The 288,358-nt window shown below is 41.2% G+C and overlaps 3 protein-coding genes and 1 long non-coding RNA gene across 7 annotated transcripts; 2 read left to right on the top strand and 2 right to left on the bottom strand.

Annotated features, from left to right (window-relative positions):
• Positions 1-3,001: 3,001 nt before the first annotated feature.
• Positions 3,002-19,064, bottom strand: CYP2R1 (cytochrome P450 family 2 subfamily R member 1). The gene is made up of 5 exons (XM_072985723.2): positions 18,775-19,064; positions 14,200-14,341; positions 9,286-9,918; positions 7,069-7,398; positions 3,002-5,413 (listed from the first exon to the last, which is right to left on the bottom strand). Exons 1-5 carry the CDS (start codon positions 18,991-18,993, stop codon positions 5,235-5,237), a joined length of 1,503 nt encoding a protein of 500 aa, XP_072841824.2. The 5' UTR covers positions 18,994-19,064; the 3' UTR covers positions 3,002-5,234.
• A 15,203-nt stretch (positions 19,065-34,267) lies between these two features.
• Positions 34,268-41,255, top strand: LOC110083174 (calcitonin). Of its 3 annotated transcripts, none has more exons than XM_078383905.1 (6): positions 34,268-34,974; positions 35,175-35,459; positions 37,129-37,224; positions 37,841-37,972; positions 38,345-38,393; positions 39,072-39,242. In XM_078383905.1, the coding sequence occupies exons 3-6, from the start codon at positions 37,139-37,141 to the stop codon at positions 39,171-39,173; spliced, it is 369 nt and encodes a 122-aa protein (XP_078240031.1). In that variant the 5' UTR covers positions 34,268-34,974; positions 35,175-35,459; positions 37,129-37,138; the 3' UTR covers positions 39,174-39,242. The 3 variants fall into 3 exon arrangements, with proteins under 3 accessions (XP_078240031.1, XP_020657070.1, XP_072841822.1); XM_020801411.3 differs by lacking the exon at positions 38,345-38,393 and adding an exon at positions 41,118-41,255 and having other exon boundaries at positions 34,276-34,974; positions 39,072-39,471; XM_072985721.2 differs by lacking the exon at positions 38,345-38,393 and adding an exon at positions 41,115-41,238 and having other exon boundaries at positions 34,276-34,974; positions 39,072-39,471.
• A 16,388-nt stretch (positions 41,256-57,643) lies between these two features.
• LOC144586132 (uncharacterized) lies at positions 57,644-68,107 on the bottom strand. The gene is made up of 2 exons (XR_013540877.1): positions 67,995-68,107; positions 57,644-57,819 (listed from the first exon to the last, which is right to left on the bottom strand). It is a non-coding gene; the product is annotated as an uncharacterized LOC144586132 (long non-coding RNA).
• Positions 68,009-284,814, top strand: INSC (INSC spindle orientation adaptor protein). Of its 2 annotated transcripts, none has more exons than XM_020801414.3 (13): positions 68,009-68,089; positions 137,668-137,738; positions 191,137-191,482; positions 192,636-192,688; positions 193,353-193,476; positions 194,287-194,400; positions 200,456-200,581; positions 249,698-249,869; positions 255,334-255,512; positions 269,903-269,969; positions 276,474-276,629; positions 277,653-277,729; positions 282,241-284,814. In XM_020801414.3, the coding sequence occupies exons 2-13, from the start codon at positions 137,710-137,712 to the stop codon at positions 282,367-282,369; spliced, it is 1,572 nt and encodes a 523-aa protein (XP_020657073.3). In that variant the 5' UTR covers positions 68,009-68,089; positions 137,668-137,709; the 3' UTR covers positions 282,370-284,814. The 2 variants fall into 2 exon arrangements, with proteins under 2 accessions (XP_020657073.3, XP_078240030.1); XM_078383904.1 differs by lacking the exon at positions 68,009-68,089 and adding an exon at positions 69,015-69,094.
• The last annotated feature ends 3,544 nt before the right edge of the window (positions 284,815-288,358 follow it).

Below are 288,358 nucleotides of genomic sequence, written 5' to 3'. Positions count from 1 at the left end.
ACTAACAGCTGTGGATTCTTTGTTGATTCAGCCCATCTCTTGGTAAGTCTTCCGCTTTTCCTGCTACCTGCCTCCACTTTTCCCAGCAATATTTTCTTTTATGGTAAGTTCTGTATTTTCTATATATGTACATGGTAGGATAGTCTCAGTTTACTCATTTTTTGCTCTAGGGAGAGTTCCGGCTTGCCTTGATTGAACATCCATTTTTCTGCCTTTTTGGCTGTCTATGGTATCTGTAAGGCTCTCCTCCAATACCACATTTCAAACAAGATGATTTTTGTCCCTGTCTTTCTTTCACATAGCATGGATGATTTTGATCTTGGTTTCCAGCGACAATCTTTGCCAGCTGCCATCTCTACCTTTTTATTATTACTTCAAAAGATGAGGGGACATCTTTCGGAAAACATACACATAACATTTTCATAGAGCTTTTGATCTGATATAGCTTTTCATCCTCAGGTTGCCTGCCCCAAGGAAATGGTTTGGAAATTGGAACATAGCTTTCCAGTCTGCATTCTTCAGAATGGACACAGCAAAAATTGGTTACCTAAGAGGTTAAAGCAATGGTCCCCAACCTTGGGCCTCCAGATGTTCTTGGACTTCAACTCCCAGAAATCCAGGCCAGCAGAGGTGGTGGTGAAGGCTTCTGGGAGTTGTAGTCCAAGAACATCCGGAGGCCCAAGGTTGGGGACCACTGGGTTAAAGGGTGTGTATGTTTCTTTGTTATATGTGTTGCACTTAATCTCACATTTGCTTCACCATTTCATTAAGTAAAAAAACAGCCTTTTGAAATATTTTGGCACAGAGGGACTACAGCCAAATTCTGGCTGCTCTTGCTTCTCTCCTCTCATAGCAACCATAGTACAGATCATGTGCTCATCTGAGATCCTCTATCACTGGATATTTCTACATGAGCAAAGCTTCTGTTGGAATTTGTATGTGCTGCATACTTAAACTTCACACCATCCATACCTGTTGAAAAAACAGCCCTGACAATTGCTTTGTGTTTGGGTGAGAAGTGGTTAACTGATGAAAAAAAGGAGTCACTTCTGGGACTTTCCCTTGCTTGATGTCGCTTTGTGAATGGTAGTGAGCCAAGACGGTATTCTATTGGCCAGCCATTCTCAACAGGGGCCGTAGACTGGAACCAATTCTTCACACACCACCTAATAAGGTTCCTTATGCAACTTATACACTCCTGATTTGGCTTATTTCTTTCACACTGTATTTATGGCTATGGCAAAAAAAAAAAAAGGTGAGAATGTCTGCTGTAGACCATTGACTACTGCCATTAGCATTGCCAACATTCAGGATGCTCTTTGCTAGATAAAGCCTGGCATCCTTTTTCCTGCTGACCATGTGGGCACAATATTGTGCAACAATATCAAAATACCATTTCCTGGTGTTTTGAATTGTGGATACATAAGCACAATATCCCAGATTCATAAACAAGGGTTTTTGAAGAATTGAATATGTTTCAGTATAGCCCGAGAATATGAATAGGACTTGTGGGGAAGCAAGAGATACCACATTTATGGCAGACCCTTGTCCATCCTGGCTTATAAAAGCATCCAAGGGAATAGCTGAATGGGTGGCTGACTGGCTAATGGAAGTGGTGAATTCCTCCTTGCAGCACGGCACGATTCCAGCACGCTTAAAGGAGGCAGTAGTACAACCACTGCTGAAAAAGCCCTCCTACCATCTCACCATACTGGGTAACTATTGGCCAGCCTCCAATGTTCCATTGTGGACAAGATGCTGGAGTGTGGTAGTTCTCGGCTCTACAGGTTCCTGGACATGATGAATTATCTAGATCTATTTCAGTTTAGCTTCACATCCAGTTAGGGGGGCAGAAAAAGTTTTAGTTATCTTGGTAGATGATCTACACAGAGAAAGGGAGAGGAGGAGCATGGCAATGATGATCTGTGGGGCTTTTGATACCATTAACCATAATATGCCATCTTTCCTGGACTTGGAGGCACCATCCTGGAGAGGTGAGCTCAACAGGTGGTACTGGAGAAAGCCTGCTTGATACGCTCATAATTGGCATGGGGTTTCTCAAGGTCTCAATTCTGCTTCACATGTTATTCATCATATTCATCATACTTTAAGGATAGGAGGAGCCTCCTTCCTGCTGTCCTTCAGACAGCCAATTAATTCCTTCCTTTTTAGGCCAGCTCTAAACAACTGAATATAACTACACTTTATTGCAGGATTTTTTTTTGTTAGTCCTTTTGTAGGCATTTTAAAATTGGTTTTATCAGTTTTAGAACACTGTTATATGTTTAATTGTTTATGTTATAGTTCATTATGTATTTGTTTGGATTATATATTATTTAGGTTAATCTTTGTACTTTTGAGTGATAGTAGATATCACCCAAAAATGTTCAGTTTTCAACTAGCTTTGTGTCTTCAGATATACATTATTTGTTTACAGCAATATATGATGATGAGAAATAACAGACCCTGTTTTCCAAGTTGCACTGAACTTACTCCCTCTCTAAGCGTGGAACAAAACTGAACATTCTTGTAAGTTCAATTAAAATACTCAGGATTGATTTCTTTAGAGTCAGAACCCTAGCTGCTCTCCCTCTGCAACTCTGTGTACACAAAAACATGTCCTTATCTCTCTCTTCCTCTGATAGTGTATGCTTTTGCACTATCATATGATTCCATCATGTCATTTTGCACCCTTCTAAAGTGTAGTCCTGGTTGCTTTAATCTTAATTTATATATTTTCACAATCCCATTGCCCAGATTGACTCCACGTCCACTAATCTTCTATTCACTGATGCTTCCAGCATCTGAAAGTGCACTTTCAAATACAGGAACAGAGAATTATTGAAGGTTATTGAGTTAATGTGGAATATATGTGTTGTGAATACCATGAGCAGGAGTGCACTGGGGGGGGGGGAGATAGCATTATTGAATGAAAACTTTAAACCACATTTATGCTGAAGGTGAGAGATTCAGAACAGATACAAAGGCTTCATACATACCATAGCTGAACTATAGAATTTACTAGCATAATTTTTGTCCATTTGTGTAAAAACTGTAATAGTTACAACCATACTATAATCTTCCACCTTAATCAATGGGAAACACAAAGCTTTATGAAACAAATTATCCTAAAAAACAGAAAAAAAAACCAAAGGCAACCTAATGGTGCTGCTTCAAGCAACCAATATCCATCCAGATCTTTTTTGCAATTTTTCTATTGTGGAATTTATGGACATTTGTTGCTGGATCTTTATTACAAATGAAAACCTGATCTAAGTGGTTCTTAAATATAAAAATGTTTTGCTTCCGAACAAATATTTCAAGTACCGTGTTTCCCTGAAAATAAGACAGGGTCTTATACTAATTTTTACTCCAAAAAACGCATTAGGGCTTATTTTCAGGGGATTTTTTTTCCATGTTCAACAATCTACATTTGTTCAAATACAGTCATGTCAACTTCTTCTGGTTGCTGTACAATGGTGGAGGATGAGTTTTCACATAACTGGGGATTATTTTGGGGGTAGGGCTTATATTACAAGCATCCTGAAAAATCATATTAGGGCTTATTTTCAGGGAAACAGGGTAGCAAGATCTAAAGTGCTGTGATAATTGCTTCATGTTCGTGCCTACAGTAGTATTCCTGCTTGTAGACAATTTAAAATGTGACAACTCTCCTCTGCCACCCAAAATGCAGCAATAAATTTCATCTGCATTTGAAATAGGAGTGTTAATTTAAAACAAGGCAAGTTATTTAGATACATATCTTTATATCTATGTATGTAATATGCACAACTATCCAAGCACCTTATCAGCTTTTCAGTTCATGTCTTTAACCAAGCTTACTTCAGATATCAGTGAGTTGTACCTGCAGAAGCACTCAGACACTGTCACTTTGAGCATGTTCACAGTGGCATATAGTTAATGGAACTCTGATGGCACTGTTTGGCATGAAATAGGAAAAAAAGCCCTCATCCACTTATGTTTCTACGTAGAACAATCCATCCTTTTCCTTTAAGAGTTGTCCCACACCAAATGGGCACAGGGCTAGAGCATACAACCTTTTTGGCATGATTCATTAAGATGCAAAATAGCTCTTTGTTTAGCCTTCCCGAACAGGTACTTTCACCAAAATGACACTGGGGGTGGTGTTAACTGAGGAGACAATCCTGTAATGTATTAAGTGGGTTGTGGCATTGAAAAGGAGGGTGGAGAAACACTCTCCTTTATTTTCATCGACTTTTATTTTAATATTTCCCTAACCAATGAAGTGAAATTCTAAACACATGCCAGGCTGATTTCAGTATGCCTTTTAATCTTTTAACAAACAAAGCCTCCTGAATGAGGTCTAAAAGAAAAGGCAGGGAAGGGGGCTATGTTGACTCCTTGGGCTCTGCCTAAGGCAGCACAACCCTAGTAGATCCCTGACTAAGGGAAAAGGCTGGAAAATGGGGAGTTACCTCCCTTCTGTCTCCCCAACCTTCACCCCAATGTTATTTCCTCACACTGCAGCTGTACTTGCCTGTTATTGTTACTGCCGCTGCCTCCTTACTCACAAGCAAACCAGGTGAACCTTGCTTTGTATAGATCTATAACACCAGAGAAGAGGAACCATAGCAAGATCCCCAGTCTTGACAGAAGGATTGTTCAAGTGAGAATTAAAATAGATTGCAGTTGAGATAAGAACCTTTTAAGCATGAACTGGACTTCACTAAATTTCCCAGTGTGGACAGGCCCATAGACATATTCTTTCTAAAGTACTGTTTGCCAGTGTGTACTCTCCAAAGCAACAGTGTATTCATGTTCGAACTGGCCAGTTAAGGAGTAGCCACTTATATAACTTTCAAATCAGATGTGTTTTGAATGGGAGGCCACAACAGAAATAAGATATGGACTAAAGTAGTTATATAGTGGTGCTCATAACTCTGTTGGGAGTTTTTCAAGGGACATGTGATTCAGTTCTTGCTAAACAATACCTGCCACCCCAATCCCTACATTTGAACAGAACAGAGGACCTAGGAAGAGACTCTTCATTCCCTGACCTCAAAAATTAAGCTCATTATTCATCTTGTGTATCCTATAAATTCTATGTTTTATAGTGTATTCAGAGGGGATGGAACAGTGTTTGTTTACCTTGAACTGAATTTAGTAGGTTTGATCAAGGCAGCATTTGTTCCTTTCACCAGACTCTATCCGCTAGAGTTTCACACTTTGAACTGTTGCCGCAGCATAGGCATTTAGTATCGCCTCTCTGCACATATAAAATATGGATAAGGTTGTAATGTCATGCCTAACTTGGGCTGGAGGTTTGGCATCGAGCCACTAGGAAAATGCAGATGAAATTGCTGAAGCAAGGAGGTAAAAAATAAAAACATTTCCATTCTGGCCAGCTGTTCTCCTAAACAGTGTCTTCGTCCTAGCAGGAGAGGAAAGAAAAGAAACTACGTTGAACAATTCTTTTGAGAAAAAAAAGTCAAAGATAAATGTGACATATCCATAATAAATGTACAGTAGCTCCAAATTTTTAAAAAGTCAAAGCATATCTTAGTAAAATGTTGATATATGATAAAACCAAATATGAGTTTGTTCGATTTTACATATGATTTCCATATGACCACATGAAAAGTGTCATACAGAAAATGTCATTATTCATTCTCTTCAAGTTCACTTAAGTTCTTTAAAATGTTCTGTAATGAAAATATTTTAGCATATTTCCTATCAAAAACTAGTTTTACTATTACTTTCAAAGTCAGACAATGAATGAAATTGTCTGGACAGTTCATGCTCTAATAAGGTTCTTCCAGAGTACAATTTTCATCTGCGAGGAACACACTATGCTTATACAATGCCTGTAAAGGATCCAGATGTTACTTTCCAAATTAATGCATCTGTTACAGGAAGATCCAAGTCTTATAACAAAGTTTTCAATAAAGCCAAATACTGCAGCTGCCAAAATTGTGCAATTTTTCATGAAGCAAAAACCTCTAGGTAAGCAATAAAATGAGGATTGGGGGACACACTATTTCTCTAATCCTTCTTAACAGGTGTGTATACACTCTTCTAGAACGTGAGCACACAAATTAGAACTCATTTTTAAGACAAATAACAGTTTAGCAAGTAAAATTGAAGCCCATTTCAGCATGGAGAAGAGGCTGGAAAGTAAGAAAGAAAACATTCAGCACATATATTAAGATTAAATAGCACAAGAACCTTCTTTCCTCATTGTTGACAGGTGGTGCAGACAAAATGTTTGGAAGATATTGGCCAAAACCCTATTGTGTATGCAAATGGAAGGTAGATGACATAGCTCACAGTTGCAAATTACCACTAATTAACAAGTCCCTGTTTGAATTCCTGGTCATGCATGAAGCTGCCAGCTAGCATACTTTGAGGAATAGTGGCAATTCAGTTAGTTACTGCACTGTCTGGTGTAGCTATGCAACAGGATTTTTGTCACTGAGGCATAAGGACAGCAAGAGAAGAGAAAACAGAAAGGTAAGCACAAAGTTGTGGAAAAAAATCAGTCAAGAGATTAATGTTCTATCTTCTCAGATTAGTTTTGTGTGTCTATGTGTGCAGCACATGCAATGATCAAACAAAGGACTGTATGATATTGAGGCCTGTATCCAATGGTGTCATTGCATTAGTGCAAAGCTGGCTGGGCTACCCCACACACATTTACAGAGTATTTGCAAGGATAATATCCAATCCAGATTCCAATGTAAAAACACAGACTGCACGCTTGCAGTACTGTTCATGCTACTGCTTGAGTAACAGTCTAACAGCACATTTCCACTAGTAAGAATTTAGGCTCCACTGGTATGACACTGGATTACTGCAGCTTAATATGTGGCCACGTCTACTGCAAGCCAAACAAAAAGTACTTAGTTCAATCATGTTTTCATTCTCAAATTTGTGTTTTGGCTTACAACTGAAAACAAAAGTTATCTGTAATTACAAACACAGTTGAGGAAAACAGAGTATTTTAAAAACGGACTCTTCAATATTACCTTGTAATGACTATTCATATGTTAGTCAGTTCTACATTTAGGAATAAGTATTTACTCTTACCTAGAGAAAATGGAATAAATGCTTCCTTCTTGACAAACTGTCCAGAGCTCTCCAAAAACCTCTCAGGACAAAACATTTCAGGGTTACTCCAGTATTTTTCATCAAAATGCACAGAATAGAGATTTGTAATGACTGTAGTGCCTTGAGGAATAGAGTAACCACGCACAACTGTATCCTTAGAAGTTGCATGGAAAATACCTAGCGGAGCTACGTTACAGAATCTTAAAATTTCATGCAGTACTGCCTCTGTGTATGGCATTTTACATTTGTCTTCCAGGCAGGGTGTTTTGTTTGGCCCAACAATTAAATCAATCTCTTTATGAACTTGCCCTGTTAAAAGAAAAGGCTTTTAGTTTCTTAAGTAATGTTTTGTCTTAAAAAGTCAACATCATCTTTGTTTTCACAATTTAAAATACAAAATTACAGTATATTTGCAGAGCCTGTTCCTAATTTCACCTCGTGATTACCGATCAGCTTAGAACACACTGACTGCTGTCTCCTGCACTTATAGCATGTTTTCATTATAACTAAGTTGTGTTTGTCTGTGTCTGTGTCTGTATGTAAGCAACCCTCTGCTACACATCAGCTTAGGACATTAAAGAAAATAGGCTAGAATTTACAGAAATTTAAAAATTAACTGTTGTAACATAAGAGTGCCACAGAACACCTTTTGCTACCAATTAATGCAGCTATCACTCAGATGTCATCTTTTCCTTTCATATATTTTAACATATTTTCAGCAAGAAAAGCACCTTATCAGCAAGACATTATTCCTAGGTATTTCAGGCACATCAGTCACATCCATTGTCCATTTCCTCTGGCCTAGCCCCATTATTAGGCTGTAATGTCCTCTCCCCTGGAACTGACCCTGTTCCAGTTCTGCAGTCAGTGCACGTACAATGAAAAACTAACAGATCAGCATAATTTACAGTACATCTCATTAGCAATACGGATGTCTAGTCCTAGTCCTTTTCATCCACTGGAAAATCCTGTTTAGCAAGAAACATAGTAAGCTGCTTTATATGGCAAGACTGTTGTTTCCTTGCTCATCTAGCACGGTATTGTCCCCTCTGCCTGACAACAGCTTTCCTGTGTCTTTATCAAAGAAACTTCTTCATGCAAAAGACCTGTTCCATCACTAAACCATGGTACTTCTTATCTCAGTTCCTGCATTAAAGAATTTGTGCACACATAATTTCAACATTTCAACTGACCTTTTACCCCCCAGAGACGGAAGCAATAATTTTGTTTGTTTGGTATCTTGCTCCCATTAGTGCCGAGGCACTGCACTGGGCAGTTATTCTACACTCTCCATAAAATTTAAATTAGATGAATAGAGTGGCCAGACTAGGACTCAGGAGACTTGAGTTCAAATCCCTATTTGGACATGGAAACTCAGTGGTGTGTGGGGAGGGGGGGGGATGGAATTTGAAAAAAACCAAACAATTCTTAAATATCTTACCTTAAAAGCCCTATTAGAGTTGCTACACATCAGTTTCAGCTTGATGGCATATAACCCACCTATTAATATCTAACATGGCACCAAATCTGCAGTTGTAGTAAAGCATCACAATGAGTGCCTGAAACCTTACTTCTCCCTTATTGCTTCTTGGGCAACATTAAGAAAAAATTCAGGCTATAGAATATTCAGCTCAGCAAGATCTCCTTGCTCTTCTGCAAATATGGCCAAGTCTTGCTTATCTTCCTGATTCCGTCACCCTGCCCCCAAAAACACTAGCTTCAAAGCATGTAATAAAGAGTTGTATCCATTTATTAGATGTATAATCCACTCTCCTTCCCTAAATGGGATATGAAACAGCAGAGAGTAAAAGGTTTAGAAGGAGCTCATGCTAAAAACATTAAAAGTCATCCATGGCTAGCTGTGGGATATCAGAAGTGTAGTTCAACATATTTAGATCACATTTGCTGGGAAAGGCTACTTTCAAGTTGTGCTGACTACTTCTTGAATTTATAAGCCCAGTTTTCCTATCAAGGTATAATACATCTCAAACTTCAAAAGGGGAAAAAAAACCCCAAATCTTTAAATACTAAATAAAGCCTGGCTATATTATGGTTCCAAATCTTACTGAGTGATTAACAGAAGAATCCTCTCTTTAATACTGGTAATGATTACCATTGATAGTAAAAGTGCTCTGCTTGGAAAACACATCCTTAAACGTAAGTGCAAAGATGTCATAGCACCAGCATAACATTTACCTTGAATGTTAGGATAAAGAGCCATGAACAAAACTGCCCATCTTAGAACATTTGTTGTTGTTTCTGTTCCAGCGATCATGAGCTCTCCAACAGAGAAAATTAAATTTTCCATTGAAAATGAAGACTCTGGGTCAGTTTTACTTCTGTCCATTTCATCTAAATATGCATCTATAAAATGTCGAGGTAACTGAGGTTTTCTATTTTGTGAAAAACGCTGAATAAGGTGTAGCAGAAAACTATAGACTTCATCTGCATTTCTGAAGAGTTGTTTATGTTTTCCAAAGGGCAGAATACCAATCCATGGAAAAGCATTATACAAAAATGCAGAAGCACTGGCAGCCAGTTCAATATTTTCACTAAATATTTCAATCATATGCTGAAATTCAGTGTCTTCATATGTAAACCGCTCTCCAAAAATGATCAAGTTAGTAATATTTGAAACTGCATTTGTTATCAAATATTTCAAATCAAATGGCTTTCCTTTATAAGTATCAATGGCTTCAAGGAAAATCACAGATTCTTCTGATATTTTGCTTTCAAAGGACTTTTGACCATATCCAAAAATACGAAAGCTAGTTACAGCTAGTTTGCGATGCTCAGTCCAACCTCTTCCATATCTTGAGTTCAACAGACCTGAAATACACAAGTATCAATATACAAACTATACAATAACCTAGAGCTTTTCCTTGTTTCATTTTCTCTTTCACTCATATGATTTTTTAAAATTTTTATATACAAATTCATATGAAAGATGTGGCACGTATCCCAAATTTACGACAGTTAAATTCTTGTGGTAATAACTTCACAGTTATACTCTGTTTTACAGCAATTTGAGAACAGTGTGTTTAGGAATTGTACTCTTATTAGTACTGCTTTGCCTTCCTTATTTCTTCTCTGAAGTTCTAGGAAGCAATTCAGAGGCTAGCTTCCTTGTAAAAATGTAATGTATCAGATTGATAATATTCACAGTTACAAAAATAGAGGAGGGAAAGTTGACATTGATGTGTCAAGGATACAAACAATGTAACTTTTTTTTCAAATCCAACAGATGGGTGGTTTATCTTTCTTCAACAGCAATCCCCACCGCTTTCCTATCTATACCTACAAGGTAAACTGCTTTTAAAAATGAGGAAGCCCATAAAAGCACCTTCTGGTATGAAAATCTGTTATTCAATAATGAGTGGGGGGGGGAAGCAAAAATCCCAGTAGATATATCTAAAGTATCTCTCTGGATGCAACTGTTAATCCCAGCTACAGCTGACCCACTGAGTCAATGGGTTTGCCATATGTTCTGATTTCTGAAGTCTCATTCATTCAGTCTACTGCAAGTAGGATTAACTACTGGATTTAGCCCACTGGCTTAAATTCCGGGCAATAACTTACACCTGTATAAGGGTAACAACATGACCATCAAGGAATGATTTTCAGTAATTCAGAATTTCCATGTTGCAGCTTTTCTGATTTCCACATAATTTATTTCACTGTGTGGAAGCCATAGGAGCCATAAGACAGAAGGAGAAAGTCTTTAGTAGCTGAAAATTGCTCTCTACCAGTAATATTATTCAGTGGCATTAACTTTTGGTAACTAAAGATTTCCTCTTTCCATCTTCCAGTTATCACAGTTTCTGCATGATAAAAAGGATTACATGGGAATGGGAAAAACTGCAGAGCAGAAGCTGTAATGTATTAAAAAATGGCTCCCCACTGATAACATCATCACTTTTCCAGAGTCATAGTTATGCCAATGTGACTTCAGTAATTGTTTTATAATTACTCAATGGGTATCCTATTCTTGTTAGGCTGATACTATACTAATTAATTAATTAATGCTGGAGGACTCTCAGAGGCACCGAGGAAATGTAACATATTCTGACTGGGCAGTTTACATTCAGAATTTTGTTTTATATCAGTAGCTAAAATCCTGTTGCTTAATGTAGTAAATCATAATACTACAATATTACCTTTGACATCTTTCTAAATTTAGTTTACCTGACCTTTTTTGAACTTTTGGCTATAGAGGAAATACAGAGATTTATAGGCAAGTTTAAAATGAATAGTGAATTAGATTAATTGTATTGTCCGTTTTCAATCAGTTCAAGTAAAATGTCTTTAATGCTTAAAAAGAAGAATACAAAGTTTAAAGAGGTTCAACATTATTTGGGGGAAATGTCAAAAGCAAAATTATTACCTCAAAAAAACAACAACCACAAATCAATATTTTAGAATGTGTTGGGGGCAATTTATTTTGAAGAACACTAACAGAATGAAATCGCTGAAATTTGGAAATACCTATTTATATACAGATCTCAGACTGAAAAGAGAACAAAAAAGCCTGCTTTATAGTATCCATTGTCCAACACAGAGCTTTGTAACCAAGTTACAAAGAACAGAATAGATTCCTCCAGAGGCCTGGAAGGCCCTCCGGAGTACGTGGAAGATACAGGGAGGAGCAAATAAAAACCTTTGAGCAAGTGGAGCTCCACATGCACACAATGTTGCATGGAAACCTGAAAAATGTTTTTCAGGCTAAAACTATGTGAACTGAGAGTTGTCGGGATAACTCAGTGACAGTCTTGGGGAAGCTCCACGGACCCAGGGCACCTCCAGAAGGGAATGGTAAACAACTTTTGAGTATTCTTTACCTGGAATACCCTGAAAAGGTATGTCAGAACTGATCTGACAGCACATAGTTGTTATTATATGGATAGTTGGTTTTGGGAGATATCTAAGGGAAATTTTATTCATGTGTACTGGAAATGCCAAAATGGAAACTCTTTGAAATTGGATATATTTTTATAATAGTACATATAAACGTAAGAATTAATTCAGTAGTATATATTTCAGATTTTATATGGGCTGAGAAACATACAAGTGTATGAGTATTATTGTCAAGAGAAATATGGAGCCTTGTTCTGGGTATGTTTGATATCTACTGCGGTTGCATATTTTGTTAAGAATAAGATATGGTGCCTTGACTTACAACCGTCTTGACTTGCAACCAAATTGAGTTACAACTAGCTCTGGTCATAACATTTTGCTTTGACTTGCAACCGGCGCTTTGAGATGCAACTGGAAAAAAGGCCTCTTCCTCCATTGTTCTCTCCCTCCCTCTCTCCTTTCCTGCCCTTTTTTAACCTTAGAGGTCATCTTAGGTTAAAAAAGTCTCCCTTTAGTGGACGGATTAACCACTTTTGCATTACAGTGGTGCCTCGACTTATGATCATCCTGACTTGCGACCAAGTCGAGTTACGACCAACTCTAGTTGCAAAATTTTGGTTTGATTTGCAACTGGAGCTTTGGGATACAATCAGAACAAGGGTGGGGGGAAAGGCAGGAATTTAAACTGCTAACTGTTGGAATGGGTTTGTTTGACTCTGGGGGGGGGTTATGTTTCAGTGTTTTGATGGGTCTTGCAGGGTAGCATTTTAGTCCCTGCTGGAATGGGGTTTTTTGTTTGTTTTAGACTCCAAACTCTCCCCCTCCCCCACAGTCTTCTCTCTCTCTATCCTCTCTCTTTTTGTGCCTAAAAGCACAAACCTATGTCTGAGGGGGTCTGTGTAACCCAGTGATGACCTTCTTTCTTTCCTCTTTTCCCAACTGTTCCTCCCTCCTTCCTTTCCTGCCCTTTTTTAACCTTTAAAAATGGCCAGAATGGATTAATTGCATTTCAGTGTATTCCTATGGGAAATGGTGCTTTGAATTACAACCAACTTGAGTTACAACCATCATCCCAGAACGAATTAAGTTTGCAACTCAAGGCATCACTGTAATATCTTGGGTATTATACCTCTAAATCTAAATTAGTCTTAATAACTATGTATTTATTTATTCATTTTGACAGCCTCAAAGAAGAGCTAATCTGTATAGCCCATGTATTTCAGAGTTCATGTGATTGTTCCCACAAACATGTGTAGAGATTTTGGGGAGAAGTCAGTTTTTACTTCAGCGTTTTATATACTGAATATTACTTTCAGAGTTAGATCGTATAGTTTGAATTAGCTCTAGTCCACTTTGTTAAGTGAAGTGTGGTGTGAAGTCTATGGAGTAAGAATAAATACAGGGTCATATTAATTTTTGCTCCAAAAAACCTATTAGGACTTATTTTCAGGGGATTTTTTTTTCGTGTACAACAATCTACATTTATTCAAATACAGTCATGTCATCTTCTGGTTGCTGCACAATGCTGGAGGGTGGGGTTTTGCTTAACTTGGGTTTATTTTGGGGGTAGGGTTTATATTACAAGCATCCTGAAAAATCATACTAGGGCTTATTTTCAGGTTAGGTCTTGTTTTGGGGAAAACAGGGTAATAATATTTATTTTACAAAGTCCTAATTGGTTGAGATTTTTAAAATATTACTAGTCAGTCTCTTTCATAGCCTGCTGTGAACACACATGCATCCAGTTTTTTTTTGTTTGTTTCTTCGCCTTTTCCCTTTAATCCTGAGGAACAATGTTTACATTTTTTACTTGTGGATATGTCAGCATTTCCCTGAATCTGGTGATACTTCCCACTTATCAGTGGTATAGCTTTGCCTACATAAGAAACAACACTCTCCTCCTCTTCTCTGAACATTAGAAATAGAGTGAACAATTAGAAATATATTCAGAAATTTAAGTGGTGGCTGAGCAAGTTCAGATTCTGTCCAAAGCATGTTTCTAACACAAAGACTTCAAAATTATGGTGCTTCCAATAGTACTTATCAATAGGCAATTTTGTGTTTGCATTTATCACCTCTGACCTTAACAACACAGTTTTATGAATTCTACAGACCAGTTCAGAAAATAGGGATTGTGAAAAAAAGATTCTTCAATATAATCTCTATAAAGCATTCTATACATTTAGAACAATTATTTAATGGAATAATAAGTTTTGATTTTTTTAAAAAAGTCACAGTTGTGACAATAGCACATACCTCCCATTTTTGTCAGCTTCTTAAACAAAGGAAGAGATGGTCTGTCTGCAAAAATCTCACTTTGTTGAACAAGGCACTCTTTTATTGTATCATATCCATTTAATACAATTGCTGATATACCTCCAAGATCAAGACTAAAGATCTTTTTAAAAGAAGAGGGGGAGAGGTAGAGAGAGAGATTTCATGTGATTTTCAACAATACTATGCTACTATGTTTCCTTCAAATTGTTACTTCTTGTTCTATTGACAGAAGCTTATCATTTACGTTGCATAAAATTATATGGTGCCCACCAAAAAGATTTCAGGCAATGAGTATACAATATATCTTCAATCACCAATTGCTATGTAAGCTGCATGAAACATAACAATGCTGGCTGAAGGGGTTGCGATTTTGATTTCTTACTGTGCTTCCTGGGAGAAGAGCCAACCTATATGGCTCGGTCAAGCTATATGGCTCCAGAGCCATGGAAATGGTAAATTACTTCTGAATGGTTTATATTGAGAAAACCCTGGAAAGGGTCACTATTAATTTGAATTGAATTAACAGCAAGCACATCATCATCATCATCATCATCATCATCATCATCATCATCACCATTATTATTATTATTATTATTATTATTATTATTATTATTATTATTATTATTATTATTATTATTATTATTATTATTATTATTACATTTGCCAAACTTCATCATTCCCTACAATGTGTATTAACATAAAGCTCATATCAATGTGGGGATGTGGTGGCTCTGCGGGTTAAACCGCAGAAGCCTCTGTGCCACAAGGTCAGAAGATGAGAACCTTTACCTTCACATATCAATGTATCCATGCTGACCTAGTTTTTTAGAAAGGCTTAAGACCACTATCCATATAAGTACCTATATGTCACTTCCTAGCAGGAACTGTATACACATCAATTTTCCAGGAGAGGAACAAACATTATTGCCAATAGGGTAGAACAAGTAGTACAACAGAGTCAGGATGTTTATTATGCATTCAACATATTCAATGTAAGATGAAAAACCTAACACTGTAAAGCAGTGGTTCTTAACCCTGGGTTACTCAGGTATTTTTGGACTGCAACTCCCAGAAGCCTTCACCACCAGCTGTGCTGGCTGGGGTTTCTGGGAGTTGCAGTTCAAAAACACCTGAGTTAACCCAAGGTTAAGAACCACTGCTGTAAAGCATCCTTTCTTTTTCTTAAAAAAGTTTCTTTTTACAGAAATGTGTCAGTTTTTTGCTGATTTGCCAAACACTGCTATGAAGCTACAAACAGGTACAATTTCACACAATGCCATAGAACATTATCTATGTCTACAGTAGCAGAACACCTTGCATTCTAGCCACTGTTGTTCTTGTTATTTCCTATAATTTAAATCAGTTCACACCTAGTATCAACTGGGGAATTGGGTAGAAAGTGCACATGGACATGGTTAACTGGATAATAAGGAAAGATGAGTTGCATCTCCCAGTGTCAGAGGCCACACAGGCAGCTGCAGAGGGCTACAGGTTGTGTAGATTTGGTATAAACAAGTCACTGTTCCCAGAGATGGAATGCTATGGAAAATTGATTAGCTTCAGACTGAAAACGGGCATTCTGTGGTGAAGGAAAATTTTGCTAGTTCACATAATAAATTGTGAATATGTATTATAATTCCGATATACTGTACAACATCGATATTTCTATAATTTCAGTATAATTTCTATAATTTCAGAATAACTATAATTTCAGAATTCTTCAATGAGAATATGAAGTGATTATCAGATTCCTGCTAAAAAATTTGCTTCTGTATTCAACAATGTCCAATTCAGTGCAATCTGATGCTTCTGACGCAAGAGTGGGATTCTACAGCTAAAGCTACATTTAGCTAATAATAAATAATAATGTATCATCAAACAAATTCTGATTAATGGAGACCCTTTTCAGGGTTTTCCAGGTAGAGAATACTCAGAAGTAATTTACCATTCCTTTCTTCTGGGGGCATCCTGGGACTGTGCAGCTTGTCCAAAGCCACATAGACTGACTCTACTCACTGGAGGCACAGTGGGGAATTGAACTTCCAACCTCCAGCTCTGCAGTCAGACCACAGAGCTATCCAGCCCATCTAGTTACTAAAGAGTAATAGCCCAAAGGAACATTTTCCTGTTTTTGTGCAGATATACTTTTTTTGAGACATGCACTATAAATGGTCAACTGTCAGTCTTTATTCTGAAGAAGACAGCATTTCTAATTCTCTGGTTTCTTCTGCATCAGGGAAAAAAAAACATTTTTTCAGGGATGAAAAGAACATGACTTTTCAGGAAACAGAGAATTGCTTGCTCCTTAATTAATTAATTTAATTAATTAATTAATTAATGTTTGACAACTTTATTTTAAAACACTATTGTACTGTGGTTATGAACCAAGGTTGAAATCACTTATCAAAGAATGATGCATTTTTATTTGTTGTACTGTATTATGTTTTTTGAAGAACTGTTGGCTGCTTCTTGGGAATCTTCTTAAATACAAAAAAGCCAGGATTTAAAAATAATTATTAAATTAATATCAGTATGCATAATAGAGGTTAGTTTGTCATTTTTGTGCATAACTAGATGACTGAAATAACAATTTAAATGTGTGCCTGAAGGTAGTCTGACAGTTCTGTTGGTCTTTCTCTCTATAACTGTGAAAAGTCAACGTATCCCTGAACATGAGGAACATAGTTTAGTAAACTCTAATTGGCTACAATTCCCCAATGAGCTCAAGTTCACTCTTTTCAGAATATCAAGAAGCCCAGTGTTACTTCACATGAAAAAGACATTAACTTTATCAGAACCTTTCAAGTGCTTTAAACACACACGAGCACACAAAACGTCAGAAATTCAAATAAAATCTTCTGATATATCAAACTCCTCACAATCACAATTTTGAAATAAATTTCATGTAAATACTATAGCTATTAGCTTTGCTTACTAGAACTTCCCAGAGAGTTTATGGGTTCGGGGCAGATGTGAAGTTAGGAGCTCATTGCTATTCACCTCCGTGAACCCATACAAGGTGTTGGCAAGTAACACTGCAGAGCCCAGGAAAACATCCTCAACAGGGGCGGGATATAAATTCAATAAAAGTAAAAGTAAAAGTAACTATGTATATAAATCAAGATTTGGGATATATCTGTGAAGATTCTCAGTCATCCAGGTGAGTCATGGCAACTGGACTTCTTTCTTATTACCTTTAAACATTTTGCTACTCGTCCAAGTAGCTTCTTCCAAACAAGATTTGGGATGTGTGTGTGTGTGTGTGCTTTAAATGGGAACCCCCTTCCCAGGCTGTCTTTGTTATTTACAGAGTCTTGTGTGCAAAACAGAAACAAGTCCTGCTACACCTCAAACAGTAACATACCCTTTGAGGGATACAGTTTCCTTTGCATTTGTTTGCAATGCTCTCTTTTGAATCTGTAAGCTCCTTTAACTGACAACATACTGCACAAGTATGTTTGGAAGGCAAGTTAGGGAACTTAACTGGAAAGAAGCTGTGCATAAAATGAGTGCTATATAATAATACTGATAAAGTAAGAACCCACCCACCCCAACTCTCACGATCCTTTTGTAAGAGTTAAGCGTTTTAAGCATTCTGTGCCAAGCAGAAGTGAAAAGTGCAGATGAATCCCGTTCTCCTGATCAAAACAGTACCCAAAGCAAACACGCTTAGTTAGGACTGCACTCAGAAACCTTCCTGGCCCTGATAGCGAGTTGGGAAATGTTGAACTGACGGTCAACCGGTACAGCTCTTCTTCACTTACGTAATAAGGCTTTCATTTGGGCAGGTGATCCGTCCGGGACCATTCATTCCTCCAGTCTGCCCTCCCGACGACTGGGAGGGAAGCCGTTCTGATTTCCACCGTACCAGCAGAAGGCTAGTCGTCCCTCCCTTCTTGAGGCTTACCCTCGGAAGGACTGGGCGCAAACCTCTCCCCGGGGTATCTGCCAGGATAACCCCGAGGGGAATTATGGACATCGGAGTCAAGAGACCTGACGAAACGAGGCAGATTCTCTGGCCCCCGCACCTTTCCGGGGGGGGGGGGTACTTAAGCTCCACACAAACCTTTCCTTTCTTGGGCCAACTGAAAACCTGGCTATTTAGGCAAGCCTTCCCTCCAGCCACCTCTTGATTTATTTTGTGTTTTTTTTAATCTTGAGTCCTTCTCTATTGTTGCATTGCTTGTTTTATATTTTAAATGGTTTAATTTTTTTATGTTGTTAGCAGCCCAGAGTAGTCAGTGGACTGAATGGGCGGGGCACAAATTAAATAAATAAATAAATAAATAAATAAATAAATAAATAAATAAATAAATAAATAAATAAATAAATAAATAGGGCACAGGAGGAGTTAAACAACAACAGCAGCATCTGATAGTTAAGTTCTTGCTGACGAGAGCGCTCATCCTAAGCAGGCTCCCCCGTAACTCTGGTGCCACCGGGGCGCCGGCTCTTTTTGCTTTCCCGCCTCTTTCCCTGCCCCTCAGCCGGCTTCTGCGCTCTCCTCGCTCCCCATTCTCTCCCCCCCCCCGCGCCGTCCAGGTGCCGACATACCTGTCCGTGGAGCTGACTCTGCCGCTTCATGTAGACGTGAGGTTGCTCCGAGGCCAGGGAGTGAATGTTGCCGATGAGCGGCAGCCCTGCTGGGCCAGGCGGGAAGCCCACGGGTCGCCTCTGCTTCAGCAACTGCCTCACCACCAGCGACAGGACGAGGAACAGGACAGCGGCGGCGGCGGCTGCCGCCGAGCCCGCCGCCGGAGCCCCGGACCACATCGCCCCCCCCCCTGCGCTCTCTGGCCGGGCCGGGCTCCGTCGGCCACCTCCCAGAACCTCAGCTCACCCACGACGGCCAGCCCAGCCTCACAGAGCGCGGCTCTTCGGGTTGTCTCATAGGGCGGCCCTGGCGCTCATCAAGCGGAGGCGAGCCCGATTGGTCAATTCTCCACGGCGAGTCCCCTCTCTCTCTCTCCCTCTCCCCCCCCCCCCCCGCTCCTTTCTGTCTTCCCACCTCCTCTTCCTTTTCGCGCCAGGGATCTGAGTTTTTGCCCTCGGCGGTGTGCCAGCTGCGGCCACTCAGCTCAGGAGCCGGGAGTTTCAAGGGCAGCTCGGAGTGAGGGGCGGGGGGGCTGCTTCTGTTTCCCGGACAATTCTCGCCTTCTTTCACACTGAGGCATGCTTGCTTTACCCTAAGTTTGTGTAACAAGCGGTGCCGTTCCTTACATAACAGGCAACATTGCGACGAACTGATTTGAATGAGGGCGGGGGGAAAGCTAACTGGAAACCAGACCCAGATTAGAAACAAAGATGAAATCTGGCGAGCCTAGATGCAGTTTTGGAAAGTGTTCAGAAATTTCAGCAGGTCCAAAATTCTGCAGCCAGATTGCTAAATGGGGCTGGTCACAAGGAGCATCTAACCCCCTCCCCTTCCCAACAGCTCCACTGGCTGGCGCTTCAAAATGCTGCTTTTAGCCTATAAAGCCCTAAATGGCTTGGGTCCAGACTGCATCTCCCTCTATGAGCCCGCCCAGGTGCTAAGATCATCAGGGGAGGTCTTTCCCGCCATCCTCACAGGTGCACTTGGTGGGGGTGCAGGAAAGGACCTTTTCTGCTGCTGCTGCTGCTCAGAGGCTGAAACTGCCCCCCACCCCAGGCCAGGCTGTCCCCATTTTTGCTGTCCTTCTCTTGGGGCAGGCTTTTTCCTTAGTGACAGACTGAAAGTGTAAACCATCTAATTTAAAATGCTCTCTTAGACTCTAAGAGAGTATTTTAAATTAGATGGTTTACATTTCGTTGTTTCTAAATCTGTTACTGGATTACTTTACTTAACATTCATAATATAGTCATTTAATATTTGAATAATTCACTGTTGGTTTTTTTAACCTTTACCATTGTGTTTTAACGATGTATACCACCTTGGCTCCTTTCTTAGGAGGAAGATGGGGTAAAATATTTCAAATAAATAAAAATGTATATAATCAGGGAACTAGAAATGAACACTCATTTTATTCCTTCACTCATAAAGATGTTATCATTCCAATTAGTTTAATCTACAAGTTTCTTTATTTGGCTTTCTTGCTCTTAACATGTCAGGAGTGTAGATGCAGTTCTAAATGGAGCAGAAGATGAAGTGGGACAAGAAAAATGTGCTCCTCCACACCTAGAGTAATGCACTGTATAAAGGATAGCCCACTGAGTCTAGAACGCAAAATTATTTACCCAAATAACTGCTTGAAAGTTCCTCTCAAACGTTAGCTTTTAATTTCTTAAAAACCCAAGTAGAACACATGGAAGAAATTCTACTGACATGAGAAGATGGTTCTGTCAGACTGAATCATAGCGAGCTTCCATTCTCCCAAACCACTAGACATCACTACCAAATTGCTGCCAATTAAAGGCAATGTTTCTTATACAATGCAATGAAGCCATGTGTGTCCCAGAATCATGAAAGGAAGCCTTTAATCAGTGTTATTTGCTGGTGCTGCTGGTGTCATCACTTTTGGGCTGGCAAAACTGCTCAGCAAGACTTCACCCACTGTGTTTTAACTGTTGGTGTCTCTAAGCTCTTTTGAGTATAGAAGACAATGTAAAAATGCTACTGTCCTATAGGGTATGGAAATCTATAGAGTTACAACTTTGGTGACCCCTGTTATCATGCTGTGGGCATTCAGTGGTAAATATATGTGTGCAAGTCAGCTGTTCCAAATGTGGGCAGCTGGATAACCATGATTTCTTGCTCTTCAGCAGGGCATTTCCCAAGTCCCCATGGTGCTCAGGTAAAAAGTAAATGCTGTCTCTACAGTTCAGATGTTATTGGTTAAGAGATTTGATTAGGGAGAAGTGGCATTCAAACCACAACTTTGCTTTCATTTGACCCTTTTTTGAGATCTCGTATTCTCATTGGGGGGGGGGGGGGACAGTTTGTATGATGAGTTGAAAGGCAGCTCATCCGGTGGGAAAAACCCCATGTGAAATACTCCTTTCTCATTCCTTTTCTTTTGTAGAGAATTGTCTTCACAGTCTTTCGATACCAGTATATAAGCAAGATATACAAGATTCTTGCCATGTGGGTTTTTTTGGCATGATATTCAAATGCAACTGTTACATAAATCTTCAAATATTGCATAGTTCAATAAATAAAAACTGAACTGTACCTATTCGATGGCTAAAAACAAACACCTTTTTCTCTTTTAGGAGAAAAAAACATGTTATATAAGCATGCTAATTTTTCATTCAAAGTGTGAGACACTATTTCATAAGAGCAAATTACGTTCCAACTAGATTTTATCTGGGAAGTAAATAAGTCACATTGATACTATCACCCATATTTCTCATTAGCTTAATTAAATGTTCTGGGTGCTATTGCAAGATTTTCTTAACAGTAATTTCCAAAATCTTGGACAAACAACAAAAGACAAAAACATTGTGATACCTTAAATACTAACTGCTGTATTTGATCAGGACAAAAATAAAATAAAAATAAAAGAGAGGACAAAAACATGGTACCTTACCAACTAACTGCTATATTTTAATGTGAGCTTTCATGGACAAGTCCGCTTCCTCAGACATAAGATTGCTATATTTTAATGTGAGCTTTTGTAGGTCAAGTCCATTTCCTCAGTCCACTTCCTTGACCACTTACTTTGATCCACAAAAAACTACTGTTAAAACACAGCAACTAATCTCTAAGGGCTTTTGTTTCATTTTGTTCTTTCAGATATGCTTGCATAACTTGGCCACTTACTGGAGAGCTTCCAAAATCTAGGTATGTTTTCCTTTGCTTATACTTTCTTCTTCTTATTGCTTTCAATGATTATGGAAATGGACTGTGAATATCGATTAAGAAACTTTAGCTCCGATTTGTAGATTTTCAGGAGTCAGTGTCTTCAATAGTACATTAACTCTTTGAATGACTGTATCTAGTTTAGTCTAGTGCTTGTAACTAAAGGGGAAGATAGGCATACCCTCTTAATTACTTGTATAGCAGGAGTAATAACAACAAGTTGTAGCAGTATAATTAACTTCATCCATCCTTCTAATCACTTGGTTCTCTGTAGAGAGGAAACACTAGTATACAAGATAAGGGGAAGTAGAGCTTTATGGTATGGTACACCTAGACGTTCCGGGTTTATTTATATCATTTCACACGCTAGCAAGGTTAGGCTCAAAATCCCTCAAGGTAGGCTTCAGCAGTATGTGGACCGAGAACTCCCAGAAGTACAAGCTGGATTCCGAAGAGGCAGAGGAACTAGAGACCAAATCGCTAACTTGTGCTGGATTATGGAGAAAGCCAGAGAGTTCCAGAAAAATATCTACTTCTGCTTCATTGACTATGCAAAAGCCTTTGACTGTGTGGACCACAACAAACTATGGCAAGTCCTTAAAGAAATGGGAGTGCCTGACCACCTTATTCATCTCCTGAGAAACCTATATGTGGGACAGGAAGCAACAGTTAGAACTGGATATGGAACAACTGATTGGTTCAAAATTGGGAAAGGAGTACGACAAGGCTGTATATTGCCTCCAGCTTATTTAACTTATATGCAGAATACATCATGCGGAAGGCTGGATTGGAGGAATCCCAAGCCGGAATCAAGATTGCCGGAAGAAATATCAACAACCTCCGATATGCAGATGATACCACTCTGCTGGCAGAAAGTGAGGAGGAATTAAAGAACCTTGTAATGAGGGTGAAAGAGGAGAGTGCAAAAAACGGTCTGAAACTCAACATCAAAAAAACTAAGATCATGGCCACTAGTCCCATCACCTCCTGGGAAATAGAAGGGGAAGACATGGAGGCAGTGGCAGATTTTATTTTCCTGGGCTCCATGATCACTGCAGATGGAGACAGCAGCCACAAAATTAAAAGACGCCTGCTTCTTGGGAGGAAAGCGATGACAAATCTTGACAGCATCTTAAAAAGCAGAGACATCACCTTGCCAACAAAAGTCCGAATAGTCAAAGGTATGGTTTTTCCTGTTGTGATGTATGGAAGTGAGAGCTGGACCATAAAGAAAGCAGACCACCGAAGAATTGATGCCTTTGAATTGTGGTGCTGGAGGAGGCTCTTGATAATCCCCTGGACTGCAAGGAGAACAAACCTATCCATTCTGAAGGAAATCAACCCTGAGTGCTCACTGGAAGGACAGATCCTGAAGCTGAGGCTCCAGTACTTTGGCCATCTCATGAGAAGAAAAGACTCCTTGGAAAAAACCTTGATGTTAGGAAAGTGTGATGGCAAGAGGAGAAGGGGATGACCGAGGATGAGATGGCTGGACAATGTCTGCAAAGCAACCAACATGAATTTGAAACAACTCCGGGAGGCAGTGGAAGACAGGAGGGCCTGGCGTGCTCTGGTCCATGGGGTCACAAAGAGTTGGACATGACTAAACAAACGAACGAACACCTAGACTTTCTGGGGTTATTTATATTTTTTCTCTATCTGCTGCATAACATGGAGGATCCTATCAAGGTCTGACATTTGTGTTGCCATTGAACCAGTAAGCTTTGCCAGTGAGGATCTCTGCTCAAGAGCACTTCTGCATAAATGGAGGAATGACAGATGTGATTTCTCTAAAGACAATGTCTTCATCTATTTTTAATACTTGAAATTGTGCTTGGTGTTTTCTAATGTGTAACAACATAGATGTGCCCAGATTCATTGTTTCTAAAACATTAAAAGGTTGCGCCAGAACTTTGACAAATTTACTTAGGAACGCATGACCCCTTTTATACTCCAGAACATTCTGTCAGGTTTCTTTTCCAAGAAACTGTATGGCCATGTAATTTCCTCTGAGCAAATAAGCTGAAACAGCACACTATACATTTATTGCAATATAATCTTAGTTCTGACTTCACAGGATATAGATGAGTCAATAAAGTATAAGCAATAGAAATGTATATTAGCAAAATAATTGCAAAACACACTGAAATTGCAAGACTGTGCATCAACTCTGAAGTTACCGATATCAGCACAAGTTCTGCAGTGACCTTATCTCTAGTGTCATAATGATAGTAACGATGTGTCTCTTCTAGCCAGCACTGTGACTTCAGACATGTCGAAACTTTTCTGCAAAACATGTTCATATGAAAAGGAACACCAGACATTAACTAACCAGAGCCACAAGGTTTTACTGGTAGTGAGGCAACTCCATTTTGTGTTGAGTCTGCAAAAGACCTACCCTTCAGCAGTAGTTGCATACACTGTTGTAGGTGGTCTAGAATAGTGAGACTATGAACTAGCAGAAGACCTGCACCATTCTTTTTTTTAAAAAAAATCCAGACAAACCATGCTTCCTTGTAGTAGCAGCTGCTAAAATCAAGATCATTAACTGATTTTCAGGTGAAATTGTGAAGCCTTGCTGGGATTTTTGTAAGAAAAGTCATGACATGATTACGTATCTGTGGTTCCAAAACTTATAAAACACGAGAACTGCTGGATAGCTCAGTGGTTTACAGGCATCTGCCTGGGAGTTTGATTCCCTACTAAGCCTCCTTGACAAGGGCTGGACTCCATGATCCATAGGGTCGTTTCCAGTTCTGCAGTTCTGAAATGATGATGATCACCCTTCTTTCTCCTCCTGAAAACAAACTGAAGTAAGAAATAACGAGGGACTCCATGAATGCAATCTATCATGAGATCATTATTTAATCTTTTTTTTTACTCTAGTGCTTCTATAAGGACAATACATTTCACCTGGGAAAATTAAAACATAGTATTCTGTTCAAGAACACTCAGTGCAAGAGTACTGAACAAGGTGCAGAATCCACCTTTTCTTCCTGCTATTTTTAGTCACAGATTGTGAAACAAGTAAACAAACTTAGTATAGGCCAAATGCCTTACTACTGTGTAAAGTTATGAGAGGAGTTAAATGAAAGCCTTGTTTTCTTCCATGCTGTTGCTGTGCTATGTTGAATTTTAATCTGCACATGTGGGGAGTAGCTTACTCTCCCTCTTTTTCAAATGTTGAAGCCTATCCTCAGACAAGAAAATTGGAGAAGCAGGATGCTATCCTCCACAGTAGATGAAGGAGCAGTAATGCTTCAGCCTTGGTGTGCTTTTTCACCAAGAGTAAGGGGTTCATACTTCCCGATAATCTTCCATACCTCCAGAAATGGTTTCTACAGAGAGTGTTCAACATTGCACATAAGCAGAGACAAAATTAAGCTGCTTGCCTTATATATCTGTTAGTGGGAAATAGGCTTGAGTTCCTTCTCTTGGATGTTGATGTGATGATCACCTGTCGGGTTGCGAGGTACTGTGTAGCAATACTTCGATTGCGGAAGTTAAATACCAGTTAGATTGCAGTTCCCAGTTGTATGTATGCCAACATGTTCTAATGGAATATTGAAAGTTTGAAATTGTAAGGTTTTATAAGGTTTTATACTTATGTGACTGGTCTAAGGACCATGTATTATTATTATTATTATTATTATTATTATTATTATTATTATTATTATTATTATTATTATTATTATTATTATTATTATTATTATTATTATTATTATTATTATTATTATTATTGTCGTCGTTGTCGTCGTCATCATCATCATCATCATCATCAACTGTTAGTGTTGTCATTTTTCTTTGTAACTACTTGTGTGTAGAATGCTTTGCTGTTAGTCTCCTCTGTGCCAGCTTATTGTTCTCCAGTACACAGCTTACATCATCTACAACCTGCTCGCTAATTGGCCATGCTGGCAGGAGATGATAGATGTTGTTAAAGGGATGATTGATTTGTTCTTAGTCATTATCTTCCAAAGGTATTAATCACATGTACTCTTTACCTAATTTTTAAGGAGCATGCTAAGCACAGCAGGCGGGGAACTGTGAAAGACTCCCCACCATTGCTGTCATTTCTGCCATGCGTTACCTGTGAAGGAGGAGTCTTTGAGGTGAGAATTCTACTCTGTTTGTGGAGGTTCCCCTTGTGAGTTGAAGCCCTGATTTTCTAGGGTTCTAAATTGTGTCGAAAGTCTCCCTAGATAGAGGAAAAGACTAACAAAAAGAAGCAAGGGCATATTTATCAAACTGAAGAAAGAAGGTGTGGGATATTTTAAAAAATGACATGAGATAACTTTGAGGGTTTATATAGCATTGTTGCAAGTAGGCAATCTTCTAAATGCTGTAACATGAGGCCTGATTCCAATCATTGGATCGATGGGATTTACGTAAGTATTGACTCATCATTCAGTAATTGATTAATGTGGTCTCTTTCATTTAGAACTAGCAATTGGACTTAGGCCTAAGAACTTTTAAAATAATCTGGCCATAATAATCATCTAATTTCATGATGGATAAAGAGAAGCAAAGAAAGCTTCAGTATTTTACCCTATGAAAATATATACATGAACTGCCTATATTGATGCAAAAGAAGGAAGAGTCAAATATTGCTCATCTGATTTCGTCAGCTTGAATTTCATAAACAGGGAGAAAACTATTTTGTGTCAAATAAAAAAGGAAGGAAAATGATGTGGCAAGCTGCCTCAGTTCACCCAAACACAGTGCTCAGTTTGGTATTATTAAGAGCAAGTAATGGAAGCTAAGGAAAGGACATAACACTTTATTTCAGAAAGTTGAAGTTGGCTAGCAATAATTCTTCACAACAGCACTGTTTAGATATTTGTCTGAGGGTGCACAGAAGAGAGAATTAAATTGTACTTTCTAGCTGTGCATCATCTGCACCCATTAATATCAAAGAAAAATGATTTTAGGATGAGAAAGGAAACTGCCACTGCAGCTATCGACAGAGAGATTCCTCAAACAGGAGTGGGAGACACCCTTCAGTTTAAAGCAAGATGCAAGACAAATGTATCAACAGGTGAGTGCTTTGAATGAGGAGGGAGAGTCTTCTGTGCTCTGAAGTTGTTTGCTTTTGGGGAGTATAGCTTCAACTATAACATTTTGCTTTAACTGCAACCCAAACCTCCTTTGTGAAATTTTCTTGCTTTTTGAAATATAGGAACACATAGACAATGTTGGTGAAAGAAAATATTTTTATATTGAACTGCTTAAAGTGTGTGAGAGAGAGAATTAAAAGCCATTGCAAAAATATACAAAGCAAACAGTCAAGAGCAACATATAATCTTTTGATTCACTGTGCTAAGGTGATCACCTTCTCCAAACCAGTTGTAGCTAAATCTCTGTCATTTACAAAGAACATAAAATTCCTCTTTATGCCTGTCTATTAAATTTGCCCCTCCTCCCCATAGAGAGTAGGAGTAAATTCCCTGGAAATGTATTAGACTTAGAGAATCTCCAAAAGCTTGTGCTACCCAAGATGTAGCATGGGGGTAGAAGACCATTTCTACCCCAGAATTGCCATGGCATGCTGTCCACTTGGACAAAAAGCACAATGATCTCAAGCTTTCATAAGGTGGCAGGACTGTGAAGTAGAACTGATGCATCTGTGAATAATAGCCATAATAAAAATATTACCAAAGGAAAAAGTGCAGTCTCCACCACTTGTTTCTTTGGGGGGAACATGGAAACCAGTCATCAGCCATACAGTAACTAGCAGCCCTGTATAATTTGTGACATGTTCTTATTCAGCATCTGTGTCTGTTTTAGATGCAGAACAAAGGTTGCTTCACACAAGAGGCTGAGTTTTACACTACAGGAAGAGAAAACCTTCATGCTGTTGCATTCAGTTGCATGGCAACAACGACAACAACAACAACACATTTAATACTTCTTAGGTCTGAGAGCATACAAGATTTTGTTGTTGTTTAGTCATGGTCGACTCTTCGTGACCCCATGGACCAGAGCATGCCAGGCCTTCCTATCTTTCACTGCCTCCTGGAGTTGTGTCAAATTCATGTTGGTTTCTTCGATGACACTGTCCAACCATTTCATCCTCTGTCGTCCCCTTCTCCTCTTGCCTTCACACTTTCCTCGCATTACTGAGACAGTTACTGGAGAGAAGCATTACTTATGTGGCATTTGTTTCCCTTCATATATTTTAGGGTATCAGGAAGTACTTAAAAGGTTAGTACCCTACTTACTTGTACAGAATTATATTAGTTTTGAAATCTATGTTTCCATTATTGTGGCTAATAAATTTTAATATTTTAATGACTCAGTCTAGTCCAAAAAAGTTTTTTTTTAAGTTGTGACTGGGTGGAACTGTCTGATGTGTGTTCACTGAGTGGCAAACCAAAGAGCTTACCTTAATGTAAATGTGTCTAATAGTACAATTAAATAAACTTACTGTATTCCCAAACAAGTGTATTTAAGTTTTTACCTTATAAACATTTGCCTGTGAGTAAACCCTATCAAACTTAATGACTAGGTATAGTGGTAAAGTAGTACATGCATAAATTTAGTAGTACAAATAGCAGAACTTAGAAACATTATCTTTTTTATTCTATAGTTTCCAGAATCCCCTACACTACATGGGGAGCCCCAATTTAAAAAGTAGCTTTTCCTGTCGCTTGAATCATGGAATCACATAAAATAAGTTGCCTTTACACTGTTAGATGTACAAGAGACCAGTAGGCTACTAAATCCAACTCAACGTCCTAAAATAAGGTATGCCTGCAGTGAGCGAAACAAGAGGGCCTGCTTTTTTCTAGCCATTTTGATAATCGGGGCCGTACTTCCCATTTGTATAATGAAAAGTGTCAACAGGGACAAGTCTTTTTCCTAGGGAATACTGTATCTGGAAAAGAAAGAGAATGTATTTCTCTTCTATACTTTGCCCTCTCTCTTTTTGGTCCTGATCACACTGTGTGTATCTTTTGAGAAGAGGGCTGTTTTAAAAACGTGGTGAAGTGGATACAGAGTAAGAGATTTGGATTCTGGAGAATAGGGTTCAAATCCCCACTTGGCCATGGACACTCACTGGGGGAGTGGGGCTATTAAAACCACTTCTTAAATATTGCCCTTATCTTTAAAACCCTATTAGGGTTGCTGTAAGTCAGTTCCGGACTTGATGGCGCAGAACACGCAAACATTAATCTGGCAAGAGGAGCAAGAGAACTCACACAGGGTGAAGCCTTTTGTCTTTACCCTGTTGAATTGGCAGGCCGGAAGACATATCATGCCTCATGGCAGGGGCCTCACTCTCATTAATTAGGCTGGTACCATTGCATCTGGGTTTAATAAGTGGAGTTTTTCAATAGCAAATGCCCTCATCTCCCTGGACTTCCTAAATGGTTCATAGAAAAGCATAGGGACGCTGGCTCTCCCTGGGAGATTGTTTAACCTGCCTGTTAAATTCGGCACTTCCATCCTTATTGGGGTTCCTTACTTTTGCTTCTTGACATTGTCCCAGTGCCTTGAATTTAAGGCTGTGATCCTTAACATCCTTACATGAGAATAAGTCCCACTGAAAATGCCTCTTTCTGAGTGAACATAAACAGGATTTGTACTGTCAACTGTGTCCTTGGAATCATCTCTGACTACTGTTGGGTTCCGTCTTCAGCTTGCACGTCTGGATCCAGACTTCAGATGGGGGAATCCCTCCTTTAGGCTGCAGTCCCATGCTCATTGACCCAGAGGTCCTACTGGATGCAATTGAACTTTCTTAGTAAACACCAGGGTGGTGAGGATGACGATGAGGAAGCAGGCGCATCCTGACAGATGCTATCCACCTTCCTCCTAACAATAAAAGGTCGCATTGGGAGAGGTCACTGAGGTCAGCCTAAAGCCATTGGCAGCGAGGCGCGTGGTTGGCGGGCGGGGTCTCTCCTCTAACTAATAAGAAAGATTTAAATTCGTACCTATGTGTACTGAGCTGCACGCGTCTAGCTTTGATTATTCCTGCAATGTCAGTGGGACGTCCGAGAGAGGACCACAGCCCTGTGACCTCGGCGATTGTTGATCCAAAGACAGGTGTCTAGAAGAAGAATGTGGAATGTGTGGATTCAGGTTTCCTGGGATTAGTCTAGGATTGCGAGCCCTCAAAAAATCACCCCGTTCCCGCTAGAAACCAGAGTTGCAGACAGCATGTATTACCGGTACTTAACCAGCTCAGTGCCGGAAGAGAAAACCGGGATCAGAAAGGGGACGGTGTGCATTGAGACTCAGAGGACGGTCAATTTTGCCTGCTGGGGCCAAGGGTCGGGGTGAGTTTAACAAGCCGCGTGATCAGAAGAAGAAGGCTTCATTTCTGGTGGTCGCGCAGATGTGATGGCATGGAAGCCCCGATGGGGTGAGGTGGGGTGGGGAGGACAATTGGTTACCTAATAACGAATCTCCGATTTATCTTCTGGTTGTTTTGCGGTCACCAAAGAAGCACAGAAGCATCTCGTCTTGTTGTCTCTCCTAAGACCCATCACACAAATGATCCAAACATGAAAACAAAAGCAACAAACAAAAATCAATACAATCTCTCTCCAAATGTACCGCTTTCGAGTTTTAAAGCTGAGCTTCCTTCCAGGAGGTGCCGCCCGGTCCCGGATCGATGTATTTTTATGCAGTAAATCTAACTACATTCAGTGAGACCTACGCTCAAGAAAGTGCGCGTCGGGTCGTCGAATAAATCTGGTATGGAGAGACCTCATACACACTTTCTTAGAGGTAACTAACACAGAATCCAGTCGAATTTACTATCAAATATTGCTGTCCTTAAACGGTTAGAATGTATACGGCATCCATCCTAGATAATTCCGGTTAAATCTAATAAGATCCCTCCAGAGTTGCGGATTGGGATCTGAGCAGGCACTACTAGCAGAAAACGGGGTACAGAATTGCGGTACCTTAGCGCAGCAATTATAGGAATGCTCTTCCTTCTTGTTCAAGGGAATTGCTGAACATTTCACAACCTCACTAGAATCCAATCATCGGTTAAGTGGTTTTTTCTCATATCTAGTGGCCAGATGCAAGGAGAAACCACTTAGCCAATTACTTCTGCGAAATTTAGTCCTATTTAATCTAACGTTAGGCTCCCATGTAGACACTTGGGCGCCCTTTATCACACTTTGGCACCGCTGGAAACGGCATTAAGTGTTCCATCTGTAAAGAAAACATCTCCCCCCACCCCAAACCGTATTCGAAACGAAAAGAAGATTTAAATATCACTGGCGTTTCTGCCTGTTTTTAACCCTTCGGCTCCACAGGAGTGGGAAAAAGTGACAGTCAAAGTCCCCAAGCCCACCCTCCGAGAGTTCCGGTCAATTCGGAATAGAAACCGGCGCGAACGGTGGCGGGTCCATCACGGACCGTTGGCCCGCCGTCGCCTTTCCACGCCCCGCTGACATGCTGTCCGGGAAAGCGACAGAGCGGTGGGCTTTGGCGGCGGGGCCAGCGGGAGCCCTTCGCCTCTTTCTCATCCCTTGATGGCTGTCCTCCGGGAAAGGAGCTGCTTCAAAATTACGCCGCGGGGTCTCGTCAACCTTTTGGAGGGTGGGGAGAAGTGGGGAGGAGAGGCACGTTGACGAGTGTGTTTCCCCTTTACCGTCATACTCAGGGACCCTCATTGCGCGTTGTGGACTCCTCTCGCCTGCCTCGAGGCTCTTCCAGCCAAAGCCAAAGCAATGAGAAACACACACACACACACACACACACACACACACAGAGAGAGAGAGAGAGAGAGAGAGAGAGAGAGAGAGCTCCGGAGGAGTCCCGGGGGAGCCCTGGACGCCGAGGCTCTTGGAGCTCTCGCTGAGGCAATCAACTTGATTGCATTTCTTATTTTTCTGCCAAGGGCATGTCTTCTCTCTCCCCCCCCCGCCTCCAGCGCCCCCTTCCCACTCCCGTCTCCCTTCCTCTCTTCTCTTTGAAACGATTACACTAGAAGCGCGGAAGGGATGAGTAGCCGGACGGCAAGGATGATCCCGGCAAGCCCCGGCCAGCTCGTCCCCTTCGGCTTGAGGGAAAACGTGGCCCGCTCCTCTTGCCCTTGCTGTGGAAACAGAACGAGCCGCTGGCGATTAGTCCTTTGGCCTGTAAGGGCAAGAGACCTCTCCCCGCTGCCCGCCCACGTGGGGACAGTAAATTGTACAGTATAGGAAGCCAATTACTTTAGGAATTTCCTCCGCAGAAGAAGGACGGTCCAGGAATCCTCTTAAGCAGCGCCATCAATGAAAGTGTGTGTGTGTGGGGAGAAATATCCCCTCCTTCCCGAGTAATGATCGGGAGCGCACCTCGATTGGGTCGGCGCGCGGGGGGAAGCAGCTGGAGCGCTCTGCCCGCCGGGCAGGACGTGACCACTTCAGCCCAGGAACAGAAACAACTGGGGTGGGGGGGCCTTCCTGGCGATTTGGTCCTCCAAGGCCCATTAATCTTAGCCAGCAGAACTGGCGGTGAGGGATGATGGGACCGGCAGTTCCCCACTTAAAGGATGGAAAAAGGCAGGTGTGTGCGTAGGCTTTTGTTTATCAGAACCTGTTGATCACCGGTAGTGGAGCAACACGTCCCTTCACGGAGAGTACCCACTTCAGGGAGGTGTTCCCACCTGGCCTCCTCGCCTCCCCCCCTCCCCACTCAGCCGGTCCTTCTGCCTCCTCCGCCAGCGCGGCCAAGCCAAACACCCTGGAGGGCGCAGGTGTCCGAGCGCCAGGCACGACTCAGCAGCTGCGAGACAATGACTAATAAACGTCCCTTGACGCGTGATGGATCGGGCTTCCCTCGCCAGCCAGGCGGCCGCTCGCGTCCCCAGAGGCTCCGGCGCCTCCGCCGCTGCTTGCGGACCTTGCTTCCCCCCCCCCCCGCTCGCCCGCCGCTCAAAGTGCTTGGCCGGCCGGGCGGGCGGAGGGAGGAGGGGGCCCGGAGAGGTCCGTCGGCGCGCGCGTGCGGGGGGGGGGAAGCAGCTAGAGCGCGGCCGGCCGGGCAGGACGTGGCCACTCCAACCGAGGAACAGGAGGGGGCGGGGCGGGGGGAGGAAGAGGAAGAGGAAGGGGATGCAGACGGCAGGCGAGGCCAGCGCGACTCCCGCCGCAGCCCGGGCCGGGCGGCGAGAGGGAGAAATCGGGCGCGCTTTGCCGCCGCGGGGCCCTTGCCAACGCAATTTCCCATTAAGTCCATCGATCGCGGCCGTCGGGGCTTGGCAAGGAGTGACTGAATCACTCCGGAGAGGAGACGCACAAGCCGCTGGCCCTCCCGCCAGCCCTCCTCCTCACCAGCCCCAAGGCTCGCCCCCACGCGGACTGGGGACACCCCAGGGCTGACAGGGCTCTGGGGGCGCTCTCCCCCCCTCCAGGCGACGACGGCGACCTCTCCCCGTTTCTCTCTTTGCGCTTCTTCACGCAAGGCAATAGGCCAGCCGGTTGCAAAGCGTCTCCGAAACGTTGGCAGCGGGGATCGTGGGGAGTTAGCGTGCGCTGCATTTTATTTTCAGTGTTTTAACGCAAGGAAAAGAAAAGAAGAGGGAGACAGAGCGATAGCTCTCCGTTAGAAGCGTTATCAGGACGGTATAGATTCAAAATCAACATTGCTGTGGATCCTACAGCACAGAAGGTCCTCTGTCCAGTGTTTTTTTTTTGGGGGGGGGGGCTACATGACCTCAGAGTCAACAGGTGAAAAAAGTGGTAGAGGGAATCTCAAAGAGAACGGAAAGTTAATCTCTTCCTAACACTCGTTACTAATCCCCTAAACAAGAGGAAATGGTTCCCTTTCCGCGCTACCAGACTGACACCCATCCCTCCCAGGGCACTTTCTTTCCCCTCCTGTCTTTCCTTTGCTCACAAACAGTCATGCTGAAAAGGGGAAAGGCTGAACTAATCCGCATTGATTGAACGGACTCTGCGATCGAAATCTCAGGGTTGTCTGGATTCAGTGACTTGCAGAGGTTCAAAACGGTCATGTTCGTACTACAACCCCCAGAACCCTCTTCCTCACTAATCATAACCACAGACTGGGAGCTGTAGTCTGAAAAAGTAATTTTCCCAAATCCCGGATCTGCGGATGCAAAAATATTTATTGATGATACCCGAGTGGTCCTGCAAACCCTGCTTTGGGGATCAAAAGCCACAGCCTGCCTCTTGACATAGCCAAAGAGAAAAAAGGCGCTGTGCTTTTTGATACATACATACAGCCAAGGAAGGGTTAACCGTGAAGCGAGCTGGAAGGAACGCAAGCAGTCCCATTGACTCGGAGCTGGCTGTTTGGCTGGATTCCAAACGCCGGAGGCTCAAGCCGGCTCCTCTGACTCCAAAGTCCATCCTTAAAGTTACCAGACCAAGTCATTCTGGACCATGTGGTGCCTCTGCGAAAATATACACCAACAAGCACGATCGTATAGAAGCCTGCTCGAAAGCTAGTCCTTACCGAGATTTTACTTTTAAATAATTGTGCACAGGGTGGCAGATTTTTTTTTTTAAAAAAATTATTTTTGCCACCTTGTTGCCGCCGCGCGGAGCACTCTTTTAAAGTATTCCGGAGATATAATCCTACAACCTGAAGCTGTAACCCTAAACAAAAGTGCCCTGGTTACATGCAGTTCGATGCTTAAATCTGCTCTGTGCGACTGTAATCCGATGTACATCTAACTGGAATCAAGCCCGCCTCTCCGCTAAATACAGTTTACAGGAGGAGTAAACACGCGTACGCTTAAACCGGAGATTACATTTAACTCATTATATGATAAGGACTGTGGATCTCAAGGTGGTTTCCAGAGAGAAACGCAAGGCTGGGCAATCGTCAGTTTCAGTTAAGGAAGCTAACTCTGCAATAAATGCTAAAAACAAAATTCTCTACACATTTGCCGGCATCGCTACAGCCGTTGCACTATTTGCAAAGTTGGAAAAGGAAATCTGCCAACCAACGTCGCTTTTCTGCAATGCAGCATTTTTTGCAGTAGATGTCGCCTCTAATAAGTAAATAACCTGTCCTTTGAGTTTGTTCATTAAAAAGATGTGGTGAATCTTGGAGGATTGGGAGGGTGTAAGGTGGCCTAGAAATTATTAATGACTCGGGATGATTTTCCTTACATTTTATTAATCGTCTAATATGCCCCCTACCTTCTCTCGTTTTCCTCCCCCCCTTTCAATGACCTCAATGCAAATTAACCTATCAGATGCGCCTAAATGACTGGCAATTTTTTGTGAATGGAATACTCAGTGACTGGAAGATGACGTAATTGAGGAGCTGGGGTTTCGTGGTCAATCATGGATTGGTTTTATAGTGATACCGGAGAGAGTGATTGGCTGGCGAGTGATTGCCGAACGCCTACACACTTTTTATCCTGGCGGTAGATATAAAAAGGGGTCGTTGGGCATTGAAGACCATCACGATTGAGAAACGCACAGTGAGGAAATTGCCACTACGTTTTACTCTTCCTAACCAAGCGCTGCAGTTGAAGGTAAGCCGTTTCGCATTATGTTCTTTAATTAGATCAATTTAGCCAGTGCTGGGAGTCTTTCTCAGCGCTGGAGAACTTGCACTTAGAAGTAAAGCTCCATTAAATTCAATGGGACCTTCTGCTGGCTATGTCTTGTATGAAGATGACTGCTTTCAGGCTGCATATCAAGAATGTCAGGTTCTGATGTTTTCATCTTGACTTTTCTCTTTTACGTGGATATATATTTTTAAAGAATGAATATTTTTAAAACAATGAACGTTGGGGGGAAAGATGCATTTGTCACTTACTATGGGAAAAATGCACAAATGCACACAAGTAGATGCTGAAAGAGGAATAGTCAAAATCAGGTATTGGGGTGTTGTATTAATTCGCTCCTTTTTCATACATCAACTAGCCGTTGATTTTTAAAAACACACCTGCCTTTCCTTTTGCATCTATTAAGATCAGGGTGATGCAAATCTTACGGGTAGGGTAGTGAAGAAACTACTTTCCTGTAATCAGAAATATCCTGCAATTGGACAGGGTGTTTTCTTTTCTCCAGAGGCAGTTAGGTCTATGACAGGAGAAAAGAGGAAGAATCTTGTGGCATCTTAAAATATAATAACGCTGATAATTTAGTGCAACCTGATCTTCCATAGGGAAGAATCTACCTTATGAGGTGCATTGAACTGGACAGGAAAGAGGTCGGAAAGAAAGCCTGTGTGTCCCAACGGGGAGGAAATGTTTTCCAACACGAGGCTTAGGAAAACGTTCTGACTCTATAGATACAAGTTAATGGGATAACACAATTTTCTATTGAGATGCCCCTAGGCTTTTGCATCCAGAAAATGTGATTGATGGATGGATAAGTACAGATAGGTAACTTGTTCTGAAAACGGTGTTTTCTTCCTTTGTATATCTATGATAAATACTGTATTTCATTTTTCAGAAACAATACTTTACGGTTTCATTTATTTAAATGAAAAGGTGGGGGAGAGTCTTTCCATGTTTGCCAAGCCATGTTCCAAGTGGTCATTTGTTTCCGAATAATGATCTTAATGATAATGACACTTCCTCCTGAACCCTTCTTTTCTATTTCAAACAAAACGAACAGATTTTATCTTTCTTTAGAAAAATAAATTAATGCATGTTATTTAATCGTTTCCTTAAGATCTCATATGTTGGATGTGATAATACTTTTCCTGTACTACATGAAAATTATGTACCCTTGCTCCAACTTATTAAATATGTGAATAATTTAATCAGAAAAGTCCTCATCTGTTGATTCTAGTCCATCTTCAGTCCTACACCTGCCCCTTGGTTCTGCAAAAGCTCCAAACATTCCTATTTGAACACAATAGCAAACTGTAATTTTTTTTTCTGAACATTTCCAAACGAAGACTGCCAAGCCTAACCAAAGGGAAAGCTTAATGTATAGGCGACCCTGCCTCCTGCGCTCCCCAACGATACAGCCTGAGACTATACATCCTTGCTCAGAAGTACATTTAATAGTGTTCAGTGGGGTATACTTACAAGTAACACAGGGCAAGCTGCACAGTCAACTTGGAAGCAGGTCCAATTGAGTTCAGTATGGCTTACTTTCGTCCAGAGTAAGAGCGTCCACAGCAGATCAGGCAGCGTTGCAGCGTGTGGGAGATGGTTATGCTTTTGACGAGGGATTTTCTTGCAGAGAGAACATCATGGCCATGCTGAAGATTTCCTCTTTTCTTGCTGTCTATGCTTTGGTGGTCTGCCAGATGGAGAGTTACCAGGCAGTCCCGCTAAGGTAAGAGGAAGCAGGAGGTGGATGCGTCGGCAACAGCGTGGAGGAGACGTGGGGGCGACGGTGGGGGTTTCTGCCTGGAGATATGGAACCAGAAGAACGGATGGTCTTAAATAAACGGACCCTTCGATACCAGTCACGGACAAATCTTTGGGTTTGTTTATTTTTAAGGAAGGGAGGGACCATGTGTCCCTTTAGGATGCTTTACTGGGAGGCTCGTGGATCGGGACTGGAGGTGTCTCACCTCAAAACAGCGTGTGGACGTTCCTCTGTCCCGGTCACGACCCCGTCGCTGGAATGTAGCCATTTGTCAGGACGGATTAACAAACGGCGGGGGGGGGGGGGAAGGGGGAGACAGAGAATGGTGGCCAAAAGGATGCAACAGGGAATCTCATCCGTGTGAGGGTGAATGCAGAGGAAGCGGAGTAGAATGGCGTTTGGGGTGCCTATGCGTGTGTGTGTGTGAGAGAAATGAGCATGTCGCACGCACACCACGCTGCACCCCCCCAGCCCCTCCCGCAACTAGACGAGTGCCATCCCTCCTTGCGTGCACCCACCTCCGCAGTCTTGCCCTCCCGAAGGAGTGACACTTTGCTTGCCCGCTCTCTCCTCTGCCCAGACCCGGCTTAGAGCCCGTCACAGACCGAGGGACTCTGGGCGACTACGAAGCTCGCCGGTTATTAAACGCCTTGGTGAAGGAATACGTCCAGATGACAGCGGAAGAGCTGGAGCAGGCGAGCGAAGGAAACAGGTAAGGAGCGTGCACTCAAGAGGCGCGCCCCCGCGCCCGCGCGCACTCACCCTGACCCACACCCCGGTGGAAGGCGGACAAGGCAGAGCAGCGTCTCGGCGGGGAGACGATTTCCCAGAGCAAAGGCCCCCTTGGTGGGCAGGCAGGCAGGCAGGCACCAAGCAGGCAAGCAAGCAGGCGGACATGTTGCTCCTCTCCATAGAGTGACCTTGCCTGGCATTTGCAATACCCCCGTTGGTCACGTTCCCACGTTCAGACGATGATCGCTCCCGGCCATTAACGGGGGCTGCCGGTGGTTCCTGCTGGGGGTCTTGCTTTAATTTTGGTTAACTTATGAGCGAGTTACTTTCTCCTTAAACAACAACAAAAAAGGCGCCGAAGTTGCAAACGAGGGATTTATGGTAAAGTGGGGCACCAAGAGGTACGTCTTGATCTTATTCCACCCTCCGTCCCGCTCCCCCTCCCCACCCCCACCCCCCGGAGGAGCGCCGCACGGAGCCACCGCTCAGTGTCGTCTTCTGTCGCGACCCAGCGCATGCTATGTACACGGCGAGGCGTGAGGAAAGCGGCCGCGCCGCTCTCGCTGCACGCAGCGCCCCCCTTCCTGGCCGAGGCCGAGGCTTGCCATCGCACCTGCACTCCCCGAACGGGCGCCCCCGCCCCGCCAAGCATGACGAGGACCGCGGAGGCTCAGCAGTGCATGCCCGACTGTATGGCAGCGGACTGGCCGCCCTTTCCCATCTCCTTGCAGGATCGCTGACTCCCAGGGTCCCTCCCCCGCCCTGCCCGAATCAGTTTGCTTGAGGACCTGTTTAACGATCCCCCCCCCGTCGCAGTCCGGTTTCCTGATGTCCGCTTCACCCCCTCCCTCCCCTTGCATGGAACCTGCTCCGGCGACCACTGCGTCGAGGACACTGCCTTGATCTCCCAGGGAAAACGCGGGGGGGGGGAAGGCGTGCGTGTGTATGTAGGGGGATGTTCATGTGCTCGATAGATCGATTCCGGCTGGGGGGAGGGAGGCTATGGGGAGGGGGAGCAAAAAGCATGACTGCGCATGGGTTTCGGTTACTTTCTTGGGCATGTTTTCCCCTCCTTGCAGCTTGGACAGACCCGTTTCCAAACGCTGTGCCAACCTGAGTACTTGCGTGTTGGGCAAGCTGTCTCAAGAACTGCACAAACTGCAAACGTACCCTCGCACTGACGTCGGGGCGGGAACTCCCGGCAAGAAAAGGAATGTGCTGACTGAGCTGGAGAATGAACGCTATGCAAACTACGAGGAAGCCCTCGGAAACAACTAGATTGGCTCCTTGTTTCCCCTCCCTCTTTATTTTCCTCTCCGTTTTTCCTCCCTTTTTAAAAAAGCCAAACCCCGATGCATGTGGAGCTAACCTTGTTTGCTAACTTTGCTCTGTTCTTTTGAATCTGTTCGTGAGAAGGAGGCTCGAGTGGAATAACTTCAAGTTGGGCATTTAAGGAATGTAACCTACACTTTTACCAGGGTAGGGAGCTGGGGGAGGGTAGGGAGCTGGGGGGGGTAGGGGTGGGGGAAAAGAAGCACACACCAAATGAAAATAAAGCGGAATAAGTAGCATTGCTTTGAAATTTCAGCTGATTTTCTTCAATGTTTATTTTCCAAATAATTCTCTTCTGATTTCTTGCTCCTCCATTGTAAACAAAATAAATAAATGTTTCTTTCCTGCCTGGCCATGCAACTGTTCAATAAACCTATTTTTCTATAAGGATTAGGCCTATTTTTGTAATTCATCACTGTTTTTAGTAATGGGTTTTCTGTTCGTGTTTAAATTGTTTTCATCAGAAGAAAACTGCAGCACAATTTTAATTCAAAACAGCATGGTGTTGGCTGTTTCCCCTTATAAAAATGTGTAAACTCCTGAGTGCAGGATGAAAAGGGAGACAGTTTTATTTGAGCAAAGTCCATGGAAAAGTTTGCACTGACCTTAATGATTTTAATGGGTCACTTCTGTACAGTTAGCCATTACCACCTTTCTAAAAGTCACATAGGTAGATTGCAATTATTAGCAATGTTATCTGGTTACAAAAGTAATATTCTGATTCAGTTCATCCAGGTAAGCATTTTACTGTATTATTTTTATTTTCTTGTTCTGTAATTCTGCACAAAGCTATGCGAAGTGAAGGACTTTTTATAGTAGTGACAAAGTGAACACATGGAATTTTTCTTCAGAACTTTTGGGGTGGCAATCTTTTTTTAGATGAGCCAAATTTAAAAGGTGTGTCTGTTTTACCATTTAAAGACATACTGAACTCTTTCTCATACTGGGTGTAGTCCTAGCACTTATGAGTTTTGTTCTGTTGAAATCATTGGGAATTAATGATGCTTGTTTTTTGTCAAGTAAGAATGGAAGCAAAATCTTCCTGGATCAAACCATCTAACTAGAGCATCTGAAAGTTGTTTTGGCATGAATAGTCACAGAATTCGTTGGTCATAATGGTAGGAAGGGGGAGCAGAATACTGCTTCTACAGTCTAAAATGTAAATTTTGCAAGCTTTTCATATAACCCAGCAATGTTTCACCATGATAGGAAGCATACATGCAGGATGCAAGGGCACTGGCTGGCTCCCACTTAATACCCTGGTAGTTGGTATTCAGTGGCCCATTGCCTCCAAACCCAATGGTTTGTGCGTAAGCATCAGGACTAATACAGAACGACTCAACTTTTGCCTCCACCACAGGTGTTACATTTAGGGTTCAGTGCTAAACCATACATGGTTCTTATTAAAGACTACTAAAGTAGTGTGGCTCACTTTTAAATCTGACTGTAATGCAATTTAAATGTACTTACCTGTTTGTAGGACTCCTAAAAGTATTTTGGGGGAATTTTTTAAAATTCCAAAGCAATTTTTTTCAGAATGAGAACAAAAAAAATCAGGTTTAAGAGAATGTCTAGCAGTTGTAAGGAATATGAGACAAAACAGGGAGCAATTTCAAGGGGTTTTATCATAAAAGCAGTGGCAGTCCATTATTAAACCCAAGATTCCTGAAATATAGATCTAAAGTACCATTACATTGTTATCTGAAACATTCCATTGTTTTTCTCCTATAAATGAAATGTTGCTCAAATCAGAACTGAGATCGTAACTCTTCTTGCTTTTTTTGGAAAAGCAGCATAACAGCACAGAAGAGAGGGTGTAATACAGCAACCTGTGTGACCCACCGTTTGGCAGACTTCCTGAGCCGGTCAGGAGGAGTGGGCAAGAACAACTTTGTACCTACTAATGTGGGATCCAAAGGATTTGGTCGGTGAAGAAGATGTGTTCAGACGTTATCTGCTGAATGACCCCTGGAATATGGTAAATGCATAACAGGACATATTGGGGAATATTGGTGTGATTGATTTGTTCCCTCCTGGATGATATCTAGGTTCTGAACCTCACTAATTGTGAAGAATGATAATTCTAATCAATTGAATCAGGATTTTGCTTAGTCTTTCAAAGCAGCCCCCAGCTGTTTTTGTGGGACTTGCAGCCTATTTGCTCCCATTGTAAGCAGAAATGAGACCTCTGGTGAGGTCCCCCTGGGAGTATACATCAGCTCTCTACCCCTGGGAAGAGTGCTAGTTCTAGTTTAAAGGAAGCATCATCTCCCTTCAATAAATTACTTGTACAGTAGTTCATATGCATTCCAAGGGATATTGTTTTATGTCTGCTCAGGAAGAAAGTATGGGGATAGTCATAATAAAAGCTTAATATGTACTGTCACAGGCATAAGGCACAGGCATATGTACTGTCACAGGCATAAATTCTCGTAAAATGGGTCGCATCTGATGTGTGTATGTATATAGAGTTGCAGTACAATCATCTGTACTACTTATTATTTAGAAGTAAATCCCATGTAATCAGTTGTGCTCCCTCTCTACCAAGAGTATTTAGGAGCCAAAATGACCCCCACACAAGAACTGAAATTCCTTAACTGACTACACCAAATCTGCCCCAGATATGCTAGAATGAAGGCCTCAGTTTTGTTGTTGTTTAGTTGTTAAGTCGTGTCAGACTCTTCGTGACTCCATGGACCAGAGCACGCCACACCCTCCTGTCTTCCATTGCCTCCTGGAGTTGGGTCAAATTCATGTTGGTCGCTTCGATGACACTGTCCAGCCATCTCGTCCTCTGTCGTCCCCTTCTCCTCTTGCCTTCACATCCTCTGTCGTCCTCTTCTCCTCTTGCCTTCACATCCTCTGTCGTCCCCTTCTCCTCTTGCCTTCACTCTTTCCCAACATCAGGGTCTTTTCCAGGGAGTCTTCTCATGAGATGGCCAAAGTATTGGAGCCTCAGCTTCAGGATATGTCCTTCCAGTGAGCACTCAGGGTTGATTTCCTTCAGAATGGATAAGTTTGTTCTCTTTGCAGTCCAGGGGACTCTCCGGAGTCTCCTCCAGCACCACAATTCAAAAGCATCAATTCTTTGGTGGTCAGTCTTCTTTATGGTCCAGCTCTCACTTCCATACATTGCTACTGGAAATACCATAGCTTTGACTATGTGGACTTATGTGTAAACCTTAACATATTATGGATTTACAGTTTTATTAATAGCATGTGTGTTTTTATCTGTTCACATTTTTTCCTCTACTATTATTTCATGATTAGGAAATGTCATGAGTTGGTTTGGAGTCACATTAGTATTATGATTAGTTGTTGTTTTATGGCAGGCTATTCCATACTCCTTTCTCTTAATTCTGACTTTCTCTTTTCCTCACCAAGATCAGGGGTGAGGGGCAAATCTATAGGCTCCTTCCTATTCCCCACCTTCTTCTGCCATTACTTTCTTATCCATCACCGTTGTGCCATATGTTTCTGCCTGGCTGACCCATTACCCTATGGGGGAAAGAGTACTGATGATGGCACTACTGCATGGAAGGGAACCTTTGTTTCTACTGGGATGCCCTCCTCTTTTTTAAGCTGGTGTCACCCAAGAGAAAAGAAAGGCAGTATTTTAGGCACCTGTTTCTTTTTGAATACGCTTCTTACCCAAAGCAGAGGTCGTATTATTATGATAAGGTGAGGATGGAAGGGAACTCTCCCCACACCCAACATGTTCTAGGTGCTATTCTATGTCTCCGCCAGAAACCATTTGCTTCAATTTTGTCCAGCTGGTCCTCTAACCCTGATATAGTTCAGATAAGACACAAGTGAGTCATCTCGCTTTCACAGGTGTCTCCAGGTTGTCAGAGATATGTAATTTCTTGCCATTCTGGACATTTGCATAGCAAGATGGGGGGGGGGGGAACACTCATGGAAATGCTGGAAAATGAAATTGTTTATCATAAAAGTCCAATTACATTGATGTCATTTGAGAAAAGACTTACTAAAACAAAATTCCTGTACCTCATAAAGTCACAGGTCCATGATCTCTGGCTTGATTTTTGTTGTTTGTTTATTTGTTAGCTTATTTTGGCTATACTTGTTCAAATAGTTATACTAAGGCCACATGTAATCTGTGCCATCATTACTATAAGTAGTGATCTCAATCCTCAATCTTCTAATTAGAATCATCTTTGTGTCACATGATTAAGTGAGTGAACTTGTGTTATGCAGGCCTGTCACTAAATATTTTACTGCTAGAGGCAAAGGGCAAGGCTGCACAATCCCTCCATGTTGTGTAAAAAAATATACATCTGACCAGTCTGGCAGTTGAATTATTCTTCAATGTTATTGAAGGGACAACATCCTCCACCTCTCCTCAGAATAGAATGCTGTTTTGGGGAGGGTTGCATGGTGGGCTCAGTGGTACACAGAGGTGGGTCTCCCCAAAGAGGGTGAAGTGGTTTGGGGTCTCAGAAGCACAGCTGTGACTCGGCTGCTTGGGGAAGTTGTTCCTAACCAGGACTCTCCCTGGTTCTCAGGATTTCAGTCTATTTGCAGCTAATTACAAAGAAAAAGTGTGGGAAAGTGAGAGGGCAAGAGGAGAAGGGGACGACAGAGGACCAGATGGTTGGACAGTGTCATTGAAGCAACCAACATGAATTTGACCCAACTCTGGGAGGCAGTGGAAGACAGGGGGGCCTGGTGTGCTCTGGTCCATGGGGTCATGAAGAGTCGGACACGACTTAACAACTAAACAACAACAACAAAGAATAAGTTGTCATTGATAGATAGATACCCAGGCCAGATGGCACGGTAAAACTGTGTAAAAAATAAAATAAAACAAATAACTTCTTATTTTGTTTCTTCCAGATTGCCATGAAAATGAGCAGCGAACGCCTTTTAATTTCACTGGAAAGCAACTTTCTTCCATAAAATCAAGATGGCCGAATAAAAGACTCATTTTTGCATCCTTCTAATATTTATGAAATGTTTTATTTCTAAATTAAATTAAAGCACTTCTGTTATATAATATATATATATCAAGATAATCAAATTAAATTATCGTATATTCTTTTTATATGCAGTTCTATTTCAAATAAAATGTGACAGCATCTATTTATTTATTTATTTATTTACTTATTTATTTATTTATCTTCTAGCATATCTGTGAAATATGACCCATGCTATTTATCTTGGCAGTACTGCCAAATCTCGGGGATTACACTAAATTGCTGCCTCTCAAGGTATATGTGTAAAATTTGGTGTGCTGTGCCTTGATGTAAAACATTTAAACTGACATGATTGTACAGTATGTTTAAGAGACACTTACAATATTGTATCATTTGTGAATTTATGCAAGATTAAAAAAAGTATTTTAGATACACATGGATTGAGAAACGGCTCCTTCATTTAAACCTTCCCTTGCAACTGCAAGTATATTACCCAGTTTTTTGAAACACCTGTCAGAAGTGGCTGTTAGATACCTGATGCAAGAGAGTCTGGCATTTTGATGTTCTGTGTAACTACTATGTGCTATGGAATACTAACGGGAACAATTTCAACATCCAGTGTCAAGAAACATATGCCTGCTATAGAAATGTATGTACAGTATATGAAGGCAGATGTTTGGTTCCCTGTCTGAAGTTTGTGGGATTCTAATCACAACTAAAACTGTGAAGCACTGAGCAAGACAGAATATCCATTAGGGCCAACTCCTGGGCCAAGCCTAGAGAGAACACTACAGTAATATAAGAAAACCCACTATCTTTGTCTTCGCTAATAGTAGAAGCATAATGACTGAAATCCAGTACTAAGATGCAAAAAGAGTAGGGTCCATTGAATCAATGGAACTTATAGAGGAGTTAACTCACCAAATCCCCACTGATAAAATGGGCCTACTCTAGTTGTGAGTTAATACTGGATTTCAGCCAATAAATACGTGCCCAAAATGGAACCTAATGCAGAGAAAACCTACTAATTTGTTCTGTCTTACTAAATAGTGGAGGAAGAATATCACATGGGTCAAAAGATGGTGTGTATGTGCCTTTTACTGCTATTTTATATACTTTTGTGGGTGTTCTGGGGGTTGTCATGGTTAAGTAGATGGGAGTATGTTTTTTTTATCATAAAGCTTCTGGGAGTATATTGAATTCAGATAATTTAAAAAGATAACTGTGGCGATCCCCCTGGTTGCCCCTTTATTTCTTTGGGCTCCACAAAGGTAAACACGCCTTTTTTTCTTCTTTTTGCTGCCGCCAGGTATTTCTCCTAATACCACTACAATTCCCCCACACAGGAGCTGCTCATATAACTTAGGAATCAGGGGTTTGATCAAATATTTGTTTATTAATGAACAAAATCATAAGGAGAATCAAATATATAACTCTTTCAGGTGTGCATATATTAGATTGTTAGCACCCAATTTTAGGTTTCAGTTGGTTTCAGTTCTCCGGCAGGGAATATAATAAGATCATGTATTCAATCACTGGTATTTCTCATGTTATGCTTATGTGTTCATTCCTGCTTGTTCAATGTTTTACTCTTTCAATATTCCTTTCTTAACCCCTTTTTATCTATTCCTAAACCCTAGCTCTCGCCACATCTTCTTGTCCCTAATACTCTCTATCCCTATCTCATTCCAACTGTCCTTAACTGTCTCTTCCAACCCCCCCCAACTGTCATTCTGACTCCGCCCCTCCTGCTCTATCCTCTGATTGACATGCAGGAATGATGTCATTTTTTGGGGTTCCGCTACAATAACAGGTACCCATTTACTTTGGAGAATCATGAAAGCAGTTATTTTTCCACTTGTAATTAGAATTGTAGCTAATCCCCTTTGAGGGATTGTGGGACTATAACTGCAACTAATTCCTTTTGAAAGAATTTTCCAAACACTGTTGTTACCCATGAGCAAGTTCCAGTGAACCCACTGGGGCTTATTTCAGAGCTGGCGTGTTTAGACTGGAATCCTAACACTGACCATCATGGGAGGAGGTAGAGAGTTCCACTGAAGTTCATAAAGCAGGTTTGAGAATAAATGTGGCGAAGAGTATTGCAGTGAAAGGGAAGGTGGAAAAAATCTACACCTCATATGATAAAAGATACTTAGAAGAAGTGAGATGCAAAGAAATGTCTCTGAGCTGTATTTCAAAATACTTTTAAGTTCATTCAGGCAGAGGCTTTTCTAGAACCATGTTTTCTGCTTGAAGAGAAATGCAGCAAAAGGGAAACTGGCGAAAGTCTGATGATGTTTTAAAATCACTGTTGGGAGAGAATCGCATCCCTTTTGTACCCTGGAGAGCTTCCATGGAACATGACGTTCCCTAGTATAGTCTCATGAGGTCACACTGCAAATATGGAGGGTTGGTTTTTGCAGTGTACAAGAGCAATGCTTGAACAAAATGGCATGATCCAAGATTACTGTACCGGTGGACTTTTATGCTTGCAATTAGGTTAGTGGCCTCTATTATACCATGCCTTGTCCATTTCTTTAGCTCACATTAAATGCAACCTGCTGCTAAGATGAACTCCATCCACGCTTGCTTGGTCATTTGTCATAGAAAGAGGTCTTCAGGGAGTCTTTCTGATCATCGTAGGCTGTATTCATTCATATACATAACTGCGAGTAAGTGGAAATTTCTTTTGAGGAGAGTCATATAGGGTTGCCCTGTTCACCATCTTTGAGTGCCATTGACACTGCTGTCCAATTTGGATTTCGTTCATACGAGCTTTTTAAAAAGCACTGTAGGATTACATCATTTTCCCCCCTAGTCCTGCTTTCTGTTTTCAGCAGTGATCAGCTGGGCATCAATTTAATGCCTCATTAATTTCAATGGACAAGATGCTGAGTGATCACTGTAATTCTGTGAATATTTCCTCAGAAGTAGGTGCCACGTAATTGAACAAGGCTGTCTCTTAAGTAAGTGTGTATAAGTCTTGAAGTATAACACTCCTACTGAAATGGTTTAAATTTAACTCATTGATGAGACTTAAACTTTTAACCTAACTGAAAATCAAGTATTTTAATAAGGGTATGAAAAGTTGGTGAGACAAAAATAAATCTTCCCCCTCCATCTCAAATGTGGGAAATGATTGCCAAATGAATTGCTGAAAGAACATATTCAACTGATTAGAACACTTCTAGTGAAAGCCTAATTCTTCTTTGTGGCCTCTGTGAATGCACACAAATGGGTTTTACTGCGCCTGCACAGGACTTCTCGGGATATTCTAGAGCTTAAAAAGACATGATAAGTAGGATGTTGCCCCATGGTGGGCATGCTCCGCCCGCCTGTAATACCTCAGTTCCTTTTAGCCACCATTAAAATCGGACTTCTGTAGCGATTACTAGAGCGATTTTCTGATTTTCTAAATTGTACTTTTTCATTTTATGGACTGCCTTATGTTCCTGGATTACGGACTTGATCAATTCCTGGATTGCGGACTTCAATTCCTGGATTATGGGCTTGATCAGTTTTTCATTTACGGACGTTTCCCTGTGAGTTATTTTTCTTTTGTCTTTCCCCCATCCCCCTTCCCACTTTCCCACTCTTTTTAATGGCCTCTTCAAGCCCATTCAAGCATTTTACCATGTGTGCCAATAAAATTCCTTTTACTGATGGCCATGATCGTTGCTTGTTCTGCCTGCGCAAAAGTCACTAGACCCACTCCTGTCTGGAGTGTAAAAAATTAACAAAGACGGCTCTTAAATTCCGACTGCAATGACTTTGGTTTCATTTGTGGGAAAAATCCTTAAAACCCTCAAGCCATCCAACCAGCCCCAGGATAGAGCCTACCTGTACTCCAGTGCCTCGGTCTGAGCCTTCTCACCCATCGCCTTCAATTACTCCATCGCCAAAAGCCTCTACAAAGACTTCCAAGCTGAAATCCCCCTTGGCATTGACATTGACCTTGGTGTCGAAGTCGTCCTCAGCTTTGGCTATGGCCCGATCTGATAACAAGCAAAAGGACTACATATGAAAATCTGTTAACTAAAGAAAAACATATAAAAGATAAACAAGAGTTAGAAAAATTGGGTGTAGCTGCTGATTGGTGGTCAATGGTGAAATTAGAATCAAGATACAAAAAAGATAAAACTGTGGGTTTCTTGAGGGTGAAGTTCAGGTGGATAAACTGTGGATATACACTGATGAGAAAATAATAAAAAAAGTATACATATTTATTGGAGGATGATTTGGAGGATGAGAGGGTGAAGCAGATGATGGTAAAATGGGCAAAATGTTTTGGATATAACATTGACATTGATGACTGGACTAAGATGTGGAAAGAAAGTTATAAGATGATTAAACCAGTAAACCTTAGGGAAAATATCTTCAAAATGTTTTATAAGTGGCACTATACACCTGTAAGATTGGCAAAAATATCAGAAGATAACAGCAATATGTGTTGGAAGTGTAAAAAAGTGTAAAAAAATGTAGTAAATTTTTATCATATGTGGTGGACATGTGAAAAAGTCAAAAGATATTGGACACAGGTGTGGGAAATAGTGAAAGAAACTGCTCAGCAAAAATTAGATATAAAACCTGAAAGGGTATTATTGAATATCATGTTGGAAATCAATGACAAGAAAATAAAATATTGTCTAATGTACATACTCACAGCAGCCAGATTATTCTGGGCCCAAAAATGGAAAAGTGAAGAAACTCTAATGATCGAAGAGTTGTTAAAGAAGCTATGGGACATAGTAAAACTAGACACACTCTCAGACGCATTGTGGGAACAACCAAGAGACTATGTAAAACAAACCTGGAAACTAATATATGCCTGGGCCCAGAGGAGGACAGGAGTTTAGGACAAATTTGAGCATATATGTATTCAGTTAACACTGGGAACCCAGCTGGAGAGAACAGGGAGTCAAACAAAGCTGGAGTCTCTGACTCCAAAGGGGGGAGGGTTTAGCTTAGTAGGACGGGTTTTTTTGTTGGTGTTTTTGGTGATGTAACCTGTATGTTTTGTAGTGTATTAATTCAATAAAATGTTTAAAAGAAGAAGAAGCAAAAGGAGAAGGACAGAGCTAAGCAAAAGAAAGCTAAGCGAGAGCCTCCGGTTGTTCAGATTTCCCTCCTGTCGTCTAGCGATGTACCAGACCAGGACTCCATTTCAGAAATGGGAGAATCAGTACCGCTTACTCAAGCTCCAGCTTTGGTATCGATTCCAAGCTTGTCTCCAAGTCATGGCCACTCTGAGACTGATGTCATATCCAGCTGGGCCTCAGCCCATTCTAGCCCTACTTTGACCGGGTGGGCAACTGTCATCCATCTCTTGAACTTGGAGGTATTGGTCTCGCAGTCCCCTCTGTATGAACACACAAGAATTTAACAGAGTGCTCATTCAGGTCCTGATGGCCAAAACAATCAGTAGAATCATCAGTAGAAGAGGGAAGTATATCTTCTCTGCAAAGTTCAAATATATACACTCAAGCATCTGCCCTTGCCCAATCAGAGCAGATGTTGCATTATCCAGGCACCACCTCTCCAGAGTCACTGTGATTCAGCACTTTACACACCTGGATATCATGGCAGCTCATTAATGCTTCTGTTCTGTTCTGTTCAGGCCTGTAAATTTTTAATACTCTGTCAAGTGGCATCATGTTTCCCTGCCTTCTCAGTATCAAGATGCCACTCGCTTTCTGAATATGGGGAGCCGGTTTATGAAATTGGTCGATGCAGTGAACACTATCGATACAGTTTTGATGAGTTTGATCTGCGGTTTGAACAGGACTACTATGAGCGTCCCAAGCGTGTTTGCTACATTTATGACCCATCTGAGTCCTCACCATCACCATCAACACCTACATCCATCCGAAGGGCTTTCACATGGTCACCCTGTAATCCATTATCCCACTGCTTTCTCCAGACAATTGGTTTGTGGTCGTAGACCTACAAGATGCATATTTCCATATCTGCCTTTGTTCTTCAGAATCTGTAACAACTTGGTTTGCAAGTCAATTTCAAGAAGTCTCATCTCAAACCATTGAAGACCATAGTCTACATTGGGGCACATCTCAATTCGATCAATTCGATCAAGGCCAGACTAATATCAAGCCTTGCAGCTGTCAAAGATGCCAAGGCTCCTTCCAGTTTCAATTTCGGGTATTTTGCAGTGGCTTAATAAGCGAGTCACTTCAGGATATCAGGAAATTGAACACTTGCCCTGTGGAGGAGCAGGGGAAGTGAAATTATTATTTTTTGCCTATGCTAGACCATTGCTGTTGTGCTGAATCACTTATATTACTTTTTTTAAAAAAAATATGATATGTGTGAAATGCTGATCGAAACTGTGGCTGCCAGCAGTTTCTCAATTGACATTACACACAAGGCAAAGAGCTTTTAAAAATGTAACCTGAGTGATTCAGTGCATCAGCAAGGGTGTAGCATGAGCAAGGATAATAACTTCACTTCCCCTGCCTCTTCACAGAGGAGGAAAGAAACTGTTTAATTGACAGCAGAAGGAGCCAGAGGGTCATTTGGGGTTGATATGCCATTTGGATGTGAGGATTGCACCAAATGACATATCAGTCCTCTTCCCAAGCTCAAGCAACCCTATTTAGACAGAACCAACTCAAACCAAAAGGGCCAGTAGAATTTCACCTTTATTTGGTTACAGCTGTCCAAAACTCCTGGTTCTAGCAAGGAGGGTGGATCATACATCAGACAACACATCTGCTAGCTGATGATAACCTAGGTGACAGATGCAGAGTTAACAGTGTGGGCTTGTGCCACTTTGTAGACCCTTTTGTCAAATGGGTGTGGGGGACCATTTAGGCTGTTTTTCCTGATATTTAACCTAAATCTGACTTCCTGTAACTTGAGCCCATTGTTGTGTGTCCTGTACTCTGGGAGGATCAACAACAGCTCCTGCCCCTCCTCTGAATGACAGCCTTTCAAATATTTGAAAAATGCTATCTTATCGCCCCTCAGTTTTCTTTTCTCAAGGCAAAACATGCTGAGTTCTTTCAGTCTTTCCTCATAGGGTTTGATTTCTGGTCCCCTGATCATCCCCTTTGCCCTCCTCTGGACTTGTTTCAGTATGTTGGCATCCTTGTTGAAGAATGGTGTCCAGAACTGGGCACAATAAAGTGAGGCCTAACCAGTGCCAAATAGAGGGGAACAAAAATCTTGCAGGATTTGGAGACTATACTTCTGTTAATGCAGCCTAAAGTAGCATTTGCCTTTTTTGTAGCCACATCACACTATTAGCTTATATCTAGCTTGTGATCTACGACATTTCCGAGATCCTTCTTGGAGTCAGGTATCCCCCATCTTGTAACTGTTTGTTTCATTACTTTTTCCTAGATGCAGTACTTTGCATTTATCCCTGCAGAATTTCATTCTGTTGCTTTCAGCTCAGTGTTCAAGCCTATCCAGATCAGTTTGAATTTTTGTTTCTGTTTTTGAGGGTATTAGCTATTCCCCCCAATTTTGTGTCATCCACACATTTGATTAGCATTCTCTTCACCCCTTGATCCAGGCCATTAATAAAAATGTTGAAGAGCACTGGGCTCTTCAACATTTTTAAAGCACTCTCTGGGTGGTTTACAATTTTTTAAACCTGTGCAGAAGTTCACTGGAATCAGAAGGGAGAAAAAGGAATTGGGGATTGAAAAGGGATTGAAAAATACTTTATGGCAGGTACTGTATGGGCTAAATCCAGTTCTCCAACTGTTGTCGGGTTGAAACTTCTCATGAGCCTTAACCAGTATAGCCAATGGTGGGGTATACTGGTAGTTGCGGTCTATCAACATCAGAAGGGCCACATTTTGCTTATTCCTGATGTCTTGGATGGTATGAGTGTAGCAAACCCTGTAGGGCTAGGCTCTATCCACCTAGCTTTCAGTTGTACAGTGGTGCCTCGACTTACGAACGTCCTGACTTATGACCAGCTCCGGCCGTAAACTTTTGCTTTGACTTGTGACCAGAGCTTCGAGTTACAACCAGGAAAAAGGCAGGGAAAAAGGCGGGCAATTCAAACTGCTATCCATTGGTGGTGAAGAGGCTACTTCTTTCACCCTAGCAGTTAGAGTGTGCGTTCAGAGGAGGCTTCAGACTGCCTGTTAAGGTGCTGCTTTTTGCTTTTTTAAAACTGGCTGTTCTGAGTGGGTTTTGCAGCATGGGTTTGGGCTAGGTGGTGGGATTATGTTTCTATGCTGTGATGGGTCTTGCAGTCTTTGTTTTTTGGGTTTTTTCTGTGTTTCTGCTGGGTCTTGCAGAGTTTGCTTTTTGGTTGTTTTTTGCATTTTTGATGGGTCTTGCAGTCTCAGTTTGCTTTTTGGTTGTTGTTTTTTGCATTTCTGATGGGTCTTGCAGTCTCTGTTTGCTTTTTGGGTTTTTTTTTTTCTATTTCCAATGGGTCTTGCAGTCTCTGTTTGCTTTTTTGGGCTTTTTTTCCTTTGGCTGGAAGGGATTAATCACATTTCCGATGGGTCTTGCAGTGTTTTTTTTTTTTTTTTTTGGTGATCCCCCCCGGCCGGAATGGATTAATTGTGTTTCAATGCATTCCTATGGGAAATGGTGCTTCGACTTACAACCATTTTGAGTTACGACCATCTCCTGGAACGTATTAAGTTCATAAGTCGAGGCACCACTGTATCTGCTATCCACCACAAAGCTATAGTGTTCAGTTTGCACAATCCATGACTATACATGAGAGGTTTGTCAGTCAGACGCCATACAAGTTACAATCAACACATAGGTGTCAAGTGCAGAGAGAGACAGCTGGTGCTATGGCAGCCTCTTCTTTCCTAGGTGCAATGAATGGCTCAGTGGTTTAGGTATCTGACTGTGGAAAGATAGACAGGGAGTACAATTCCCCACCATGCTTCCTTGACAGGGACTGGATTCTGTGATCCATAGGGTCCCTTCTAGCTCTGCAGTTCGAAGGTGATGATGATGATTAATGTAATTGTATAGTTGATAATTTTGTTCTGAAAGGCACATATATTTATGTTAGAGATGCACATATGAAGGATTGGATCATTTATTCAACATTGATAAACCCTGTGTACTTTCCCTCAAACCTTACTAGTATATATGGATTCCTATTTCTTATAGCATTGCATTTTTTAGGGTAACCTTTCTTCCAACCAGTTCTCTCTCCATTAACTGTCTTCCCTCCTCAGATATGAGTTTAATCCTCAGTCTGTCCCACAAGATTACACCTGCCTGTAGGCATGTCCAACATTCTGTCTAGCCAAATGGACAATTTCCCCTTTCCTCATAAAAACTAATAGTTCTGCTTTTTTTTTTAAAAAAAAAAACCATGGAATGTTAATACATGTTCAGTATCAGCACAATAATTTAGCTCTCCAGTGTCACAGCCTTCTCTGCCATATGTTTATTAATATTCATGGGGCATTCAGAAAATCCTGATTCATGCACATAGCCAACACGAAGAGGGTAAAGTCTCTAGGGACATTTCAGCTCAGACTCAGTTGTACTTGTGTTTCCTAGTCTTCTTCCAGATGACCTGTTTGATGTTGTCAGGATGTGTGTGAAAATAAATCACTTTAAAGTAGTTAGCAGAGTCCCGGAAAGAAAATTTATGCTTTCTCTTCTCTGGAGGGCAATGAAAAGAAAAGACATAGTGACCTTTTGCTCTGAGAGATTTCAATTCTATAATGCACAGACAAACTGTTGTCTTTCTCAGCAAAGGCTTGCATCTTGTAGTTTCAGGAAAAATATTTACAGCAGCTATTTACAGCACTCCAGAAAGCAAACCAATAGCATCACGTGCAGAACTTCAAATTCCACCAACTGAAGCATGGTACCAACTCGGTTACTTTTATATCCATCTTGCTGATGCAATCTTGCTACCTGGATTGCATCAGATGTACAGTAACTCAGCAGAGTTCCACTGCACATGTCCATCATGTCAAAACTTTTCTTAAAGAGACAATATTCTCTAGTATTATCAATACTCTGACAGATGTGATGTCTGAAAAGAGAAGCCTATGCAAATATGGTAAAGCAGATGAACTATAGTGTCTCAAAGCAAAGCATGCTGCTTATATACCGCCCCATAGTGCTTCAAGCACTCTCTGGGTGGTTTACAAGTTAATTTTGCAGGCTACACATTGCCCCCCTAGTGAGCTGGGTCCTCATTTTACCGACCTCGGAAGGATAGAAGGCTGAGTCAACCTTGAGCCGGCTACCTGGGATTGAACCTCAGGTCGTGAGCACAGTTTTGGCTGCAGTACACCAGTTTAACCACTGCGCCACAAGGCTATAAGGGATCAGGGCCTGTGATTGTTTGGGGTTTTAAGTACCTGAATGCTTTTATATGAGCAGATGTATGCATGCAGGTTTCTTGCATAATATTGAGGGAGGGAGATCAAAGCTACAAAGACATTGGGGTGGAAAGGGTGGGGCCAGGGTGCACAGTCTCCTTCCACTTCCATGCTCTGGGTTTAGGCAGGAAGGAGATCTCAGAAATACCCTATCAGATACTTTATGGCCATATGTTTCTTATCAATAGTTCTATGAATAATGGTCCAAAAATGCATTTTCCTTCTTCATATTTTTCCAAGCACAGCATATTTGAATTCATATTGCAGCCTGTGATCAAGGATTCCTGTTATTCTTTATAATCATCAAGCAGTTTGAAATAAAGAACAGTCTTGATAATGCTCTTTGACAATAAGTCTGTTTACCTTTTTAAAAAAGGAAAAGAAAATAGAAATGACTCCACAGTCATTGTTGTTTTCATCGCTTTCCTGAGGGTCCATAATTGACATTTAATTGTTATCTTGTTCCTTCAGTGCCAAAGAGTAATTCTGTTCTTATCTGTCTTGAAACATTTTGGGGTCATTTGGATCCTAATAAAAACAGACACAGAGTTCTGATATCCCAAGAGTGTTCCAACTATATGAGATTTGAAGGCCTGAATCCAACAAATTACGGTGTACCCAATGGCACTGTTTCTGTCTGTAAAACTGGGGGAGGGGAATGCCCTCTCCCACTACAGCTTCTTGTGTACCTCAAAGGCCAGCTCCAGAAGGCTGGGAAATTCTATGCAGCCTGTTCTCAGGGCCTATGGAAGCTGTTGGTGAAAGAGACAGGGATGCTGTGAACTCATATGAGTGCCACAGAGCCAGTGCACTGTTGGATGCAATAACAGATATTTTTAAATGCATACCACTATGCTGGCCTAGCTTCTGTGCCCCACTGGCCCTGCAGCACTAGCACAATAGAGTTTCATTTCTCTCATTTTCCCATGTGTCCCTTGGAGGTGGGTCCGGAGATTTCCCATCCTCCAGAGCATATGTTTGGGATGCATAGGGGCTGCAGTGGGAATTGACCCCTCCCACCTTCAGTGGTAGAAGCAGTTCCATCAGCTGAGGTTCCCTCTAGATTAGGCCATCAACTTCCTTGAAAAGGACATTGATAGCACTGTTTTTGTTGTACCTGACTCTTACCGGTGCAGATAGGATTACATGTCCATATATATGTATGCATATATTTATTTCATACATTTCTATACCGCTGGAAATTCTAAGCAGTTTACAGTCAGAGAGTATAACAAAACCCTCCATCCAATACACCAACATTGAATACTTCTGTGTATTTAAGACAATAAATTGAAAACAAAGCAAATTATGACAGAACAGGGAAGATGTAAAAGATTTACTTAGGTAAGGATGTTTTTGAATGCCTCTTGAAACAAGACCATCGTTAACATCTTCTTAAAGGGTGAAAGGGAGGAGGCCTGACGTGTTTCTACCAGGAGCCCATTCCATAAGAAAGGGCCACACAGCCAAGAAGGCTGGTGACAGTCTTATTTGCCTGTCTTGGCAGGCCAACTCAGAAAAGCAAGGCCAGTGAAGAACGGGTGGTACGGGCTGGTATTCTGAGGGAGAGGTGCTCCAACAAATAATGGCACCCCCAGACTGTAAAGGGCTTTATATACTAAAGCTAGCACCTTGTAATTGGCCTGAAAGATCACAGGAAGCCAGTGCAGCTGGACCAGAATTAGATAGATGTGATTGAACCTGTTCACATCTGGCACCAGTCTGGCCACTGCATTCTATAACTGCTGTAGTCTCTGGGTCAACATCAAGGGCAGTCTCACATAGAAAGTGTTACAGTAATTGATTTTGGAGATCACCAACACAGGCACGAATGTTGTCAGAGAGCCCCCCATCTAGGTAGGGATATAACTGGACAATCAGTCTGCATTGGTTAGGGTTGACCTGGACACTTATCCAGTGAATAATGGATATGTATCCCGTGAAGTCTTCCTGGGTGCAAATATTTAAATAAAATGGTGACAACCATACTGCAATTATGTACATTCATTGGAAATGGTATAATTGGTGTGTATGTGTGACTGTTCCAACCGTCTGCTCAGTGCTTAGTTGTGGTCATGAATTCAGTTCCATGCATGTTCGTATACCAGGGCACATGACAGATAGTCAGAAAAATGTGAAAACCACCTGAGTAATTCCCCTGTACACATGCAGTGTTTCACAATCTGTTTCTGGCCATCAAAACAAATTGATGGAGCCCATTAAGCCTTGATAAGTGAAAAGATGGGAGAGAAATATTTTCTTTACATTTATATCAAAATGCCTGCAGCGTTCACCCTTTGTTATGCAAAATAAGTCATGTATTATTCATGTTCCAGGCAAATGTGGTGGAGAGGCGGAACTGAGAGAGAGGTTAAAAGGCGGAGCCTGAGAGGAGGAGTCAGTCAGTCAAGAGTTAGACAGAGTCAGAGTGAAAGAGTCAAGAGAGTGAGTTAGTCAGAGGCAGAAGAGATAGAGATTGAATTAGAGAGTGGTTAAGATAAATAGATAGAGAAGGTGGAAATTATATGAAGAACTTTTGTGATTATTAAATTAACTTCATTTTAATAAATAAGTTTTGTTTGCATTCACCACACAAGTGTCTGATCAAATGTCATTTATTTTGTGGGTTGAGGTAATCCACTGGTGGCAGTGAAAGGAAAACGACTGGAACCTTTGTGAGGGCACAAAACGTAGGTGCCTCAAGGAGGTGAACATCACAGTGCCATTCTGTGAAGCTCTAACACAGTGGTCCCCAACCTTGGGCCTCCAGATGTTCTTGGACTTCATCTCCCAGAAATCCTGGCCAGTAGAGTTGGTGGTGAAGGCTTCTGGGAGCTGTAGTCCAAGAACATCTGGCCCAAGGTTGAGGACCACTGCTCTAACAGACTAACAGTTTTATATTATTGATGATGAATTATATTTCTCTCCCAACTTTTCACTTAATTCTGTTAGGCCCTGGATCTTATTTCATGTATAGAATATAACTGTAAAACATTTGACATATGAGACATTCACACAACTAGTCATATATCATGGAGTGGATATTTATGTTATCATTGAATCTCAAAGACAATTGTTTGTGCATAGGTAAACTGATCAATAGTGGATTGTTTTCAGTGAAACTATTAACTGACAGGTGTTAACTGCCACAGTACTTTCTATTTGTCTGTTTCTTTCCTTTTCTCTGTATATATTTGTGTATGTATCTGTGGAAAGAAAAGACAGAATTACTGTAATAGATAACAAAACTTCTCTAACAATGCTTATATGTTATGTACATACTGGAAATACCAATTTCTCCTTGATGGGCAGACATCTCAGATGGAGAGATGCTTTGACACGGGGACAGTTCCTACCAGATTAGCCTCCATATAATGCGGTGGTAAGAGACTGTACCACATCAGCACATGCATGTTTGAATTTGGCTTCAGCTGCAAATGCTTCTTTTCCTGCTAAAAAGTGAGGAATGCAACTTCTTGAAGCTAGAGGGCATAGGAGACATGGAATGTGTGGCTGCAGCATTTTGTCCATTTTTTTCTTTATTTGCATCCGAGTGTTGCACAATTCAAAATCATGGACATCCATGAAATATAGGCAAAATAAAAAGCCAATTAAAATGTCAAGGCAATCAACCTATTAATTGTTAAATCAATTTAGTTAAACAGCATTTGGTTAAAAAGAAAGAATGGTTGTATTTACAGCCATTTTCTGATCTTACACAATTACGTTATTCATATTGTAAAGCTACTGCTCAGATTGATTATCTCCTTTGTCAGAGAAGAAATGCACTGAAATACTTTCCAGCATTTTAATTCACTTTTCAGATACAAGAGATAAAATATAGAAGCAAATTATTTTGATGTGTTTGAACAGAATGACAGCTCTAAATTACAAGTAGAGGCCAAAGGTAATCCATAATGCAGTTTTAGAGTGAAACAAAGAGAAACAAGCAATAGTACCCCTCCTTCTGCCAGTGTTGACTACTTCAGCATTCTTACAAAAGCATCTCTCTCTCTCTCTCTCTCTCTCTCTCTCAATCATCACAGTGAAAGCAAGTTGCACAGTGACCTAATAGCAGTTGTAACCAAACTTTTAGGTCTATCCTTGGTTCCTTTGTCTTTCCAGTAAGAGAGAGAGAGAGAGACATGAGATCCAAACTGGGTCTTACAAATGGGAGGACAGCCGCAAGTCTCTTATTTATTTTTGTGACAGTTAGGAAATACCTAATTTTGGCTGTATTGAAGGAAATTTCAGACTAAGTGTTACTGACAAAGATGATCTAGCAGTGATGTGCTTAAAGAGATACACTAGGTGAAAGGGGACAAATGTGAGGACCAACACAGGCACGTTCTCATGTTCTGTTCCTACAGAGGGAGATGAATTAGAGGCTTACTCTACACAGTTCTAGCATTTTGACAAGCCCAGTTGTACACTCTCCCTCTTTTAAAAAAAGCTACAAACATGTGATTGAATTATAATATATGGTATTCATCGTCTTAAATAAATCATGAAATATGGCATCCCATGATACCAAGGAAACTTTTGCATAGGGTTTTTATTTGTCTCTTAGTTGATTTTAGCTTTTTGTCCACCAGGTGTGGACACATGACTTCAAGATATTGGGAATTCAACTTGTAAGAAGCCCTGTCCAGCATGAAAGATGAAAGACATTCCTGAATTAATCACATTCAGGGCTGCATTAGACATGTATCATCTCAAGCAAAGGTCTGCTCATGTCCATAATTTACAGTGACGTCTATGAACAGTATGAAATTGTTCCTCCACAGGATACTCTTAAAACGACCCTATTCTTCGACTAAGAGAGACAATCAAGGCTTTTCCTGCCGCGGACGTGCCTGATGCCCTCACCATTATCCCAAAGATAATTACAGGGTTTGAGAAATGAAGAATTCATTATTTCTTTGTATAGGACAGAGCTCGGAGCTTTAATATTCCACACAATGTTCACACTGAGGCCTGTGTCTAGATGTATGAAAAAGCCTTGGAGGCATCCACAGTGTCTCAGACGACTCATTCTAAGCACAATTACCCACAACAATGTCTTCTTTTTACAAGTCAAAGGAAGAAACTGAAAGGAAGCTTCATTATGGTATTGTGACTTCCTGTTCCTCTCCAATTATTGCAGTGTGTGACACTTTAGATTCTAGGAAGGTGCTGTTGAGGCAGGGGAAAAAAGGGACCCTGGACATGTAATCCCTGTTAGTAGGATTTGTCCTCCAGTGTGAAACATCTCTGTGGAGTTCACGAAACAATATGTTATAAAGTGGGTAAGAAAAGTATCACCTCTGGCGTGTAAAAGGATCCTAATAGGGGACATATAAGGAAGTGAGAGGAGAGTGCAGGAACAAGACATAATTGTAGAGCAGAATAGCTGCTTCTCACGGAGGCAAAAGAGATCACATGGGAGTATGTGCATCTAAGTTTGCAAACTTCTTGGTCAAGGGTATTGAGAACAAGGGCAGGAAATGGTCAAGTAGCATTCCAATCATAAGAGAGGCCCAGTCTAGTCATATGCATGTTTTCCCAGAAGTAATTCCCAATATATTCAACACCACTCATTCCCAAGTAAATGTACTGCAGTCTGGTGTTCCTGGCCTGGATTTGGCAATGGTCTCATGCAGGAAGTATTAGCAAGGTTGGCAGCAAAGCGGGCCATAATGTTTACACATTTAGGGGCAAACCTACATTATGGTCATAGATGTAGGTCACCAAAAAGAATTATGGAAGTGAACAATGATTTGCTTCTTCTAAGTTCCATTATGCCTTCTCTTTGGGTGAAGAATGGCTTACTCTCTCTCTTTTTGAAAGAACTGCTGATGGTTATGGGAGACTTACTTTGCATTGATTTGAAGCCATTCTATCAATGCTTTGCTACTTTTATTACAAAAATAATCTTTATATAAATGCTTCTCATCAAATAAAAAGGCTTGCTTTTCTTCAATGTACATCATTTTTATTTTTTGTCATTAAATCGTGTCTGACTCTTCGTGACCCCATGGACCAGAGCACGCCAGGGTTTGGTCAAATTCATGTTGATAGCTTCCGTGACACTGTCCAACCATCTCATCCTCTGTCAGCCCCTTCTCCTCTTACCTTCATACTTTCCCAACATCAGGGTCTTTTCCAAGGAGATTTCTCTTCTCATGAGATGGCCAAAGTATTGGAGCCTCAGCTTCAGGATCTGTCCTTCCAGTGAGCACTCAAGGTTGATTTCCTTCAAAATGGATAGGTTTGTTCTCCTTGCTGTCCAGGGGACTCTCAAAAGCCTCCTCCAGCACCACAATTCAAAGGCATCAATTCTTTGGCGGTCAGCTTTCTTTATGGTCCAGCTCTCACTTCCATACATCACTACAGGGAAAACCATAGCTTTGACTATGCAGACCTTTGTTGGCAAGGTAATGTCTCTGCTTTTTAAGATGCTGTCTAGGTTTGACATCACTTTCCCCCCAAGAAGCAGGAGTCTTTTAATTCTGTGGCTGCTGTCCCCATCTGCAGTTATCATGGAGCCCAAGAAAGTCAAATCTGTCACTGCCTCCATATCTTCCCCTTCTATTTGCTAGGAGGGGATGGGACCAGTGGCCATGATCTTTGTTTTTTTCATGTTGAGAATCAGACCATTTTTTGCACTCTCCTCTTTCACCCTCATTAAGAGGTTCTTTAATTCCTCCTCAATTTCTGCCATCAGAGTGGTATCATCTGCATATCTGAGGTTGTTGATATTTATTCCGGCAATCTTAATTCCTGCTTGGGATTCATCCAGTCCAGCCTTTTGCATGATGTATTCTGCATATAAGTTAAATAACCAGGGGGACAATATACAGCCTTGTCATACTCCTTTCCCAATTTTGAAGCAATCATTTGTTCCATATCCAGTTCTAACTGTTCCTTCCTGTCCCACATATAGATTTCTCAGGAGATAGATAAGGTGATGATCAGGCACTCCCATTTCTTTAAGGACTTGCCATAGTTTGCTGTGGTCCACACAGTCAAAGGCTTTTGTGCAGTCAATGAAGCAGAAGTAGATGTTTTTCTGGAACTCTCTGGCTTTCTCTATAATCCAGCACATGTTAGCACTTTGGTCTTGAGTTCCTCTGCCCCTTCAAAATCCAGCGTGTACATCTGGGAGTTCTTAGTCCACACACTGCTGAAGCCTAACTTGTATGATTTTGAGCATAACCTTGCTAATGTGTGCAATGAGTGCAATTGTACTGTAGTTGGAGCATTCTTTGGCACTGCCCTTCTTTGGGATTAGGATGTAGACTGACTTTTTCCAATCCTCTGGCCGTTACTGAGTTTTCCAAATTTGCTGGCATATTGAGTGTAGCACTTTAACAGCATCATCTTTTAAGATTTTAAATAGTTCAACTGGTATACCATCAGCTCCACTGGCCTTGTTGTTAGCCATGCTTTCTAAGGCCCACTTGACTTTACTATCCAGGATGTCTGGCTCAAGCTCAGCAACCACAATATCTGGGTTGTCTGGGACATCCAGATCTTTCTGGTATAATTTCTCTGTGTATTCTTGCCACCTCTTCTTGATGTCTTCTGATTCTGTGAGGTCCCTACCATTTTTATCCTTTATCATGTCCATCTTTGCACAAAATGTTCTTTTAATATCTCCAGTTTTCTTGAACAGATCTCTGGTTTTCCCCTTTCTATTCCTTTCCTCTCTTTCTTTGCACTGTTCATTTAAAAAGGCTCTTTTGTCTCTCCTTGCTAATCTTTGGAAGGCAGCATTCAATTTTCTGTAACTTTCCCTATCTCCCTTCCATTTTGTTTCCCTTCTCTTCTCTGCTATTTGTAAGGTCTGGTTGGACAGCCACTTTGCTTTCTTGCATTTCCTTTTCTTTGGGATGGTTTTTGTTGCTGTCTCTTGTACAATGTTGCGAGCCTCCATCCAGAGTTGTTCAGGCACTCTGCCCACCAAATCTAGTTCGTTAAATCTGTTTTTCACTTCCACTGTGTATTCATAAGGGATTTGGTTTAGATTATACCTGACTAGACCAGTGGTTTTTACTACTTTCTTCAGTTTCTTCCTTCTTTCTTCATCATTTTAGTCAATCTGAAATTTTAGTCAATCTAAAATTATCTCTAGTGTGAATATTTCTTGTAGCAGCTTTTGTACAAGCTAGTTCACATGCTGTTGTGAAATTTTATATCAATATTTAGGAGTAAGTCACACTGGGTTCATTAGAGTTTACCTTTTCATAAGTGTATATAGGATTGACGAGCTAGCTTCTTAATGATGTTCTGTCTCAGAAGCAGGCCACCTTGGGCTCTCTAGATGCTGATACACTAATATTTTCATTGTACACAAGCACTGGTGAGAGTAGCTAGGGTGAAGGAGAACAGTTTAATGGCATTTGGAGGGCCCTGGTTTCATCAGTCTTGTTCATGTGGAGAACTCAATTTCTTACACATGAAAGGGGGCGGGGAACACACCTACATTTCCTCTAGAGGCAAAAGAGTGGAGGAATAATTTTCAAACTATTATTTGAAACTTATTTTCCTCCTTTCCATGCCAATGCTCCTGTCCAGGAGAGGCCCATGTGACACTCAGAAGCCCACATAGAATAGGAGAAAATCTTAGGGATGTTGCAGAATGTGTTGAATTTGAGCTTCTCACAAGAGGCATGAACAAGGGGGGCTTAAACACACACACACACACACACACACACACACACACACACACACACACACACACACACACACACACACACACACACACACACACACACACTTAAGAACAATTTAAAATAAATCACATATGCACAAACAGTATAGCAGGCTTGCAAGTTTCTGCTCCATCACTGGAGGCATTCAAGAAAAACTTAGATAAACACCTGACAGATATGCTTTGACTGTATTCCTGCCTTGAGCAGGGGGTTGGACTTGATAGCCTTGTAGGCCCCTTCCAACTTCACTTTTCTATGATTCTGTGATTCTATGATACTTTTCTGAGTACAGATGATGCCAGACCTGGAAGAGCCGAATCCAGCCTCCATGTCTGTAACCAGGGTGGAGTGCTAGTTAACAAAAATTAGAGAATTCAGAGGCGAATCTACTACTTGATGGCAGGAAAATAAACAGCAGTTCTACCTAGCCATATTCCCTTTCCCTTTCTTGAAAGCATAAACATTCTCTCTCTTTTTTTGGGTGGTGGTGGTGGTGGGAGGCAATATTATCCTTCTCTTTTTCCATGGGAGACTCATGCCGAGGCCTCATGACAGAGGGAGAGATGGTGCCATTTGTACCAGGCATCAAAATGGCTAGTTATGCCCTTTTGAAGTGACTAGGGAACACTCTGCACATAGCAACCCTGAGTTTCACTTTCTTCTGCATTCAAATGTTTAAAACATTGTTTTTCTGTTCCAAATTTGCAAGTTGCATTTTTAAGAAAGTAAATTCTTCATTGCAGAACTGGGATTATATTTCCGTGCATGTTCAGTGGTCAAATTCAGTACATATGACTATTCCCATCATGGAGAAGAGTGTTTTACCTGTGTACCATATAGGTATTAAAGAAAAGGAGGTTCTTAGGAAAAATGTGACAAGCCTAATTCAGTGCTAGCATGTCTGAAAAAGAGGGATCCATACCCAAACATAAGAATGATGCAATCAAAGCTCTGAGCCTGGATGAATGAATCCACCAGTTTCTGTTTCTCTCACAATTGACCTCATACCAGCTAATACAACCCATAGCCACCAAAGAAAACAGCTTTCACTGCAAATTCACAAAAATTAACCAAATAACATTTTTTTTTAAAAAAAAATCAGCCAAACAGGGAAAGCAGCCCCAAAGGGGGACGGGAGGCAAAACAGTATGGAACTCTCTTCTCTGTGGCAAAATGAGAAAAGCAGGCACATTATCAATTTTCAAAAGCAAATATGATAAAGAATTTCATTGGTCAAATTTTTGAACAGCACAGATGTTTTGGGACTGAATATTTAGTGTCTGGTTGCACACTTTTTAAAAAAAAAAGAAAAAAAATTCAGCCAGGCTAGTTGGAGAAAACATACCTGGACAGTTTGTTCACCAGAAATGTGAAAAATTTCAAGTATAAAGAACTTTTAAAAATATCACAACTTGAGCTGGGTCGTACCGTTTTTGCCAGGTTTTTATGCTGAACATTTGCATTTCTGCAAAATGAAGCTACTTAGGTCAAACCTGTAATTTACTAGACTACCATTCTGTTGAGAGAGAGTTATAGTTTTCAAGGGACGATTACTAAGCTAAGAAAGGAAAACACTGCTTGGTGCATTTATATTGGTTTGCCTAATTACATATAACATTCATTTCTTCCTTCAGTTCTGGGCTTTCTACTTCTTGAAAAATACCATTGGGTGTGCCCCTGTCTGTACTTAATGTTGGAAGAGTAGAATTTCCACATGTGGTATCATTTACTTTGTTTCAGAACAAAAACAAATGCATTTTTTGAGAATGCTTGAAATAAAATTCTATCCCAGACAGAGAAACAGAGTATAATTTTTAGTGCTAGTTTCTAAGCTACTTTTAATGCTGGATTCTAAAGGTATTTAGATATTTCTAATGGACTATTCCTACAAGGTGTCCCATTATTTTGTTTCCTTGAATGTCAAGAAGGACATGTGCAGAGAAATAGCAGAACAGAAAGAGCCTGGGGTAAAATCTCTGTTGATGACAAAAAGGATGTAGTATTTATTTAATAATGACTCCCCACTAACTCAAGATATTTTGCTTTATGGTATGCTAAGTTCCAAGTGCTTATGCCCTACATCACTTCTTTTCTCTTAAAGGAAACCACTTTTCTTTAAAACATCTTTAACAATTTATCCTAAATAATTCTTTCAAAAATACAGTGCACCCTCGACTTATGGAATTAATCCGTATTGGAACGGTGGCTGCAGGTCGAAAAGTCTGTAGGTCAAGTCTCCATTGACCTACAATGCATTGAAAACCGATTAATCCATAACTGGCCATTTTTGTTCCATTTTGTTTTTTTTCCCAGTCTGTAGGTTGATTCTCTGGCTGCAAGTCAAACCCAAATTTTGGGGCCAGAGAAGTCTGTAACTCGAAAAGTCTGTCAGTCGAGCCGTCTGTAAGTCGAGGGTCCACTGTACTTAAGAAATCCACTTCTCTCATGAACTTTTTTTCCTGAATCTTTTTGTTTTTGGAGTTGAGTGTTACACAGGGAGCTTTTGACTAGGAGATTCTCACAGGCATCAAGGTCAAACAAAAGGAAGTCCTATAATACTGAACTCTGTCATCTAGAACAAAGGAGAACTAAAAATAAGTCCACTGTGGGTCCCAGGAGAAAATCTGGACTTTATAGCCTTGGGTGAACTGCACAGTCCCAGGGAACCCCCAAAAGAAGGAAATGGTCAACTACTTTGGAGTACTCTACATCTAGAAAGCCCTGGGAAACGTTGCTAGAAGTCAGAAAGAAGAACTAGGATAATTTCCAATCGAGGCTCAGAAAAATGACTCACTTCTGTTTAGACTAGTCCAAGTATCATCTGCAGGTGAAGAATATGCTTAATCTATCTATTTAAATTTGTCTGCTGCCCATCTGGTTGATGGGCACTCTGGGTGGTTTACAAGACAAAATGGCAAACTAACAAAATGGAGAAATCAAATCAAAAGGTATAACTCAACTACTGTATATAAAAAGAAACAATATAACAAAATCAAAATCAGACAGTTTAAGATACATTCTAAACATACCAAACATTAAGACATATTTAAATTGGGGGTAGACAGCGGCAATCAGGTGTTAGCTTGGATGTCAACAGGTTTTGTAGGTGGCATAGTTTCAAAAGCCTGCTGAAATAATTAGGTTTTGTGTTATTTCCCCCCCCCCCCCAGTGAAGGAGCCAGATGGATGTTGGGTGGCAGCTTATTCCATACGTGTGAGTGCATGGGACCACCGAGAGGGCCTGATTTCTGGTCTTCTTCCTCCAGCCTCTCTTGGGGTCAGCACTCTCAGCTGTCCTGCCTTCGATGAATGGGTAGGACCTGCTTTCCAACCTTTTCAAGAGACGCCCCTTTGAAACTGCCCTGGTTTCAAAAAGGAGAGTGTGGCCAGAGAGGAATTATCACAATGTGGATGCCCTGCCACTCAACTGACATTTACACGGATATAGGATGAAAAGGAGGTGTTTGTGTTCCTCCAAGACTCTCAAAGGATTCTACACAGCAGAGGTCCCCAGTCCCTGGTCTGTGGCCTGAGCCGGATTGGGCCACTGAGACAGATGTCCACCCTGTGGATCATGGGATTACATGTAATGTGTGTGTGTGTGTGTACACACACAGTGTGTCTGTGTGTGATGCAGTGCAGTTTTGCTGTTCTCATTGAGGCTAAAAATATTTTCACTTCCTCAGCCTTTCTGCCAAAGAGCAGAGGAAGCGTTTTAATTAGCCAGTATCCTGAAGTGGCTCTATTAAACCACTTCATGATATTGCCAAATCAAAAAAAGAAGGCTTTTTGTTCATTCTCAGCAATCACACCTGCTGGAAAGCGGCCAAAAGGGAGTGATCCTACCTGCACTAGAAAAGCTGAAGCCCCTTGACAGGAGCTAGAAAGGTATGGGTAGGAATGCTCTGAGAGCAGGCTGGTTGACTCCAGCAAAAATGTTTTCTGATCACCATCTTTAGGAGTTAATCAGCCTGTCTCTGCAATGGACCAAACAGCAGACTAAATACCCATGTAGTCAGCCTCTTAATGGCACAACAACAATTTGAGAAAAATATAAAATTTACTTGCATATGGTGAATGTGCAACTTCCACAGGCAGAGTTTGCTAAGTTGTCATAAAAAGAAAGGCAATCTGAGAAGTCCTCCCCAAAGAAAACACTTATAATGTATGTGTGTGTTTAGCGTTGGTCAAAACATTATTTTGAACTGCCTTAATTGCACAGTTATATTGACAGGAGGTCAATGTTTGTTCTTAAACTGTTTTTCCAGATTTTCCCCCCTAGTATCTCACATCTGGTATTTTAACTGGGGTGTGAGCTCCTGTTCTATTAGCCCTTGGAAACACATGCATCCTTATTTATCTTTCTCTTTAAATGTGCTCAGTTTCTTTCCTCTGGGCTGGTTTAACCTTACCAGAGCCTTTAATTACAATTCTCCTCCTCTAACTGACCACCATAAAAACCCAAGTCCTTGCCACAGATTTGTAAAAATTGTTTCCACTGAGATGAGAGACAAAAATAGAATTATTCCATGTCTTTTTGGATGAATGCCTAGCTGAAACTATGCTGTATTTGACTGACACAAGGACGCCGTCTTTGCTGAATGCATTTCTTTTTTTAAAAAATGCACTGCATGTAATCTTTAAGACTACCCAGGCAAGGGGAGGAAGAGTGGATTTATACTAACCTCTTTCTTTGGCCAGTTGCTTCTGTCTGACTCTTTCAGTCGATCACCAGATCTTCTTGGCTTCCGCATATGCTTGGTGTGCATCATCAGAACGGGTGAGTATTTACTTCTTTGGTTTTCAGTAGGGGGGAAGCTATTTCAACTTCTCAAATATTTTTATGATTTAAATGTGCAGCTGGATAGTATTTAAAAACTCTACCATCATTATCAAGTATAATTGTCTTAAGGCCAGTAACTTTTTCTTGTTCTTGATCTCTTCAGCAATAGAACTGTCTACTATTCAGTCAATTGGCAGAAATCAGTAGACAGAGCTGTCGTAAAAAGTTTTTCTGTTTCCCAGACTTGGAGTATTCTACTTTACCGCTGCTCTATCTACCCTCAGCATCTATCTAATCTCTTGTGGTAGTAGAAGAGGTGCTTGTAAGGACTAGAACCAAGTTGACTGGTGGAGTAAAAGATCAAGCAACCAAGCAAATTAACATCTTTTTGATGATGAACTGACAATAACTGCAGAAGATAAAAAGCCAAATCATCATTAGTCATAGTTTTCTAAAATGTCTGTGGCACCCCATTAAAGCTGACTAAATCACTTCCACAATTCTAACATCTAGTTTGCATTTAACTTAATCATGGTTTCAAAATACTTTCAAATACAATGTTCTTTCTGCCCCTCTGTTGTCATTTCCCTGCTGGTTTGTAATCCAGTTTGTCATGTGATTTCATAAGACTATTGTAGTTTGATTTCTCTATGTAGTTGCTCTATGTAGTTGGTTATATGATAGTCCCAATGTTTAAAATCTATACGTTTATGTAGTACAACTTTATTGGATCCAGGCAGGAGAAAGATTCCACTGCATTTTTGACATATTCTAGACATTTTTGACAATTTAATCATTTTTTCTGCAAACTGGAGGAAAATCTCCAAATGAATCAAAGGTTCATATGATTATTTTTGTGAAAGCAAGAAGGAAAGAAGTAACAACAGAAAGTATAATTCCATCCCCAGTAAGAAAGAAATAAGGTTTTGGTCCGCAAGGCATGTTGAACATTATGAGGATTGTTTGCCAATGCTGTTGTCCAAAGATATCATAAAAATAGGGGTGAGTGACAGTTTTGTTTTAGTTCATTTCTGGTAGGAATTTATCAAAATGTCCCCCCCCCTTTTTTTAAAGAATCAGTGCCGTGCCTGTGCCACATCATCATGACTGTGCTGCACACGAGTGTGACTTAATTCAGGCATGACAGAGACAGATCTCAGACCCCACCACCCCATGTTGTTTGGATACTGTCGCGCAACCCCAGTGACCCCTGTGTGTTTTGCCCCTCACTCAGGTTCACCTTTGGACACAACTTGTTCTTTACCCCTTTTTCGCTGCCACCAGAGGATATTATCCTCACTATATCAATCATGAGTCTCACACTCTTGCTGCCAAATAACACAAGGTTTATTTAAGGATAAATAAGTGAATCACAGAAGGAAAATCATGGATGTTCTATTATCATTCATTCAGTAAACGTGGATTTGATTACTTATAAGCTTGTTGTACTCATTTACTTTAATGAAGATCTCAATATTTTCTGACTGTCAATGTACTTCTAATTCCGTTTAACTCTTTAATATTCTCCAACTAACTAACTGTCAAATATCTTGTCTAAATACCTCTCAGTCTTCTCTCTGTCTAAACGCTTCACCATCTTTTTTCTAACTCCCTCTCTGTCTCTCTCTCTCATTGCCTCTCTGGCACTTCCCATTCCTTTGACTCTGCCCCTCCTGTCCTGTCATAGGGTCCTGCACTGGGGCTCTAAAATGACTGACAGGAGTGAGGTGTGGGCTGTTCACCACATATACAAAGGGAAGGACATAGAGAGAAGATAGGGAATCCTAGATGAGGCCGATCATCTAGGCCCATTTTTATGTGGCTTCTAACCTGGTTATGGGACACAAAAAAATTTGGGCTTTGGTGGCTGACCTGTGGCTGAAAATGGACAGGGAATGTGATTGTGTTGGTGCTGATTAACTTCTTCATTGTCTGTGTTATTTTCAGCCCTGGTGTCCCTCTGGGCTGTCTTTCTGTCACAGAGGGATGAGCTTGAAAAGCAGTGATGGGGAAATTCTGTTTGAATCCAGTTTATTTATTTATTGGCCTTGGGGATCCCTCAGGGTTCAGTTCTGTCCCCAATACTACTCTCTTTCTAACTGTGGAGAAGCTCTTTGACTTCTAGTCTGAGGACAGTAATGGGCTGGATAATGGCAAACAAACTGATACTTAATCCAGACAAGACAAAGGTGCTCCTAGTCTGTCAAAAGACAGAACACAGAATAAGGATTTGGCCTGTACTGGATGGGATTACATTCCTCCAAGAAGTCAGCTTTTTTATCCTCCTGAAACCAGCCCTGAACCTGCCTGTCTAGACGTCATCAGTGGCCAGAGATGTGTTTGTGCAGCTAAAGCTAGCACACCACTTGCCCCATTCCTTAAGTTGTCTGATCTGGCTGTGGTGACATCAATATAGTTATAGCCTGCTTTGATCAATGCAATGTGCTCTGCATACATCTGCCTTTGAAGAGTGTTCAAAAACTTCAGCTGGCTCAAAATGCTGTGGCAACCCTGTTAACTGGTGCCTGTTATGGGAAGTATGCAACTCCCCTTTTACAGTAAAATCACTGGCTGCTGGTTCATTTCGAGAACCAGCTCAAAGTGCTGGTTGTGACCTATAAGGCTGGCAAAAAACTTCCTTTTCAGGCAGGCTTTTAAGTGATGTGAACAAATAAGTGCTATTGGGAGATGCTCTTTTCTCTGTCTCTCTCCCCCCTCTCTCAGTTTGTATGTTTGTTTAAATGACAGTTTTTAATATTGTTATTTGTTTCTAATATTACACCTTATTGTGTTTTTAACTCTGTATGATTATTCCTTTAATTAATTGTGAGTTGCTTTCAGTCCCTTCACTAAGAGAAAGGTGACACATTAATTACTTAAAAGAGACCAAAACATGCTCGTCCCTAATCTGATGTATTGGACTACAACTTTGTCCCAAAGTCATACTGACAGTGGATGATGGATGCTGTTAAGGGAGAAGAGGAGGGAAGATGATAATCTGGTGCACAAAAATATGATAAATGAGTGTAACAAAACCCCCTTCCCCCATATCATGTTAAAAACGCACACCAGTTCATTCACATCTGCAAATTTGCAGTGTTCTTTGTGTAACAACCACCTGGGATGCTTTCTTTTTTCCAGTCCTTCAGCCAAATTTAGCTGCGAACCAGATGGGCTGGTGAAGCATGAGGCATCTTGTGAGTCGACATGTGGACCATATCTAACCACTGTTCCTCTGAAGAACTCAGTAGCAGAGAAAGGGCTGGCTGGACACTGCTTTCAGCTGGCTTATTAAATGAATATCACCCTTTCTGAAAAACATATTCTTCTCTTCCCTTTCTCACAATGTGATTCTTTACTGTTGATTTCTTCAGATATCTTCTATATATCATGATGTAAGCCATTCTTGGGTGGGTCACAATATACCATAACATCATACAATAAAATCAATATATAATAAATAAATAAAAATAAAATACAACAAACCCTTTTGCTCACTAAAACTTCCTATAAACAAAAGATACACAAATTAAAACCCATTTAAACATCTCAGAATAATATCCACACTAGTAGAATGTGGGTTTATAGAATTAGCTTCCTAAAACCAGAGAAAAATGGGTACCTGGTGAACCTCCAGAGGAAGCTTGTTCCAGAGGGAAGGGGGCACAACCAAGAAAGCACAGTTCCAATCCTAGGCTTTTGTGTCCTTCCGGGGTGTTATAATTCTTAGTATCAAAAATTACAAGGAGTGTGTGTTGGGTAGCTATTTTGTGGGACAGATGTCCTGCCAGATATCAAGGTCCTAAACCATTAAGGGCTTTACAGGTTTGAACAGCACCTTAAATTGAGCACAACATCTAATCGGGAGCCAATGAGGGCATGACAAGATTTGACTTAACAGCTTTTAAAAAAGGGAGACCTAGTGCGATCTGTTGGAAACAGTTTTTCAGAAACGTTTTCAGGAGCAGTTTTTCAGCAATGTTTTCAATTTTCTATGTACCTCTTCACTATTAAATTTGAATACTGAAGGAAAATACATCTAAGCCCACTGCAGTTGCTGGTTTTTTTTTTTTTCATAACCCCTTCATAGCCTTTGCATCTGCCATGAGTGCATAATCTGATTTTTTACTAGACAGCTCAAATTTTAATGAGAGACAATTATTATATTGTCTTGGAGTGTCCGGAAAGCAGGCTGTTAAATAATAGCAATGAATCATGGCATAAAATCTTAATATGGCGATCACAGGAAAAAAACAATAGAGCCTTTTGGTGTTGAATTGTGCAGAGGGATTCTTTTGTCTGCGGGTAACAAAGTGGAATTGAGATTTGAGCATATCTGGGATTGTATGGAAACATTCCATTTTTTGTTTCCATAGCTACATAGGGGAACCTGTACAATAACAGGCTGTGTGGAGGATACAGTCTGTCTTCTGTTTGGAGAAAATCTTTTTTTCCTTCTAATAATTACAGGAAGAAATAAAATATCTCTTACAGCTCGACCCCAGTTGCTGACTTAGCAAAGTACTTTGGGCCTCATCTGAAGTGAGCATTTCCCCCTTTTTTTCTTCGAGGCAGCTGGTGCTGTTTGGTGTCTAATGAAAGATCTCAGTGGCATTTCTGTTCACATGGATTCTTAAAGCCTCACTTTTCTTTTCATTAAGAAATCAGCCCTCAATTCAAGACAATGTTTGAACAATTCTGGAGAAAATGTTCAGAAATGGATGTTGTTGTTCCTGTAGATTAGTGCTACTGTATATTGAAAGCTGGTCAGTTCCCTTGGCAACAGACACCTGCTGCAAATCTAGTTTGAAAATTCATTCTTTTTTAAAGCAATTGTTTCAAAAATCTAGAGGAAACTCTTTAGAAATTATCTTCTCCAGTGGATTTTTATTTTGTTTTGTTGTTGCTTTAATTCATAGATGATTGTTAAATTGAGAGGTTTTCAGCTGGAAAGCTTTTGCCATCTGAACTTCATCCCTGTATTAACTGAAATAAATGCCCAAATTACCTATATATTTTTTTTTAAAAATCAGGAAAGTCATTTTCTTTTGGTCCCTCTTTATCACAGTTGGTACTGATTTAATCCAGGGCAGTGGAAAAAGCATTACCAGTACACAATTCGGTACACATAGAGAAACAAATGCTCCATTTCTGTAAGGCCTGTGGCTTAAATCCTGTTGTGTAGTTATGCAAACAGTGCAAAGGTTTAGAGGTAAATTGCTGTAAATTAAGAAATCTCCATAGACCTGTTGCATGTGAATTATGTGACTCTATATGCAGCCCATATTGTTTATGAAAGTTTTTCAATTTATGGCAATTTGCTTTCAAAAGTCATACCATTTGCATAATTGCACAATAGGATTTCAGCATGTGAGTCTGTCTATAATACATAACTCTAGCCATGTGATACCAGTGTAACCACTGTGGCTCAACTCCATCCTACACCTTACTCTGTTCTTTTCCACACTTGAACTGTGTCAATGCAAAATCCCAATTTTCTTAGGTTTACAGTACTTTGGTTCTGCTAGCTCCAGTCCATATCGTATTAAGGGATTTCCTAATGACCCAGGTCTCCATGACCAGGAGATGGGCTTTTCTGATGTCCCATCCAATTTTAGAGGTGGGTAGTTCTTTCTTTCCACATCATAGTCCAGGCATTCTCTGCTGTTTCCTCTGGATTCACAGATGTTCTGAAAAACCTTTTCCTGGTTTTTTATTTGGGAGGCATGGGATGGTAGACAATAACCAATTTGATGTTGATGCTTTGAATTTTTCACGTTACTAGAGATGGGGGTATTCACATTCATATACAAATATCCCCCCACAGGCGGGATTAATGATGGTCCAGCCCCACAGGGTTGGACCATGGGGCTAGACTGATTTGCTGTGGATGTGGATGACACGATTCTATCAATGGCTCCACAGCACGCAATTCGCTCACCGCTCTTTGACCTTGTAGCAAGGCTTGTCCTCCCACGTCCTGACAGGAGTAGCGAGTGGATTGCGCACTGCGAAGCCATTGGTAGAATCGTACCATCCATGTTCATGGAGGATTAGTAAGTGGACTGTCTGGCCCCATGGGGCCGGACCCTCATTAACGCCATCTGTGTGGTGATATTCGTATACAAATATGAATACCTCCATCTCTAGTTGTTACCCCTTTATGTACAGTATGTCACTGGATGCAATGCCTGCTAGATAATTCCCCCCCACCACTAGAGGTTGGCTTTAAGCATCCAGTAATGATTGTATAGCTATCATTGAGTGCTACATGTTCTTGTTTTCAGTGAACTGAACTATACCACAATGTGATCGTGCACTCACCTGAGGAGTAGCATGTGATCAAGGCTGTAGTTCTCAGTGTTTGTGGTTCTGAAAAACTTTCAGAGATTATTGTTTCTTGCAGCGATTGCTTTGCTTTCTGTTTTGGCACTGTTTCTTAGATCTAAAGTAACACCTAGGCATTAGGGGACAAACAGTGATGTAGCTGGAAACCGTTCCAAGTAAGCTGAAATTTCTGAGATGCCTGCTTCTGATGGAAGGCACATATTGAGTTACGCTGTTGAGTGTAACAGTGTAGTCACAACCTGTGTCTATGGTAACTATGGAATTCTGGGAGTTGTAGTACAAACCTTCCACTTCAAAAGGAAGTGGAGGGGTAATTGGAAATTACCCATCTTATTGTATAACTGGAATAGAACTGAGAAGAAGCTAAAATAATGCTGCTTTTTGGAAAAGACCTCACGGAGTAATCAGGAGGGCATATCAAGTCCCACTTAGATTTCTTAATTTTGGGTTAGAAAAGTGGGGGCGTCTTATACATGAGGGCATCTTATACACAGAAAAATATGGAATAATGTTCATATTATAAGAATTCCCAGGTGAATGTTTGGATAGCTCAGTGGTTTAGGTCACTGGCTGTGGAGCCAGAGGTTGGGAGTTTGACTCCCCACTGTGCTTCCTTGACAGGGGTTGGACTTGATGATCCAAAGGGTCCCTTCCAGCTCTGCAGTTCAAAGATTCTAAGATCATTTGCTGTTTTAGCAATATAAGCATTTCTGAGATGAACTGTTAGCAGTAATATAATTGAAGCTATGTCCACAGGTTCAAAACATATGGGTTTTCAATTAGCAGGAACAACAATTCATCTGTTGCAATGCATCTGTTGCTTCTTACCTTCACAAAAGACAATAAAAATTTTCAACTACAATACTGCTGTGACTAGGGAAATAGTTATTTATTTTAGGGAAAAGTATTTGAGTTAAAGTGGCTTTGACTGGGCAATTATAGTGTATTAGTCTTACAATATTAACTTTTCTAGATTAACTCATTAGTGCTACAAACAAGCATCCCAAAATATATGTGGAGGTGAAAATGGCAAGCATGGGTTTGCTGATATGGACTAACACACCTGTGGTTTTAAATGGTGTAGCTGTCAGAACAGTTATGGTGAGCATTGGCACCATTGCCTGGTAGACATTATAAACAAGGACTTGGACTTCTAAAATGCTTTTGACACATGCTTTGTCAGTGTTTTCTGAGCTAACATGTCTGTCTCACTGAACACAGAACAGGAAGGAGAGGAGGTAAATCAGGAACAAGAGATTGGAGGAGGTGACTGCCTTAGGCAGTGATTTTTGTGTGTCATCAAAGTGTGCCACCAAATTGTTATGTAATTCCTGGTTTTGCGTTCACTACCAGAAATGAGAAAGGATGCTTGTGGTTTCTAGTGCCCCTTATACCAAAATATAACTTTAGTACCATATACTATGAAGGGAGGAAAACATTTGCCACTCTCAGGCAGCAAAAATTTCTTGGCGAAACCATGGTAGGAATAAACAGTTTTCACAGTGGAGAGAAAAAAGCACTGGTGAGAGAAGTAAGTCAAGTAATTAGGAACAATGCAATGTTGTCTATATTAGATCTTACTATCTTGTTCATAAAGTGATCTTGTTCACAATTGATCAAGGCTTAATTGGTCAACTTTCCAGGCCATATAAAATTACAGTAGGACCCCCTTATCCATGGCATCAGTATGCACTGATTCATTTATCAACAGTTTGAAAATATTAAATATATTAAAACAAAAAATCCATTAAAAATATTTTCATATGTATTACCAGAACTGGCCATTAGAGGGAGCCAGAGACAGTACTATGCATACCTGTTAGTGAAGAATACATAGCAAGGTCTCTGGACTCCTCTAGTGGCCAGTTCTGGTAATGCATGCGAAAATAATATTTTTCCTAATTTTTTTCCTTTTACCATGGTCTCTCTCTCTGTCTCTCTCACTCACTCTTATGTGTGCTATTATCCATGGTTTTCAGCATCCGTGTGTGTGTGTGGCGGCTTGGAACCAATCCCTAGTGGATATCTGGTTTGCAATTTATTCAATTTTTTAAAAATCTCCAGTTTAGGAATGTGGGATATGGTGCTTCTGTATCCATGATTCAGAATACCAGTAAGTGACCCAATACTGCTGCACAATATCGTGCCTGCATTGCCAGCAGGAAACATTTATTTATTTTATTTATTTATTTATTTATTGGACTTGTATACCACCCCATAGCGCTACAAGCACTCTCCGGGCGGTTTACAATTTTAATTATAAAGGCTACACATATGTCAAGCATTACAAATATGTCAAGCATTACAAAACAGCCTGAATTTTGAAATCAATGGCAGCAGTAAAGATGGTCTACAGCAGTGGTTCCCAACCTTGGATGCCCAGGTGTTCTAGAAACACCCAGAAATTCTGGCCAGCACAGCTAATGGGGAAGGTTTCTGGAAGTTTTAGTCCAAAAACCTCTGGGGGCCCAAGGTGAGAAACCACTGGTCTACAGGATAGCCTCTTGGGCTTACTCCCATTCACTAACTGACACCAAGCAAGGGAAAATTTCGGAAACTGACTCCTTTTTTATCAGTTGACCACTTCTCACTCAAACAGAAAGCTATTTTTCAACAAGTGTGAATGGTAGTGAGCACAAAAGGCTATCCGGTAGACCATCCTAACTGATGCCATTGGTGTTGTCAACATTCAGGCTGCCCTTCACTAGGTAAAGCTTGGCATCCTTTTTTGCTGCTGCCAATGTGGACATGTTATTGTGCAATATTATTGTTGGTTACCTCAGGAAGTGGCAATCACTCCAATGCTGGAGGCATTCAAGAGAAACTTAAATAACCATCTGTCAAATTTGCTTTGATTTAGATTTGTGCATTGAACAGAGGGTTGGACTTGGTGGCCTTATAGGCCCCTTCCAACTCCATTATTCTATGCTTCTATGAATATTGGGCCATTTCCTGGCATTTTGAATAGTGGATATAGAAGCACAAGAAGAGCAGAGTGTCTGCTAGACCTGTGCCAAATTTGGTGCTGATCAGAAGATTGAAAGTTATAAATTTTTTTGGGTTGCCCCCCCTTCTTAGAATTGCTTTGTAGGATGTTGATTTGCTCTGCTAGCACATGATCATTGATGCACTTGGGTGCAGCAATAATTAAAGAAGATGAAACTTTACATAGTTTGTGAACAGCTTCCAGACTCTGAGTCTTAAGAGGCTCAGCTAGGATCTAGAAGTAGGAGTAAAGGATGTCTCTTTGTCCAGTCACATGCTTTTCTCACTTTTGTGTCATCCAAATATGTTTTCCTTGTTTTCTGATTGGTCTTTGGAAGGCAAACGCAGGCTCAGTTTCAAGTCTGCTTGTTCCGGTTTGTAACTGAGCGAAATCTTTTTGCTGGAAGAAAAATATGCTAGATTCTAAATTCTTAGTTTGACACTAAGTGAAATGCATGGAGTACAGATTTTAAAAAGGCAATATCTATCTATCTGTGACCAAACTCCTATTGCACAGTATTGCAAGCATAAAGATGATTATGGAAGCAGGTTTTGCAGTTTTCTGAGCACCTGTCTTGCACTTCACTCATGTCGAGGGCGTTTTAGAACCTGGGACAGCCAACTGGCCTTGTTATGCACACTGGTTATGCCGTTTACGGTTTGTGCTGCTTAATTCTGGTAGAATTCCAGCTTATCTATCTATCACCATAATACATGTACAATACATATAAATGCCAGTTATTTGAACATATTTTTACTTATAAATTATATCCATAAATTAGCAAAGGGCAAAACCTTAAGTGTGAACTTTCCAAAACTATGCAGCTTGCAATGGCTGCATTTAGAGAAGCCCAAAACAGCTAAATGTTAGGAAAGGAATCAATAAGAAACAAGACATTTCCTTTATAAGCCCAGCAAACACAAAGGCAGCGTTTTAAAGCCCCTGCTTCTTTCTCTCTCTTCCCTGCTTGTCTTCGTTTAATTCCTTGGTTTCTCCGATCTCTACCTTTTGTTACTCGCTCACTGGAATCCTCTAGGGAGGATCAGTGTCGGGTCTAACAAGTGTGTGGTTACTTTACAGCAGGTGGAAAATAAATGTTTCATCTGTTAAATTGGCGAACAGAAAATGTTTTCCTTTTGTCCTCGTTATTCTTCTAGAAAATAAAATGTGTTCACTTTGATGTGACTGAGTGGAGATAGAATGGATCCAAAGCCACAGATGTAAGTGTCTTGAATGAAGACTGTCTCATGTAAGACCTTTCATGTTTTTTCTTTAGCTGTTTTGTACTGAAATGTGATCGGATGAATACAGTGCGGTCTGGTTGCAAGGGAGGCCATAGCTGCAAACTCTTAAAGCTCTCAGACCTAAAGTACTGACATAACATGATGTGAACTCGACTCTAAATGGAGAAAATAATGTGTTATGATTATGAACCATGCATTAATATTTGTTTTCAGATTGTTTGATGGGCTGACTTTTCATTCTGTTTTTTATTATTTTGTTTTTCATTGATGTTCGTGCTGGTAGAAATAGATACAAAATGTATTGGTTTCTCGTTTGATTTCTGTTGTGTCTTCATTTCTGCACTCTTCAACTCAGTATGTACAGTATGTACAGTAGTAAAGATGCCACCACCACCCCGAAACCAGACTATCTTTGCTCTGTCAAGGAATTAGTTCAAAATGGAAAGATAACATAATTGCAAAAATAACTCAGAGATGCACAAAACATGAAATGTACTGCTCGTGAAATAAAGCCCATTATTTTTTAAGATGGCAGGATCAACAGAATCATGGTCAACCTCCCCATTAGAAGAACCTGTGTTTTGTTTGAGAGCTTTTCCTGCTTTTAAAATATTTATTAAATTAAAATGGTGTCCAAGTCATTTTAACATTATTAAAGCAGCAGATCCTCCCTGAAAGCCTTTGTTTTTTCCATCTAGGAATTATCTAGACTGGGGTAGGAAATGTGTGGCCTTCCAGATGTCACTGGGATGCAACACCAACATTCTTTATCACTGCTTCTCCTGGTTGGGGCTGATGGGTATTGTAGTCACACACCCTTTGTAGGATCACACATTTTCCAGTCCTGATCCAGTTCCAAATCCTGAAATGTTCTTCCCTGAACTGGCACCACTTCTCTAATAATCCTTGCATTCCAATCTAATCGGATGTAAATCCTTCTGAACTTAGTGAACTATTATGCAAATACACATATTTAAATCATTTGTATACCACCTAAATTACACCAATAAAAATAATTCAGAAAATCAAAGCAGAATAAAACCAACCACATTCCAAATTAAATATATGAATAAAATTAACATCACCAGAACACAGCAAAACATTTTGGGTTCTATGGTTTCATTGTGATCGCTCTCAAGTGGAATATCCATTTAATGTCTGGAAGTTGCCTCTTATCACCTTGAGTCAATATAATTTAACACTGCCTATACTGTTTGACAGTGGCTCTTTGGGATTTGGTGGGAATCTTTCATAGCACCACTTTGATATGCCAGGAATTGTCCTCCATTATTGAGCAAAGCCCTTTGTTGAAATGAATCCAGGGAATCCACACTGCCTATCCTGGATATGAAGGACACAACAGTATGGCTTGGCAGGAAATGATGGGAGAGTTCCCATTGCATGGGTTAATGTGGCATCTTGTGCATCCTTTCTTTCCACAGTAGAACTTTTTTTTGTCAATTCTATGACAATGTGTGACAGTGGAGTGCTATATTTAGCTTTAATGGGAGAATCCAATTTAATCTTGGCTGCTTAGGAAGTCAACACATCTGTGGAACACTTAAATAAATTTGATTTGATTCTGTTCTGTTGAGCTGGCAAATAACTATACTGTATCTGGATAGAAGGATGTATGCCATGAGTTCAAACAAAATGAGTCAGAAACATACAATGTAGTATTAGAAACAAATATAACTTAAATCTTTCGCAGTCTGGGTACTGGGACAAGAGTGGGAAAAAAGGAGCAGTAATTTGCCACCTACCCAAGATATCTGACATTTCTCTTATATTCCATGCTTTGTCCTCACACATAGGAAAGATGCCACTGTAGCATCACAATAGTTTGGGAGTGGAGGGGGAGGGAGGAAAGGTGTATGATTTCTGTTCTGTTTATTTTCCCCCTTTTCCCAACCACATCCCATAAGTGCACAGTTGAGGAGAAATGGGTCATATACAGATAGAAAGGGCCTAAGGACTAAACACTTTCTACATGTAACTATGATTCTTAGGGAATTTTGGCATAGTCCAAATCACACATCTACACAGCTCTGATGCCAACCATTTGGTGTCTGTTCCATATGCAGATAGCATTTCACTGAGCATTTAAAGTTTAGTTCTTAAAAGTGTTCATAAACTTGTATGGCTTTATGTAACATATTACTCTGGTGTTTATTTGCCATTTGGTCTATGATTTTTTTCTGAAAGTCACAGCCCATTGAACCATTTGTAATGGTAATTTTCCCATGAGAAGGCTTTGCTGGGTTTTGCTTCTTCCTTCTTTTCCTTTCATTTTAAATCTCTTGTTAGCGGTAGAAGAGGCAGTGATAATAGTATTGCTACTACCTTTGGGCGCAATTTGAACTGGCACTTAAAAGCCACATTCATAAACTGTGTAGAAAAATAATTACATACAGAATGAAAACAATATAAATATCATCCCACTAATTGATGTAATATTCAGCAAAGGTAGACTTCACTCAAGTGCATTTGAAAATAGAAACACTGGATTCATTGAATTTATTTTCATGGAAAACAAATGAAGCAATTATTACTGTAAGAAAAGAATTGTTTTCTTTTAGAAATTGTTTTGCATCATAATGGATTTCAGCACCCATTTATGTAATCACCCACTTTGGTAATGAAAAAGGCAAGAGGAGCTCCCAACCTTCTCCAATTTAAATGCCTCAAAAGCAGAGTTTTATTATTGGGCTTCTTCCTAAATCCATTTTTCATTCATCTGGTGCTACCAGGGAAGTGAAATAAACAAAAATAAGACATCCTAACACTACTGTATGTAAAAAGCATTTTTTTTCAGAACAGTTAATGCGATTTAGAAATGTGTTCAGGGCTTTGCAAAACCAAACTGAACCCAACCCAACCCAACACAAAGCAAAACACTTAACCATGTGAAATACAAACAGTGGTTAGAATCCTATTGGGTTATGCAGTGGAAACCTAGCATTGCATAATTGGAGTGTGTGATCATTCCGGCAATTTGTCATATGCTTGGACATACCCAGGTCACATTCTTAATTGTGTACATGATTGTCTACTGGACATCCAAAAGCCAAGCAGAAAATTGTGAAAATCACTGGCTTAATTTCTCACTTGCATGTAGTATTTCACGATAGGACTCTGACCAATGAAATCTACTACTATCAAGGTTCCAGTGCTTAATGCTGATATATGTGTGTAGGGTGCATCCAACATGCTGGTGTCATGTACCTCATCACAGACATGTAGTATGGTGGAGGTATTCTTCCTAAGAAGTGAATTCTTCTGATATATCTTTGCAACTCTGTGCATTTGAATTATTTTTAGCCTATTTGGGTTTAGAGATGGGCCTTTTGTGTTCAAATGGAAAAGGAAAAATTTGAGAGAGGCTCTCTTTCATCTAATTTGTGTTCTTTTGGTGATTGCCAACAGAGAGATTCTTAAGTACGAAGTTTTTTTTTAATGAAAGAAGGTACACAGAATCTCAATGTTTATGTTGTGTTGTCTCTTTCATTTAATCATTTGGTTCAGTTTCACTCTTTGTCAAATTTCTTCAGAAACTTTTCATCCAATAACACAGAGAGGGCTGTCTGCAGCCAACCAATTAGAATGGTGTAGTTGGAATTCTGAATCTGTGAAATGGCTTGGAACCCAATGAAAAGCATTCCTTTCTTCATTTATTCCTTGCAGGATTACTGTGTGCTAATCTTCTGGTGCCTTCCATCTTGAATTGCTGCCTGTCTACCTGCTGTACAGTGGTGCCTCGCAAGACGAGTGCTTCGTTTTACGACGAAATCGCATAATGACAAAGGTTTTGCGATTGCAAAAGCGATCGCAAAACAATGTTTCCTATGAGTTTTTTTCGCTTTGCGATGATCGGTTCCCTGCTTCGCTAACCGATTATCGCAAAACGACAATTTTGCACAGCTGATCGGCAGTTTCAAAATGGCCGCTGGGTAAAAAAATGGCTGCCCGCTGTTTTCTGGGACGGATTCCTCGCTGCACGGGCAGTGAAAATGGCCACGCTATGGAGGATCTTCACTGGACGGTGAGTTTCAAGCCCACAGGAACGCATTAATTGGGTTTTAATGCGTTTTTACGGGCTTTTAAAAATCGCTTTATGATGTTTTCATTCTACAGCGATTTCGCTGGAATGAATTAACATCGTAATGTGAGGCACCACTGTACCTCCACTTTGAATCCTTTCCTTTTTTTGGTGGTGGGGTGATCTCCCCCCCCCCCAATTTTGTTGATTATTTTTGCATCTGCCAGGCAGCCTGCTTGTGCCAGTGTGCCTCTTCGGGATTTGTTCCTTCTTTGCTTTTAATTTTTTTTTGGTTCTTTCCTTCTGTGGATTGTTTTTGCTTTTGCCCACAATTGCCTGCTAGCTTCAAAGAAAAGATAGTGTTTAAGGGAGGTGTGACATTTGCCCTTCATGGCCCCAGTTTGTCTTCCAAACACAGAGCACACTAAGGCAAACCAAACACCTTTTTACACGCTGCCACCAGTTGATCACTAAATCAACATACTTTACTTAGGAAGGACAAAGGTCCATTCATCACTGTCTTTTGAATAAAACAGGTTTATTGATTACAGATGTGTCTATAATAATTCATAAGTATCTTCTTCAGGTTCATCAAGCATCAATAACAATGTCCTGTATTATCTTACAGATTACTATTCACTCTTCAAACTAATCACTCCTCAGATCTCCCAACTCTCTCTCTCTCTCTCTCTCTTCTTCCCTAACTCTGACTGTAAACTAAACTCCTCCTCTCTGGCTCCACCTTTTAATATCTCTAGTGGCCCCCCTCTCAACCACATCAGCCTAAAACATGAATAATACATGATTTATTTAACATAATAAGGGTGAGCGCCACAAGGAGGGAAATCTCCCCATATTCTAGTAATCTTTTTTTGGGGGGGGCTTTGATTGTACAGTATCTTTTACCTGTTTTGCTTCTTTTCTTGGTTTTTGAAAGATAGGGTTATTTTTTAAAGAAATTGTAATCCCTCCATGTGTGTGCTTTCCTTGTTTGACTGATCTTTAAAACTTGTCATTTTGTCAATTTACTGTATATTTATTCTGTTAAAGGTGTATATTTTGATGGTGTTTTGGGGCGAGTGTTTTGTTTGCTTTTGTTGCAGGCTGGTGTGGGCCAGGGTGTGGATGGTGGTGATTGCTGGTTAGGCACAGGTTGACAGGTTTGTATCTTGGTGTTCTTGGTGTTGTTATTACTGTTGGTTATTTTGATAAGTTGATATCTCTGTGTGCCAGGCAGCTGGTGCTTGGCTGGCTGGCTCTCCCTGCCCAGGTGATCTGTTGTATTGGGTGGGTATCACTGAACTCATACTGTTTACAGTGGGGTCTCGACTTACGAACGGCTCGACATACGAACATTTCGACTTACGAACTGCTCTCATAGGAATATATGGACTCGACTTACGAACTTAGATTCGAGTTACGAACTCTTTTTTCCCTTTTTTTTAAAGCTAAGTCATCTTAGGTTAAAAGGAAAAAAGGAAAAAAATATTCCCCTCTAGTGGCAGAAGGCGGAATAGCAGCTTCCCATTAGTTTCTATGGACGAAAAGAGCAGATACGGATTAAATGGTTTTCAATGCATTCCTATGGGAAATGCAGATTCGACTTAAGAACTTTTCGACCTGAGAACTGCCTTCCAATACGGATTAAGTTCGTAAATCGAGACCCCACTGTATTTTATGTGATAATATAAACTTCAGTCTTTATATGTCTGATTATGATTTTCTTTCCCATGTACTCTTTCTGACTTTTGGAGAAGATTGATTTTCTGTTGCCTTGCCTCTTTGCTTTTTTGTTGTTGTTTAGTCATTAAGTCGTGTCAGACTCTTCATGACCCCATGGACCAGAGCACGCTAGGCCCTCCTGTCTTCCACTGCCTCCCGGAGTTGGGTCTTTTCCAGGGAGTCTTCTCTTCTCATGAGATGGCCAAAGTATTGGAACCTCAGCTTCAGGATCTGTCCTTCCAGTGAGCTTTTTTACAGTAGTTTTAAAGTGTTCCTTAAGGCATTTGGAGTTCCAGAAAACACAAATGAGGAAGCATGATCAGGAGCTCTGAAAGAGGCTTTTGTGTGTGTGTAAAATAAAAGGCCTGGTACATAAAAATAAGAAAATGAAAGGTACCTTCCAAGGCATCTAAATACAAATTCAAAAGAATTTTTTTAAAAAAATCTTTGTGCACATTCCTTTTTCCGATTTGCTCATGTCACTGTAAGTTTGCTTTAGGGTAAAAATCTCAGCATCTCTTGCTCTGATTCTGAAGTACAGGGTGTGACAAACCCAGACCTACTGGGATCTGCCACACGTTAACTAAGCTGCCACCAACCATTCCCTATAAGAAGTCACACAGACCAGGGATGGATTTTTAACAAATAAAAGAATAAGGTTTATTTAAATACAACACACAGGGAAAATAAAATGATCAGGTGAATAAGATAAAGTAACGTGGCTTAGTCTCATTCATACATGCATACATTTTGGTTCACACAGAACACTTAACTTGAAGCACAGACCCTGAACCTATCAGTTCTGGCTAACCAACAGACACCTGAACCTATCAGGTTGGTACTCTGACACACAGTAGTACCCTGTCTGACACACAGACTCCCACACCAGCTTCTTCTTCCCAGCTGCTGCTTCGTCACATCCCAGCGTCTCCTCTTCTCCACACACGCATCACATATATATACAGTACAGCCCCACCTCCTGATGTCCCGCCTTCCACTCCCCATAGGATGGAACTTTCCCTCCAAACCCATGACAGACAGGTAACATCAGTGCTGTATGTAACACCTCCCCTCTTTATAAGTTGTTTTGTAGGGGGAAAGCTAAGGTGCTTTTTCCCAAAAAACAACCTGGATAAAACACACAACAACAGTTATACATACCATATCATACTTACTTATACTTACATTCTAAGTCAACCATATTAATTAGGCATTTAAACATTTACCATATACATTACATCAATTTACCTTTATTCATACAAACCAAGTTCAAAAAAAAAACAGGTACATTTAACTTTTTGTCCTCAATATATATACATAGTCCATGTTTCTTTCGCCGTCTTCATTCTTCAGGTCTTCTTGACAAGGCGTCAGCAACACAGTTCACTGACCCTCTGACCACCTTCACTTCAAAGTCATAGTCTTGTAAGTTTAAAGCCCACCTCATAAGTTTGCTATTGTGGGTTTTCATTGTCTTTAACCATTGCAGTGGTGAATGGTCAGTGCACAGAACAAAATGTCTTCCCCAGATGTAAGGCTTGGCCTTCTGGATCGCGTAGACTATGGCCAAACACTCCTTCTCCACGGTTGCCAAATGTCTCTCACCTTTTTGAAGTTTCCTACTCAGGTAGGACACTGGATGCTGGTCACCATTCTCATCCTCCTGGCACAGAACTGCTCCTACCCCGCTGTTAGACGCATCGGTGTAGATGATGAACTCCCGGTCGAAGTCTGGAGCACGCAGCACTGGATAGTTGATTAACGCCTCCTTCAACCTCTGGAACGCCGCCTCACAGTCGCTGGCCCACGGGATGCGGTCATCAGCCTTCTTCCTCGTCAGATCGGTCAGCGGAGCCGCAATCTCGCTAAACCTCGGGATAAACTTTCTGTAGTAGCCCACCAACCCAAGAAATGATTTGACTTTTTTCTTGGTGTTGGGTCTAGGCCAATCACGAACTGCTTCTATTTTGGCCTCTAGGGGTTTTATCACTCCTCCCCCTACCATGTGACCCAAGTATTTTATTTCTGGGCTACCCAGCTGACACTTGCTCTCTTTGCAGGGCCTAGGCCAAAGCACTCCCTCCCCTGGGTTAAAGTGCCTCTCCCTGCCTTCCTGGTCATCCCAAGCTTTCTTTCTGACCTTTTGAGCTTGCAGGGTCTCTGCTGCTAGCTCTAGGTTCCTCTTTAGGTCTTTCCTTAAAGAGTCTATATATATCACAACGTCTTGTGGGTCATCCTGGGTGATCTGCTCCCAATTTTGTTTGATCAAATCAAGGGGCCCTTTCACCCTTCTCCCAAACAAAAGTTCAAATGGACTGAACCCGGTACTGGCTTGTGGCACTGATCGATAAGCAAACAAAAGGGATTGCAGCTTCTGGTCCCAATTGTTTGGATTCTCTGCCAAGTAAGCCCTAATCATGCGCATTAGAGTCCCATTGAACTTCTCAGTTAACCCATTACTTTCAGGATGATAGGCAGTAGTTTCCTTGTGCTTAATTCCACAGATTTGCCATAAGCGTTTCATGAGCTTTGATGTGAATGATGCTCCCAAATCTGTGATTATTTCTGAGGCAAATCCCATCCTGGACATATACCCCACCAAGGCATCTGCCACTGTGTTAGTTTCAATGTTAGTCAAGGGAATGGCTTCAGGGTACCTCGTGGCATGGTCCACAATGGTGAGAATGAACCTGTTCCCCCTCTTTGTGGCCTTGGGCAAAGGTCCCACAATATCCACCCCTATGCATTTGAACGGAGTGTCAATCACAGGCAAAGGGCACAACTTTGCTTTGGTCCTGTCACGGCTATTCCCCTGCCTTTGACACACATCACATTGTTTACAGAACTCCCTGATCTGCTTCCCTATGTCAGGCCAGTAGAAATTCTGTGTGATTCTCTGCTGTGTTTTGTTCACCCCTAAGTGCGCAGCAAACATGTCAGAGTGCCCCCTTTGTAAGATCATGGGGCGATACTTTTCAGGCACCACTAGCTGACTTCTGATCCCATCTCCCCCTTTTGAGATATTCCTCAGGGTCTCTCTATATAAAATCCCCTTTTTCTCCAGAAATCTCACTGGGGTTTCAGGTGTTAGCTGGGCGTCAGTCACCTGTTCAAAACACTTTTGGAGAGTGGCGTCTGCCTTTTGCTCTTGTCCAAATCGGCTGTCTGTGGTTAAGGTTTCCACCACAGCTTCTGAACTCCCCTCTGCTTCCGTCTCTGGCTCATCATTACCCCCCTGAACTGTCCCCGTGGTGGCTTGTGAGCGTGTAATCACTAGCACCCGTTTCACATGTTCAGCCAGGTCATTTCCCATGAGCACGGCTGCTGGCAGAGTCGATGAAATCGCTAGCCGCCAAACTCCCCTCCAGCCTTGAAAGTTGACAGGTACCTCCGCGACTGGCAGAGAGATCACCTGCCCCTCAATCCCTGCCACCTTCATGCTCTCATTTGGGATTACATACTCCCTAGGAATAATATCTGGATGGCACAGGGTCACCTGGGAACAAGTGTCCCGTAGCCCCCGATACTGACGGTTAAGTATTCCTACGTCCACCCCTGCTGTTTCAAACAACTGGGAATCTGTCCTCACCAGTAGGCAGCGCCTGACCTCTACAAGAGGACCATTTTCCTCAGCCTGATCAGCAGATGTAGCTGTTTCAGATTGAGTAGCCATGGCAACAGGCTCCCTTAGTGACAATGAGCCTTGCTCTTTCTGGACACAGAACACAGCTTTTGGTTTGGTCCCACTCGAATCCTGAGGCACCATTCCTTTTAGCTGCTTTAATTTCTCACACTCTGAGATTAGATGGCCCTTTCCCTGACAGAAATAACATTTTCTGGTGTATTTTGATTCTCTCTCATCTTGTTTTGGTTTTCCCTCCAAAATCTGAGGTCTTGGTTTCACGTCTGAGGGCTTCTCTTCACCATGGGCCCCTCCCCCTTGCTGGCTTTTCCCTGGTCCCTGAGAGTACTTGCTGTAGGTTTCTTTGGGTTTACCTACAGATTTCCCCTCACCCAAGGGCTTTCTTATTTGGGAAATAAAATCTGCGATCTCGGCTGCTTCTGCCACAGATTTCGGTTTCTTTTCTAGCTCCTTTTGCTTAGCCTCAAACTCAGCCCTGATCTGTAAACTTTCTTCCTCAGCCCTAGCTTTTATCTCTTTTACTTTTTCTTCAGTCTTATCTCTGATTTCTTTTAACTTAATGTCTTTTTGCTGATTATATTTTTCAAAATCTTGCTCACTTTGTCTGACCTGAGCCTCATACTTTTCTCTTTCCGAAATTTCTTCAACTGATAAATTGTTATTTTTCTTATTTAGGAATGTTAATTTTAATTGTGCCATTCTCATTCTGTGTTCCAGTTCCATCTCTTTCATCCTCATGGCCATTCCCCTTTTCTTGGCATCTGCCTCTGCCTGACTGATTTCAGATCTTTCTCTTAAGTCTACTTCCCTCATCCTCAGTTCATGCTGTTGGGCTAGGAGCATTTTTCTGAGTTCTGAGTTCTGCTCTCCTGTGCTGTCACCCTGCACTGAGCCAAATTCATCCTCAGAACCTTGGTCAACCTGGGGGTCTTTCACTTCACCCATTTCTGCCATCTGGCTTCGAGTCAAGGGCATAATTCCCCCCAGAGCAGGCTGCTTTAAAAAGTCAAGCCTCAAAATAAAACGACCACTTTTTTTTTTCTTTTGCCTCAGAACCAGCTTTCCCTATAGATTGCTGCTGTCCTTCAGCACTACTTGCAACTGTTGCGAGCTAGAGTCTATCCCCCTCTGCTGGGCCTCTCAGCAGACAAGCTAGATCCCTGTTACTTTACAGTTTTGCCTCAGCTTTTTTCCCGCCAAAAACAGGCTGCCTCAGAGCACCCTAATCTAGTCTCCCCAGTTGGCACGTTCTTCTACTAGCGCACCTCCCCGTGAGGTACACCTAGAAGATTACCTACGCGCCTCAGATTGTCCCTGACTAGACCCCCCTTGCTCTGGGCACACTTGCCAAGGCTTTGCTGGACCACTGGACAACTGGACCAGTCGTATCCCACACGCTGGACACCAATCAATGTGACAAACCCAGACCTACTGGGATCTGCCACACGTTAACTAAGCTGCCACCAACCATTCCCTATAAGAAGTCACACAGACCAGGGATGGATTTTTAACAAATAAAAGAATAAGGTTTATTTAAATACAACACACAGGGAAAATAAAATGATCAGGTGAATAAGATAAAGTAACGTGGCTTAGTCTCATTCATACATGCATACATTTTGGTTCACACAGAACACTTAACTTGAAGCACAGACCCTGAACCTATCAGTTCTGGCTAACCAACAGACACCTGAACCTATCAGGTTGGTACTCTGACACACAGTAGTACCCTGTCTGACACACAGACTCCCACACCAGCTTCTTCTTCCCAGCTGCTGCTTCGTCACATCCCAGCGTCTCCTCTTCTCCACACACGCATCACATATATATACAGTACAGCCCCACCTCCTGATGTCCCGCCTTCCACTCCCCATAGGATGGAACTTTCCCTCCAAACCCATGACAGACAGGTAACATCAGTGCTGTATGTAACACAGGGGAACATTAAATTTCTTCTTATCCATAATATTTATTTATTTGCAAAACTTACACAAGATTTTGTTTTGCAAATTCCTTGATGTTAATCACTCAATGGGGAAGGCAAACATAGGAGCATATAAAACAATCATCGTATGATTGCCCTTCCTATCTAGTATGTGACTTGATGGAATTTGCAAAAAATAAACTTTCAAATACCTGGCAAAGCCCAAAAAGAATAATCCCTTCCTTATTAGGTCATGAGTTTGCTCTTTAATTTCTTCAGTTATAAGAGATCTGCATCTGGTGCTTCAAATGCCAGTCAAGTTGTTTCACCCTCTTTGGGGTTTTTTACATGCTGCTTTCCTAGTCATTTCTGTACAGTGGAAAACTCAAGACATTTACAGATGGATTCAGAGTGGGGGACTTGAAAGAATGAATACCTATCCTCTGAAATAAACAGGGGGCTTCAGATCCCTGTGTCTTTTACTGATGTGAACAAAAATGTTTTCTCCATGCACATGTCCAACTAAAGTCCCATTTTGCAAAAAAGTAGTTCTTTGAAACTATAAAAATATGCCTTAGTATGTAGAAATGTTAAACCAAATAGCATTTTTAAGAGATGGCAGGATATTTCAGGTTGATGTTTTCAAGCCATGTTGTAGGTTTGTATGTTGATTTTGTGAGAAGACCTCAGTATCCAAACATAATAGAGCTTGTCTGGATGACAACTAATTTTTGCAAAAGATGGTTCTAAGAAAAAGGTTGCAATGAAGATGAGAAGGTCTAAATCAGCTTGGACATTTGCTTCAAATGTAACTTAGTCACTTTTATAGTTCCACCTTCAAAATAATTAGTTACTAGTATACTTACAGTTTTTAAGAGTAAGTGATTACTGTCCTGTTTCTCAAATATAACAAAATAGCTGCTTTTCTGTTACTTTTAAAGAAGCCACAAGACTGCTGCAAGCCACTGCACTGTGGTAAACAATGCAGGCTCTTCCCCTTCCCAAAAGAGCACAGAGTTGCAACATGAGACAACATTTGAATCATGTGATGCTACACTTTCCTAACCATAAAAGGAACCTGGGGCTTATCTAGATGCAGTATTTGTCCTCTCAAATATTCCTAGATTGGAGATAAACCAGGAACTCCAATCCATGTAAGGTTTTACCCAGTAAAAACAGTTACGAATGGTGACAATATTCCTGCCTTCTGGTACATTTCTGTTTTCTGCTGAAGGCTAGTTTCATTTTAATGTATTTGTGAAGGCTTTCACGGCCGGGATCTAATGGTTGTTGTGGGTTTTTCGGGCTCTTTGGCCATGTTGTGAAGGTTGTTCTTCCTAACATTTCACCAGTCTCTGTGGCCGGCATCTTCAGAGGACAGCACTCTGTGCTCTGGTGTAGTTTGTTTGTGAGCTGAGTATTTATGGCTGTGAGATCAGCTTTTGTCATTTTTCAGGAGATGGGTGATTAGTGTGTCTTGTTGTGGGTGTATTGTTGTGATAAGGAGGAGAGATTATCTGTCACTGTGATTGATGGGTGTCATTAGCTGGTCTTTCGTGTGTGGTGTAGTTTCATTTTGTTGTTGTTTGTTGTGGGTGGACTATGGCAGTTCACACCCAGCTCATTTCCACAATTACTTCTCAGTTGGAAACCTTTAATTTGCAAAAACAACAACAACAACAACAACAACAACAACAACAACAACAACAACAACAACAACAACAACAACAAGAAATACACATACACAAAGACAAAACTCCAGAATAGAAATTCCGGCAGGAAATTATTATTATTTTAAAAAATTTAAAATTATTTCCACATTGTCTTTGGAGACAATGTACCTGGAGGGGTAAGAGGAAACAGTTTTGAAATAGATTGCTCTTGTGGGAGACCCTGCACTCCTTTGCAACAAATGCTGATGAACTGGGAGAACACTGTCACATATGTCCATAAGCAGCTAAGTATGTCATTAGTGTTGTGCTTTTGTGTGTTTGTTTTGTTTAAGATGCCACAACTATTTAGTTTTTATTTTGCATTTACACAATAAGTTTCTAAAACTAAAAAATGGATTTAATGAAAATTAGAGAGCTTTTTAGAGGAAAAATCTCCTTTGTGTCCTTTAACACCCCCTTATTTTATTTTATTTTATATTTAGGTTTATGGAGGAGCTACTGATGCTGAGGGTTCTTCAAAATGTGGAAAAATATTTTGCATGTCCCGTAGAGGGTGGAAAGGGACTTTGTGAACAGATATTTGGGGAATGGGGAAAGGATGGCCTAGTGGGTAAAAGAAAAAAAATACCACTAGGGAACCTCATGTGCCACATGTTGTCCAACCCTGTTACAGGAAAAAAAATTACTTAGTCTAGCCATCTCCCTTTTAGAATTACTGTACTTGTTTTGACTATTCCTCAGTCTGTAACACAACTGGTTTATTCTTTTAGGATAGCAGCATCTTTTGCAGTAGTGCTCAAGGCTGTTTAAAATGGATAACTTAAAATGATTCCATGTCAGTGGCTCAGCTATTTTTAGATGAGATCCAGTTTTTACTGTCTGCATGCGCATCTCTTAATTAACCTTGTGTTACTGGTATAGTAAGTCATACGAATTTTCCTTATGCTTGCACATTTATGATAATGTATCCATTACATAAGAAAGAGACAGATTCTCATTCAATGCATGCCACAAGGGTAGAGAAATGTTGACTCAAATCCTGATCCCATTACTAGCACACGCGCACGCGCACGCACGCGCGCACACACACACACACACACACACACACACACACACACACACACACACACACACACACAAAATCGGGTTTTGTGTGTTTTAGATCAATTTAGAAAAGGGCGAATACATGATGCATGTGCAAGCACAGATTAATTTTCCAGGGAATTAAGTTTTTTGAGCAACAGTGAGTTTTTAAAAAACAAACAGCTATGCCTTCCAGAAAGGAAGGAAGGAAGGAAGGAAGGAAGGAAGGAAGGAAGAACACCCCCCTCCAAGCTTACTAGAATATGTGGAGATGCTTCTTGAGATGCAGGAAGTAACTATGTATGTGAAGTGTTAATGCATCATGTGTCTCTACCAACAACTGCCTGCCCATTGCCTTTACAATACTTACAGCACAGATATAGAGCAATCAAGAGAGGAGGCTCTGGATTAACTGGGCCCTATACCTGAACATGCTTTCCCCCTTCCTAAAATCCTAAACTTGGTATTTCTTTAAATGTACAGCAGTAAATGTACATGCACACAGATAAAAACTACAGCCAGATAAACAGTCTGTGGATACCATTAATAGACTTACCCCTCCCTCCAATTTACAGGATTGTTACCTAAAATTGGGAAGCTTCGGCAGACGCTGTATAAACACGAGCTTGAGAACACTTAGCAAGCTAGTCCAAAATTTAGGTGATCTTCAGGAGAGGTTTTAAATCTGATGTGGGCAGCTACACTGGGGCAGAAAAAGTCCTGGTTGCAAGGAAATGTCTTTTCTAGCTCAGTGTTCCAGTGCAGATGTGTAAAAGCTGGAGGAGGTTAAGGGGATCCTGGCCTAGATCTCCAAAGCTTCAACTTTTGTTTTCTGGGTAACATATATAAAATCTACAGACAATATTAAATGAAAGAAAAGAAAAGAAAAATGTGTGGTCCTTACACTGTACAAAGACAAGGGTTGGTGATACTGTTATTGGACAACTAAAAATTTAAAGGAATAGCTAGTTTTTAACCCAAGACTGTACATTAAAAGGGTTTACATCCCCGCCCCACAAGAGATTCTTTAAACCTGTTGAGAGATGTTGTCAATGCTTTGAAGGGGATACACAGACAAAGTGAAGCAGACCTCCTAGTAAATTATTCATTGGTAATTGTTTGTTTTTGTCTTATCTACTGCTACCAACAACACATAATGGGAAAGAGGCCATTATGAACTCAGGTGCACTTAAGAAGAAAAGGGAGGGGAAACCAGCAGTCACATGTCTTGCTTGGTTAGGAGAGAAAACAAAGAAAACAAAGCTTTTAAATCTGACCCTTGCGATGTGACAGAAGCCTGGAGGCTTTGCTGGACCAGGGCAGCTTTGGAGCTGTTTTGCTCATCCATGTGGCAGTAGCTTTTGACACCACACTTCTGATTTTGGGGCTTCTGGCTCATGCATGGAGCTCATGGCTCCCAGTATTTCTACAGCCTTTTGTCGCGACCATTTTAATGCCATATAAGCAATGTCTGTACAAAGTTCTATCAGCTTGTGAAGAGGTGTCCCTCTGTTCAGCTGCTTTGGCTTTCCTCCGTGCCCGCTGGTTTGCTAGGGCTCAAGAAATCAGCTAGAATCTTAGGGAATTGCTCTGTTTTGGGGTCCTGAGACAAGTGGACACATCTCAGGGCAAATGGACCTGGTGGAGAAGGAGGCTGGGTTTGTTTCTCTCTGTCCCTGTGGAACTTCTAAAGTTTGGATACCAATCATCCATCCATTTCCAGATAGAATTAGGACTTATTATTTTAGGACAGAGGCACTTGTATGTGTTTTACCTGAGGTGCGTCAGCATACCAAAAACTCAGGAGTGAAGGGAGGGAACTTGGAATAGATGGATGCATAAGCCCGTCATGCTATTTGGAGCAAGCAGGAAGTGGAGGGTCAGTATACAACTGGTTAACCTTCTTCTTCAAAAGCCTCTGTCACTGCTTCAGCAGTGCAATGGAAGCACAGGGCCTGAGGAAAACAATTCTCCTTGGGCTGACAGTGAGACTTCCCCTGCAGTACCAAAGTGCTTCAGGAAAAAACACCCTCATGTGTACTGTTCCTAATACTACATGGCACATGAGCCCTAGAAGCTGCTTCTTCTGTTTTACTGTCAACCTGGTGTCCAAAAAATACTCTCTCCTACGAAAATAGTATACCTAGTTATCTAGACACTTATTGAGATGTTACTAGCCCAGTTGCTACCAACATGATTCCCACCCATCATTATTTTTTCCATGTGGAGAACAGTGTGCTTAAGAGAGCCTCCAAAACACGGCCAAACAGCCCGAAAAACCTACAACAACCATCTGTATTTATTAGCAGCTAAATATATTATGGGAATGCAAGGTTGCATGATCGGTCATGTCCCATTCCCGGAGATTTCAGGACCAAAACCTGATGGGTCTTTTGATGTCACAGAATCTAGGCACACAGGAGTTGAGAGGAAGCTGGAACACCTTCTGTCCCATTTAGTTGTAGAAATGGGCAGAAGAGGTATCTGACTACATGTGCCGAGAACCTTGATAAAATCTGGGCCCTATTTGTTGTTCCCTTTTGGGTTGCTATAAACATGTTCAGAGAGGAACAGCTAGCCGCCCTCCCCTTTCCATGACCTCTTTCTTCACATGGAGAGTGGAATATCCAAAGAAGAAAACCTCCTGTTCATGTGCAGACTCTAAACAGAAGCAGTAACCTAGATCATCCAAGATTCTTGCTGACATATAGACCCTACACATGAACAAGTGGTTCTTCTTCCTAATGTTTTGCCAGTCTCTGTGACCGGTATCTTCAGAGTACAGGAGTTAGAACTCTGTCTGTGTTCTGACGTAGTGTGTGGGATAGTTGAGTATTTGTAGCTGTGGGATCAGCTTTCTGTCCTTTTCAGGAGATAGGGTGGTTATGGTGATTAGGTTGTTTTTTTATGGGTATATTGTTGTGATCGATGGGTATCATTAGTTAGTCTTTCATGTGCAGTTATCACTGGTCCTTGTGACTGGGTAGAGTTCGTTGACCTTTTTGCAGGCTATATTTTTCAGTGCTGGGAGCCAGGCTTTTTTGAGTTTTAGACTTTCTTCTATTTTGTTGAAGCTGTGCTGATATTTGTGGATTTCAATGGCTTCCCTGTGTAGTCTAACATAATGATTGCTGGTGTTGTCCAGTACTTCTATTTTTGAAATAGGATTTCATGTCCAGCTTGTTTCAGGGCATGTTCATCTACTGCCGATTTTTCTGCTTGTTTTAGTCTATAGTTTCTTTCATGTTCTGGTATGGATGCTGCATTTTGTGGTCCCAATATATACCTGGCCACAACTGCAAGATGCCCAGTATACCCCTGCAGTCGTGAGGGGGTCCCCTTTATCCTTTGATGACTGTAACATTTGTTGTATTTATGTGGGTAGACCTGAAAACTGTTTCTAGGTTGTGTTTTTTCAAATGTTTCCCCATGTGGTCCATGACCCCTTTGATGTATGGCAAAAATACTTTATTTGTGGGTGGCTATTTTTCTTCTTCAGTTCGGTGTTGTTTTCTCGGTTTGATGGCTCTTGTGCTTTCATTCTTGGAATAGCCATTTGTCTGTAGGGCCCAATTCAGATGGTTGAGATTGGTGCTGAGAAATTGAGCTTCACAGCTCCAAATCGCACGGTCTACCAGTGATTTGATTATGCCTCTTTTTTGTTGTGGGTGGTGGTTGGAGGTACCGGTCTGTGTGGGTGGGTTTTCTATAGACCTTGTGTCTCAATAGGAGGTCAGGTTTGCATATGACCATGACATCTAAGAAAGGAAGTTGGCCCTCTATATCTTTTTCCATGGTGAATTGTATATTTGGGTGGATGCTATTGAGATAGTTTAGAAATTCTTCTAGTTTTTCTTCACTGTAGCTGCAAATTGTGAAGGTGTCATTCATGTATCAGAACAGACTGTGTGTGTGAAGGGTGCTGAAGCCAGGGCCTGTTCCATGTAGAAGTTTTCTATAACCGGGTTGAGGGGGCTCCCCATGATCACTTCATCTGTCTGTTCATAGAAATCATTATCCCACTGAAAGTGGTGGTCGTTAGGCAGTAACAAAAAACACCCTGATCACCATAATCACCAAATCTCCTGAAAAGGACAAAAAGCTGACCCCACAGTTACAAATACCCAACTATCCCACACACTACACCAGAATACAGACAGGATTCTAACTTCTGTCCTCTGAAGATGCCGGCCACAGAGACTGGCGAAACATTAGGAAGAAAAACCTCCAGAATACAGCCCGAAAAACCTACAACAACCAACAAATTCCAGTCATGAAAGCCTTCGAGAATACAATAAAACAGATCTTGAGCTACTTTGCTGCCCTTCACCCATTCCACATGCAACAATCTTATTACATGCCATTGTCATACCAGGCTGTAGATGCAGTGGACACTCTGACATCTGAGGCAGGAACTAGCAAACAGTGCGAGGCAGAAAGTGTTGGAATGTTTTGAGGATCAGGTCATAACCAAGGAGAATTGCAAGATCAGGGTCTGTGCAAACAACAAGCTAGTAGGATCAGAGAGGAAAGTCTAATCTGGCTATCAGGCCCCATACACGAATGTTGTTTTCCTAACAGAAATGTTCCCAGGCATTTTGGGCCTCTTAAGCAGTTCCCATGAACACTGATCAATGAGATGAACATCTGGAGAGAAGCTTGGTTGGGAACAGAATGTTATGTTTCAATCCCTTCCAGTGGCTTTCCACTGTAACATTCCTTATTTAAATATTTTTTTTAATGTTTGCTGTGCTTGTAGAGTGTCAGGGCACCAAAAAGCCAGAAGGAAGGGGAGGAGGCTGGAAAGAGATATGGTAGGTGAACTTGTGTGGATCTATTGTGCTATCTGGAGGAAAGCAAAGACTGAAGTACTGGCACTATGACTTATTAAGCTTCTTTGTTGCATGAACCCCAGCACATGTATCATGTATGCTACAGCTAAGCCCATGTGAAGCAAAAGTGTAGGTGATCATGGAACAAAGGAAGGCTAATTGCCTTAGAACAAAGGAGTTGACAGCATGGATGTCCGAACCAGTGGAGCCTACCGGCAATGCCCTGAGAGCTCTTTTATTTACTTAGCATGATTACATAGTATGTTGTTAGAATTCAGATAGGATACTAGTTACCTAATCACAACTAGGATTGGCTGAAATAACTCTTTGATCTTATGCTGTACCTCTAAGCAAAAGGGCAGAATAAAGGGTTACCCAATCTGCTGGCAGCTGCTGCTTCCTGCCAGGAGTGTATGAACGTCACTGGAACAGAATGCAGCTACAAACTTCAAGCAGAAGTTTCCCACACAAAAGTGCTAAAACAAAGGGCAGCAACTATTTGCAGCTGTTGGGCGTATATATCTACCTGCTCAACTGCCAAAAATTAGCTTCTCTACTTTGCCATTTTACTAGGTTAGCTAGATTTTGGGCTCATTAATCCAGGTGCCTGTTATTGCCATATTTAAAATCAGCCAGCACAGAAACCATTCCAGATGCCTTTGTAATTTTGCCTACCCTGCCTCTGTGACTTCACAAAAACCTACTTCTTGGTCTTATATTGTGTCTTTGGAATCTGAAAAAATGGGATATTGCTGGCCTATTAGCCTGAATAATAACTGATATTGCAAATATATCCTAAATTTACAAATATAAATAAACATTCACTTCATTAATTGCTAGGAAGATTTCTTGTGGATAGCTCCCCATCCCATGGCAAGCCACAACTAAAAAAAACAGAGCAAAGAAGGACACAAATGACATAGTGTATTGATGCACATCTGGAAATAGTTAGCCAAAACCTAAATTGGGTGAACATGTGACCCTGTTGTTGGGCTGTACTCTTGTCAGCCCTAGTCAGGTTAGTCAATGGTGAGGGATGATGGAAATTCTAGTCCAATAACATCTGAAGGCCCAATAATTCCCATCTCAATTTAAACAGATAGCAAAAACATCCCGCTATAGAAAAGGTATATCTGAACAAATGGATTAGAATCCACAAATTATATAATGTACTATTTTACACTGAAGTAAAGCAAGTAGTCTTAGATGCCACAAGACGTCATTTCTGAAGGACCAGTGAAACTGGTAGTCCAAGATACTGAAAAACTCATACCTACACTATGAAGTTTAGATGCTTCAGGTGTTCTGGATTGCAGCTGGGGTTTCTGTCAGTTGAAGACCAAAGCATCTAGCAGTCTAAAACATCCTCAACCCAGGATGGTGACAAGTGATGGAAATTTCCTATGAGGATGTGACCTATAGGTATCAACTTGATTTTTTATACCAGCTCTTTGCCAATGCTCATACATGGAAGGGAATTTTTTCAATGAAGAATCCTTTGTTCTGTTAATCTGAGTTACATTGGTGCCTTGACTTATGAACTTAATTGGTTCAGGGAGATGGTTGTAACTCGAAGCACCATTTCCCATTGCAATGCATTGAAATGCAATTAAACCGTTTTGGCCAAAATCCACAAAAAAAATCACTGCAAGACCAGTCGGAAACGTGATTAATCTCTTCCAGCCAAGGGGGGGGGGAAAGAAAAGCAATCAACTGTGCAAGACCCATTGCAAATGCAAACAAGACAAAGCAAAAAGCAATCAAGCAGATCTTGCAAGATCGGAAATGGAAAACAAAACCAAAAAGCAAACAAACTCCCCAAGACCCATCAGAAATGGGGGAAGAAACCCAAAAAGCAACCAAACCCCCCAAGACCCAGCAGATGGGGAAAAAATCCAAAAAGCAACCAAACCCCCCAAGACCCATCAGAAATGGGGGGAAAAGATCCAAAAATCAACCAAACCCCCCAAGACCCATCAGATGGGGGAAAAAATCCAAAAAGCAACCAACCCCCCTGAGACCCATTGGAAATGGGGGGGGGGGAGATCCAAAAAGCAACCAAACCCCTCAAGTCACATCAGATGGGGAAAAAAAATCCAAAAAGCAACCAACCCCTCTGAGACCCATTGGAAATGGGGGGGAAAGATCCAAAAAGCAACCAAACCCCCAAGACCCATCGGAAATGGGAAAAAAACACCAAAACAAACAAATAAACCCCCCAAAACCCATCACAACACAGAAACATAACCCCCAGCTCAAAACCACGCTGCAAAAACACCCAGAACAGTTTTTAAAAAGCAGAAAACAGCACTGTACCTTACAAGGCAGCCCAAAGCCTCCCTGCAAACATACACACATGCTCTCAGAAGCAGAAGGAGGCAGTCCCAAGCCTCCTCCTCCTCCAATGCATACTCTCTAACTGCTGGGGTGAAAGAGCTACAAAGAAGCAGCCTCGCTGGCACCTACAGTTAGAAATTTGAATTTCCCGCTTTTTCCCCTGCCTTTTTCTGTTCGTAAGTGGAAGCTCCAGTCGCAAGTAGAAGCAAAATTTTGCGGCCGGAGCTGGTCATAACTCGAAATGGTCATAAGTAGGGGTGTTTGTAAGTTGACTCACCACTATACATGCAGTGTGTAGACAGGGAAGACATTTGTTGGTACTGGTTGTGTCCATTCCACTATGATGTTTTCACTCCATTCTCACATGAGCCCATTCTTCTCCATGCCAACCCACTATGTAACCATATGTCGCCATCTGTGTCTGATGTTAGCAAGAAGTCCAGGGACTCTATAGGCATCTTTCTGCTTGTATGAAAATAATCAAAGCAGCCAAACAGAGGATGCCTGAAGGAAATCTAATTTGCTGTTTAAAGACTCCACTTCATTTTCTGTTTTCTGTTGTTGACCCTGCTCTGATGCTGAGAAATTCTTTTGAAATGTTGGACATAGACAATCCCCAATCATTTGAATGCCTGTAGGCATTGCTGATCTCCTTCCACGTCAGTGCTGTTCATGTGGTTGATGTTTTACCTTGTTCATCCAGGTTGGGTTCCTCTGTCTTTTAATTGCAGCTGCATCACTATCTTGGAAATGGCTTTGCTGGTCAGGTCAAAACTCCCGTGTTCCTCTGCAAATGCTGAATTAGTTTGTTTTGTGTCTATTGCCATCGTTTTATTGTTGCTTTGTACATTCTTGATCATATTATATCTTTATTGTTCATTACCCTGATAGCTTTTAATGAAGGACCATTTATAAACATTCAGTTATTTGGTCAATCAAGCAGTTAAACAACCAACACATTGAAGCAATTATCCTGCCCATCCTCTCTATTCTGTAAATTTGGCTATAGCAAATCTTAAATAAATGGATGGCATGCATTTGCGACAAGTTAAAAATGTTTTAGGATTAGGATTGGGTAGAATATGAAAGGAAAAAGATTCTGTAAAGCCCATCCTTCACACTTTAGAACAAGAAAAAAATAATCAACTTTGCTGGGTTGTTTTGAGCTTCCTTTGAAACAATTGGCATTCAGAATTCTGTGACAAATGGCACATTTTAACAAATGATGTATAACTCTGCCAGGAAAAGTTTGTGACTGTGCTTTGTTTGCTCGTTATATTTGTCCAGTCTATTTTCCCACACCTTTTCCCCATTGTAAACTATTTTTACAGCATTTATTACTGAAGAAGGAATCTACAGGTTGGATGCCCGGTATCAAGTGGAATCAATTTTTCAGAAGGTCTTTGTTATTAGCATAAACTGTGCAGATCAGATTTTAAAAGGCTGATGTGTTAATTTCGTAACACAGACCGGCATACATTTGCCATCATCATACTGGGATGGAAAAGAGGCTCATATGAAAAAGTCATCACATTTGCGGCAATTTGCAGTAGATCCCTAAAGACAGAGAGAAGCTGACTAGTATAAAAGGTTCTAGATGGAAACTTTCATCAATTTGTAGATAGCAAGCATGAGATCAAAGATGGATGCGTTTGCATCAATCATTCCCAGTTTAGATGGCAGCTCAGTGCCAAACTGGAGGAGACATTAAAGGCGTCCTTGCCTTTAATGCCTTTGCCATTTTTTAAAAAAATGAGAACTGCATTAGGACTTATAACAAATGGGTCTGAACACACTTAAAGGAGGAATTTAACCCATTTATCCCCTGATGTAGTGCTGAAGAAAATGTATTGTCTGAGGTGGATACCTATTTAAGGAGAAAGCGCAATGGATACCAGGTAGAAAATTTACCATGCAAATCTAAAGATGACTTCAAAGGAAAGACTTTCCTTAGGAGTCCAGCATGGGAGAAAAGGGTAAAAAATTATCTTCTATCTATATGATCATCTCTGTAATTATCAGTCTCCTGAGCTGGTGCTACTTGCATTTTTGTTAAAACTGTGAATGAAATCACTGTGACAAACTATACTATAAGAAACCAAGGTAGAGCAAGCTCAGAAATATTACTTTTGGCACTGTAGCTCCCAGAATACCCCAGACAATATGGCTATGATCATGTTGACTGGGGAATTCTGGGAACTATCTTGGAACTGCAGAGCTGGAAGGGACCCTATGGATCATTGAGTCCAGCTCCTCTCAAGGAGGCTCGGTAGGGAATCGAACTCCCAGCCTCTGGCTCCCCTGCCAGATACCTAAGCCTCTGTGCTATCCAGTGGGTTCCAGAAAAGTAGAGATGCAGACAGTTGTGTTTTTGGATTACCAGAATACCCCAAGAAGCATAGGCTGTGGAATTCTGGGAGACGTAGCCCAAAATAACAACACAAATCTGCACACATACACACCGTTATGGCTGTAACTTCCAACCATGACAGGCAGGACATGCTCAGACACCCAAAGTCTATTACTCTCAAAGGCTGTGCCATCAACAGTTCCATTTAAAATATGTCTCATATGTGTAAGAACTCAGGTTTACATGCTTACAAGAGAGGGAGAAGAATTCTTTCTCATTAGCTGAAGTGTTAGCCTGGAATGCATAGAGGCACATGTTTTGGAATCTCCAGTAGGTTGACAGTGGCATTTTCTTTCCTCAGAGACAATTGTAATGCATGGCAATAAGGCGAGGAAGCTTGAATGTGTTTCTTTATAACATGTAGTGAAGAAAGGAAAGAAGAGGGCTCTGGAAGTTTAATGAGGCACCAATTAATATTACTATTAGAGTTGGGCATGAAACACTGATTTGGTGGTTCATGCTGGTTCATCTTTTGGATGAACGGGTGTTCAGCACTTCCTACCCCAACCCCCTCTGGCAAGTGCCCACTCAGAAGCAGCACCAGGAGGAGGAGAGTCAAGGAAGCCAGGTTTCATTCCCATCTCTAATTACTACCCTAGTAGTGTAATGATGAAATTGCAGTACTGCAGTGAAGCCTGCTCACAACCTGAGTTCAATTGTGATGGCATCAGGTAGCCAGCTCATTGCTAACATGCGCTGGATTATGGAGAAAGCCAGAGAGTTCCAGAAAAACATCTACTTCTGCTTCATTGACTATGCAAAAGCCTTTGACTGTGTGGACCACAGCAAACTATGGCAAGTCCTTAAAGAAATGGGAGTGCCTGACCACCTTGTCTATATCCTGAGAAACCTATACGTGGGACAGAAAGTAAGAGTTAGAACTGGATATGGAACAACTGATTGGTTCAAAATTGGGAAAGGAGTACAACAAGGCTGTATATTGTCTCCCTGCTTATTTAACTTAATATGCAGAAAACATCATGCGGAAGGCTGGACTGCAGGAATCCCAAGCCAGAATTAAGATTGCCGGAAGAAATATCAACAACCTCAGATATGCAGATGATACCACTCTGATGGCAGAAAGTGAGGAGGAGTTAAGGAAGCTTGTAATGAGGGAGAAAGAGGAGAGTGCAAAAAATGGTCTGAAGCTCAACATGAAAAAAATAAAGATCATGGCCACTGGTCCCATCCCCTCCTGGCAAATAGAAGGGGAAGATATGGAGGCAGTGACAGATTTGACTTTCTTGGGCTCTATGATCATTGCAGATGGAGACAGCAGCCATGAAATTAAAAGACGCCTGCTTCTTGGGAGGAAAGCGATGACAAACCTTGACAGCATCTTAAAAAGCAGAGACATCACCTTGCCAACAAAAGTCCGAATAGTCAAAGCTATGGTTTTCCCTGTAGTGATGTATGGAAGTGAGAGCTGGACCATAAAGAAAGCTGACCGCCAAAGAATTGATGCCTTTGAATTGTGGTGCTGGAGGAGGCTCTTGAAAGTCCCCTGGACTGCAAGGAGAACAAACCTATCAATTCTAAAGGAAATCAACCCTGAGTGCTCACTGGAAGGACAGATCCTGAAGCTGAGGTTCTAGTACTTTGGCCATCTCATGAGAAGAGAAGACTCCTGGGAAAAGACCTTGATGTTAGGAAGTGTGACGGCAAGAGGAGAAGGGGACAACAGAGGATGAGATGGTTGGACAGTGTCATCGAAGCCACCAAGATGAATTTGACACAACTCCGGGAGGCAGTGGAAGATAGGAGGGCCTGGCGTGCTCTGGTCCATGGGGTCACGAAGAGTCGGACACGACTAAATGACTAGACGACAATGAGACAGCTCAAGATTGACTCATCCTTCTATCCTTCCCAGGCCGTTGAGTACTAAGCTTCTGAGAGAGGGCAATGTGTAGCCTGCAAAATTACATTATAAACCACCCAGAGAGTGCTATGGGGCAGAATGTAAACAGCACACTTTGCTTTACCAGCTGTATATTTGCATTATGTTACCCCACACAACAAATCATAGCCCTGGATCTGTTTTGACTTGCTTTAATCATAAATTGATTATGGATTTATAAACTGAAATTAAAGATAAAAGCAAAATATTTTTAGAAGTACCTTTCCTTCAAGTGGTATAGTGGATTTTGCCTGATATGCTTGCATAGACTAAAATGGCTACCTCTTCCAAAACTACTTTTAAGAACTATATAGCTGTAAACCATGGAAGTAGTCTGCCTCCCTATATGAAATACTTATTAGTATCTCCTATTATATTGATAGCAAAACTTGTCACTTAGATGAATGTGAGTGGTTTGGCTGGAATCCCTCACTGGTGGCATTGAGTATGTTTGCTGGATGTACATAAAACTGCTGCCGATGCCGTACGTTCAACTGAACAATTCTTATAAGTAAGGACAATTTATACTGTCGTTCTCTTTGTGTTTTCTTTCTTTCTTTCTTTCTTTCTTTCTTTCTTTCTTTCTTTCTCTCTCTCTCTCTCTCTCTCTCTCTCTCTCTCTTTCTTTCTTTCTTTCTTTCTTTCTTTCTTTCTTTCTTTCTTTCTTTCTTTCTTTCTTTCGGTAATGAAGTGAAGGACAACGCTGAGGAATCCAACTCTCAATCTTATTTTAGTCAGAGTTAATGAGGCTCATTTGTGAGGAGAACTGTACGGCTGTACTTGTTGAAATCTTGGAATTCTAGTCCCCAAAGCTTTGGAAACTCTGGCTGTAGAATAAAACAAATCCTTGGTGTGGGCAATTGAATTTGCCATGGGATTTAGACCTGAAGGAATTTCAGTGCCATGTGGAATTCTATGGAGAACTCAGCTCTCATGCTCCACAATAGAAATGCATCTAAAACTGGTAGTCCAGTCTCGAAAACAGATCACACCACACAGGGAGCCTCAACTTCAGAACACAGCTTGCCGTTTTTGCAGTCACTTTAGATAGCGATTGCTCAGCCATTGTTTTGTATTAATAACCCTAGTATGGGATATCCTTTTACCTGCAGCATGCCGAACCTTAGGGACTTATGGCCTGCCTACTGTTTTGAGATGATCACATTGCATTTCTTCACTTCCTGCTCTCATCCTCCATTTCTTCAGTCACACCAAAATTTCCTCATTTTACCGAAAAATGCAATTGTTGTCAAAACCTACCCCCCCCCACACACACTTGCTTGTTTTCTCCCCCTCAAGCAGACACAATGTTCCTGCTTTAATGTTTGTAAGGTCCTGAATAGCCTTGCTTGATCCATTATGGCAAACAAGTGTACCATCATATATTAATACGAATGGTGGTATTTCTGAAAATTGTTCACCAGAATTACATCCTTTAACTGTGAATTCTACTTTTCAACATGAAAAGAAAACAACAAAAGAGCTATGTGCTCTTTTATCTGCTGGCATACTTTCTTGGTACATATCGGCTAGACATGAAAAATAAATCTACAGTACTTAATTGTTCTTTATGGTATTTAAGTTGGACTTGCCAGTGGCTTGAGTGTTGATTTGCCAACTTTTTTTTAACTCCTGTGGCTTTAACAGCAACATAGTAAACAGGCATTAAGCAGGTGAAGTTTGTCCGAGTCAGGATACCCAGAAAGGAACTGAAGCAACAGCAAAAGTTTCCTCGGCTGAATTTCATCATCATTTTAGGAATAAGACATAGGAATAAGCTGGCAATTCTATTTTAGGCTTAAGAGATGAAAAGGAAAAAAATGGAAATTTTGTCCTTGGTCTGATATAATTTCCTTTCAGCTTAATAACAGTTTCCTAAGCATGATGTGAAGTTAGATAAATGGATGGAACAGTTTTCTTACAGGAAGTGGTTTCTTTGGAAATGGTAAGCATATGAAAACTTTCATAACTTCTTTTCCTGTTTCGTAACTTCTTGGACAATAACCACTGATACCAGAAATCATACTTGAATTCATGGATGTGAATGCCAGACAAAAAGGGTGTATTTTCCATGAAGAAGAGGAAAGCAGCTGCCATCTAGGTTGTTGGCTGAAATACTTAGCTGAATACTAAGATTGCACCATATATAAGGAAAGCAAATAGAATCTCTTTTATATGTTTAAAATGCCAACTGAAATCTACAGAAGTATACTATGGGAGCAATGGACAAGGATCTAGGCCTGGCTCAGGATTTACTTATTATGTTTTATTTATTTAAAATATTTTTATCCCATCTTTCTCCTTGAAAGAACCCAAAGTAGCTTGAATCATTAAGATCAAAAGAGGCCTACACCACTTGTGACTTGCTAGTGGATTTCAGGCAGTATCTGGTGCACACTTTCAGTACTAGAGAAATGATGCAGTACAGGTACAAATGGACAGGGAGGCTGGCTTCAGTTGATTTGGAGGATGAGATGGCTGCGAAGCAACCAAGATGAATTTGACACAACTCCGGGAGGCAGTGGAAGATAGGAGGGCCTGGCGTGCTCTGGTCCATGGGGTCACGAAGAGTCGGAAACGACTAAACGACTAAACGACGACGATTGTGGTGAAATTGCAGTTGTCATTCACACTGAATGTTTAATTATCCTGGTTAATTTTTCCACACCACTACAGATTACTGCAATTCTCACCAGAATCACAGATCACCCACCCTCCTCTGTCATTAATATCACTTTCTTCCATGCCTCTTTTAAAAATTGGCAGTTGACATAGCACTGAACAGCTAGTGAAACTGCAGCAATTATCTAACATATTGGTAAATTGGACAACAAAATAAACACATTGTTTGAAGGAGAGACAAGGGGTGCTCACTCGAGAGAGGGATGTTCCCACATCCCTATACAGCTAGAACAGGGGTGGGCAATTAATTTCTATATGGGGGCCACATGAAAAATCTGAACTGTGTTTGGGGGCCAAACCAACTTTACTTAAAAATAAAATGAAACAGTGATGTTATGATTGTTTTTATTTTAAACTTGTTAATCTTTGCAAATACTAAAGAGTTTTTTTTTTGCAGTATGTTAAAGATAAGCAACTGATCAACTTTAGACAAAAAGCTGTTCAAAACTGTCCGCGGCCCGGACAGGAGTGGCTCGTGGGCCATATGTGGCCTTCAGACAGCACTTTGCCCAGGTCTGAGCTAGAACATCCCCCTGCTTCTCCTGCTTTTCATATAGCAGAAACTGAAAGGAACCAATGCAAGCAGAATCTCTACAAAAATTAGCCCCTCCTGGCTGAACAAAAAGCAATGGATGCCATGAAAAAATATCAGGTTTCCTTGTGCTTGACTGTACATTGTGCTGTCAACAGGGAATACACCAAACTGAACCAAGCCAACTCCACCACAAGCATCAGGAAATCTGTGCCCCAACTGAATATTGGCTTTAACATCACAACCTGGCAAGTCACCATTCATGGACAACAATTTGCTCTATAGAGCTGAGCAAGACATTGTTTTTTGTTCTTTTACCCAAATTCAGAAACGTCATATGCAGGATAGAAGGCGCTTGAGATTAAACAAAAACGAATATGGGAGAAGCAGAAAGAGAAATATCTCTGCAATCAAGCTGAAGTCTTAAAAAATGTAAAACAATGGGCTTGAGTTCCTGAGTATTGAATGGTATTTGTGGTGCAGGATTACAGTTGCCCCACCTCGCTCTCCTGAGAGACTTCTGATGTTAACAAGTAGAGAGGCAGGCGGACACAAGATGCTCATCTCAAAGATGGCAATAGCCAATGCTGCTGAGAGAATTTGGTTTCAGCTTGCTTTTTAAGATGAGAATCTGCAAGAATTTGCATTTTCCCCATATGTGGGGTGAAAAACCATGAGGAGTTAAAACAATATTTAAAAATGGTAGTAAGCAAAACCACCAGATTTGTCCATCCTTAATAAGGTGATGTACTTTAGTTTTCTGAGACGTCTTCACAGAAGCAGGTGGCTATAGCAAAACTGTAGCCACTTTTAATCTAGTATTCTCTGCCATCTCAGCAGTCTGTTAGTGAATCTGGGAAACTACTGAAGAGGCGGCACTTCCTGTTGAAAATCTTTAGAACTGCCTCTTGTTCTTTTAGTGCAATGAACTCATCTCACTGGTCAGCACTCAGCTGCATATTTCCTACTGGCTGTCTCCTTTCTGCTTATGCTTCACCTTTCTATTTTCCTGCAGACTGCGTCTTTGGCTCCAGCTTGGGTTGGCTACCTTTTAGGCTTTGCTTTTCAGTACACCCATGTCACAAGAAGTTGCCATTTGCCAAAAGCTATAACTGGCAATGTCTGCACTTCCCACTTTTTATATTGAAAAATGCAAGCAGTATCAGAAATCTTTCAAATAATGCATTTAAGGAAATGCCTAAAAGCTTTCTAGGCTTGTGTGCAAGGCTAGAGAAGTCACTGTGTGTGGGTGTGTGTGGGGGTGTTGTATGTTTTGCACTACTTTACTGACCTTCTTTAAAAAAAGGCAGGTCCAGTCTGTTTCTATGGCATTGTATTATTCTTGAAATTACTGTGTTAAACTAGGTGTAGGACTTGAAAGAGAGGGCAATTCAGAAAGGACAGAGGGGGGCTCCTTGTACTGCTACCTTATCCAACCTGTTCTCCCATCTCCCAATATATTGGATAATAACTTCCACATTGTGCTGTCAACAGGGAATACACCAAACTTCCACCATCTCCATATAGCAAATCCATTAGCCTTTTCCTGACTGATATAATTCTGTGAAACTGAGTGGCAAATTTCTACTCATCCTTGTCAAAATGTCCAGTTCATGAAGACAGATCAGTGAACTTCAGATGTCTAGGTTCTTTAAAGCGCCTATGGTATTTTGCTCTCCTAAATAATTAGAATACTTACCTGGGGAAAAGAATTATGTTTTGCTGCAGTCCAGTGTACTTTCTAGATCTAAACCATGTATTCACACATGGCATTCCCCAGAGTTGTACCACTTCAGAATGGAAGTGGTGGGTTTGTCCACATGACTAACGTTCTCCTTCACAATTAAAAACAAAGTAAAACTAGAGGTCAATCAGATGCGCATTTGTCTCACAGTTTGGTCCACTGTGTGCAGTTTCTTGACCAGTCCTAACACAGCAAAGATTTTTTTAAAAACATTCTTTATAACTGATGCAGCATGTCAGTGATAATATAGAAGTTTAAAAATGTTTTCTCACTTCCTGTGCCCCTCTGTCAAGGAGCAGAGGAAGTGTTCAATTTGTCAATATCCTAAAGTGGTTTGCTTACTCAAAACAGAAAAAGCCGGACCAAATAAGATGCTTGCGCTCCGTATATCCCATTGTTATGCAAGGATCACTCCAAAAGGTATATCACAGGTCCACCTGATCCCAAGTAGCATGATGTAGCCGACACCAGCCAACCCCAAAATGAGCAGTGTAGACAAGCCTCTAGGTTTACGTAGTATACTGCTTTCCAGAGTAAATTCTAGCCTAGATATCACCTTGACATAGGCATAGACGCTCAATATTACAGTGCATGTTTTATATCCAGAAAGCCCTGTGGGAGGTTCCCCCAGAAATTCTTATAACTTCCAAAGTTATAAGCTACATGATTGCCTATAACAAGTTTCTTTGTGTGTGTGTGTGTCTGTGTCGGTGTGGGTGTGGGTGTGGGTGTGGGTGGGTGTGGCTGTGGGTGTAGGTGGGTGTGGGTTTAATGCAGCCGTGACCAAAATGCATTTCAGAAGTAAGGGCAAAAGTGGGAACAACATTATTTTACTAGAAATATAAAAATGTTTTCTAGTGCTCCTCAACATTCTGGCTATTGGTTGTGGTAGCTGGAGTTTCTAGGAGTTTTTAGTAGTCCAAGAACATGTGAGGCATCAAGTTTTGGAGGCACTGAGCTAGATGAACCAAATTATGCCATCCACATGTATTTCTACTTAGATTGATCCATCCTGCCCCTTTAAGAGCTATCCTGTTTCTTTTTGGCACAGTGCTAGGGGCTTCTGGTTTTTTGGTATGATTCCACACACTCCTAATTATCCCATTGGGTAGCTTGTAAGAATGGTTATTTCACACCCAAATAGAGCTGTGGGCAGTGTCATCTGAGGTGAGAACCCTGTGATGTATTAGTTTGGTTGTGACATTAAAAGAGAGGACAGAGAAACCCTCTCTACCATTTTTGTTGCTTTCTTAAAAAAAAAACAAAACATTTCCCCATGTTTTGCTACTCTAAAATTAGATAGGAAAATCACTGCAGCCCTCTGAATGATGTGAGAAAAAGTGAGGAATGGGGCTATGTTGACTGCACAGGCTCTGCCCCCACAAGGCAGCCCAGCCCCAGGAGAGCCCTGGCTGAGGGTAAAGGTGGAAAAAAGGGGGGTTACCTGCCCTCCATGTCCTCCCATCTTCGTCCCAATGTTTTTCCCTTGCACTGCTGCTGTTGCTACTGTGTTCTTACTGACAAGTAAACTGGGTAGACCTAAATGTGATCAAACCAGCTAAGCTTATTCATGAGTAAACCAGGTAAATCTTGCTCATGAGTAAACAGGTGATCCAAAGACCTGTGTGCACCCTTCTCATGGGAGAATAAATATCCCCAGTGTAAACAGAAGGATCACTCAAGTGAGAGACAAAACAGATCACACTGAAGATAAGATCCTTTTAAACATGGATCAGACTGTTCCGCTCTAAGACATAAAGGGGCTCCTACAATTCTCTTTTTGATGAAACACACAAGCTCAAGAGGCTTTTAAAAATTTCCCCCAGTCTGTTCCCAGTCTCTATTTATATAAACTAAATAAGCACAAAATTGTTTAGAATTTTAAATTAATGAAATATGAAAAGTGGATTAGACAATCTTATCTGGTAGCCTCCATCTCCCCAGTAGTTAGTCTTTTCAACAGAGAACTCCATACACTCGCCCTGACAGAAGAATGCCACTAGATCAGTGCTTTTCAATCTGGTGGTTATGAAACCCAAGGAGGTCATAAAGTGTTTTCTGAGGCGGAGGGATCTCAGGTCACCTTATGTGTGTTGTAGCCCTGGTTAAATAATTTCTTCCTTGACCTTTCAGAGCAGGTTAGTAAAGTTAGTATGTGTGGGAAACTTCCCCTTTAAGGGGAGAAGAAGCCTTTACTTTCTTAGAAGGGATGACTGTACCCTGTTAAAAATATCTTTTAATGCAAACATGGTGGTGGGCAGGCTGTAGGTTACTTGCCTATTATGAAAGAGGGTCATGACTTGAAAAAGGTTGGGAACTACTGCACTAAATGAAGGGTGGTTTTCCAATTTGGTCAAAAGCCAGTGCCATTTTTTCTGGCAAGCAGAAGCATACAAAAATAAAGGTTGAAAGGAGTTTTAGAAGATTATCAAATATCAGAAGGCTAACAGTGAGCCACATCCTAAAAAACTAAAGAAAGGTCAGCAGATATTGGATATGTTTAGTCTGATGATGGCAAAAAGAACAAGGAAGATATTGTATGAAGACTGAAATGGAACAAAAAATTGTTTTCAAACAGCTGAATGGATTATTTTTCTTAATAATCCATTTGCCCAGGTCTGGTAAAATATCTTTTGAAACAACAAAGTTGACTTCTTAAACTTCTGAAAAAAGGAGATGGCTAGATCCTTAAAAACTGTAACTGGTAAATCTGCTTAAATCAGTTTAAGTACTGTATCCAAAAGTATGGGATGGGCGCTGTCTATAGAGAAAAATGTCAGGTAGTTGAAGGAAAGGTTTTCTAGAAAACTTTATCCAGTCATTTGTACCTTTCTGTTCATAATTAACATGCTTAAGAAGAAGCAACAAGGCCTTCTGATCTCTATCACTGCCTTTTCCATATGGAGAACAACGTGTCTGAAGAGAAAAAGCACCTGCTTGCATGTAGGCTCTACACACAAACAAAAACAGTTTCTAGGGCTCTTGCTTGCAAGGAGAACATACAGTATATCACAAAAGTGAATACACCCCCCATTTCATAAATATTTAGTATATATTTTCATGTGACAACACTGAAGAATATATAAAGCAGTGAGTATACAGCTTGTGTAACAGTGTGAATGTGCTGTCCCCTCAAAATAACACAACACACAGCCATTAATGTCTAAACCGCTGGCAACAAAAGTGAGTACAGCCCTAAATGGCAATGTCCAAATTGGGCCGAAGTAGCCGTTTTCCTTCTCTGGTGTCATGAGACCCGTTAGTGTCACAAGTCTCAGGTGTGAAGGGGGAGCAAGTGTTATCGCTCTCACTCTCTCAGACTGGCCACTGGAAGTTCCACATGGTACCTCATGGTAATGAACTATTTGAGGATCTGAAAAAATGAATTGTTGCTCTACATCAAGATGGCTTAGGCTATAAGAAGACTGCCAAAACCCTGAAACTGAGCTGCAGCATGGTGGCCAACACCACACAGTGGTTTAACAGGACAGGTTCCACTCAGAACAGGCCTCACCATGGTCGACTAAAGAAGCTGAGTGCCCATGCTCAGCGTCATATCCAGAGGTTGGCTTTGGGAAATAGATGTATGAGTGCTGCCAGCATTGCTGCAGAGGTTGAAGGGGGGGGGGTCAGCCTGTCAGTGCTCAGACCATACACTGCACACTGCATCAAATTGGTCTCCAGGGCTGTCATCCCAGAAGGAAGCCTCTTCTAAAGATGATGCACAAGAAAACCCGCATACAGTTTGCTGCAGACAAGCAGACTGAGGACATGGATTTCTGCAACCATGTCCTGTGGTTGGATGAGACCAAGATACACTTATTTGGTTCAGATGGTGTCAAGCGTGTGTGGCGGCAACCAGGTTAGGAGCACAAAGACAAGTGTGTGGTGCTTACTGTCAAGTATGGTGGCGGGAGTGTCATGGTCTGGGACTGCCTGGGTGCTGCTGCCACTGGGGAGCTACAGTTCATTGAAGGGACTATGAATGCCAACATGTACTGTGACATACTGAAGCAGAGCACGATCCCCTCCCTTCGGAGACTGGGCCGCAGGGCAGTATTCCAGCATGATAACGATCCCAAACACACCTCCAAAATGACCACTGCCTTGCTAAAGAAGCTGAGAGTAAAGGCGATGGACTGGCCAAGCATGTCTCCAGACCTAAACCCTATTGAGCATCTGTGGGGCAGCCTGAAACGGAAGGTGGAGGTACGCAAGGTCTCTAACATCCACCCACTCTGTGGTGCCATCATGGAGGAGTGGGAGTGGATTCCAGGGCAACCTGTGAAGCTCTGGTGAACTCTATGCCCAAGAGGGTTAAGGCAGTGCTGGAAAATAATGGTGGCCACACAAAATATCAACACTTTGTGCCCAGTTTGGACATTGTCACTTAGGGGTGTGCTCACTTTTGTTGCCAGCGTTTAGACGTTAATGGCTGGGTGTTGCATTATTTTGAGGGGACAGCACATTTACACTGTTGTACAAGCTGTGTACTCACTGCTTTACATTGTAGTCATTTCTTCAGTGTTGTCACATGAAAATATATACTAAAATATTTATGAAATGTGAGGGGATATACTCACTTCTGTGATACACTGTATATATGTGAGTTTCCCCACCGGAGACAGATCAGTCTCCACAGAGAGAAGTCAATGAAGGAAAAGACAGAAGCTCGTTTCTCTTTTTTTTTTATGTGTATTGATAACAATGCCAACAGTACCAAGTGGATAGGGGTATCCCTCTTTTGTCACTTAGAACCTACATGTTGAACTACATACTAAAGTAGCATTTATTAAATAGCTTTGACCTGGTTTAATAGTACGTACCCTCTTTCTAAACAACTTTAGAAAATGCAGCTGTGTGAAGGGTATGTGTGTGTATGTTATGTCTAACAGAATGTTCAGCACCAACTCCAAATATAACATTCCCATATTCTTAAAATGGTAACAGAGATATTTGTAATACGAACTTGTAGTGGAATTATTCTCTGTGGGTTGGAGCCTGTAGTACTTAGAGGAGACCTGTTAAAACCAATAGTCGGGATTATGTTATGTCCATTGAATTCTGAAGCTTTCACGTAAAGGAGGGGTGTAGGGTGCTTAGTTGCTGCAGCGTGACCTTCCTGGAGGGGTTCACACATTTACATTGTATTACATCATTCAGATGATTGTTATTATCTAAATACCTACTTTCTCAGCGTATGAGTGTTTTGTTTTCTCTCTTTGCAGCCTTTCCTGAAAGTGTACCATAACTTAGTACTGCTGGCAGCAGTTTGGAACAGGACTAGGCAATTCATGTGCTGTTTGGAGCCTTCTGAAAAAACTGCTATTCCTGTAAAATAAGGTCACACTCCCCCACCCCAATACCTTGTTTATACACAGAATCATGCTTCTGGAAGCCTCCCAGGAGCACAATTCCAGTTCTAAACAAGGTGGGCAGGCAGCGAACACATGCTTTGTTTTAAAGGAAAAGTGATTTTTTAAAATGGCCACTGTTTGTTCGTTTATTTACTTCTGTTGTATGCTGCTCTTTGACTGATGAGAGGACTTTAGTAAATTCAACAACAGCACTATGTAGGCTTTGGTGGGTTAGGGAATGCCAGTGTGGACCCCAGGCTCCCAGTGACTGCCCAGCTCCAGGCTGCCCACCCTTGTTGTCCTATATTAATTGCAAGCCCATGTCCAATGCTTTTTCTAGGTCTATCAAAAGCTTTCTAAGAACCTTAGAATCGTAGAATAATTGGGTTGGAAAGGCCTATAAGGCTATTGAGTCCAACCCCCTGCTGGAATCCAAATCAAAACAGATCTGACAGATGGTTGTCCAATCTTCTCTTGAAAACGCTCACCAGCTCCCATGGTAATTGGTTCAATTGTCATACTGCTCTAACAGTTAAGAGGTTTTTCCTGATATTCACCCTGAATCTGGCTGAGCCCATTATTATGTGACCTGCACTCTGGGATGATCAAGAACAGATACTGCCTCTCCTCTGTATAACTGCCTTTTGAGTATTTGAAACATGCGATCATATCTCCCCTCAGTCTTCTTTTCTCAAGGCTAAACATGCCCTGTTCTTTCAGTCTTTCCCTCATCTTTGCTCGCTGGTTTATGGACTAATGAAAAACCAAACATTTCCTCCTGTTTACCTTCATTTTTCATATGGCCTGCATTACCATGTTCCAAAATATGTTTCCAGTTAAGTAATAGCTTGTGGAAGCATGGAAGTCTTATAATTCTGTTAGCCATACTGGGGGAGGAGGGCTGTGTAGTTACAATTAAATTGCAAATAAACAGAACATACAACACTTCAGCATCTTGCATGCTTTCGGTGGCGGTAATTGGATGCTGACAACCCCATGTGGAAGCGTATTTATTTACTCTCTGGCTGTAGATTAAACAATTGATTCTGTAAGATTAAAATGCCCCACCTGCATACTTGCACACTTCTATTTCTGCTACGTCAAACAATATAAAATGAACACAGCACTTCTCTCTCTATCTAATTGAATAATTTACTGTAAATAGCTGTCATTTACTTTCAGAGGAGTAGGGTATCATTAGCCAAATGGATGTGAGTAAGTCATGGCTTTAATGCGTTCGAGGGTCTAAAATGGAATCATCTTAATGGGGCCATCAATACAGCAACCTGAATAAAGCCCATAAGCACTTAAGGTTTCAAGTCCCCTTTCTTGTAAATTACATATTCAGTCTGCAGGAAAAAAGGAATCAAGAATTCACATAAAATATGGCACGCCTCCCCAAAACAACATTGCTTTTTTTAAATAAAAAAAAAGAAAGAAAGATAGTAATACAATTTTATAGGTGTAGCTGTGTTTTGGATCCCCTCATTTAATTATCTCGCCCTCCCTGGAGTGCCTGCAACCAATACTTGTGCTGACTAATATTGGCTGAATTCTCTAGGGGAGAAGTCGAGACTCGCAAGTAATAAAATAGCCTGGACATCTGGCCTTGCTAATTGCCCAATTTCAGCCTGCTTTTGTATATAGCAGAGAGGCTGCCTTGTATTAGCTAAGCACCAGCCAATTTACTTAGCTATCAAAATGGTAAGCTCAGTTGGGGACCAATGAAACTTCTGTTTGAAAGTTCTGCTTCATTTTAAAAAGAGGAAAGAAAGAACAGCAGCACCAGCACTTCCTCATCTGTGTCCGTTGGAGCCATGGTTCCAAAACATGGGACCCCATACGGTTGTTGAACTCCAGCTCCGAGAAATGATTGGCCCTGCTAACTGGGGCTTCTGGGAGTTGAAGTCCATTGACATCTGGGAATTGAAGTTTGGGAGCTGCTGCTCAAAGGGATAGAAAAGGGCATCTTAAAAAATGCAGTGTAAAATGGTCTCCTGTAAAGTTTTAAGGATAATCAGCAACAGCCTTTATGTCCCCAAATGGGCACACAGGAGCAGAACATAGGCTTTGTGAGTTTCCTGGGGGGTTGAGTTGTTGCACAAACGTCCCAGGGAATGTCCTTTTGAAAGGGCCCCTGTTAATGACACAGAGGGCCCTGAGAGACCTGACCTTGTAAAATGGGAGGGGAGGAGTCCCAGACTGGTCTGGGTCCTTTTAATTACAGCCACTAGAGATGGGCACCGGGCATGTGGGTCCACTCCTTTGAGTCTCTTCTGTCTCTTGTGGTGGCACTTTCACTATCAATGGCACAGCTGGGTTGGAGCTGGCACTGCTATTCCTGTTTGATGATGTGGGCACCAAGGTCATGAAGACAGTGCTGAGGCTCCAACATTTCTGACCAAAGGGGCCTTCATCTGCAGCCCCTTCCTCTACTCACTGGGAGGGTTGAGGGATCTCTGCTCAAGGTTCTTCTTCCTACCTACTTTCTACCTCTCCCAAGGAGCAGAAGTGTGTGTGTGTGGGGGGGTCTCAAGCTTCAACAGCCTTTCCCCAGGTTTCTTCTCCTCTGAAGTCACCACATCTACCTTTGACCCTCTTCAGGAAGCCCCTAAGTACTCCTCTTCCTCCTCATTTATTTTGGCTTCTGCCTCCTCTTCCTCCCTCCTCCTCTTCTCCCTCCACAGGTGTCCCTCATCTGTCAGCCTCTCTGTGAACAGTTGTTGTCCCTTTCTCCCACCAGCCAGGCCTCCAGGAACCAAGGTCTCCCCCAGGCTTTCCTGGGGCAGCAGGTCAAGAACAGACAACCCACCCAGGGTGCCGGGGGTGACCTCTCACAGCACACAATTAAATATTTCCCAAGAGCTCCCAAAAAGCTACATGAGGGACTTCAGAAACCATAGAGACCCATTTAAGAAGAATAGATCTGCCCATGATTGAATTCAGTGGATGCACCCACTGTCATGGATAGCTAGAATTGACCCTATAGTTTGTAGCAGCTGGATCAAGATGAACAGATTGCAATAAAATCTGGAGAATCCTGAGGTCAGGAGTCTACTTACCCCTAGATAAAGATGTGTTTCTCTTAAAAGATGCAGATGTTGTTTGGGAGTAATCCTAGATTTGGCCTTGTTACTAGACATTAAGGTAGTTTCTATGTCCAGGAGTGTTTTTAATTTGGGTGAATACATTTCATCCATCTGTCTGTTCATTTAACTTGTATACCACCGCATAATGCATAGCACTCCCTGGGAGATTTACAACAGTAAATTCTGTTGAATAATATGCAATACAGAAGAAACATACATTTAATATCAATAATTAGTCTCCTGCCACAAGCAAACCCAACCTAAAATAAAAATAAACAATTAACTTAAAATCTCAGGGCAACATTAATAAAAAAGTTGCTTTAAAAAGTTCAGTTTCTTAAAAACTTGAAGGGAAGGAGCCTGTTGAACCTGTATTGAAAGTTTTCCCCCTCAAAGAGACAGGGACAACATTGAGAAAGCACTCATTTGGCCTCCTCCATTATAATTACAGTGGTGCCTCGCTTAACGGGCACCCCGTTTAACGACAAAATCACATAGCGATGAAGATCTTGCGATTGCAAAAGCAATTGCATTGCGATGCTTTAAATGGGCAAAAATCGCTTTGCGATGATTGGTACCCTGTTTTGCTTACTGATCATCGCAAAGCGATGATTTTTTAACAGCTGATCGGCAGTTCCAAAATGGCTGCCGGGTAAAAAAATGGCCACCCGCTGTTTTTTAGGGCGGATTCCTCGCTTACCGGGCAGCGAAAATGGCCGCCCTATGGAGGATTTTCATTTAAAGGTGAGTCTGAAGCTCATAGGAATGCATTGAAGGGGTTTCAATGCATTCCTATGGGCTTTTAAAAATCACATAGCGATGAAATTGCTTTGCAGCGATTTTTGCTGCACCGATTATCGTCGCTATGCGAGGCACCACTGTATTCTTAACATCATGGCTGAGAAGAGTGGGCGGGATCAGATTTTTTTTTATGAGAGACGTTCCAAGAAGTATTGAGGTCTTAAATGATTAAGGGCTTTTTAGGTAATAACTAGCATCTTGAATTGTGCACTGAAACTAACAGAGAGCCAATGAAGGCATTCCAGAACTAGGGAAATATCTTTGAATATACTAGTACCAGTGATCAGTCTGGCTGCTGCATTTTGGACCTGCTGACGTTTCACTGTTGTTAAGCAATTCTTATCCAGATGGGGTGCAGCTGAACAATTAGCTGAAGTTGATAAAAGGCACTCCTGGCCACAGCAAATATTTGTGCCTCCATAGAGAGGGCTGGGTCAGGATTACCCCCAAGCTGTGAACCTGATCCTTCAGGGGGAGTGTAACCCCACCCAGGCCAGGTAAATATCCCTCTAACCAGTCTGATGATTGTCTCAACAGTATGATCTCTGTTATATCTATTCTTGGTAGTCCAACCAGGCTGTAGTAAAACATGCCCTAGTTACATCTTGCCTAGTTACATCTTGCCTTAGAATTGTCTTCCGGTTACATCTTGCCTTAGAAGTGTCTTCCAACCACAATAGGAGACTACCTCACTCCACACCTCACTTTTGTGACCAGACATACAGTTCTCAGAAACAATGCTCACCTTTAGTAGTACTTGTAGCACAGCTTTGTACTCTACCCCAACCCCATACCACTAGATGTTTTTTCTTTGCACTGTATAGCAACTGTAAGGCAGCTTGGCTACCATTTTGTTTTCTCCACAAAGCCATGTACCTTGTGTTTCTAGTTTTGACAACTACCAAAAAAGGAAATTTCCTGCAAAGTAGTCTTCTACTTCTAGTAAGAAAAAGGAAGTTTCTCAGGGGAAGAAGAATCTTCTGAGAATCTTTGGTTCAATACTTGTCATTGTTCAGGATGCAGCACTTCCCCAAGGCCTTTCAAGTCTACATTGTGGAGAACAATTTGTTGCTACCTTTGTTGTTATGTTCTGCCAATTCAGAGCTGACCTTTAGCAATCATAACAGGATTTTAAAGGTAAGTGAGATGTGTTAAAAGTGGTTTTACCAAATTCACATATCCACAAGTGAGTTGCCATGGCTGCGTGGAGATTTGAACCCAAGCCTCCTGAATCCTAATATGTCACTCTACCCACCACACCACACTGAGTATTGTGTATACCTTAGATGCTTATAATAGAGTTCTTTCCCTGCCAGCCTTTTAGTTAATATGAGGGAGAGCAGTGTTGTGTTCTTCAGAAAAAAGTTGAAATCAGTGATGTGCCGTAGTTAGTTCTACACTTGCCCAAAATTTTTATTTCCCCATGAAAGAGAACCCAATTTTTACTCATTCTTAGGGCCCTGTATAGTTTTATTTTGCTTATACTTTTTATCTTACTGTAACATTGCAAAGTGAGAGCAGATTCTGCATTTGTTTTTACCTCTCTGTTGTGTTTGTGTGTGTATACTCACACTCACCCATAACTACCAGATTTCTCTCCCTCTCCATCTGTCTGCAGCTTCCCTGACTAACCACACCTTCTGACTGGCAAAAGCCTTGGTTGAGGAAGGATTTGTTTTATAACAACATCTTCCCCTGGGTTTCAGCTGAAGCGTGGCAATCTAATGGAAGGGCTGCCAGCTTCCACAGATGTGACTGTATAGTGAAAAAGAAGACATGCACTTCGCTTTGAGCCATCTCATGCAAGATAAGCAAAAGAAACCTTAACCTCACTTATGAGAATATCTCCAAAAATTATCTTTCAAAATTGTTTTTTAAAGGAATTTCATTTTATGAGATCAATTGCAAATGATCTGACTTCTCATGGGTGAAATTTTCAACACAGTACTAGTGTATGCTGCTCCAGAAGGACACACACATTACCAGACACAAAACACAGGTTCACAAGTTCCTCCATGTAAGGCTGATGATGTTATCAGCCAAGGCAATTTTCTGGAAATTAAACAGTTCCCTCTACAAAGTCCTCTGGATCCCAAGCAATCACTTTCATCTCTAGGAACCCATAGGGGGCAATGAATGGGAAGTCTTTAATAACCAGAAATTGGTGCTGTTGGTAAAGCCTTCCTTATGGCAGAAATTTTTGATAATTAAAGACTTCTTCCTCCTGTCCTGTGGTCCCCACAGCTTCCTGGAGATGAAAGGAATACTTGGTAAGCTTAAAACTGCAAAACTGGAAGGGACCCTATGGATCGTTAAGTCCAGTCCCTGCAAGGAAGTACAGTGGGGAATTGAACTCCTAGCCTCTGGATCTGCAGCCAGATACCTAAACCACTGAGCTATCCTCAGGATCCATAAGGGCTTTGTGAAAGGAGGGAGAAATGTTTAGTTTCCAAAAAATATTACCAGCTGTATGCTGTAGAACCTACATGTACAGGATTTCAGCCAATACGTTTTTACACATCTGGAATATATCCAAAAGACCATATATTCCAGATGTGCAATTTGTATACTGATGTTGTTGAGAATGTGGAAAGAGGCTAAGGAAGCAGTGAAGAGTGCATGCTTATCTTCACTCCCAGGAATAAATCTATGAGCTTGTAGATTTAATATCCCTTGTAGCTTAATGTCACCTGTTGCTTAAGGAGTTGTCTTTTAAATTCAAGTATCCAGATGCTTTGAATTTGTCCTTAAACACTCTTGAGATTCTCTTATAGATGGCTCCTGTGTTGATGGGATGAGTCATGGAAAAAATAAACTCCTATCCTGAAATCCTTTCATGAGTAATGCTTAGTATTTTCTTACAGTCTCGAGACATTTTAATTAAAGGAAGAATCCTTTCTTTTTCTGCTGTCTTAATGGAGTTAGGTGGCTGACTGTTTCGACTGATTTATATTTATCATTGCAATAAAGGCAAAGTCTGCTTTCCTAGCAAGTTATCACTTTACCTCCCCTGAATCTTGGAATCAATAAAATGTTATTTCTTTGCAGGGAGGAACATCAAAAATTGGGGAACCATTGATCTAAGCTTAATAGTAAAACACAAATGCTAGATCGTAGCCATCCCTTCATAGAGGAAGAAGGTCTGGCATTTGTTTTTAATGTGATGTAGAACTAGAAACCAATTTGCAGCTATCTGGAACAAAGCTTCAGTTTTGTTAATCTTAAAAGTGCCACAATACTCTTTTTGGTTATTAATGATTGCCATCTGTTTACTGGCATTGCAGTAAGTAACAAAGCAGGTACTTTTCAGAAGTTGTTCTTGTGAACTTGGAACAGGCCTGCAGTTGAGGCAGGACTCCAGCTAGGGTGTGCAGCTGGGCACCAACATCTTGAGACATTTTTGGTGAATGTTAGGAAAATAAAGGGCAGAACACTTCCTGGCCCTATTCAACCCCTCCCCAATTGTTGAAAGCATAAACATTCTTCTTCCTTTTTTGGGGGGGGGAAGAATATCACATTCGTCTCCTCCTTTTTCTTGGGGATTAGGCTCATGCCTCATGATGGTTGTGCTGCTTGCCCCAGGTGCCCAAATGGCTGCGTACAGGCTTGTCTGAGTCATAGTTCAGTATCAAGCCCTGCTGAACATAGGCAACATACCATCTGAATGCCCATGAATGGAGTTGGGCCATTAAAACAATAATATTGAACAGGTTGTCTTGGAAATAAGCTCTCTTGAAATAGGAATTTCTTGTAAGTAAATACCTTCAGAATATGGGAGTAAGCTAGAGTGTATAATCATAGTTATCTGCCAAAAATTAAGTTACAGCCATTCCAGTAGCTGTTCAGCATCCTCTAAGAAGGGAATGGGCCAGGTTCAGCCTTTGCTTTCATGCTTGCACGTTACTGTTGTTTTTTGTCTCTCTCCTCACATCCTATTATCTCTTCATTTGTTCTGTTTCGCTTCATGGACCACAAAAAGCTGACAGTGTTGATGGACTAGATTCTGATTAGTCTGAGCTGTGTATAGTTATACAGCAAGTTCTATGTAACACACTATTGCAGCCTATGTTCTGCGAGAGCTTTTGTGCATTTTGCACCTTGCCAATAGGTACAGAAACAGTAAATCAATATTCAGGCTTAGAGGCTACAGAATTGCACTGTGCTTGACTCTGAAGCCAGGCTAGAGTTCTCAAGAGCTGAGCAGGACTTTTGCAGACAAGACATTTTAGAGATTGTGCACTTATAGGATCACCATGACTTGACGGTGTGCACCACCACCACCTTTCCTACTGAATTTACTTCTGCTAATGTCTGTGCTCTTTCATTTTAAACCATCCTCAAACTAGATTTGAAGCTTTGTAGCTTTCTTTTTCTCTTTGTAGCTTTCTTTTTTGTAGCTTTCTTTCTCTGGTTCATGGGGCCACGAAGAGTCGAACACGACTTAATGATTAAACAACAACAAGCTTTCTTTTTATTTTATGCTGCCCCCTCCCCACTCTCTTTCTCTTTCTATCCACAACTTGCAGCTTGACACTTAATGTAAGGTCCTATGGTTTTAGTGGGAGGTTAATAAGTTAAATTGCACTCTGTTACCCTATACATAATCATGTGGCAAGTAGTATCATCTTAGTCCACCTCTGCCTCTGGTGGTTATAAAGTACAGTGGTGCCTCGCTTAGTGATTGCTTCGTTTAACGATGTATTTGCTTAGCGATGAGGTTTTTGGAGCGATCTTGTGCTCTGTTTAGTGATGTTTCCAATGGGGGAATTTTGCATAGCGATGTTCGGGACCTTGCTTCGCTTAGCGATGACAGTTTAGGTCCCTTGTTTCGCTTAGCTATGTTTTTGGCAGCTCCATTTTCGCTATTTTTAAAAGGTGTTAAATTGTTTAAAAAGGGTTTAGAGTGCTTGAAATCGTTAGTGCACTTAATAAACCCTTTGTTAACCAAATTTGGCTTCGTTTTGACTCTTTTTGATTTTTTTGTGATTTTTTTTCTCCCCCATTGAAATGCATTGAAAAGGTTTCAATGCATTCCAATGGAGGAACCGCGTTTCGCTTAGCGATGTTTCCTATGGCGATTTTCGCTTAAGGACGGTGATCCATTCCCATTGGGACGGATTATCCGGTTTTCAATGCATCTCTATGGGAAAACGTGTTTCGCTTAGCGATGTTTTCCCATAGCGATGAATTTTTTGGGACCAATTAAAATCGTTAAGCGAGGCACCACTGTATTTAAAAGGGATGTGTTCTTTAAATTGCAACATCCAGTGTATTTTATATGAAAGATATATTTCTTTTCAAACTCTCATCCTTTTGAAACCTGAAATGTTATTTCTGCTTTTTGAAGTGGTCTGTTACTTGATTGATTAATTCCTGGCCATTTTAATTGGTGTAGTGCATGTTACTGATAATGCTTGCTTGCAATTTGCAATACTGTAGTTCAGATGCAAATCTGTTTTGCATTAGATATAGTCAGTACTATTACAACAATAAATGTTTATTGAACTATTGACCATAGGAAGGGTTAGTATTGTAGGAAATTTGTTAAGCAAATATTTGCTTTTCCATATAATGATTATAAACATATTTATAATCATTCAGTCTTTCAAGATGACGTTTGCTTTGTGATTTTTGCTAGTATTCATGCTTTTAAAAGGTAGACCAATTGGTTAAGAGACAGCAGAGCTGAATAGATAGTTACTCAACCAAAATTCTTCAACTAGCTAAAAACTCTCCTTAATACTAACAAAAGTTTGTGGGTATGTTTATGTAACAACTTGTACAGAATCTTCATCAAGAGACTAGCTGTTTAACAAAGTAATTGGTCCTTACTATATGGCATCTTTAATGAATTCAGAGGGTGCAGAAATGAGATTTCTCAGTCATATCCAATCACCATCTCTTTTCTTTATTTCCTAAATATGCTTTGAATTAATAGTACTGTATATGATACAAAAGCATTTTTTAAAAGTCTCTGTGTCATTTTAATTTTCTAGGAAGTAGAATGAGGTTTAGAAATCAAGGTTCTTGAGACTGTCACCTCAGTTCCTTGTTGAAGCTGCTTTGAACATGTAATTAAATCTGGTTTCCTGGATGGAACTCTTTGGTATTATTCAGTGCAGACACTTTTAACAGCTTGTCTCTGACTTTTCACACGTATTGTATATATCTTCCTTATTAGTGTACAGCTCCTATCTTTTAGTTACGTACTATTAGTTTCATCTTTCATCTCACATCTTTCATGGTGAGGGAAAAGAGCCTGGGAAAATAAAAGGGAGCACCCTGGAAGATTATTACTTAATAAAACATCCTGTTTACTCTCCTGTGAGAGATAATTGCTTTGAGACTTCTCTGTGTGTCAGTTTTGTTGTGCTACAAGGGCACGGTTGTTTTTCCTAGTGGTTCAAAGTTGGCTTTGAAATGTTCAGGTTAATGTCAGCAGCAGTAATCTGGCTTAATCAGTAGTGAGACAACAAACAGTAGAGACAGCTTGCAAATAATATGTGAAATGCCACCACTGTGTACCTGGGCATAGTCTGAGGTACTTCCAATATCTGCAAGCTGTGGATTGAATCAAATCAGCATCTCTCATTTTTTTTATAAAAAGGCTCTGAGTAAACTAAACTAAATGTGAAATTATTAGATGATGGTAAGATTATTAGATACGGTAAGAGCTGTTGTTTTTAAAACACTGAGTATGTTTGCCCTATTTCCAGGCATGTCTCAGGTAATGCAACTCTTCACCGCAAACATATTTAGTTAACAAAAGCAAGGAGATAAAGGCTGGAGACATTAGATCACCATTTTCTTTAAATGGTATGGCCTAACTGACCATCTGCCAATTCTCTATTTATTAGAGACAAGGGAATGGAAAGGTAAGGAAGGGAAAAGTAGAAAAATGACAAAATTTGAAGACATCATTGAAAAAATATTGAAATTAGATGAAAAGACAGAAAGAAAGGGAACTGTCAGTCAAATATATAAATTATTAATGCAGGCCAGTCAGGATGCACAAGGATTAAAAGCACAGTGGCAACATGATTTGGATCAAGAAGTATTAGGAGAAGAATGGAATAAAATGTAGGACCAAAGAATTATGAAGAACCTGTAAGGATAAAGGAAAATTGTTCTAAGGTAATATGGAGATAACATTTAACGCCAGTAAAAATGAATACAATAAATAAAAATGTATCATCACTATGTTGCAAGTGAAAAAAAGAGAAGGTGACATATTTACATGTGAAGTAAGTAAGAAAGAAAGGATGGATGCAATTTTTTTAAAGAAATAAGGGAAATAACTGGATTAAATATTCAAATGTCCCCATCAGTGGCTCTATTGAACAGGGTTAAGAAAGATCAAATGTTTAAAGAAAATAAGGATTTAATTGTAATAATGATTACGGCAGCAAGGTTAATCTTTGCAAGAAATTGGAAAAATGATAACCAATTTAATTTGGAGGAATGGTATAGAGAATTATGGGATATGGCAATTAATGATAAATTGGCATGTGATATGAAAATAAGAAGAGGTCTATCCAAAAAATAATGATTTTAGGAAAATATGGAGTGTATTCTTGGAATATGTATTTCGGAGAGGGAAGGGGCATATGCTGAGGGAAGAAACAATGAATTTTTTTTGGAGAGAAAATGGACTGAAATAATTTTATATATATATAAAAGAATTTTATATATATATAAAAGCAATATATATAGTCCATTTTCTCTCCAAAATATATATTGTTAGTACCAGCACTGGTGTTTTATGTGTATGTAATTGTATTTGAGGTTTATGTTGTGTAGATTGGATGTTTGTTTAATAAAATAATTTTTAAAAAAGAAATGTGATGTTCAAGGTTTATGTTTGTCACTCCCCAGTGACTTTCCAAGGCCCAGAAGAGATTTGAACCTATGTCTCTTGAATACTAGTCTGACACACGTATCTACTACACCACAGCTGTTTCACTGATTGCCTTTATATCCTTCTAGTCAATGAATGAACTCAGAGTGGCAGATATAAATCTCCTCCTCCCCTCTTTATCTTCATATCAACCTGTGATGCTGCACAGGTTAGGAGGGTATGACTGGCCTCTCCCAGTAATTTTAATGGCATTTGAACCCAGGTTTCCTGAGGCCTGGTCCAATACTCTAGCCACTACATCTCACCTGTAAACCCATTAAAGGTACTAAAGAATATTTATCAAAAGCAGTGAATACACACCACATATATGGTCTTCAGTTGTGCTGTCAGCTTGCATATCAGCACCACATATTTTAATGACTATGGGTGTGTGTATAGAAAACAGAAAAGGCAGACAGGATATTCCTAACAGAAAATAAACTTCAAGTATTATGGGTGTCATATGAAGAACTGCCATGCAGAAGTGTTTTCAGCTACCTTCATGTCAAGAATATATTGCTGCTTTGTAAGAATTTTCATAGCATTCATAAAATGTGTGTGTCACTTTTTGGCTCAGTCTTCATTTCCCCCCTCTCTTTTATACAAAGTACTCAGTATATCTTACCTATTTCAATTCAAAATTTGTCATATTGATATTCTATAATCTTATGATTCTTTCTTTGTAACTTTTGGACACTAAGTACCTCAATCACCAGAATTCAATTTTAAGGAGACGGCACCCAACAAATTTTACTTCCTGAGGCAAAGATCAAGATGGTGCCTTACTGTCCGACATATACAATCTATGTGGATGCGCTGCAGTTCCAGTTTTCATTTTATTTATTTCAGGTGCTTTTATTTTTTTTTAATTGCATTGTTTCATTAATTTCATTGTTTCATCAACATTTTTTTTAAATCAGCATTCTCTTTGAGAATAGTTACTTCTAGAGATGGGGACAAATAAAAAATGGCAATTCATTTCGATTCATGGTTCGTCAAGGTTAACAGATCAACAAATACAGATATACAAATATTCTTTGACAAATATATGAATATCCTTTGATTAGTTGATTCATCTGTACTTTAAATGATTATAAAACTGGCCCCTAAGCATCTAGAGACACCAAATTTGCAGGGAAGCTTCCTAAGACACGTTTCTACAACCCTAGAAAGTTTGGTGAACATTGGATCATGGACCCCCGAGTTATATAGTCACAAAGAGGACTCCCCAGGAATGCTCCCCCAGGTACTTAGAGACTCCAAAATGACAACTGAGCTTCCTATGTCTTTTCCCAGCACTTCTGTCAACTTTGGTGAAGATTGGATATTGGACATCTGAGTTATTCACCCACAAATTGGGTCCCCCCAGGAGAGTTTACCACACGGCACAGAAGCCCATTCTGCTTACTGGCCACTGATCAGCTGATTGGGGGCCAAGAGGCAGCCATCCCCCTCCCACAGGCAGACACCCCAACAGCCTACCCCACATCCCCTTCCTTTCCCTATCTTAGCCCCCACCCCACCCCCACCAACACCCCCTTACCTTAATTGCTGCTGCCGAAGTCACCTGGCCTCCAAGCTGCACATTTTATTTATTTATTTATTTATTTATTTATTTATTTATTTATTTATTTATTTATTTATTTATTTATTTATTAGATTTCTATCCCGCCCTTTTAGACAAATTATACTCCGGGCGGATTCCATCAAACATTATAAACTAAAACAGTTAAAAACAAATAAAACAATTCAAAACAATAGTAATTAGTAATTACTAAATGTAAAAAGGAGACTGGCTGCCCTTTGCAAAGATGGCAGATGCAGAAGGAAGGGGGTGTGGGGTAGGCTGTTGGGGTGGCTGGCTGTGGGAGAGGGATGTCTGCCTATCGGCCTCTGATCACCTGATTGGTGGCTGGTAGGCAGAATGGTGTTTTTGTTGTTGTTTTTAAATAGGAAGGGGGTGTTGGTGGGGGTGGGGAGGGCTAAGGCAGGGAGAGGAAGGGGGTGGGAGGGTAGGCTGTGGGGTTGGGTGCTGTGGGGGAATGGCTGCCTCTCACCTGCCGATCAGCTGATCGGCGGCTGGTAGGCCGAATGGGTTTGTTTTTGTTTTTGTTTTTTAATACGAAGGATGAATAAAAACAGGTAAATATTCCTCCCTTCGTATTCATGGGGGTCTCTGGAACCCATGAATATGAAGGAATGAATATTTAACAAATTGGCTATTTTTGAAAAAGCCGATCTGTTTTTATATTTATTCCCATTTCTAGTTACTTTCTTTCTCTTCTTGATATTTGAATGCTTTCTCCTTTCCAGACAGTGGTTGCTAAGTCTCTGTTGTGGCTCCCAGTTTTTATGAACTGTCTGGAAGAAAAATGTAGCTCACAGAAATGCAACCACTGGCAACCAGTTTGAAGGGCAAGACTCTTTTGTCTCCAAAAGCACTGGTAGATGGCACTGCCTGCCTGAAGAGAAGTACAATTTGCATTTGAGAGGATGAGAGAGTAAGAAGTTAGGAAGGCCATGTCTGACCAAGGTACAAAGGCCACTGTTCTCATCTCAGTCAGTAGCCTTAATTAGTCACTACCACTCCAGTTGTAATAAGCTTGCTTAGAGAGGAGCAACCAGCCCCTCCACTCTCTGTCATTGCCTTCTTTATGTAGACAGTGACTTGGCTGAAGCAGAGAAATGTCTGCTCCCAGTCTTCTGGCAGATATCTTCAACTTGTCAGACTTGCATCTTTCAGGTGGGCAACACTAATTTTTGAGATCCATGTCTCTTACTGAGTCAGGCAACATTCACCGTGAAGTGGGGAGATAATCCTAACAAGTATTTGGGAAGAAGGATTGGGAACCAAATGGGACAGGATACGTGGACTTGGTTAGATGGGCCAATCCTAGACTGGTCCATGCATCAGTTACCCTTGTATAAACCAGGCTGGGAAATCTCATCAGTGGCACATCTGTTGTCAGAGAGCCAACAGAAACAGTACTACAAAGCTGTGGCATCATCAGACAAAGTCCTTTTCATCTCCCAATCCTAGATTGTTCTTCAAATCAATTTCTTCAAGTCCAAAATCTGTTATTTGGATAATAAAGTCACCAAAGAGAGAGAGAGAGAGAGAGAGAGAGAGAGAGAGAGAGAGAGAGAGAGAGAGAGAGAGAGAGAGAGAGAGAGAATGGGCATAAAAAGTCTCCTCACCAGGCAAAATGTTGCAACAAGCTGCTGGGAGAGGTCGAAGTAGTGAAAACTGCATGGTCACACTGCTGAGAGGAGATTTGGGAGGTACAAGCAGCTGCAGATAATCAAATTAGGGTCTACTAGATGTTGGTGGTGGTGCTGCAGGTTAAATCGCAGAAGCCTCTGTGCTGCAGTGTCAGAAGACCAGCAGTCGTAAGATCAAATCCACACGACGGAGTGAGCTCCCGTCGCTTGTCCCAGCTCCAGTTTGAAAGCATGTAAAATGCAAGTAGATAAATAGGTACCACCACGGTGGGAAGGTAACAGTGTTCCATGCCTAGTTGTGCTGGCTATGTGACCATGAAAACTGTCTTCAGGCAAACGCTGGCTCTATGACTTGGAAATGGGAATGAGCACCGCGCCCTAGAGTTGGACTAACTGTGGAACAACTGATTGGTTCAAAATTGGGAAAGGAGTACGACAAGGCTGTATATTGTCTCCCTGCTTATTTAACTATGCAGAATACATCATGTAGAAGGCTGGACTGGAGGAATCCCAAGCTGGAATTAAGATTGCTGGAAGAAATATCAACAACCTCCGATATGGAGATGATACCACTCTGATGGCAGAAAGTGAGGAGGAATTAAAGAACCTTGTAATGAGGGTGAAAGAGGAGAGTGCAAAAAACGGTCTGAAACTCAACATCAAAAAAACTAAGATCATGGCCACTGGTCCCATCACCTCCTGGGAAATAGAAGGGGAAGATATGGAGGCAGTGTCAAATTTTATCTTCCTGGGCTCCATGATCACTACAGATGGAGACAGCAGCCACAAAATTAAAAGACGCCTGCTTCTTGGGAGGAAAGCGGTGACAAACGTTGACAGCATCTTAAAAAGCAGAGACATCAAAACAAAAGTCCAAATAGTCAAAGCTATGGTTTTTCCTGTCGTGATGTATGGAAGTGAGAGCTGGACCACAAAGAAAGCTGACCGCCAAAGAACTGATGCCTTTGAATTGTGGTGCTGGAGGAGGCTCTTGAGAGTCCCCTGGACTGCAAGGAGAACAAACCTATCAATTCTAAAGGAAATCAAACCAGAGTGCTCACTGGAAGGACAGATCCTAAAGCTGAGGCTCCAGTACTTTGGCCATCTCATGAGAAGAGAAAACTCCTTGGAAAAGATCTTGATGTTGGGAAAGTGTGACAGCAAGAGGAGAAGGGGACGACAGAGGATGAGATGGTTGGACAGTGTCATTGAAGCAACCAAGATGAATTTGACACAACTCCGGGAGGCAGTGGAAGATAGGAGGGCCTGGCGTGCTCTGGTTCATGGGGTCACGAAGAGTCGGACACGACTAAACGACTAGACTATGATGGACTAAATGTCAAGGGGAACTTTTACCTAGATGCTGGTGGAATGCTTGCCATCATAACATACTTAACACTACAAAAAAGAAAAAAAGAAAGAAAAAACCAAGCTTGTGACCATTTGTGATGTAATGGATTAAGACACCATTAAAGTTATAGATTGCCTTCCGATGTCAGTAGCAAAGATAAACTCACTGTAGAACAGAAATGTCTTTAAGAATAGGAAATTGTTTCTTGGAGGAAAAAAGCTTTCTGTAACATGTTATTACTGAGTGAGGCCATGAGAATCTTGAAAAGTTGTTAAGACTGTTGAAAGATGAAGTTGTTGGCAGAAAAAAAGTGTCATACTTCATCATTTCTCCATGATTTCCTACAACAATAATTTGGGATAATTACTGAACTTTGAATAAAATGATAAAATACGTCTTCTCCGGTTCCTGTATTTTAAAAGCAATCTGTGTGTTACTCATGAAATTTGCCACTTATTAATTACTGGAAAAACAATGATCATCCATTTCTAGTAGAAGTTTAATGATATTTCTGTAGTGACTAAGATTAAAAAGCAAAATGGGATGTTAGGAGAAGGTAGTCCCAAAGCATCCTCTTACAATTCTCAGATATGGATTTCAGTATATTATTATATTCATTCTTCCTAACAAAAAACCTTCCACACTCCTATATTATGAATGGAAGGATGTCTGTTATTCCAGACTAAAGTGTAATCAGACTTCTAGGCATGGTGATTCTCATTTACCATCCATCTTTTAATTTTTGGTTAGGAGTCCAGGAGGGGTACAGCTGCCAAAAATGACCTTCAGGGACACCTCATCACACCCACAGTCCCACAGCAACTCTCTGCCTTTGCTGCCCTCCCCATCCCTCCCTTGAGGAGTGACTTAATGCAGAAATAGAGCAAAGGCTGATGAAGGAAGGCTTGGAACATGCCAACCAGTTTGCTGATAGTGCAGTGGGAAGAATCAGAATCCCTGGCTTTCTGTGGCATTTCTACTGTCCACCATCCTTTCCTGTGAAGGAGCATTGCTGTCATTGTGGAATTTGTAGTTCTCTCATTACCGTACCTATATGTGACCTGAAACAAAGGACTGGAAGGGGGAGAAATGAAACCACATCCAGCACTGGTCACTTGTTGTTGTTTTTCCTGCAGGAGAGGGTTATTGGGTAAGTTAGTGATGTTCTGGTTCACTGTAATTTTTGATTCCCTCATTTTCCCCTCTGATATAAAATAATTTTTTTACTTTGGTTGTGTAAATGAACCACACCCTTGATTCACTGGAATATTTAAAAGATTATTGCAAACACAATGGACTTTACAAAAGTTTAAAATTTTAAATCAGATAACAAAAGCAAAAATAACAACAATAGAAACACAGCCCCAACTGGGTACTACATGAATATACTGTATGTCCTGTGATTTCCATGCATTAAAGAAGTACCAGGGCTAGATTTGATCTACAAATATTTGTGCAACACAGAATGTACGTTTATGTATATATGAATATTTATGATGTGCTTGCTATGAGCAGAATGTGATATTTGCATAGAATGTATTTAACCAATCAGATTGTAACTATAGTCAGCTAGGCTGCTATAAAAGGCAGTGTCAGCCAGGAGTCTGTTTAGATAGAGATGTAGATACGAATGAGATAGACATGGATAGGGACTGATAGGGCTGACAGCAATGTTCCCTCTCATTTTCAGACCACTGGGTAGGGCTCTGCCCCTCATGTGTGCAACTTTGTCCCTGTGTGCAAGCATTTCCCTCCTCTGCAGGGTTCCATCACGACTGGAACCAAAGGGGCTGAAAATGATCACTTTTGGTGTGCAGAGGGGGAGGAAGGCTGAGCAGACAGAGTCACACACACAGGTTTGAACCTTAGAGGGAACCTTGGCTGAGAGGGTCTCTTTCTATATGTACCTCAGGCTCTGACTGAAGTATAAAGATATGAATAATATGTACTAGGGCTAAATAAGTATTATGAATACAGTGGTGCCTCGCATAGCGAGGTTAATCCATTCCGGATTAACCTTCGCTATGCTGAAGCATCGTTGAACGGATCAAAAAAACCCATTGGAACGCATTAAACATTGTTTAATGCGTTCCAAATGGGCCAAATACTCACCGTTCAGCGAAGCTTCGTAATGGCCGGCAGCCATTTTCGCGCCCTCGCCTCGCTTAACGAGGGCGCGAAAACGCTGCGCGCGGCCATTTTGGGCCATTTCCGGGCTTCCGGCGGCCATTTTGGCCGCCGAACAGCTGATCGTCGGGCTTCGTTTTGCGAAGATCGGTAAGCGAAACGCTTACTGGTCTTCGCAAAGCGAATTTAGCCCTATTCAAAAAATGTTAAGCGATCGCATTAGCAATCCGAAAAAACGGATCGCTATGCGATTTCATCATTATGCGGTGCGCTCGTTAAGCGAGGCACCACTGTATAATGATATCACAACGTGATAACTATTTACTAGTGAACGTCTGTCATACCAAACCATTAAGCACTGCATTTGTGTAATAGTTTATATATTTATTGTCACTGAAATTTATTTATTGTTTTAAACCAAGTCATGTGTTTAATTGAATTACAGTTGCTGGCAAAAACACACAATATGGGAGAACAACACCTTATACTTTACAAATAGTGGTTTTTTAAAAATCTAATCACTTCCAGCTGTAATATGTTGATTCTATTACTTTATAGGTTATAACTAATTTACAGTGGTGCCTCACTTAGCGATGTTAATCCGTTCCGGAAAAAACATCGCTAAGTGATTTAATCGCTAAGTGATTAAAAAAAGCCCATAGGAACGTATTAAAATGTGTTTAATACGTTCCTATGGGCTAAAAACTTACCTTTAAGTGAAATTCCTCCATAGTGGTGGCCATTTTGGGTGCCTCTACAGCGAGGCAAAACAGCGGCGGCCATTTTGTTTTTGCGGTGGCCATTTTGGAACCACCGATTAGCTGTTTAAAAAAGTTCACTTTGCCACGATCGCTTCCATGCGATCATCGCAAAGTGAATTTTAGCCATAGAGGACATTGCTAAGCGATCGCTCCAGCGATGGCCAAAAGCCCATCGCAAAGCGATTTCATCGCTCAACGGAGCAATCACTAAGCGAGGCACCACTGTATTTAGAACCAAAACCCAATCCAAAATCTATTTAATGGAGAAAGGTATCCCTTGGAGTTTTCTTTTGTACAGTGTTCAAAGGCACAAAGTTCGGTTGCTTCACAAGGAAAAAAACACACCTTTATGCACTAAATTAAAATGATGAGGGATGAACTCTTGTTCTGAAGGGAGCAGAAGGTCCTCCCCTCCCCTTTCAGAACTGAAATTTTGCAAGAATAACCCATCTCAAAGATGTCTGCATTCCCTGGGCTAAGGTAAATAGTCCATAGGACTTACACGTGCTTGCTGAAGAACTGCTTTGTTTTTCCCAGTCTCCTCATCTAGCCCAGGATACCATCTGGGGGTGGGGGTAGAGAGCAGCAATGTAAATAATGGCTGGAATCTGTTGGACCATTATATTTTAATTTTATGAATGGTTGACAATGTATATTTTATGTTTGTTGTGTGTTATTTCAAAATCTTGCAATGCATGATTTTTATAAATATTTTCATATAAATAAACAAACTAAGGGACCATTAAAAAGAAGAACATTTAGTAAAAAGATAATAGACTGTACAGGTCTATGTTGGTGCCTTCTCAATTTGTGCATCCACATCCTTCTCTCTCTCTGTCCACTCCAAGAATTACAGATTTGTTTCTTCGGAGACCATCTGCCACCCTGGAGCCATAAGTACCAATTGTCTGAAATCCACTAGCCAGTCATCACTACAACCACTATATTGTCTTAGTGGAACTATTAAGTGGGCCCTGCTCTCATGGCAATTTACTCATGGATTTTGCCACTGTTTGTTTCCTACTTCTTGCTAAAATCACTCCTGTTCTGTAAAAAAACAAAATGCCACACCTTAAGTTAATTTCCAATGGTTTTGAAAGGATTTATCAATACATTTAAGACTAATAAACACATCTTTTGAAGGAAAAATGTTTTTACATTAGTTTATTAGTCTGTGGGAACTTGACCTCTGAGGTGGAACAAGTAGCAAAAGCAAATATTCTCTCCTAGTTATTTATGTCTGTTATTCTGAACTCTCTTTTTTTAATGTAAAAGCCTGCTCTATTCTGTGGGAGAGTAGATTTTTTTTATACAAAAGGTCCCAGTTTCAATCTCAGCATATCCAAATGGGACTGGAAAATAATCTTTTCAGGAAATCTTGGAGATGGCGCCTGTCTCAATCCGTAACTACTAGATCATGCAGGTAACCTGTCATTAGAAACAGAGCTTCATGAAGTGATAAAAGAAATCGTAGATCAAGCTGGCTTGAGTCTGCATTTTGCAAAGTAGCTTGCTTTTGGTTTGCGGTTCTTTCTGTAATCCTGTCAGAGCATTGCACAATTCAAAATCATGGACCCACATGAAATGTAGGCAAAATCAAAAACCAATTAAAATTTCAATAAAATCAGACTAATTTTGACTAGAAGTGGTCAGAGCTTGAGACATTTGCAGAAACTTTTCTTTGACTTCAGCTGTTGTCCGGGGCATCGGTGAAGTGAGTGGGTTTGGTGCTATTCTAGTGCGACACTTGTGGAAGTGAAGGATTTGCTGGCTGCGTATCATTGCCTACAGGACACCAGAGTGTACTGGTTGGTCATTGGGAGATAAATATAGGTCTCAATTTGCAAATCTGACTGTGCTTTGAAGGAATTTTGTCTTTGGAGGGAAAAATGTTGTAATAGCAAGAAATATGTACCTGAACACAGGACAGTAGATTATTATTCCTTGGTCCAAAGATTCTGTAACCAGCCGAAGTACACACAGCTCTCCTGCTCATTCAGTTCAGCAATCTGCTGGTACAAAGTATGTGTTATTATCTTTTTTTTAAAGTATTTTTTTGTGTGAGATGAGTGACTGTTTTATTTTTTTTAAAAAGACACAATTAAATATATATTTCTCTTTTCATGAAAAAAAAAGAGTAAAGATAGAAATGGGGAAATATTGACCATTTTTGTTTTTGTTTTTCAGGGAAAATATAACTTACAAGAAATAAATTATTACACAAAGTAGCTCAAAGAATTTTGAACATACTTTATGAAGTTTCAAGATGTGTTGTAAGACACTTTCTGACTGCCAAAACATTCATCAATGCTATTTTAAACCACAATAACTGTTTAGATCACACCATTATATTCAATTTTCAGAGTTGTTTCTTGTGCTAGAGATGGATTTTTTAAAATAAGTAGGCACTTTGCTTCCAGGAAAAATAGAAAAGTTCCAAACACACCATGTTATTATCTAAATTACTGGCTAAATGAGTAAGTATACTGGTCACTTTTAGACAATATTTGTGGGTTCTCAAGTGCACATCTTGGAACAAAGCAAGGAAAATATTAGTGAAGAGCTCATTGTTGGGGCCCAGACTTGGAAAAGAAAATTTGCCAATGTGATCTAATATAGATTAGCCTAAACTAAAGATTGGTAATATGGCATCCACAGACATCTTACCTTTCACTTAGAATTATGTGAGACATTTTCTTTGGTATTTGTCTAACATTTTCTCTGGTAAAATGCTTAGTTTCTCTGCTTTAACTCCTCCTGCTCTCCATTTCTGTTCTCTCAGGATTTCAAATATCAGTCAGCCAGTTTTTCTTTAGCCATAACCACTAATATATTAGTAATTCTTGCCTCTATGATTCTGTACCTTTACTTCTGGATAAGGCTTTCTAAGCAGAGGTAGTCTTCACAGTGACAGTGATATTTTTCATCACATTCCAGAAGGGAGAACATCTCAGAATGAAACCAGAGAAGATGGGGATTGTGTTCAGTCTGGGTTGTGCTGACAATATAAGATGAATGTGCTTGTGTGATGGGAGATTTAAAGCATAAGATGGATAGATGGAGTCAGAAGCTGAACTTTCTCCCCACCTTCATTTCTACTGCTGAAAACAATTCTCTCTAGCTGAGAAGGGGAAACTTCTAGCTCAGAAACCTACAGATGGAAAAGTGCTAGGATGAAAAGCTTGGAGGAGTGGCCGTTGCCTCAAAATTTTGAGATGGGGCATTTCCACCTCCCTGTTCAGGCCAGAGTTATGACCAAACAGCTCTTGAGATGCAAGTTTCTGTTCACTATAAGCTTAACCAACCTGTGCTTTAAAAGTGTTACTCACCCCACTTCTGCTTTATTTTAAATCACCATCAAGCCAGCTTGTGCACACATGCTTGCTGTCAAGCATATGTCTGACTCTTTATCTAGTCTGACCTTCAGTTTTTTGCTGTGAGAACAATAAAAGAATCTTATGGTACTTTAAAGAGTAACATATGACTTGCAACACAAGTGTTATACTGTACATTAAAGGCCACTTTGTCTGGTAAATGAAGCTGTGTGGGTCCAGGACCTCAAACATCCTTATGAGTTTTTTTTCACTATTGCTTTTAAAATTATACCAGAACTCATGTTCGTCTCTTAAGCTGTATGTACGATAGCCACGTGCTTTTAACTGTAATTGCATGTTATTGTTATCACGGTACTTATTATAATTGTAACTTCCTGTAAGCTTGTTGAGAGGTGGGCTGTCATGCAATTCCCTAAAACAAACAAACAACAAACAGACAGACGGACAGACAGACAGACAAGCAGCAGTTTGTGGAAAACAGCAGCCTGCACTTTGAAACTTTTGGACATAAGAATTCCAATTATTTCTTCTTGTTTCAGGTTTTTGTCTCTGAAGAAGCATGTGAATGATTTGAGAGAGGCATGGCTTTCCCTGGGTTACCAGTTCAACGGTAAGTACTACAGACAACTATTACTACTTCTCAGAGTGGATAAAAATTAATGATTTTTCAAAAAAAAAATCAAATTGATTTCAATCTTGATTTAAATTTTTAACAATTATTTTAAAATTTACATTGTCAAAAAGTCCAGTTTTTTGGCATTTAAATCTTGATTTAAGTTAATCTGATTTAAATCATATCACCCTTCTCCTCTTCCTCCTCCTACATCTTCTTCTTCTTGACAAAAAATAATTACAGTAAGTGAAATAGGCTCTGAACTTTAGAGTCAAGAAAGGATGGAGGGATTAATCCTAGTTCAGAGATGCTGCAGAAAAACAGAAACAACAAATGAACCAAACAGCCTGAAAAATCTGCAACAACCATCGAATGAAAAGATCCTCAGCCCACCAGAGTATCCGCAGCCAGCTACTGTAACTGCCAGGATGATTTGCATGGATACATGTTCTGGTTGTTCTGGGTTTTTCGGGCTCTTTGGCCCTGTTCTGAAGGTTGTTCTTCCTGACGTTTCGCCAGTCTCTGTGGCCGGCATCTTCAGAGGCCAGCTCTCTATGCTGTCCTCTGAAGATGCCGGCCACAGAGACTGGCGAAACGTCAGGAAGAATAACCTTCAGAACACGGCCAAAGAGCCCGAAAAACCCAGAACAACCATTAGATCCCGGCCATGAAAGCCTTCGCGAATATATTGATAAATGTTCTCTTGCACAAACAGAGTTGGATCCAAATTTAGGTACATACAAGTGGATTTTCGGAAGCTTCCTCCATCGTTCAGCAGGAGCTTGTCCAACCTCATGCTGGGAGGCCTTCTTGAATGGGAACTCTTCTCAAAGAAGTTCCCTTTGTCCACTTTTCAAAGATACTCATCCCATTAAGTAGCACTTTCCAGTTACTTGAGTCTAATTTTCCAGCAGTTGTTGAGGATGCAATGGGAGATGGGGGAGTTAGAAACAAGACAGGTAAGGTTCGCACACCTACTGTAAGTCTCGATCCAACCCATGGCTTTGGGCTTCTCTTTAAACTTAATTGGATCCTCTGCTGTTAACAGGAACATACATGTGATTCAAGTATGCATGGAGAACACCATATATGGCAACAATATATAATTTGGGGGTACATACAGTATAAAATATGGAACAGTAAGATGGTAGAATCAGCTATATTTGATATATGGTGTAAGATCGTTCCCTCAGAGATGAAGAGTGCTTCCAGAAGTTCAGCTCCTGGTATTGCTCATCAAAAGACATTCTAATGGGTGAGAAGGGATCCAGAAAATGAGAGAGACGTACAAGTGAAAAACAGTCACTTGAAAACCCCATTTCTCAGAAAATTCTGTGAATGAGATATAGTGTAGCAAAATCCTCTCCTGAAAGCTCCTTGAAGGCATAGTTCTAAACAGTTGATACATGCATGGGGACGTCCACTGCAAACTAATTACAGGTATTTCCAGATGAAGCTTTTATTTTGCAAGCACCCTGCTTCCTGTTGCCTAGGACAAATTTCCTCTTTGATGGTCATTCACATGAGTGTATGGTGAACACTTGTATGTAGTCAAATATGCTGTCCTAATGGAGGCAAATTAGAACATACATCGAGTCCATGAAATTAGGAGAGCCCTGTGTTAGTTTTAGTGAGGCTTTCAGGAAGCTTTTTGGATTTTTTTTTTTTTAAGTAGGAAGCTTTATTATTTTTTAAATGTACTTTAGAATTTTTCACAGAGATCTTTGAAAAAGAACAGCAATTGAGTGATAGGCACAATTAATTCCATTGCTTCCAATGAATTAGTTTCTTTGGCATGAGATATTCACTGCAGAGTCTGTGCTTTGACCAGAGAAAAGTATATTTTCAGCGTTGGCTTTATGTAGAGCTCGCTGGTGACTCAGAGGCCACCAGTCTCCCAAACCGGTTCCAACAAAATGACCTGCTTCCCTATTCACCATTGCAAATGACATGGTTTTAGTTGTTTTTCAGTGTCTAGCTGATCACCGTGTCTTATAAACGTGAAGCATTATGTAAAATAAGGCCTGATTACAATATAAATGAAACCTAATAATTGCTTTTAGCTCCCTCCGCAACATATTATTTGCAGAAAAGCAATTGTACAAACCATCTAGAAAGTGAGACATTCTTTCAGAGATTCTAGAATTCTCACATCTTGGACAACTTGTGTAGACAAGGCCTAGGGCCCAAGTTTCCAACCATGGAAATAGGTATTTTCAGTATTTTTTTAAAAAAACAATGTAACTAGTAAGTGCCTCAAGGACTTCTGGTTTTGGTCTTTAAAAATATATTTTAGGGGATAGAGGCCCTTAGGGCAGTGGTCTCCAACCTTGGGCCTCCAGATGTTCTTGGACTTCAGGTCCCAGAAATCCTGGCCAGCAGAGGTGGTGGTGAAGGCTTCTGGGAGTTGTAGTCCAAGAACATCTGGAGGCCCAAGGTTGGGGACCACTGCCTTAGGGGACATCTCCTGAAGGCCTCAGATGCATGGCCCCCAGAGCTTTCTTAAGTCTTCGTTCAGTTGTTAACGTTTTTTATGGGGGTTGTGAGGTGGCTTTAGGAGCTCCAAATGACACTTATAAAGCATAAGAGGATTGATGTATTCTCGAAGGCTTTCACGGCCGGGATCTGATGGTTGTTGTGGGTTTTTCGGGTTCTTTGGCTGTGTTCTGAAGGTTGTTCTTCCTGACATTTTGCCAGTCTCTGTGGCTGGCATCTTCAGAGGACAGGAGTAGGAACTCTGTCCATGCCTACTCCAGTCCACTGAAGATGCCGGCCACAGAGACTGGCGAAACGTCAGGAAGAACGACCTTCAGAACAGGGCCAAAGAGCCCGAAAAACCCAGAACAACCAGAACATGTATCCATGCAAATCATCCTGGCAGTTAGCCGACTGCGGATACTCTGGTGGGCTGAGGATCTTTTCATTCGATGGTTGTTGCAGAAAAAACCACAACAACCATAAGAGGATTGGTCCATATGTTTCATTGTTACCTCCAGGGCTTCAGAGAGGAATCCTTCCCAGCTGTGGTGTTTGGAGATGCCAGGGTTAGACCTGGCCTTTCACATGCAAGCTATGCTGTCTACTACTCAAACTGTCTGTTCCCAATGCTGGCCCTTTATTACCGGTTCAGATATGTAGGGCCTTTCAGTAATTTTTTATAGTGCACTCTTGTTCTGTTCCCATCCACTTGTATGCTTTCTTTCTCCCCCGCCCCCATTCCAGAGAAAATAGATTTCAAAGTCCCTTGGGTAATTCTGTATCTAGTGACTTTTTTTTTTTGCACTGCAAGATTTATACACTGTAAGTGACATCTGGCAAAAAGGACAAAATCAAAAGAAGAAAACAAACCCATTGTGGTAAAACCTCACTTAGCCTTTTTTGGCCTATGGCAGCGATTCCCAACCTTTTTTGAGTTGTGATCCTCTTTTATAATAGCCAAGTAATGCATTGCCCCCCCCCAGTTTGCATAAAAGGCACTTTTAATGGAGTAAAGTAATGTTTTCTCAGAAAGTAGACGCTTCTTTCTCCCAGCAAAGGGCCTGTTTCTGATACATACACATATGTACTAACTTTAATATCCCACTCTGAAAGGTCAAGGAAAACATTATTAAACAAGGGCTACAATATATATAAGGTGACCCATGACCCCCAGAAAACACTTTGTGACCCTCTTGGGAGTCATGACCCCCAGGCTGGGAAACACTGGCCTATACCAATACAGTGGTGCCTTGCTTAGCGAGCGCACCGTATAACGACGAATCCGTATAGCGATCCCCTTTTTCGGGATCGCTATACGGAGCACCCAATCGCCGCACCTCGCATTGCGACGATTGGGGAGTCCGGCCGCCATTTTGGAGCCGCGTTCGGCGGCTCCAAAATGGGCGCCGGATGACCCGAAATGGCCCCGCGCTGTGTTTTCGCGCCCTCGGCAAGCGAGGGGAGGGCGCGAAAACGCGGCGCGGGGCCATTTCGGGTCCGTTTTGAAGCCGCAAAACAGCTGTTTTGCGGCTTCAAAACGGCCGCGGACGACCCGAAATGGCCCCGTGCCGCGTTTTCGCGCCCTCCCCTCGCTTGCCAAGGGCGCGAAAACACAGCGCGGGGCCATTTCGGGTCCGTTTTGAAGCCGCAAAACAGCTGTTTTGCGGCTTCAAAACGACCCGAAATGGCCCCGCGCCGCGTTTTCGCGCCCTTGGCAAGCGAGGGGAGGGCGCGAAAATGGCTGCCCGGGGCCAGGAAACTTCTCTAAGTGGGAAGTTTAGGGCCGATTTGGAACGCATTAAATGAAGTTTAATGCGTTCCAATGGCTTTTTACTTCCCGCTTAGCGAAGATTTCATATAGTGAAGGTTAATCCGGAACGGATTAACCTCGCTATACGGGGCACCACTGTATAATGATGATCGATTTGACAAGCTCCAGTTTGGAAATGCAAGTACATATGGATGCATGTTCCTTCCTTCCTTCCTTCCTTCCTTCCTTCCTTCCTTCCTTCCTTCCTTCCTTCCTTCCTTCCTTCCTTCCTTCCTTCCTTCCTACCTACCTACCTACCTACCTACCTACCTACCTACCTACCTACCTACCTACCTACTAGTCCACACAATATGGCTTCTGTTCAGAATGGAATTTCCAAGGGAGACAAATGACAGTGGTCATTAGGGGATGGTAACTGGAAATCAGAGCAATGATATTGGTGTGTTAATGTAAAAGAGTCGTGCACAATACTTCATTGCATTAGTATAATTAGGAAGCTACTTTAAGTAATAATTGCATGTATGAACGATATTTAAGAGGTAATCTGTGGGGAACATCATGAATTCTGAAAATGAGGAATTCTAAGTACAGTAACATATGTTTGAATAGGAGGAATACTATTCTGTTCAGTGTACCATGCTTATATCTGTATTAATTTCATTGCATTTGTAGTATCTCTGTACAACCTGATTGTGAAGAACAATGAGATCACAGTGCTTTCTTGTAAAATCTGATTTAGTCTTCAAATAACTTTATGTAAACAACGAAAAATGGGTAGATGCCGTTTCCAGTCTGCTTCTCTCAATTCTATTGTGCAGTAACATTACAATGAAGTTTTATCAAATTTTGGGTAAGCATTTCCCACAAATGGGGAATATCTGCAATAGGTATGCTGATGATTTTCATCTTTTAATTGCCTGTTACTCCATGTCTCTGGCAAATGGTTATTGGAAATTATGAGCATTTCTTCTTTATGCTTTTAGATTAGCTAACTTTGTATGACATCACTGAAACAGGAGGGCTCAAAGTTATCATTAAGCAGGAATAATTTGCTCTGATTTCTCCATGGAGGCAAAGTTCATTGGTTTGCTCCAAGGGTGGGCAAAATGTTGTCGTTCAGATGTTGTTGGTCTAAAACTCCCATCTTCCCTTACCACTGGCTCTGTTACTAGAAGTGAAGAGTATTTAAGTCCAAGCCTGTGGCGATCCCCTCTGAAGCCCCTATTCCCTCAGGCTTTCACGAGGTTCTCGCTCTTCTTCTTCTTCGCTGTCACCAGGTATTGCCGTCTCAATACCAATCACTCAAGGAGACATGTGTGCTTTCCAAACTGAAGTTATTTATTTGATCAGGGAAGTTAACATCAGATTAATATTCAGTAGGTAAATCAAAGGTTGCTAATCACTTGAATCTGAATCAATTCTACTTTAACTTTAAAGCTCTATCAACTCTCTGTTCCATTCAGCGTCTTTACAGATCTCTCACTCACTCTTAGTTCACTCTTAAGTTTCACACAATCTCTCACTACCAGAATCTCTCTCATCCTCCATACACCAGCCTTTATATCCAGCCCCCTCCCCCCTTGGCACCGCCTTCCGTCCACTCATTGGCTCCTTCTCCACTGCTCAGCTGTGACGGACAGGTGAGGGCAGGGCTGTTCGCTACAAAGCCCATTGGAAGAGAGGCATGCTTCTTATTCCTGGTTGTGTCCACTGCTCATTGGTGAAATGCAGATTGAAACTAGCTTGGAAGGTGAGTCAGTTCATGAGTCAGCTGTGAATTGGTGAGCATTTAACAAGGGACCAACTGTTAGAATTGCACAGATGTTATTGGCAGGAAGAGGAGGACAGTAGTCTATACGTTTATTTTACTTGTAGGCATGATCAATCAACTAAGACACAGGTGGGAAGGCAATACATCCACTATTTTCTTACCATTCTTGTGTGTTCGAGGAGGAGGAGGCCTAATTGTTCACTCCCTTGGGACTCCTTGAGCTTTTGGCTCAAGGCTGAGCCTTGCATAACTGTTTTGACTGGGCTTAGTATGTTTCCCATTTTTAACAGCTGACCCAGCATTTCTGGGTGGCCCCCACATGTGCCTAATTGCTGGCATGTTGCATTCCTTTCTGTAGATCTAAATCTCTGTCTTTAGTTTCTACCTACCAAAACAGTGAGAAAAACTGATTACCTAAAATAGTTGACAGCTCACTAGGGGATGCCCCAGGGAGAGCGAAAACCATACTAGTTCTTTACCATTCTGACTAGTGCCTGGAGGAGGCACTGAACAAAACTACAAAATGAACTGTATATTTATTTTCTTACTTGAGGGTATAGTGTTGAGCAGCCATGTTAGCTTGTCATAGTCAAAACATGTGAAGAAACTGGCTTTAGTCCACACAAGGTTATGCCAAATAAAACTTGCCACAAGACTCCTTGTTGCATTTATCTTGCACTACATGTCACCTGGTGGGGACATGGGAGAGGACCTTCTTTGTCACTCCTCCCAGACTCTGGAACTCTGTCCCACAGCAAGCTAGGCTGCCCTTCTGCAGGCAGGCAAAGACCTTTCTCTTCAGGAAGGCTTTTCCTTAATGGCTGGTGGTCTGAGGGGTGTGTGTAAACTGCTCTGCTGTTTTAAATGTGTTTTAATATTGATCTTAGTTATCATTGTAATATAATACTTGTTTAATTCTTTTTTAATATTTGTATAATTACTGTTTTTCGCTTTTAAACACTGAGATAAGCTGCCTTGGGCCCTTTTTGGGAGAAAGGTGGGATATAAACACACACACACACACACACACACACACACACACACACACACACACACACACACACACACACACACACACACAATGTTGTGTTTGTCAATTGCTGTGTATGATCATTATTTTTATTTATTTGTGCCATATCTAAAAGTAAAATGTTTTTTTAAAAAATCTGGACACCTTACAAAAAGAGAAAGAAAAAAACTACTTACATACAAGTGCTATATAACTGGAGGAGTAGAAAGAGATCTGGACAAAAGTGCAGTAAAACATAGAGAAATAAATACATGGAATAAAAGTAGAGAAAACAAGGGTATAAATTTCTCACATGTGAAATTTTGAATATATAGTGTGGTAAAATAATTAAGGAGAGTGTATAAAAAGCAGCCCAGAAAATGTCCCTTGTATTTTAAAAATGAGATTTGAACAGATGTTTATCAAAAGTTACTACAAAACAATCAGCTCTCCAGCTGAGTCTGGAGGCATGGTCACCGTACAATAACATTTCCTTGCAGAAGAATCTCTTTCAGAGATAATCTCTTGAGCCTCGTGGCGCACTGGTTAAACTGCTTTACTGCAACCAAAACTGTGCTCATAACCAGGGGTTCAGTCCCAGGTAGCTGTCTCAAGGCTGACCCAGGCCTCTATCCTTCCAAGGTTGGTAAAATAAGTACCCAGCTTGCAGGGGGGGGGGCAATGTGTAGCCTGCATAATTAACTGGCAAACTGCCCAGAGAGTGCTTAAAGCACTGTGAGACAGTATATAAGCAGCAACTTTGCTTTTTTGTTCTTTTTCATGCCTGATAGTCCAGTGTGTTAGCCCACCAGCAATTTAGGCCAATAGCATTTTGCCTACCTAGTAAATTAGAAGCCAAACAATTTACACCCAATGTAATTTGCTTCCCTAGCAGAGGAATTCAACGGTTAGTCAAAACAAGGTATCTTACCTGCCTGTTAAAGCAACTTGCTGGACTTATGATTTACAGGAATTGTATTTTACATGATTTATAAAAGCAATAAAAATGCCCATTATAAGTTTTTTTTTGACTGTGTATCAACTGGAGATGGCCATTCAGCCTTACTACACTGACCTCCCTGGTGTGGGTAAAATCCAGGAGGAACAAATATGCTTTTAGTCAGTTTAGTGGTTTGTACTTCAGGACCTAGAGTTAGATAGAGGGGTGGAAGAGTTTATGGGGAAAGGGTGGGAGGGGTAGTACCTTCAGCAGCAGAAATCTCTTACCTGAAAGATGACAAAACTACATAACTGTGACACATGCGGTTCTATGGCTGCAGAATGGGGTGGGGTTGCGATGGGAGTGTTGCTTTGGTGAAATTGTATGGCTTGTGTTGTGGGTACAGAATGTGCCTAACTTTCTCTGAGTAAGCTGCTTTATTGACCCTTCCTGCCTCATGCCCTTCAGAGGTATTGGATTACAAGTCATATCCACAACAGTTAGAATGATGGGAGTTGTAGTCTGACCCACAGGGACGGCACCATCTAAGGGGAGAGCTGCCAGATACCAGCCATCTGGACAAACTTTCAGTTTCTAAATTTTGAGATAATACTTGTTAATGTCTAGATACAAGACATTTCTTTGTACCACAGTATGATCTAGCTGGGTAGGTGGGGCTCATCAGCCGTGGAAGGCAGCCCATCTAGGAGAAGGAAAACTCCGATTTCAAACCTCCACTGCCTTGTGGCTATATCCACCAATGGAAAAGGCTTCAGGAGTTAACCTCGAGGCAAAATCCGGAGCTGGAGTCCCGAAGGCAGCTCATGTCGTTCTGCCAACTCCTGCGACGTTGCTGGAACCAGTCGTATTGGCTCTTGCCTTTCCATTGGACCATTTCAGCAATGTGGAGAGGGGGGATCTGCTGCTTGGGTAACAGCCTATCCTCCATATTACCTTACCCGGGTTTCATGCTCTGGAGAGGACACTCCTCGATTCAGAGCATGTTACCATAGTCTCTCGAGACTGAAGGATGCCTATGAAGATTTGGTGCAATTTGTTTCCAAGATGAACAGCTGATCCATGGCTCAGTGCCCTTTCCTCTCCAGTGGGCATCTATTCAGCAGCAGCATCCCATCCTTTCTCCTCTGGGTGTGGCCTCCAAGTGGGAACCTGCTTGGGGGGGGCACCAAACATATGGATGCAGGTCAACTGTTTGACCAGAAATGAATTGCACTGAACCACCCAACTGGCTATAAGCATATTTGTCCATCCTGGATTTTATCCACACCAAGAAAGTCAGAGTAGGTGGGTGAATAGTTAGTGTGGCCTCTCTGACCTGGGGTAATCTTTACAATGGAAATTTATATTGCTTTTCCAGTTCCTGTAAAATACAATTCCTATAAATCACAGGTATGGCAATTTGATATAATGGCAGATAAAAGCCCTTGTTTTGACTAACAGATGAGTTCACCTTCCAGAGAAGCAGTTGTACTTCGTGTAAGTTGTTTGGCTTCTGATTTACTAAGTATGCAAAATGCTATGGGTCTAAATTGCTGGTGGGCTAACCAACTGCACTGTCAGGCATGAAAGAGATTCTTTTTGCAAGCTAATGTTATTGTATAGTGACCTTGTCTCCAGACTCAGCTGGAAAGCTGATTGTTTTGCTGAAACCTTTAGTAAACTGTTATTCAAACCTCATTTTTAAAATACAAAGGAGATTTTCAAGGCTGCTTTTTCTCACTCCAGTTAATTATTTTAGCACTATAGATATTCAAAATTCAAAATCTTGACATTGTTACATGTCTACTTAGGAGAGTGGAAGGAAAAACATTTGTAAGCTGGCAACCAAAGGGTATTGTGTAGTGCCCGATAGGCAGAATTCAGAGAGGTGTCTTGTGAATAGGCTGACCCATAAGGAACTCCCATTTCCACTTTCCTGTCAAAGGCCAGGGTGTTATCAGACTATCATAGTCAGCTAGTCTGGTTGTAGACTCCAGAATGGTCTTACAAAAGCTCAAAGGCTGTGCCTGTGAGTTCATAGAAACCAAAATGACAATCTATGGCAAGTCCTGAAATAACTGCATGTTTTCTGATTCTCTGGGCAGTGCCTTAAACATACTACAACCTTTCCTCTCTTTGTTCTACTGTTTTCCCTTTCTTTGTTAGCTTAAGTGTTTAGACAAAGCTATAATGAGGAACAATCCAGATAAGGTCTCCTCATACATATTTATAGCCTGGTACAGCTTTCCAGCACACTACTTGAAAAGGGATGATAATTTATCTACATACGGAAACTGCTTAAATGTATTGTCCAATAAATTAACATCTATATGACCTCTGTTGCTAAGATAACCATACATAAGATATCTTTCTTCTTTCTGGATGCATATGGATGTTTTATGTATTTTTGAAATTATGGCAGGTACTTCTTTCTATTCAAATTGGGTTTTTATTGTTACGTACTTCATACTTACATTCTGAAGATGAATTTGGTAATGTTCAATCTAAGTACACTCAATTATTGGTGGAAGACCAATAAAAGTAGAGAAAACACGGGCATATGTTTATGGGATTCAAAGTTTCCAGATGTTTTGTGGTGAAAGAATTTGGAAGTATATAAGGGGATACTTTTAGTCTCAATTTAAAAATATAGAAAATGTGTATTGGTTGGGCTTGTCAGATGTCAGGGTACTTGCTAAAGATTTGGGAACTGCTGTGCTTCTCTAAATCTAAAGGAGGGTTTTTGTTTTGTTTTTATGTAAAGCAGCTTTAAAGCTTGAGTACTCATCTCCATCCATTATTCGCTGGCATTGGAGTTAACTTGTTTGATACAAAGTTGTTTATACATGTATTGCGGTCCTACAATATCAGTGCACGGAAAAAAAAAGAATGGGAGGTGGGGACTGGGGAGCGAGCCAATGGGGTCATGCACTTGACCTTGTGATATCATTTGGTATAAAGTAAGGAATGGTGTGTCATCATGACAACTGCACAAGCTCTGAGGCCTTAAAAAACAAAAATCCTTCTTCGGCAGAAGTCTCCACCCAAGCTCCAGAAGTAGCAATGGTTATAGAAAAGCTTTTCCAAGGCAAATGAACAAATGAATAAAAGAATGCCAAGTAAGTCAGTTTTAGTTTAATCCTGAGGTTAGCACTGATTACTTCTAAGTGATTGTACAGATTTGAAAGGAGCAAGATAAGGTAGTGGCAGTGGTAACAGCAGTAGAGGAGGGAGGCTCATGGTATTTCCTATGTTTAACAGTTCTTCCCAAATATAGAGTCTACACTGACCTCAAAATGCATTATCAACCATCACTCAACAGTGCTGACAATATAAGATTGTACGGTCATTCCAATATCATCTGAGGGTGAAACTTGGTTAATAGCTGATATGGGATATGAATCCCTAAATAACAGCTCACATTCTGAAAAAGAGGAACAATTGTTTCAGTTAGTTTTTTTCATCAGGATTTACCTATGACTGAGAAGGAAAGAACATAAGATGTTGAAAAATCTGAATGTGGGGAAAAACCAAAAGTGATAGATGTGCCTACCAGGGCTGGAACCTTGAGTCCTTCATTCTTAAACATCTGGGTTTGAACCACAATGCCCAGAATCCTTTTGCTTACTTATGCCTGTATTAAGTCCAGTAGCACAGATTCAGTGATAAATTGTGACCAGCTAAGAAGTCAAAGCCTGTATTTCTTATCATGCACCAAGTCATGTGACTGGTGGGCCGCAAGAAATACACACACCATCCTCTTAACTAGGAGCAACTCACCACTATGATTTATGGACTTAGTACAATAGGTGTAAGAAATAGGAAACGTTATATGCTTTTTATTCGCGAAGGCTTTCACGGCCGGGATCTAATGGTTGTTCTGGGTTTTTCGGGCTCTTTGGCCATGTTCCGAAGGTTGTTCTTCCTGATGTTTCACCAGTCTCTGTGGCTGGCATCTTCAGAGGACAGCAACCTGTGCTCTGGTTGCTGTCCTCTGAAGATGCCGGCCACAGAGACTGGCGAAACGTCAGGAAGAACAACCTTCGGAACACAGCCAAAGAGCCCGAAAAACCCAGAATAACCGTTATATGCTTTTCTTCCCCTGTGTATCTTGTATTTAGTTGTGCTGCATTTTGTAATTGGTCATTAGGAGATAAACATGGATTTAATTTTTCAGTTCTGAGCCATGTCTTTTTGTAGAACTCTCATGATAGGAGTTAAAAATGTGATAGAGGTAACACACATTCTGCTCAATGTCTAGTTAAGCCTTTATGGTTGCCAGTTCCACCTCTTTCTCCCCTTAGGTTTCTAATCTTTAGCACCTACTGTATGGCAGGCCTTCTCTGTGATAATAATAGCTGTATCCATTCAGTTTCGCCAGAGCACTATAAGGAGAATTTTGTTCCCTTTATTTTTGAAGTATTTGTTAACATTTGCATTTATTTACTTATTAGTAGATTTGGGATGGAAACAAGTGGAAGTAAAGAAAAAATGGGACAAAGCAAAACGGTCAGTTTTTCACTATATTACACTGCTTAGTCAGTGCACTATACCAGCTCAAATTTTATAGTAGGGCTGTCTGATGAAATAAAGGAATAGAAAGAAACCTTTGACTTTTGCTGAAAAGTAGGAAAGCCATCATGGTTAAGCCATCATGTTTCCCTTGATATAAAAATTTATGTGCTTCGTACTTGTCAGAGGAATGTAACACCTGGGGCAAAAATAATAATAATGCTGGGAGCAAGATTCACTACAGTGAAATAATTCATTGGTATCATAATTCATTTTGAATAAATGGGTATAACTTCAGAGAAGTGGATCTGGATTTATATCTTTTGCCATATATCCGTATTGTATTTTATGTTAAACAGCTATGAACTACTGACTTTAGGCTGATCTAAAACCAGACGTTTCTACTTTCCCTATTGGAATATTTGCAAAATGTTAGATTTGCATGAGCCTTATTCAGTCAGGCATTTTTCACTTAAAGATGCAGGGGAAAGGAGACAGGGTCCCTGACTTCAACTTCTACACATATATTTGGTGTAATTTATGTACAGAGATAACAGAAAAACTATATTGTAACTCCTTTTTCAAAAACCTTGCTTCCATTACAGAATACAAGGTAGTTCACAAACTAACTTAAAACACCTACAGCTAAGAATATACTGGCTGAAATCCTATTGTTTAGCATGGTAAGTCACACTAAAGTAAGCCCACTGAATCAGTGAAGATTTGTTGTTTCAGCACTTTTATAAGTTCCATTGATTCAAATGGGTTTACAAAAGTGATTAACACCATAAAAACCTTGATGCAAGCAGCCACCATTATAGGTTTACTACTTGAATGGGGGAAAAGAACCTGTGGCTGAATAGAAATAGAATAAGGGGGTTGGGGGAGAATAACTGCTTAAAATTCTTCTGATAATCAGTAACATTGCTGACATGCACATCTAGTGCTGGAAGAATTTAAAGGTAAAGAGCTAACATAATCAGTTGATATCTGAATCTTGTTTAGGCATTCTGGTGGGGGGGAGGTTGTAAGGAAGGTACTCCTCTTACCAGCTGAAGATGACATCATTTGTGGTAAGGATCTAGTTAAGCACTGGTGGAGCATAAAGGTCCACCGGCACATTCACACAGGATCTCATTCTTGTTGCATGTCTTATTTTGAGGTAAGTGAAGATCTGTATACGAAACAGCTGGTTTTTGAAAGAAACCCTGAATACTTCCTTGTGGAGGGTTGAAAATGTCAAAACACTCATATATATCCATAGCACAGGTACTTTGACATAAACAGGATCCTGCTCTGTACCTGTGGGTGGGTGTGATAAAAGAAGGCAAACTCCATTTGAGTTAGGGTGAGAGATAAAGAATTTGAGACACAACTCTGGGGTGATGAGAGGAGAGTTCGCAGAGTGTACCAGCTTGGCTAAAATTGTTTTCATTTTACCTGAAAAGATTAGTTAGCAACATCTAGCAAGTGAGGGCAATCTGCTGTGGAAAGTATTTTTTTTGTGTGAGATGAATCAGGCTGTTCTCCATCTTCTATACAGAGATTGGGACTATTGAGGGGAAAATCAGTTAAATTAAAACTGCAGCCCTGTTTGGTACCAGGTTGGGTAAATGTTGCGTTATGCAGTGGGCACTGAATCAGGTTTCACTGATAATCTTCAAGGATCTATTAAGACACGATTCTGTACCCACCATTCAGCCATATAGGGACCTGCTTTGCTATGTGTCTGCTGCAATTAAGAACAATGAATCTATAAAAAGAGCATGGAAGTGTTCTCTGTCACCAAATCTCCCCACTGAGCCTTGTGGTGCAGTGGTTAAACTGCAGTATTGCAGTGAAAATTCTGCTCATAACCTGGGTTCAATCCCAGGAAGCCAGACTGATGTTCATCCATCCATCCTTATGAGGTCAGTAAATTGAGTTCTGAGTTTATTGATGGGCAATGTGTTGCCTGCATAATTAAACTCTAAACCACCCAGTAAGTGGTTTAAATGCTATGGGACAATATATAAGAAGCACACTTCACTTTTTTCCTTTTGAAAAAAGGGATACCTATATTCCCCTCTTCTTGTTCCCTTTCCATTTATTCTTCAAATGTTGCTCTGTAATTGGAGCTTTTGAGTCAGAAAGAACTGATGGCCACTAAATACAAGCTTTTCCTGTCCTCTTGCTTCAGTTCCACTGTACATGGTTTTCTGCAGTGAAATGCTGCTTCGAAGGAAGTTCTCAAAGACTGGTCTGTGGCCGTATTCAGTTCCATTAGAGAACAGACAGAATTCATTGTTTTAGAAAATGTTGTAGATAAACATTAAGCTAATTATCCTATTATAGTTTTGAGTCTCTTCATATGAGCGAGCATTTGTGCATTTTGTGTGTTTTTGTGTTTATTGGTAAAGATGGGTAATTATTGAAAAAAGTGTCTTTTTTCTCATCCATGAGATAATAAGTTTATTTTATTATTATTTTATTTAATGGAAACTAGCAGCTCTGTAACTGCTTCTTCCTCAGAACTAATGTGATCTGCAGATGACAGATATGGAAGAATCTGTACCTTTTAAAATGCTTTTTGGAATTATTTGTACTTCATGTTCACTCATTCTTATCTACTTAATTTTGCAGGAACCCCTAATGTGGAAATTGGTTATGACAAAATTTGCTGTAACAGAGCCAGAATGTTGGGGACAAAGAGATAGAAGGAATTGAGGGGGAGTCATAGAAGAGGTGGGGAAGGCTACATGCTCTCAAACTGAAAAGATTCAGATAGTATGTCACTAGAAATTCTTTAAATTCTGGAAGGCATTTGACCATCGTAAGTGCAAGGTTTCTCACCTCTATCATCTTGCAGATTAGCCTGCTTTGTTTTGTGACTGGTTGTTGGAAAGTAAAGATAGGATTTTTTTAGAGGTCTGAATGTTCAGCACAAATCTCAGTGGACTTGTCTTCTAATGAGGTACTGTCTGTGTTGCCTGGTTTGGCACTTCGTGTGGAGATAAACAGACAGGCATAGGAAAAAAAATGCTGACACATGATTAGCACAATGTTCAGGGCAAAGAGAACATAATGCAGAGTGCAGAATTCAGAGTGGCCCAGTAATCAGGGGCAGGAAGCAAGAGCACTTTTAACAAAAGACCATTTTCCAAGTTGGGGCAAAGAATGTGTCTGTTGCCAGAGGCAATGAGAGGGCACGTGCATTTGTTGAACAGACAAATACAGTGCCTAGAAGATACAGGGGCACAGGCAGGGACAACCTGCATGGAGAAAGTGAGTTGAGGCAGAGTGAACAAGTGTAGGATGAAGGGACAAGTTGAAAGAGAAGGGAAGGGCATGGTCAATGCAAGTGGATGGACAGTTGCAAAGGGCTGGCAGACACCCACATGCAGCGCAGGAAGGCAGGTGGAAACCTGAGGCAGAGAGAGAAAAGGGCAGGCCAAATAGGGCAAAAAAAGGCATACTTGATAGGAAGGCATCAGTAAACAGAGGGAAGGAGGGTGCCAGGCCTAGGGAATGGACACACAGGATATGAACTAAGCAGATAGAGCAGGCATGATGGGCGGGAGACAGGTGCAAAAGACTGGAAGGAAGGTCAGGACTGATCCCAAACATATTGTTGCTTGAAGCAGAGCAGATGGAGCCTCTTTGTTCCCTGCACACCACCAGGTAGAGGCACACAGTACCTCAAGCTAGCCAAGTCATTTCAGCATGTGATGCAGATATTCTCACAAGAATAAAAATACAATAGTTAAATAGCTAGCAATTTGCTGTCCCCTTTCTGACACCCAACCACTATTGCCTGAGGCAGCTGCTGCTCACTCTGTCTAATAATAGCGCTGGCTGTTGGGAAGACAGAGTGAAGATGGCAGGCTGACAGGCAGATCAAGAGACCCCAGGCAGGTATGTAAAGAAATGCAGACCAGATGCCCAAAGGACTATGGAATACATTGTATGATTTACTGTGTTTTGATACAAGCTAGTGAAGTCTGTAAGTAGTTCCATATTTCATTCCATCAGAAGGCCTTTTTTTTTTTCATTCCAAGGGCTCAGCTTTGATCAGAGTGACGAAGTAGATTGCAGCCAAGTGAAGCACTAGGTTTATCCTTTGTGTACTGTATATGTTTTACTGCACGTCAACCATGCCCAGCAGTCTTCCTCAGACTAGACCATCAGTGGTTAAAATAATAGGTAAATTATTGCTGCCTTGTTGTGGCAAAGGGGCGTGAGTAATTCAGAGAAGCTGTGGGCTATGCCGTGCAGGGACACCCAAGACGGACAAGACATAGTGGACAGTTCTGACTAAACGTGATCCACCTGGAGAAGGAACTCCAGTATCTTTGCCAAAAAAACAGCATGGACAGAAACAAAAGGCTAAAAGATATGATGCTGGAAGATGAGCCCCTCAGGTCAGAAGGCGTCCAATGTCCTACTGAGGAAGAGCGGAGGACAAGTACAAGTAGCTCTAGAGCTAATGAAGTGTTTGGGCAAAAGCCGAAAGGACACTCAGCTGTGGACATGCCTGGAAGTGAAAGGAAAGTCCGATGCTGCAAAGAAAACTACCGCATAGGAACCTGGAATGTAAGATCTATGAACCTTGGTAAGCTGAATGTGGTCAAACAGGAGATGGCAAGAATAAACATTGACATTCTGGGCGTCAGTGAACTAAAATGGACAGGAATGGGCGAATTCAATTCAGATAATTGTTATATCTGCTATTGTAGGCAAGAAACCCATAGAAGAAATGGAATAGCCCTTATAGTCAACAAAAGAGTGGGAAAAGCTGTACTGGGATTGTGGCTCTGATCATCAGCTTCTTATAGCAAAATTCAAGCTTAAACTGAAGAAAGTAGGAAAAACAACTGGGCTAGTAAGGTATAAGGTAAAGGTAAAGGTTCCCCTTGACAATTTTTGTCCAGTCGTGTTCGACTTTAGGGGGCGGTGCTCATCCCCGTTTCCAAGCCATAGAGCCAGCATTTGTCCGAAAACAATCTTCCGTGGTCACATGGCCAGTGCGACTTAGACACAGAACGCTGTTACCTTCCCACCGAGGTGGTCCCTATTTATCTACTTTATCTACTTGCATTTGCATGCTTTCGAACTGCTAGGTTGGCGGGAGCTGGGTATAGGTATAATCTAAACTAAATCCCTTATGAATACACAGTGGAAGTGAAGAACAGATTTAAGGAACTAGATTTAGTGGACAGAGTGCCTGAAGAACTATGGATGAAGGCTCGCAACATTGTACAGGAAGCAGCAACAAAAACCATCCCAAAGAAAAAGAAATGCAAGAAAGCAATATGACTGTCCAACGAGGCCTTACAAATAGCAGAGAAGAGAATGGAAACAAGATGCAAGGGAGATAGGGAAAGCTGCAGAAAACTGAATGCAGATTTCCAAATAGCAAGGAGAGACAAGAGGGCCTTCTTAAATGAACAGTGCAAAGAAATAGAGGAAAAGAATAGAAAGGGAAAAACCAGAGATCTGTTCAAGAAAATTGGAGATATTAAAGGAACATTTTGTGCAAAGATGGACATGATAAAGGACGAAAATGGTAGGGACCTAACAGAATCAGAAGACATCAAGAAGAGGTGCCAAGAATACACAGAGGAATTATGCCAGAAAGATCTGGATGTCCTGGACAACCCAGATAGTGTGATTGCTGACCTTGAGCCAGACATCCTGGAGAGTGAAGTCAAGTGGGCCTTAGAAAGCATGGCTAACAACAAGGCCAGTGGAGGTGATGGCATTCCAGTTTTACCATTTAAAATCTTAAAAGATATCCCAGCAAGTTTGGAAAAATTAGCAGTGGCCAGAGGACTGGAAAAGCTCAGTCTACATCCCAATCACAAAGAAGAGCAGTGCCAAACAATGCTCCAACTACAGTACAATTGCACTCATTTCACATGCTAGCAAGGTTATGCTCAAAATAAGAACTCCCAGAAGTACAAGCTGAATTTCGAAGGGGCAGAGGAACTAGAGACCAAATTGCTCAGATGTGCTGGATTATGGTAAAAGCCAGAGAGTTCCAGAAAAACATCTACTTCTGCTTCATTGACTACACAAAAAGCTTTGACTGTGTGGACCATAACAAACTATGGCAAGTTCTTATCTATGGCACCTTATCTACCTCCTGAGAAATCTATATGTGGGACAGGAAGCAACAGTTAGAACTGGAATGGAACAACTGAATTGTTCAAAAACGTGAAAGAAGTATGACAAGGCTGTATATTGTCCCCCTGCTTATTTAAATTATATGCACAATACATCATGCGAAAGGCAGGGCTGGATGAATCCCAAATGGGAATTAAGATTGCCAGAAGAAATATCAATAACCTCAGATATGGAGATGATACAACTTTGATGGCAGAAAGTGAGGAGGAATTAAAGAATCTCTTAATGAGGGTGAAATAGGAGAGCGTAAAAAAATGGTCTGAAGCTCTACATAAAAAAAACTAAGATCATGGCCACTGGTCCCATCCCCCTCCTGGCAAATAGAAGGGGAAGATATGGAGGCAGTGACAGATTTGACTTTCTTGGGCTCCATGATCACTGCAGATGGGACAGCAGCCACAGAATTAAAAGCTGTCTACTTCTTGGGAGGAAAGCAATGCGAAACCTAGACAGCATCTTAAAATCAGAGACCTCACCTTGCTGACAAAGGTCCGCATAGTCAAAGCTATGGTTTTTCCAGTAGCGATGAAGGAAAGTGAGAGCTGGACCATAAAGAAGGCTGACCACAGAAGAATTGATGCTTTTGAATTGCGGTGTTGAAAGAGACTCTTGAGAGTCGCCTGGAATGCAAAGAGAGCAAACCTATCCATTTGGAAGGAAATCAACCCTGAGTGCTCACTGGAAGGACAGATCCTGAAACTGAGTCTCCGATAGTTTGGCCATCCTATGAGAAGAGAAGACTTCTTGGAAAAGACCATGATGTTGGGAAAGAGTGAAGGCAAGAGGAGAAGGGGACGATAGAGGACAAGATGGTTGAACAGTGTCGTCGAAGCTACCAACATGAATTTGACCCAACTCTGGGAGGCAGTGGAAGACAGCTTGGCCTGGCGTGCTCTAGTCCATGGGGTCACGAAGAGTTGGACACGACTTAATGACTAAGCAACAAGAAAACTACAGTGTTTTCCCAAAAATAAGACAGGGTCATATATTAATTTTTGCTTCAAAAAAATGCATTAGGCTGCTGACTTCTCTCTTGCTAAATTGAGCACATTTGCCATTTGCTGAAGGAGGGACAGGGTGCGTTTAGGAAGCATGAATGGATATGGGTAGGAGGTTCACTCCATATAGGAGTCTTGAAATCTTGTGGAGCCTTTGTATAGCCTGCTTGTAACAGTGTTTCAGCAGAAGAAAATCTTAATTTCTCACAACTCTTTTTATCACATGTGATTGCTCCTGGGGAAAATACATTATTGCAAGCCTCTGATCTGTTCTTATTGTTTGATCTTAAAGTGGATGAAATGTCAAGGGCTTTTGTTTGGTCTCTTTATTAAAAGGTTCATCATGCCAAGGTGGTAAAAAACAACAACACACGTTAGGGCTTATTTTCAGGACATGTTTTATTTAAGCATGCAAAATGCAAAATAAATAGGTACCACCACAATGTAAAGGTAACAGCGTTCTGTGTCTAGTCGCGCCAGCCACGTGACCACGGAAGATTGTCTTGGGACAAACACTAGCTCTATCGGTTAGAAACGGAGATGAGCACTGCCCCCTAGAGTCAGACATGACTGGACAAATTGTCAAGGGGAACCTTTACCTTTACTATCTTCTTCTGGTTGCTGCACAATGGTGGAGATTGGGGTTTCACTTAACTAAGGCATATTTTGGGGGTAAGGTTTATATTGCAAGCATCCTGAAAAATCATAGTAGGGCTTATTTTCATGTTAGGTCTTATTTTCGGGGAAACAGGGCATGGAATGTTATCTCGAAAAAGCACTCATCAGCCCTTATCATCCTTCAGTACGGTTCATAGTACAACCTGTCTCCCCTCCTAGATACAAAGGGAATCATAGCAGTTCCTTGAGACTACTGACTGCATGCTGGGACTTGCCACCAACAGTATGGCTGTACATGAACTCTAAAGCACTGTTTCTTTGTTTGTTTGTTTGTCTCACCACTGTTAGGATTGATTGTTGTACTGTGAGCTACCTAAGAAGTCTCAGACAAAAAGACAGAACTGAAATGTTTTGACAGGTAATCAATATCTGCATGCACCTGACATAATTGCTTTTTAAAATTGGCTAGTTGAGAATATTCTACAGGCAGGTGGAAAGGCAATGGGAACAGGTGCTGGTGGTAATCTCCTAGGGGCTTGATACATTGTAAACTGCTCACTGATAACTGACTGTGTGTCACAGTGGTTAGAGTGTTGCAGTAGTAGGGTTGGGGAAGCCCAGGTCTTGATTCTGGCATGAAACTCTTTGGCTGGGATAGGGAGAAGAGTCAACTAAAGACTCTCTGTGACTTTGGCATTGCTAAATCATGCATGTAGGTGCTGTTCTACCACTTCTGGAAATCCTGAATCGCACAAACCACAAAAAGGTTGATTTTGTTAGAAAGTTCATGAAAGTTCATGGTTCATGAATAGTGATAAATCATTAACTATCATGAACTACCGCTTTCCCAGTTGTGCCCAGCTCTACTCAAAAGTGCTTCTCCAACACAGTTAAGGTGTTTTTTTTTTTTTTGAAAAAAACCCCTCTTTTTTGGAAAAAATGTTTTATTTATCACATTGCTTATGATTTCTCTTTCCTAGAGCCTCTTGATCAGGTGTCTGAATGTGAATATCCTTACTGTTTTTTGTACTCTGCTATTTTAAGAACATTGGGTGTGTTTTTTTTTTTTTTGCCATTGAGTTATTAACCTGTGTGCATGAGGTTGTGCTGTGAGTGGGATTTCTCATTATTGGTTTTGTGTCTAATATTGACAATGACGCACTGTCTGACACAGATGCTTCTGGTTTGTTTTCTGTTAAATATATATTTTTTGAGAAGGGAATGTTTGGTTTTGCATCCAAAGCCTTGTAAAAAACAAAAAAACAAAACAGAACCCAATCAGTTATTAAAATATGCAGCCAATGCAATGATTAATCCCGTTTTCCATCTTCTTCCTTGCCATATAAATGAAGCATTTAATACAGCTGCAGAGTTTATTGATTCATTGAAACCATTTATATACTCCCTTTCTTGTAGATTCCCCAGGTGGCCTGAAATATGAGTTAAAAGCAATATATAATAAAACCATGGACATTAAAACAACAGAGAGCAGATGAATACAAATTAAGTACCTAAAGCCATAAGCATGCCTACCTGGTGAATTCAATAGGTTTACTTTTACAGTAACATGAAAGTGTGAGAAATATTAGAGCAATGGACTTGGGGAAAATATATCTTTGGGAAAATCCTGTTGGCCTTTATGCTGTCATAACCCAGATCAGGCACTGGGAACATTTAATTTGAAATTAATTTCCTATCCCTCCCTTTCGAGGTGCAAGGCTGTTTTGGGCGCCATTTTGCCCTGGGAAGCTTTTGGGAGTCTCAGAAATTGTCTATATGTCAGAGGGTCTTTAAATACTAAAAAATTGCTGCTAGGATTGGGACCACTCACAATGATTCAGTGGCAATTGAAAGCTTCTCCCTTCTGTTTCCTGTAGGGAAGCCTTGGAACCTGAAATGGGAAAATTGGAAACTTTTAATGAGTCTAAATTATGTTTCTGGCATTCAGGTTGTTATTACAGGCTGTCAAGCTGCCACCAACTTATTGCAACTTCATGAATGAGAAATCTCCAAAATGTCCTGTCCTCAGTACCCCTGCTCAATTCTTGCAAATTCAAGCCTGATGCTTCTTTTAGTCCATGCTTCTTGTAGTTAGTCTTCCTCTTCTCCTGCTGAATTCAGTCTTCCCCAGCATTATTGTCTTTTCCAGAGAATTCTGCCTTCTCAAGATATAACCAAAGTAGGACGGCCTCAGTTTCAATATTTTTTGCCTCCAGAACTAGTTCAGGCTTTGATTTGATCTAGGACTCATCTGTTTAGCAGTCCAGGATATCCTCAAAGCTCTCCTCCAGCACCACATTTCAAATGAATCATTTTTTTCTGTCAGCTTTCTTTACTGTCCAGCTGTAACATCCATGTATTTTGATTGGAAATACAATAGTATGGATCATCTTGGTCATTGTCTCCAGTGACATGTTCTTACTAAAGATGGACACAAATCAGAAAAATTGTGATTCATTTTGATTTGTGATTCATCAAGGTTGATGACTTATGAATTACAAATTTATATTTTTTTCCTAATTACTCAATTCATCAATTCATTTTTAATTTAAAACCCTATAAACAAACCCCAAAGCACCTAGAGACACCAAATTCACAGAGAAGCTTCCCTCTTGAAGCTTCTTGAAGTCTCTACTCTACAAGTCCTGCAAATTTGGTGAAGTTTGGATTTCAAATGCCTGAATTATTCACCCACAAGTAGGCCCCCAAGAAAAGTCATCCCCAGGTACCTAGACATACCAAAATCACAGACAGACCTCTACTGAGACTCCTCTATAATCCCTCCAGTTTGGTGAAGATTGGGTTTCAGACATCTAAGTTATAGTTCCCCCAGGAAAGTGCCTTTTAGCAGTTGACTCAGAGAAACCCAATCTTCACCAAACTTGGAGTGCATGTTGAGGAAAGTCAAAAGAAGCTTTCTTTCAGTTTTCGTGTATCTAGGTATCTTGTGGGGCATTTTATAACCAAATGAATTGATGAATCAGAAATCTCTAATAATTCATTGTTTCGTGATTTGTTGGGAACATTGATTTGTAAAAAAAGAGAATCAACGAATTAGCAATTTTTGAATGAATTTAGTGATTCATTTTTGATTTGTGCCCATCTCTACACTTGATTATATTTTCTAGTTCCTTCATTGCTGCCGTTTCAAGTCTTAAGTCTTCTTTTGATTTATTGGCTGCAGTCTCCATTTCAATTGGAGTTTGAACCAAGGTATGCAAAATCCCTAACCACTTCTTTATTGTCAGTTGCAAGGTTGTGTACGTCTTCCATAGTCATGATTTTGATCTTCTTGATGTTCAACTTCAGTCCTACTTTGGCACTTTCTTCTTTCACTTTCCCTAAAAGCCATTTGAAGTAATTGCTTCTTTTTGACAGTAAAATAGTGTCATTTACATATCTTAAATTATTAATGTTTCTTCCACCAGTTTTCACTTATCTTTTATCTGAATCTAATTTAGCTTTCATTTTATATGTTCTTCATACAGATTGAACTGATAAAGGGATAAAATGCAGTGGTACCTCGCTTAACGATTACCTCGTTAAACGAAGAATCCGCTTTACAATGGGCTTTTTGCAATCGCTGTTGCGATCACAAAATGATGGTTCAATGGGGAAAATTCACTTCATGATGATCAGTTCCCTGCTTCAGCAACTGATTTTTCGCTAAACGATGATCTAAAAACAGCTGATCAGCAGCCCTCAAAATGGCCACCCACTGTGCAAAATGGCTCCCCTTTGTGTTTAGGACGGATTCCTCACTTAACAGGCACCGGAAAATGGCCACCCTATGGAGAATCTTCGCTGCACAATGAGGTATTTCACCCATTAGAATGCATTGAACGGTACATTTCAATGGGTTTTTAAATTTTGCTTGATGACAATTTTGCTTAACAGCGATTTGAACGGAACGGATTATCGTCATCAAGCGAGGCACCACTGTACAGACTCATTTGACTCTTTCACCTACTGGAAACCATTCTGTCTGTCGATATTTTGTCCTAATGGTGTCTTCTTGCTCACAGTTCAAGTTACATATCAGGACAATCAAGTGCTGAGGCACACCATTTCTTTCAGAACAAACCATAGTTTCCCATGAGCCACACAGTAAAGGCTTTGCTGTAGTCTAGAAAATATAGAGTAATCTTCTTCTGAAACGTTTTGGTGCACTCCAGTAACCAGTGGATATTTGCAATGTGATCTCAAGTACCTCTTCCTTTTCGAAATCCAGTGTGAACATTATGCATTTCTTGCTCCTAATAAGGTTAAGCCTTTGTTGCAACATCTTGAGCATCACTTTGGGAAATTAAAGGAATTGTCCTAAAGTTGCTGCCCTGCTTTGGCATCTTCTACCCCTTCTACTCCTGGTGATTTACTTCTTCCTAGTACCTTCAGAACAACTTTCACTTCAAATTTCCCTTTGGTGTTTTGGATCTTCTGGAAGAGATTTCTTATTTTCTCTTTTTTCTTATTCTTCTCTGTTTCTTTGCACTGGTTCTCTTTGTAGTAGTTCTCTTTGTCTCTATGTAACAGTTGCTGAAAAACTGCATTCAGGGTTCTGAGCCTAGTTTTGTAATATTTTACTTTTGCTTCTCATCTGTCCTTTACTGTTTCAAGTGTTTCTTCCACCATCCATCTAGGTTTTTCTTTTCAGTTTACTACAGGAATTGCCTTTTTGCATTCTTCCTAAATAATATCTCAGATTTTTTCCCATAATTCTTCTGGTTCATAATCAATTGAGTTTAGTAATGCAAATCAGTTCTTTATGTGGACTTTAAATTTGTCAGGAATGTTGTTTAGATTGTATTTTGGCACTATGATTCTTTTAGTATCCTTTTCCAGCTTTAATTTGATGTTGGATATTAGCAGTTCATGATCAGTACCACAATTAATTTGTGGTCTTGTTTTGGCTTATGTTGGATCCAGGTTATGTCGGGATAAAATTATGCAACAGGAGATGCTCAGTTTTAGATTTCAAGTCTTGCCTCTTAGATCAGATGTTATTGTCAGCTCCAGGCAGTCTCCTTGATTTTGAGGACTGATAGAATTAGTCTCTCTGACTTAAGTAATTCATAGAATTGCAGCAGAATGTTAATAATAACCCTAGTGTTTGAAAGGCATGTCCATAGAATTTTAAGCAAATATCTCTGTAAAACCTCTTGGGGACAAAAGGTCAGAAAGGACCAGGCCACTGTTTCCAAACTTTGCCAATAAGACCACTAATTGACTTCTACTCTTGAAAGAATCTGTGGGTAATTTGGTTATGAGCATCCAAATCAAAAAAGGTTAGTGGTGTTTAGAAAGGCAGAACCAGTAAAGGAACTATTCCTTGGCTGCACCCTGGTGGTGATTTGCAGGCTTGTGCATGGATGATGACACAACACTTTGTCAGTCTGGCACTGGCTTAAAAACTGGGAGATAATAGTGGTTTTCATGCTTGCTTGTGTCACTGGATGGTTTTTGATAGACCATCTTACTTTCTTGCACAACTACCAATATGTCATTTTCAAGATGCTTCTGAATGTGAAGTATTATGTGCTAGATCATGCCGAAATGTTGTTAATACCCTTGAAATACATTTTTTTTATTAAAAGCAAAGGTGGCAGTGATGGATCTAACCAGGGCTTTAGAGGAGTAAGTGTGAAAAATGTAATGTGTAGATAATTTTTATCCATAATTCATGTCTCATAATTGACTACATCTTTCTCCTGTATCACCTAGCAAACTTGCTGAGCTTCTTTTCATAGCCATACTGACAAACTAATGAATGGTTATTCACACCATAATTTTTTCATGTGTTCACTGTCTTTGTAAAAATAACTTCCTCCTAGAAGATTATTCTTTTTAAAGGTGCTTGTCATTTCCTCCCTCTCTCTGTGTGTAGTATTCTATTCTCCTAGCTCATATTACACTAGTGAAAGAGAGTAGTGAGGCAACTGGAAACATGTGGGACTTGGTAGCATCAAAGAAATGTGATGGCAAAGCCATGTTAATGCCATTATTTTTGTTCTATTTTTGTACAGGCCCATAATGTAACTCACTTAAATTAAGTGTGCATTGGTACACTTTTATTGAGAGCAGCCAGCCAAGCCATATTACAGATAGCACATCATTAGAAGACAGTTCTTCCACTCATGATGAGCTCCACTCATCAGCAGGACTGGTCACCCTCATTAGTGCACACGCACCAACACTGTTGTCTACAACAGAAGTCAAAGACAAATTCTATGACAATCTGGCAGCTGCTATCAAAAAAAGTCCCTGAGAGAGAGCTGCTGTTTATTCTCAGAGACTTTAATGCTAGAGTTGGTGCTGATCACAATTCTTGGCCTGCTTGACTAGACTGTTTTGGCATTGGGAAGATGAATGAAAATGGCCAACGCTTGCTGGAGTTTTGCTGTTATTATGGTCTTTATGTCAGCAACACGTTCTTTAATATGAAGCTTCAACACAGAGTTTCCTGGAGACATCCATGATCGAAGCACTGGCATCAGCTCGATTTGATCCTCACTAGACGCTCTAGCCTTCCTAGTATTACGATCATACACAGTTATCAGGATGCTGACTGCGATACTGATCACTCCCTGGTAGTAGAGTAAAAATGGGAACAAAGAGACTGTAAAAAGAAAGACCATGAAAAAGAAAAAGAAAGACCATGTATTGACATCAGCAAGACTCGCGATCACAGAAAAGTAGAGGAATTTTCCCAAGCACTTGAGGAAACCCTTCCAGGCCCGGCTAATGCAAATGCACCTGAACGATGGGAACATTTCAAGAATTTTGTTTATAACACTGCCTTGTCCACATTTGGCAAGAAGACCAAAAAGATGGTAGACTGGTTCGAAGCCCATTCAGAGGAGCTGATGCCTGCCATTGAGGAAAAGAGGAGAGCTCTAGCAGCACACAAAGCCTGTCCTAGTGAGTTCAACTTGCAGGGTCTTTGAGTTGCTCGTAGCAAAGTCCAACAGGCAGCCAGGAGATGTTCTACTGATTATTGGCTTCAGCTCTGCTCTCAGATACAGATAGCAGTGGACATAGGTAACATGAAGGGAATGTATGATGGTATCAAGCAGGCTTTAGGTCCAATACAGAATAAATCTGCTCCTTTGAAGACTGCTACAGGCATGATCATCCAAGACCAAGCACAGCAGATGGAACACTGGGTGCAGCACTACTCTGAGCTATATTCCAGAGAGAATGCAGTAACCATAAAGGCATTAAATAATAGTGAGTGGCTGCCTGAGTGCAGAAGCGCTGTAAAGAAATCATCACCGCTGAGCTGTATGAAATTTTTTGTCTTTGCTGGAGAGAAGGTGGAGTACCATAGAACATGAAGGATGCAAACATCATCACATTTTATAAAAACAAAGGAGACAGGGATGACTGCATTAATTACTGTTGCATCTCTCTTCTCAGCATTGTAGGGAAGCTGCTTGCCCATGTTGTGCTGAAGAGACTCCAGGTGCTTGCAGACAAAGTTTATCCAGAATCACAGTGTGGATTTTGAGCTAATAGATCCACCACTGACATGGTATTTATCCTCAGACAGTTGCAGGAGAAATGTAGGGAACAACAACAACCACTCTTTGTGGCCTTCATAGATCTTACAAAGGCCTGTGATTTGGTTAGCAGGGATGGCCTTTTTAAAGTACTTCCCAAGATTAGATGTCCACCTCAACTCCTTAACATCATCAGGTCCTTTCATTAGGGAATGAAGGGCACTGTAGTTTTTGATGGCTCAACATCAGATCCCTTTGACATCCGAAGTGGAGCGAAACAGGGCTGTGTCCTTGCGCTGACTCTGTTTGGGATCTTTTTTGCTGTCATGCTGAAGCATGGCTTTGGAACTGCAACAGAAGGTGTCTATCTCCGGACTAGATCAGATGGAAAGCTCTTTAATCTCTCTAGATAGAGAGTGAAGACCAAAGTCCAGCTGAAATGCATGTAGGATTTCCTCTTCACCAATGACGCAGCTGTTGTTGCCCAGTCTGCTGAAGACCTCCAACAACGTATGAATCGTTTTAGCAAGCCCTGCCAAGACTTTGGATTAACAATCAGCCTGAGGGAAACACAAGTCATGGGCCACAGTGTGGACTCACCTCTGTCTATTACCATCTCTACACAAGAATTGGAAGTTCTTGATGACTTTGTGTACCTTGGGTCAACAATCTCTGACACCCTTTCCCTAGATGTCGAGCTGGATAAACGCATTGGCCAAACAGCTACCATGTTCTCTAGACTCACAAAGAGAGTACAGCTTAATAAGAAGCTGATGGCATATGCCAAGATCCAGGTCTATAGAACCTGTGTCCTGAGTACACTCATGTACTGCAGTGAGTCCTGGACCCTTTGTGCACAGCAGGAGAGGAAGCTGAACATGTTCCATATGTGTTGTCTCCGACACATTTTTGTATCACCTGGCAGGACAAAGTTCTAAATAGAGTAGTCCTAGAATGAGCTGGAATTTTTAGCATGTATACATTACTGAAACAGTGACATCTGCGTTGGCTTGGGCATGTTGTGAGAATGGCTGATGGTCAGATTCCAAAAGATCTCCTGTATGGAGAATTAGTGCAGGGAAATCACCCCAGAGGGAGACCACAGCTGCGATACAAGGATATCTGCAAGCAGGATCTGAAGGCCTTAGGAATGGACCTCAACAGATGGGAAATCTGAACATTTAGCCTGAAGGTAGGCAGTGCAGCATGGCCTCTCCCAATTTGAAGAGGCACTTGTTCAGCAGGCTGAGGCAAAGTGGCAGTTCCAAAATCAGCAAAATCAGGGGGCTGGACAGGGGACAGATTGTATTTGTCTTCAGTGTGGAAGGGATTGTCACTCTCGAAATGGCCTTCTCAGCCACACTAGACGCTGTTCCAAGGCCTCTATTCAGAGCATGTTCCCATAGTCTCTCAAGACTGCAGGATGCCTACTAAGAATAAGACAGTTCCCAGTATCCTCTTTTTTTACTTGAAGGGGTGTATGGCTTCATCTCATTTATTGAGTGCGAGTTGTGCACTTCCCAAAATTGAATAAGGAACTCTTTAATTAGTGGTGGTCAACTGCTGATGGGGACACCATTCCTGCTGGCCAGAATCCTATTGTACTTATATGACTATGTAAGAAAAATGGTATGTTTCCCCCTACTGGCAGAATCTCCACATAGCTGCTTGCATATCATTTGAAAAGTTGAGCATGTGATTAGTCGCATGCAGTACAAGGCACCAAAAGAGAAAAACCTCTTAAATATGTACCGTATTTGCTGGCGCACAAGGCGACTGGCCGTATAAGACGACCCCCCCCAACAGGAGGAGGAGGAAGAGGGGAAACGGGTGGGTGGCGGGCGAGTGAGCCCAAGCCGGACCACCTTTTTGCAGAGGCCTCTCTTTTATTCGCCTCCCACGCCACTCCTCCGGCGGGCGAGCCCCGGGACTCTCAGCTGGGCTCCTCTACCCCCTCGGAGAAAGCCTGTCCCAGTGGGAGTGGGCAGCCGCACAGCTGCTTCATCACCTCCACCAGCATCTAGTTGCATCTCCAGTCACGTGGCTTCCTCCAGCCGATGCGGGTCGAAGGCATCTTCCAGTGCCACCGGGCATTGGGGAGGGGAAAGGAGGGGAGACTCCAGTTACTGTCGTGGCCCAAGGAGGGAGCCCAGCAGAGAGACAGGCATCGCTGTGGGGGCGCCAGACCCTATGCTGCCCTGCCCCACTCCGGCCCTCGGGCTCTGCCTCAAAGCCCAGGGAGCGCCCTTGGAGGGCCTTCGCGCACGAGAGCCTGGGGGTGGATGGATGGGTGGGTTCGCAGTCGCTTTCCCAGGAGACGGGGGAGGTTCAGAGGAAGCCAGGAGGTCCAGGACTGCTGTGGGGGTGTAGCTTCGGGCCCTTGGCGGAGCTGTCTCAGCGGCAGCTGGCTCAGCAGCTGGCTCAGCAGCGCGAGGCGGCGGGCTCTGGCCGCTCAGGCATGGCAGGCTGTGCTTCCCTCCCTCCATCCAGACCAACTGCCTGCCTGCCTGCCCGCCCACCTGCCTTCCTCCCCGGCCAGCATGGCTCCGCGTCATTCAGTGCACCCCCCACTTGGAGGCATGTTTTTTGGGCCCAAAAAGTCGTCTTGTATGCCGGCAAATATGGTAGTTCTTCTTAGTTGGATTTTGGCCATTAAGTGTCACCTATTCATAGTGTATGTTCTTTCTGGCTGTAGAGCTCAGTGATTTGGGTACCTTACAGCAGAACCAGAGTTTAAGAGTCATACTATGTTTCCCCAAAAAAGAGCTGGCCAGCACATTCTTGGGAAAGCTGTACAATCTCAGAGCACTGTCAAAAGAAGGGAATGGTAAACTACTTCTGAATACTCTCTACCTAGAAAACCTTGGAAAGGGTTTTCATAAGTCAGAATTGACTTGACAGCACATCCTCGTTATTGTTCACCTAGCTTAATGGCCCATAGAGATAATGCCAACTTTGGGGTGGTGTCAAGCGTTACAGAAGAATTGAAAACCACCACTTCTGGCCCCCTTAAATGTTAACATTTTTGTGGACTGAGGCCCACTTCTTCAGATGCCTGAATATGTCATCAAATTGTATGTCAAATAAAATGTATTAGTCTTTAAGGAGCCACAACACTCTTGGTTCTTTTTTCCAGAAGAGACCAATGAGCTGACTCATTTGACCATTTCTGTAAGAAAAACAGGACATCCTCACAAACCCATGCTGAAATACTTCTGTGAGTCATATTTTGGGTGCTGCACAATGCATCTAATTAGGACATTGAATGTCAGAAGTATGAATCAAAGAAGGGTGAAACTGTGAAATGAAAGTAGAACTTTTAAACATGGTAATAGTTGGTGTGAGGGAATTAAAGTGGACTTCAAAAACATTTTCAATCAAATTATTACAAAATGTTTTATTTTGAAAATGACAAATGTTCTTTTTCTGTTAGGGAAAAAGGAAAAGATTGAACCTCTTCTAAATATTAAGATGTATAAAGCAACATATTCCCAATATTCCCGGCAGCTTAGTGGACCTGCTAATTAATAAAACAAAATCCATTAAGGGATAGCAGATCTATGGTTTGATTTGGCTCTGATGGGTTCTGTTATGATATCCATCTTCCAACATATTCCCTGATTTTCAGTAAAACTACAGGATGCCAAAGAGTGACAGATGCTTGACATCCCAAGTTGTTTTGAAGTCTAGGTATTATCTTTTCCCCTAAGCTGCTGATATTTCAACAGCAGCTTTCCTCTTTTGTTAAAAATGACAGTAACCTCTAGCATGTCAGAAGTTTGTCAAGGCACTGAAACACAAGCAGAACCCATTTTTGTGTATCTGGATAGCTTTGACATCAGGATGTAGCAACTAGATGTCTTTCATTTTTTTAAGTTTTAAGATTTGAACATATAGTCATTTTCAACCAAGTTGTAAGACGCATTGGAAGCAAATTTTGTACTATGTGCCATTCTGTCAAGGGGCATCGGTTCTTTTAAGGTACTAGAGAACAGACAGAATGACAATTCAGGGGTTTTCTTATTCGGAAGCTGGCTGGGCTAATTCTTGCTTTCATTTCACTTTTTTTAGATGTGAAAAGCAACTCTTCCAGGCTATTCAAAAGTCTAGACACTTTTATCTATTAATACAGATTTTTAATGGGTAGTCCAAGTATAGAGCTCAACACAGGAAATGATATTTGAAATGGAAGGGAGGTATTCATACCACCAAAATATAGAGTACATGAAGTTTGACCATGGAGAATGGACTTTCTTTCCCAAGGACAACTCGTGGTTGGATTTATTTATTTATTTATTTATTTATTTATTTATTTATTCGATTTATATCCCGCCTATCTAGTCGGTTAGGACCACTCTAGGCGGCTTACAACAAAAAATACCACAATATAAATAAAAACAGTATCACATAAAGAAAAGCTTTCAACTTTTGACAACTAGAACAAACACAAAGGGAAAGGAAAGGAAGGAAAGATCAGGAGTTGATTGAGGGGAAGGCCTGCCGAAACATCAGTGTTTTTAGTTGGTTTTTGAAAATACCCAGCGAGGGAGCTGCGCAAATATCAGGGGTGTTATATCATGGATGTTAGGAAGAGTGCCAACCCTATCCCCTCCGATATCGCAGGCCATTCTTTCCCAACAAGCACTGGTTTCCAAAGGAATGGAAGCCTATAATTATGTCAGGTCTCTGATTTTTAGCTGCAAAATACGCTTTTGGCTCATATAAAGTAATTTCATGTTTGTAAAATGAGGAGTGATGTTTAATATTGCATGTTGTTTCTCATCATTTTTGTCACTTTTCAAAGAGAGCCTTGCAGTGCAGTGGTTAAACTGCTGTCTTGCAGCCAAAGCTGTGCTCATGACCCAGGTTCAATCATAGGTAGCCGGTTTAAGGTTCACTCAGCCTTCTATCCTTCTGAGGTTGGTATAATAAGTACCCAGCATGTTGGAAGGGCAATGCATAGCCTGCAGAATTAACTTGTGAACTGTCCAGAGAGTGCTTTAAGCACTAAGAGGTGATATATAAGCAGCAGGCTTTGCTTTTTGCTTTTTGCTTTGCTTTCAATGGTATCTTACAGAAAACCTTTTACTCAGTTAGGAGAAAATGGTTGAAAGGAGAAGGGTTCAATTTCTCCCTCCACCCATAGTCCTTCTCTGTTGGATAGTACTCCCTCCTAAAGTTACTTTGCCAAAAAAGGAAGTACTGTCATATTGCCCTTACAGGTGTAACTTTGGAGCAATTGTGTCTAAGAAATAGAATGCTCAGAGACTTAAGGGAAACTGAAAGAAGAAGGGGAGAATGAAGGTGGGGGCAGAGAGAATTCTGAAAAAAAAGTAGCTGGAACTTAGTGAGACAATGTTGCCTTTATGTTTGTATACTGTAGATAACAAAGGTGACACTAAAAAGGAATTAGTTTTGGGGCGAGACATCGCATTATTAACAGAAAGAAAGTGTGTGAAGGGCTGTAAATGTATAATCACAGAGCTGTTAGGAATGAAGGGTGGGCAGTCTGCAGTCTCTGACCTGCTATCATTGCATCTCTTGCTATAATTTCAAAAATCCTCTGCAAGTGATCAGTTCAGGCATCTGCTAGAACAATCTCTCCCTCCACTGGCTATTCAGCAGAGATGGCGAGGGAGAAAGAGGTGTCAGAAAGACATGGGGCTTTAGCTACCACTGGCTTCAGCCTTGCCCTCTGCTGGGTATGGTTCCTTTTTAAAAAAATATTATTATTATTTAAGCATTTATTTAAGGACAGGGTAGGGAATACAAAAAGTAGGGTGGGATAGGGAAGAGGGGGAAAAGGTTAGGGGGATAGGAGAACACAGAGTATACCATCATCCAATCAATTCATATTACAATAATAGATCAACTTTTTGCTTTTTCACAGTTTGATTACCCTCCTGCTTTCATCTTATCATTTAATTTTAGTTTAATTCTATGTTACTCCAACACTATCTGGTAACTGCAGCCATTTATACAATACATCCCATCGTTCAGTTTCCTTTTGAATTAAACAGTCTTTCAGCCCATCTGACAGAATATCCATTTTTGTCACTTCCCATATTTTCACAATAAGATTCTCTTGTTTCAGTGTTTCTTTCTTGAGATTTTTAACATAATGCTTTTTAATTTTGGAAGCTGCATAAGTCACTGGATAACTCTCTATCCCATCTATGTTACCTGGTGTCATGCCCAATAAAGACGGTTCTAAAGTTTGTGCAGCTTCATTTAAGTTTTGTTTGGCATCTAATGTCCCCTCTTTCGTCACTTTCATCAGATCTTCTATTTTGCTAAGACCTTCATGTACTTGCTGAAACCCTGTTATTATTATCTTTTGCATAGTAATCTGCCATTCCTTTTCTATTTCTTGTACCACTGTTCCAAAACTTTGGGATTGAACAGACCAAGTCTCCATTTGTTGTCTTAAATTTTTGGAGGCCATCTCAGGCTTACCAATGAATGGGGTTTGTATAAATAATACTATGCCCTTAACCACAATGATTACCCCTTATATATCCTTCAACAATTTCCACAATTTTATCAACAATCCAAACCCCTAGTCATAAACCTCCCCTTAGATCTCCCTCCAATCTTTATCCAAATATAACCCGGCAAATTCAAAATCAAATAGAACCGTGGCACAATTATTTCTTCTTCTCCAGAGTTCAGCAAGCTTCTGTTATCAGTCTCACATGCAGTCTGGCAGACAAAACAACAATCACAGAGTCTCAAACTGTCCAATAGTTGTCCTTGAAGCCCGTCTCATGATCTTTCCATTAACCCCTTGATGCTCCTCAGTCCAGTTGACCACGTCAGCTCCTTCTTCTCCAGAAAACAACTAGATTCACAGAGTCCAGGAAAAGGTAAAGAGAAATATGTCCCAGCCAAACTGCATTCATGAAACTCAAGTCTCATCAGCTTGCTATATTAAGAGTTCAATTGGGGAGGAAAGTTAGTTTCGCTTTTGAGGCAGACTGATAAGATAGGCTCGCCGCTGCTTTTCTTCTTTCAGCCAAATATTTTCATTCTTATTTTCAGCTTAATGGGGCTGTTTCATAAATCAAAGGCTTCAGCTTACTTAGTTGTTATATATTTTAAGCTTATATTGGTTGTTCTCCTCTCCCCGATAAAGGGTTACTCATAGCTCCGTGCCAAATATGGTGCCCGCTTTGATCCGTGCTGGGTGATTTCTTCAGAGGGAAGAAGTCCGGGTTTGCATCCCTTTCTTCTCCTTCTGCTGCTCACCATCTGCTTCAGAGAGACTTCTCCTAGACTCTCCTTCGATCCCCATTTCCAAAAGGGGTTCCCGGACTGGACGGTTCCAGTTTTTCCAGAGAGAGCTCTTCTCTGGAGCTACCGGCAGCACCGCAACAAAGCCCCGCCTCCTCTGGGTATGGTTCCTTACACCACAGTGAAGAAATAGTGTTCTCACCTAAAAAGGGTGGGTCTTACTTGTCCAAAATTGTGATATACACCCAATGGGTATACATTACTATTTCATTTATTTATGAAATACCTTTTAAGGCAATGGTCTTCCAAAAGTGGCTTGTGATACAAAACAATAAAATTCAGCATCACATTATATGGACACTTTAAATTTCAACAGTTCTGTCAGTTGTGGTAGTTTCTTTTATCCTTTGGCCATTGATGCTTGTCAGCTCAAAGTGAGCAGTGAGGCCAAGGAGTTAAATATAAATCATATGTTGATTTGAACTACCAAGCCATTAGGATGATGATGGTGGAGGAGTACTCTAATTTAAGGTGAAATCCTAGCCAGATAAGAGGGCTGAGCTGATTCCTAGCCTAGGGATGTTGGAAATTACTTAGGGCTGTCCTGACCCTGACCTAGCTTTAGGCTGTGAATCGAGCATGATTTTGCTCCTCCCTAACTCCTCTTTTTGATCCCAGCTTTATTTTATTTATTTATTTTGTCTACTATCAGCTAGTCTCAGTCAGCACAGCAGTGTATCAGCAGAACCAGTTGTGCCAGCAGATGTGAGAGATCAAGGAGGTTGTACTGGTGTAAGAGCAATGCATCTCTGGCTTGGGCTTGTATTCTCACTCCTTTACTACTCTAAGGAAGTGTCTGTCTTCATTTGATTGTATTTCATATACTCTAAAAATTCTGATGTTGATAATAAACATGTTTGTTTAGGTAAAAAAAATAGGTAGGGATGTTACTGAAACAAAGCTTTATTCTAACCATTTTGTTGCATTTCAAAGTGAGCCCCATACAGAAAATTCCTCTTTATTAATATTTAGTGCTGGGGGTTACATCCTTCATCTTGAGAGTGTATTGTGGAAAAGACAATGGCGTACACCATTACTCCTGTCCTCTGATGTTTTCATGGGCAATAATAATTTTATTTTAACCCAAAGTGGTAATCATTGCAGGATAACTGGCTTATTTTTGTCCTATCTATTGTTTTCCTGGAAAACATGGTTTGCTTTTCATAATGTTACACAGTATTGTGTCTGCTGCATATATTTATGAATAATGGAAATTCGGTGTCTCATTTGTATTTAAAGTTCACTTGGAAATGAATTAACTGCAGTCTCAATGCAATAGTATTGAATGTCTTAAGCTTGTTCAAAATAGACATTTTTTGACCAGCATCTAACTGTTAATGTGATTGATAATAAGGATATGAAGTTGGGGATTTACCAGATTTTGCAGAAATATTTCCAAGGACAGATATATATGAACTAGTACAATATTTTACATATTGATGATTCTTGGGAAGAAATCATCTTATTGTTATGGAAGAATGTCAGAAATTAAAGGCAGTTCTGAAGATGAATTTCTACAGTTCACTTGGCATAATCGCTTAGACTAGTTGTCCTATAGTTTCAGTACCTCAGGACCAAAAAGCTTGTAAAGGATTCACAAGAATGAGCCATCACCAGGTAAGTGGTAAGCTCTCAGTTTATGAAAAACTTAAAAGCTTTGGGAGACTTCCATCTTGTCTCTTTTGCATTGGTGAGAAGACTGGAGGAAGACACACCCCACCCCCGCACTGGTCTTTTGAAATAATGTATGTGAAAAATGGTCACACATTAACATTTATGTGGAGGAGATTTTTCAAAGTAGCTAATAGATTAAACAGTGATAAGTCACCAGGACTGTACGGCAATCACCTAAGAGTGCTCAAGAAATCCAGATATGAACCGACTGAACTGCTGACTCTGACTTTTAGCATCTTTCTGACATAAAATTCTGCACAACAGGTCTGGAAGATTATTAATGAGCTGGCACAGTTTTAGAAAGAAATACCAGGGATATTCTTGCAAGACGGGCTTCAAGGCTAGCCAAACTGGTCAGAATGACAGTTAAACATTAACAGATAGTTGCATTTTATTTTGTTAAGAGCTGTAATTATATGAAGAGCATCAGTGTGCCCCCCCCCAGTATACTTTATAAGGAACAATTACTTGGACTTTGTATCAGCAATTATTTCTCTCAGATGTTATAGATCTTTTGGAGGATTTCATTACTACTTCCCTCCTACACACATGTTGTTGAGAAAATTGTGATGTCACAAAAATTTGGTGTGGTATGCCATACATGAGAACCAGTATGGTGTAGTGGATAGAATGTTGGACTAGGACTCAGGAGAATTTGATTGGGCTGTTCCTGGACTCCAGCAGCCAATCCCCTCCACCAGTTTTAGAAATGAGTTATGTCTAAAAACCTGTGAGGAATAAGAATTCTTATTTTATACAAGGCACACACCACACTTTTTTCAATTTTAAAAAAAGGTTTTACAGATCAAGAAGTGATTTTTCAATCACTTCAGGTCGTACTTTGCTGCCCATTTTTTAAAGTTTTCATGTGGCCCATAACAAGTCCTGGAGACCAAAAACTATTCCTGGATTCTTAAAACTTGCCCATTTCTGAAGTACTTATCAGCAATGGTCGAAGGTTATTTATTTATTTATTTATTTATTTATTTATTTATTTATTTATTTATTTATTTATTTATTTATTTATTTATTTATTTATTTATTTATCTAATTCATATGCCGCCCACTCTACTCAAAGGTGTCACTCCCATTAGTGTCACAGCACTACTCTGGGCAGGTTACAATCTGATAAAATAGAAAACACAAATGAAAATAGAAATATTAAAACTGATAACAAAAACCCTAAAAAGAAAGAAAAGAAAACAAATTAAAAACACACACGAAAACCAGATGGCACCGACTAATCTCAGAGCAGATGGGGAAAAAGAGAGGAGGAAAAAGGAAGAGGGAAGAGAGGGTGGAAAGGGTGGAAAAAAGAGGTCAGCTGGGGTTGGTGTGGAAAACCTCCCTGAAAAACAATGTCTTTAATTGCTTCTTAAAAGTCCACAGGGCTAGGTGGAGCTCCTCCAGAAGCTGGTTTCTTAATGTTGGAGCCACTGCAGAGAAGGCCCTACCCCTTGTAGAGGATTTATGAGCTGCCCTTGGGGTGGCCACCTGGAGCAGCCTTGACTGGGATGACCTTGTGAGTCAGGCAGATGACATTAAGGAGAGATGCTCTGATAAGTTACATGGGCCCAAATCTTGGAGGGCTTTCTTTATGAGTGTCAAAACCTTGAACGGGATGTGGGATGCCATGGGCAACCAGTGGAGGTAAGCCAGAACTGGAGTGATGCGGTCAAGTTTACTTGCACCAACCACCAGTCTGGCTGCCGCAATCTGGACCCACTGAAGTCTCTGGATCAGGGAAGGGATCATCTCCTAGATTGACTACTGCAATGCCCTCTACAATGTAGAGCACATTGCAGTAGTCGATCCGGGATATGACGAGGGCCTGCACCAAAGTCCTGAAGAAGTCTTTGTCTAGGTAGGGGCGAAGTTGGGCAATTAGCCTAAGCTGGATGAAGGCTGATCTGCACATGGCTGCAATCTGGGACTCCCAAGAGAGAGCTGGGTCCAGAAGAACACCCAAATTAGACACTTGGTCTCTAAATTGAAGGTGAGTACCATCCAGCCTAGGTACCATCCCCCCTAACCTATCAGATGTCCTCCCCAGGGGCAAAATCTCTGTTTTGTGTGAGTTTAGTTTGAGCCTGTTAGCTGTGCACCATTCCAGCAGTGCAACCAGGCAATGCTTCAGCGTCCACATGGTATCCACTGCAGAGGTGGTAATGGAGAGATAGAGTTGTGTGTCATCAGCATATTGATGACCTTGTACTCCAATCTCCTGATGAACTCCTCCAATGGCTTGATATAGATATTAAACAGCATTGAGGATAGTGCTGATCCGTGAAGAGCCCTACACTGAAGTGTACAAGGTGCCAACACCTCCTCCCCTATTTGAACACTCTGGACACGGTCCTCGAGGAAGGATTGGAGCTCAGTGCTAAGCCCCCAATCCCAACCTCTGAAAGCCTGTCAAGGAGGATAATGTGGTTGACAGTATCAAAAGCCGCTGAGAGATCTAGGAGTACCAACAGGGTGCATCTATCCTGTCAGCTTCCCTTAAGATTCTAGACTATTAAAGCCACCTTCCCAAACTCACTGCAGGTGTGCTTGCTAAAAAGATAAAACCATCTACTAGATGGTGTGGCTGATTTGAAGCAGGCACAGTTGCTGTTGTTGCCAAACTGGTCAGTGTGCATAAATGAAACCTTCGTCTTTGCTGAGAACATAGAAGAAAAAATGTGGCAAAGAAGCCCTGCCACGCTCATCAGTCTCACAGGTAGAAAAATGAGCACTCCTGAAGCTGTAAGGGCTCCACAGTACATCGCTCTTGGGCCAACAGGCTATAAAAATGTTGGATTCGCTGGTTGCTCTTCCAGTGTCTCAAGGTATTTATCAGTGACTTTTGTCTCACCTTGTCTGGAAACCACAGAGAACCTGCCAGATTTTAAGGATTATGGGGAGGGCAATCAACCTTAATCCAGATGAAACCAATCTGGAAGCTACTTGATGGGAGAATTACTAATCAAGGAAAACTCTTGTTACTTTGCCATAATCTTTGTAATTTCAGCTGACAGAAATGGATAGTTTAAAGACATTTGCCCCAAGACATTTTTCTGGTTGAGATGACAGGAAAAATGATGGTTTCTCTTCCATCAAACCAGAAGCCTTGTTACGCCTTTAAAATGAACTAGTTTTTATTTTCCATAAGCGTTCTGGTGTCGAAGCATATTTATTCAGATGAATTTCTCTCCACAGGTAGTTTAAAACTTTTGAAGAAGTATGCCTGGACACACAGAAGCATATGAAAAATAAAAACTAATCTTAAGGATGCCACCAGACTTGTGGTTTCTCTTGTACTATGACAAACACAACTACTGGCTAGATTACCTATTCCACATCAGAAGCTGACTGGACTGCCTGTGGAATATTAATAATAGAATATCATCTCCCACATATGCGGGGCAGCAGGCAGGTTAGGGAAATTGGGCAGGTTGTGTGCCAGACACAACTCGGTCCCACAGCAGAAAGGGTGAGGGTCTGGGGAAAACGCAAAGGATCAGTTAGGGCACTGCTGTTGCTGACCCCTGCTGCCTGCTGCCTGAGGTGGCTCCCTCACTCTCCCTAATGGGAGAACCAGCCTGGTGTACATAATACAAAGGGTCTGTTCTGCTTGTCACATACAGGAACAACCATAGCCATGTTGGTTTGAACAGTGCTCTCTAGAGTCACCATTATTCATACATAGATATTTTCATTGCTTAAACTACAATGGAATAATGCATTTTGGGGGTGGGTGGAGGGAGAATATACATTTCCTTTCATATAAGATTTCACTTTCCACTGAATTATTTTTATTTCTTCTTTTATAAGAAGCTATTTTTCCTCATTGTTAAGTCTGGATAAATTGCCCTTTTGTCAACCTGACACATGGTTGTATATATCCTGAACAGTAGTAACTTTAATACATTATGCTTTTAATAGAATTAGCTTACCGTACTCATCGCTCAGGTCCACATGGCACCCCTCCTTAAATCCCCACATTGGCTTTCTGTCTGTACTGTCTGGAACCACACATTTGTCCTGATATTAAAAGCTTCCTTCAGAAATGCTCTCTGGGGTGTCTTCTTTTTACCTAGTCTATAACAAAGTACCACTGCTAGGCCTTGGTGGTGCTGCTGTAGGGATGGGTCCTGAGGCAGGCATCCCTTTCTCCCTAGGAAGGGTGTCATGTACTATATCTTATGGCCTCCCAGAACATCCAGTCAGGGAGCTGGGAACTGCCATTTAACAGAGCAGCCATTTCTTTCCCACAGCTGTGATACAAGGATATCTGCAAGCAGAATCTGAAGGCCTTAGGAATAAACCTCAATAGATGGGAAACCTTGACATCTGAGCATTGACCGCAAGGAACATGTTGAGCATGTTCGGGCTGTGTTACAAAGCTTATGGGACAAAGTTTATTTGCAAAGTTGGAGAAGTGTGCATTTGACCTTACCACAGTGGACTTTCTGGGTCATCATATTTCCCCAGCTTCGATTCAGATGGACCCCAGTAAAGTAGAAACCATAGTTCAGTGGCAGACTTCACGGTCAGTGAAGGACAGCAACTCCTAGGCTTTGCAAACTATCATCGGTGATTCATCTCCCATTTTGTGCAACTTACTATGCCACTTTCTGAATTGCGTAAGGGGAAGAGGCTGTTCCAATGGACTGAAGCAGCTCAACAGGCTTTCCAATAACTTAAAATGCCCTTCATGTCAAAGCCCATTCTGCAACAGCCTGACCTTGCACTCCCATTCATAGTAGAGGCCAATGCCTCAGACAAGGCCGTGGTGGCTGTTCTGCTCCAGCCAATAGGGGAGGATCAGGACCTCCTCCCATGTGGTTTTCATTCTAGGAAACTCAATGACTCAGAGCAGAATTATACCATCTGGGAGAAGGAATTATTGGCCATTAAGGTAGCCTTTGAGACTTGGCGCCATTTGCTGGAGGGGACGCGGTTTCCAGTGCAAGTACAGACTGATCACCTGAATCTAGAACATTTACAGACGGCATGGCGTTTCAACCAGTGGCAGAGTCAGTGGTCCATTTTTTCCCTCCAGGTTTGAGTTCAAAGTGACCTATTTGCTGGGATGGCTGAATAAACAGGTGGATGCACTCTCCTGGAAACCTGAGTATCAGGTGGCAGATGGACGCTTCTTGGGATCCATCCTGCCTCCTCAGAACTTTGTAGCCACTGTCCAGTCTAGGTCTTTGGAGTGCAGGATCTGCACCAGGGAGACACTTTTGCTCAGCAACATCTGTGGGAGCTACAAGCCAGGGGTCAACGGGGTGTCTCCATTTTCTGTGCTGAATGGACTCTTACTTCATAAGGCCAGGGTCTATATTCCACCAGGTAGCCTTTGGGGAGATGTGGATTTTTGCCATGACAGCCGGCCAGCAGGGCACTTTGGTACTTTTAAGACCTCTCCTTGGTGTTGCGGGAATTTTGGTGGCCACAGATTCATGCCGTGCCAAGTGTTGTGTGGCAATATGTGACACTTGCTGCTGGGCCAAGGGACATCTAGGGTGGCCTCAGGGACTTTTGTTTCCACTGGAGACTCCTCTTGGACCATGGTGGGTGGTGCTCCTTGGACTTCATTATGGACTTGCTGCTCTCGCAGGGGAGTAGTTCAATCCTGGTGGTGGTGGACCTGATCAGCAAGATGGCCCACTTTCCCCCCTGTGCTGATCTTCCCTCAGCTCAGGAGATGGCACAGTTGTTCATTGATCATGTTTTTTGTCTTCATGGTCTTCCTGATAGCCTGCTTTCTGATAGCAGGGGGCAGTTTACTTCTCAGTTCTGGCAGGCCTTGTTCAAGATTCTGGATGTCCAAGTTCACCTCTCTTCTGTGGCTATGTCATGAGCACAGCTGAAGACCTGGAACCAGAAGGGTTAACTGAGGCTGAGGAGAATGCTGAGCAATCAGAAACACCTGAATCGCCTCCAGATTCTCCTTCCCCAGCAGACAAGCTTCGGGCCAGGCTTCGGGGAAGACTTATGGCAAAAAGGTCAGAGGATCGCTTGAAGGCTGTCCACAGAAACATCCGTTCAACTAGCCCTGAGTAGTGACAGGATGGAAAGGTTTCCAGCAGCTCAAGGGCTGTTTTACTATAAAAACAGCTCCTAGTCAGCTAGAATTTCTTGGAAGCAACAAGTCAAAACCTCTGACTTGCATCCATGCTCCTACAACCTTGAACCATGTTTCCTGACTCTGACCTTGGACTATGTTGTGTGTTTGACTCTGGACTGTGACCTTGGACTACGTTCTGTGAGTTGGTTTGGTAATTGGATATTGGCTTTGCATTCCTAGTATTCCTGACTTTGGACTGGCTTATTGGACCTCTGCTGTTGTAACCCCCGGGAATGTGACAGGCTGCAAGGTTACTGTGGTGGTTCAGTTGAGGGCTTAGCTGAGACAAGGCTGTAAGTGTTGAAGGGAATCAGCCAGGGAGTGCAGGTGGAAGCAATGACTAATCACCACAGACCCATATAGGTTGGGCTCCTGCGCTAAATCATTGCAGGAAGCAACTGTTGTTTTTGGTTGATATTGTTTGTGGACTGCTTCGTGAAGCCTGGATATCTCTTGACCATTAGACTGGACCTTGATGGCAGTGATTCATGACAGGTGCTTTTAAAAATTGCTTCCTATCTCTTCTACTCCAGGGAGGACCAAAGGAAGTCTTAGTTGTGAAATGGCTAAACTATCTTCTTAATCCATTGAACAAAACTGGGAAATAGAAATGTGCTAAAAATGAACCAAAAGAGATTGATCATACATGGACCAAAACAAAACAAAACAAAACAAAAAAACAGAAGCACCTAACAAGGACCCAGAAAGACATTGGTAGGAATGCTTGCGGCACAGGCTGGTTTGGTCTAGCAATTACATTGTCTTATTGCCAGAAAAAGGAGTGAACCAGCCCATCCCTAGAGCAGACCGAACAGCAGGACAAAATGCTCATCTGATCACACTCTTAATCTCAATCTTATATCAATCCTAGGAGTTATTGCTTCCACCAAAGTAAAGAAAAACAATGAGTGATGCTAAGTCGGTTTTTAAATTTTTTGCAAAGGCAATTAATTCCTTTTTTGGATTTGTGTAATGGATTTCATAACAGATCGGCTATACAGTACTCTTGTAGTGCTGCTCCTTGTGCACAGCAAAGATAATGTCATCAGCATTGGCAAATTGCTGCTGGTTAAAGCCAGTTTTGGGGTGCTAGCATCTTGTTCACTATGTGATGAAGCCAGAGATCATCAAAGGGATCCCTTAATCAGAGGCAATCTATCATTGCCACTGCAGAGCTGCACAAGAGGATTTCAGGCAATGCTTTTAAAAGGTAACTTCCTGGGATCTAACCTTTCCAATATGGCTTGAGGACTGCCACATGCACATTGCCTGATGGTGTCCTCTCTCTTACTGCTCCTCTTGCTTGAAAATACAGTATGCTACTTTTAAGAGTAAATGGTAGCTGCTATTTCAGTATGACTCCATTCTTTCTCTGCCACACACAGGTCCAGGTCATTCATAAGAAGTATTCAGCTACCCATCCCTTGCTCATTTCTTCTAAAACATGGAAATACCTTCAAACAGCATCAAATACATGTTATTGCTCACCCTTATACCTTCTCTAGTCACCGTTCCCAGTCTAAGGGGACTGTGTCATGTATACGGAATTTAATTTCATGGTGGGAAATGTATCCCCACAGAGAATGTCAATATTTTTCATTCATCTTGGGCCCCAGCCCTTCTTTGTTGTAGCAAGAACTGACAATAAATTTTACACTCTGCGTGGTACACATTAATATAGGATTGGCCTGTATGTTATTCTTTTCAGATTTGGAAGACCTGTCTGATGGCTTCGTTTGTGGAAGCATGTAATCTTCATTGAAGGATTTGCCAAATTGTTGTTAAATTATGTCTGATATTCAGATATTTGTTCTTTTTTTTAAAAAAAATCTAGAAATCTGAACAAGGAAAAGATTTTAGTTTTGAACTATGCATGTTTCTGAAGTGGTCCACACTTATTGTAGATTGAAGTATGTAAATATTACTTCAGAAAATTCGAAAACAATGTCTTTACTGTTTCCTTGCAAACTAAACATCAACTCTGGTTTCAGTCCTGTTTCCCACCAAATTTTATGGTTGAAGAAAAATTAAGAGTTCTACTAAAAAGGCTTGATCTACCGTTTAATGGTACTGAATATGTTGCCAAGTCTGTTACTGATCAATTAAAAATAATGGGGAAATTTGCATTTTCAGAGTGCCAGTTAAGGGAACATTGCACCAAGGACAAAAGAATTCATTACTACCTTATGCACTGCATGCATATATCCTGACTATGCAATCCTATGCATGTCTAATTTGAAGTATGTCCCATTGCATTCAGTGAGCTTACTCTGAAGTACCTGGCTGCAGGAGTGCAGCCCAACTGATTTATGGCACAGACTTCACACCAATTACACCCGAGCTATTACCCATAATGCAGTTTAGTTCTGTTGTCTTTAATGGAAGAGATCTGGCAGCAGTACAAGCATGGTGGTGTATGAATCATGTCATCAGGAATCCAAGGCTACAACTAGGTACCTAATAACTGCATATTGTTGGCTCACTGATTTCCACAAGACCGTACACACAAAGAGATTCATTACTGAGACCTGATATTGGACTTGAACTGCTAACCTTGCTTGTCAAGAAGCCAATGTTCTATGGCTGCTTTAAATCTCTAGAGTTAGGCTTCTGGTTTTGATACAATTTTTTTTACATCTGTATGCTCATCTGTAAGAAGTGTGTATTTTCCCACGTCTGCTTTTAATGAGTAGACAAACAACAGAATCTTTAAACTGTTCATCTGGATTAAACCCATTAACTTCATCTGGACTTCACAGTGTATCTTTTAAGAGTATGTGAGTAACCTAAATCATTCTAAGAAATGACAGTATTTAGGAGCTCGTCATGCTGAAAATCAATAGTACTTTAGTTAGTTTGAAAATGTGACTGCCCTTTTTTCTCCATATCATTTGCTTTATTATCTAAAGTGTTCTGGACTGGATTGCTGGATGAATATCGGAAACTTTCATTTCTATTTTACAATACCATCCTTTGGGATCTGGGAAAGATGATGCAGGAATGGCATGCATGCACTAAAAGCTTGCTTTGACATCTCTTTCTGCTTCTAACACTGGGTTGGAAATTGTATAGAGAACAGTTTTGATGGAGGTGAAAAGGAAAGGCTGAATTAAACATCTCATTCCTCTAAACAGGTGACCACTATTGTTAAGTAATTCTGCCTGTTTACATTGGGCATAGATGTTCAGACTGTTGCTCTTCCTATCTCTAGATTAAGTCAAAAGTACTCATAATAGTTTATTTTAATGGGCTAAGAATTTTGCAAATTCATAATATATCTTGTTCTGTGATAGTGGCACATTATCCTTTTACTATAATGTGGATACTGATAGACTTTTGTTTCTTGCATGTGGTAAAAATGTCTGTTGGACTCCCTGTGATATATTGGAAAATGTAGCATATGTACATTCACAGAAATGTAGTAATCCACCAAAGCAACCCAACAATTGGGGTGTACAGTGTAAACTCAATAAACACATATGTTGGGCTTACTGGCAGCAGCCTCCCAAGGAATTCAGACAGGAGTCTTCCCTCACCATATCTGGAGGCTGAATGTGCACAAAGCTTCTGTTTTCTGCAACTTGCAGTAGTCTTCTTCTTTCTTTATCTTTATTCTTCTTCTTCCTTTATCTTTATTCTTCTTCTTCCTTTATTCTCCTCTTCTCCAGACTGCACTGATTATTGATTTGGAGATTTCCCTTTTCCTCTTGTTAGCACATATTCAAGAAATCTGCCCCATATATTATAACATTTATTATTTTTCATCTCCCCTTTCTTAACCTTTAAATTACAAGTTAACTTATCATTTATAGCAATGGTCCATATTTCATTATACCATTCTTCGATTAGAAATTCCATTTTTGATTTTCAGTTCCTAGCTATTATTAATCTGGCTGCTGTTAATAAATTGGTAATCAGCTCTCTAGTTGTCATATTGTATTCCACATTCTCAAATATTGATAACAGGGCTATCTCAGGATTAAATTCTATATCTTTTCCAAATATGTTATTTAATACTTTAAAGATTAGTTTCAAAAATCTTTGTACTTTTTCACATTCCCACCACATATGAAAGTATGTACCAATTTCCTTCTCACATTTCCAGCAGATATTCAGATAACTAACATTAATTTTATTCAATTTTATTGGTGTCAAATACTGTCTTAAGCCCAAATTGAAAAAAAAAATCTTTTATTCTCACTGACATAAATCGTAAAACCCTCATTTTCCACATCTTCATCCATTCTTCACCATTTATTTGTTTGTTTGTTTATTTATTTATTGATTGATTTGATTTGTATCCCGCCCATCTGGTCTGGTCGACCACTCTGGGCGGCTTCCAATAAAAGTATTTGTCATAAAACATACAGTATTACAATCAATTAAAACACATACAGTAATAGAACAATAAGGAAAGGGGAAAGGAAAGAGAGTTAAATATTGACAGGAGGAAAGGCCTGAACATATAACCATGTTTTTAATTGACTCTTGAAAGTGCCCAGCGTAGGAGCCGCACGAATCGCCGGACGAAGGTTATTCCAGAGGCGAGGAGCCACCGCCAAGAAGGCCCGGTTTCGTGTCCTTTCCTTCCAGGCCTCCCGCGGCGTTAGGCTCCTCAGGCTCGCCTCCTGGCTCGTGCGGGTGATCCGAGTAGATCTAGGTGGGAGTAGGCGTTCCACCAAGTATCAAGGTCCTAAACCGTTTAGGGCCTTATATGTAAGCATTAACACTTTGAAGTCGATGCGGAAACGGATGGGCAGCCAGTGCAGCATGGCCAGAGTAGGGGAGATATGTTGGTATTTCCTCACTCCAGTGAGGAGTCTGGCCGCTGCATTCTGCACCACCTGAAGTTTCCGCATCAGCTTCAAAGGCAGCCCCACGTAGAGCGCGTTACAGTGGTCTAATCTAGAGATTACGAACGCATGTACCAAGGTGGTGAGCGCCCCCGTGTCTAGGTAAGGCTGCAGCCAGGGATTCCGCCAAAGATGGAAAAAATTTATTCTTTTTCCTAAATCTTGTTCCCACACTAAATTCAGTCCTTCATTCTCAGTCTTTTCTTCTTCTAGATCTAGCAGGAAACTATACATTTTACTCACTACACCCTTCACTGAGTCAGTCATCTGAAATTGTTCATACTTTGTATATTCTCTACATTTGTTGTACTTTACCCAGTCATTAGTCCATATTTCTAATTGCATATAATTCAACCATGATATATTCTTATTTTGAAGGATTTGTTTCATTTGATCTTTTGATCTCATTTTACCCAACAAGTTTTTTAATCTAATCACTTTTTTTCTTTAGGTAACTCTAAATAAACTTTTATATTGGCAGGAAAATTCTCCGTTTCGGTCACTAATCCTAATGGAGAATTAGACAGACATACATTCTTTTAATACTTGTACCCCATGTTTAGCATAGACATTAAAAAGTGGTTATTAATTTCACTTATTTTATGTGTTTAATTATAATTAAATAATTATAAATAATTAAAAAGCAGTTCTGACAATGAGATGTTGCCCAAGGCAATACAGCTGTTAACTTGTTGCAATGCTTGTGTGTGTTAGAAGCCATATTGCTCTTGTGTACCAACAAGTAACTTCCACTGTAAGGCCGAAGAGACTTAACAGCATATACCAACAGCAGCAGAATTCCCAACACACTGTTGAATGTTGCGGATCTTTTATACAAAAGTGTCTTGATGCACTTGAATCCCAGGGATTACATTTACTGAAAGATGCATGTCCAATGAATTTTCAAGCTGAAACAAGGGGTCAGCATTATCCAAACCATAGCATGTCTGGAAATAGACTAAAATATTCAGTATGGCCACTCATGGTCCAGGCCTTATTCCATTTTTTTTCAAGAGTACTATCCTTTCCCCCCAGCACTTCCATCATGGATTACTAAAATGTATTTAGCATCTGAATGAAGTACTACTAAGAAAGCCAATAAAGGCAATGCTGTTCCTACAGCTGTTATTTTAGCCTCTGAATGATTGCCATTCTATTACCACTAATAAGCTCAGGAAAATCACGCAAGTCATTCTTCCCCTGTTAAACTTCCTGTTTGCTGGTTCACATATTGATTTTAATTTTAACTGAAGTCAAAGAAGTAATATAGACCACATTGAGGCTTACAGCTATATATTTGCAGCTCGCTTTGGAAGGGTTTGTGTGCTTTCTGTAGTGAAGCGGTAGCTGTGCGAAGATTTCAGTTATAAATTATAAGCAAAGAAATATATCTTTGGATTTTTTTAAAAAAACTACAAGTCCCATAATTCTCCATTCAGTACATTCAACCTGAATAACAGACACTTTATAGACATGTAACTCTGGCTCATCTGGGAGAAAGGCCTCAGTGTAAAGTCTTGTTCTTGTTCCTGTCCCAGTGCTACCTGAGATGTTTCTTCTGAACAGAAAGCTAGGCAGAACTTCCAGAAAGGAAAATATACGTAGATCTCTCTCTGTGTCTCTGTAAGAGTTAGGGGGGTCTCAGAATGCCATGTAGTTTAAAATCTGCACATAATGCTCTCAAAAATGTAACTAAAAAGCGTAAACAGTTGATTCACACACACACCTCCCCTGACCTGCGCCAGCCTCCCAACATGTCCCAACACCTTTCCTGGTTGCTACATAGAGCTGCCATGACAGGAAAGGGGGGCTGGCTGAGCTGCCACCATCAGAATATCATTGTGAATATCAGGGCCACAGGTAAACACGAGACTCACCTTTTTCAACAGAAATAGCAACAGAAATATAGGGCAGCTCCTTCCCCTGTTGTAGCTCGTGTATGGTGTGAACAAAATTTTCTCCCAAGGGGTTGTAGGAGCACACCATGACAGAGACCACTTCTTGTGGGAGTTATAGTTAAAAAAACCCACACATTTCAATGCTTTGGAGTGGGGTTGGGTTAAGCAAGCTTTTGGATTTGTTGTTGTTTCAACACAAATACCACCCCTTAGTACTACAGCACTCTCTGGGCGGTTTGCAACATAATTTTGCTAAGAACACTTTGCCTCCTAGCAAGTTGGGTACTCATTTTAATGACCTCAGAAGGATGGAAAGCTGAATCAACCTTTAGTCAGCTACTTAAACTTGTTAGGATCAAACTCAGGCCATACACAGAGGCTTGACAGCAGTGTTGCAGTTTAATACTGCACCACATACTGTTGTGAATAGGACCTTTGTGGGTTTTTTTTTCAAGGTTTCATTCACATAATGTGTTGTATATTTTCTTGAGTTTTGTACTTTTTAAAAGACATGTAATTCATCCGGGTTTTGGATATTAAAGGAATGGGAGTTTTTGTATTGTTTAGCCATGTGCTCTAATTGTATGCCACGTGCAGCTGTGATTTAAAAGTGGATACTTCAGCCTTTTCCTTCACCGTGGAAAAAGTTCTTCCTTTCAGTTCATATTTTCAGCTTATCTGCATATTTTTAATTGGTTTCTTATCTGTATACAATTCTGTCCCCCCCGCCCCCCATATTTGTGTCTTATTTTGTAAACAAGTAACTGCCTGTTAGGGACATATGACACATGTACTGTACTTCCATCTTCTAGCAGCTGTGGAATCAGTTTCGTAGTATTAACTACAAATATCATGAGTGAATCATGTTATGAGTCAGTCCTCTATAACTCCAAGATGACCTTTCAAAGCATGTGTTTACAAGCAGAGTCATCATACCACTGAGGGGTCCATAAATTGAAGAGTTGGATAGAAAAAATAAATAATTTTTTGAAAATTTCTTTCAAGTTTTTTTCCTAACAAGTGTAAGGGAAATAATTCTTTCTCTTAAAATAGGTTCAAAGGATTTCACAATTCATTCCTGCCAGGTTGGGCTGGCAGTTGGTGAGCATATGGTACAATAGAAAGGAAGGTGATGGTAGTCTGTCCTTCCAAAGATATCTCAGAGTTCTCTCATTATTCCAGCCAGACAAGAAGGCTAATGATATAGGAATCCCCTCAGATGTCGGATTGAAAATGTCCTGCAAGTTCAAATCTAAAAGGATTGTTCTGAAGTGTTTGAAGTAGTAAGTTATAAGCAAGTGAGACTTAGTTAAACTTCAAAGCGATGTTTGTTGGAGCAAAGATAAAATGGCTCCATTTTACAAATGCCTTGGTAGATTCTTACAAAACATCCATAATCTACAGCATTAATTTGCTGGAAAGAGATAGGGTTAAGTAAGAATGTTTATCCACTGTTGGTAGAGTAGCTGGGGTTCCAGTCCTCACTATGCTTGCAGAGAAATTGACAAGTCTATCTGTACCATCAATGTGATATTTTCACTGGTGATGGCTGACAAAAGGTTGAGGTAGCCTGAAATTCGACTAATCAGAACTGGAAAAATTGCAGAAAAGAGCCACCAAAGTTAGGCTGATTTTTTTTTTCCTATGCAGAAAGGCTGAGACTTAACCTATCTGGGACTGTATGAAACTCATCGAGTCTTATAGGTTAAGTATGGAAAAGGTCCATGAAGAATCATTCATTCATTCATTCATTCATTCATTCATTCATTCATTCATTCATACATACATACATACGTACGTACGTACGTACGTACGTACGTACGTACGTACCGTATTTGCCGCCGTACAAGGCGACTGGCCATATAAGATGACCCCCCAACATTTCCACTCAAAATATAGAGTGGACGGCTCTGCTGTTGCGCCGGTGGCGGCTGCCCAGGGCTCTGCCCGGGCTCACCCGGGAAGTTCATGGCCGGCGGGGAGGAGGGCGAGGAAGAGGGGAAGAGTCTGGGTGGGCGGTGGGAGGAGGAGGAAAAGGAAGAGGGGAAGCAGGCGGGTGGTGGGCGAGCGCACGCACGCCAGTTGGCTCAAGCAGCGAGAGGGCGAGGAAGAGGGGAAGAGGCTGGGTGGGCGGTGGGAGGAGGAGGAGGAGGAAGAGGGGAAGCGGGGTGGTGGTGGGCGAGTGTGCGTGCACCAGCTGGCTCAAGCAGTGAGAGAGCGAGGAAGAGGGGAAGAGGCTGGGTGGGAGGAGGAGGAGGAGGAGGAGGAGGAGGAAGAGGGGAAGTGGGCGGGTGGTGGGCAAACGACTGCCTCCATCCCGACCAACTGCCTGCCTGCCTGCCCGCCTCCCTGCCTTCCTCCCCGGCGGCTCTGGCGGCTCCTTCCTGGACCAAATGAAGTGCACCCAGTGTACAAGATGACCCCCCCACTTGGAGGCATGTTTTTGGGCCAAAAAAATCATCTTGTACGCCGGCAAATATGGTAGATATAGATATATAGATTTGTTTGTTTGTTTATTTATTTATTTATTTATTTCCCACTCCCATTAGTGCCAATGCACTACTCTGAGCAGGTACAACAAATATAATTTTTAAAACGAGGATAAAAACAATAAAATCAACTACAATTAACCCTTAAAAACAGATCGGTCAGAGCACTCACATAAAACCAGAGTGGATAGAGGAAAGGGGGTGAGGGAAAGGTGATTAGTTAGGGTTGATGTAGAAAACCTCTCTGAAAAGCAGTGGGAGGGGGCTAGGCAGGCTTCCATAAGATTGGAACCACCATGAAGAAGGCCCTACCTCTTGTGGAAGATTTATGGGCCTCCTTTGGGTTCGCCACCCAGAGGACCCTTTACTGAGATGGAGGTGGAGGGCATTAAAGAAAGATGCTCCAAAAGGTAACATGGCCCAAACCACTGAGTGTTTTATATGTGTCAAAACCTTGAACCTGATTCAGAACGCAACAGGCAACCAGTGGTGGCAAACCAAAACCAAAGTGATGCAGTAAAATTTACTCTCATCCTCCACCAGTCTGGCTGCTACATTCTGGACCCACTGAAGTCTCAGGCTCAAGGGAAGCCCCACATAGAAAGCATTGCAGTAGTTGATCCAGGAGATGGGCAGGGCTTGAACCAAAGTCCTGAGGGAGTCTTCATCTAGGTAGGGGCAGAGCTGGGCGATTAGCCTAAGCTAGTTAAAGGCTGATCTGGGCTTTTCCTTTGGCCATTGCTTCATTTTATTTTGCAATGAAACAGCTCATTAAACTTTCAAAATAAATAAGTAAATAAATAAACAGGAGCCCTGCCCCACCCAGGATAAACCATTTAAAACAGTGTCTTGGGAGAGAGGCTTTGCAGAGAGAGGTGAACACTGGTGCTGCTTGTGTGTGTGTGTGTGTGTGTGTGTGTGTGTGTGTGTGTGTGTGTTTGTAGATGAGACCTTGTCTCATCCTCCCTTGTGAGGCAACAGGCAAGACAGAAGGTGCTTGCCAATGACTGCTTTGTGTGTGTAAGAGCGAGTGCTCAGTTGGTCTTTCCTTTCTGCATCAGTTCAAGCAATTGTATGCTTTGAAAGTAGTCAACTTTTTTAAAAGTTGAAGGGTTTCTGGTGGAGAGGAAAAATCTATAGATTGGGAGTGTAGGCTGATTTGCATTTCCCATTCCATCATGTGATCAATGGAAAAAAAATTGCAAATCCGTCTGTCCCAAACCTGTAGTATTTCCAACATTCCTTCTTGTGTAATCAGGCTCTGACAGATAGTATTTCTATTCTATCAATTTTTCATTTTACTCTTTAGTATGCACTTAATCCAAATGGACTCTGTCCAGCGATGGATGGAAGACTTGAAGCTCATGACAGATTGCGAATGCATGTGTATTCTTCAGTCTAAACCCATCAGCACAGAAGACGACACACAGAGTGAATGTTCCCTTTCATCACAACGTAGTGCCTGTGACAATTTGCAATTATTGCTGAAAAGGGCTTGGATTATAAGCACTGAGCTGACCAGGATTGTCCAAAAACTGGAGAAGAATAGATGGCAGAGGGTTCACAGCATGACAGTAAGAGTCAATTGCCACGTCCGCTCAATGATAAGTGAATACAATACATTCACAAGAAATTCCTGGGAAGAAATGCATCAGGTAGGATTATTATGACAGGTAACTTGATTTTGAATTGACTGTGTCCACCCAGGATGCTTATATAAACTCATTTAAAAAAACAAAACCAAGACAGAGAGAGGTGAAATTGCTACATAAGGAGCAGATTTTGTGCTCTAAATTGGTCCCAGGGCCATATTTTGCACCCTTTTTGAAACATTCACCATGAGCTTCCTAGGGCTGTGTGTGGGTTTTCTGAGTATGTTTAGATGCCAGTGTGGGGATCCGGAATGCCTCCGGATCTGAGTCCATCTGTACATTTGTAAACTCAATGCATCCAAAAACCAAAACAGCTGTACAATACGTTCTTTGGTTTTGCACTGATCCATAGGAGATTTGGATCTGTGGTATATCCTAAAGACAGGAGTAAACCTACCAGAAGTCAGATGCAGCTAGCTTCAAGCATTTGCATAAGGCACCCTTAAAAATTGCTTAAGGTATCTGGCTGCAGAGACAGAGGATTTCCCCACTGTGCTTCCTTGATGTGGGCTCAACTGATCCATAGGCTATCCCTTCCAACTCTGCAGTTTGACGATGATGATAATGTATTCACTTTGCTTTGCCTCAGAATTGAATCTGGCTATTCTACTTGAAATCCGGACTTCATAAAATCAGTCTGAATCAGATAATTTGATAAGAATTTAGAGTTGGTTTTCTAATTCATATTCCTAGTTAAGTGAGAATGATTTAAAATCAAGTACATATTTTCAGTGAAACCAGAGATGAAAATAATTACATATTTTAATGAAATCTATTTTATGTTTCTGCTTACATGACAATAATATTAGTTATCAATTCAAAGTTCGGAAATAGCCACACTGAATTATTTTATAATATCTAATTCATTTTAGTAGACATTATGAAATTATTTCATTGTGTTAATAATTAGTAATGTGCTTTAAATTTGGAAAAATCAGTTGTAATTATTAACACCCCCTGTGAAAATAATGAATTACAATGAAATGGAATATTCATGGTTATTCAACATTAACTAACATTAAAACAATTTAAAAATAGTTTTTATATACATTATGAAAATTATATAAAATCACAAATAATGAATTAATTTTTTAACATAATAATAAGATATGCTCAAAAAGAAAATACAACAAAGTTCTTTTTCTTTTCTCTGCAGTATGAAAAAATGCTAGTGGAAAAATGTTCAGAACTTACAACTGTTACTGAAAGGTAATACTGTATAAATGTTGTTGTAGTATTCACCCTGAGTTATACATTGTAAGTTATGCATTATTCATGTTCTATGTTAATGTGGTTAGGAGGCGGGGCCTAAAGAGATGTTAAAACGTGGAGCCTGAGTGGAGTGGAGCAGTCAGAGAAAGTCTCAGTCTGGAATCAGAGAGAGAAAGATAGTTCGAGGTCTGAGGACTGATTAGTTAGAGAATAACCTGTGATAATTAATAGAGAAGGTTAAAATGGATGATTGATGAATCTTGAAGAAGGGTGAACTTATGAATAATTCAAGAAACCATCTGTAATTAGTAAACTTGTTCTGTTGAAACTTCAGTACTGGATGGACCTTCGTCTTTTCTAAGTAAACTAAGTTGATAAAAGGGATCAACTGGTGGCAGCGTTATCAGAGGACGTGCTGAGGTACCTTGTGAGCTCTGTGTTTGGGGAAACAAGCAGGGGCCACGAGGGTGAACGCCACACAGTTGTTAATCATTATTTTGCTAACTTTGAAGAAAGGGCGGGAGGCTTTTGCACATTTGACTTACTTCTTCCCATTTTCTGAATTTTAAGTAACGACTATATTTGTGCCTAGTTTAGGTGTAGTTCACATATTCAGCCACCTCAACTGCAAATGCAATGTTTTTCTGTTCTTTTGTTTCAGATGCATACAGATTGAAGATGAACAAATACTGAAGGCTATGAAGGCTTGTATTAATGATGCACTAACCACAGTTGCCCAGTATTTTGGCCAATTGATAGAACTAGCTTTGACCCATGAAATAAAGGTTAGTGGTTGGGTGTTTTTATTACAATAAGTAAACTATGTTGGAAATGCTTTCATTCTGGTCTAATTTTATATCCCTTCATGATATACTAAAGCATTTGTTGTCTTCTGTCATCACCTGTTTTCTCATTTGGAGGGATGGGAAGGGCACTTGATTATTCTCCAGGGCAGACCAGTCTTCCTGAACTTGGCACCCTTCAGGTGTGTTGGACTACAGATTCCTAGCCAACACAATTCCCCTTCTATTAACCTCTTGGTTAACAGAACAGCACAAATGCATTTTGTCCATCCAGACTATGTTGAAACCCCCACCACCACCACCAAAAGTGGGAAGGGCTGGAATAACATTAAAAGTGAGACTCACGCTCTCAGGAGGCTTCTGGGAGTAAAATTATTATATTGTGCATTGAACTGATTGTGGTGGTACTCAGGAGAGCATTTGTTTACAGTGGGTTGCCCAAATGGAAGGTTGCTTGCACAACTGATCATTTCCTGCCTTTTCTCCTTCTTACCTTCTGTCTCCAACACCTTACATGCTTTGTATTGGCAGGGGACATGGGAGGGGGGGAGTGGAGAAGTGGAGGGAAAAGACTGGCCTCATACTAGCACAACTGTAGCACAAAATCTTCTTAGAATTGAAACTTGGACTGAAGGACAGTATTGGCAATTGGGAAAAGAGAGCAGTTGCCCTAAACAATACATCTTCTTTACTACAAAGTTTAAAATGATTAAATTGACAAACCACCTAGACATCACTTCTTTTGCGGGTATAAGGACATAAATGAAATTTATTGTCTTCTATGTCACACAGAACTTGGTGAGGGAAATAGATTCATCAGATAACCTGTATTCTGCTGAATCAGCTACTAGCAGCTTACTCAGTCTTACCCACGAAGGCTCTCATTTCTGTCGCATCATTGCTAAGGTAAGCTACTCTTGGAATTGATCGATCTGAACATTTCTTAAGGTTTCTCTGGACATGCATTTGTTTTATGGGTGTAAGCTGTCAAATAAATTCCATGATGTTATACATCCATAACGTGTCTAGGAATACATTCTCTATTATGGGAGGAAAGTCAAGGGTCTTTTCATTCATTCATTCAGAAAATCAAATAAATCCACAGCTCTGCTCATTAGTACAGTATAGTCATATCAGATCAGAATGTTAAATATAGCATGTTGTAAAATAAGTGCAGCATTAAAACTGCCAAAACAGCAGTTAAAGTAGTCTGCCTAATAATCTAATAGCAGCAAAATCCCTTGTGATAATCTTCTAAGAAAGGAAAATATTAACAGGTCAGATGTGGTTCTTTAAAGAGACAGTTCCCTAGACATGAGAGGGACGTGGTGGCACTGCGGGCTAAACCACAGAAGCCTGTGCTGCAGGGTCAGAAGACCAAGCAGTCGTAAGATCGAATCCACGCGACAGAGTGAGCTCCCGTTGCTTGTCCCAGCTCCCGCCAACCTAGCGGTTCGAAAGCATGCAAATGCAAGTAGATAAATAGGGACCACCTCGGTGGGAAGGTAACGGCATTCCGTGTCTAAGTCGCACTGGCCATGTGATCACGGAAGATTGTCTTCGGACAAAAACACTGGCTCTATGGCTTGGAAACGGGGATGAGCACTGCCCCCTAGAGTCGAACACGACTGGACAAAAATTGTCAAGGGGAACCTTTACCTTTACCTTTATCCCTAGACATGAGGAGAGGATGGTGGAGGGAATCTGAGAAACACTAAGAAAAAGAACCTGTCAGATTTTCATATCCCTGTTGAGGATACAGTAGATGTATCGGCTCTTGCTTTCTAGATCACAGCAGTCTTAATCCATGTCTTACAAAAACTGTTGATGTGTGTGGATCAATCTTCTGCATTTGGCATTGTATCATGAGAGGGCCTTTGACTAGTCCTGCCTGGAGTGAACTTGTTTTTTTTCCCTCCCTTCCAGTTCCGAGAGATGTGTTTCCTGCCTGTCCATCACCACCACCAAATGCTGAATAACAGCATCAATTTTTTTTTGTACTGCTTTGTTTTGTGTCTTGTGTCTTTGGATTTTGGCTGACATCCTTGCACAGACTAATACAGCTACTTCCTCCAAAAAGCATCATTTTGGAGACTGTGTGGGTGTGACATTTTGAGAAGATGTACCACTAAGTTCACTTTTGCTAAATTTCAAAATATTTTATTACTAATGCAAGTGCAGCTTCTTTTCAAAATAGTAAGCCCACCCTTTGAAATCTTTAGCTTTTTTGCTGAGATTTTTGGACTACACCTCCTTGCATACCCAGTGGACACCCTGCCTTGGATATTATGGGACTTGTAGTATCTTTATCTTGTAAGCACTATCCAGCTGAAAGTGGCCCCAAGGACCCTCTCTTACTTTTGTGGGAAACGAAACACTCCCAAGAAGGTGGTGGTGGGGGAATTCATCTTAGCTGTAGCTGTGATACTAGGCAAGAGGGGTTTTTCCTACATGCTCCTTCTCAATCTGAATAGCTTACTGGTGCTTTAAAGCCATATGGTATTTTCCTGTCATTAATGCAGGGAATATTTAAATGCCAATGCATTTCAAATGTTTAAAACAGTTATATACATGATGTTACTTATCTTTACAATGATGCTGCATTGAAGGCTGTGGGTATATGCAATATCACAGACTGGAGGGAGAGAGACTGTCATTAAAAGAGTGGTTTTCAAAGGTGTTGTAAGAACATATACTTCCAACTCATGCCACGCAAGCAAAACTATGACATTAAAGTCATGTTTGAATCTTATGCTTGGTGTGTCTGTGTGTCTCCTCCTAAAAAAAGAATATTTTATTTTATTTATTTTATTTACAATATTTTTTAGCCGCACCATTGCCCCCTCACCACCAGTTTGAGAGTGGAGGTTAACTTTAACCCTCTGCTGTTTTCCAGCAGAAAATCTCCTCCCTTAAAGTGGCAATTTGCAACAAATAGCAATTTGGAGGAGGAGAAATTTTTTTGCCGGAAAATTGCATGGAAGGGAAAAATGTTAGCCAGCACATATCCTTTTAAGAAAAAGTAAGGGTGTTGAAGCATAAGATTATAAGATGTCCTTACAGTGCTTAATTTGTCCCTTAATCACTATACTGCACTAATGCCCCATAGGAGCTCATCACAGATGGAATGTCAGCTCAGTTTTTACACCTCTTCATTCATTTAGTATAATAAAAACAAAAAGCTAATTCAGGGTTCCTTTACTGGGATATGTCCTACACTATATGGTTAGAGGATGTGGTCCTAGTTCCAAATAAATAAACAACTTCTTTTGAACATTATTAACTAATAAATAAACTGAATGCAAGGAACTTTATATTAATTTAATTGATTGTCTTTTCACATCTCTTCCATTTCAAAAGGTCAGTTGACAAGGGTGTTTCAGAGGTTATTCTTGGCTGCCAGTCACCTTTATTGAGTGTGCTCAAGACAAACATTGGCTTCACACTTAGATGTTGTGTTAATCCTTCATAATTATGCACAGTTCCAAAGAGTGGTATTGGTAATGAAAAGAAGGAAAGAGCAGAGAATTGGAGGGGGGGGGGAACCTAAATAAATCTTGTCCTGGTTTAGTCCATGCAGGATGGTTGTGCGGGAGGAGTCCGAGACTGAGATTCTCTAGTATACTTTGGGGGAAAAATTCCTCTGAAGACAGCAAGAACAAGGTTCTGCCAAACTCCTTTAGCTAGGAGTAAGCCCCATTCAATTCAGAGAGCACAATCTGGTTGTTCAGCCCATAGCCCATGTAAAGTAGAATCATTGTTAAATCAGTATGTACATAACTCACATTCATTCATTCAGTAAATCTACAGTACTCCGGTTGGGTCTTAGTTCTGCATTGATGTGCATAGGATTGCACTCTAGTCCTGTGCATCTGTGAAGCTAGTTTACATTGGATTACTGTTCCTAGACCATTTCTTCAGTTTGTTAACTTTTTGCATGAAAATAGGCCATTTGGTGCAAGCAAGTTATGACCATTCAAAGCTATAAACAAACACAATCATACTAATGTAAGAAGTTCCCAGGCCAGGAAGTGCTCTTAAGGGCTAGGAGAATACGAGTTTGTCCTTACTGCTATACTACGTTAGCACCATATAATGAGCTATCATAATATTCTCTGATAATTGAGTTGTACGTTCTTTGCCTGTCATTGAATAGCCAAGAGCCTATCAGTAGTTAGAATTGATGCCTTTGAATTGTGGTGCTGGAGGAGGCTCTTGAGAGCCCCCTGGACTGCAAAGGAGAACAAACCTATCAATTCTAAAGGAAATCAAACCTGAGTGCTCACTGGAAGGACAGATCCTGAAGCTGAGGCTCCAGTACTTTGGCCATCTCATGAGAAGAGAAGACTCCCAGGAAAAGACCCTGATGTTGGGAAAGTGTGAAGGCAAGAGGAGAAGGGGAAGACAGAGGATGAGATGGTTGGACAGTGTCATCGAAGCTACCAACATGAATTTGACCCAACTCCGGGAGGCAGTGGAAGACAGGAGGGCCTGGCGTGCTCTGGTCCATGGGGTCACGAAAAGTCGGACACGACTAAACGACGACGATCAGTAGTTACATATCAGGCAGAGAGGTTTATGAATTGAGTATTTTACAAATTCAGATATCCCTCTAAGCTAAATATATTTATATGACCCCCCCAGCTCATTTTTTTAAAATTCTGATCTGTTCTGTTCCTCTTAAGTGAATATCACAATGTAATCATCCTTCAGATTTCACACTTAGAAATGCACTTTTTGTTGTTGAGAAAACACATTAAAACATGCACCACATATTTAATGTGAATGCAGTTGTGAATTAAAACACCTTTTCACAGGTTAATGCAGAAATGGTAAACACTGACCCATAAGAATGAATGGATAAATTCAGATGAAAATAACACTGATCTGGCGAAGAAGAGAGAGGAAGACCCATTCTACTACTCTGCACTTCCTATTTCACATAAAACTTAAAGGCCATGGACTTTTCCTGCTGAAGCCAAAAAGCAAACAAACAATCAGGACATCCTTATTATATATAAATAAGTTAAACTGTATGTAGTCATTAGAAGAAAATTTTTAGTCTTCTTTAAGAATTGTGTGGCACCTTTAACAGATTTACTACAGCATCAGTGTCCATGGATGTACTGCGACATTCCGTGATGCACTTTGTTAAACACTGATTTTTCAGATTGGTGGTTTTCAAAGTCAAACATCTTACTCTGTTTGCAAAAGCAGTCTGTATTTTCAAAACCTGGGCATCATAGGTTATAGTAAACTGGGTTATAAATTTCAAAGAGGGCTTCCTGTAGTTGTTTTATTGAACCAAGTTATTTGCAAGTTTGTTCAGCCTTATAACAATTAAGGCACAAAGCAAGTCCCTAACTACCAGGGATGAATATATGATATGGTTCCTATCAGGAGTAGCTTTCCCCGAAGAGACCTATTGAGCCCAACAATTACATGATTTACAACCTGATCTCTAAATCAGTTTAGCTGGAGTTAAGCCTTATAAAAGCCTTATATAACCCTTATAAAAGTGGATCCCGACAGGGTTGCTCTTGTTGTTTTAAAAAGAAACAGGACCACATGGGTGGCAGGATACAGAAAAATGACTTTCAGCATTTTAACTCTCTTCCACTCTTTCCTGCACTCTACACTCCACATTAGATGTGTTCTTTTCCTACAGCTGATGCTATGAAAATCAATGCTGTTTTAATAAAAGAAGCAGAAGAGATTTCCATTAAAATCCTTCTTCGCTTAGTGCCTCTGATATTTAGAAGCCCTTTATGTCTTGTCGGCTTCTCTGGGCAGCATCATGCCCAGAAACACTATTTAATGCTTGATTACAACCACAGTTTAAAACCTCAAGCAACCTCCTACCACTTACAGAAATTATGCTATTTGTGCTATACTTGCATAACAAAGTAAGAGATTTGGAGAACTGTGTGCATTTGTCTCAGGCTGTAAGTTGTCTTCCACCTGCCTGTGGGCATATCTGGTTCCCTTGCAGGAAAAAAAAAAAACTATGGCTGAGAGACAACTATTTCATTCTGAATCTGGATTATCCTTTTCCAGAATATTTGCCAAGCTGCTGAGGGGGCCTTGCATTTAACACATTTTTGCTGAGTGTAATGATGGACCATTCATTGCCTACCCAGCCCAGAAATAATGAGACAAGGCACAGGTGTTGGGTTTAAAACTTGGGCCACAACTTTATTAACTATTTAATAATAGGACCTTTCGCTTGGCAGAAACTTCACAATATACTGCCTCGTGTCTGTAATGCTTAAAAATATATGCCTGCACAACCAGAAATGGGATCATTGGATTGCATTTCCAAGAACCTCAAATTGTGGGATAGTAGTCCTTCCACAAAAAAGAAACTTCCCATCTCCACATATTTCTAATGCATTAATTCAAGATAGCCCAGAAAGATAGCATGGGTACTTAAGGTAAACTGACTTGATGTAGATCTTGCGTCTATTTCATACAATTCCAGTGTACTGAAACAAGTCATGATAGGGATGACAGTCAAAAATATGCGTAAATGGCTGTGCAAAATTTGAGGATAAGGGGTGTTTTAACTTTGCTTCAGTGCATTTAGCTGCAAAACCAATTGTTTCCATTTTAATATTTCAAGAGAATGTTGTGATCTCAAACATAGAACACTAATGGCAGCTCACCATATGAGCATCAAGTTTATTCAATGATAAAGGCGAAAGGTGGAACTCAATAACTTAAACACACCTCTCGCAGAGCCTTACGTTCCTCTTACGGTCCTCTTTCACCATCTCTACATGGAAGTCAATCAGCTTGCCTACGTGGTAAGCTCTCTCAACACGTCTTTGTGGTGAATTGGCAATTTATTTCACAATTTATTTAGAATAAATGACTAAAAGGACATCAGTTCTGAAGTAATGCTAACCTGCAGGGTAATGTTTTATTCCAACTTGTTTTTCCTCTTGGAACTCTCCTGCAGGAAGGTGGCATTGTTGCCCTCTTCAAGATTTGCCGCCAGGATTGCTTCAGGTGCCTGTATCCTCAGACGCTCAGGACGCTGGCATCCATATGCTGTGTGGAAGAAGGAATCCAAGAGCTGGAAAAGGTATGATATTATTGAGCTACAAAAGTTGTGTGTTATCTCTGGTGTTGTTATTCTCTAGGATGGGTATTGATAGGAGGCTCCTTTTTCTGATCCAAAAACTCCATGCAGAGTGGAGTTTTTGGCAAAGCTCTTTTCCTGGTCTTTCAACAGAAATATTATCCAGCACATTAGAGAGTTCAAGAATCTGTGTGTCTCTTTTCACTACAGACACACCTGGTCAGCTCACTGACAGAAAAGCTGTTAATTCAGCAAAACTCTCAGCGCAGGCTATCTTGCGCTTCCACCGTACCTGGGGCAATTCGTACATCCCAGCTGTGCTGCAGATTTTTTTAAAATATTTTTTTATTTTATCACACATATAGACATACAAATCTAACAAAAAACACACAAAACAAGCAAAAGCAATAAAAATAAAAAAAACAAAAAACAAAACAGAACCCCACATATAGGCAGGGTGGAGGCATTTCCACACAGTATTATCCATTATATAAATCTGACTGCTTCAAACTTATTGCTCTTAAAAATTTAATTCAAATATAAACCATCCTAAGGTTATAGTAATTCTAGTGATTGATTTTTTTAAAGATTATTTCTCTTACATCCTTGGCTAACCAATTATATCCAACTGTGCTGCAGATTTTTAATGCTAAATCTGTAGCACAGCTTCTTTATGGTGTCCCCATTTGGATGTGTGCCTTCCACAGCTCTATAAGAGGGCCCAATCAATGTTTTTGTATAAAATCTTTGGCCTGCCTTGCTGTGTTTCTTATCTGACCCTATGCCTTGAAGCTGGCCAGTATAGGCTTGAGGACCTGGCTTGGCCCAGATTCAAATATTGGGTCAGATTCTATCCCCCCCCCCCCGGCCCAAGACATCCTGTTTCAAGTACTGCTCTTTGACAATGTATTCCCAAAGGGTCTGGCCTATTCATCATGCAAATCAGGACTCTCGGGCTGTCACCTGATCTGTTGGGCTCAATACCCCCATCACAGGTATTTTGCACAATCAAAAACAGAGTCTTGGATACTGAGGGGCAAACCCTGCATAGTGCTGCACGAAAGATTTGCTCTCTGCTGTACTTCCAGTTTCTCCTCTCCTATGTCAGGATACCGGATTATTTTTATCTTTTAGATCGGTGGTCCCCAACCTTTTCTGAGTTGTGAACCGGTTGAGGGGTGGGGTCAGTTTGTGAGGGGGCCAGGGCACCCCCTTGCACTTGTGGATGGGCGTGCGTGCTTGTGTACATGCGCAGAGGGGCAGAGCGTGCTTGTGGATGGGTAGGGCATGCTTATGCAAAGGGGTGGAATGTGTTCACGTGCATGTGCCAATGGGCAGGGCACACTCATGGAGGGGCAGATGCACTTGTGGGTAGGCGGGTCACCTGTGCATGCAGGTGGTGGACAATGTATGCAGGTGGGGTGGGTGGGTGGAGTGTGTGCGGGGAGCGCAGGAGATCTGTCTCCGCAGCTTGGTCCTGCCATGGCCACAGAGCAGCACCAGGCTGCGGACCGGGAGTTGGAGACCCTTGTTTTAGATCATCCCCAGGACTTGCCAGGTGCAATGTTGTACCTTCCTTGTTGGTGCACAGCAGATTTAGGGGATTACCTATAGAACCGAGAGTGTGCCCTTGTGGTCAGGGAACGGTTGAATCATTGCAGCACATGCTGTTGTATTGTACGTGGTATCAGAATATCCGCCTGCAATACCTTAGCCCTTTCCTTTTCCCCCACTCTGGCTGGGGCGACTCGGATAAAATCCAGCACCTGCTGAGTGGCACTAATAAGAAACTCATCCAGACAAAGCAAGATATATTCATTCCATCATGCAGATGTGTTGTATCATCTTGTCCTAACAAGAGTCCTAACAATGTCATCTGGGTATACCCTGGAATATATACATATTCCACCCCCCCCCCCCAACATTTTCTTGTATTTCACTGTCTTGTACTGTATGCCAATAAGGTACTGAAACTGAAACTGTTGTTCTTATGTGCTGCCAAGGCACCTCCGACTTATAGTAACCCTATGAATGAGCAGTCTCCAAAATGTCCTGACCTCAACAGCTCTCCACTCAGCTCTTGCAATCTCAAGTATGTAGCTTCCTTTAGGGAGTCAATTGATCTCTTATTTGGTCTTCCTTTTTCCCCGCTGCCTTCCACATCATTGTCTTTTCCAGAGAACCCTGCCTTCTACCCGAAGTAGAGCAGCCTCAGTTTCAGGCTTTTTGCCTCCAAAGATAGTTCAGGCTTGATTTGTTCTAGGATGGACTTGCTTGTCATTTTGGTAATCCAAGGTATCTGCAAAGCTCTCATCCAGCACCACATTTCAAATACAGTGGTGCCTCGCTTAATGACGATAATCCGTTCCAGGAAAATTGTTGTTAAGGGAAAACGTCATAAAGCGAAAATAAAAAGCCCATTGAAACACATTGAAAACTGTTCAGTGCATTCCAGTGTGCTAAAAACTCACCATCCAGCGAAGATCCTCCATATGGTGGCCATATTCGGTGCCTGTATAGTGAGGAATCTGTCCCTAAACACAGCGGGGAGCCATTTTAATCACTCGGTGGCCATTTTGAAAACCCGACGATCAGCTGTAAAGATCGTTGTAATGCGAAGAATTGGTTCCCGAAGTAGGGAACCGATCATCGCAAAGCAAAATTCCCCCATTTAGACCATTGTTTTGCGATTGCAAAAACGTCATGAAGCGGATTCATCGTAATGTGGGGTAATCATAAAGCAGGGCACGACTGTAAATTATTTTTTCCCTATTAGCTTTCTTTACTGTCCACATGGTGATCGAAAACAGGAGTGTGGATGATCTTCGTCTTCTTTTCAGAAAGTGATTCGCTTCCCAAAAAATGGTGTCCCACAAATATTCAACCTCTAGCAATGTATTGTTCCAAAAACTGGCTGTACGCCTCTGATGAGCAGGTATAGGTTAAGATTTATCCCCTTAAAATCTATAGCAAAATCTCTTGTTTATTTTAAAGATCATGAAACAGCACTTTCATTAAAATTCCGATTTGTCTTTATAGATGCTGAGCCCCTGGCTCAGCCACTGTCTTGTGGATTCCTGAGTTGTACCCCCCTCCCTACCCCAGAGACTTTCCCAAGCTCTTGAGGCAGGGAGTTCCGTGTACTGGGCCACTAAGAAAATCCTCCCAAAAGTGTCACATAAAAGTGCGAGTTTTGTAGTTTAGTTTGCAATTCACTTCTTTAAAAGCATGGGTCACAATATCTAGGATACAAATTTAAATAGAGGGTACATGATAGTGTGGATGGGGGTGGCAACAAGGTGGGGAGGGGAGGATGGGAGTGGGATCAGCTGGAATGACATTTGCATAATAATACCTGGTAATGGACTTCCAAATGAGAATGGCATTATTAACGCAGGTTGTGAATATTCAATAGATTGATGATAATATTAATATCACAGCAATCCAGGCAAAAGGAAGTTGCAAACGATATGAGTTCTCAGGAGTTGATTGTTTGGACCTGAGTTTTCAGGAAAAGCAGGTCATGTTGAGGTCTGGGGTTTGCCGAGAACAACTGTTTGGCTTAACATAGGAGTGTGGAGAAAGCCAGCTTATTAATATAAGTATCCTCTTGTGGAGCTTAGTTATGGAAATACAGCTGGCCAGAAGGCCCTATCCTATCTATTTGGCCACCCCCTTGGGTGAAATGCAAAATTGCTGTACTTATTTAAGAGTAATATTCTGGCTAGTTAAATAACTAGTTACCTGTACTGTATAGGTAATTGTATGTCACTCATGACTTCTTACTTTGGACTTTTGTCATTTCTTTTCTTATAAAACTCCCAGTTAAATTGCCTTCTTGCTGCTTTTGTTAACTGAAATTACATCTGCTGCAGATCTGTCTGGTATCTACTTCTCTCAACTTTTCTCTGCTTGTAGGCTTCTCCTCTCCTGCCTCACATACTACCCTGTTCCTCTCAGCCCTTCCATCCCTTTTCTCCTCCACTTACCTTTAACCAAGCAATCTTTGGTCCAAACAAAATGATGTCTGTCAGCATGCTTTGCTATTTCTGTGGTACTTGTATTCAATTACTCTAAAGACCGACTTCTTGCCTAGTCACTAATTTACCTGCACAAAGACTTAACTCTCCTTTTATGTGCTGTTCCTTTGAACCTTAAACGATGTTGTATGAATTGGATAGGCACATTCTGTATACACAGAAGCTCCTTCTATCCATCAATGTAACTTGGTCCTCACAATGCACAAGATACTGTCAACTCTTTGAGAAGCTGAGAAGATTTAAATAATAAATTAACACAATTTTCATTCCCTGTTTTGTGTTTCAATTATCATAATTAATTCCATTTCTGACTTCAGGTGCATATATTGCTTATCATGCCCTGTTAGAATGGTATGCTGATCAATTGTCTGTAATAATGATAATAATCATATATATGCATATATCTAAGTAGTTACTATGTGCATGAGAAAAGTATTGGAAATAATTGCATTTGAGTTCATGAAAATGAATTTGTAAAAAAATTGTGTATCATTCAAAAAAGAAAAATCCTTGAAATGTGAAGATGTTTAAATAAATGCAAGTCCTTTGCCCATCATCTCTGCAAAATGTCATCTACTGGGACAATGAGGTGACACAGAAGGGGTAGAATTACGCCAGTTCTGAGACAAATATAACAATCAAACATTAAGTAGACGCCATCAGCAATGTGCTTCATAAGCTAATTTTAACTTCCGCCAATAGATGCTTGACTGACTCTAAGAGTAAACATGGAAATGCTATGACCTATCATTCGGATTGCTCATACGCTTCCTTCATCCCCTCAGAAACTCATCTTTTAAACTTAGGAAAATGAGTTCCAGTCACTAAGCCTTGATTTAGTATCCTTTGTATTTTATGAAACACATCTTGTACATTCGAATAATGTGCCTCTTCAACTTAGTGATAAATACTTTCATTTCTGTTTTACAATGACATGGCTTGTAGTTTAGTGATGAATTAGATGCAAAAAAATGATAGCACATTTGCAGCAAAGGTGAAAAATATGAAATGCTAAGAAACGATTTTTACTATTTCTTCATTGGGATGGGAATTAAAGGAAAAAGATACCTGGTCTTTCGCCTTCTACTATGTTTGCAGTATGCTATGGATCATAATTTACACTTTTTTAAAAAAACATAAGGAATGTATTAAATCTTCTGGAAGATCAGTATTTCCCTGGAAAAGGAACACAGCTTCTAGTCACTTGTAATCTGGCTTCAATCACTCATGAAAGCTAGAAATTTAATAAATGAGAAAATGAGGACCCTGGCATCTGTATGTATGTAACCCAGGAGCAAATCCCACTATATTCACAGAATTCATGCTTGAGTAGACTTTTATAGTTGTAGAAGGGGTAGACTTTTTGTAGGTACGATGAATTACAGGTGCTTTCACATGCTGAATTTAATTTTCTGTGATATATTTACACAAAACTGAATACAGTATTTAAAAAGTATTTGAAGACTGTTGTGAATATAGAACATGTGGAAAATCATCATAATTGTTCCTAGAAAATTCATCTAAAAACAATTGATTTGCTTTCAAGAAGAAATATTTAAGTACCTCTTTTCCTGCTTTTAAAAATGTCACTCCAGGCATCTGTTGCATCATCACTATTATGTGGTCATGTTAATTAATTCCACAGTACATTGTGATCATGTCATTGTGCATTAGATTTTTAGCACATCATTTAATGGCATAGTTATGAAACTGGAAGTTGTTTTGGGGGAAAACAATGAAATTTAGACAACAGGTCAGAGTGACTTTTTGTCAATTAGTTTTCTAAGCCACTAATGCTTATGTGAGACCATTTAAAGGGACAAAACATCCTTTTGCATCTCCTAATGGGACATTTACTACTGCATTGTGGTCACTAGGAGTGGCATACTTGCTGAAGTCATAATAATGTCTTGTTACAGGAAACATTCTAAAAAAGCAGGACTCAAAGATTACTCAGCCAAGAGAAAAGGTGTTGTAAGAGAATACTCTTCAACTTCATCAACACCAGAAGAAATTTAGATCGACAACAGGAATATCACACACACACACCCTTGAAAGATAAGGTTATTGATAAAATCTTCCATGAGAAATGTCATCAATATTATCAATCCAAACTCTGGACAGGGATGAATGGATTATGACAGGAATAAAAAAACCCTTGTGGTAGACCCAAGTGAGTAGATAAAAAATTGCGTGTAAAAGCCTCTTCCCTGACCATGATATTGCAGTTGGAATGCTCAAGGTAAGGATGAACTATCCAGCACAGTGTTGTGCCAATTGCAACCAGTGCTGTGTCCAGAATCAGAAGACATTGAGATGGCTGGATTCCTGATCATCACAGATCATGGGCTAAACAAACCCATGTAAATTTGGATGTGCAGGTGCTCATCATGGCAGTCACCGCAGGCAGGCAGGCAGGCAGGCAGGCAGACAGAGTAAGGTCAAAAAATGCAGGTCATTGGAATGGTCTACAGCATCAAGAAATAGAGAACATGCCTTCAGAAAAGCGAAAGACTTGATCTCCCATTCAAGAACAGACACCCCCAGCTACTTAGCATTACAACAGATAATATCATAGTCCCTGCTAATCAGAATGTCCCAGAACCTAAACCTTGGAAGCCTTTGTTCCTCAGTAGTTCTGCTCATGAGATGTGAGAATCTTGTTTCATGAGATAAATGCAGTTGGTGTGTGGCCTATGATATTTTCAGAGGCCCATCTTTTTTTCCATTACAGTGGTGTCTCGCTTAGCGATTGCCTCGTTTAACAATATATTCGCTTAGCGATGAGGTTTTTGGAGCGATCTTGCGCTCCGTTTAGCGATGTTTCCAATGGGGAAATTTCGCATAGCGATGTTCGGGACCTTGCTTCATTTAGCGATGACAGTTTAGGTCCCCCTGTTTCACTTAGCGATGTCCGTTTCCGTTATTTTAAGCGTGTCTTAAAATGTTCAAAATCTGTTTAAAATGCTTGGAATCGTTAGTGCACCCTGTAAAACCTTTGCAAACTTAATTTGGCTTTGTTCTGAGTTTTTGTTAATTTTTGGTGAATTCCCCCCCCCATTGGAATGCATTGAACTGTAGGTTTGACAGCTGTAGGGTAGCAGCCTGCCCATTACCCCAGGATTTTCACTTTTACCCCATTTGGGGTAATTTACCCCTGTTCTCTGACTTATGCTCTAGCCCAGTGGTTCTTAACATTTGTTACTTGGATGTTTTTGAACTGCAACTCCCAGAAACCCCAGCCAGCACAGTTGGTGGTGAATGCTTCTGGGAGTTGCAGTCCAAAATTCCTGAGTAACCCAAGGTTAAGAACCAGTGCTCTAACCAAACTAGCTAATGGTGAGGGATCACAAGAGTTGCAGACCAACATACTCGGGGAGCAGCCTACAAGATGCCCACCCTTGGTTTAATCCTTTCCTTCCCAGCTGTTTCCATTCCCCAAACCTCCCATGCTGCAGATAATAACAATGAAAACAAAAGCTAAAATGGCGTGAAACTTCCCAGTTTCAGCAGGGAGCAGCTGGAGAAGGAGGAAATTAAATTCCTCTTTCCTGTGCATGGTAATCCTAATATGGATCAGGACTCTATTTTCCAGGGATGCTGGCAAGTCTTTGGGTCCAAGTCCCAAGTCTGAATCTTGGGTACCAAGTCCCAAGCCCCAGGTCTGAGTCCCTATTAAAAACAAGCTGATGTGACTTACGTCTGACTTGACAGTGATTTCTGAGACTCTAGTTCCTGTCCCTGCTATTCTGAAGGCAAACCAAACCAAACCCTCCTTTATTTATTTTGTTAAATATTATATGCTTTTTATTTTGGTAAATATTATATGACACTTAGTATTGTATTTTGTTGAGGGATGGCCATGTATATCTAGTAGGTAAGTAAGTAAACGTTATCTTCTTAGCTTGGCCAATTGTTACCGTTGCTCTTGAGTGAAAGTTATTGAAGATTTGTATTCTTGAAGGCTTTCACGGCCAGGATCTGATGTTTGTTGTAGGGTTTTTTGGGCTGTTTGCCCGTGTTCCAGAGGTTTTTTTCCCTAATGTTTTGCCAGTTTCTGTGGCCAGCATGAGACTGGTGAAACATTAGGAAAAAACCCTTCAGAACACAGGCAAAGAGCCCAAAAAACCCACAACAACCATTATTGAAGATTATCAGTACCAATTTTTTTGAAATTAGGAGTATAGTAAACAAGGGTAAGAAATGAATCTGTAACTACTTTTGCAAAGTCACATAAGTGTCTTTTCTTCTGTGATGCTATTCATCAAGTATGAAGCATCACACTTGGATTGCAAGCCTTTGACAACCATTTGCAGCTGGTGAATGAGTCCCACAGCATCCTTTGTTCAATATAACACGGGTCATAATGGCTAACGAAGAGTCAGACTGACAGGCCCCCAATGACCAAAACATGAGACATTTAATGTGGCTGGACAATCTTTAAAGTAACTATCTCTTCTGAAGCCAGTGTGTTGAAGAACTGAATGTGTGTCACACAACTGGACTTTTGTGAAAGTCCTAGACTTATCACTGTCCTTTATTGGAGGCTGTCTCCCTAAAAGCTTCTTAAATTAATTAGCAGTGAAAAATGTGCTGTATTTAGCAGATAGTTGTGTGATTTATTTTAGTTTATGGCCTGGGTGTTCATATACAGTATGCGTTTCTACTCCTGATTACTCTTGGTCATGCTTTTTGTAGCTTTCAAAGTTCTGTTTCTCTAACCTGGAATAGAGCCAAAATAAACTGGGCGAAATGAATGATAAAAATGTTCATTCGGCGTTTCTGTTATACAAGGGCGATCTTCTTTGGGAGTGGATGCATTTACAGGAGCTGGCTGGATCCAAAGAATTAAAGTATATGGAAAATGCACAAAGGTCATCGTTGGTCATGTGGGGAGAAACAAGCATACTGGGAGAAGAATAAGATGTGCCCATGCCTAGTGGTTAGTTAATGTAACTGTTGTAGTTGTATTTTAAATGCTAAAGGTGAAGAAGAGGTGCTTGAAAAATAGCATGAATTACTTTGCATTTTAGCTTAGTGATAATTGGTAATGAATTTCAGTGGTGGTGAGGGCACTATTAATACTCTGCCTCATGCAGCCAAATTGTCAGAAGAGGGCACCAAACACAAGTGACCTGGGAGGAAGTAGGCAGATAAATAGCCACTCTTGTCTTTTCTAGACCCACGTGCAGATTGCTACTTTTAAGTGCTTCCTTCTTCTTCCACCATCTGAGGTCACTTGCTATTTCATCTTGCTTCTCCATCTTAGATTGCTAGAGAGGGAGGGTCAGAGCAACATACATAGAAGCTGACCAGACATGCTCCTATCCTACATCCTTTCTCCCACACTTGAAAAAAAATTTTTTTTTTCTGATTTAATAAGGGAGCTTGTGTGGTGTGGCACATAGAGTGTCAAACTAAGATTATGACAGATTTTTAGGCCATCTGTATTTAGTCAGTTCAGTTAACTGAGCCTTCTCGGATTCTCTTTTCTAAATTCAACCCTGACAGGCTTTATCAAGGTACTTACCAAGGTTTTCACTTCCACAGAAATATGAAATACTGTAGTAAAAGATCACTCTGAAACCTGGTTTAAATTCATTTCTGGGAAATACATTGGAAAATAAAGCAAAAATCAAACAAGTGTAGAGGCCGTAGTCACAAACATAACATTGCAAAAACATAATTTAATGAAAGTTCATAGTTCCTCATTTACCAGATTTGTAGCACCTAACGGGTTGGAAGAATCTATTGGAGCACCTGGAGTCTCTTTATTTCAAGAGCTGATGCAGCAGACTTGATAGCATGTGATTATTATTCATGTAGATGATGCTTTGTGTGAAAATGAATGCTGTAACCAACTTAGCATGTGGTGCTCTTAACTGGCGACCATACCAGTCACTTCTTGATCCCTTTATGTAGTCCCAGAATGCAGTGGAATATGCTTTTCTACAAAGAAGATAATGTTTGAAGTATCAGGTCCCCTAAGCACACTTCGGGGGACAGAGAATTGGCAACCTCATGTGAGAATATTACCTGGAATACTGGCAGCCTGAAGTGAGCCTGTCCTTTGGATGATTTCCAGGGTTTAGGGTTATGTACGATGTGCAAGAACATCCTTATCTTTCGATGTGCATCCATGAAGGTCAGAACAGTCTTGTAATTGGACAAGTATACATTTTATGGCTCTGAGTTCAAGAAGTTACTAGCCTATCGTTATTTCTTATGCCTTGCTCAAACACAAGCCTTTGCTTAGGATTTCTTTAGCACATCATCCAGTTAGTTCTTGCATCTACCTCATCAACACAGAAAGTGTTGGTTCCACCTCCAGTTCGAAAAGGGATTAAATGCTGAATCCTTTGTGCCCTGCCTTTTACTTAATTTTGATAGTTTATTTCTAAATTACTAACCTTGTTCAGTTTTCTTATAAGTAACTTACATGTCTTTGATGAACAGAAGGTAAAAAAATATATTCCTCAGCCTTTTTCAACAACTCAAAATAGGAAACACCTGTGACAGGGCTCAGGAGATCTGTTCAAATCCCAGCTTGCCCATGGTAATTCATTCGGGTTGGCAATGGTCAACCATTCCTTAAACAACTCGTGCACCTTAGAGACCTTATTAAGGGCACCATATGTCGGGAGCTCCTTGACAGCACCAATTTAATCAACAGTAAGATCCTCTTTTTGTTTTACTGGCAGACTCTAAAATGGCTGTTTGTCTTCATTAGTCTCAAATTCTGTTCTAGGCTGGTGTGGTTTTCCAGTAAATATAAAACAATCCAACCAAAACATATTTTGAGATGTTCCGGCAAACTTGTAAAGATATGGATTGTGATTCACTTTTTGTTACTGATAAACTTTGGGCCATAGTACTTAAAGTGTGGTCTGAAGAAACATATGCCAGCAGTAAGACTATTGCTCTTATTTATTATTTTTATAATTATATTAAAAAAGATGAGTGGCAGTAAATAAATGCCTACCCCATAGGAATCTTTTGTAGGCCTGTGAGAGAAGGGAGGAACTCACATAACACATTGAACAGAAACAAATATGTGAGCTCTCTTATGTGATGGTGTTTCCCCAAAATCTTACTTTGGGGAGCTGTATTTTGGGAATTATTCATGAGTTCTATATGAATGTTGCTGGGGTGGACTTCATCTTAGTCTGTTGTAGCTAAATCGGCAAGGAGTCTTGTGGCACCTTAAAAACTAATGTATTTTATTTGGCATATACCTCTGCGGAATGTAGCCCACTTTATTAGATGTAAGATGGGACCATCAAGAGCATCAGGTGGGATCATCAGATAGCCCAAAGGATTCTTTCTTTAGGCAGCTGAGTATTTTGTGCCATGAATTAGTTTTTGTTCAACACTAAACTTTTATTTTTATTTTTAAGAATTGCAACTAACCTTAGGTTTATAGCTGGAAGCCCTGTGACTATGGGAGGACGTTAACAGACTGCTGCAAATGAGAAATAGGCTGTAGTCACCTGATGATTTTATTTAGGGATTTATAACAATAGATAGAGTGGAAGCAATAATCAGGGTTGACAAATGGTTTATAATCAGCATCTCAGAAATCAACTCTACTGTGACTAATGATAAGTTTGTTTTATTATAGCGTAGGGAAACCCACCTGGCAAGCAAGCTGATTTTTCTCAAGAGAAAAGAATAACAGCTTGCTCAGCTTTTAAAGTCAGGGCAGTATTTAAAGTGAAAATCAATGAAGATATTTACAGCAGTAAGGTTGAAACATTTCTTCTGCTTTTCAACAAATGACTGTGGAAGTTAAGAGAAATCTATAGAATACTAAGGAGGATATAAAATTATCTAGAAATTATTCTTGGTGTGTTGTTTTAAAAAAATTCATGACTAGGCGAAAGACACAGCGGGAGGACATCTCCCATCTATTAATATTTAACAGAAATATGTATGTATGTATGTATGTATGTATGTATGTATGTATGTATGTATGTATGTATGTATGTATGTATGTATGTATGTATGTATGTATGTATGTATGTATGTATTTATTTATTTATTTATTTATTTATTTATTTATTTATTTATTTATTTATTTATTTCATTTCTATCCCGCCTATCTGGTCTTATTCGACCACTCTAGGTGGCTTACAAATCGACAGCAGTAAATTCTAAAAGCATTATAAATTAACAAAGATAAAGGTCAAAATAATATAGAAAGAAAAAGATCGTCAGGGGTTAGCTGTTGGGAAGGCCTGCCTATACATAAGTGTTTTTAATTGTTTCTTGAAAATGCCCAGCGAGGGAGCAGCGCGAATCTCAGGAGGTAAGTTGTTCCATAGGCGAGGAGCCACCGCCGAGAAGGCCCGATTTCTGGTCTTCTCATTCCGGGCCTCTCTCGGCGTCAGGCTCCTCAGCCTCACCTCCTGGCTCGCACAAGTGACCCGGGTAGATCTTGGTGGGAGAAGGCGTTCCACCAGGTATTGAGGTCCTAAACCGTTTAGGGCTTTATAAGTAAGCATCAATACTTTGAAGTTGATGCGGAATCGGATGGGCAGCCAATGCAATGCGGCCAGGGTGGGGGAGATATGTTGGTATCTTCACTCCACTAAGTAATCTGGCCGCAGCATTCTGCACCACCTGTAGTTTCCACAGCAGCCTCAAAGGTAGCCCCACGTAGAGCGCATTGCAGTGGTCTAATCTTGAGATTACAAGCGCATGTACCAAAGTAGTGAGAGCCCCCACGTCAAGATAGGGTCGCAGCTGGGCTATCCGCCTAAGATGGAAAAATGCGGTGCGGACCACAGACGCCACCTGAGATTCCATGGTGAGCGCCGGGTCCAAATGAATACCCAAGCTGCGAACCCCATTGCTGGCAGGCAGGGTCACCCCCCCAAAAATGAGGGAATTTCCCAAATCCCCAGCTGTGGGAGCGCCCACCCTCAGTACCTCCGTCTTGTCCGGGTTCAGCCTCAGCCCGTTCTCCTGCATCCATTCCCGTACAGTCTCCAGGCAGCGCTGAAGGGACAGAACGGCATCTCCTGTAGTTGGTGTAAAGGAGATGTAGAGCTGCGTGTCATTAGCATATTGATGGCACAGAGCCCCACACCCCCTGATGACCCCCCCAGCGGCCTCATGTAAATGTTAAACAGCATTGGGGAGATGATCGACCCCTGTGGGACCCCACAATTGAGGCTCCACGGGGCCGAGACATTCTCCCCAAGCTGTACTCTCTGGGGACGGTCCTCCAAGAAGGAACGGAGCCAAGCAAATGCTCGGCCACCTATTCCTAACTCGGCGAGCCTCCCCAGGAAGATACCGTGGTCAGTGGTATCAAAGGCCGCTGAGATATCGAGGAGGACCAGCAGAGACACTTTGCCCCTGTCGGCCTCCCTCAATAGATCATCACACAGGGCGACCAATGCCGTTTCTGTTCCATGGCGCGGCCTGAAGCCCGACTGGAATGGATCCAGGGCATCTGTTTCATCCAGGAACGCCTGAAGCTGATCGGCCACCACCCTCTCAACTACCTTGCTTAAGAAAGAAACATTGGCGACGGGCCTATAGTTGCCAATTTCGTCCGCCGCCAAACTAGGTTTCTTTCTTATGGGCCTAATGAGTGTATCCTTGAGGGCAGAAGGAAATCTGCCCTCAAGGAAAGACACATTAATTATTCCAGTAGCCCATTCCGTTGTTGAAGGCCTGGCTGCCTTGATTAGCCAGGCCGGACAAGGGTCCAAAGAGGAGGTGGTGGCACGACAGCGATCAAGCGTCCTGGCCACAGTATCGGGCGAAACAAGCTGAAAGGAATCAAAAATAACCGGACAAGACGGAGCGCTGGACATCTCTGCTCGACTCACTGTATTCAAAAAAGGGGAGAGGTCCCGGCGGATGGCCTCCACTTTAGATTTAAAAAATGCTGCAAATTGGTCCGGTGTAAAACTAGGGGGAGGCCTATCACCTGGGCCAATTCCGGATAGGTTGCGTACTATACGGAATAATTCCGCCTGCTGGTTGGATGCCTCACTTATCCGGTTCGCGAGGTATGTTCGACTTGCAGCCTTTACCTTGGCCTGGTAAAGGTTAGTAGCGACCTTAACAGCTATACGATTGAAAACCGTCGGGTCCTTTCTCCATTTGCGCTCTAGCTGTCTCCTTACCCGCTTCGATGTCCGGAGATCCTGGGTAAACCAGGGTGCCGGGCGATCTCTGTGGCGGAGAGGGCGTTTAGGCGTGATCGTGTCTACGGCACTAGCCGCGGCAGTGAACCAGGCATCGACCAGAGCCTCGACAGGAGCGCTAGCCAGGTCAGCCGTAACCCCTCTCATGGCATCCTGGAATCCAATCGGATCCAGTAGCCTTCGAGGGCGGACCATGATAATAGGTCCCTGCTCCCTGCGAGGGGGGAGAGCCATCTTGATGGTACATTTTATTAGGTGGTGGTCCGACCATGACAGAGGTACCGACTCAAGGTCAGTCACCATCGGACCACTCTCGCTCCCATTGGTGGAGAAGACCAAGTCTAATGTATGGCCGCCCACGTGTGTAGGGCCGTTGACATATTGGGACATGTTCAAGAAGGCCATGGTCTCCAAGAACTCAAGAGCTGGACCGCATGCACGTTGAAGTCCCCCAGTACCAGTAGCCTCGGGGAACCCAACAGTGCCGCGGAGACAAAGTCCGCCAGCTCCGGTAGGGAAATGGCTGGGTCGCGGGAAGCACGGTAATTTATACGGCTAAGCATATGTAAGCTGACATAATAAGTAACAGGAAGAAGTAAATAAAGAAAAATGCATAATTAAATACAGGAACACTTTTTAAAAAGCTGTAAATATCAAGCTAACAATAAATGTCATAATCCTCTAGTTATTCGTAGGCACTGATTCTCAAAAACCTTGTAGAAGTTGTTGAGAGCAAGAATATCTATAATTCCATATCCCATATTTAGACTCTTAGCAATGAGTTAATCTTATATATCTTCAAAAAGAGAAGTTATTGTACTTACTTTCCCAACAGTCCTAATACCACCTCATCCCTTCTGATTCAGTCCATTTTTATGTTTGGGTACTAATCTGTGGGGATGTGGATGGGGCTATACCATGGCAAGGTCTGATCCTTGACATATACTAAGGATGTGGATTCCTTAGTCACATTGGGTTGAGCTCTTTTGGCTCAATAAAACACCTCGGTGACTAATTAATTACCAAACCCTCTGAGATCTTTTTCTTCCAGCACGAGAGTGTGTCCAGAAGTTCTTTTTTCCATCAATGCCTCCACAATTAGCACAAAATCTCTGTGCACAAGATGAATGTTCTTTCCATTTAAGAAGCAAAGTTCATACATAGATCAAACACAGAAAGATTGGATGATTGTTCAGAAAGATGCAAAAAGCCCATCTGATGCTTCTAATTCACAAACCCCCCATGTAACAAAAGAGCAGCCACTGCAATTTTGTGAAATTGAGTAATTTGTTCCATAGGATAGTGCCAGAAAATACCTCACTGTCTCACATTCAGTGAGAAGATTCTTGTAGTTCCCCATCCTCATGTGAGATACACACTTCTGCTATACAGACATTCCATTGCATACATACAGCATTCCTGCTTGACCAACACATGCCTCTCCATTTAAATGGGGCTTCTGCTATTCTGAGGAGGAACTTCCTGCCCCCTCATATGCATGTTTGGTCAATACATGAATGTGCCAAATAATAGGCAGGGGGGTTATAGCGGATGTGTGTGCAAAGCCACCCTATCAATTTAAAAGGAAAAAGCCATATGTGCGGGCCAACGTTCAGGGCTTGTGCAGACCTGTGCATTTGGGCCCCGCATGTTAGAAACATCTGCCAACAGCAGTCATTCTGTTTCAGGAGTGATTAAAATAATTCATAAAGGGAACAAAATCTGGATCATTTGGCACAAAATCTCCTTGCCAAAGTTTATTCTGTACTGGAGCCAAACACACTACTATAATGAAGCAGACTTGCTGACATGGCTTTGTCTTTCACTATACAAACCATACTGCTGACTTCATGAGTTAGAAAAATTTTGAGATACAGAGGGAGGAATCTAGGCCTCAAAACTGTGTATGTGTGTGTGTGTGTGTTCTGTATTGTCAAGTTGGAACCAAGTTATAGTGAACCTAACAGGGCTTTCAAGGCAGGCGAGATATTTAGCAGTGCTACTCCCCCACTGAGTTTCCATGGCCAAGTGGGGATTCGGACCCCGTCCCCCAAAGTCCTAGTCTGTCATTCTATCCACTACACCACACTGGGAAGCCTCAGGTCTCAAAGTTAACTCACATATATCACCTCTTCAAGGTACACAACAATGGCCCCCTTTACTCTAGGCTTCTCTGCATGCTCTACATGTCACATTGGACACAGAAATGGCTGGTGACCGGAAGCCTAAGATGGCCACCCCTCTGCCAGAGTGCTCCAAGAACGGTGCTGCACTGGGACACAGTATCATTCTGAAGGGCTCTCAGGTGGGGGAAATAATACAGTGCCTGATAAAAAGAGCTGCCACCACCAAGATAAGGAAAGATCTGCAACTCTGAGGGAAATTCAGGCCTTTCCTACTATTCCTTTTCAAACTGAACATTCCTCCTTTTGTAGCTGTGACTTTTTTTGAAAATAACTTCTGGTTTAGTGCCATCCTAGACAGTGGCACAGGAACCCACAGGAACTAAACAGCCAGATCCTGGGTTCTCCAATGCTGTCCTGCTAAATTCTTCATCCTAGACAATGTAGGTCACCTCTACTTTACCAGACACTTTGAAGAGGAATTGTCAGGCTCTCACAAGCTTCTTTGGCCTCTAGGTGGCACTGAGATGAGGAGTGCAATTTTTTTTCTTGTCACGGCCTTAGTAATATGTCTTTGCATGAATTGTATATTCCGTCTTTAGGAAGCAAAGCACACACAGAGAAAGCATTAAAATGACTACTGGCTGATTAAAAGAAACACAAGCGTCCGCTTTCAATCCTTTCAATCGTTAAGAGTCAGCAAAAAAAAAAAAACAAAAAACCCAGATATCATCTTTCTGTACAATTTATGTTATTTTTGTTCAAGCATCTTTCAGCATGAAAGTGTTACTTATGCAATTTTCTTAAAATTCTTGCTCTAAGATCTTCTGCCCGTGCCATCCATTCCTCCCAGGCTCTGATGCTGCAGTTGGCCACCCTGGGGGAGGGGGGGGGAGACCCAGAAAACTGAAATGAGGAACTGGGCCTTCTCGGGCAATAAATAAATAAATCTAGTTTTCTCTGTTGAGAACGCCACAAAATTCCACACCTTCTAGCAGTTTTGTAGTTCCTCATCTTTGTACACCAATGTGTGAAAAGCAAGGATTTGTATTCCTAAATATGATTAGTTCTTTCTCTCCACAGTTCTGCTGTGCGCAAGATATCCCATTTTGTAAAACTAGTAGGCTGAGAATCTACTTCAGTAGCCTGCGAAAATACTGCTTTTACACATTTGACCACAGTTCAGTTTAGTTCAGCTGCCTTGGGCCTCTCAATTGGGAGAATGGTGGCATACAAATGAAAATAGCAAATTTTATTTTACTTGTATTTGCGAAGGCTCTCACGGCCGGGATCTAATGGTTGTTGTGGGTTTTTCAGGCTCTCGGAAGGAAGAACAACCTTCAGAACACGGCCCAAGAGCCCCAAAAACCCACAACAACCATTTATTTTATTTCTTTATTCAATTTCTATACTGCCCATCTAGCAACCCAGGCCACTCGGTTAGCAAATAAATAATAAATAAATAGTATGTGTTTTTAGAATTCTGCAACAATAACAGAAAAACAAGCAAACAAAATGGATTCTCAGCAGTGTAGGAAAAAAATCCTCTTGTAACTTTATGCCACACAAGTGAAATGACATCACCACCCCACAACTGTATACTTTACTTTATTTAAAAGATTCCTAACACAAGGGGTTTAGCACAAGGGATAAGGGGTGTGTGCCATTTCCCCTGTTATTGCCTCTGGGCTCTTTGCTTCACCCTATAGTCACACTAGAAATGTGCCAATATCCCAGACTGGTTTTTAAACATTTGCTCAAGTTCAGCATATATGCTTAGTCTGCACTCATTTATATCAGTCTGTCTGCACTTAAAGATCAGCTCCACTGCCTTCCTTGCAGTCAGGCTGGAAGATATAGTGGCTGAAATCTTGTTGCTGAGCAAAGTCACAACTAGAGCTGGCCCATTGAATCAATGGAACTCATGGAGGACCTGAATCACTAAATTGCCACTGATTTAATTGGCTTCTCCAATTGGCTGACTATGTTAAACAAAAGGATTTCAATCACGGTGTTCATTGTGTACCCATGCTTTAATTAAATTTGTTTATATTGTTTTAATCTGTTTTAACTGCTCTTAAATTCTTTTAATCTTGTTTCGTTGTCCACCTCCCACCCTGAGATCTCTTCATGTACAGTGGGTTATACATTTTTAATAAATAGAATAACTAATCTGAGGAAAAAGATCTTTACTTTGGTGGGCCCATGACAGAGTTGTGGTATTACCAGGATGCACCAGGTGGCACTAACCAAAAGAACTTCCCTGAGAGATGAGGACGCCAAGCAATAAAGCAGTGTTGATAGCAGAATAGTTGTATTATTTACAGGATATATACATACATGTACAGCTTAGTCCTTGTTTCCAGTCCTGAAGTCATACACAGCAGTTTCCACAGAGTTCAATGCATAAATCAGAGTCAAAGTCCTTGTAAATTAGTTCAGCAGTCATATACCATGAATTCAGTCCAGTAGCCAGAGTTCTTCTCCCAATATACAGCACGAAGACACGGCTTCTTCCAGGATATTCAGCACAGCAATCCACAACAACACCAACCCACAGAGTGTGTGTGTTAGGTCTGCTAGCTTTATCCCAGGGTTAGCCAATCCTGGGATTGCTCTCTCAGCTGTTACAATTTACTGAGCTGGATAAATTCTAGCTTTGCTTCTTTATAACACTGATTCTGACAAATACTTATTTCTATGCACAAAACTGTGTTTAACAATTCCTTCAGGTTTACCCCAAACCTGTCGGCCCATATCTTTAAAATGAATTAATAGCCCAAATCCTCTTATGCATTTAAGCTGATGGAACTTTTGAAGGCAAAGTGCCTCAAGTTAAGATATTGCCACATACACATATCTATTGTATGCTGAGTGACATAACCCAGTACACACTATCTCTCTTTGTGTTTGTATAGTGTGTGTGTGTGTGTGTGTACACACACACACACACACACACACACACACACACACACACACACACACACATACATACCGTATTTTTCACTCCATAAGACACACCTCTCCATAAGACACACCAAATTTTTAGGAGAAGAAAACAGGAAAAAATAATCTGTTTTCTTCTCCTAAAAATTGGTGAGCCTTATGGAGAGGTCCATCTTATGGAACACACTTTAGGACCCTTTGGAGGCTCACCCTGCCCCCCCCGGGGTCAAAGGGGGTGAAATCGCCACCTTCTGGGACTCTTGAGGCTTGGGAAGCTTCAGAAGAGTCACAGAAGCTGGCAATTTCCCGCCCTCTGGCCCAGAGGGAGGGGGCAGGGTGAACCTCCAAAGGGTCCTAGGGTGTGTTCCAGGACCCTTTAGAGACTCACCCTGCCCCCCGGGGGTCAGAGGGGGTGAAATCGCCAGCTTTTGGGACTCTTCTGAAGCTCCCCAAGCCTCAAAAAACTCACAGAAGCTGGCGATTTTGCTGGCGCTGGCCCCCGTGTCGGGGTGGGGGAGCGTCACAAGTGTCCTGGAAAGCTCACTTGGACCCTTGCGGTGCTCCCCCCACCCCCACAGGGCCAGGGGGTGAAATCGCCAGTTTCTGGGAGTCTTTTGAGGCTTGGTAAGCCTCAAAAGACTCCCAGAAACTGGCGATTTTGCCAGCGCTGGCCCCATGTGGAATCGGGGAGAGTGTCCCAAGGGTCCTGGAAGGCTCACTCAGACTCCCCCCCCCCACAGGGCCACGGTGGTGAAATGACCAGTTTCTGGGAGTCTTTTGAGGCTTGGGAAGCCTCAAAAGACTCCCAGAAACTGGCAGTTTCGCTGGTGCTGGCCCCATGCAGGGGTGGGGGGAGCGTCACAAGGGTCTTGGAAGGCTCACTTGGACCCTTGCGATGCTCCCCCCCCCCACAGGGCCAGCAGGGACAAAATTGCTGCCTTCGCTCCATAAGACGCACGGACTTCCCCCCCACATTTTGGGGGGGGGGAAGTGTGTCTTATGGAGCAAAAAATACGGTACACACGTTTGGTCTTTTCCTGAGTTATAGTCTATTTGGAGTGTTTATGGTTCTTGTTTCCACCATTTATTAGGGTTATATATTTTATAGACTGAATGTTTGCTTTTGTTTATTTGTTATTGTTCTAATGTTTATTATTAAATTGGATTTTATGAGAACTTTACAGGTGATCTAAAATATTTTAAGCAAATTGGAACCAAAGGTGTATTGCTTTGCTTTAATTTCTTTCCTAAATTGCTTTAAAATATCTATGACAAGATCTGAGGTAATTGTTAACAGAAGGGGAACACTTTGTGAAACTTTATACCAGTTTCTCTGTTGCCCTATAATAAATCCTTCATCACCCCTAAATAAAATAATGGAGGCCATGGAACACTTATGCTTACAAAGCAAATTTCCATTACACTTTTCAGGATGCTGTTTTTGGTCCTCAGGAAGAATAATTTGCATTCAAAAAACTTTTGCTCAGGAGGGTAAGAATCTAAATAAAGGCTCTCAGAAAGGTGAAATAATCAGTCTGCTGTCTCTGTCACTTACTCCAAAAGTATATGGCTGTGTAACAGTGACATCCAGTGGATAGCAGGAATATTGCTATACTGTACTTAATATAGCATCATACTGTATTCTGAGGGGAATTGTGCTCAAAATCTGCACTGCTCAAGATACGTTGGTTATGACAGCATTATGTATTTCATGCTTCCTGTCCTGTTAAAGGAATGTCCACAGAAGACTAGGAAGAAAGAGTGGGGCTCAATAACCTTTCGGGTCCTTTCCAGCTCTACAGTTCTATGATTCTGTGGCTGATGTGACTTGATATGAAGGAAACTTAAGAAACATTAACCTTGGGTTATATTTGGTTGGGCTTTTCTTCTATTTAGTCCAATATGGTCTACTCTGTTTGGCAGCAGCAATCTGGGATTGCAAGCAGAGCAGTGTTTTTCCCACCCAATAGTGGGTGCTGGCTAATGACTGCTCAGAGGAACTGCTTCCTCATTGTTATGGATGCAATGAAAAATGAACACCACCCCAGCTGCGAGACATTTTCCTATGTAGCCTTAGAAAATTGCCAGTTTTGTTCCCTTAAATGACTGTCAATTCTGGGTCTCGTTTTCTATCTCAGTTCCAACATTTTTGCTAAAATTAGAGAATAAAGTCTGCTGTATTGGAAAAAAGAACCTATTGCTAGCAACTTAGGTCCTTTATTTTGACTATTTTGACTATTTAAAAAAATTAGCAGAACTGCAGTATTGCACTCAAGCCTCTGCTCATGATCTGAGTTTAATCCTGATGGGTTCAGGTAGCTAGCTCAAGGTTGACTCAGCCTTCCATCCTTCCAAAGTCGGTAAAATGAGTACCGAGCTCATGGGCTGGTGGAAAAAATTGTTGTTTGAATAATTATGTTGTAAACTGCCCAGAGAGTGCCCTAACCCTATGTAAATTGAGACAACAACAAAACAACAACAGCATTCTCATTCTGGAAATTGAACTGATGTAAGAAATTAAAATTTCCTGCTGAGGCAACCTTTTGCACTTCCTTGGTTTGGTGAAAATCTACTGCCTGTTAGATTTTAGAAAATTTTATTTTAAAAGTGGCAAATGTGCTGATGTTGTTTTATAGTAAATGTTGTGTTAGCAAGTTATGTGAGGCATGTGTTTTGTGAAGACAAAATAGAAGCGGGGTTGGAAATTGTGTACAGTTCTAGTTGAAAATGCCACCTGCACTTCTGTTTATGATGAAAAGGTGGCAGAGTGAGTAAACTGTTAAAACAGAATTCCAGATGGCAAGTAGCACAGCAGGACTGGGGTGACACAACTCGGTGTTTGCATACAAATTATTGGAAGTGTTGAAAAATGCACTCAGTTCTGAAGTGAGTTTTAACTATTCTTGTGAGCCCTTCATCTGCTTGTTTACACTGTGTGGACTTCCTTTCAGTCTCAGGTTGGAGAGAAAAATGCAAAGAAATGGTCTGTAGTATTCCAGGCTGTGTTTAGGTAGCTGAAACAATACAATCAATGTCATATCAATAAACTGAATGTTGGCTTAAGTGCACACATCTTATCCCTACTGTACTTGCTCTACTTCCCAGAGCTGGGTAAATGAGATGGGACAGGTTTTGTGGTGTTTTGTTAACTTTTCTTGAACAAGGGCAAATAAGGGAAAGCATCAGGCATTAAGCAAGGGCAGGCAAGGCTGTCAGGCTTCCACAGTTTTCAGACTATTGTCATGTTCTTCTTTGTGGTCTCTGTGAATGCACACTAATGGGTTTAGTGCTCCTGCACAGAGAAACCTCGGAATATTCCAAGTTGAAGCACATCGTGCCGGGACCTCCCACATGCTACCCTTAACCCTGCCCTGGCACCAAGTGCCTCAGTTCCTTTCTTGCCATCGCTGCAGCAGCACCTCATCTTGGAGCTTACCTATTCTCTGTTCGAAACCTTACCTTTTTGGACCTTCCACACTCTGGCTCGGATTGATTGACAATTCTTCTTGCTGTGAGTTAAAAACAAAAGAAAAAACAATGGACTGTTACTTGTTTGTTTGACGAGAGCTGTGACTTTGTTTATGGCCTCCTCAGGCCTCTTCAAGAGGTGTGAGACTTTCTCCAACAAGATAGCCCTCTCAGATGGTCATTCCTGTTGTTTGTTCTGTTTGGGGGAGGAGCACCACCTGGCTCTTTGTGTGGCCTGTAAGAGCTTCACGAAGCCAGCTCTCAAATTGAGCAGGAACCGCCCATGGAGTCGGATCAGGCTTTGGACCTTTCCCCAACCCCAGGCCGTTTGCCCCCTCATAAGGCCCTGAAAGGACCTAAGATGGTGTTGAAATCTCATGTGTCTTCCTTGGGCTTGAGATCAACAGCTACAGTGTCAACACTGAAGCCTCCCTTGGTATTGATGTCGAAGAAGTAAAAGAAACCTTTTGCCTTGCAAAAGAGCCTTGTGGCGCAGTGGTTAAACTGCTGTACTGCAGCCAAAACTGTGCTCACAACCTGGGGTTCAATCCCAGGTAGCTGGCTCAAGGTTGACTCAGCTTTCTATCCTTCCGAGGTTGGTAAAATGAGTACCCAGCTCAATGGGGGGAGGCAATGTGTAGCCTGCATAATTAACTTGTAAATCGCCCAGAGAGTGCTTGAAGCACTATGGGGTGGTGTATATAAGCAGCACACTTTGCTTTGCTTTGCAGACGCCTGGGCATGCAGCAGATAAGACTACACCGCTGCCGCTGGCTGCCGCTAGACTCCGGCATGAATCGGTATGCCTTAGCCTACCTTCGGAAGACAAGGATGTTCCACCCCCAATGCAGGAAGCTGCACCATCCCCAAAATTTAGTCACTCACCTGACTGGTGAAACAGAGGTTGTTCAGTTGGCGCAGGCTAGCCCACAGTCTCATTCAGGCTCAATGTCTCAACATGTCTCAACATGCCTTGATGTCACCTCTGGAATCAGTACAGTTGAAAGCCCCTTGAAAGAGGAAACAAAAGACTCATCATTTGGAACCGCCTGTTGAGTCTGAGGCTGCCCAGCATTGACCGATACCTGCCAATGGTGACTATCGGTATCGTGAGGGTTAAAGGATGCAGTACTACAAATGCCCTCACTACTTTGAGCTCGAAGAGTTTGAGCCCGATCCGTGACTGTATTCTAGGTCTTACAGGCTCAATCCTTACTACCGATACCGACCAGCATATGAGTTTTATAGGCCGTATTTTCCTTCGCTGTCGCCTTCACCACCGCATTATTGGTTCTATGCCAATCACTATCCAAGTTCAGAAGACGACTTCCACCCCTTACCACCATTGCATGCTAGTTGTAACTTACCTGCAGATTACTTACTGCCTGCTGAGGCGAAGAGGTATCATTGCCTGCCTTCAAGGCCAGAAGGAGCTTCCCCGTCGCAGTCACCAGACCAGTTGCCATCTGGATATGACAGGAAAAGAATAAGAGATGATCATGTCAAGGCTGATGGCTATCGTCCAGTAACTTTGTGGGATGACCTTTTGCTCTCCCCATCTCACATTCCACTTGGCCTCGATACCGACTTGCAGGCCTCCGACATTGATGGTCAAGAGGAGTCACCACCGAATGTGCGTACCCCAGGTTCTAATGTTGTGGAGAATCACCTCTCCATCCAAGGACTACACCTCATATTCTCAGTTAATATTGAGGACTGCGAAGGTGATGGACCTGGAAGTTGATCAGAATGCATCAGAGAGATAAAGTATACGAGGACATTGCGCAAGACCAAAGTCCTCCCGTCTGCCTCGCCTTTATTTCCTCATTATTAAAGCTTGTTAAGGAATCTTGGGTCAAGCCATCTATGGCCCACCAAATTCCCAGGAGGGTGGAGAATCTCTATAAAACACACTGGGAGAATATGGACTTCCTTTCAAAACATCCATTGCCTATCTCCTTTGTCTTGATGCCACGCAGAACAGAGCCAGAAATTGCTCTATGACTAAACCAAATAACAAGGAAGGTAGAAAACTGGATTCCATTGAGCGTTGGGTATATTCACTGGCGTCCTTTGTTTTACAAATGGCCAACTATACTGCAGCCATGGGCGCCTACCATCACCACCTATGGAATAGGGTGTTGCCTGCCCTGGAGGCTGCTCTGGATGATGTCTGTGCCCTGGGTCTCTCCTATCACCAGGAAGTGATGGAGCTGGCATGACAGGAGCACATAGCACTGTGACATATTGTCAATGCAGCCTCTAAACCAGTGCCCACAGCAGTCACCTTGAGCCACCATGCCTGGCTGAGGTCTGAGAGCATTTTGGAGGAGGCGAGGTCAAAGATCGAAGACCTTCCCTTTGATGGTGTGTCTATTTGATGAGAAAATGGATGAAATCCTTGAGAACTTGCTAAAGCTGAGGAAGACAGCCTGGTCCTATTCCAGCCAGCAGTACCATCCGCGAAATGCCTGGTGCCATCCTTATGCTTTCAGGTCCTCTCAGGACCGTGAAAGACCTCAAGCCTTGGGTCTTCCATCTGCACTCTTTCTCCAGCAAGTGAGCAGACAGCGCCCTAGGCAACTGGCACATCGCCCTGACCACAGAACCTTGCAGAATCTTTGACTTGCCCCATCCACCAGCAGCCATCAATCCCTCTATTTGCCCGCCCCCCTTCTTCAACATCTGGCAGAGCATCACCTCGGACTCCTGGGTCTTCACCATCATAGCCAGGGGCTATGTCATCAAGTTCAATGCTCTTCCCATGACAGGATTACTCAAAACCACCAATCCCTCTCCTCTTTTAGAGGATGAAATATGCTCTTTACTTCAGAAAGATGCCATCATACAGGTAACAGCCAGATATGACACTTGGCTTCTATTCCTGGTATTTCATGATTCCGAAGAAGGATGGGGGTCTGCCCTCCATCTTAGACCTCCACCATCTCAACTCTTATATCACTTCCTTGAGGTACCATCCAGATACTCAGGTGAAATGATTGGTTCACCGTCATAGACCTCAAGGATGCCTATTTTCACATCAGCATCCATACAGATCATCACCCCTTTCTCAGATTTTCTATCAAAGCAGTGACTTATGAATTCAAGGCTCTTTGGGTTGTAGACTGCCCCATGGATTTTATCAAGGCTTTTCAAGCATTCAAATAGCTATTTGCAGGCCATGTGGTTCAGGTGGCTTCGGACAACATGTCAGCTGTGCTCTATATCAACAAACAGGGAGGCACTCATTCCCTCCCCCTTTTTTATCTGGCTGTCCAGCTGTGGAAATGGTATTATGCCCATCACATTTACCCTGTGGCAGTTCATGTGGAGTCAGAGGGGAATACCCTAGTGGACCATCTCAGCAGGCTCCAGTCTTGCAGCTACAAGTGAACACTCAACCACAAGATATTTCTTCTCTGCCATTGTTGAGGCAGACTGCGAGTGGATGTGTTTGCCTCTGCAGACAACAAGAAGTGCAGTCGTTATTGCTCTCGAGCAAGGATCGGCTGTTGTTCCTGTTGGGGAAATTTTCATGACCAGCTGGTCCACTGGCCTGCTGCACATATTTTCACAGATTCTGCTCATCTAGAAGACAGTCATCAAGGTCCACCAATAAATATATATATTTATTGTGTTATTTTATGTTGTTAGCCACCTAGAGTGGTCTTAACCGACCAGATAGGCGGGATATTAAATAAATAAATAAATAAATAAATAAATAAATAAATAAATAAATAAATAAATAAATAAACAAATAAATAAATAAATGCAGACACCGTCCTGATCGCCCTGGGGTGGCCCTGCCTACTGTGATTCTCCACCCTGCGGAAGAGGGCAGCAGAGCATCTACGACTCCTAGCAATTCCTCATTTACTGACCTTGCATCATGGCAGGACATTCCATCCAGACCTAGACTCCCTTCACCTAATGGCTGGTGGTGCCATCTCGAGCCCAGGCTGAGCAAGACATGGTATTGACTCTCTCTCTTTTATAAGCCCTAGGTCTCCAAGTCAGTCTGGAGAAGTCTACCCTACAACCGAATAAAAGTGTGTCTTACATTGGAGTAGTGCTTGACACCTCACTAGGCCAAGCCTACCTGCCAGAAAACAGGATAGCAAAGATCCAGTTCATGTTGAAAGGATAAGCTTTCTAGACTGAATGTTCTGGTAGTCTGCCATTCTGCTTCCTATATTTTAGGACTGGGAGACATGTGGCCTTCTAAATGTGGAACTGCAGCTCCCATCAACTGGCATAGTCAATGAGGAGGGATGATGGGAACTGTAATCCAGTAACTTCAATATTTCTGAATCTTGCCATAGCTCAACAGAGGGCTTTGGGGAAAATTGCAAGCTAAAGATCATATACCTGTTTCATACATGCATACATGTACCTGTCTCATTGTCTTTTCCCAGTGGTGCACTGACTCTGAAGATGGAGATTCAACAGGGACCTCCTGATTCATGACTAGTTGAGAGATCTGTGCCCTATGAATTTGTCTCATCTTCTGTTAAAGCCTTCTAATCAAGTGGCCATCACTGCCTTTTGTGGCAACAATTTCCCCTCATTAAAAGAAACACCGAAGGATAGATAATTAACAAAATTTGCTTAAATATGCAAATTAATAATATTTCACCAAAAATATTTTTTTGGGGTGGGGGAGCCTATCCTACTAGACCTTTCATGTTGACCTCTCTTTGAAGCAACAAAATTTTTGCCCCACATCTAGTGTGCCAGCTTCTCATTGCAGGCCTTGTTGTGCCTGTGTATTTTCTTGAGAATGGCTACCAAACAGGGAGATGCGTTCTAGTGAGAAAATCACAAAGGAGCTGACTAACAGTTCACTCCCAAGAAGGCGTTCTATATTCATTTGTATTTACCCTGTAATAAACAGGGTTAGCAGTGCAACTTTACAGTACATGTATAGGATTATACATGCATGTATATCAGCATGTATAGGATTATAGCAGTAATCTCCCTGATTTCACTAGAACACGAATGATGGAAACGCAGTGGTTGTTATGAGAAAAATTCCTCTCCCATCTTCATTTTAACCCCATCTTCAAATTGATTAAATTATCAAAGCAATGAGGATTCACGAACAGTAGGGACATGCACAAGTTCTCTGACCTGCACACAGATTGGGGCTGACCCCCCTTGTGCTCATTTGGTGACACTCTGACCTTTGACCTGGTCCTTGATAGTATCTTCTGATTGTCCAGAAAGACCCTGTTAAACACAAAAAGCAAGGCCAGATCATAGACTGAACAGTGGAGGTAGGACAGTCGGGCATCAGCAGGAGTAACAAACAGTGTAGAAGAAATTGTATCCTGTAGTTCTGTACTCATATGAAAAGTTGGATTAGATTAAGAGAGAGGAGATATGTAAATTGGTTGAAGAAACATCAATAATTTAAAATACACTGTAGTTTGAGTGACTAGGAGGGACTTTTCTGGCTGGGGCGATTATCTATCCAGCACTAGCCAATTGTTCCTTCCAGCTTTTTATTTTTTTATTTTTATTCATTTTCCATTGGGTAAGGGAAGATCATAGGGAATGAGATTTGGATCAGGGTATTTGGGTAAATAAAAAAAATACAGAATGTGATAGAGAACAGTATATATCATTATTACATTTGTCGATATGTTTCTTACTAAACTTCACATTTATCTTACCCTTTTTTCTAAGCCTAAACAGCATATCTTATATTTTCTTTCTCGTAATTTTAACTCTTTCATATTCTCATCTCTCATCCAGTTATACAAAGGTTCCCACATTTTTCTAGCCTCACCAATTTCTTTGTCTTTTAATACTTCAGTTAAAATATCCATCTCTTTTGCTTCAAGAATTTTTTCTATTAACTCCTGGGTTGTTGTTTCCCAGTATTTGGCATATACGGACAGATGTTTTTCTTGCTGCTCTAGTTACATGTATGATCAAACATCTTTTTTCTTTTTCTAACGAGTCTGGTATTATATTTAACAAGAACCATTCAGGAATTATGGAATTATAGAGGATAATATTTTTTTATAAAAACTCACAGACTAGTTTCCAAAAGCTCTTAGCTTCCCTACAAGTCCACCACATGTGATAAAAACTACCTTCTTTTGATTTGCATTTCCAACATTTGTTGGAGGTACTTTGATATATTTTCAATAATTTTTCAGGTGTCATATACCATCTATAGAACATCTTATACATATTTTCTTTGTAATTAATTGCTTTTGTTAGATAACTTTAAGTTAATATTGTGGGCCACATTTTGGGCCCATTTTATACATTTTTAAACTATTTCATCTTGCATTTTTAATTCTAGTAGATAATTATACAACATTTTAATCAGTTTTTCCTTTACATTCCGAAGTATCTTCACCAATGGTGTCTGTTTCTTACAAAAGCCTACTGCTTTATCTCTTGTATATCTGGAATCTATTTGTGTTTTTGTCCACCAATCAAATATTGTACATTGTTCTTCTAGCTCTTCCCTTGATTTCATACTTAAGTCCTCTCTTAACAAATCTCTGTATCTTAAGAGTTTCTTCTGTTCCATTAGTGTTGGTTGTGTAAATGCTTCCATTGGTGAGACCCATTCAGGAATCTTTTGGTAATTTTCTTCCCGGATCTTTGTCCATACCCAGGTTAAAACTTTCCTTATCAGATGGTTTTTAAATTGTTTATTGGGTTTTTTTTTTTGCTTTTTGATACTATAGTTCCTACCAGCTTTTGAAATTCACAGAGAGCCCCACCTACCTGCTGAGTGTACTATCACTCTCTTTCCTCAGTTAATGGCAGTTATTTGTTACTGTTGTTCTGTTCAATTGGTTGCTAGTATGTGTACAATAAATAAATCAGTATACACTGTATTTCAAGCATCTGTAAGTAAAGAAATATTTTTTCTCCTACAAATGTCTTGGAGTGAGTTTTTGAGACTTTAAGTGCCAATTAATGAGAAAGGGATGGATTCTGGGAAGCTTGTAGCCATGATGTGGATCTCTGTACTTCTACTGTGTAGCAAACAGATAATGTTATCAGAAATTCAGAGCTCTGCAACAGAAAACAGTAATAACTTGAAATGAATATTGAGTAAATTTAAAGAAAAAAAATGCAAAATCAGGAGAGCATTAGAAATATGAGAATAATGATAACAGAAAACAACAAAAATGATGTTGACAATGAAGAAATCAAAATGGTTAAATATTTGCTATACCTTGGTTTGATCAGTAATCAGATTGGATGTTGCAATCAAGGAATATTAATACTGATTTGGAAGGGCAGCTATGAAAAATATAAAAAATCCTGAAGTGTATCAATGTGTCTGGACATGAAAATGAAGACCATATGGATGTGAAAGCTGCATAATATAGAAAGTTTGAAGAAAAAAATGATTTGTCCGGAGAGCTTTATGGGTACCATTGACTGCAAGAAGGTCAAATAAGTGGGTGAAATCAACCTGATCTCTCCCTAGAAGGAAAAAAGAAAAGGACTAGCCTAAATCTATTGTACTTCGGACATAACATGAGAAGAAAAGATTCACTGGAAAAGATAATAATCCTAGGAAAATTAAAGGCAGCAGGAAAAGAGGAAGAACTCATTAGGTGGATGGATTTTACAGCTGGTGGATAAAGAGCATGCACCAATCTTCTTAACCTCCTCGTGTACAAGCACAACATATGCATATGAAAATATTTTTGGGCTGAGCCAGTGAACCCTGGCATCAGCTGAGAATGGGCAGAGATGGGCGCTCAAGCTGTCAAACCATGATACCCAAAGAAATCAGCTACAGCTTATTTTCTATCCTCATTATTGTAATATGTCAGAATATGTCCTCTTGGTGTTTGTGTGTGTGTGTGTGTGTTTGTGTGTGCAATTTCCAGTCCCCCTTCTTCTCAAGAGTCTCTCTGAAAGGCAGTGTCTTCCATGAAATACAGTTCATCACTCTAACTGCTTAAACAACTTGTAGAAAAATTAGCTGTTGAAATAATCTACTTTCTAAGTACTAACTGCCAGGTGTTGGATAATATAACCTCATATAATTGCGAGTCAGTCACATTATTTATTTAAAACCAGAAAGATTGGAATATGTTTTTTAGTGAGGACATCTCATTTTTAAGCATGTCATGCATACACTTATGCCTTGCAGTACAACTGACTGTGCTTTGTTACTGACTGTCACCCCTCAGGGTAAACAAAAATGAGGACTATGTGGGAAGTGCTAAGGTTTGGCCTTTGTTCAGCTTCAGGTTTCAGGTCAATCATTCTTATAGGTTACTAGACAGTTTCTCTCACTGTGCCTTCCTCTATCATTTTATGTGCAAACTTGACAGTTCAGTCCTGGAATATAAACTAAAGTCTTATTTATTATTTTAAAAGAACTATCCTTTGTAACCTGTATAATCTTAAATCCGATCAATATATTTCACACATTTAGAAACAAGTTTTCATATTAAGTCCTGGTATACAGGGTATGTGGCATGCATGCATACCCTCGCCAGTGTTTCAGATCATGTATGAAATTGTGAGATACGTGGCTGAGCAGCATGAATGTGTGGTCAGGCAACCCAAGCCCAGGGTCCAATGCAGATGCTATTAATAAGGAAGAACACACATTTTACTGTGTTGCATCTCATATGTCTTGCCTGCTCACCCTGCATGCTGTTCAGTGTATGAGTCTTATGTTGAGTCTCAGATGCAATGTATGGCAGCACCTGCTACCAGGGCATGGCATGTAAATGCAACCTGGAGCCCTCAAGTTGCGATTTCATTTCAGTATCATTTGTAAAAAATTGTATAATTTGTAAATCAAGCAAATTAATTGGTGCCTTGTTTTTTTGGTTACTGCATTTTAGCCATTTATATAGTAAGCACTGATCTGAGACAGTCAGTATAGTATAATGGGTAAAGGTAAAGGTTCCCCTTAACAAATTGTCCAGTTGTGTCTGACTCTAGGGCATGATGCTCATCCCCCTTTCCAAGCTGTAGAACCAGCATTTGTCCAAAGACAGTTTCTGTGGTCACGTGGCCAGCGTGACTAGATGTGGAATGCTGTTACCTTCCCACCATGGTGGTACCTATTTATCTACTCACAATTTTTACATGCTTTCGAACTGCTAGGTTGGCAGGAGCTAGGACAATCTTTTGACCTTGCAGCTCAGAGGCTTTGAGGTTTAAAGCGCTGTGCCACCAAGTCCCTACAGTATAATAGCAAAAGCCAATTAAAGTGTTTCTTTAGGATAGTGAGACCGGAAACATGGCTTCTGAAACAGAATTTGTAGGATTATATGGCAATGCAAAAGCCTGTGAAAACTGTTATCTGATGAAGTGTATTGGAATCCATGAAAGCTGACAATGAAATGAATGATTTGTTCTTGCCTTATAAATTCTACTTTATTTGAACCATAGCTTGAGATGAGACCATGAGTTATCTCTAGACTGTCCTCCCTCACAGCTTCCTGCTACCAAAAAGGGCAGGAAAGATCAGAGGTAGGGAAAGCAGTGTTTGCTCATCTGTGGACAGTCCATGGCTACCATTCATCCTGGTTTGGCAGACTACATATGCCATTTTATTTCAAACTTCATTCAAGTCTCCATGCATCAGAAGTTGGGTGAGATCGAAAGTCCAGAATCCAGGGCACTATGGGCAACCTTGCTTTCAGAAAACCCATCAGTAGGGCATAAAGATAGTACATCTTGAATCTACTGTTATTTCCATAGTAGAATTGAACACATGCCTTGGAGCATATAGATTCTGTTAGTTATTGTGCATCTTATCCTTTGCTAGACTTATATGTTGAGAATATTGATTTTAACATGTATTCTCATAACATCAGCAGAGTAAGGAGATATTGATTACCAGAGATACTTACGACACTATGACACTGAGAGAGTAAAACCAACAACTTAGTCTATTTACATATATGTGCAGAGAATAGACATTCCTCTGGCAGCATAACATGACATGAAGCAACACACAGCATAGGAAAAAGGGGTCTGACTTACAGCAAATAAAGACATTCATTTTACACATGACTTATGTACAGTTCTGTGACCAATCAGAAAATACATTACTTCATTTTCTGTTACACAAAGTTTCATCATGTGCACAGCTATACAACATTAAGTCTTAATCCTTGATACCCACACCTGAATACAATCATTACAGTGACTCAGGTAAAATCAGCCCTTTTACATTTAACTATACAACATTAATATTTAATACATTTTCATATCAAAATCGCAACATTATATTCCTTTTAAGAATTTAGTGAATCAAACCATTTTCTGTTTATTTTTCTTCTGTTTGTATCTTAACAGCATAGAAATGCATTTGACTGTTCATGGTGTCTACCCCCAGAATGCTGATTTTGAACCATGTGCTGGTAGTAATACAACTATGTGACAAAGATCACGCAGGACTTTGTTTTCTGGACTTAGTTTTTTCCATAACCAAAATATACTATAACATATGCACTGAATATGAAATTTCTGGATCATTTCCCACCTTCCATGTGTGTTTCAGTCCTAGGAGAAAGGAACAATGTCACATACATAAAGTATTAGTATGCAGAAGTAAACATATCTGTGATGATGGCTGGGGCATTGTTGTCATAGAGAAAGAGGGGAAGAAAGAGCCCCCGATTCTGAATGCACAGATATAACGTGTTGAATTATTTTCCAAACATTGCATTGTTCTCACAGAAGTTAAGTTGATAATAGAATTCCCTCATAGCTGGAAACCCTTGGTGCTTTTTAATCATCAGTATTACTATTTTTACAGTAAATCTTCTTCCTCATAATATTCCTCAAATGCAGAGTTGCATCCTATTGCATTCATAGAATTCTTTTGTTTGTGTGATACAGCTGACCCATTATTTTGTATTGCCAAGGCCCTGATCACATTTGACATTTTAGCTGATTACTTCCCCAGAATTAAACAGAGCAGCAGGGCACCCATCCAGCGTTCCTTTCAGTGTGAAAGCTAATTATATAAATGCTTTGAACAGCAATTTCTTTTGGGATGTTAAAGTGCTTTTATTAGATTGTTCTTCTGTCCTCTTTAAATTTATTATTGGACACTTACAAATGATATGGACTCAAGAAGTTTTAAACCTCCCCCTCTGTTTCTGGATCAGGCCAAAATAGTACATGGCAGTTTATTGCATCTGTGAAATGAGGAGAGGCTTCCTATCATGGGCTGGTATGGACCATTTTAATTTGGGGTAGCCAGAAGAGGCCCTTTCTTGAAAACCCCTTCCCACTATTAAATCAAGTTTTTCCTTCCAAAGGTAGCATGACAGCCAGTCTGTCAAGGCAAAGGATGTATCCCTGAAGGACTGAAAGGGGCTGTTTTGTTTTTTCACTGGAATGTAAACAGTGACAGCTGAACAAGAGATCCAATCTGATAATAAACTGAGGTCAGGAGCAAACATTGGGGACAGCCTGTAATTAGAGCTGAAAGCACATTAATGTTGCAGAGAGGTGACCAAGATAGACTTTCTGCCTTTGTGAAACCAGGCTTTAGAGGAGCCCTGTCCTTCTGTACTTATGACCAATTGCCAAACAAAGCAAATTAATTAGCTTAATCCCAGAGGAGGTAGAAGCTCTTGCTGTGACATTCAGACATTCATATTAGTCAAGAATGCCCCCTTTCCAGTTGTGGGCCACCACTCATGTTTGTTTCTGGTAATATATGCTTGCGTTGGGGAACAGTCAGACTGTGATAGCATGGATACAAATTCTGGTAGGTCCTATCATAGAAGATGATAAATTCCTCTTTTTAGAATAATTTTTTTGATCCAGGACTTGCACAATTGTCTGTGGTGAACTGATTTGTCATTTCACTTAACATCACAAAGCATGCTAAATTCTACAGAGTCTCTACTTCTGATGATGGCCAATATTCACCAACAGAAACATCCCAACACCCTAAATGCGTCATATCTCAAATCCTGTCATATGAAAGACCACTCTTATCTCTAATCTGGAATGTTTGCACCAGAGCTGTGCATTATTCTGCATACATGTAGCCTCCAGCCTATTTGTGGACAAAGATATGTTGGTGATAAAATTCTCCAACAGCTTCCAGGCTTGGTGGCAGGAACAACAGCTTAATGTCATTGTGTTTCGTGAATAGCAGCTATGTTGATAGCCTGGCCCTCCTTCCACAGCTCTATACTGTCTGGGATCAAATGTTGTTCTGCAGTATTTAGGGTGTCGGGATGTGTCTGTTGGTGAATGATGGCCATCACCAGAACTAGAGACAAATAATAATAATAAAAAAATTGGGGTTTATTTAAAGAAAATTCTTGGGTTGAGTTTTGTTGTTGCTGTTTGGAAAAACAATATCTTTTTAAAAAGTACACCCTTACATTTTCTCAGAGAAATGGCTTGCATGAAGTTTTAGCCCAGCTGAAACTGGAATATGGATAACAGAGGATGCAATAATTTTCTTTGGATGTATTTTTAGATAGTTGGTGTCTTACAAGACAGTAAGTAACAGGGTTGAGATAATAGCATTGTTCTGAATTTGAAATCTAATCTAATGGCCAGAAGCCCCTTGCATGCAGGCAGTGGCAGATGTGCAGCAGTGTAAATTGCAGCAGATTGAATTCCCACTACCTAGGGAGGCAATGCTTGTCTTCTTCATTGCATGCCAGTTGGGAACACAAGGGAGATACAAGGGTTGATGCTTCGACTAACAGTAATTCCGTGCTGCAATTTATGCTGTAACACTTACACTGAGGTATCTAAGTAATAGAACTCTGCCCAATGGCTATTAATCACCAGTAGAGATGGGGATTAATTTAAAAATGGATCAGTTTTTCTGACTTCGTCAATCCGTATTTGTAAAATTTTAAATCAGTACGAATATGGCTTGATGAATATTTCTTCAGTTGATCCGTTCATATTCATCTATATTCGTTACCCCTTTTGGGGGCCTCTCTGAGCTTGCTGGTGCCAATTCAAAGCTCTGGCCAATCAGGACAGAGATCCTGGATTGGCATGTCCGGCAGCCAATAGCGCTGCTAAAAGGTGTATCTACTTTTACAGACGCTTCATATAAATTTTTCCTGTCTGGCTGTTCCCCGCTTCTGTTCATGCTCTCTGGACTGAGAACAGTTGCTGCTTGCTGGCTTGCTGGTGCTCTTGCGGTTTTGCTTTTGCGGCAGCAAAGCAAAGACTTATACAGTATTTTTCTTTTTCATCATCATTCATCAGTCAGCATCAACTTTACTGGGAATTTGGGGAGGGATTTCAGGTAGCTTAGGCTACTTCTTTGGAAGGGCTTAATTTAATTTCAAATTCAAATCAATCAAACCTTTTTCTCCCCTGGAGGCTTGTGTGTGTGTGTGTGTGTGTGTGTGTGTGTGTGTGTGTGTGTGTGTGTGTGTGTGTGTGTGTGTGTGTGTGTGTGTGTGTGTGTGTGTGTGTGTGTGTGTGTGTGTGTGTGTGTGTGTGTGTCTCGTCCGGGGAGGGGGGACTGCTGTCGTGTGACTGTGGAATCTTTTTCTTTATATTCAGCATTCAAAAGTTCATTTTAGGGAGGCTTGTGTCTCTCAGGGAATTTGGTGGGTGGCTGGATCCATCATTCCTTTTTCTTCCAAAACCTATTTGGGTGTGTGTATCTCTGACTGAGACTTAGCTGGCAGGGCTTTTCTTTTTGGACTTTTTTGGCTTCTCTGCCACAGTGGGTTGGAGGGGAAATTTTCCCAATTACATTATACTGGGGGGGGGGGACTTTGTTTAGGCAGGCAGGTCACATTTTAGTAAAAGAATTACACTTCCATGATTCTAAAAATAAAATGTATACACACTCTCTGACCCTCTATTAGTTTTCTTCCTCAATCTCCATTGCTTTATTTGTTTAGTTTGTTTGTTAGGCAGGCAGTAGAAAATGAAGGGATTTCTTCAGGGGCAATCCAAGGGGAAGAAGGCTATGAAGCTACGCAGGGTAGGTAGCAGCACTGTCATTGTGACTATCACATGCGCAACCACGTCTATGATAACCAGTGCTGCCACTGTTCCTCCTCTGGTGGCTTTGCAGGCAAGCACAGAACCAAAGCTTCCAGAGGTGCCAAAAGAACTGCCGCTCCTCTTCCTAGAGGAATCTGAAGAGTTACTGGTTTCTGAAGATCCCCAGTCCAATTTGGAACCAGCAATGGCAGGACAGGCTTCACACACACACACACCCTGTTCCCTGAATCATTTCACAGCCCTCCTGTCTCCTGTTCCTTCCTCCCAGATCAGCAGCACCACTGGGATACAGAGTTCTTCCCAGGCCAGCAGTCAGGGGCAAGCAGTGGGTCCTTGTTTGGACAAATATGGCAGAAGGGCCATGTGGGATCATTTCACGGCACTCAGCGATGACCCATGGCTGGTACACTGCAATATCTGCCTTGGGGTGGTTCAGAGGGGGTCAGACCCCAGGCATCTTTCCTCCACAGCCCTCCGCCAACATCTGGAGAGGCACCACCCAAGACTCTTGTTCAGGGAAGGCACTTTGTCCGGGCTGTCTGGGAGAGGGAAAAGAGCAGCTCCAGGGGAGGCAGAAGGGAGGCAGTAGAAGGCGCCTCCTTTCAAAAGGGCAGCCACAGGGGATCCTGGGGTGGAGAGCACGAGGCAGGCCATGCTCCATGAGGTGGCACCTGTTGGGTCTGCCATGACCCTCAGCCGGCGGTTGAAGGGCAAGGCCCAGCAGGCGGCCACTTGTCTCATTGTCAAGATGATTGTCCTGCTCAGACGGCGCAATGTGCACTTCACAGTGGAACTGTGGGGCGGAGGTCAGCACGGCTACCTCTCGCTCACAGCCCACTGGTGGTAGCCAGAGGAGTAGAGTAGCGGCAGGGCATCAGCGACAGGGCTGCAGGGGGAGGCCCTTGTCCTGCCTCCAGGCTACAGCTCTGTTCTGCTGCAGGCGCGGCACATGGAAGGTCAGGCGAAAGGGAGGAACATCGCTGATGAGTTCCTGTCCACACTGCAGGAGTGGGCACTGGAGGGGGAGGTGACCTATGGCCACATGGTCACAGATGCTTGGCAGAACATGTTTGTGGCATTGAACACGGCAGGCTTTGAGGTCATCTTATGCATGACACACAAATTACACTTTGTGGTGTGCGATGCCCTTGGCCTGGGCAGCCACATCAAGCCCGAGTGGGACACAGGCAGCTGGGAGATGTGGGCACTCCTGAAGCAATGCCGCCAACTGGTGGGCCACGTCTCCCACAGCCTGAAAGCTGCCTGCTGTCTGCATGAGAGGCAGGAGGAGTTGGGTCAGGAGACCCACATTTTCCTGACACACCTGCCCACCAGGTGAAACTCCACCTATATCATGGTGTCCCGCATGGTGGAGCAGAAGGCCGTTTTGGGAGACATCATGTCCTCCACGCCCATTCTGCCTGTGGCGAGAGAGGTGGGCATCAGTGCCATGGATTGACTGGCCCTCTCCCAGTTGGTGGAGATGCTCAGGCCCTTCCTGGAAACCATGGACATATTGTGTGTTTATACGGCAAGCCTGGGGCAGGTCATCCCCCTGATTCATGCCTTCGATTGGTCCCTGGAGACTGCTGTGGCACCAGGACCCTCCCTCCTTCCATGGACCAGGGATTTGGTGAAGAGGTTGCAGGCAGGTGTACAGAAGCGACTCCATCCTGTCTACAGTCACCGAGCTTACAGCATGGCCTGCCTATGTGATCCTCAAATCAAGGGGGGCTTGGCAGCACACACCTCAGACCTCGAGGAGTGGAGAACGGAGCTCTCGACTGAGGTCCGCAGGGTGTTGGGGGCATAACGCTTGTGTGGGGCAACGGGAACACCAGGCCATGAGGGGCAGGGTGATTTGCCCAAACCACAGGGAAGGACGTCACTTGGGGAAGGCTCCATTCACCACCAACATTACTGGCAGTTGGCACACCCAAAGCCAGACCTGGCATCCCGAATGTGCCAAGAGGGCCAGCCTGTCTCAGCCCCGCAAAGCCTCCAAATGAAGGCTATCTTTATCATATCCAGGTGGTCTCAGCAGCCAAGTTGCACCCCCCCCCCCAGCTTTCTATTTCTAAGCGAGCATCTTTGTTTGTTTGAAGGTTGTCAGTATGTCTAGTTAGATGTTGGTGGTGAGTGACAGGTGAGTTTCCTAGGCCAGTCTCAGACCCCTGCAAAGCTTGTCCGGGCATCGCCCCATTGCACGGCTTCAGATTGCAGAGCATCTGTTTCTGACAGCCCCACAGATTAACCACCGTTAGTAGCACCTTGGACCCTTTTCTCCTGTTGGTGCTATTGATTCCCTGAGAGCTGGGCTCTGCCTCCCCGAAACCTGTCCAGACATCCCCCATACCAAGATGGACAACAACAACAGCAGCACCTATAACAAGCCCAGGGGCTCAGCAGCACTGCAGTTTAACCCGCAGCATCACTGTCTACCTTGCTGCCAACTTCCTCAGTGCCCAATGGGTTCAAAAAGTGTACGTTGCTGGCTACATGACAAGTTTCTGAGTCCTGCAGCTCCTTCCACTTCCAAAAGGCCTGTGTACTCATTCCAAGTTCCTCAGGCTTGATTCTCAAATGCTGCTTGCTGACTTCAGCATCCTACCCTCCTCAGGCGTCCCCGTGCCAAGAGACCTAACCAAACCTGACCAATGTGCTCCCTCCTCCTGAGATGTGCTGTGTGTGACATGTCCCTCCCTATCTCCAGGATCAGTATCCGCTGATTCATTTATTCTGAAAAATCTTGAAAATGCATATTTATACATACCCGTATTTTTCGCTCCATAAGATGCACCTTTCCATAAGACGCACCAATTTTTTAGGAGAAGAAAACAGGAAAATATAATCTGTTTTCTTCGCTCCATAAGACGCACAGACTTTCCACCCCCCTGTTTTGTGGGGGAAAAGTGCGTCTTATGGTGCAAAAAATACGGTATTTCATGATTCCAGCCTCCTTGGGCTTCATTCCAATTATTCATGCCTGTTCATTCCGGCCTCCTAGTCTTCTCTACTGCCCCAGAAGTCTGGCAGAATCTGGGTGACAAGCAACGGGACATAGCTCACTCCATCGCACGGATTCAAACTGCAGTGCTGATCTTCTGATGGACAAGCCCAGTGGCTCAGCGGTTTAACCTGCAGTGCCACAGTCTATATTGCTGCTATGTGCAACCTGTGCAGGCATCCCCCTCCCCACCTCAACGGGCATCAATTCCAGCCTCCTTGGGCCATGTTGGCCCCAAATCCTGCATCCCTCTCCAGCTGCCTTGGGCTTGCCTGCTGCTGATTCTGTGCCAAGAATCGGGCCAAGGGCCTTCCAAATCTTGACTGCTGTGTGAAGATGCCTCATCGGGCTAAGTTCTTTCTTTCTTTCCTGCCTGCCTGCCTGCTTCTTCAAAGGGGTTCTTTAGTGCTCCAAAGTCCACTCGGGCTTTATTCCCAATTCCTGGGTGTTCATTCCAGCTTCCTACTGCCTCAGGTAGGCAGAACCTGGAACAAACTATGGGAGTTCAACGCACCCCGTTGCAAGGATTTGATCTTCTGCTTGAGAAGCCCAGCTGCTCCGTGGATTAACCACCATTACGTTAGTAGCACCACCCTATTCATCTGTTGTTGCAGTTGTTTTGCAACCTCAGTTGCCTCCTGGGGCAAACTTAACTATGCAGGCAAATGTGGTGTTCCCAAAGAAGGCAAGAGTCTGCTTTCAAGCCTGTCTGGGCATCCAAGCGCCAACCAGGCCTGTCTCAAGCCCCCCCCCAAGCCTGTCCAGGCGTTCCCTGTGCCAAAGAGGGCCTGTCTCAGGCCCACCCAAAACTGGCAGACTGTTCATTCCAGCTTCCTACAGCCTCAGTAGGTAGGCAAAACTTGGAACAAACTACAGGAGCTCAGCTCATCAGTGGCCCCGTGGATTAACCACCGTTAAGTTAGTAGCACCTTGGACCCTATTCATTTGCTGTTGTTGCTACAGTTGTGCAACCTCAGTTGCCTCCTGAGTAGGTTGGGACAAGCCACGGGAGCTCACAGATTCAGACTGCTTGCCTTCCAATCAACAAGCCTAGTGACACAGCAGCAGTTTAACTCAGTAGGTAGGCAGAAGCAGGGACAAGGGACAGGAGCTCAGGTCACCCCATTGCATGGATTCAAACTGCTGATCTTCCACTCGAGAAGCCCAGCAGCCACCCTGATTAACCGCCATTAGTAGCACCTTGCAGTCAGACCCTATTTTCCTGCTGTCGCTGCTGCTTTGACAACCTCAGTTGCCTCCTGGGGACAAACTTAGGTAACTTTGCAGGCAAATGTGATGTTGCAGAAGAAGAAGACCAGAGTCTCCTGCGGCTGCCTTTTGCCTCAGTGCCCCGATGGGGCCAAAAAGCCTGCTTTCCAGGTGCTGTGTGCCTGAGTGCCCGATGGGGCATCACACTCTACTTTGCTGCTGCCAACTTACCTCATTGCCCCAATGGGGCCCAAAAGCCTGTCCAGGCATCGCCCCATCGGATGGCTTGAGACTGCAGAGTTTATCTTGTGCCAACAACCACCACCATCCCTTTTCTTCATCAATAACAAAACAAACAACACCATCGTACGCTTTCAGACTTCAGAATTGATCATCTGGTTTTCCAAAGCTGTCCTCCTGGCTTCCCCGTGCCAAGAAGGCTGGGTTGACCCAAGCCCTTCCTGGTAGTCAAAAACAGCATACTTGACTAAATAATTAATTATTTCTGGAGGCTTGTGTTTCATATGCCACCTTGATGACAAATGCCACCCTCTTGCTCATCGATGTTGAAAATTTCTGCCACTACACACTCAATGGGCAAAGCCTACTTTGCTGCCACTTGCCTCAGTGCCCAATGCCTATTAAGACATGCTTTCTTGCCTACTTTGGAGCCAATTACCTTACTGCTTGATGCGACAACACACTCTACATTGCTGCTGCCAACTTCCTCAGTGCCTGATAGGGCAAGACATGGCACTTTGCTGCTGCCCACTACCGCAGTGCCTGATGGGGCAACACACTCTGCTTTCAGTCCCATGCCAACTCAGTAGGTAGGCAGAAGTTGGAACAAACTACCCAGTTTGCTCAGTTCATCAGCGGCCTCGCGCATTAACCGCTGTAGTAGCAGTGTGGCCGGGCCCACCTAAAGCATGTCTGCATGTGACTCAAATGTGCCAAGAGGTCCATCTAACCCTTTTGGCTGGCACACCCAGAGCCGGTCCCGGCACCCCTGAATAAGTGAAGAGGGCCATCCAGCTCTCTTGGTAGACCCAGACTGAGCAGTAAGAAAAATGAATGAATAGTTGCTTTTGTACAATTAAAGTGTACAAGAGCAAAGTGTTGGGTGATGCCCACAATGTGCCAAGACAGAGGGCAGTCTAGCCATGTTTGCATACCCAAAGCTGGGCTCTGCTCTATCCAAGCCTGTCCAGGTGTCACCCCATTGCCCCATCACCTGGCTTCAGATGGTAGAGTTCGTCTGGTTTTCAACCCAAGCATCTTTCTTTCTTTGAAAGTTGTCAGCAAGTCTAGTTAGATGTTGGTGGACAGGTGAGTCTCCTAGGCCAGGCTCTGCCCCACCCAAAACCTGTCCATGTCTGGGTGTCCCCCATGCCAAAGAGGGCCTATTTCAGCCCCACCCAAAGCCTGTCCAGACATCATCCCATCGCCTCATTGCCGAGCTTCAGATGGCAGAGCTGATCGGTTTCCGACAGCCTCATGGCCCCGTGGATTAATTGCTGTTAGTAGTGCCCACCCTGTTCATCTGATGGTGTTGCTGGTGCTTTTGGAAGTTTCAAGCAACCTCAGTTGCCTCCTGGGGGCAAAAATCTTTCCTTTGCAGGCAAATCTGATGTTGCTGAAGAAGACCAGAGTGTGCTCTGCTGCCTTTTGCCTCATTGCCCTGATGGGACAAGACATGGTACTTTACGGCTGCCAACTACCTCAGTGCCCGATGTGGCCAAAAAGGCCTGCTTTCTGCTGCCTTCTTCCTCAGTGCCTGATGGGGCCAAAAGAGCCTGTTTTCCTGCTACCAACTTCCTCAGTGCCCAACAGAGCCAAAAAGCTTACTGTGCTGCCAAATACCTCCTTGCCTCCTGTCTGCCTGAGGGCAAACTCTTACTTCACTGGCAAATGTAATGTTGTATTGAGCTCAAGACAAACTCACTGCCTCATGCATGCCTCTGCCAAAGGGACCTCTCATTCTGCTGGGGCTAAATATGACTCCCTCAATGCCATGTGCTTCTGTGTCGTGTGGGGGACCCAATTTGTGGGTGAATAACAAATTGGGTCCTCCTTGGGGGACCAAGTTTTTGGGTGAATAATTTGGAGTTCTGATATCCAAACTTCACCAAAGATGTGGGTGAATAACTCAGCATTCTGATATCCAATCTTCACCAAAGTTGGCAGGCATGTTGGGGAAAGACATAGGAAGCTCCATTGTGATTCTGGACTCTCTAAGTACCTGGGGGAAGCTTTCCTGGGGGGGGTCCTCTTTGTGACTATATAACTTGGGTGTCCGTGATCCAATGTTCACCAAACTTTCAGGGGATGTAGAAAAGCATCTGAGGAAGACTTGGTGTCTCTAGCCATTGGAGATATATGACCATTATAGCCCTTTAAAGTGCAGATGACTCAACAGATTGATTCATTGAAGAATATTCGTATATTTGTATTCGTTGATTCATTAACCTTGACAAATAATGGATCAAAACGAATTGCCATTTTTTAAATTCATCCCCATTTCTAATCACCAGGCCAAATTTTCTTGTGCATGACCCATATTGAAATGAGGACTGCTTAATTAGTGACTATCTGCAGCTGTTTTACCAGTCTGCCCATAGCATCTCATTTTATAGAATAACAGAACATCATCTTGAACAACATCCAGTGGTATGCTAGTGCAATCCACTATTGAAGTATTTGCTAGCAGAGATTGCAAACTGCTGAATTCACAGCAAGTTTTGGACTTGATTTATCTTCCTTTGGATACAAATTCTGATTTCTGTAGTAAATATTAATATGCAATTCAGAAAATGAAAATAGAATACAGTGCCTTAAAATGAGTGGGTATTGCATTTGTTAGTGAAAACAGAAAGAATAGTGAATGGACATTCAGTAGACAGAAGGTACTGCCATTTTTATTTGTCACAGAGAGAAACAAAAGAAACGAGCAACATTAGAATTGCCATAGATTTGTTAACAAATTTTTCAGTGGGATAATTTAAAATTGGGGTTCTAGATCCATTATAAGCTTCTTAAACCCTTTCCCCCTAAACAAGCTTCTCATGGGTAGGTTAATAAGTACAGTATTAAGGATTTTTGTTTCTAGATTCAAGTCTTGAAATGTCATCAATAAAATCTTAGTGTTATTAGTTTTGCTGCATGAAAATTGTGATGATATTGTCCTAATGGCATAGTCATTTCTTTTAAATTATTATTTCCCTCTGTGCCTCTTTACAGTACCTACAAGTGAGATCACTTTACACTATCCCCTGGGTATTCAGGATAATCCCATTTGTACTGAGATTAATTTGCTTCTTGGCAGCTTTTGAACTCTTTTAACTATTCATCCATGAAGGTTTTGTAATGTTTCTATCTAAGGAACTATCTGATCTCATTTCTTTCCATTGCTATTGGTCTTTTTTTAAAAAAAAGAAAATACATGTTTGTATATCATTTAAATGTGAATGTTTATGTTTTTCTTTTTTTAAATAGAGATAATGCAAAAAAGTTCTTATGAGTAAACATGTGCAGAGATGTCAATGATCATGAAAATATTAATTTATCAATCCATACTAGCTATGTATGGTGATCCACTGCTTTACCCTCTCTTTGGGTTGCATACAATTGGACAGGTCATAAACTCTTACTCCCTTTCCTGGTGCACTACTATATTCATTATCTGTTCTTACTTTCACCATCAAAGTCCATATAAGTGTATCTAGAGAAATTTGTCTGTTGCCATTTTAACCTTTCCTACTGCCTATACATGGGACTGTAGTTTCAGTTGTTTAATTAGTTATTATTTATTATTTTGTATGTCTATGCTGTGAACAGACACATCTCAGACATAAGCCCTGGTCACAAGAGGAAAATGTCCTCTAGTTATCCCCCAGTTAGTACGTGGTTTTTTTTCCTGGTCACACACAGTCAAGATTGAGTCATTTTCCCGACCAACGGTGTAACTGTGGAATATTTCCCAATTGCCAGGAGGGTTGTGTTATTTTGTACCTTTGCTGTACTGGTGCATCCCTCACTGGGATTGCCTGTGTGCACAACCTGCCCCGCTTCTTTCAGAAGCAAAGCCAGGAAGGTGGCCGCCATTACTGCAGTGTGCACATTATTTTTTTCATCCCTGATGCATCAATACATTGGTAAAATATGTCACCTGGGAGGCCTCAGCCATTACATTACTGGTGAGTAATAATTTCTTCTTCCTATGGGAAGATATATTGAAACATTGGTATGCCAATGACATGGGGGGGGGGTGATCGCCAGTATTGCCATGCAGATATCCCAAGTCCATTGTGTGCAGTGCATTTCTGCAGGAGCAGCCAATGCAACAGAGAGATACTTTCCTAAACAGAAACCACTTTCCAATCAATGTTCCCTCTAATTTGCACTCACTGAGTGCAAATCCCCACCACTCCCTAGCGAGGGTTCTGTTGTGGCAGGAATGAAAGAGGCTGGAAACAGTAGCTGTGGGTGCATGGGGGAGGAGGAAAGCTGTGTGGAGGAGAGCCGAGTGAAGTGTGCTTGTACAATCACACTTCTTAGAGGAGAATTTGTTTCTGATGTATTGATAAATATTATTTTTAAATATATATATATAGAAATCAAGGGGCTAAATTGCCCCTTGAAGCAAGAGAGAAAATAAACTGGCACCATCGCGTAGCTGGTCATAATGATTCAAATAGGAGAAAATAAATTGGTACTGCTCAAACTTCTTGGGACGTTCACCCTGTGGCCATGATTCAGTAGAACAGAAGTATGGAAAGTATCAGAAGAACTAGAAAACATTTCTCTCATATAACCAGGGCTTCCTTCTATCCAGCACTTTGACCTTGGCCAGCAGTAAATGATAAGGAAGAAACTAACAGTGCATTTGAGTCCATACTATATCAACACTGTTTAAGTAGTTTCACTCTTTACATCTCATATTTTGCAGCATTTTGAAGCCTGAGTGAATATCAAAAGCCCATAACACAACCTATTCAACCAGAAGCGTTTGGGCTAGTTGAACAGTTGACTTAGCCTTGAGCACATATGCCATATCTTGAGGTAGTTCTGATGTTACTTGCTTCCAAGGTGACAAAATTAAGTATTTTCATTGTCATCATGTTAAGCACACATTTTTAATGAGAAGCAAATCAGTCTGTGAGGATGCACTACAACATACAAATGGCCAGCTTTGACCTTGAGTGTCACCAGGACTAGATAAATATTTATCCCAGGAAGTATAGTGTTGCTGAAATCTTGGTCAAAACTGAACACTGGAAACATTAGTTCGTTTTTGCTTCTAACAGAGTTTCACATGCCAAACCTTATTTGTTTTCTATAAAATAAATGCCCCAGTGACAAATTTATCCTTTCTGTAACCAAAACCATCTTAAGATAACACTGATAGCATTTCTCATATAATTGTCTTATTGATAGCAGAAACCCAAATGCTTTAATTTATGCCCATCTAGGGACATTTAATTAAGATAACTTGGCATTGTCTATTAATAAATAGCTGAAATGAGAGCAACAAAAGCTTTAAACAAACAATTTGAGAAATGAATGGCGCAACATTAAATATTGACAAGGACTGGAGGCACTTGGAACATAAGCATGGAAGGCTGTGTGACGAACATCTTGTTGCATACTGAAACTTCATGGCAAAAGTTGGGAGAAGAAGTGATAGCAATTGAAATACCTGTGAAATTCCCTTGAGCTAGGCTTGGGAAGAAACTTTATATACTGCGTATGAGATTCCCACCAATTCATTACCAATTCATATGAAAAAAACCCTTGCAATTTTTCCTGAGCTCAGTGTGTGGCTTTACTCTACTAGCCCGAGTGTGGGATAAAAACCATCTAGAAGGAAAACCAGAGGTAGGTGATGGAATCCCACATCCTGCTGAGCCCTCAATCCTCCATTGAAGTTTCTCCCCACAGGGTTCCTTTCCCAATCTAAGCAGTTTTTAAAGCTTGAATAACATGACTATTATTACTGTTATAGAAGGGGAGGCTCCTGCAGGAGTAAAGGCCAGGGATGGGTGGGTGGGGGCAAACATTCTGTTGAGAGTCAGTAGGAAACAGGCCTTTCATGCTCCACCATTTTCCCAAGAGCTGTGGTGGTTAATTTGCGCCCCCAAGTGGGTTTTTGCATTAATGTATTTAATGCCGAAATTTACCAGTGTTTCAAAAACTGAAGTCAACTTCTCAACACTTCTGTTTTTGGTGTGGATTCCTGATGTTATTTCTACAATTCTAGATCCCCATGAAAAATCTCCTTCCTACAAATGGAGAAAGTGCAGGATGAGGTGGGGGGGGGTATACAGTACCATCAGTTACAGGAATATGATAGACTGAAGAGGCAACTGTCTCGCTATTATGCAAGCAGTGAGCTTTGCACTTCCAGAAGAAAGAAAATGGCTTATCTTAGGAGAGAGGAAGGACAGATCCTAGCACACTGATTCTGAAGTAAATAATCAGAGTTAATATCAGAGGGATGCAGGCATTCATTCACAGTCACACATACTCTCAGGCCCATCAGTAAAGTGTTTAGTAAACTTATCTAGATAAAGGGGAAAAAAGAAACAAAATATTCTGGAATATGTATCCCAGCTAGCAGTGCAATGCAATACATTTACTTCACTCTACATCCCCATGAAATGAATGGTAGAATGGCTGCAAGGCCCAGAACATGTTTCCTAGCTATATTTTTAAGTTCACAAGTACTGCTTGGTAAATGAAAGATTTGTATGTAAAGGTGTGGGTTTCTCCCCCCACTTTGTAGGTAACCAGCAGTTCTTTGTTCCACTCTGTTGTTGTTATGTATCATCAAGTCGAAACTGACTTATAGCAGCCCTAATAGGGGTTTCAAGAAAAGTGAGATATTTAAGGATTCGTTTAACCAGTTCCTCTTCCTCCAGTGAGCTTACTTGGCTGGACAGAGATTTGAACCTTGGTATTCAGAGTCCTAATCTATCACTCTATCCACTACAACACACTGAATATTCCAGTAGTCACCTTAGAATCACTCAAATATCTCTCACATGGTCTGTTCTTGTACATTTGTCTGAAAACAGTGCACATACCTTCATAATTAGAATAAAACAGTACATTATTTTTAATGTGTTAAGCTTTGACTTTTTGTAACACTCACCTCCTTAAGGTTTCTCCATAACCTGCAACAGAATGTGGTAGCTTGGGTACTTTATGGGACTAGATAATTGGAACTTATAACTGTACTACTTGTTCTGGTTGCTGTTGTCTTTACAGATTTGCAACCCAATTCAAATAACCAGCTTTGCCTCTTAAAGTCACATGCGATTTAAACCCAAGTTATTAGACTGCCTGAACTCATATGTGGTTAATTCCCCAAAGCAAAAAAAGTAAAGCATGATGATTATATAGTGCCCCATATCACTTGAAGCACTTTCTGGACAGTTTACAATTATGCAAGCTACACATTCCCCACCCCCCACAAGCTGGGTATCACTTCATAGTGCTTAAAATACTCTCTGGGCAGTATACAGGTTAATTATGCAGGGTACACATTGCCCCCCCACCCCAAGCGAGCTGGGTACTCATTATACCAATCTCAGAAGGATAGAAGGCTGAGCCAACCTTGAGCCGGCTACTTGGAATTGAACCCCAGGTCATGAGCACAGTTTTGGCTGCACTACAGCAGTTTAACCACTGTGCCATGAGGCTTCCTATGGTTAGCCCAAGACCTAATATCAATACTAGAGGTGTTGCTTGTTGGCCCATTGTTGGGGCCATTTAGACTAGATGCGAGGTCTCTTGGCCTCTTGTGTGGAATTAGTGGGTGTATGATTGATCCTTACTGACTGGTGTATGGTTGGCACCATCAGTTCCAACCTTCAAAAATGATTTTTGAAAACTTTTGGCAAATCACCTTCAGCTGAAACAATTTTGCTTGTGGCATTTAGACTGTTCGCTTTTTGATAATTGATGTTCAACTTTTTATAATATTTGGACTATCCTGGGAAGGAGATATTACATTCCTCTGTGCTTTGCAAGCCTCCATGAGAGGTCATTATCCTAAGGATTCATCAGAAAAGTATGAAAGAAATACAAATAAATATGGGAAATCATTTATGGTTTGCAGTGGAAGGGGGAAAAGAGAGCTTTTCATGAAGGAGCATGAAATGAATGTTTTTGTTTTCTTTCTCTCTTAGGTTGATGGAATATTATGCTTAGCTGACATCCTTACAGATAATACGCACCCGCAAGCTACCCACGCAGAAGCTGCAGCAGTGATCGCTCAAATCATGTCTCCTCAGCTCCCCTTCACTCAGCATCTTGGCAGTTTCCTTGAGAACATGGAGGAAATTGTCACAGCACTTCTCAGTATGTACAGTTGAATGCTTCATGTCATTCTGGGCAAAAGGGCAGTGAATGCTTAACAAGAGGAAGGAACAAGAAGGAAATTTGCTTCTGTAAAAAAAAGTCTGTATTTTGTCACAGCTCAAGAGGTCAGACTGATTTCTGTGAGAAAGCACTGCAAGCTTTGAGGATGCCAAGTTTGATCCTGATGATCAGGATTTCATCCAGTGGTTTTGTAACAAAGACATTGGGACTTAGGGCATTAAACCATAGAAAATGTACATAAAAGTTTGATTCTTTGTTTCATCTAGGATTCAAAATTCCCCCCTTCCTCCTTCCAGTTCTTCCTGGCATGTGGGGCAGGAAAATACAAGTTGGCTTTCTTGCATTCTTTCTCCCTGTTATCCTGAAATAGTGCTGGCTCTTGAATCAGCTTCACAGCCAAGTTCTTCTACACAAAGGGCCGAATACAGGAGGTGACAGCAGATAAGGATGATGTGGTGATGCAATGCAATTTAATGCAATCTCATTTATGCCATTTGAATTAGTTTACCCAATAACACCCTGCTTAATGTGAAGGGTAACCATCTTTTGAAAGTCTGTGAAAAATATGATTAATCTTCAGATAGCTGCAGCACATTTATACTGGTTATACTGATTCATATTATAAGCTCTTTGCGACAGAGACATGTTGTTGTTCGGTTCCTTTGTCACATTGGTAACCGATCAGTGGTGATGGTGTCCTGTAGCCCTAGCCTAGTGTTCCCTGGATGCCTCTTCTGCCACTGTTTTCAAGATGTGAAAGTAACAGTCTGATAAGAGGAAGGTGACTGTATCTGTATAGAGGCTCCATGTGAGTTGGAATCCCATTTTTGTGTGTACTGTGTTCTGGTTCATGGAAGAGCCCACATGGATCAGGGCAGGGCTGAATGCTCTCCTTATTGTAAAAAGAGGCAGGATTAGGGGTAGCGTGCTCTCATTGTATGTAGAGAACACAGGGTTCAAGAACACCTGAACAGGGCTTAGGTTACTATGCCAAGAATCCTACTGCAAATAAGAGAAATCACAACAGTCATCATCAACAATGTGGTAGTTGTGTTCCTGGTTGTGTACCCAGTCATGTGTCACATACACACCCCAAGAATAAAACCATCACTTTGTTCATAAGTGGCAATTTGTCACCAAGACTTATGCAATTTCCTCTGTACAGTACAAGCATAGATCAGCAATAGAATTTTGGCCTCTATGTTTCATCATTTTGTTTATGTGGGCATTTGTGCCTTATTTGAGTATTGCATAACAGTCCAGCTGCAGCCCTATATTCACTTATTTGGAAGTAAATACTGTACTGACATCAGTGGCCTATTGCTAATGGACCCATTGACTCAATGGGGTGTGCATAAATGTTGAGTTACTTTTCTGTAGGTGAGTCAATGGACCTATTTTTAGTTGTTACCAGCAAAATGTTACAGGCCATTAGGATGTATTTTCCAGGTAGATGTGGACAGGGTAGTAGTACTTATCTCAACGACTACAGTGGCTTCTGCCAAGCCTTAAAAATGTAATGACTAAACAACACATGGATATTGTAAGCTCTACAAGATATACTGTAACATGGATAGACTCAATAATGTAAATCAGTAGTACTTCTCCAGTGGGTACTTTAACCTCTTATGGGTGCAGCCCTGTGCATACAGTCATGTGAAAAAGTAAGTACACCCTCTTTGAATTCTATGGTTTTATGAATCAGGAGATGATAAAAATCATCTGGTCCTTAGCAGGTCTGAAAATTAGGTAAATTTGGTTGTATTTACCTAATTCTCAGACCTGCTAAGGTGAGATATTTTTTCTTATGTCCTGATATGTGAAAGCATAGAACCCAAAGCAGGTGTACTTTCTTTTTCACATGACTGTATCAGTTGAGACATAAGCCCCAGTGACATCACTGGCCTTTCTTCCCAGGTAAGTGTGAATAAGATTGCAGCCTGCCAATCAAATCTAATATGTGTCTACTGAAAAATAAGTCTTGTGAATTCAATGGATCTTATTCCCAGAAAACCATTCAAAGGATTATAGTGGAAATCTCATTAATTTCATTTTCTGTTGATAATACCTAAATTTGTTTATTGAGGTATTAGTTAAATCAGAAAATTATAGGACTTCAGGCACTCCTCATATTAGCGCTCTGTAATATTGGACCTTAGTGTTTAAGTTGAAACATGCAAGGCAAAAGATTGCCCTCTATAATTCATGTAATTTATATATTTATTTTATTTGTATCCCGCCTATCTGGTCGGATTAGGACCACTCTAGGCGGCTTTGTTGTCCAAGAATTTTTTGTTTTTGTTTTTTTGCCATATTTTTAGACAATGCAATAGCAATATTCTACTTGGGTGCCATTCTGCTATTATAACATCTGTGCATCCAATGCATATTTTTGGTGCCATTCTGATGCCAAAACTACTGTGGATCCAATACAATACTTTGCTAAGAGACAAGGAGGGGTAAATTTTTTGTTTTCCCCCATCCTGCTATGCGCCCTGAAATTTTGTTTCAGTGGGTCAGGATACCCTCCAGAACAGTGTGGAAGGAGCTGCTGAGAAAAGATGAATAGGTGAACATTTCCATAGCTCAGGGACACAGGACATGCTTCACACGCAGAAGATCCAAGCTTCTATTCCGAGCATCTCTGGATAAGACTGGACAAACCCCTAGCTGAAACTGTGGAGAGCCACTGCCAGGCAAGGTCTTTTCAGTAGAGGGCAAGATGGACCTATAAAGGAACTTCTTATGTTCCTGTCTCTTCTGTCAGTGGACTAATCTATGGGACCAAAAGCCACCCTGCACAATTGGTTCTATCCCATATTTTAATCTGTTTCCCCCCTTCAGATTAGGGATTGCAGCTGCCTATCAGTTTGAAACAGTGGTTTCCTAACTTGACTGCAACTTTCAGAAACACTGACCAGCACAGCTAGTGGTGAAGGCTTCCAGGAGCAGCAGTCCAAGAACACCTGGGTTACTTAAGGTTGGGAACCACTGGTTTAAAGTCAACAATTGTGGCCATGTTGGAGTACCAAATTATATTCAAGAAATAGGTATGGCTCTGCATGCACATATCTACCCTGTAAAGGATTTTAAAAATACAAAACAAAATCTGGTGTGACCATGAAAATTTCAGCTAGTTTAGGCAAGACCAGCTGTGTCTATGCCTAGATGGATACTGTACAGAAAAAGAAGACAGCAACTATGGTCACTGGAGAGCTTTTCCTACCAATCGGTAACTCCTTTCTCCATAAGACTTAGAGCTGAATAATTGAATTACTTTTTCCTCATATATCTAATCTCTAAATCATAGGAAAATCAAATTGCAAGCTGAGTCAGACCTTGGTTAAAATAAGTGCATACAAGAATTAAAAGACAGAAGATTATGATAATAATCACTGTGTCTACAGCCATTTTAAGAGTGCCTTTATGCATGATAGACTCATATCATAAAGAAATATTTGTAGCAAGTGATTGCAAGACACACTAAGGAATTACACTATCAGAAATAAATAAGCTTTACCAGCCTGACCATAGCATCTCATTTTATTGAATAACAGAATATCATCTTGAACAACATCCAGTGATATGCTAGTGCAAGCCACTATTGAAATAGTTGCCAGCAGAGATTGCAAACTGCTGACTTCACAGCGAGTTTTGGACTTGATTTATCTTCCTTTGGATACAAATTCTGATTTCTGTAATAAATATTAATATGCAATTCAGAAAATGAAAATAGAATACAGTGTCTTAAAATGAGTGGGTATTGCAATTGATAGTGATGTGCATGCTAAACAAAAGGAAATCTGCAGGAGATTGTTGAAGTACAAGCTTTCTTTTTAAAAAAATTTTAATTTTTTTCCAAAACAAATACATCAATACAAAACAATACAAATATACTGATGTTGGGGTTCAGGCAATGAGCAGGCTGATGGGCTTTGTGGTGATAGGATAGCAAAGAGTCTATTAGCAATAGATAGAAGAAGTCAGCCACACACACAGATGGATGTCTGCCAGCAGTACTCCTGCTGGGCGACTCAGCAAGGAAGCAGAATGAGAAGTCATCTGGATCGTTCTGACATTCTGCCACCAGGAGACTGTCCTTTTATTAACATTACAAGGTCACAGGTAGTGACAGCATTACAGATAGTAGACAGGGTTCAGATAGGACAATGGTTACATTAGGGTTGGTCTGGGGAAAGGCAATTAATCAAGCCCTCTGATTGGCCTAAGGAAAGGCTTCTATGCCAAGCTCTCTATGATAATGAGAAGGAGGGAGAATGATGGCAGCTCCTTCCCTCAGAAGCAGCCACAGGATGCTAGGAGAGTTTTCCCTCACTAGAACACCCATGTGGCTTAGCAACCTTAGGAATGGTATCCCCACATACTGACTGATAATCTAAAACCCAGTGCACCCACATACCCACGGGACCCTTTGGAGTAATTCTTTTATTATGAACCTCTTTTCCAAAATTGTATTAATTGTATCTTAGAGGCTTCCCCTTTCCTTTCACTAATACAAATTCAATAAATCTACCCCAAAGAGCATAAAAATATTTAAACTTATTTCCCCTCTTTTCATCTTTAGTTCAGTAGTCAATTTGTCATTTAACGCAATGTCCCATAGTTCGTTATAAGGTAAAGGTAAAGGTTCCCCTTGACATTTAGTCCAGTTGTGTCCAACACAGTGCTTATCCCGATTTCCAGGCCGGAGAGCCAGCATTTGTCCTAAGACAGTTTCCGTGGTCACGTGTCCAGAGCGACTAAACATGGAACACCGTTACCTTCCCCCTGAGGTGGTCCCTATTTATCTACTTGCATTTGCATGCTTTCGAACAGCTAGGTTGGCAGGAGCTGGGACAATGTTGTGAAGGTAGGGGAGAGGAAATGTACCATGTCTATGGCACTTAAAGGTACTGGTAATTCCATGTCTTCATCAGAGTTCTCATGACTCTAAATAATCACTTAACTGGATCTGTAATTTAGGGACAAGTCCTATGTAAATTATTGCTCCAAAGTATATTTAAGCTTTCATTGCAATTATATGCAAAATTTTTTCCTGGATATTGGTATAACAATGCAAGATATTTCAGCAGCATAACACCACTCTGTTACTAAACACATGAACTGAACTGAAAAGGTGGAATAATCCATCCATATATGTATGATTACAGGTTCATTGTGGCACAAATCTGATAGTTTTTTTTTTGTTTTAAGTATGTACTGAGCCTGAATTTGCTTTTTTCCTCTTCCTTCCCTGTTATGTCATATTTTTAGACTTGTAAAATTGACACTCTCCTTTCCCCCACAACCCCCAATTCGTAAGCTATTCTTGGAATTGTTTTATGATTTTTTTTTTAATAAAGTAAAGCAACCTAAGCTTGTGTTTAAATGACCAAGTAGTTTTAAATTAAGATTTTAATGGAATTGTTTTCTGTCCACCTAGAATTGTGCCAAGACGCCACCTCTGGAGAGGTTTTTCTACTGGCTTCAGCTGCGCTTGCCAACATTACGTTTTTTGATACAATGGCCTGCGAGATGTTGCTCCAGTTGGATGCAGTCAACATTCTTATATCAGCTTGTTGCAACAAACAGAAAGTAGATAGTCCATATTCCCGAGATCAGGTAAATTGGGAGACATTTATATGTTGGCATAGCATGTGGGTGTTACCGTCTGTGACAGGTCTGAGTCTTGGAGCGGGTTCAGATGGGCATGTTCATCCTCAAGTGGTGACCTTCATTTGTCGATGTACCATCACAGATCTGCTAATAAACACTGGAAATTGAGAACTTCTCTCACACCCTTTGCCATCACCATCTGTTGAGATAAAGATTCAACTGATACAAATGCATGTATAAAGCAATCCTAAGTTATAACATTTTCTAACAGTCTCTGGCCTGATGGAACCAACTTCCAAAAAAATGATTAGACTCATTTTTGTCCCTACATATTATGTAATGTAAAGACCTATTGTATCTAGAAAGGCAAATTCTGCTGTCGATTACAGTGGGGTCTCGACTTACGAATGACCCGACTTGCGAACAATTCGAGTTACAAACCTGCCCTATAGGGAAAGTAAGGACTCGACATGCAAACTTCCCTCGAGTTAGGAACAGGGGAAAAAGTCCCCCCTCCCTCCCCTTAGAGGCTTCTGGAGGGGGGGAAAGGGTCAGAAACTTAAAAATAAATACTGTACTGTTAAATAAAGTCACTTACCAGGCCTTGGTAGCCCCCAAACCACAGGAAAAAGAGCAGGAAAGAGCTAAAAGCCGATACCCAGAAAGAGCCTGGCAGCCATTTTGTGGTTTTCCCCACTCCTCTCCCCGCCTAACAGCTGATCGGCTGGCTCTGAGCAGGCTTCCGGAGGCTTACTCAGCACCTAAAAAGCCTGCCTGAGTGCCTTTGTGCTGAAAAAATCAGCACAACATGCTTTAAAACATTATTTAAAATTGGCTTCGTTTTTAAAAAAAAGAGTTCTAAAGTGCTGCCTTTAGTGTTCCCTGCCTTCCCTGAACCTAAGGGGAAAAAAAAGAAAGAAAATATCCCCCTCTAGTGGCAGAAGGCAGAATAGCAGCTTCCCATTAGTTTCTATGGACAGAAAAGAGCAGATACGGATTAAATGGTTTTCAATGGATTCCTATGGGAAATGCAGATTCGACTTAAGAACTTTTCGACTTGAGAACCACCTTCCAATACGGATTAAGTTCTTAAGTCGAGACCCCAATGTATCTAGAGACCTACCTGTTTCAGACAGGACTGCTTCTTATACTTTGCTTTCTAAAATGTTATTGGAGTTGTAGGATTGCCATGGTTCTTTGATGGAAGCCACAGAAAGGCACAATGATGATATTCCTGATGCCTGGTGAAAGCATTTACTCCTTGGCACAACCATATAATAGTGGAATGAAATCAGCAGGCAATAAATGGGTAAAGGGCTTTTGAACATAGTAAGTTGGATCCAGACAAACATGTAGAAGAGTCTCTTCTCTAAGTATTACTAAAACTAGGTCCAATCCAGTGTCTATCATGTGCTGGTTATAATTTTGAACTGACCATTGACCATCTGGATTATAACAATGCTTCTAGAGCTGATCTTCTGATACTTCTTGTTGGGTCCCATAGATTTGTCATCAGCGTTTACTACTTTTAAGACCTCTTGAAAGAAAGCAACATTCCTAGCTTCCTCTTAATACTGTGGTTTTCATAGACCTAGAGGTAAAAATCAATTGACTTTGGCTGATTAAAAGATGCCTCGCTAAGTAACACACATCTCTGAAGAATTTTAAGCATAGATAGGTGGTCTGAATGTGCATTAATAACTATGAAATCTGATGAATTCATATAAACCTGACGAGATAAGCATGAGTTCAGAGAGGGAATAACCAATCCATTTATCCTGCCTAATAACTGGACATAAGGCAGGGAAACTATGAAGTTGTAGAATTACTGTATCTACTTCACAAGTGGAAAAAAATCCTCAGGAAAGTATGACATAAAACATTCCTGGGGCATATTCTTTTACTGAGCATTTGGTATAAAGGTAAAGGTTACCTTGACATTTTAGTCAGTTGTGTTTGACTCTAGGGGGTGGTGCTCATCCCCGTTTCCAAGCTGTAGAGCCAGCGTTTGTCTGAAGACAGTTTCCGTTGTCACGTGGCCAGCGTGGCTATACACGGAACGCTGTTTACCTTCCCACCGAGGTGGTACCTATTTATCTACTTGCATTTACATCTTGACAGAGGACGAGATGGTTGGACACTGTCATTGAAGCAACCAACATGAATTTCACCAAATCCCAGGAGGCAGTGGATGAAGGAGGTCCTGGCATGCTGTGGTCCATGGGGTCACAAAGAGTTGGACATGACTTACCGACTAAACAACAACAACAATTAGATGCATGTAAGCTATAGACCCATGACTAGGGTCCATGCTGAGTGTGGCTGTAGTTCAAAGAAGTCCAACCCCCTATCCCTTGACTTGACACACCTTGTATGATAATCATCAAAGTCACCTTGCTCGCATGAGGCAGGTGATGGAACAGCTGACTACTCCAACCAGTTACCTTGTCAGTAACTAGCTTTGCATTTGTGCAGGAGCAGGAAGGTGTTTCAATGATTAGAACTAAGGTATAACCATGAAGAAATTGTACTTTTGGATAAGAAAAACATTTAATCATACAGATATAGGCTTGTAGGGTAGTTAAAATAAACATCCATGAATTCCAGGAAAGTTCTACAAATCTGAACAAAACCTGACTCAACCCCCATTGAAGCATAATGAATGGCTTATCATTGATATCAATAGGCTCTGACACAAGAAGTTAGCAGTTTGCAATCTCTGCTGGCAACATCAAGCAAGTAGCTCTTAATGTATTCTCTTCCTTATAGTTCTCCCTCCTGGTTGAAAGTGACATTGCAAATGAAAGGAAAAGAAAGTTAGTACATCATAATGGTTGAAGAAGCTGTATAAAATTTTAAAACTGCCCATGTTCCTTTTCAAAAGTGAGGTTGATACTGCGTACTTGCTATTAAACTTGTTATGAAACACCATGAACTTGCAGGAAGGATCACATTCTGTTAATGTGAACTGCAATCTAGAATACGGTAAACCACCCAGAACAGTGCATTACATTAACGGGGTGGTACACAAAACAAACAAACAAACAAACAAACAAACAAACAAACAAACAAACAAACAAACAAACAAACAAACAAACAAACAAACAAACAAACAAACAAACAAACAAACAAACAAACAGTGTTAGGATATTCAATAGATGCCATTTTGCAGTCCCTTTCACTGATCATAAAAAAGGGGCTGTTTCTAAGATGTCGAGGATGGAGTTAACATTCACCAGTGTGTGTCATGTTGGCATAATGAGGGCTAAAAATGATTGCTACCGCCTATTGAGAAGACCCAGAAGAAAGAGCTGAGGCACCAGTTCAGAAAAGCCAGTGCCAGGACTAGCTTTAGCATTAGGCAGGAGAGGGGCAAGTCATATGGCAGACACTAGAGTTGAGAAGTAGGATGGCGTTGTTGGAGAGCAGAACGCCATGTACTACACACTCTTCACCGACCTAGCCTGCTACCCTGAGGTGCCAAAGAAGTTACTATTTCTGTAGTCGGTGTTGACGGAAACGTCAACTGTCAATCTAGTTGTTTTTTGTACATGGAATGGAATTGAATTTCTCCTTCATTTTAGACTGAAAAATCTTTAGAGCTTGTCTTGAAGCCAATGCTCGCCCGTAGGAAAAGGCAAGGAAGTTTTGCCCTTTCTTTCATCTGTAAAATGCTCTCCTTGAATAGTATGCAGCTTATTGGAGAATATTTGATTAAGGCCCATGGTTAATGTTTCAGCATAATTAACTATGAAGCAGAAGTAACTATGAAGCAGAAGCAGATATGCAGACAAACAAGACAATACAAATGAATTCCAGAGGGATATTCAGAGCAAAACCAATCCAGATTTTTGCAAAATTTAGTGTATGTGGTGGGTCCTGATACAAGGCTCTAGCACCTGCAAAATGCACTGGAAGAAATGCTTCCATGGGTGCAAATGAGAACTTTCCCCCCAGTATGAATGAAAGCTAAAATGTTAGAGGCTCCTACAGCCCTGTGTCTACTATTTGCTGTTTCAAATCCATTCACTACATTCCTCATTCTAATGGTTCTTAGGCTACCTTGGGAAAAAAAAAATATGAAACCTCAGCAAGAAATTTTAATGCACCCTATGATTCTTCACCAGTTGAGAGCTGTTTCTTATCATTTTCACAGGCTTTGTAGTTAGTGCAAAATGCCACTAGTATCCTTCTAACTGGCTTTTAAGATATGAAACGTATTTAGTGGATCACATTCTGAAACCGAGTTGCAGGTAATCTAGCTTTGGACAAATGGAGCAATATCATGAATTGTGCAAATTGTATGATCTTGGGTAAAATTGGCATTTTTGTGGAAAATACATTTCTCACCAACACTAGAACTTTGCATCCTTATTCAATGTTGCCTTATCTTGCTCAGCTTTCATACACTATAGCTAACTGGTCATATTTGGAACACCGTAAAATACCCTAGAACCATAAAAAGAATTGTCTCACTTCTATTTTTCTCCAGATTTTTAATGAGGAGTTTAATAAACACAGTTAAGAGGTATAGGAAATGCTTACAAACAAGCAGGATAAGTCACCATTCAGTATATGTTGACTTCTGTATTGCCCTCTATTTGATAAGAATATTATTCTTCACTGTCACAAACATTTTTAATGGGTAAGTGTTCTCTTGATAGACCAAATTGCTCCGCTCAGTAAAATGGATGGATTGGCCATGCCAGGCTCCAAATATATTATAAGTTAGACATGATTAAAAGAGCAACTGGATAGAAATGACGTTTTTATCCAATGCGTCATCTTGCCAAAAATGGAAGAGAGATAATTTAATTGAGATCAAATGTTATTCTGTATTTCCTCAAACACTGCAATGATGGCTTCTATAAAGATGATAAATTTAAATGAAGCAATTTTCCTAATAGAAAATGTACAACAATTTGTGTTTCTTTTTGTGGCATCATTGCTAGCCTTGGTAAAATACGTCTCTTACACAAATTTGGATTGTTTGTTTCAGATCAAGAAAGGTGGTATATTTGGTGGATATCTAGCAGGTTGTGACACACTAGTCACTGGTGTTCCTGGTACTAGGATTTCTGTCCATTTCCCTTACATTGTATCCCACAAACTTTATCCTTGATATATGGAGAGGCACAATTCTGTGACTGCCTTATGACATGCTTGCCTTGCCATTCCTCTGAAAATGTTCCAGTGGTTGGGGATTCTGGGGAAAATGTTAAATTATTGGAAAAACACAGAATGCTACTCTGGCGGGCTATATTTTTTGTCTGTCTTTCTCTCTCTCTCTCCACCCCCACCCCTATAATGCTCTGCTTTAAATTCAGTACCTGATCAGATTGCATCCAGAATCTCAGAGTGGGTTACAAAGCTGTATAAAACTATGTAATAATATGTTTTAAACAATTTAAAATCAAACAGCACAGTATAATTCAAACATTAAAAACATTAAAACCATTTTGCTAAAATCTATGCAGGCCATGATCTGAAACTCCCAAAGGTTCTCATAAATATGTCTTGATTTGGCACTGAAATGATGCCAAAGTCTGTGCCGATTGAGCCTCCAAGGGGAGGGCATTCCACAATTCGGGGGCTACTTCAGAAAAAGCCCTTCCCCATATCTCTGCATAATAAGCTATTCTTGGTGATGTGACACAGAGAAGGGCCTCCTCAGCAGACTTAGTGGTCAGACACAATCCCCTACAGATCTCAGTGATTTAACCCTGGGCAACATGTGAACTGAGCTTAGGAGGCGCCTCCTGCACCATTTCAGGTGAGCTCTCCTGTTCCATCTGTGAGTTACATGTCACTGCATTAAAGCTAAGCACTGAGTCTTGCCACAGCATTTATCAAGGGAGGAAATTTTGCAACACTGGTAGCACAGTGAAACGAGTAATCAAGACAGGTTTGAGAAGTTGTGAGAAATCCAGCTTCCCTCTCTTGTAGAACATGTCTCTGACCAAAGCAGATGTCCAGGCATGCTGAGATGAGCAGGGACCAAATTTTTCACTACTACATATCTGAGGCTTGACTCTTCCTGAAGATCCAGACCTATCTTAATTACATATATACAGAAATTATCTGGAGCATTCATAATCAAGGTCACTTCAGGCTATATCCTGAATTTCCAATCTCTGTATGAGAACTCTGTCTATTCTCTCCATGTGGAATATTGTTGATTAAGGAATCTTACTTTGTTTTGAAGTAGACAGTGAGGTGTCAAGGCTACCTGCCCCTGCTCACTAGTTGCTATGGTGAATTTTCCCTGAATTTCCTAGATTCCTAAATTTAGATTCAAGGACAGTCTTGCTAGCTAATTCTGTTTCATTAAGAACAAGCAGCCGTTTTGGAGCGTCACTATGTGTGGTTCTTGAACAAATATACTCAAGTGGAATGGAGAATTGATTTAGTTCTTTTACATAGCCTGTGTTTGGTGGTCTGGTGCAGTGGAACATTTGATACACTCTACTACTGTCAAAGGCTGATATGTTAAGGGTCATCATAGGTATCCTTCAGTCTTGAGGGACTATGGTAATGTGCTCTGTATGGAGGACTTGGAACAGCGTCTAGTGTTTCAACGCTGTATGCGAAGCTGGAGTGTCCTCTCCAGGGCACGAATTTATTACCGTGTGAAGGAGGGCAGCTCTGCACCTGAAAGATGCAACAAAGAGTATACTTGCAAGATTGGAAATGCCAATCCCTATTTGCAACAAAGACCAATCTCCTATATTTAATGATTTTGGGTCCGTTCATATATATGAGGGATGAATCCACACAGGAATGTAAAGGTCATTGCTAGGTTGTGTCCATCTTGCCAGCCTGGGTTGTGAGAGCTGGTCTTGTTGGGGAAATGCAGTCACACTACATTCATGGGAGATTAATCATCTGTATGAAGAGAATTTAGGGTTCTATCAATTAATCACTTTCTGGGAAAATACCCCAGCAGCTTGGAAGTTGCCCAAAAGCAGTTCTTCTTCTTATTGTTGTTTTGCAAACATCATTGTGCATATTGGCTAATGTTTCCATTATTTCCCTTGAACGTTTTGCATAATAGAACCTGGCATGTGTAACACAGCCCTTTATGGAATGATTGGGCTCCCATTTAGAAAACGAATTCAAATGAATCGCTTTCACAGTAAGGAGTGAGGTAATCATTTTGTCTCTGTTGACAAAACTGAAGATGATGAATTGCATAATTAAATTTCTCAAAATACTTAGGAAATTAAACAAGTGCCAGTCATGGAGATAAAAATAAGAGCAGGATAGAGTTGGGAAGCCTTGCATCTACAGACTTGAGCAATGCAGTTATAATACTGCTTTCCTCATTAGTTTTTGTACAATATCCTAACTTTTGTGTGGATCTATGTGCTCGTCTGGTTTGCATACCTACTTTGTTCACAAAACAGATAAGATGTTCCAGGACACAGGACTTGGATCAAGTCAAAGGACATGTGTCACTTCAGAAGATATGGGTATTCTCAGAGAGAGAGAGAGAGAGAGAGAGAGAGAGAGAGATGTTAGCACTGGCTGTGCTCCAAAAGTCCCTGTTGGATCCACCCAGTTCAGTTTATTTCAATACCTATAAATCACCTCTCCATGTAATGAAGATGTATGCTGGTGACCTATTTCTTTGCACATTAGTTCTTGTACAAAACCACTATTTATTTGAGTCTCTACATGCTCATCTGGTTTGCAGATATATGTCACTGGCATATATCTACCCGTATTCCTTAAACACTCAGAGTGTTTTTGCCATCATTGCAGTGAGAATCCATAAATATGTATCTCTTAAAGGAGGGCTCAAGCATACTTTTTGAGCTGAAGTGCCATTAACTACTTTGATGGACAGTATCCATTGTTCACAGTGAATTATAAGATCTGGGCATCAGAAATCTGGGGATCAGTATACAGTATGCAGTATCCACCTCACAACAATTTTTAGCGGGTTTTGCAGGTAATGCTTTGTTTTGCTTTGGTGTGTCCTATTGAAGAGTACTAAAGTAGGTAATGGCAAATCACTTCTGAGTACTCATTACCTAGAAAACCCTGGAAAGGGTTTTAAGTAGGAATTGATTTGATGGCACACCCCCACACAAAAGTGCATCAGTTTGTAATCTTTGCCTGCCCAGCCCGGAATAAAGAGTTGAGACACAGAGGTTGGATAAAACTAAGGCCGCAACTTTATTAAACTATTTAAATGTTGAATTCCCTTTTCACAAGGGGGCCTACTGTAGTGCAAAATTATCCTCTGACTCGGGTGTGCCATTTAGTACTGAATCATACCACCAAGGGTGAGTTCCTATTACTGAAGTGCGCTGACCTCTGTCTAGCACGTGTTGAGCTCCCAGCTGCAGGAATCCCCCCCCCACTGCTTCACCAAGCCTCATAACCCTAGGTGCACTGCCGCCCTGGAGATTCCTTTAGCTCCCATTCCCGTTCATATACCTCTTTGTTCCACCAATCAGGGAGATGGGATGATTGACACCCTCCTCAGGTGTCCAAATGGAACTCACCAAAGCTCTTACCTTTTGCACTACCTGCAGTTGCAACCTAATTAATGTGTCCTCCTAACATTACCTGTTGAGCAATGAAGTAAGAATGGGATGTGCAAAAACACACTTGCCTCCTTATCACATGTCAATTGTAGAGGCAAGCCAAAAAAATTCCCATCCGGCCCCAAAGCAACCAGTTACTCTCATTCTTATTTCTTGAGGATTGGCGGGTTGGTTGCAATGCCTGGGGGGGAGCCAGCCTAATAAAGGCTCTTCCTAAGCACCCCCCCCCCAGCCTCTATGTCATATTTCTGTGCTTGCTGGTTCTGAGTGGCCAGGCAAAGCGCCCCCATGGCAGCAGCTCTACGGAGCGGGCCTTCTCTGCTTTTTTCGAGATTAGATGACTTTGATGCTCCATAACAAAGTGATAACAAAAGGTGCATGTTAAAATAAGAAATAGAAACTAAGTTCAGTTCCTGCTTTTCTGTGTCCAGAGACCAATCTGAGATTGCAAGTTCTCCATAACTGGTCTCCAAGCAATTAACTGAATTGAAATAAAGTGAAGCAGAAAGTAATTTTGCTTAGCAGTGTATTTAAGGTGACAATTTACTAATATTAGCATTTTTGTACTTCATCACCTCATGAAATGACAGAGTAATTTTTGTTTTAATATTGAATTTTTCTATTCTTGTTAGTGATGGCAATAAAAGTATATGAAAACCTGTTTCCTTATGACTAATAAAGATTTAATTAGCAGAATGGCTCCCAGCTCTGCAGTATGAGACATGACCACCAGAGAAGGAGGGCAGGAACTCTTAAAAAGGTGAGCTCTTAGTGTGCAGGTGGTGGGGTCCTTGAAGTGCAGCTTTATTTCAGGGGTGCAGCCTCTAATTTGCATTCATAAGGTCCTAGCTTCTGTCCACAGTATCTCTAGGAAGGGTCAGGAAGGAGGAATCCAGACTGAAACCCTTGACAGATACTGCCCAGTCAAAGTTGGCAATAATGGGGTAGATCGGCTAACTCAGCATAGCCTCTCCCAATTTGAAGATGCACTTGTTCAGGAGGCAGAGGCAAAGAGGCAGTCCTGAAACCAGCAAAATCAGGAAGCTGGACAGGGGACAAATTATATTTGTCTTTAGTGTGGAACGGACTGTCACTCTCGAATTGGCCTTCTCAGCCACACTAGATGGTGTTCCAAGACCTCTATTCAGAGCACATGACCATTATCTCTCGAGACTGAAGGAAGCCTACACAACAGTCTGACTCAGTGTAAGACAGCTTCCTATATCATTCCCAGATGCTTTATTTTGCTTTCTCACTAGGGAAAAAAGTGTTCCTGATGTAGTGAAGCATATATTCATTTTCTATAATCATTTTTTTCTGGCATCTGTATTTTACATACAGGTGCACCTGCCAAAGTGCACTTTTCAAAGTATACCACAGTACACATGTACAGTGTGAACCAATGCCTGCTTCTGTTCACTTCTTTATGAGTATGCCTCCCTCAGTGTCCTCACCTTTGGGGAGAATACACAGCCAGACTAATGTATACAAACCTTAACTACAATGTATACAATGGTCACTATGAGCAGCTTCCCTCCTTTTGGCCAGTAACAAAGATACCCTGGAGGAGTGCACAGCACTATCTACAAGTCAAGCTGATCAGCCATTTGAATGCTAATTTCGTTCTTTCTTGTTGTCATGTGACATGGAGGACATGCTGTACTTTTCCTTATCCTGACAGCACACCATATGGTTGTTCTGGAGCTCAAGCTCTAGGAATTTTGTTCTTTTGCTTGTCATAATTATTGTCACACAACTATTGTTCTGGGTGGTTATTTCTCATTTATTTGAGGAAGGAGACCATCCCTAAACCCAGAGATAGATGCCATGGTCTATAATGAATTTGAAATAAAATTCTCAGTTCTGTGACTACTTCTACTGTCAAAAACACAAATGGTTGCTAAGCACAATAAATGCAGTTCAAATGCTCTGACTAGATAAGTAATTCTGAGGAACTAGTAGGGCGTGAAGGCAGATCCCAGATGAAGGTTAGAGATTGTTAGTCATTTGAATATTAGGCAAGTCTAGGGTTGCCTGGGCCTCGTAACTCATTACTGAAATGTTTGGATACAGGGCTCTGGGTGTTATGGATCATTGCTCTGACTAGGTGTGCCATGTCGCATGTTATTACTTTTAATTAAATGAATACCAGAGGTGAATTCTTATATATTTAGGTGACAGTTGTCTGTGTATATTGTATTTGGTTTTTTTTAAAAGATTTATGCAAAATGTGGTATCTGCTTTGTAAGGTAAAGGTAAAGGTTCCCCTTGACAATTTTTGTCCAGTCGTGTTCGACTCTAGGGGGCGGTGCTCATCCCCGTTTCCAAGCCATAGAGCCAGCGTTTGTCCGAAGACAATCTTCCGTGGTCACATGGCCAGTGCAACTTAGACACAGAACGCTGTTACCTTCCCACCGAGGTGGTCCCTATTTATCTACTTGCATTTGCATGCTTTCAAACCGCTAGGTTGGCGGGAGCTGGGACAAGTGACGGGCGCTCACTCCAGACCCCTGTGTAATTCAAAATCTGTGTATAACTCCCCCCCCTCAAAACATAACCAGAAAGTATAAACAGTTGATTCACACACACACACACACACAGAGAGAGAGAGAGAGAGAGAGAGAGAGAGAGAGAGAGCAGATCTCTCTATCAGAGTTCTCTCCTGTAACGTTGACAATCCTTTCCATACAGTACCCTGTGTAATGAGCCTTAACGGTCCTTATGGCTCCCTAATCTAGAGGCTGAATTAGAGATGATGTGATTGTGGTCAAGCAGACCACTTCAGTGCCTTCAGTGTTGAAAACATAAGGTTCTGAGTGGCACAGTATTTATTAAATATTTATTTACTGAATATTTATTTATTGGAATATGTATTTATTGAAAAAGAAAATCTCTGTATAACCAAGACCATGCTGTTCAGACCCGTGCAATTCAAGTGAAAAATGTACAGTAATTGCCATATATGCAACCTGCCTTTAATTAAATTTGCCACTTTTCACTTAGAAAGCCATTTTCATTAACAGGCTATATTTTGGAATGAAGAAATACATACATAACTGTGCCTGAAACTCTGTTAATAACTAACATTGAATAAATACATACATGGTAGCTTGGCTTCCCATTTTTCTACCTCTCACGGTTGGTATTTCAAGTCATTTGCATCCTAAGTAGCTTTGTTTATTCAGAGAGATGACACTTCAGCACTGCTAGGGAAGGAGCAGACTTTTGTGCCCCACAACCAAAAGCCAATCTCCTCTGTTACTATAATGACCTAGTGACAGTCAAACTGATGGCAGCTTGGCACTTGTCATCCTTATATTTTTCAGTGGAGTTTGTTTGTTTGAATACACAGACTGGAGCCTACAGCTATGTTACTCAAATATTTGTTTCTCTTTTGCTGTTTTCCTGCAGTAGCAAATCTGGCATGCCAAGAAATATTCTCTGTGTTTATTTGCATTTGATTATTTATAAATCCCCACACTCGCTAATTTGCAAGATCCCATGGTGTCACTAGTCATTGTTGATTCAGTACATTGGCGGTCTGTGCACTAAATATCAGGGTTTTGGACTGTAGCCAGTGCTGTTATTTCATTCATTGCTCAAACAAGCATATGGTTCCATGAATGAAAAGGGAGGGAGGTAATTTAGCAAGAAGAGAGGGAATGACAATGTCCTTCCATGTTGGAGCATGGAGCCTCTGTTGCAGTTAGAGTAAGCCTTAAAATAGGCCTACTCAACTGCAATTTATTATGCTAAAGTAAGTTAGAGTTAGAGTAGGCTCATTTGAATCTATGGGACAAATGGAGGAAGTGACTCACCTAATCCCCATGGATTCAATGGGTTTACTCTAATGGGACTATTTTTCACTAAGGATTTTAGCATTGTATCTTACTGTAACTGGTGCATTCTTCAATTAACATTTACTGTATAGTTTTAGATTGATATAGAAAAAATATTATCATTGCAATACTGCAGTCTTCAAAAGTGACTACCAAGTATATGAACAACAATAAAAAGCAAATATATCCATAAATAAAGGCCCCTTCCTCTTTCTGTGGCTCAGCTCTACTTAACCAACACTATTCACCTGTTCTCACTCCCAGAGCTTGGAAAATACTATTTAAAAAACTTCAGCTCCCCAAATCCTCTAATCAACATAGCTAGTAGTCATGCAAATTGGAGGACTCTGGGGTTTGTAGCAAAAAAAGGAATTTTTCTAAGCCTGGTACAGTATCTGGGCTCAATCTCAATCATTATTCCAGGAGTGGTAAAGGTGAGTGGAGCTGTCTGTTCTTCATGCTGTTGTCACTTATTATACACTTGAGGAAAGGCATGTAATCAGCTCTGGTACAACAGAGGGTAGTAGCATACCCATGATGCTCCAGGGTTGGCACTGAATCCCTTGGGATTGGCTTGGAGAGTCCTTGCAGAGTCTGGACATGTTGCTTTCTTTGACTAGAACTATCATCTGAAAAAGTAACATTTGCAAGTTCTGGACTTCTAAAAAAGAATAACAAATCTGCCCTATAATACAAGCAACGGGGGCTGAAATTAGGGGTTTTCATCCCCATTGGACCTTAGTGGGTACAAAGCAATGGGAAGTCCCATTCTGATAGAATAGTTGTGTTTACTGAGAAACAGTCTTGCTGTTGGCAGGCGACCGAGATTGTACTTACAGTTCTTGTGATATGCCATCTGGTTAAAAAAAAATCTACTAATGCTGCAAAGAGGAAGCAAACAGCAGTCAAACACCAACAACGTAAATTTAAAATGATAGGTAATTTCTTCAGCAGGGCAGATTTGCAAGTGTTTGCATGTTGTGTATATTCATTGGTGGTTTACAAGGAAATGGTCAGTCTCTTCTATCTTACAAATCATATTGCAGAAGTTTATAAAAACTAGGGATTGGGAATAACTGGGGCTACTTGTTACCACTGATATAATGAGATTGGCCAGAATTATTCTGGTGCTTTAGGGATGTGTAAGTTAAGTTGTGTCACTTATCACAGTAAATTGCTCCTAACTAATGAGTAGTTGGTTGCACTGCAAACTGTACATCCTATTGCACAGTGGTGTGTGCCCCATAATGCAACCAGCTCTTATTATTTAGCAGCAATTTGTCAGTTATTTATTTATTTATTTATTTATTTATTTATTTATTTATTTATTTATTTATTTATTTATTTATTTATTTATTTATTTATTTATTTATTTATTTATTTATTTATTTATTTATACCCCACCCATCTAGACCAAAGGTCTATGCTGGGCAGCATTACAAATTTAAAAACAGTAAAACCAATAAACATGCAATAAATCTAGGATGGTAAAATGTGAATTTAAGATACTTCTGAAGACACTCAGAGAGGGAGCCAGGTGGATCTCCACGGGCAAGTTATTCCAGAGGTGACGGTCCACTGCCGAGAAGGCCTGTTCCTCATTCTTTCCTTCCAGACCTCCCTCGGCCATCTGCCCTGGCTGGAATGAATGACTCTGGCAGAACTGGGTGGGAGAAGGCGCTCTGCCAGATATTGAGGTCCTAAACCATTGAGAATGAGTTGCACATTTTCATTTACATATTTACCAATTGCCAACAAGATTCTGGGCATTGTCTATGAGGGCCCCATCTATCTGCAGTATGATAATTCATAGACAAATTGTGACAGCAGTGGAAGTGTTAATTAGTGTGAATAAAGGAAAGGGGAAGGGTAAGGCACAATACCTAAGAAAATGGAGGAAGAGATGGTCAACTGGCAATGTGGAAGGACTGACTTAATGTGACCTGTTATCTTAAAAGTTGTGAAAGGTGATGTTTCAAGCTACTGTCTCTTTTTCATCTAGGTTGTGACAATATTTGCAAACATGTCTGTCCTGGGCCAATGTGTTTCAGAAGTAATCCAAGGAAATGGTATGTATTTTAAGAGAGTTTTCTTTAGTATAAAGGGCAACCTTTCTGCAGATAATCAATACAAACCCCATGGCCAAAATCTTCTTGAGTAGCTATGCAAATAGTGAAATTTTTGGAGGTGAGTTGCCCCAAATTAATAAATCATTGTAGAAATTATCATTTGCACAATGAGCAATTCAATAGGCAACTTTTAATGTCGACAGTGATTTCTTAACTTGAGGCAATTCACTTCTGAAAGTTACACCATTCATACTATGACAATGACAACATAACTAAGTAAAAGGACTTTGTCACTGTTTTTCTTGTGTTGACAGCAGGAAAGGGATTAACTGCACCAGTTAATTTTTTTTCCAGTTCCAGCAGCAGATGCATATCTTTGTCCCATCCCCAAAAGTCTTGAAGCAAAAAAAGATCCATCTTACCTATGACTTTAATCAAACATCAAAAATTGAATTTAATGCTATGGTTTATATAAGGAAAGCTTATATAGTTTTGAAAGAAAATATGTCTCTAAGGACTGTTTTAAAACCTCACATAATCCCTGCTTTTGAGTGAAACTACTGGGATTTTAAAATGCAGTCACCTCCGTGTGTGTGTGTGTGTGTGTGTGTGTGTGTGTGTGTGTGTGTGTGTGTGTGTGTGTGTGTGTGTGTGTGTGTGTGTGTGTGTGTGTGTGTGTGTGTGTGTGTGTGTGTTGGCAGATTGTCTGCACAAAGACAGAACATGGAAACAGTACATTCCTTTTAGGGATGAATTTGAAAAACAGTAAAGGGTCTGCTTCAGAGAAGCAATAAATATATCTGATTATGCAAGGTGAGAGGACAGACTTGCAATTTCTCCCTGTATTCATCAGAACTGCCTTCTGCATTGTTAGTTCTATTGTATAGTTCTACCTGAATTTAGAATTTGAAGGTGCTATGCTAAAGACATTTTTGGGACCACAATACTACTTCTAAGTCAAAATGTTGCCTTTTGAAGGAGATGAGGCACTGAGTTTGTCTTCCAAACGATCTTTGGCTCTGACCACTATGGGCTGTTTGTGTGAATGACCTGAAGATTGCCTGCACTACTGCAGACATCACTACCGAGCACCTCCCGCCCTCGGCCTCTCGCCTTTGAACAAAAAACTTTTCCTCACCAAAAAGAATGGGCAAGAAAAAGAAAAGACAGCGTCCCTCCAGTGGTTCTCCTAGCAAGGCTCCAAAACAACAGAAGCTGGACCAATGGACCGAACTACTTCCAGTAAGTGATTTTAACAGCCACTCTGCTTCTAAAAATTCTGCCTTGATGGTGAATGATAAGGGGGAGGAGAGTGATACTTGCTCAACCCTAGCTAACCTCCCTTCTTCTGAAAACGGCCAGCTCTTCACCAAACACTCCCTCCCAACAATCGCAGCTTCGGTGGGAAACCCTAAACAAACCCATCAAATGCTGTGTAAGAATGCCGAAGTAAACTATGAACAATTCCTGTCCCTCTTGGGAGAACACAGCATTATCTCTGGCAGGACAGTTATGTCTATTTTCCACCGGCTTAAAGAAATATCATCCCAAATTGAAACCCTCCAGAAGAAAATGAAGCAAAGTGTCCCGCAAAATGCTTCTGGAACTCTTCACTGTTTAGATCCATGCAACAGTCGAAACAGAGAGAAGCCTTTTCCGGTTGACTCACCCGACAAAGGGAATGAAGAACATAAATTAAAACTCGAAACACCGAGCTACTTTTCTGCTTGCTCGCAACGTTTCCAACCTAATCAAATAGTCCTTGAAATTCAAAATGCACTTGTTAACAAGGACAAATGGCTTAACAAACGATGTGCCCTCATCTCTTTAAGTAAACTTCTTCGTACAGAGATCAGCCAAGTAGATCTGGACAAAATAGAATGGCTTCCTGGATCTCCTAACTCAGAAAGAATTCACCTCACCTTTTTTACAAACACATTACCTTTAATGCTCTTGCGCATGGGGAGGTTTCTAGAAAATTTTCAAATAACAACTAAAAGAGTTTTTGCAACCACAGGGTTAAAACCCCTGCTTACAGGGGAAAAAAAAAATCCTTGGCAAGCCTCCCTTTTTCCCGGGCTGCTCAAAATACCTCTTGGCCAGCTTCCCAGACCTCCGATAAGCCTTCTGCAATTAACTCACAAACTAAACAGGTGAATCTCCACAGCCATATCCTCACTGAAAAAGAGCAATCTGCCCTACAGAGTCTGACTCTCAGCCTAGAGAAATCCTTAGACAACATCAGAGGCTCCTCGCTTAAAAGAGGTATGCAAGGAAATTCTGATACGCTTCGGAATATTGGCCCAGTAAACCCCCAGGAGTTCCTGATGGAGATTGAGAATTTCCTGGGGATTGAACAAGATCAAGTGGCTGACCCTAGACACCAAGATGATCGAAGGGTTGCTCCTACAGCTGTTCCAGCACCTGGCCACGAAGACTTTTTTGACCTCTTAACGAACTCTCATAACAAACCTCAGCCGGAAGCAGAGATCATGTCAGTAATGGATCAAGCTAGGACATCTGATTTTAGTCTGACAAATCCTCTTCAAAACTCTGCAAGTTTTGACCCAAGCTCAGGAGAGGCAAATCTCCCAGCCTCTAAACCTACTCCAAAAGACTCACTCCTGCAGCTTGAGTCTGCTGGGGCTGAAGCAGCCATTGTAACGAATACTCAGGCTCCGCCCCAACATATGTGTCTTACAATTTTTAACGCCGATCCCATTGCAGTCCCTCCTAGCGAACCCAGCAGAACTACAGTGAGCCCTTTGACAACGGATTCTAATGCTGTTCTGCACCAAACCAGAGACCCTTCTAATTTTCTCGTGGGTCACAATTCCGATCTTGAGGTGATTGCTAATGGTTGCGCTCCATCCCAATCCAACAACCTTCTTGACCTACTTACTGAATCTGATTGACTGGTCAACCCCCTTTCATACTCCTCCTCCACTTCACCTATCAAGCTAATCTCTTGGAACCTCTCAGGATGGAGGAGTAAGTCCAAGGACAAAGACTTCCTGAATTACCTTCGATCCTTCGATGTCGTGCTCCTCCAAGAAACCTGGGCGTTAACGCAAATTAACATCGAAGGTTTCAACTCTTATTGTTCTCCAGCCCTAAAAACTAACAACAGAGGCCGCCCACAAGCCGGTCTAGCAAGCCTGGTGGCCTCGCATCTAATCTCTGAAGCTGTCAATTTATTGTCGGACATTCCTCGTTCAATTCAAGCCATAAAACTCACCTTTGCTAAAACAACGCTAATCATACTTAATATATATATTCCACCATCCCCCAATTCTGCCTCTCTTCATCACTATTGGTCACACTTAACTTCTCTTATGGAGGACCTGGAAAGAAAATTTCCCTCCTCAGAAATTATTCTGGCAGGAGATTTTAATGCAAGGGTTGGTAACGATGCCTTGTTGTTCCACAAGGCTCTTGATATTGACCACGACACCTTTTTACCACCTCCTTACTCTCAAAGCCGACATTCAAAAGACAAACTACTAAACCGTGCTGGTATTTGTCTAACAAAATTCTGCTTCCAGTTTAACAGAATATGGCTTAATGGGTCAATGAACTTCGCCAATTCCGGTGATTTCACTTTCCTGTCACCCAGAGGCTGCAGCGTAATTGACTACATAGTGATCTCTTCTTCTTTTCTGCCATACGTTTATGATTTTGCAGTGGGCGACCACACAGATAGCGACCACGTTCCTTTAACAATGAAAATTAAGCTTCACTACCAGCCAAGCTCTCCTTTAGCCAAACAATTCCCTGCTGAATCTACCGAGGCCCTATGCAAAATCCATTGGAACGAGGCCTCAATTCAAATATTTTCTAACTTAATCAAATCCCACACTATGCTAGAACTCCGGCTACACTGTACTTCATCTGACGACCCCCCCGAATTTATTAAAAGATACGAGGCTATACTTTTCCACATAGTTGATTCCTTGATCCAGAGTCCAAGATCTCAAAGGAACTTAAGAACGCCTTATAGTTTTCCCTGGGCAGACAAGGGGTGCCGTGAACTGAAACGTCTCATCCGTGACACTTACCACCAATTCCGGGACTCTAATGACAGATCTCTACTTCTAAGATACTTTGACCTTAAAAAACAACTCCAACAACTTATCCAGAAAAAGAAAGAAGACCTTTCATTTTCCCAGTGGGAACAGCTATATCAAGCCACAATTTATAATAAACCTAAACTCTTCTGGTCTATAATATCTGGGTCTTCTCACAAAGCTGATCCAGAGGCTTCCACAGTTTCATCACTGGAGTGGCTTCGACACTTCTCAGCTCTGTTCTATGAAAGACAAACTGATGTTCCAAACTTTTTAGATCCCCCATTGACCGCCTTACCCAACTGGCCCTTGACCACACCCGACGAAGTCCGTGAGTTAATCTCTCAACTCAAAAATGGAAAAGCCCCTGGCCCCGATGTCATCTCAGCTGAAATGTTAAAGCATGACTCGGACTTCTGGGCCCGCCTTCTTGCTTCCACCTTTTCAATGGCTGACCAAACTGGCTTAATGCCAGAAGCATGGACGAATGCCATTATAACTCCCATCTTCAAGAAGGGAGACCGTTCACTCCCCTCCAACTATAGGCCAATTAGTCTCTTGTCCATCATCGGGAAACTCTATGCAAAGCATCTAATGGCCAAACTTGCCTCCTGGATGGCACAGTCCAAAATCCCAGGGCCTGAACAAATCGGGTTCACTAAAGGGAAGTCAACTACAGACCACTGTCTAGTTCTCTATCATCTGGCCAACAAATATTCACAGAAGCCCAATTGCAAACTCTACACTGCTTTCCTGGATCTGAAGGGAGCTTTTGATTCTATTGACAGAGATCTTCTCTGGACCAAACTATACAAACTGAACATTGATCAAAGGCTGCTCTTCCTCATCAAAAGACTGCATACTTCTACAACATGCCAAGTCAAGTGCTCCCCCACTGGAATACTAACATTAAAGATCCCGGTTAATAAAGGCGTCAAACAGGGCTGCATCCTAGCGCCCGCTTTATTTAACCTGTTTCTCAACGATATGGCTCCTTTCTTGGCCGAAATAGATGCTCACTCTCCTAAAATCGGCTCCCTACAAGTCCCTCTGCTCCTCTACGCGGATGATGCCGTTCTAATTTCCCGCACTCGTGTGGGTTTGAAACGCCTACTTACCAGGTGCCTCGAATATCTCAACCAAAACAAGCTTCTACTAAACTGCGAAAAATCAAAAATTCTTGTTTTCTCCAAATCCTGGCGACCCTTAAAATGGGTAATCAATGGAAACATAATAGAACAGGTTAAGCATTTCAAATACCTTGGTATCAACTTTCAATATAACTTATTTTGGACACAACACCGTAATTCTGTTACAAATCTAGCCACTTCCAGCGCCTTTGCAGTCTCCCAGTTTTTCTACAATACTGGCAACCAACTCATCCCTGCAGCCATAAAGGTCTTTAACGCTAAAGTTCAGGCCCAAATTTTATATGGTTGCCCTATATGGATTAGCTCATTCGACCATTCTATTGAGTGTATCCAGTCAAAATTTCTTCGCAAAATATTAGGGCTGCCCAATTGCGTCCCATACGCTGCTCTTTGCCTGGAAACCGGACAGACTTCAATCGAATCTAGAGCCTGGTTGATTACCTTCAAATACTGGCTGAGACTTCATAACGACCCTGATCCAAATAGTCTCATTTTTCAATTACTTCAAGATTTGTCCCCCTCCAACTGGCTTGCCATCATCGAGAAAAAAATTAGTGCTTTGGGTCTATGCTTGGACTCTTTTTATATGCTGTCTGCCTCTGAAACGTTTCAAATAATTAAACGAAGAGTCCTGGATATTGAGCAACAAAATCTTTATAATGCGGCTAACAAGACTTGTTCACCAGCGAAATTGTCTCTCCCTTGCAAATTTGGACATATAGCTTCATATCTTTCTGCACTAAGTAACCCCCAGCACCGGAGGGCGTTCTCATTGGCCCGGTTTAATGTGATGCCATCTGCAGTCCTGACGGGCAGATTTTTAAGGACCCCCCACGCAGATAGGCTTTGTTCATGCAAACAAAATTGTATCGATTCAATTTCCCATATCCTATTAGGGTGTCCCAAGTATACTGCCCCTCGTATCCAACTTTTAGAACCAATTTTAAAAAACAAATCAGGCCTCTCCGAAGCTGATAAAGTTTATTTTATGTTGAGTGACTCTTTACAGGATGTATCTGCGAGCGTAGCATCCTTTCTACACTATGTTACAATCCTGTGCAACAAAGACCAGCAAACTGCACTCCTCTTTTAATTTTCCTTTTATACGTTGTCTTGTCTATGCCAATAAAGGTCTGATTGATTGCCTTTTGATTGCTAAAGACATTTTTGGGACCACAATACTACTTCTAAGTCAAAATGTTGCTCCATTTTTAATTATGTTGTTTGTGCTGAAGATTCTAGCTATACTTTGAGATGGTCATTGATATTATTTCACTCCTTTCTAGGTGTTCAGGTTTTAATGGACATGCTGTTTGAGAAACCATCTTCTGGGAATCCACCAGAAGCAGCTGCTTGCGAACGAGTTCAACAAAAAGCTGCAGTTACACTTGCTCGGCTGAGCCGTGATCCTGATGTGGCGCATGCGGCTATAAAGCTCAACTGTAAGCTTTTTAATGCTTAACACATCGGTATGGTGTAAAATATGCTGTGCTGCTTCCAACTAAGCAAAGAAACAATAGCTTTGTGTTCATCAACAGGATTCTGTTTAGCTTAAAGTGGTTTCTGAATATTCTTTTATCGGTTGAACTACATTTGAATGTTAGCCCATTTATTGGTATTGAGAGTTCTTTTCTCCCCCTAATTCACATTGTATTTGAATACTAGTGGTGAAGGCTTCCGGGAGTTTTAGTCCAAGAACATCCAGGGACCCATGGTTGGGAACCATTCCCCTAAAAGGACTCGGGGCTTAGAGGGAAGAGGAAATTTCTTTAAAACTGAGATTGTCTAATTGACACAGAAGGAGCTTTTAACAACTTCTACAGTTATAATAATAAAAATCTTTGAACTGTAGAGAAGAATGAGACCAATTTAATACATTCTAGCACAGCTGAGAAAAAAAATGCTGCAATACTGTTCAAAAATATGATGTCTACAGGTGGATCAATTTGTCCTTGAATCCAAAACCATGGTATAATGCTTAGCTGAAAGAGGGTGTACCTTTTAAGTATTTTCTATTTCCAAGGCAGAACAATTTATACTGGATGTAAGGCATGTGATTTTTTGCAGCATTGTGTATAGGTTTATAAAAGGAAAAATAAGTGATCTTGCCTGACAGTCATTTCCATGGAATGTTCCAATTGTGAGAATCAGGAAGTGAGATCCTGTATATCTCAAAATAAAAGGACTGTTGATAGAGGAGTGTAAGTTAGGGATGTGCCTAACATAATTCAGGGAGTCTCTGGCTTTGAAAACAGAATCATTTGTACTACACTGCTGTGGTTTGCTGTCATTTGGTGTCAGGCACATCATAATTCTTTCTAATGTACAAAGGGTCATTATTTCTTCCCAGCACCACTTTTTATTGCATTAGACATTTTCCCGCAAAGTATACTATATTCAATTAGTGCCAATAATTGCAATAATTTCAAAATAGTTCTTTTCTTTTTATGTGTTTATCCATACAGGTATCCCACGACTAATAGAGCTTTGCAGGTCTCCAACTGAAAGAAATAACAGCGATTCTGTTCTGGTTGCATGTCTGGTAAGTGCATCTATTTCCCTTCCCCTGCCCCTTTCCATACTTCACCTATGGTCTGGAGCCAGAGTTTAGTTCTGCTTCAGGAGTGTTCCAAACCAAAGGTCCCTTCAGAAACCTTTGAGTGGCAGAACACAAAAAAGAGGTACGCATGGATTTCCCCTCCCTCTACAGTCCCTGTTTCCACCTTCCCATATGGTTTCATAGACTTCCCCATACTCCTTCAGGGAAAATAGGAAATTACAGGGAGAGGGTATACCTTAATGGTTTAGGTATCTGGCTACAAAGCCAGAGGTTGAAAGTACCTGACAAGGGCTGGACTCAGTGATCTATATGGTCCCTTCCAGCTCTGCAGTTCTAAGAATAAGGGAAATGTTGGTGAAGTTTGCAGTCTCCCCTGTTTGGCAACCAGGAAATCTCATCTGGATCAAAATTCCCATTTGTAGCCTTTCCATTTATAGGAAATGTCTTGTGAACACAACTCATAGAATTGTAGCCGGATCAATAAGAATAGCTTCATAGTCATTCCTGTCTTGGATTCTGGTTTTGTATTTTTTAATAATTTTTGGGAAAATACAGCTTGTTAAAAATCAATACAAATCCCTCATTCCAAGTGAGACCCCCCCCAACATGCATCAATGTACATACAACACTAGATGCTGATTTTCCCAGTTCATTTGTCTGAAGATGTCAGCTGCATATTCCATTCCATATGTAGCTCCCTCACACTGAAGTGCGTGTGTAAGCTTATGCTGGTGGGAGAGCTTTGTCTGTGTCTCAGAAGTCTTGTGCCCTCAGGACACCCTCATGTCATGGTGGCCAGTTTTATTTAAAGAGTCCCACCACAGTGTAGTGTTCTATAACTACTGAAGCAATGTGAGTTCTAAAGATTTCTTAAGGATGCATTCCTATAGGTAGGTACCAGACAGTAAGTCCCATGGGACTTTATAGGGATTACATTCAGGCAGCTATGTGTAGGATGCAATTGCACGGAGGCCATTGAGTTTTTCTAAAATATATGCCTAAACAGCAAGGAAAAGGTGCTACTTTTATACTTGTGTATGTTTGAAGTAGAATTTATTTATTTTTATTTATTTATTGTATTTATACCCCGCCTATCTAGTCATTTCGACCACACTAGGCAAACAGTGAGACAATGTGACCAGTCAACGAGGTCAGAGTGGCCCTTTTGTTATTTAGTTTTAGGAAGCCTGCTAAAATGTTCTTGTTCCACTCAGCTTTTCGGTATAAAGTGGTGCCTTGCATAGCGACGATAATCCGTGCAGCAAAAATCGCTGCAAAGCGATTTCGTCGCTATGCGATATTAAAAAGCCCATAGGAATGCATTGAAACCCCTTCAATGCGTTTCTATGGGCTTCAGACTCACCTTTAAGCGAAAATCCTCCATATGTATCTGGCAAGATTATTTATAGTGGGCACATTTGACACACTGTTTATCGAAAAGCCATCCCAACATCATTATTATGATCTGCGTCTCTTAGATTCCCAATATTTCTATGCAATCTAAATGTTACTGAAAGTCAGGATGTCAAAATTAAAATAAGCTGAAGCTTGCAACTGTGGAACTGTTTTCTTGGAAAGAGTCACTTGTCTTCTTGAACACCTATTTATAAATTTCTTATTAGATTGCTGCAAACAGTAGCCAGTCTTTTTGTGACTTCCTTTCTTACAATATGATCATTTTCGTAACAGTGACATTATTGTTTAAATCAATATAAGTGCATAATATTTCTTCACACAGTGGAGTTTTGCACTCAAATTTCTGTCTCCAAAAGGTTGGACATTATGTGATTTATCATTTGTAATACAGTAATGCTTACAGACAGCAATCAAAATGAAAATACTTGTATGGTAAATGCTGTGCAAAGATAATTCCTATACTGTATCAATTGTAAGCCTTAACAGTTTTATGTAGAGAGATCAAGTGGCTGGCCTGAGGTCACATTATAAATCAGCAGAGGACTCAAAAGCAGAAAGACGATTGACCCTCTAAGTGTATCACTGGCACAAGTTCCATAGACACTGTCTGCAAAAGGATTTTAGGGTCTGAGGCAAAGGATGCTTTCAGATTTTAGGGTTCTAGTTAAGATTTTTGTAGGTTTTGCTTTTAAAGTGGTGTTTCTTTGTCTTGGCTGAATTGACTCCGGTTCCTTCAACTGGAACCAGCAGCTTTCCATTCCAAAACTAAGCCAAGAGAGCTGAAGCATAAAATTGTTGTTTTAAACAATGCTGGCATATAATAAATGAGATCGTTATCTTCTAAAGCTTGTCAGGAAGCAGTTCCAGGGAGCTAACTTTGAAATGCTCATACGTGCAGGAGATGTTATTTTTAAATCGAATGAATATAGACTCCATTTTTCTCTCCACCATTCCCTGAACACACTGATCTATCTGACTTTGGTTAAGCTGGGTTGGGCCTGGTTGCTCCTTGTATGTAAGGCCCTCTTCCTCAAGGACAGCAGGCATCTCCAGTTGGGACTAGGAAGAATCCTGGTGGAAACCACAGAAATCTGCTACCAGTGAACATGGACAGTTCTGTTCCAAGTGGGCCAATGGTCTGCTGTAATGTAAGGCCTTGTTCTTATGTTGCTTGAAATGGGGCATTTGGAAACTAGCGATAAATGGAGCATGGCAAATATTATTAAAACATACAACAGATTCAAACAGAAAAGATTTAAAATACAGTGAACCCTCTACTTATGGAATTAATCCATATTGGAATGGTGGCTGCAAGTCGAAAAGTCTGTAGGTCGAATCTCCATTGACCTACAATGCATTGAAAACCGATTAATCCCATAACTGGCAGTTTTTATTCTATTTTTGTTCCATTTTGGTTAATTTCTGGTCTGTAGGTCGATTTTCCGGCTGCAAGTCGAATCTAAATTTTGCGACCAGAGAAGTCTGTAACTCGAAAAGTCTGTAAGTCGAGCCGTATGTAGGTCGAGGGTCCACTGTAGAGTATAAATCAAACCAGTGCAAGGAGGCAAAGCAGCCACTCAGTAGAAAGCCCCCTCTGAGCCCAGCTCACAAAGAACTGCCCAAATGAAAAGAGCTTTACCAGAGGACCGAGAAGGAATCTGCCTATCTGCCCCCCCCCCCGGCAAGGAATGTCAGAGCCTCGCTTAACCTTGGGCCATGGAGATTTTGAGAGACTTCTCCCACCATAGGTCTCACGTATATCGCCTCTGGCTGGTCTTTTGAGATTCCCCCCCCCCCCCCCAGCCTACTGGACTCTGGATTTTGGCTTATGGTCTAGCCCTTGATTTATCTTTTATTAAGCTTTAACAACAAATATAAGCAATAAAAAACACAAAACTAAAACAATACATAGCTAAAACAATAAGAAACAATTAGCAGATAGGAATATGGCATGTAATTATAGGTAATCCAATTTCTTTAACTAAAACAAGGTGCACCCCTTCACCTGAACAAATATGAATACTTTTAGTTATTCAATTAATATTTCAAAGTCTCTTAATCCCTCCAAAATTAGAATGTTTCTTGTGAAGGTAAAAATATCCTTTCCTTTTCCTTAATAAAGATCCTATAAAATCTCATATGTCCTTACGAACAGTCTTATTTAACAATCTTTTTAAAAAATCTTAATATTATGCTAGCTTATTTTTAATAGTAGTTATATTAAAATCTCATTATACCATTCAGATATCTTAAAATTATGCTTTACTTTCCATTAATTACTTTTGCTGCTGTTAATAAAATAGAGATTACTTCCTGTTTTCAGCTCTCTGCATTGACATTATCTAAAATAGGTAATAGTGCTACTTTAGGCAAGCTTCCATCTTTAATTTTAGTATTACATTCATTTTCTTAAAAACCAGCTTCCAAAATTCCATTAAAATGCTAATTTAAATTTTTTACAGTGATTTTAAAAATGATTACTTAAACTGCTAAATGACAACAAGAGTTGGACTAATGATTGACCTTATTTTAATGTGCTATTTTTGAGAAGTACAGTAATTTGTAGGTGCTGGCTATTTTTATTAAAATTATTAGATTTTTTTTAAAAAAAACAAACTGTTGAATTATTGAAAAATTAATGTAAACTTCTTCTGCTTATTCTGTACCTAGAAAACTCTGGAGAGGGTCATCATAAGTCAGAATTGACCTGGCAGCATGCAATAATTATTATTAACATTTCCTAGCTGGGTAATTTTTTTTTAATCCAACACATTAACTCAGCAAAAGAGAACAATTTGGAAAACAATCCCAACAGAAGATGGACTATATGAGCTTCCCCTTCCCTACAGGTTGCTACTGTAATCGTCCCCCACACCCTGCAATTAATTACAGTAAAATAATACTGTTGTTGTGTGCTACATATAATGCATAATGTGTAACTTGGCCATCCGTTTAATATAAATGGTGTAGGTGGACTTCTCAGTGCATGACTCACTTACAGGAAGGGTGAATAGCTAGTAGTGCGTAAAGCAGGGGTTTTATTCTAATACTGCACATTGTCACATTTTTCCTTGCAGGCAGCATTGCGTCGATTAGCTGTGATGAGTCCTGATGGACTTCAAGAGTCTGACTTCCAGCAGTTGGTAAAGCCCCGGCTTGTGGATTCCTTTTTGCTTTGTACCAACATGGAGGAAAGTTTTGTATAAATAAAGGCCCTTACCACAAAGAAAGCAATTAATACTGTGCAGCTACAGTATTATTTATGGTTAATTTATTTTAAATGCTTAGCATCGAAAACCCAACACCGTTCACTTCTAATCCCTCTTCTGTATGCCAGGGCAATTGCTGTGACATAGAAAGGGAGGCCTCTCAATACAGCTCCACCAAAATGTGTTAAGGGTTTGAGTTCTGGCCAGAAGAGTATAGCTGGATATTTATTTAGAGAGACGAGCACATAGGAGAGCCAAAAAATTGCCCTAAATCAATAATGTGTAGTGGGTAGAGTCTATAAATTTGCAGACAATTATAATCTTACTGTTTATAATCTGCACTCCTCTTTTAAAGGGAAATAATATGTAAGAATGTCATTTTTAAAATAAAATGATCATCATCCTGAAGAACATAAGAATATGAGAAGCCTGCTGTATAAAAGTTTCTGTTTCAAAACTTGGAAGATTACTTTAAGGAGGAATGAATTTTTAGCTGCAAACTGAGTTTTCCAGCTGCTTGGGTCAGAAATAAAAGTACTATAATCCACCAATATCATGCCACTTTCTGTCCCCCTCCTTTCACTCACTCCTCTACTTTCTTGCCACTTTTCCTCAACCTACCACCACTTCACCTCCCTTTTGCCCTCTCTAGCCTTGCTCTGCCTTGCCTGCTGCTAACATCACTAACCAGGTACATGCCTGCCGGCTCGGCCTTTCAAAGAAGAGACAGAGATTACCTCCAAGGGTAACCTGTGCACAGGGCTTGGCTCTGTAGAACACTCTCAGCCAGGCTAGCTCTGCAGAGTAAGGCTTTCTGAAGCAACACAGAAGATGATGTCTGTGGTCAGGTGGATTGATGGGGATGCAATTCACCACTTCTTGTGCTCTGCTTTCTGAGTTAACAAGCTCCACTGACCAATAAATAGACTGGTCCTGAGGAATATGATGACATCATGAAGCCATCCATAACTAGTAAGATGAGATTCTGGGACCCTGAATATCCTACCACTATGTGTGACTTACGAACCATGAAGGGAGGCACGTCATCCCAGAATTTCAGGGTTACCCCACCCACCCCGAGTCACAAGCCATAATTGCCTTTCCACTGCTCAGCCCTGTATGGTTTCACCACCTCAGCCTCTTCTTTTTAAAAGTCATTATCCAAGTTGTGCTTTACATAGTTCAGCATTCTCCTTCACAGACTGGTCAACCTGACTAATAAAGGAGATGAGACTCCTTTTCTTCATACCATTACCATTCCTGTGTTTGTTTTCCCTTCAAAGGGTTCATGACACATGTTTATCCATGTCAGTATACCTCTGGACCTCTGTGGAGAGAAAAGCGGTGGAGAATGAGGTGATGGTGTTAGATAATAGCAGCAGACAAACCACCGGGAGGAAAGGTCAGACCTTGCGCTGCTTCTTCATTCAAAGCTGCCTCCTCCTCAATCTGTCTTTTCATATATATTTTTTTAAAAAAAGAGAGAGATTCATGAGTAATGCAGGAGTGCTGACAGAATGATGCTGTAAGACTGCAGATAATCACCATGATGTCTCAGTATTCAGATGGAGACAAATTCCTCTCTGATTAACATGTCTTTGAGGAAAGCCTGTGGATCTAGAGTAAAGTGTTTACCTTTTCAAAAAGGAAAAAAAGAGAAACTAACCACTTTATGTAATTACAGTGTTAAGTAATTTATCAAGATATGTTAATGTTAACAATTAAAAGAGAGAGTGGAAAAAAGTATCTTAGGTAAAATATGGAGTCAGACCAGTTTTTTAAATAACAAAATGTAATAGTGAAAATATAGTTAATGTATATCCGGGATTATGTTAGCACATGCAACCTTTGTTGTAAATAGTCAAGTATCTGCAGTGATGACCAGATGATGGTGAAAATTATTGACATTAAGGAGAACACATCAATTCCCTCTGATGTCTCTTAAGGCCCCACTGATTTCCATGGACCAGTGGGTCTACTTCAGTTAAGAGTCCAAGAGGGACCCCTTGGACCCAATGAACTGAACGCCATTGAGATCAGTGGGATTTAAGAATCTAAATCTGAGAGCACTAATGCAGGCTAAGTGTGCAGAAGGGTCGGTGGCCAAGTGCCAACCACCTGGCTCTGTTCTTGTTGTCTGAGCAGCATGCTTGCCAGAAACATTCTCATATCAGTGATTTCCTGTCAGGTTATTGGAAACATTTAAACTATATATTTAATCATTGGCAAATCTGGCCTGAGCTGCAAGCAGGATAGAGAGGATTCTTTTGCACACTATGCGATATTGGCATATTAATAAAGTTGTGAACGGTAAAATCACATTTAATAGGAAGTAGTTGGAGCTGTTAAATCATTGCTGTCAAAGCACTTATTTGTGTCACCAATGTTAATATTTATATTTGGTTTTGTCTCCAATATTATTAAAGCTTATTTGCATTTAAAGTCCCCAGAAAGTAAAATTCCTTTAGCTTTGTCTACTGTTCATCAATCCATGCTTCAGTTTTGTTTTCTGGCCCAATATGCAACACACAGTTGTGATGTATTTTCTTACGTTATGTCCATCAAGTCTGAAACGACTTACAGCAACCCTAAAGGTAAGTGAGTTACTGTATTTAAAGAATGGCTTTAGCAGTTCCACACCCCCAGTGACCATCCATTGCCAAGTTGAGATTCAAACCCTGCTTTCGGGAATCTTAGTCCATCGCTCTATCCACTACACCACCCTGGGTCTCCCTCGTAGTGACAAACATCTTTGCATATTTTATTGTTGTAGGTGAGAACAAAAGGTTTCAAAGGTATTTTCCATTGTTGGTGAGCCTATAAGAGTTTCGGGTTTTTTTTCTACTTTGGGCACTTTTTATAAAAATGCAGAAGTTATTTGTGGAAGAAATAAACATTTTATGCACAAAACACTGTATTTTGTGCAAAATACAGTTAAAAAACCCTGAAAACACATTTTGTGCAGAGAAGATAAGCATTTCGCTGTGTATATGAGTTTTGGTGTGCACACGCTAACAGTGATTAAAAAAAATGTTGACTTTTTTACTGTCATAATAATATTAACTGTGTGTCGTCAAGGCAGCTTTGACTTATAGTGACCCTTTTCAGGGTTTTACAGGTAGAGAATACTCAGTGGTTAACTATTCCCTTCATCTGGGCGCACCCTGGGATTGTGTAGCTTGGCCATAACTACACTGTACTCATAGGAGGCATAGTGTGGAATTGAACTCCCGATAATGCCTAAACCACTGGGCTATCTGGCAGGAATTGACTTGATGGCATGAAATTATTATTATTTTGCTGTCTTGCAGGACTGAAAAACCTTAGAACAGCTGCCCATTTTTAAAGCAATGTGTTTCAGTTTGTTACATCTTTAGCTCATATAAGAAATGCATTGAGAGGTAGTGCCACAATGCACATAAATGTCCTTGCAACACATGGAAATGTGGAATGATTTGTCTGAATTGTCTAAAGGTACCACTGTTAAGGTGCTGCCCCCCTCAAAATGTGGCAGAAACTGCCCCTACAGCCCCTAGAAGGCACACAAAGGGACTTTTCCAGCACTTTTCCCATTTAAAAATATTTGGGGGGCTGGGGGACTATCAAAATGGCTGTGGGGAACCATATGCCATCCATAAGCCACCTGTTGTCACTCTGATTAAGAACGAAGGGGAAAAACTGTGAAGAGAAAAAGGGGAAAAAGAGAGAAAGAAGTGCTATGGGGAAGGGATATGGTTATGATTTATGTCTGGGATAGTATATATTATTATATAATTTGTGTTTAATTTGTTGTACACTGCACAGAGTAGCAATTTGCTAGACAGACAGTGTATAAATTGAATAAATGAATAATCTGAGGAAGTCCATGAAGCCAGACTGAGAAGAGGAGAGTTGGCTTTGGCTGCAGGGCCGAGCGTTCCCAATCCCTGTTTTAGGGTAAAGTTCAAGCGTGCAAAGGGGTCAGGGGACCCATGTGGAATTGTGTCTATAAAGCCTTGGGGCACCCAGGTTATGGAGATCTGGTACAATGTCTCAGGCTCACAAAGTGATCTGCTCGCCATGTTAAAATGCCCCCTCCATATGGATAATTTCTGAATATGTTGTAACAGAAAGTATTTGCTGTGAAAGGACAATGTGCCACTCATACGAAATTCTATTAGACAAGGCAAGAACAAGAAATTGATCACACACAGATCAGAAATAATAAAATTAAGGACTACAGGTGGAAAACATGTTCTGAAATAAAAGGGTTTTGAATTGCATTGACTTAGAAAAACATCATAGTCAAGTATATCTGAGACCACTGAGATGATCAGAATTGAAGTTAATGACTTATTTTCTCAGACAGGGTCTTTTTCATTAAAAATTAGGCAAACTTGAAAGAATTATACCACAATACTGATTTCTCCTATAGTTATATAAAATCTGGCATGAAATGCAAGTGAAGAGGCTGCGGTAAATCAGAGTTCTTGCTTTCTCCTGCATCATACTATCTCCATATATTTTATATCTATACCTAGAGATTTAATGCAACCATTTCCCTTTAATTTTGTTGCTTTCCAAATATGCCCAGTATTATTTTTTAACAGTGACATCTATAAATCGTTGCTTTTACAAAAATACAAATATAGTATTTTAAAAATACAAAATACAAATACAGTATTTTAAAAATACAAATACAGCATTTTTACACATTGCCCTTCCTCCATACCATAAGCATTCATTGCAATTAAGGTTATCGAAACTCAAATGTGCAATGGCTTGTAACAACCCTTACAGTGGTTTTCAAGGAAAATGAGATATTTAAGGAATTCCACACCACTACCATGAGTTTCCATGGCCAAGTGAAGATTTAAACGCAGGTCTCCTGAATCCTAGTCCATTACTCTATGCGGTACACTACACTGGGTATCCTGTAACAAAGGATGGGGAGAATAATGGAGAGGAAATTAATTAACAAGGATAAAGTTCAGATGTAATTTCTGAGTGATTGCTTACAAAAGGTTTAAACCATGCTTTGGCACCTTTATGCTGGAGAGAAGGGGGAAAATCAGTCCTGGTGAGCTTAGATGTGCAAAAAGCTCTTACTGCTGCTTCCTCCGTTGAGTGTAAAAACAACACCCTCAAAGGGGATGTTCTATGATCAGAGGGAAAGTGGGAATGAGACAGGCTATTTTCCCAGCTGAGTTTTCATTTGATCCATCAATCATTTCTTTTATCGATTTATCATTTATTTCTTAACTCATGTCAAAAGATCTCACTGAAGGGAGCAGACAGTAAATCAAAATTAAACCATTTATAAGAAGTGAAAGTAGTTTAAAATTATTGGAAATGAATTAGACTGACCCAAAGCACAATGAAGCTGTACAATGAATTTAAATCAGTGTACATAATGTTCAATTTATCAGAAATCCACAAGTCAGTTACGCCTCAAAATCTTTGATGAAAGGTCATATGAGACCATTATCAGCGTCAACCAGAACTCCAAGAAAAAGGGACTGGAGTGCCACAGTTATGAAGACTCTTTTCCATGTCTTTGCTTGGCGAACTGCTCCCGTTTATGGGACAAAGAGAAAGGTCTTTTCAGCTGATCTCAATCAGGCAGCTGTCTACATATAAGCAGAGGGCCTCCTTCATGTTCCAAGATATGCCAGCCTGCTAGCAATGGTGTTGCTGTCAAACATCACTGAAATGCGGGGATGCAGTGGCAGATTTACCATGCTGTTCTCCAATGGTCATACTCAGTATTGCCCTGTTTTTCCTGACTCAGCTCAACTTCAGTAATATAGCTGTGTCATATGCTGCTGGACACTGCTTGGATGACCAAATAATTCTAAACATGTGCACTTATAAATCATTCCCACTGAACTCATTGAGCCTTATTCTCAGCAAGAGACTGCTGTTTAGAAGATAGCAAGCCATCTCTTGAGAGCTCTCTGTTGCCTTTCCCACTTATTCCTAGTCATCATCTCATCCACATCCAGAG

Source organism: Pogona vitticeps, chromosome 1, assembly GCF_051106095.1.
Source record: "Pogona vitticeps strain Pit_001003342236 chromosome 1, PviZW2.1, whole genome shotgun sequence".
NCBI classification, from domain to species: Eukaryota; Metazoa; Chordata; class Lepidosauria; order Squamata; family Agamidae; genus Pogona; species Pogona vitticeps.
The sequence above is the reverse complement of the archived record's forward strand: the minus strand, read 5'-3'. Positions and strand labels throughout refer to the sequence as shown.

Coding starts and splice junctions, on each gene's coding strand:
- CYP2R1 (XM_072985723.2), bottom strand. CDS start 18,993: ATGTGGTCCGGGGCTCCGGCGGCGGGCTCGGCGGCAGCCGCCGCCGCC. Junction 9,919..14,199: donor GAAGCTGACAAAAATGGGAG/GTATGTGCTATT, acceptor TGTGTATTTCAG/GTCTGTTGAACTCAAGATAT. Junction 5,414..7,068: donor ATTTATTCCATTTTCTCTAG/GTAAGAGTAAAT, acceptor CTCTCCTGCTAG/GACGAAGACACTGTTTAGGA.
- LOC110083174 (XM_020801411.3), top strand. CDS start 37,139: ATGGCCATGCTGAAGATTTCCTCTTTTCTTGCTGTCTATGCTTTGGTG. Junction 37,225..37,840: donor TACCAGGCAGTCCCGCTAAG/GTAAGAGGAAGC, acceptor TCCTCTGCCCAG/ACCCGGCTTAGAGCCCGTCA. Junction 37,973..39,071: donor CAGGCGAGCGAAGGAAACAG/GTAAGGAGCGTG, acceptor CCCTCCTTGCAG/CTTGGACAGACCCGTTTCCA.
- INSC (XM_020801414.3), top strand. CDS start 137,710: ATGGCTTTCCCTGGGTTACCAGTTCAACG. Junction 137,739..191,136: donor CCTGGGTTACCAGTTCAACG/GTAAGTACTACA, acceptor TTTACTCTTTAG/TATGCACTTAATCCAAATGG. Junction 192,689..193,352: donor CTTACAACTGTTACTGAAAG/GTAATACTGTAT, acceptor CTTTTGTTTCAG/ATGCATACAGATTGAAGATG.